The sequence below is a fragment of the Prionailurus bengalensis genome, chromosome B2 (genome assembly GCF_016509475.1).
Source record: "Prionailurus bengalensis isolate Pbe53 chromosome B2, Fcat_Pben_1.1_paternal_pri, whole genome shotgun sequence".
Taxonomy (NCBI): domain Eukaryota; kingdom Metazoa; phylum Chordata; class Mammalia; order Carnivora; family Felidae; genus Prionailurus; species Prionailurus bengalensis.
Window position 1 is genome coordinate 128,716,056 of NC_057349.1, and position 243,793 is coordinate 128,959,848.

Sequence of the window (243,793 nt, forward strand, 5' to 3'; positions counted from 1 at the left end):
GTGAGGTTTAAAGGGCATATGAAAAGCCTACAGGTAGTAACTGGCACATAGAACATATTCAATTTACTATCACTGTGATTACAGGTAGCTCTTCAACGTTGGAACTTGTACTAGGTTGGTTGTTCACATATACCAGAAAATTTTCTCCTTGGTTAGGGAAAGATTTGAATATAGGAAGGATTGAGGGGAAGGGTGTTTGAGAAATCAAAGGCTCATCCTAGCTGGGGCTCAAGGTCTCCACCACTGACTCTCCAGTCATGACCTTGAGGTACACCTCTGAAGTGGCTTCCTTCCCAGGATTCCAGCCTGGCTTCTGGCTTTCATGGAGTAGATTTTCCGGACGTTAGGCTCATTCTCAGTGACTTCCTCCTACAACAGCTGCAGAGCCACACTGCCACTCAGTCTCCTGGGTGTCCATCCCTCAGGGGGAAACAGAGAGATGCTGTCTCACTGAGGACAGGCCCTGTTTTGAAGAGAAGCTCAGCATCTTAGAAAATGGAAAGAAAGTAAAAGTATGAAGACATAAGTGAGGAAGTTTATCACTTAGAACAGAAAAGGTCTTAACAGATCTGGCTCTAACTTCTCTCTCAACAGATGAGGACATTTAAAACTAGAAGAGAGGGGCGCCTGGGTGGCGCAGTCGGTTAAGCGTCCGACTTCAGCCAGGTCACGGTCTCGCGGTCCGGGAGTTGGAGCCCTGCGTCAGGCTCTGGGCTGATGGCTCAGAGCCTGGAGCCTGTTTCCGATTCTGTGTCTCCCTCTCTCTCTGCCCCTCCCCCGTTCATGCTCTGTCTCTCTCTGTCCCAAAAATAAATAAACGTTGAAAAAAAAAAAAAAAAAAAACTAGAAGAGAGATTTGCCTGACATCATTAGCCAGAACTCAAATGGTCAGACCCCTGGTGCTGGTGGAAGAGTTGACAACATCAACATCAACATCAGGCACCAGGACTTCTCTGATGGTCTCTGGAAATGTCCAATAGAAAAGAGAGCAGGGAGGCTTCTAGACATTTCCTCAACGAGTGCACCTCCACCACAATATGGTTTATATTAGGGCTTCAGACTAACACTGAGTTTGTAGGAAGGTTTCTAGGGCAAAAAGGAACATTTGTGAATCACTCTCTTAGATTTTTTTGTGTCTCAGACACTCATCATCAATTGAACAATTTATAGAACGTAAACTCGAAAGCATCTCCACTTATGGAGCTTTTTGCTAAATATTCCAGGGGCCACTGAGGCCATACAATTATACTACAGGCCGTCAGGTAAATGTTCAAATAAATGTGAAGATAAAAAGGGGCATAAACCTCAGGATGTTTGTGTAGGACCTACATGTTTATGAATTTTATTATTTTTCAAGTTAATGGCAAATAATTTGTCTGAAGAAGACAAATATGGAAAGAGTAATAGAGACAACCTCTTCAACATGTTTCAAGTACCTACTATGTGTGTCACAAAGACTTTGCCTGTAGCCTAAATAAGTTTCTTACATATACGTGTGTTACCATCATTCAAATATGTCTACGTGACTTGACCGCTGATAAAATCCAATTGTATCCGAAAATGTTGATTTTAAGTTCTGATATTTTCAGACATTTCAGATATTTTCTCAGTCAACATTTCCCTATTATAGGTCTGTGACTGTTTTTCTTAATCATGAAAAAGACATTCCCGTGTGTGAAAATTTAAGGGACTCTGGTTAGACTGCAAGACAGGAATGAGCCTTGAGTAATAAATTCTGCTGTGCCATGAACATCAGACATAGGAAAGTTTTCTGAGCATTTCTAGGTTATTTCAGGTTATCACTTGTTTTTGTGAGACTGGCCATAACCTTTCTTTCTTTTATATATTACCACTTGAGTTCAACACTCTTCCAAGTAGAACAAAGACCGAGAGAAGAGAGCTGGTTACGTTATCTGGATGTTCATAGGAATTAAAACGTTTTGAAAAGCGATGTAATATAACTTCTTTATTTCTCCCCAGTCCACAACGATCCCATAATTGTACAGGGGGAAAAGCACTATACAGAAAAGTTAGCGTTTGCTTAAGAAAAACGTTAATCATAAAAGTCGAACAAGCACAAAAAACCAGCTAACCCAGTCGCTTGCCACAGTTAGTGTTAGCATGGAAGCGTGGGACAGGCAGTCTGATAAAACTCCAAGGACGTGAGGCTGCCCAGTTAGTGTTTATTTGCTGCCCGAAGGAAAATCAGAGTAGGGTTCGGTTGTAATGAAAATCTAAAGGAACTAGGGTATCACAATACAACACCTCAGGAATATTGGGAATATTGGATAAGTAATCTATCTCTTTGTAGGGTGCTTTTTTTCTGTTCTTAATCTCCAGACACAGTGGGTGGTGACCACAAGACTGTTCGAGCCTGGAGGAGTATCCTCTCTGGAGTGAGGAGGTAGTCCTAGAGTGAGAGGCTGTGTTATAGCCAGGAAGGCAGAGCCTGTCACCAACGGGTGAGGCAGTGAGAGAATCCAAGAATGCACAGTCACTTCAGTAGACTGGAGATAACTGAACAGAAGAGAGAACCAGAAGCCCCAAATGCCTGAACTAGCATCCCTTTCTCCTGATTCTCCAGTCTTGAAACGGAAAGACACAAGTCTGAAATGTGCCTCAAGGGCTAAGCTGTCCCTAGTGTTTGAGTTGCAAACAACTTTTGCAGTAGAAGCTTTTTTTTTTTTTTTTTTTTTTTTTTAACCCTGGGCTTTGAATGAATACCCTACATGTCAGGGAAACACCCAACACTTTTTCAGCCAAGAGAGCCAAGAGCAACAAACGTTTTGCTTCTGTTGAACTTCTTGAAAATGCTTAGGGTGGTTACCTTCCCAGATGATACATATTCTTGTGTCAAGGTGGCCTTCTACAAACCAGGAAGCAGGCTCTCACTAGAAACATAATCGGCTGGCACCTTGATCTTGGATTTCACAGCCTCCAGAAGTATGAGAAATAAGGGTCTATTGTTTAAATCATTCTGTATATGATATTTGTTACAGGAACCCAACATACAGTTACAGGAACAGTGAGGTAACTCCTGCCAATACGTTGGTATCTATTATATTCCTTTTATTTTCACAAATTCACTGAAAAATCTTTTCAGAATAGACAGAGATAGGTGAAGAGCTCTCAAAAGATTCACTCAGCTCTTGGAAATCAACCCTGTAAGCAGTGTGGAGAGTTGAGTGTGTGAGCTCATGCTAACTAATTTTTTTGGTTCATAGAGCATATAAAAGGATCTTCAAGAACTAAACAGAAAAGAGTTGTACCAAACCGGATTCACTGGGGCTCCTCAAGTGAGGGCAAGCCCAGAACACCTGCCAACAGTTAAAGATTGTGACCTACAGTCATTGTAACAAATTGCATAAGACTGATTTGGCAGAATTCCAGGTAACACCTCACTGAGAATTGCTACCAGGAAATTGCTAACAAAATGCCAAGAAAAAGTGGCCATGAGGTGCAAGATGCAGCCCCTTTCTCCAGTATAAGAATTTTATTTTTTTGTTCCCATATGCGTCTGATATTTTGAATTTAGAGGTTCACATTCTGATGTGTTTAACAGCATTCTCTTAGAATAAATGTTAAAATCTCTAGGCTCATGAAGTTTTAAATATATCATCTCCTGGGGAGGGGTGCCAAGGGGAGTATGCAGCGAATCAAGCCATAGTGGGAAAATGAGCAGGAAACCACATTCCCACAGATTTTGCAGTTTCAAAACAATTGGCTTTAAGTTCTGTGTTGTTTCCTTTGCTTCAACTTCCTTCTCCTATCAGTAAAGCCCAATCAGGTTTCTCAAGTGATTGAAGGTCAACATATCAGCATCTACTCCACACCTAAAGAACCTTCCTTTACATTTTCTGGGTGAGTACATCATAGACATTAATGTTTCCACAAGCAGAGGGAATCAACATCCATGCAGACAGTCTGGGGTTTGGCGATGCACGGGCTATAGCAAGAAGCATCTTAAGTAAATCATATTCGCTATTTCCTGTTCCAGTAATGCAGGAAGTGCTGGTTCCACAGTCCCGTGAGCTCTCAGAGATAAGGAAAGCTCTACAGTGTTCAGAGTTTTTAGATAGAGCTTTGGAATTTTGTACGAGATATGGAGTATGCAGTCCTAGACTGAACAGATAGGAAGCTGTTCTCAGGTGTCATCACCCACTGGAACTGTCTATCTGGGCCTGGGAAACATGGATAGCTGGGATTCCTCTCTGGGTTGGAGATAGGCTGCTGTGTGTATGTTTAGATAAATTTAAATCTAAGTGTCTATTCAGCCATTGTTGTGGTATTTCATTCATGGGAGCAATGTCCATAGTGAAGAAAGCAGATCAAACTGTGTTTGGTAGGTCTGCATAGGAAAGCGGGCTTAGATTTGACATCCCAGGGTCTGGTGAAAGAATCAAATGAATCAGTAGATAAATTATGAATCATTTTTCTTTATGTGACTTGAAACACATTCCCCTCCTGAAGCAAGGTAGGATATAAGTGATAAGGTAAAGCATGGTAATGAGAGTTGTGAAGTCTACATTCTGGAAACTTTTATTTGTTTGGAGGGTTCTGGCGGTGGGGTGCAAAAGCAAATATCTATATTATGAAAAGATGACATGAGTAATCTCAAATGGGGAACAGTCAGAAACATTTAAATGTTTCTCTTATAATGCTCAATAAGAATAGAGACAGGAAATAAAGTTAAAAACATCATAAAATGTGCACTGATGGCTTCAGTGTAGAAATTGGGTGTCTATGAACATGGCTGAGGGAAACCTAAAGAAATGAAAGTAGTTATATTCCTGATGGGCAGTGGGTCTTTTGGTCCCCCGTGATTGTCATACAGATGGTGTCCAGCTATCGGAAAAGTGGGCAATGCAATTCCTGCTTTCTTTGCAATTGCTTTGGAATATGCATTGAATGTGTTCTGATGTTAAAAAATTATTCAGGGATTTACTGCACAACACTGTACCTCTACACAATGGCATTGTGTTGTACACTTAGATTCGTTAAGAGGGTAGAGTAAATCTCATGTTAAGTGTTCTTACTGCAATAAAATAAGTTTTAAAAAAGAAAATAGAAAAAAAAGAAAAGAGAAGAGAAGAGAAGAAAGGAAAAGAAGAGAAAAGAAAAGAAAAAGAATGCTTAGAAAGTGGGCTTGTTTTCTTGCTTTGCTCCCAGAAGTGCATATGAGGAATGTCCACATATTTCCCTCAGCTGCACAGCCTCCCCTCTGGGATTTATGTATCCCAAACACTTCCCTGAGGTGGGGAAAGGAAGTATGTAAGTGTTTGACTTTTAAAATATTTTCCTAAGGAAAGAATCTGGGTTTATGGAGATTTCATTGGTCATCGTGAATATGTGCTCACTTCCATAATTTATATGGATCCTACTAAAAAGGGGCTTTAAAAAAAGAAAAAGTATCAAATCAATTCCAATGAAAACTCTGCCAGTTGAGTCAGACCCAGTGATCAGATTAAATCTCCAGGAGTAATGTATGGTTTCTTTTCTTTTCTCACATAGCATATACTGTCCTTAACGGTATTATCTAAACCTTAAAAATACACGTGTGACCATTCCTCACGACATCCACTACTGTCACTCTTGTCCAAGTCACCATCAATAGTTCTTTGAACTGCTGCAATATCTCCCAATTGGCATCCCTGCTTCCACACTTTCCCACCCTAGAGTACATTGTCCACAGAGTAGTCAAAAAGCTTTTTCAATATCCCATTATGACGCTGTGGAAGAAAGAGAGTACCTTGAGAGGATGGGTTGGAATTGGAGTTCTTGATGTAGATTTATGATTACTAAAATGTTTAAGTATTTGAGTATATGTATGTATCCACACGCATATATAACATAGATACATGCACACACGCACATTTCCTAGCTCTGTTTGCTGAAAGAACCTGGAGCAATGACACTCCCAGTAACAAAACACTGCAGCCCCCAGATCCTGACTTTTGACACCATCTCCACTAAAAGGCATCGGAGATTTTCAGAGAAATGTCAGTCTCTTAGGCTGGGTAAGATTAGTACAATAAGATACTGGAAAATTGCTTTTGTTGAGGAACATAGTCAAAAAGACATGACCACCAGCTGACCCATGAGCTGGACCTGAGCACCCCAAGGCTCTTCATCCCCTCCTCTGTCCTTGGAATGTGAGTTCACCTTGTCTTTTCCACTTCCAGAGATTCCTCCAAGGACACAGCCTTCAAATGGTGATGTTATGTTGAAAGCACCTGCACAGTATACGGGATTGAACCCAGTTAGGTTCTCTCAAGATTTGGAGGCAGGCATGGGGATACATTCATCTTGCTGCTGCACAAGACTAGCCTCGTATATAAGTTCCTTTTGCTATTATTAAAATTGCACGGAGTGGCCTGCCTCTTTCTTTGGTCTCTACCTGCCCTCTGCATACGGTGGCTGATTTCAGATTACATCAGGAAAGCTCCTGAGAAGGTTGTGAACCTATACCTTTATGTTGAAAACTTAAATAAATCCCCACCCCCCAAAATGACAAGGATTTGTCACAAGGACACAGGGAACATATTTAAGGAGCTTCCACTGGGACAATTTGAGAAATAACATAATTATAATCATAAACCATTAAAAATAAGAATCTACAAGTCCACACTGATAATAAATAATGAAATAAAAGGTGAAGGAAGGAAGGCTCTTGCTTGTAGTAGCATACTGTAAATGTAGAGCGAACATGGAAAATCTTCATTTTGCAAACATCACAGTAAGGAGGAATTCAGGCAAGGATCATGAGGAAATATTAAATCTAGGGAGGAAGTTTTGGTAAGGACCAGGATATCTGCATAATTTCTTATTAGCAGCAAGGAGAAAATAATAGCTATACAGTGGACACTGGATAACACAATGACTGAGTGATTAAAATTAATATCACAGAGGACAGGCAGATGGACATTACATGTCTCCAGATGGGATATCCTGAAAATGGCAAACATCAATTCTGTTATTTCTGCCAAGAATGCATAACTTGAATCTAAACATGAGAAAATGTTAGACAAATCCAAAATGGGTATTGATCTATTAAAATGGGGTGGGTGGTCAAAGCAGGAATGGAAATGGGGGTGGGAGACTGAATGTTTCAGAACTGTCAATAATCATAAAAGAAAAAAAGAAAAGCTGGGAAATTGTTCCAGATTAAAGTAACTAAGATATGAAAACCAAATGCGATATGTGATCCTAGGCTGGAACCTGTACTGGAAGAGAAAAAGAAAATGCTATGAGGGCACTAATGACTCAATTGATAAAATTGGAATACAGATAGTATTCTGGATAAAAGTACTACATTAATACTAAATTTTACTTAAGTTGATAACTATTCTGTTGCTATGTCAGGCATATTAGTCAGGGTTCTCCAAAGCAATGGAATCAATAGGAGATAGATAGATAGATAGATAGCTAATAAGGAATTGGCTCACATAATTATGGAGACTGCAAGTCCCATGATCTGCAGGGTGAGTCAGTGAGCTGGAGACCCAAGAAAGCTAATGTGTAGTTCCAGTCCCAAGGTCAGCAGTCTGAAGATCCAGGAAGAATGAATGTTCCAGTTTGAATCTGAAAGCAGGTAAAACACTGATATTCTAGTTCAAAGACTATCAGGCAAGAATAATGCTATCTTACTTGGAAAATGTCAGTCTTTATTTTACACATGTTTTCAACTGATTGGATGGAGCCCATCCACATCAGGGAAGGCAATCTGCTTTATTAGATCTACAGATTTAAATGTTAATCTCATCCCAAAACACCCTCATGAAAACACCCAGAATAATGTTTTTTACCAAATATCTGGGCACCCCATGACCCAGTCAAGTTGACACATCAAACTGACTCTCACATAAGGGAATAGTCTTTCTTTGGGAAATACACAATGGAGTATTTAGAGTTTAAGAGCCACAATGTATGCAATTTATTCTCACATGGTTCAAAGAAAAAAAGGTTTTGAGAAAGATAGAGATAGCAAACAATGAAGAAGGTCAGGCAAAATGCTAACAATAAGTAAATCTGAGTAAAGAATGTAGATATTCTTTGTGCTGTTTACATTTTCTGTAATTCTGAAATTATTTCCAAATAAAGTTTTCTTAAAAGCTTTTCAATGTCTTGCTAAACATACTCTAGCTGTTTCCTATGCACTATGGCTGAATACAACTTTTGTCATTTGTCCTACAGTCCCAGTCTCTGCTGACTCCTCATGCAGCTAATCCTACTCACCTCCCACATAGACCCCCACTTGCCCTGTGTGCTTTCTGCTCCTAGAATAAGAGCGTTCTCTCCATATAACTTTCACACCTGCTTGCTCTCTATCTGAAAGTTCTTCTCCAGTTTTTGAATAGCCACTTTTTCTCATTGATCAGGTGTTTTGTCATATGTCATTTCCTCAGAGAGTGCCTCTGACTGTCATGTTGCCTTATTTCACCTTACTCTCTGAACTTACAATGTTTACTCACTCTTTTACTTGTTTATTATACCTCACTGGGATATAAACTTCAGAAGGGCAGTTGGCTCATCCATCCTATTTACTGCTACATCTCCAATATCCAAAACATTGTAGGAGATATGGTGAGTCCTAAAGAAATCTTTTTTAATAAATAGATACATGGTTAACTGCCTATAGTGTCCAAACTTTTGAAATTAAAATACTTATATTATTATTATTATTTGTTCTTCATTCACATATATAGGCTTTTCTAGTTTGTGACAGGAATTTTAGTAATAAATATTATGCTAATACAGGTGAACATCAAACACAGTGTTATCATAGAGAAGTTAAAGAGAAGTACTAGTGGCTGAAGAGAAACTTAAAAAAAATGATTCTGATGATCTTAAAATGGAAGTAAGCTGACCTAGTTAATGTGAAAAATCCAACAGTCATAGCAGTAATAAGAAAATCTCTCTGTAATGGGTGCTTGAATTCCAAATATCTAGTACAATGCCTAGAAAATAGTAAAGGATTCACACTAAGTACTCAATAAATGCAAGAAATAACCTATCAATAGTTCATAAGCGGGTCACTCCTGGGAAAATAAAAAGAAGAGAGATGACTAATTTTGCACCTTCAAACATTCAACAGACTCATTTCTTTTTTTTTTTAACTAAAAAAAGGAGCTCATGATAGCCAGAGGTAAGGTTTCCCCAGTGGAATAGGAACATTAGAAATAACAATAACACAGAGAGTTCCCAACAAAATCAACCCATGGAGGTCCACACCAAGACACATACTAAGTACGATGGCAAAAAGTAGTAATAAAGATAGAATTTTAAAAGGAGCAAGACAAAAGTAAACAGTTACATACAAAGGAAACCCCTGATAAGGCTATCAGTTGTTTTTTTCAGCAGAAATTTTGCAGATCAGAAGGGAGTGGCATGATACACTCAAAGTGCTGAAAGGGGCACCTGGGTGGCTCAGTTGGTTAAGCATCCGACTTCGGCTCAAGTCATGATATTGTGGTTTGTGGGTTTGAGCCCCACGTTGGACTCTGCTGACAGCTCAGAGTCTGGAGCCTGCTTCAGATTCTGTGTCCCCCTCTTCCTCTGCCCACCCCCACTCTCTTCTCTCTCTCAAAAGTAAATAAACATTACAAAAGAAAGTGCTGAAAGAAAAAAAAAAAAAAACCTGTAGCCAGGAATACACTATCCAGCCAGGCTATCATTAGGAATAGAAAGAGAGATAAAGAGTTTCTAAGACAAACAAAGCTAAAAGAGTTCATTATCACTGAACCAGTCCTACAAAAAATGGTAAAGGGGACTCTCTGAGTGGAAAGGAAAGACCATTAAGTAGGAGTAGAAAGTAGGAAACACAAAAGCAGTAAAAATAAATACATCTATAGAAGTTAGTCAACGGATTCACAAAATAAAAGGATGTGAAATACGACACCATATATCTGAAATGCAGTGGGGGGAGGTGTAAAGAATGGGTTCAAGCTGAAGTGACCATCAACTTAATATGGAGTGCTATATGCATAAGATGTTACATACAAACGAAATGGTAACTACAAATCAAAAATCAGTAACAGATATGAAAAAATAAAGAGAAGGAATCCAAATATATCACTAAGTAAAGTTAGCAAACAGTGAAAGAAAAGAGCAAACCATAAAACAAATAACAAAATGGCAATAAGTACATACCTATCAATAATTACTCTGAACATAAATGGACTAAACACTCCAATCAAAAGACATAGAGTGACAGAATGAATAAAAAAGCAAGACCCATCTATATGCTGTCTATGAGAGACTCATTTCAGACCTACATGCAGACTAAAAGTGAAGGGATGGTAAAGCATTTATCATGTAAATGGAAGTGAAAAGAAAGCCAAGGTAGCAATACTTATATCAGACAAAATAGACTTTAAAACCACAACTGTAACAAGAGATAAAGTACACTAAATAATCATGAAAGGAATAGTCCCACAAGAAGATATAGCAGTTTAAATATGTATACATCTAACATGAGAGCACCCAAATACATAAAGAAGGTAATAACAAACATAAAGGAAGTAACTGACAGTAATACAATAATAGTAGGAGACTTTAACACCACACTTACATCAATGGATACATCATCCAGACAGAAAATCAACAAGAAAACAGTGGCTTTCAATGACACATTGCACAAGATGGATCTAAAAAGATATACATCCTAAAACAGCAGAATACACATTCTTCTCAAGTACACATAGAACATTCACTAGAATAGCTCACATATTAGGCCACAAAACAAGTCTTTAAAAGTTCAAAAATGTTAAAGTCATACTATCCATCTTTTCTGACCAAAACACTATGAAACTAGAGATCAACAATCAGGAAAAAAAATCTAGAAAAAAAAGAAATACTTGGAGGTTAAATAATATGCTACTAAACAATAAATGGATCAACCAAAAAATCAAAGAGGAAATTTAAAAAATGTATGGAGACAAATGAAAAGAAAACATAATGGTCCAAAATCTTTGGGACCCAGCAAAAGCTGTTCTAAGAGGGTAGTTTATAGCAATACAGACCTATCTCAAGAAGCAAGAAAAAAAAATCTCAAATAAACAACCTCAGATAACTTTACTTAGTGATATATTTGGATTCCTTCTCTTTATTTTTTACATATCTATTACTGATTTTTGATTTGTGGTTACCATTTGGTTTGTATGTAACATCTTATGCATACAGTACTCCATATTAAGTTGATGGTCACTTATACCTCAGGGAACTATAAAAAGAACAAATAAACCCAAAACCAGTTAAAGGAAGGAAATAATAAAGATTAAGGCAGAGATAAATAAATTACATACTAAAACAACAATAACAACAATAAAAGAGATTAATGAAACCAGGAACTGGTTCTTTGAAAAGGTCAACAAGGCAGACTTATTCAGAGGGGGGAGGAGGGGCGGAGAGAGAGAGAGAGAGAGAGAACTCAAGCAAAATCAGAGATGAGAGGGAGAAATAACAGCCAACACCACAGAAATACAAAGGATCATAAGAGAATATTATGAAAAATTATATGCCAAAAATTGGACAACGTAGAAGAAAGCAATAAATTTCTAGAAACATACAACCTCCCAAAACTGAATCAAGAAGAAATAGAAAATTTGAACAGATTTCTAGCAATGAAATTGAATCAGTAATCAAAAAACTCCCATAAAACAAAATTCTGGGACCAGATGGCTTCACAGGTGAATTCTACCAAACATTTAAAGAAGAGTTAATGCCTATTCTTCTCAAACTATTCAAAAAAAATAGAAGAGGAAGAAAACTTCTAGTCACTCTATGAGGCCAGCATTATCCTGATACCAAAACCAGATAAAGACTCTGAGAGAGAGAGAGAGAGAGAGAGAGAACTACAGACCAATAACTTTGATGAAAATAGATACAAAACATCCTCAAAAAATACTGGCAAGTTGAAATCACACATAAATTGAAAATCATTCACCTTGATCAAGTGGGATTTATACCTGGGATGCAAGGTGGTACAATATTTGCAAATGAATTAATGGGGGTACATCACATCCACAGGAGAAAGAAAAAAACATATGATTATTTCAGTAGATGCAGGAAAAGCATTTGACAGAGTACAGCATTCATTCCTGATAAAAACCCTCAACTAACTAATTTTACAGGAAACATATCTCAACATACAAAGGCCACATATGAAAAACCCATAGCTAACATATAGTCAATGGTGAAAACTGAGAGCTTTCCCCTAAAATCAGGAACAAGACAAAATGTCTACTCTTACCACTTTTATTCAACATAGTTCTAGAACTCCTAGCCACAGCAATCAGATAAGAAAAAGAAATAAAAGGCATCCAAATTGATAAAGAGAAATTTTCACTATTTGCAGATGACATGATACTCCATATAGAAAACCCCAAAGACTGCACGAAAAAACTAGAACTGATAAATGAATTTAGTAAGGTTACAGGATACAAAATCAATATACAGAAATCTGTTGCATTTCAAAACACTATTAATGAAACAGAAGAAAGAGAAATTAAGAAAGCAATCCCATTTACAACTGCAACAAAAAATAATAAAATGCTGACATAAATTTAACCAAGGAAATGAAAGACCTATCCCCTGAAAACTATAAAATATTGATGAAAGAAGTGGCACAAACAAATGGAAAGATATTCTATGCTCATGGATTGGAAGAACAAATATTGTAACTACCCAAAGAAATCTACAGATTAAATGCAATCCTTACAAAAATACCAACAGCATTTTTCAAAGAGGTAGAACAGATAATCCTAAAATGTGTATGGAATCACAAAAGACCTTGAATAGCCAAAGCAATCTTGAAAAAAAAGAACAGAAATGGAGGCATCATAATCCCAGATTTCAAGACATACTGCAAATCTATAGTAGTCAAAGCAGTACGGTACTGGCACAAAATTAGACACATAGATCAATGGAATAGAATTGAGAGCCCAAAAATAAACCCAGGATTATATGTCAATTAATTTTCAACAAAGGAGGCAAGAATATGTAATGGACAAAACTCATTTTCTTCAACAAGTGGTGTTGGGGAAACTGGACCACTTTCTCACCTAAAGCACAAAAATAAACTCAAAATGCACTCAAGGCCTAAATTTGAAACCTGAAACCATAAAAATCCAGAAGACAGCTCAGGCAGCAATTTTTCGGACATCAGCCATAGCAACATTTTTCTAGATATGTCTCCTCAGGCGGAAACAAAAACAAAAATAAACTATTAGGACTACATCAAAGTAAAAGGCATCTTCACAGCAAAGGAAACTATCAACAAAACTAAAAGATAGTCTACTGAATGGGAAAGGATATTTGCAAATGGCATAGAAGATAAGGGTTAATATCTAAAATATAGAAGAACTTACACAACTCAACACCAAAAAAACACAAATAATGCATTTAAAAATGGACAGAAGACACGAACAATTCTCCAAAGAAGATATACAGATGCCCAACAGATACATGAAAAATTGCTCAACATCACTAATGACCAGGGAAATGCAAATCAATACCACAATGAGATATCACCTCATACCAGTCAGAATGGCTAAAAACAAACAAACAAAAAATAAAAAACAAAGAGACAAAAAAAACACAAGAAAACAACAAATGTGGGCAAGCATGTGGAGAAAAAGGAACCCTCATGCACTGTTGGTAGGAATGCAAACTGGTGTAGCCACTGTGGAAAACAGTATGGAGGTTCCTTAAAAAGTTGAAAGAAGTACAGTAATTCCACTATTGGGAATTTACCCCAAAAATATATGAAAACACTAATTTGAAAAGATATTTGCACACCTATGTTTATAGCAGCATTATTTACAATAGCCAAATTATGGAAGCAGCCCAGTGTCCATTGATAAAGGAATGGATAAAGAAGATGTGCTATATACATACAATGGAATATTACTCAGGCATAAAAAGAATGAAATCTTGTCATTTGCAACAACAGGGGTGGATCTAGAGAATGTAATGCTAAATGAAATAAGTTTATCAGAGAAAGACAAATACCATATGATTTCACTCCTATGCAGAATTTAAGAAACAAAATAAATGAACAAAGAAAAAAAGATAATAAACCAAAAAACCGGACTTTTAACCATAGAGAACAAGCTGGTGGTTACCAGAGAGGAGGCGGGGGTGTGGATGGATAAAATAGGTGATGGGTTTAAAGAGCACACCTGTCATGATGAGCGGCAGGTGATGTAAGGAACTATTGTATCACTATATTAGACACCTGAAACTAATATAACACTGTATGCTAATTATACTGGAGTTAAAATAAAAAAAAAACAAGAAATATCAATAAAAGCATTTCCTTCTGGATAATTGCCACCTTCTCAACACTTTGTTTTGGTTTGGTTTGATTTGGGTTTTTGGTTTGTTGTTATTGGTTTGGGTTTTGTTTGTTTGTTTGTTTGTTTGTTTGTTTTGGGCACCTCTGGGTCAATTGACGACTCATACTTCCCAAGAAGCCATATGTTCCTGTGTAAGACATTCACCCTCTGCATTAACTAAGGACAAGAGCCAAGCAAATATAATAAAATCTCTCTTCACCCATCAAAAATAAGAACGCAATTCTATTTGCAACAAGCTTTAATCAGCAGGCATAAGTCATCTTGGTATTGAAATCATACAGTGCTCAATTTGCACTCTCATTCTTCATTTTAACATTACACACAATAGGTATACCATGTAAAGGTGCTCTCATCATTTTTACAAAACATCTAGAATTTTTCAAGTTCCATATATTTAGGTAAAACTGCACCCTCTTGGAAGTCTTCTTTGGATGCTCACCTCCCCTGTTTTCCACTTCCCACATGCAGCAACGGAGGTAGCTCCGTATTAAGGACATTTACTTAAGTATAACTATGCTATTTTGTACTTAGTTTTAAAACTGGAAGCTATCACTGGATTGTATTCTTGTGAATATACAAATGTATTCCTCTTGGCCTCTTTAATATGTAATGGAAAGCCAGTGTCACTACTAACATTTCCTAAGGTTAGGAAAAAACCAAATTATCAATTCAATCTGTTTTTTTTTTTTAATTGAGATATGATTTGTAAAATTCACCTTTTAAATGTCAACTCCATTAGTTCTGACAAACGCATGCTGTTGTATAACCACCACCACAATCAAAATACAGAAGAGTTCCATCATCTGCCAAAATACCCTGATGGCCCTTTGTAGTTATTTCTTCTCTCCATCCCCAACCCCAGATAACCATTGATCAAGCCAATCTTTGTATATGAACATGTTCATCATATCTCAGTCTTTTACCCTAATAAAAATAAGACCTTATTGGAAGGAATTCAGAAACCAAAGTGAAAATTTATCTGCGGAAAGTGAGAAAAAGCCAGTTCATGATACTCTTACATTTGCTTTCATCATAGTGTATTTTTAATTATTTTCTCTGTATTCTGATAGCAATACATAGAAGTCTCTGTTAATAAAAAAGGATGATAGTGTATGTCATGGCAGATACGCAAAAAAAATCATTAGGGTGCCCATGGTGAGCAAATGTCAGTTCCATAACAGTATCTAAATTATTAATTAGCTTCTATTAACCTTCTGAAGTGATTGATAATAATTAACAAAGCATTCTCCTAATCAGGAATGTAAAAATGGTCTCATTTTGAATCGTGACTAATTGCTTATAGCTGCCAAGAGTTCTGGGTAGCAAAGAATTCTGAGGCTTAATAGGAAATATTAATATGAAACATTTAAGTTTTAGAAATTATTAAACCTTATGTGTGGGTTATCTTATGTAATCCTAACAGGAAACCCAAGCAAATGTTCCTATTGTTATCTCTATGCTCTGAGAGGAGAAACTGAGTTTTAGAAAGACTGAATAAGTTGCTGTGGCCAAGATCAAAGAGGTTTTTGCTTGCTTTCTCCTCGAGGATTTTGATGTGAGGACTTTAAGAGACAAAACAGATGAACATAAGGGAAGGGAAAGAAAAATAATATAAAAATAGGGCGGGGGACAAAACATAAGAGACTCATAAATATGGAGAACAAACAGAGGGTTACTGGAGGGGATGTGGGAGGGGGGAATGGGCTCAATGGGTAACGGACATCAAGGAATCTACTCCTGAAATCATTGTTGCACTATACACTAATTTGGATGTAAATTTCAAAAAATAAAATGAAGAAAGAAAGAAAGAAAGAAAGAAAGAAAGAAAGACTGAGTAACTTACTCAAGGTCAAGCAGGGTAGAAGTCATGAAGCTACGATTTGAACCCACTCAACCCGGCTGTCACAGCTTTACCATTGTGTACCCAAGCAAGTAATTTCACAGTATGGGGGAGGGGGCAACGCAAATTTTTTTGAGGAAGTGAATCTGGGCTGAAATCTGAAGCATGTGTTAAACAGGGAAGGAGAAGAGGGTGCAGAGCAAAGAAGTACTTTTCTGACAGAAGGCAGAGCAGGTGCAAAGGCCCAGTAGGTGGAGGAACAAGGCATGTTGGAGGAACTGACTGCCAGGTTGCCTGAAGCACAGAGGCCCAGGGGAAGAACATCACAGGAAGAGGGTGGGAGAGGGGAGTTTGCACTATAGCCATGTGAATGACTCTGATCTTTCTCCCAAGGGCATCAGGAAGCTCCTGCATAGTTGTCAACTGGCTAGTGACACAATCAATGTAGGCTTTCAAAAGGTCACTCTGCCTGCAGGGAGGAAGCCTTTTTCACAAGGGTGAGGAAGAAGAACATTGCAAGCAATGCATTTGAGGGGCAGTGGCTGTGTTAACCTTTTTACTTTCTATATTCTAATTCTTGGCATCTGGGCCTTGGCTGACCTGGAGGGACTGCCCTTCCCAGAGTTAGCTAACCCCTAGGGATTGTGAAAGACTGGCCCACAAGCCCGTCTTCATAGGCAAACCAAACAATTCAGAGCCCATGCTCCCAACTCTCTCCTTTATCAAGCTCTTATATGCTGGGCCACTCTCCCCCAACCTCAGTCACTCCAGGGGTAGGTACCCGACAACTAGGGAGAGCCCTAGAGCTCACTGGAATTATTCAAACTAACCGATCCTAAACCTGCTTACCCTGCCTGGCCCATTACTCTCACCCTTTGCCTCCTGGCCAACCAGGGTGCTTCCCCATGTGGCCCTCTGTGGAGTGCTGTGTCCCCTCTTGCTTGGGACCTGTGAGTTTAATAAACTATCTTCAATGGCCGTCATCTCCAGATCTGCTGGCCTCACCAAACCTGACTAACAGTGAGACCTATATTTTGAAACAGTGGCATACTGGAAAAGAAGTCACATCTGAGCGATATTAGAGGTCGATAGGACACGGTGACAGATTGGATATGGGGCCATGGGGGAGAGTAGATGTCAAAAAGGATACTCATATTTCTAACCTGCAGGCACAGAGAAATAACAGTAAACACACTTACACAGCACCTACGATGTTCCAGGCCCTGTTCTAAGCATTTTATATATATTAACACATTCAGTTCTCTAAAATCCTGTTTATTATTCCCATTTCACACAGGTTGAAATGGAGACACAGAGAAGGTAAGTAATCTGCTGTGGCAGAGACTAGCTTCCATCCCCCCTCTTTTGCTTCCCGGGAAAGCAGCTGGGCTATACTTCCCAGCCTCCTTTGAAGCTAGATGTGGCCAAGTGACCAGTTTCTGGCTATTAGAACATGGCAGGGTTGGGGGACTGATGTGCGGCTCTTCTGAGCCTGACTCATAAAACCCTCTCATGTACCATCCATCCCATGTACTCTTCTCCCTTCTAGTTTATTGAATTGGCCCTAGACTCCTCCTGTTGACAGTGGTGGAGACCTAAGGTAGATGGAGCTGGGGTCCCTAAATCAAGGAACAGCAGACTTTTTCTGTAAAATACCAAACAGTAAATATTTCAGTCTTTGAGGACCAAGAAGCAGAGTTAAAGATATTATGAAGATACTTCTATAACTATTTAAACTGTGGCCATTTAAAAATGTACAACGAGGGGCACCTGGGTGGCTCAGGCAGTTGAGCATCTGAATTCAGCTCAGGTCATGATCTCACGGTTCGTGAGTTCAAGCCCCATGTTGGGCTCTGTGCTGACAGCTCAGCGCCTGGAGCCTGCTTCAGATTCTGTGTCTCCCTCTCTCTCTGCCCCTCCTCCTCACCTCTCTCTTTCTCTCTCTCTCTCTCTCTCTCAAAAACTAAATAAACATTAAACAAAATAAAATGAAAATGTAGAACCATTCTTAGCTCATTGGTCATACAAAAAACTTGCCACAGGCCAAATCCAAACCACATTTCATGGTTTACCCAGCCCTGACTTATATCATCACGTAAAGTCACTGGGAAACTTTCCGTGAGCAATTAATACACCCTACTTATTTATCAAACCACTGTGATTTGGGGGGCCATTTGATCCAGAGTTGGCCTTCCGTAACTTAGCGCAGGCCACATAGCTAGAAAGTAGCAAAGTGCAGATCTGAACCCTGGTTTTCAAGTCTCTGCTCGCCGACAGTGCACGAAGGTGTCTCTGGAGAAGGAGGGTAAATCTGATTGTTAACATCCACCGAAGTGTGGGAAGGGGCTGAGGAGGCTCAGATGCTTCCTATTGCCACCCCCATTCTAAATCTTGTGTTAGAAGGAAATGCACAGAGACAAGCAGTAAGAGTTCTTTTTTGCATAACTGTGCCTTGAAAGCCCACCAGAGGACCAATTTTAATAAAAAGAGATCTCATTCGATAGTGTCAAGGAGAGAAGGCCTGTTACTGTTCCTTCAAGGAGCAGGACTAGTATTTTTCATTTTGTAACTACCCTGAAGTGCCATTTCTTCCACCTCTCCCTACCACCTTCTCGGGTGGGTCCCCAGTTCCAGAAGCCACCCAAATCTGGAAGCATACTGCGTTTCTGCTGGAAGGAGGTAGAATGGAGAGATGTGTAGGCCCAGCTCTGAGATCATCCCGTACTTTCTAAGGTCTACCTCCCTTAGAGATGTTTGACACTTTATTTAAAATGACTAAGAAAACAGACAAAGGATCCGTTTCTGCAACTTTCCAGAAAATAAAGATGAGAGGAGGGAGTTCTGGTATAGATTACTCTGAGCATGTGCACGTCCCAGATATTGGAAGGGAGCTGAAACACAGGCAGGTCTTCCTGGGGTAAATTTACAAGGAAACACATCGACATTCGAAATATCACGCCTGCTCTTTCTTGCCATCTTTCCCCACCATGCAGGATTTGTTTACATTGGTGTTTATAGTTACCGGTTGGACTCAAAATAGCTATTTTAATTCTGAGGTCTCACTCATGGAAAAAGAATGTGAAAAGAAGTTTTTTGTGATGATGTTTGCATTTTTTAATTAAGGGTGCAGCTAATTAATCTTCCCTATCCATCTCAGGAAAATGAGGATGATTAAGAGGAACACAGAGGTTGTTAGGAAAGAAAACAGTCAGTAAGTATCCATTCTGGAATTTTCTTTAGGCTTTGTTTTTTCTGGTTTTGGGTTCTGGTTCAGGAAAGTAGAGAGGTTATTTTTATTTACACCGTACCTAATGTTATGAAGACAAACAGATGAAGATCTATGTCAAATAATTTATGCTATTTGTGAATGCTCCATTATCGGTTGGTGTGGCTTGGTTCTTTGATGCCAAATTCTAGGAATACAACAAGGCACAGGAAAAGTTGTCTTACACAATGTAACCAGAACTCGTAGTTGGTTGGTTCATTTTAAAAAGTCAAGGATCATAAAAACTTGATACATACATCTTTAAATATGTTCTTTGAATTTAAAAGTCTAAAACGTCTATATATTTACCATTTTTTAGTGTAGTGTAATGCATTACCTTGCCTTGGAGCACAAGTCTGTGCTTGGAGACCTGGTCAGGTAGCTCAAATACAACCCAATCATAAGGTGTTACCTAAATTCCAACTTCATTTTATTTAAAAAAGAGTGGGAGTTTAAAGACAATCAAGAATCCATAGGAAGGTTAAATCATTATTTGTTCTTTCTGTTATTTTAAGTGTTTTATAATTGTATCACCCACATTTAGTTCAATGACAATTTTTCATGACTCGTCTTTATCAAGTCCTTTGAAAGCACTTAACTTAGTAGTTATAAGTGTAAGCACTCTCTCTTTTTGCACTGATACTTCACAGCTTTATTGTAGATTTAAATTATGTAACCTTGATAATCCACAAAACTTGCATAAACCGGTTTGGAATTCAGTCCAACTGCATATAATTCAACTGGTGACAGCAAAAATGTGCAGATGTATAGAGAGCAGCTTTGAGCATTCAGCTTGGTTTGCAGAGAGAATGAAGAAATATAGTTAACCTTCTGAGTCCATCAGGTAGTGTTCACTTTGAAAATCTTTGAATGTGTAAAGTGATGTTTTCATGTTTGTAGGTTTTCCAAATGCTCTTTGTTACTACTAAATAAAGGTGGTAATAGGGCCACTGCACCAACTAGAAGAGTGTAATAGAAACAGGAGAGATCTTGGTGTCTGGCTTAGATGGATTTGAACTCGAGCATCTTCATAATAGCAGCAAGACGCGGTAGGTAAAAAGCAGTTATTGCCATCATTATTTTTAAATTGATTGAAATAGTGGGAGTCTTCTTAACACACTATCAGTGTACTTATTTGTCAGCAACTGTATTCAGGATAGATTTACAGAAACTGTCAAATGCTCTGAAATATTTTCTTAGACGTAAGACCCAAAATGTTTGATTCTGAGTTATTGCGGGTGAGCTTTTTAGGATAACTAAACACATATCTGTCTGATGGATTTCTATTCCTCTTTATCTGCTTCCTTCCTTCCTTCCTTCCTTCCTTCCTTCCTTCCTTCAGACCAGTGGTTCTCAACTGGGGCAGTAAAACACACACCCTTCCAGGGCATTTGGAAATTTATGGAGGCTTTTGGATGAGTGCTGCCATTGCAGTGTATGACTAGCATTTAGTAGACAGGTTCTGGGATGCCGATGCCCCCGCAATGTGTAGGGCAGTTTTGCACAGCTTTCTAACGTCTCTCCAGACACTCGTGAAAGTGGAACATCTATTTAGGTTTATACGAACATTAAACCTAACTCTGTTTTATTATAAAGACAAATTTTTTTGAGGAAGGAATAGATGTTTAGGAAGTCATTTCTGCCATACGAAGACATGTGTGCTCCTAAAAAGGATTGTGTTATGCAAAATTGTGCAGTAAAAACCACAGGATGTATGAGAAAGTGGGGTTAGGCACGGTACTCACCAGTGACACGCAAAGAAAAGGCTATGACCCCAGTAAAAATAGTAGCACAGTTTTACACACATTAAATGGTTGGGAAATATACAAGTACTACAATGAATACAGTACCTTACTTGGAAAAGACCTGAGATTTGCCAGTGGAAGTGAGCAACACAAGAACTGCACTTGGCGTTATCGGGAAGTGCTGTGAGGAGGGGTATCTGAAATCGGACGGTAAGCCGCAACAGCTATGTGCGCATGCGGCTCAGGATGCAGGCGATAAAATGAGACGGCTGGTAGGTATTTGAAGTGTGTTAATGTGTACACGTGTGTAATCTCACAGGGCTCACCTAGTGTTTCTCACCAAAAAAGTCATGCATAAGCAAATGCATTGTGTCCAAATTGCTCCCTGACGTATCAATTCCGCTGGAACAATTTTTAAAACAAGTGTTACAGCAGAACTAACAATCGACTCATTCTTTTTTTTCTTTCCAGAAGGGCAATGAGGGTGTAAATCAAGAAAAGATTATATTTTGTTTTGTTGGGAACTTTGCAAGGTTCGTTGACCATTTCGGAAAATCATGCCTTAGAGGCAATGTCACTTGTGGTGCGTGAGTCTCCATGCCATTTGTAATTGGCCAAATTCCTTCATTAGATCTTCTATTATAATCTTGAATTGTAATAGTTTAAGACTATTTATTGAATAAATAAGTAAGATTTTATTATAAATTACTTTGCTGCCTTTTCTCCCTTGTATACAGTTAGGGTGTTATATTGAAAATTTTGAAGAAGCCCTATAAAATATGTATCAGGAAAGGAAGGTGGCATGGGCTGACAGGGCTGTGAACCACTGATACAGGGCAATTTTTTTCCAAAAAGAAAAAAAAAAGGCAAAAGGAAAAGCTACCATCATCTCCTGCCTTAATTCTGGAAATGACTTCCTCGCTGAGCTCTCTCCCCCCACCCCACCAGATTTATTATCTCCTCAGCGTCATGCAAAAGTAGGATGTGAGCCACATATATAATTTTCAATTTTCTGTACCAATACTTAGAAAGGGAAACATGGGAAATCAATCGTAATAACATTTTATTTTACCTACTATATCCAAAATTGAATCATTTCAACATATTATCAATATGAAAAATTATAGATGAGATATTTTGGCATCCTCCTTATGCTATGTCTTCAAAATCTGGCATACAATTTACATTTATAGCACATATCAATTCAAACTAGCCACATTTCAAGTGCAGTTTGAGATAATTTTATGCTTTCCTGTGATAGTCAATACATAACTTCTGGTAAGCCAGATTTGACAATGCGATGGGGCTTTCACTGAGTTGGGGAACATTCTACCATCCACCTCTTTACAAACAGGGTTCTGTCAGAATAGTAGGTGTAATGCCCTAGGGCACCCATTGTGTGTAATGAATTAACTTCTATCCTATGCATCAGGATGGTCCTAGTTATGTACTCTACTTGGGAGATTTGAGAAAATAGTTGCTCAAATCATTTCCTGATGAGCTTAATTCTCTCCAGAAAAGGCTGCATGGTCTAATTTTTTCACCTAAGATGCAGTTATTTTATTTAATGTATTTGTTTTGGTTGAATATCACTCGATTTATAATCTCACCGGTTTCAAGAGGATAGATAATATCATAGAATGTGTTTTGGGGGAGAGGGTCCTTGATGATGGTGGGTTTACTCCAAGAGGGGAAAGTTCACAATGTGGTCGTCCGTACATCTGGCTACTTGGAACAACGGGAAATAGTGGAAAGGGAAGCCTTCCCCCTCGCCCTGCCCCATCCCGCCCCAGCCTAGGTTTCTCACTTAGGAGTCAGCGTGGCATCTCAGGGAGAGAAAGGAACACCCTCCGTTTCTTCCCTCCCTCTGTTCCCTTCATTTGGGAGTGAAAATGGTAGAGCTGTCCTATGACTTCAAGACAAAACCCCTATGCTGACTCTTTTTTGCCCCCCTCCTGTTTGCTTACATGTAGTAAGCAGAAAAGGAAAGTGGGATTTCCAGGGCCTAGAGGAGGACAGCTCTTTCCCCTAGATCTCTACTACTTGTGTGGAAGCTGTGGCTGAGCCAGGACCCTTGTTGGAGCCTGGACACATTTCTCTTGAACCCACTGAAGGGTGGGCCTTTAGGCTAAGGCAGGAGGTGGAAGGCTCCACATCAGTCCGGAGGATATGATGTATCTGTATCCTTGCTTCTGACAGTGATTTCCAGCAGGAAAGAGAGGACTCACCTATAGCGAGCCTGTCTACCCCTTCATAAAATTATGGTTTGGCTGTTACCTCTTGGGTGAGTTCCAAGGTCCAAAACTCAATAGAAAGAGGAGGAATTGATAGGACCGCATCACCAAATTCCTTAGCTAGATATTTAATAGTAAGCACTGAACACCGTTCTGTGAAGGCAGATGTCTTGTTTTGTTTTTGTTGTTTGCTGATACATATCCAATACCAAGAACAGAGCTTGGCACATGATGGGAGCTCAATATTTATAAAATGAGTGAACGCAGGTAAAAGTGCAGGGTATAGCTTGTGCTGAAGATACGTGGGCAGTCTCTTAAGCGGGGCTGTCCCATTTAGGACCGACTGGCCACACGAAGCTACTAAAGATTAAAATAAGTATAAATAGGTAAAATTTTAAATCCAGTCTCTCAATTACACTCACCACACTTCACGCACTCAATAGCCACAGGTAGCTGGAGCTAGATGATTGCATTAGAAAGCGCAGGTATAGAACATTTTTGTCATTGCAGAAGGTTCCATGGGACAGTGCTACTCTAGAACCCAACCACTTAGTAGTTGTGTAAACTTAAGAAAATTATTTCTCTCAGTTTGGGGACTTTTAAATGAGGAAATAGATAAAAGCACTTGAAACAGGGCCAGCACATCTTTCTTACCAGCATTAACTTAAAACACTTTCGTGTAGGGATGCAGTTCCAATCCCAGGGACTGGGGCCCCAAACCACAAGCAGTTTGTGGGTACAGTTTTTCCTACATTGTACAAAAAGAACTGACTCAAGGCTAACAAGTTAGAGTCTGCAGAGTCTCAAGTCATCACCTACCCTCAATCATGACAAATGTTATTACCAGAATCGATGGTTGCTGTCTGGTAATCAGACGTAGAACTCGAGATAGATTCTCCTTAAGGTTGATGGTGCTCAAGATGAAATGATTTCCGTGGTCCTTGCTGTTCCCAGCACTGGGCATATGGCTGCAAATGGGCAATACCTGTGTGGATGAAGATTTCCATCGGCAGATCAGGTGCTCAGAGTGAAGTACCCCAGGCTCCTGCTGCCGTGCTATATGCAAGCAGTACCAGTTATTCGGGTCATCCCACGTTTTGCCCCCATTGGAGAAGCCCTGTTGCACATTTTTCACTTTTCCTCTCTTAATTACCCACAAAACACTTTGAGCTTTTCATTGTGCTTTGGAGACATGAATCAATCACTGATATTATTATATAACTGCTTAAGCATTTCTTAATAGAGAAGTTTTTATTTTAGAATATTTTACCCATTCCTTGATTTTTTTGAGAGAGTGAGGAAGGGAGGAACAGAGGGAGAGAGGGAGAGAGAGAGAATGAGAATCCCAAACAGGCTCCACGCCCAGCACAGAGCCCAATGTGGGGCTTTTGGTCCCACAACTATGAGATCATGACCTGAGTTGAAATCAAGAGTCAGGCACTTAACTGACCAAACCACCCAGACACCCCCATTAACATAATTTTTGAATAGTTAATAAAAGGTATCATTAATCATGCTACTTTTTTTTTCCTGAAATTTTGTTTGCATCAGATCAGAAACTTATATTTCAACAAGATAACAAAGTTTGGAATCTACTTGAAATATAAAACATGCCAGGGACTTATACCTGAATTTGAAATACATTTTAGGTATTTGGTGAATGAAGAGAGAATCTGATGGTTTGATTCATCTTAGTGACCAGCATGTATTTCTGAATGTGGTTCTAATTACTGCAAAGCAATAGATATGTACTCATAAAATGATCCATAAAGAGTTCTAGAAAATTGAGAGCTGTACCTTCTGCTTGTTAATCCTTGGCACTTTTTAATGCCAAATGAAAATTTTTCTGTCATTTTCCCTGTCACATGGCCAAACCAGGTTTATTAATGAATATAGAGTAGGGGTGAGCATAGATTTCTCTATACTCAGGAACCAATGGGAATATTTTCATGCTTTAAATGATACCAATGGTCCCTGAGGTGGCGGGGGGGGGGGGGGATTATACTGTGGCAAAGTAGATACAACCATATTTAGTAACATATTCCAAACTAATAATAACCTTGGTTATCCAGGGCAGAAATGGATTTGGTGCTGCTTATATTACTCCGAGGTCATCCAACTATAGCATCTTCACAGTCAACGGGTGTGATCGTAATATTGATCTAAGTGAGAGCAATGTAAGTAATCAGAAACTTCATTAAGGAAGTCTGGACAGGCTGCTGGGGATCTTGGTGTTAGCCTTGGTTCCTCAGCAAACAACCTATTTCTCCTTGGAAACTTCACCTCACTTCTTTAAGCACGGGCTTTGGAGAGGCATTTGTAAATGACAGGTTAGTTTAATGACCTCTAATTGATGATTTAGTAATAAAGCTGCCATGATGCTGCTAAGGAAATACCATCACGTTATAATGCCACAACTAGAGTTGGCCTCAAAAGCGGCGCTCTTCAGGTTTTGCTTTCTAGAGATTGTCTTGGAGAATTTATGGAAATCCGATTTTCAAAAATCAGGTTTAGGTAGAGCTCAGCACTTGAGATGTGCTGCCATCTGAGATGCATCTTCGTGGTTCACTCCAGGTTGCCTGTCCTCCCTTTGGAGGTCCTCAGACACCCTCTTCATTCCCTCTGTATGCCCTGAGTGATTTCCTCGATTCGGCACTCTCAGCTATGAATAAGTGACAAGAAGTGACAAACTAGTCTCCAGCTTAGGTCTTTCTTGAGACCGAACTCATTCTAAACTGCTTAGGGAGCTCATTTCATTACCCGCGTCTGGTACAAATCCTCTCTGGCGGCTAAGGACACCACCCTCTTTCCACTGCCCAATGAAGAACTCTGGTCGTCTTCACCTGTTCCATCTCTCTCATCCCAGACACCAAATGAGTCACTAGTTACCATCATTCATTGAGCAAAACTGTCCCTTCTTTCTCCATGACCCCATCGTCTTCTTGGATCGTTGCTGCCGTTGTTTCCAAGGAAATGACACAACTTCATAAATCTCCTAACTGGTCCCCTGCCTTCACTCTTCCTGCCTCAAATCCACCATCTTCATGGCTTCCCTGGTGATTTTTTTTTTTCTAAATAAGAACAGCACTAGCAATGGCAATGCCACTTTCTTGCTTCAATCCTTCCTTGGCTCAGCTCCCCATAGCTTATAAAGCCAGATCTAATGTCCTCAGGCTGGATTAAGAAATTGGACCTCAATGTGTCTTTCTGGCTTAAGCACATGCTACCCGATCATGTACTCAGGGAGCTAGCTCCATCTTGCTTTTTACCTACTCTCTGCGTTACACATCCTTGATCATCTAACATGTCCCTCCCCAGCTTTTATTTAAATGCACCTCTACTAGAATATAAACTCCATGAAGACAAGAACTTAATTTGTTTTGTGCAGTACTGTACAACTTGCACGGAGAACAGTGTCTTAATGCAGGTGATGAGAATTTATCTGTTGAATAAGTCAATCTGTTATTTCAAGGATCTGTTCCAAGGCCACCTCTGTGATGAAGCCTGTCCTGCCCTTCCTTCCATTATTGGCAGGGTAGGTGCTCTCCCCTTTGTGACAACAAAGCACACCAAATATGCCATCTTTTTTTTTTTTTTTAGCTATAACACCATATTACACATACTCATGTGCACGTCCTGCCTTTTACTGGAGTTCCTTGATGGCAGGAATACTTTCATCCTCCTCCGAGCCCATCATAGTAGCCAGTTCATAGTAGGCACTCAAAAACCGTTTTATGAATGAGTGAATACAAGACATAAATTAGATAAAGGAGGAAACAAAGAGTGATTTCATTTGGCCTGGGTTCACACAAACACACACACACACACACACACACGCCCCAGTGAGCAGTAAGGCACACAAATCACCCTACGTAATTCAATATTTCAGGTTTGTTTTTTTTTTTCCTCAGTGAGAGACTGATTTTAGGCTGGCTGCTTGTGTTGACCTTTAATTCACTTTTATAAAACGTAATTTTAAAAGACGCTCTGGCTCATAAAACAACACAGGTTAAGTTGCAAATCCTGTAATTTGAGATTTTTATACTGGAACTACTGATAGATTTTGACCGTTAATGAGCTTCCACTTTCGTTATTAAAAGGTTCTATTCTTTTGTAGTAAAGAACTGTGATTTGTGGACATCTTATGGTATATTTATTTCAGTTGGTTTTTGCCTTCAGTCATCTCAGCACAAATAAGGAGAATTCCCCAGTGGAATTTCAGATATGTATGCATACTGAGAGGGAGGCAGAAGAGGAAATTATCATCTGATTTATTCATGACTATTTGCAGATGCAATGTATTCTGTCCATGCCCACACTTAGAATCCGGTGACTGCGTTTCTAGAGCTCACACCGTGGTGACCACTATCTGTCCTAATCGAATGACATATGGAAGCCAATGACTGTCTTCTCACTTGTGAAAAGCAGTCATGCTCAGCATACCTCAGAATGGGCAAAGCCTAGCAATTAAAAGCACAGATGGTATGTTGGTGGCATCAAAATTTCTTCAGCAACAAAATTGAGAAATTAAAATGTAAAACAACACATTAAAAACTAGACACCTCAAGCATGTAATTGTATATTTATTTCTCTTTTTAAAGAACACTCCTTAATGTAATTCAATATACAAACTTGGTTTCACAGAATTATAATCCACTATATAGCACAAAGATAACCCAGATTGTGTGTGTGTATGTGTGCATGCACACACATGTGCGTGTATGCACACGTGTTGTTGTACCCCCTCCCTTTCTTCCATTCTTCCGGACCTACAAACAAAGGCTCTGCCCACCTCCACGCTAACCAAAGCCCATACTGAATGTTGTGTACAAAAGACATCATCCTCCCACAAATTCTTTTCCCTGGAAAGCTTCTTGTCCCCGTTCCCCCTGAGATAGCCAGGAGCCTGACCCTCTTCCCCTCTTCAAGAGGGTGAAGTGGCTTCCCCTAAAGCTGATGCCAACCCTGTTACCATGTGGACCGGCTGAGAGGAAAGGCTGCCGAGAGGTCTCCATGCCCCTTCCCCGGGTCCACTCCTAACCCTCAAGTCCAAACACATCCCCTCCAGAGCAGCCTTAGTTCTGGTCACCACCTTATGCAGCAAGAACCAAGGAGATCTGTAAGCCCAGGTCTTTTCCACGGGCAGCGCACAGCACTGCCTGCCAAGCCACCGGGCCGGCCGATAACCAAGCTCTACACAGTCCCATGTGCTTTGTCACTTTAATTTTTAAAGACACCCTAGCATAGGTCTGTGGCAACCTAGTGTCCAACTGAGTTACATAAAATTGTACCAGTGATGCACTTGTACATATTTACATGGGGCGGAATGTTTTCCCATATTTTTAGATGAGTATATAGATCAACATGTTCACATAAGACCAAATACTTTTAATATTATTTATAACTGATTTATAAAGCTTTGAAAAAACTCACAATAGCACATTGTTTACTTTAATGCTTTACGGTACTATAAGTTTAAAATCACAATCAGCGCTTAAGTCATAGTCAATCCGGCAAACAAGAGACAAAAAAAATGTACAAGAGTTAAGAACTGACTGATACATCCTTTATCTTCTTTTTTTAACTAATGCATAAGTGCAGAATAAGATACTCTAGTTTAAATATCTTGTTTACAATATACATTTTTGTTCTAGTTACGCAACAGTAAATCCCATGCTTCACATAGAAAAGCAATCCACAACATTAAGAAAAAAATGTACAATTTATGAAACAAAGTAAATAAATATTAGTATTACAGAATCAGAGCTGTACATAAAAGCTGTTCAGTTTTAATCATATAAAAATATGTTTTAGTGCAACCTCACATATATATTGATGCTGTTTTGCTTTACATCATTTAGATCCAAGTGTCCAAAAAAGGAAAGAAATTACATTTATTACAAAGCAGATACACAAATTCTAAAATATGTACAAATTACTGCTAAAAAATGCTTATAAGAATATAAGCAAAGTAAAGAAAAGGCACAAACATCTGTACAGTTTTAAAAGTACCAGACCCAATAGGTTAATTTCAAATTTTGTTTTGGTCAGGCTCATGGTGACTTGTTAATTTACCTAATTCTTTTGATATAACAAAAGTATATATAATAGCAAACTACTGTAACTTAAGACAGGCATGCTATAAACTTGATTACCTCTATTTCTAGAAAAACAAAACCAAAAACAAAATGGGAAAATGTGGAAATGAAAGTCTCCATGCATCTTAGATCAATGTAGTTGACTCTTCTCTGATGAAGGCTCATTGCCTCCCTCTGTGCTTGAAGGTAGCTCTTTGCTGCTGGGAAAGCCCGGCTGTTTGTCATCCACACGACTCTTGCTGTAAAACGTGGAGTGAGCTAATGCAGTCTGTGATGTACCAAAGTTGTCCTTTTCACCATCATGCAAGTCAGGGTGGGTGGCTGAGGTACAGGGCTGACCTGGCTCAGGTCCACTAAAGTGTCTAATGCTAACATGTGCACTTTCCAAGGGTTTCTGGTGGGGTTCCTGCACCCGTGCTGGCTGATCTGCCCCAAGCAGAGCGGCCTCTTCTGTGGCAATCCGGAGAGAGGCAATGGCTTTTGTACAAGTCTGTATATTTTCCTCCTGTTCCCTCTCTGTTGCATTTAGGCTGTCTTCCGAAGTGCTCTGTTTCATCAATAGCCGAGGAGAAGAGGGTGTGCTAGGTGGACCAGATGACTGCAAAACGTGAGGCGATCTTTTCTCGTACTGCTTACAAAGGACATAGGGATCCTTAGGGAAGGATTCCCCGGAAGCTCCTTTCTTCTCCTCAGAGCCCTCCATTGGCAGAGGCAATGTGGGTGGAGGATGTAAACCGGAAAGGGCCGGCGGCATGGAGTGAACCATTTGGATCCCACCAACTGGCACCATGGGGATAGGAGCTCTCACTTGTTGCTGAGAGTGGAGCGGAAGATGACTGAAGACATAGTCATTAGGACCCTCAGGGAAAAGGCTGGAGCCTGGATGTTCATAAGCACCTTCTTGGTCTCCATAGAGACTGAAGTAAGGAACCTGAGGTAACCCTCTTCTTAAATTCTGTGCGAGGAAGCAGAGAGTACGACGTTTAGGACCCAATACTCTTCATGCTTACATCAAGTTATCTCATTCACACAGTTATCACTCACTCACTCACTCATTCAGAACATTTTAAAACTCCCTCATCCCTTTATTGATTTTTCACTTTTTATGATACAAGAGACCACTCAGTTGTCTTTTAGAATCCTGGAATGAAGTTGTTGGTCTGTGAAAAGTTACTTTTTTTTTTTTTAAGTTTATTTATGTATTTGGAGAGAGAGAGAGAGAGAGAGAGAGAGAGAGAGAGAGAGAGAGAACAAGCAGGGAAGGAACAGAGACAGAGGGAGAGAATCCCAAGCAGGCTCCGCACCGTCCGTGCAGAGCCTGATGCGGGACTCGAACATGACCTGAGCAGAAATCAGGAGTGAGATGCTTCACCAATTGAGCCACCCAGGCACCCCAATTTACTTTTGATTCTAAATATGATAAAACATGCAGTGTGTTTTCCACTAGGTACAGAGACACATTTCAGTTCTGGTTTGTTTGTTTGTTTGTTTTGCTTTTTATAAAAAGAAAATAATGGATAATTACCAGAAAAAGTTTGCTGAGCAAAAAACACTAATAGTAGGTTTTTAAATTCAAAAGGAAGTAAAAAGATTGCCATCTGTTTATATACTGGGAAGATTTTTAATATTTTTTTAAGTGTTGATGAGTATAACTGGAATGACAAGGCTGAAAACTGCCTTTTTTTTTTTTTTAATTTCCACAGAGCAGATGATAAGATAGTGGTGATAGACAAACTGGTTCCTACAATGTGCAAGACATTGGTTTAAAGGAATAAATTCCTTCTCAAGAGGCACCCTAGCTGGAAGGAAGACCAGCTCCTCTATCAAGTGATAAATCAGGGCCAGTTTCTGTAAGGTAACTATCCATCAAAGTAGTTAATATTAAATGTGTCAAGCATTTACAACTCATATTCGACTACACCGTTGGGAACCAAAGATTATTAGGCGTTAATATCTTCTTTTTATGTTATTATTTTCATTTAAATATCTTCTTGGCAATTAATGAATTAGGACACTGACAACTGGGGGCCAGAATTCCAGATTTCACGGTCCCAGTCCTGAAAGAGAACTTATTTTCTGTAATTGCTTCTGTAGTGAAACACCGTTTGACTACGAGATTATCAGGCTTGCAAGAGCTTATCAGGTTTCAATTTCTGAGATTCACCCTTTCAATGGACTGGCATCTTTAAAAGGTACTCAGTTTATTTTATTTTTGGGGGAACTTAAAATCAGATAAATATAAACCTGTCAAGCATGGTAGAAATCCAGGAGAGAGAGAGAAAAAAAAAAAAGTTCTAATTCATTTCAAGGATGTTTCTCAAGCTCAAGGTATGCTCTATACCATTAATGATTCATCCAGTTCTATTTAGACTGTGAGACCAGCCTGGGAACTATAAATTATGCATTATCTCTGTCACTCTGTGCCATGCTAGGCCCTTCCCCTGTTTGGGGCTATGCCTTATTCAAGCTAGAAACAAATGAATTGTCCTGGAAGTGTAGAGGAAGAAATGAAATCATCCATCCTATAATCACAAGAACCCCACAAGTTAGGTGTGAGAAGGTGAGAATTTTACAGTATGAGACTTATTTAAATGCTGCTACAACAGCAACAACAACAACAATAAATCCCTCTCACCTTTGCTCTAATCTAGAAAATGGCGTATTTCCTACAACAAACACCAATTACGGTGGAAGAGCTGGGATACTTAGAATAATAATCTTGGAAGATAATCAAATGAACCTCAATCCCCAAAGACTCAGATCTTTACTGACCAGCAATTAATGATTACAACCACAGAAGTCCGCCTGGAAGTAGAATTTTTACCATGTCACTACTTGCACTGCTCTAAACGTTACCAGGCCTCGCCACACAGCTTCTGTCCCCGCATTCGCCCCTGTTTCACCCTCCAAAGAAGCTCTCAGTAAGACTTCTCCACCTTATTTGCAGCCTTATTTTGTAATCTGAACCTTATCATCGTGATATGGTGAACAAACTCTCATCTTACTTCAATCTTGGTGAGAAACACCTTGATTTGGAAATGGGAATAACGAACCCGTGTGGGTTGTATTATGCATACATATATGTATTCCCTGTCCCAGCTCTGTTACCCCTCATCTTTTCAAGAGTGTCAGGAGGTGCTCTGGAAGCAAACGCAAAGAAGGAGGTAGGAGTGCAAGTAGTTCAGTGCGGGGAGGAGGAGGCAGGGGAGCTGATGCACGTGTGAAGGTAGAGAGGAGACGAAGCAGGTGCTCAGCTGGGACTGATCCAGGCTGTCACTGGCTGGGGGCTGCAGGGGAGAGTATAGCCTCAGTTTGAAAACTGAGGCCTGTCCTGATGGCAGGAACAGCAGGAGGCTGTCAGTTCACAGCATTCCGCACAGCTGAATGGCAAATTCTTTCAAGGACGGAAATCTGCTTGGCCCGCCTCCCTGCTGCCACAAGCAGATCAAGAAACTGTGGCCGAGAGGTTAAGTGACTCGATCAAGATCACGCAGATAGCAAGGGACAGGACTGAATGTCGACTCTGTGACCAGGCACAGTGTTCTTCTATACTACATACTGGAAACTAGGACACATCTTCCTTTCTCTTCGTTGCTAATTTATCTACTTAAACTTTAAAAATGGAATAGGAAATTTTTTGTTTAAAAAAGATGAGGCCAGAAACCATAACAATTTTTCATCATTGTCCTTGAGCCACACATATTCGACCTTCAAAAATATTTGCTGATGAGAAAGACTCTTACCTTCCCTCCCTTTTCACTGCTTTTCTTTTCTTTTCTTTTCTTTTCTTTTCTTTTCTTTTCTTTTCTTTTCTTTTCTTCTCTTTTCTTCCTCCCTTTCTTTCCCACTTCTTTCTTTTTTCTTTCCTTCCTCCCTCTCTCCCTTCCTTTTCTTTTCTTTTTTCCTTTCTTTTCTTTTTGTTTCATTTCTTTTCTTTTCCTCTTCCTTCCTCCTTTCCTTCCTCCATTTCTTCCTTTTCTATCATCTATCCATCTATCTATCTATCTATCTATATTAAAATTAAACTGAGAACATAAGGGCAGAAACAGCAGGGAAGTAGGATTCCAATGAGGGAGTTTCATCGCCTACAAACCTGCTCGCTAGGTACTCCCACTCCAAACTGAACCACAGGATGAGTGTGCCGTGCTGGACTAGAAGATCCTTTCATGCCTCAGTCACTGACCTATTAGTTCTTGGCCAATGTTAAGCAACAAGACAAGGTATTTCTAAGAGAATTTCCATGAAAACCGTTTGTTTTTAGGGCTACTCTAATTTAGTATTTTCAACATTATTCAGACAAGGTGCAGCTCTCATTCAATAGAGCAACCAGAAGATTGCCACTTCTCATACTATCATCAATTCTGTTTTGCCCTGGCAACAAAAATCTTGTTCACACAGCACTAAAAGATAAACATCTTCCTCTGCCCTTCAAAAATGGTGTGATAAAACATTAAATGGGAAGTGCTTTGGACCAACTGCCCCTTCTTCAGAGAGCGTTCCCTGATCTAGTCCCTCGTATCACGTGAACAAAGCAGCAGGCCATAAATGCTCTAAAGATAATTGAGCTGAGTAATAGAGGCCTTCATAAATGGTAAAGTTGAATATTTGTACTGAATATCCAGATGAATCAGTATAAAAAAACAATTGGTTGCAAACTCAATGACTAATAAAACCAGTCTCCTCCTAACTTTCTGGTCATATGTCCAAAATTTAGATGAACTTTCTTAGTCCACTCCCTTCAATTCCTTTGCCCGGGTTGACTGAGTTAGTTGCTATTAGTTTTTAATAACCATGGTGTGTTGACACTAAAGGCTTATATTTTTGGCACTACAGTTGACTAAGCGTGCCCCAAATTTTCACAAATACCCTAGTCTCAGTCCACCTGGCCAAGGCCAGTACAGGAGAGTCTCATCGTATATGCTCTGCCAACATCGTTGCTCTATACCAGAGAAAGCATTTTATACCCCATGTGATATCCTGGCATGTGTCAGATTTGTGAATCTATGACTCTTTATGCCACAGTGGCATTGACTTTAGAAGCTCCCTCTTTTCTACTTAACACCCCACCAAGACACAAAAACCTGTGGAAATGCACCTTTTTTTCTTAGCTTGCTAATTCATTATCTTGGTAAATAAATTACGTCTTGATCGCATGTGTGTTTCTGCAGTACTTGCACCATAGAGATTAAGTTGGTATCCAGTTGTGAAAAGAGGGTGTCGGAGGAAGGGGAGTGCATTGCAGCAGGGACCTTTCCTGAAGTTTAAAAATGATAACCTAAGCTCATGACTCAAGGTGGCAAAAAGGCAACGAGAGGGAAGAACCTGGCCGCCAGGGCAGTGAGAAGACAGAGCTGGAAGGGGATAGTGCCTTTGGCTGGCAGGACAGTGCTGAGCCGCACAATAGAAACCCTTGAGCAAAGAGAGAACAGCAAAAAGTAGAGACCAGAAAACAAAAATACATTTAAAGCTTAGAAATTCAAAAGGTATCATTCATCTGTCTATGCTGAGTGTCTGCTTCATTCATTTAAAAAAAAATCCCATACAAACTGAGAAACATCAAGGTCTGCCAGGGCACGGAATGGGGCAGGACAGATGCTTTTTTATGGATTTGCATTAGACCTACTACCTAAATTTAACCCATGATTGTTACTATTGTTATTTAAACTTATAATGAGCGCATACCATAGAACTCTCTGAAACTTTCTCCCTGGGCTCTCTTAACTTTGGGTTCACCATCTCACTGAGCAAGTGCATTTGGTAGCAGAAGGTAGTAGTAATGGCAAGAAAAGCAGATAGGTTCATGCCTTTGACTTACAATACACCAAGGAGGTCACTTTCTCCTCTCCCAGTCACTCACCAGCTTCACATGTCCACTCACTGTGGGCAAGGTGATGAGTTTATTTAAGAAAAAAAAAAAAAAAGTATCGAAAGCCAACGCTAATGGCTGACCCTTGCTCGGCAAAGTTCTATAACTGACACCCAAATGGCCTTGAGAGTATGTGTCTATGTAGCCATGTCATTCCAAAGACTTCACCTTTCCTACTCGTGTAAAGGTTTCAACTCATGCCCGTAATCAGTTAAGCTTAGAAAGCATTTAGAAAAGCCTCACCTATTCCCTGTTGGAAACACACTACTGCTCTGATGCATTACTACACTTGGGGTAATGTCACAGCCATGTTAGCGACAACAGCATGTGAGAAAATGTCTTCCTGTTGTTTTCAGTAACCAAGTTCACCACTCCCCATGAGAGACACCCATGTTATAGCAAATTTCACACTAGTGTATTATCAAGAGGCTCCAATATGCTTTGGCTTTAGACGTGAGAAAGAGAAAGCTAATCATACTTACAGGAGGCCCCAATACAATTGGTTCTGCTTGCAAATACTGCCCCATGGACAATGGTGGGTTATGGTATAAAGCCCTTCTGGGAGATGGCGCTCTTATGGTGGTCATGTATCTTCGTTCTCTTCTGGGAGAGAGGTCTCTTCTTGTCGTGATATCTTTCCCAGGTGACACCGGCCTCCTTGGGGACAGATGCCTTCTTGGTGAAACATCTCTCTGTGACATTTCTCTTCTCAATGCAGCTTCCTTTCTTGGTGAAAGGTGTCTCATGGGTGACAGATCTCTCCTAGGTGATAAATGTCTTCTGGGTGATACATCTCCTTTGGGTATCAGATACCTCTTTGGTGAATTCTCTCGACGGGGTGAAGAGTCATATCCTGGTGAGGAATGGTGGCTTGAGGGTGAGAAGTCCCTCGGAGAGGAGCTGGGCTCTGAAGACAACATGTACTCTTCATCCACACAACTAGGTATGTCTAACCTGTCTTTGTCCGGTTCTGAGTCTGTACTTTTGCTCTGGAATAACCTCTGGTATTCTGTCATCTGAGTATCTTCACATGAGTCACTTGGCGTCATCAGCTGAGTAACCTGAATACTTGGCAAAGTGACCAAATAGCTGATCAATGAAGAATGCCCCAGGGAACTCTCTGAAGGAACTCCATGTGGCACGGCGCCAACATTCACAGGCAAGGATGAGAATCTAGGAGGCTGAGGACTGGTGCTTCTTGATCTTGTTTTTGGTGTCAAATCTCCCTGATCATCGAAGTCATCATCATCTTCATCATCATCGTCATTATCATCTCCATCCTCACCATCCGATTCTTCAGCATCTGAGAACTGATGATCAGTTGAAATGCTGGACATGCTATGCTTCTCAGCTGCTTTGTGCAAATCTTCCATAGTTTCTGAAACAATTGAACAGATAGTGGAGATCAAGGTTCAAATGTCAAGATTAGGGGTTAATTTGGACCCCATCTCTTTCCAAAAGCTTTCCTCCAACCCTGCAGCCCCAAGAGACGGTTCTGTCTCTGAACTCCTTTAATACTCACTGGGGACTCATCTGGGTGGGAGACCTTACACGGGTTCTTGTCTTTTAGTAACTAATCCGACTCATCCCCACCCAACAAAAGAACTCTAGAGTGACACCTTATATCTCAGATGTCACACAGCCCACAGAAAACCCTCAACAAATGGGGATGGATAATGCTGCTACTGATGAGGCTGGAAGAAAAAGAAAGTGAAGACCTGTCTCTGTGGATATAAACTTACATAAAAGTGATATATCTCAGGAATCCTGACTGACCTCAGGTTTTCTATTCAGATTAATGATGGATTTCTTTTCCTCTTGATAGGAATAATAATACATTAAATTGCTTTTCAAGTTTCCCCAAAGTTTCATAAAATCTAAATCCCTGTCACAATGCAAGTATAATTAGATTTGCTTTACGGTTTTGGACAGAAGTGTTTTTATAGTGAGGCCTTTTTATCCCTTTCAGTCAGAACTGAAATGGATTTATTTCTTCTCGGTATGTTGTAAGCAATTCAGCATGTCAGATTCCTTTCTCTAGTTCATATTTAATAAAATGCAATGGGATCATTTTTTCTTAAATATCAAAACTTGTTTTGCCACCCCAGGCACAAAGCTCCAGTGTGCAGAGTGAAGAGGTCAGTCAACTAAATTTTGAAGTACCTGCTTCTTCGGTTTCTGTATCATCCACTGATGTCATTGAAACTCCCAACTCCAAGCATTTCTTCATGTGCGCTTTAGATTTCATATGCTTCGTTAGGTTTCCTAGAAAACACAGGCAAAAAAGGAGGAATTACTTGATGACAAGAAGGTGATGATTGTTCCCAAATTAGAAATGAACTAATTTGAAATAGCATAGATTTGTGTCTACCCACCACCCTTTGTCCTGAACTTAGGAGGAACTATCTGGTTCCTGAACATATCAACCACTCAGAACTTTGGCCTAATCTCAAGTCTCCCTCATTCCAGAGGACTTGTAGCATAGGGTCATACCTTTTCAAGAGTAGGCTCCCAGCCAAGACTGGGAATCCCAGACTTTCCTGACTGAGAAGAGATCTAATATCTTAGGCTCAAATGGGCCAGCCTCCTAGGCTTCCATACAAACACGGTGACATAAGCCGGGTCACACATCTTAGAGAAAGTTCAGATCAAACATTCTTATCAACACATCCTGGACCCCAGACTTTTGGCAGTGATCAGATTTGGATCAGCCTCCCAGGCTTCTCACTGGTCAGAAGAAAAAATTATGCAACCTTATCTGAAAGCCAACCTTGTAGACATATTCAAAGATCCATACAAATAACTTAGCTAACTACTTATAGGGAACATTATACTCAGTGTTTAGCATCTATCTGTCTGGTATACGTTAGCAAACTTCACGACAGCAGTTTCTAAAGTTCTACAATATTCCCTATTTATCTTGAAACTCCCATTGTTTTAAGGAAAAAGAAAGGTTTTCTGTCAACCTTTGACCTAGGTTCTATGAAATTATATGTGTATCTCTATCTTTATCTTTATATCTATCTATCTATCTACCTATCTCAGTCCATGTCATGTATATAACTTATCCAAAGACACGCAGGAACCAGTTCAATTGTAAGTGCCATATTATTATCTGTGCCCTTTCATGATGCTGTAACAATGTACCAGTAAATGCTTTATTTTTAAGAATAGGCTTACTGAATCTAAGTGGAAACTCTTAGCCTGCAAAAATAGTTTGTTCCCTTGTAGAGTTGTTTAGCCTATCAGTAATGTGATATATGAGCCACAATTCTAGCCAGGACACTGTTGTTTATTATTTTACTTATATTACTTTATTTACTTAGTATTTTACTTATTGCTTATATACCTCTGAATTTTACATGCTATTTTGGTAACTCCAAACATAAAAATATTTCCAGGCCCCTACTGCTATTAATTGTCTAAAAATATTTTAAAGATCTCAGACATATTTATATATTTATTTATTTATTTTTGAGAGACAGAGACAGAGCGCGAATGGGGGAGGGGCAGAGAGAGAGGGAGACAGATTCTGAAGCAGGCTCCAGGCTCCGAGCTGTCACCACAGAGCCCAACACAGGGCTCAAACCCATGAATGGCGAGATCATGACCTGAGCCAAAATCGGACGCTTAACCGACTGAGCCACCCGGGCACACTGATCGCCAACATTTTTATAGACAGATCATCAAGAATTCCTAAATCTATAAATTAATGAATATATCTGAATATATATAATTTATATATATAATGAATATATAAATTAATGGAAATCATCTGTTTCTGCAAGGGTACATGTAATCTGTGTATGTGGCTGGGTGTTAGGTTGTCAAGATCATTTATTTAGATCTTGATATGTGTTTCTCCTCTATTTTTCTCTCTTTTCTCCACTTCAATAGGCAGTCAGGCTTTGGGCTCTCATCTTCAGGGTAGGTTTGGAGTTATATGATGGGAAAAGATAGGATAAAATAGGCAGAGAGGGAAAGATTAGGACCTGAGGTCCTAGGGTGGGGAAAAACACATATTTTGGAACAATGTTGGGAGGGTCTGACCATAGCAAAGCCCCTCAGGTGTAAGGTCCCTCTTAAGAATGTAACAGACACCACCTACTCTCCTTCAGGTTGCCCTCAGGGATTTGACAAAAGTTTTAAGTAGACCATAAAACGATGACCCACAAGGAATGGTATGGCCAGAGACCACCCCTCATACAATGGAAAGGAGCCAATCAGGAATGGACAACCCAGCACTTAGAGTTATCCAGCCAACAACCCCAACAACCGTAAAACCTGAGAAGGAAAAAGGGGGAAGGGAAGGAGGGCCTGAACAGAACGTTTTAAACTAGGACCCTTGCCTATTGTCGTGCGCATTCACTTTTGAATGCCCCCTCTCTGCAAAGAGAGCTTTCATGCTATTACTTTCTGATCACCTATATAAACTTTTGCCTGCTGCTCATTTTATTCTGTGTCTACCTCTTCATTCTTCAAACAGGCGAGACAAAGAACCCTGGATATTGAGGTAAAAAGCATCCTGCAATGGTTAGAAATCTGGCTCTGAAACAACTCCACTCTGGCTTTGGTTGACCTAAGTCTTGAGCTTCTGAAGGGATTCTAGCAAGGAGGGGGAAGGGACTGGCTAGGCAGGGCCCTTGAAGGAGTGGGCAGGCATGACTTCCATAGGTGCTGGTCCTCTGAGAGCACTGAGGGTCTGTGTTCACAGGGCTTGGGGTGGAACAACAGTTACTTCAACTGAAAATTCGAGGGGTTCCCCAGGATATTTTGCTCATTTTAAGATTCTGAGACATTTACACATTCTTGAAGGGTGACAACGAAACTCCAATAATGACCAAGAATAAATGATTTCCTGCTAAAACTCCATGGCAATGATGTAGAGCCAAATTTGATTTGATTTTTAAAAACCTAGAAATGTGGTGTTACGTCACCCAGCGTCTCACACAGCTATTCCCGTCACCCAGCGTCTCACACAGCAAACTCCTGTACCCCGTGAAGATAAAGCGGTTGTAATGACTGGCGGATTTGCAGGTTATAGAACCAAAGTTTATATTTTCTTCTGTCCTAGGGAGTCTCTCAGTGAAGTTCTAAATAAAAGGCTAGATTGTACAAAGGAGGATGGTATTTAAAGGACCTTAAGTTTATCTCTTTTGAAATGCAAATGAACACTCCCCCCTCCTTTATCTGCCTTCCAAGAAAGCATCCCTGTATTACAGATACCTTTTTAGTAAAGAAGAAACAGGTATGTTGGGAGTCTACACATTTATACTTCTGAGAAACCAACGAGACAATTTAGGATTTGGGCTATAGGAGAAAATTGGTACATATTTCCCTACCAAAGATTATTTTATTTGATTATTATTTTTCTTGATGGGGAGTGGAGCAGAGTAACTGGTATGCAAATTTAAAGTTAAAACATAGGAAATCATACGAGCTTAATGAGGGGGTAAAAATCCATGATAGCTAAAGTACTTCTGCAGCAAGCAGTAAGACGTACTTCTCCAAAAGTCAAACCCCCTCTAATTCGTTACTTCTGTAATCTGAGAACACTGGGATCAAGAACGTTTCCTTGATTTTATAAAATGAAGAAACTATAATCAAAACAACCTTCTTGTATATTTTCATACACACCTACCTGTAAAAAAAAACCCAGGTTTTTCTTTTAAAAGAAAGAATATCATTTTAAGGGCAAGTCCTGATATTATGAAATTCACAGTTGCGGCCTGAGAGTAAGAAATTGTCTCTGTGCTGATAAATACACGGAACACAAGCTATCAAATTTCTATGCATAATTAATGCAACCGTGGATGGAGGGGCCCACCTGGGAGTCTGTGGGTCTCTACATTATTCATAATCTTGAAACTGACCATGGGCACATGTTTTCTTCCCAGCTGCTGCCTTGCTTTTCTAATGCCACTGCATGGATTCTCTCCCTGTGGTATTTCAATACTGGTGCAAAGATTATCTCGATCGCACAACATTTCTAACATGAAGTAATAGCAATAACAATCTGGGCAATTCTTAGCCACTTCCTTCGGAAACAACTTGCCTGGCACTAAGTCTACAGCTCTTACTCAAGTCATAAAAGAAGCCTTGCTGTTTCATGTGTATCCTTTGATTACTTACATAAGGGAGGAAATACATTTCACTCACAAAACCATCTTACTGTCAATAACAGTTATAAAATGGTATTTAGAATCCAAAGAAACCATAAGAAAAGTATGTCCTCATCTAAAAAGATGATAATTGTACCTTTCGTTTTGAAAGCAAAGTTACATAACTTGCATACATATGGCCGGACATCAGTGTGAGTGCGGATATGCTTTTTGAGCATGCTTGGCTTCTTACAGCGAATCCCACATTCTTCACAAATGTACTTTCCACGTCCACGTCCTCTGACATATACATAATCTTCATTTGACTTATACCTGTTTAGAAAAAGGGAATGCAGTGTGTTTTCAAATACTTTACTGGTTTATGTATCAAACCAGAAGCAAATCTTTTGAGAGGCAAATTATTATGAGGGTCTTTTACAAACAATTATTCAACCCTACTTCTATGAAACCTGAGAAGTTTACGCAGTAAATTCCTGAAAGAACCAGATGACACATTTGGCACTGTAAGCAAAATGTAATTTTCTACATGGTGTTCAAAATGGAATGGGTCCCCCTATTAAGACATGTGGACTTGGGATATAGATGTTCAATTCCAATGGACTTCCATAAGCCTCAGAGAGTTTCAGAGTTGTGCCTTACTACTTTTGGATTCTAGTACAGCCTCCACACAAGAAATATCCAAAAAGTTATACCAACATATTCAAATCATCATATATCATCCGTTAACATTACATCGTCTAAGACGTGCAAGCAGAACAGACACACACACACACATGCCTGTAAATATGCTAAAATAAGTAAAGCCGATAATAGAATTCTTCATTGCAAGTTTTTGCTCTATTTTTACAATCCTGGCATGAGAGCACCTCCCAAATTTCTAGCTTACACGGGCTGAGCTGAGCTCACCAACTGTTGTCTACAGATTTGATCCGCTCTTTCCCAAGGACCATGAATTTGCACTAAAGTGGAGTCCAAATTTCAAGTAGCTTCTGGTAGGTACTGTTATGTTACATAATAAAAACTAGAGATTCTATTTTTCAACCAAATTTGCATTTGTTTGCAGAAGAATTTAATAGAGAGGTTTGAAAGGATGTCTGAGGTCAGCTAGTTTAGTCAAATCAATTAGATGAACAAAATCTTAAGTATTCACTGTGATAATCCATGGAAGAAACCTACCCAGGGCTCAACTATCATATTTTGTTCAGACTACAATGAAACAGGATCAATCATAGAGTACAGTAACATTCTACTGAATAATTCAGTGAATATCATTATCTTTTAAATCAAAGCGAGGCTAGAATTATGGGTCTAATGTCATTCTTGGAAAGATATTCTTTTCAAGGGGCTCATTTTATAATTCCAAAATGTAGACTGACATATAAAATGCCCTAATTCACTGTGGATTTACTTAAAGGCACTAGATTTATAGGGTTTCTTGTTTGTTTGTTTGTTTGTTTGTTTTTACATTCTAGGAGTATTGCACACTTCGGTATTTTCAGAAATGAAAATTCAACTTCATTCATCCAATCCAGTGAAGGATTTTTAACAGAGAAAATCCACCCACATATTTAAATACTAACTCTTTTATGGATGCTATTCAGTGTTAACATTATTTACTTTTTGGTCACTACTAATCCAGGTGGGAATTAAGTAGTATCAAAAATATGAATAGTCAATTCTGTATGTTTTTTCATTAAATCTTTCCCCTGTCACAAGGAACTTCCCACCTCAACTTGTTCTTCAAAACTTTCTTGAACTTTAAGTTTCATTTTACATTGTCTTCTGTTACAAAGTAGAAAAGATGCAAAAGATCTTTCACCGTTTAATTTCACTATTCTCTGTCCCTAAATAGATAAAATTACCAAAGAAATACAGAATAAAACAAAAAAATTTTATAGAAAGCTAGTTTTCTTCACAGAAGGATACCTTAAGCTTAGTGTAGCCCATCATCATGGTTGATGGGAAATGCATTTTATCTTCAAGTAATATAATGTTATTTTATTTTTTTTAAATAAGCTTCATATCCAGTGCAGAGGCCAACATGAGGGCCTGAACTCACCACCCTGAGATCAAGACCTGAGCTGAGATCAAGAGTCGGACGCTTAACTGGCTGAGCCACCCAGGGGCCTTATAATTTTATTTTTAATGTCTTAGCTGACCAAACCTGTAAACAGTCAAATTCAGTACAAAATGAAACTATATATTTGAAAAATCTGTAAAAATAAAATATCTACCATGCAACAGGTCTACAGACCTTAGATTCTACTTAATACAAGAATTAACGTATTTTGAAAAAAACCCAAAAGGTATGTTTAAACCTAGGAATTGGGTAATATAAAGAACATATACACTTAAAAATGTGGTCAGTTATACTTCTTTTTTCAAGTTATCACTTTGCAATCACCAAACTAAGAGGCAGTAACACACTGCTTGGAATGAACACCTGGTCACCACCAGGCAGAAGTCGGGTCACAGATTAAGAAATGACTGGGATGTAGCCCATACCACAGGGAAATGAAAGGGGGAAGAAATGATATATGGGCACCGTCCTTGTGGATCATCAAACCACAGCAATAATATGTTCATATACGCTCTTTCACTTGTGTCCTTCATTAGTAGAGATGACTTCCCCAAAGCAAAGTATAAAGTATAAAGTATCGCTCATCTAGTACAAGTGCACTACTAGGAAGACTACTGAGTATGAGGGTGTGGATTCATTCACAAGGACATCTCAGTTTCTGAGGAAAGATAACATCTGTTTTGTTTTCATTTGTGTTAAAAGATGAGGGATGTCAAAAAAATATCAAGACCAACTTTAAGACTCCATACAATGGGGGATTTAGTGGTGAAAATACTTGACATCCAAAGGGGCCGAAACCAAGAGGAAAACAATTTTAATAATTCATCTCCAAACTGGTAAATCTATGTGGGAAATAGATATTTCATATCACTAAAGAGTCAACATTTTATAATTAAATAGATAACATTATTCGGTCTTCCAACTATAACTGGAACAAATTTGTACTCATGGAAACATGTAAATTACAGATCTATTGCAGAGATAAGGCTAGTTACAACATAATCACCCTAATGTGATTAGTATGCTTTAAAGTTTTTAAATTTTAATAGCATAAGTCTGAGATTTTTCTCCCATGTGACCAAGGAGCCTGATACAATACAATTCTAATGAAATCTAAAACTAGACATTACACATATGAGTAATTTTTCTTTACTGTACAGATATCAAAGTCATTGAGCCTTATTACTTGTATTTCTACAACTCAGGATTCAACGCTTAAAAGAAATTCCCAGGGGCACCTGAGTGGCTCAGTCGGTTGAGCATCCCACTCTTGATTTCGGCTAAGGTCATGATCCTGCTATCGTGGGATCAAGCCCCGCATTGCTCCCCGTGCTGAGTGTGGAGGCTGCTTAATATTCTCTCTTCATCTCCTTCTGCCCTTTTCCCCTGTTCTCTCTCACACACACACTCTCCCTCTAAAATAAAATGAAAAGAAAAGGAAATTCCCAAAGAAAAAGAAACTGCCAGAAATCAGAAGAGACAGAGAAAACATGACAACTCAATGCAATGTGGTACCCTGGCTTGGATCCTGGAAAAGAAACAGGACACTAATGGAAATGATGAAATCCCAATAATATCTGGTAAAAGCAATTAAATGAACAATCAAATTAACTAGTTCCTAGGATTATACATGAGTGTGCAAGATTGCATTTGTGTTAGCACAGAATAAAAATACCCATTAATAATACCAAAATGCCCACGAGAATAATATTAAAGCATGAACAAACTTGACGACATCATGAGGCCACAAATATAGTTGATTTCATACTGCATGAGAGGCGTGGAAATTTGAAGCAGAAGTTCAAACCATATATAACGGGGACATTTTCATTGAAAGTAAGTGTTGAAAGCAAGCGCATGAACTCATTATCTGTTGCCAGCCAGACTTCAGAAATGTGAATAGAGAAGGAATCCGCCTTATACCCAACCAGAGTAGGTACTATTTTTTCCCGTGCATACATTCGTGACCATTTGCTCTGACTTATAGCTGAATATTTTACACATGCACATATTTCCTTACCCTCCTTCAAAGATTTTAATTCGGATTGGCTCCGTTTGTTTGGATCCAATATCTTTATCTCCATGAATATCTCCCTTCCCTCTTTCCTTTAAGATATTTCCAACTAGTTTCCTTTCTAGTTTGCTGCCAAATAAAAAGGATGCATCAGGTTTCATCTGTAGGAAAAAGAGAGAATCATTTCATACGCTTTCTCTAAGACACAGGAGCAGCCCACATACCCGCTCTCCTCTGACCTCTGAAAATTAGCCTAAATTCCATGTGAAAAGGCCATGGCCTGGCTACATAAAACAAGGGGCACTAAGGATAAAATCAGAGAAATACAGTTTCTACAGAATTATTCAACATTTTGTTAAAAAAAAAAAGAATATTCCTCTGTTGGCACTTAATCTATGCAACACTAATAAAACCAGAAAACATGTTCTATATTCTGAAGTAACAAAACACTATCAATCAAGGAAATATTTTCAAAAACTGAAGGGAAATGGTAACTGAATTAAGTAAAAACTATTTTTAAATCCTCTATTTGCTTCATTAATAATTTAGGAAAAATTCCAAAGTGCCCATATTAGTATTTTTGCAATTTGACATATTAATTGTTCATGTAGGAACAAACCAGATAATCACTTGGAAAAAATGAGTTTTGAGGGAAAAATAGAGACAATAAATTTTAGTAAAAAGTACTGTCACTGGAAATAAGCCCTCTGAAGTTTGCAAAGCTCAGTTCTGACACCCATCCGCCTCCTTCCTGATCTTTCCACTCAGTGTCCATTCCTACATTCACAATGTTCTATGTCCTATGTCCACATGTCACAATCCCATGAATCCTTCATATCAAAAGAGAATATGACCAGCTAGGTCACTAACACAGGCCAGAAGAGAGAAGAACCCAAAGGAATCGATTCCAGTGGTAGAATTCCATGGCAGCTGGCCGAAAGAGGGACTCCCCCAAAACATAGTGCACGCCTGGCCACTGGCTTTTTCTCTTACTGAGAAAGGGAGATCAGTGTCACAGAGGGTTCCCTCAGCTCTGACCTCCATTTCCCTTGTATGTTTTAGACCTTCTGTCCTTCACTATGTATTCTGCTCAGCAATCAAATCCACACTACGGTGCTTTTAGAAATGGTATTCATTACCTGAGCAAACTGCTTCCATGCACTTGATGATGTAAGCTTGCCAGTTCCAGGTCTGTGCATAGCAGCCAGAGTATAAATTTCTGCAGTGATTTTTTGCTTGGACCTCAGAAGAGCCAGAGTGGTCTTGGTGTTCAATCCTGATGGGTTTGGGTTACAGGAACTAATGCACCATGAAGCATAAACTGAGGATTTGAAGGTGGCCTGTTGTACGTAATTGGGTTTTGTATAATTCAAGAAGCACCAACTCACAGTAGTTGTTGTCCGCAGACTGGGGAACTGAAGAATCTGCTGGAAATCTGCCACGTCCGTGAAGAGAAGAGTTGAGTTTGCCATCTTCCTGCTTGGGCCAGAGGCCATGTGCACCAGCATGCCGACAGGCAGCTTCTGGCCCCTTCCGTGCTCTTCAAGCTGACCGTCTCCGGGGGGCAATGAGGAACTCTGTGGGCTCATGCTCATATCAGATGCCGTCTCATCAATATCTAATTCATCTGAGGACTCTCTGCTTTCAGAAGGCCCGCTGGACTTCTGGCCTAGAGGAGGTGCCCTGGAGTTGGGCGGGAACGGCTCCCTCATGGACAGGCTGGCAGATGGATGGTCTTGAGATGAGGAAGGGGGCAGTGAAGAGAAGGAAGATGACCCCGACTGCAAGCCATCCTTTGGCTCAGAAGCACAACCTTGTCGAACCAGCTGGGGTTTCTGTGGGCGGGACAGATCCTTCTTGATGTCTGAGCTGGTTAGCTCCACAGCACTGAGCTCCTCAACAATCTGTCCATACATCTTTTCTTCCTTGACCCTTTTTTGCTGCTTCGTTTCCATGAAGAGCTCCAAGCTGCTGGCTGGAGAAAGCATACGCTTGCTACCCCCCAGGGTGGCCACGCTGTCCGAGGTGGAAGGTAAACATAAGGGGATTGAGGATTCTAAGCCAAGGGGTAAGGTCTGAGGTACTTTCCAAATGGGGTATTTTTCTAAGCCTGCGTGCTGCCCCAACACCTGGGCAATGTTGAATCCGATCCCTTGCATGGCCGCGTTGGTCACCAGTGTTCTTTGGGTAGTATTCTCGTCCACTTTGCATATGACAATTGCAGGACTATTTTGCCCAAGTATCTGAGAAATGCTCGTGTACATGACACTCCCGTAGGACGGGACATGGGTCTGGATCCTGACAGGAACCACTGTTCCCGGTAAGGACTGTAAAGGCCCAGCGTTTGCGGAGGCAAAATCTTCTTGAAGAACCTGTTCAGAGGGAGTATCAGGTGACTTGGTGCTCTGGTCTGACGGGAACTTCTGAAGAATGTTCTTTGAGTGTAGCCCTGATGTTCCTGAATAACACGGGTAGGTTTGTTCTTTCGGGTGTGCGTGCTCAGCAGATTTCTTTCCAATGTGCTCTGCAACATGCTCTAAGGGACAGCTAGGATGGATTTCTGCCTGGAAAGAAGGCTTGCCGTAGCTCTTCTGAGGGTGTTGCACAAGGGGATGTGGGAAATGTGCCTGCCACCAGGGAGGCTGCTGAGCTGGTAAATGAACCATACAGACGGTAGGATACTGAAACTGAAACAAGGCATTCTGGATTGGAGAAAACGGAATAGTCTCTTGATGTGGAAATAAATGTGGCTGTTCAGACAAGTGCTTGCTTGCAATATAGGATGTTGGTTGTATCAAGGGATTTCTCAGGGATTCCTGACTGTCCATGTGCATGATCTGTTGCTGGGCCAGGTGGAGCGGACCTGAGCTCAGCTGGGCACAAGGACCCACAATCTGCTTCCCAGGGTCCTCTGCCTGGAGGGGAGGCAGCACGGAGGTGGGGGCAGGGTGCCACGCGGCCCTCAGGCCCGCGTGCAGGTGCTCCATGTGCTCCTGCTTTACACCCAGATCTGCACCAGCCTCCCCCTGGGCGATCTCCGGAGAGCCACTGAAGGAAGCCTGCCGCACCAGAAAGCATTTCTTCCTCTCCCGCGACGGGGATAACGTGGCGGCCGATGCCCCTGCCGCCGGAGCGTGGGACAGATTCCCGTAATCAAATGATTTGCTCCGGATTTCCGGAACTTCCGTTGGGTGAGGGCAAGGCATCTGCTCGGACGAGCAGCGCCGCATCTCTTTTTGGTGGTGGTGGCCCGGGACGGACAAGGAGTACGACCCAGCAGGGACGGTCAGAAACTCTGAATGCTTCCCAAACTCATCTGGCTTAGGAGGTGCGGGGAGCTTAATGGCATCCTCTCTTTCGAAAGACATTGAAAAACTGGAGCTGTGGGACAAGTTGCTTTCCTGACTGGGGCTGCGGGAGAGGCCCGTGCCTGTGGATTCAAAGCTGGATTCTCCTGAAGAGTGCTCCATGTCTGCAAGTCGCAAACGCTTCTTTTTGGGTGGCAACTTCTCAGCTGGGAGCTGGGAAAGGGTCTCGCTTCTCTGGGGCCACTGAAATTCCTCCACGGGCTTTTCCGGCTCTTTACTCTGGGCGTCTTTCTCCTTCTCTGGTTTATCAGGCTCCTCCGTCACTCGAATCTCAGGAACCTGAATGTTGTGCTGGCGAACCAGCCTGGGCTGCGCGTGGTAGGGCTGCTGCTGGGCCTGCTGGGAAGGGGACGGCTTCCCCCCGCTGTCAGCACCGTCCGCAGGTGGAGCCCACTCTGGACTCACCGGGGCTTCTGAAACCTCACTGTCACAGGTCTCGGAAGGTGAAGAGGCCTTGTCCTGTGCGCTAGCCATCAGTTCAGCTGACTCAGACCTTTCAAATGAATTGGGGCGGCTCAGCGAGTTTGTGTGCTGAATAACAGAAATCACATTTCCAGGAGGTTTCCTGCCCGCCAGTTCTGAAATCTTATCTGCATCGGTGGCTGAGGGCGACTCCTCGGACCCAAGAGATGGACTTCCAGATTGGAGTTGGAGTCGACAGGGGTCAAAGCGCTCCGAGTGACCATGGGAAGGGTTCTCATGTCCCGCCATGACAAATCCACCTCTTACGCCTTCCTGCATCGGCAGTTTGGGGTCGTAATCCGAAGTCATTATGCCCATGGGCGTGCTCATGATGCTGCTGCAGATCATGGGGGTGTCCTCCTCATCTCCCACGCTCTTCTCTTTCCGGCGTTTTCTATTTTCACAAGTAGTTCCAAACATGGTTGGCACTCCCTGCAATGGCACCGAGGGATCCATGAAATACTCACCCCCGTGTTTTAAAGAGCTTAAGCAGGAAATGTCCCTGTAGCTTGGCTTTGGTGTTTCGGAGTCTTCCCACTTCTTGTAGGGTTTCCGGCAGACATCGTAGTCATACCCCATGCGGTCCCCAGAAATCAATTTCTTTTCCTTCAAGGATAAGCCTGTGACACTCTTGGACATCCTGCCATGGTGTTCTGCCTCCATGTGCCCCTCCTGTACTGAGGGCAGCTCAAATGCAGCCTGTCTCCTTAACATGCGCTGAGGGGGTATCCCCACCGTCCCCGGATAGAACACATCATCGGAGCCGCTCATCCTTTCATCAAATGAGTGACTTCCTCTCAAAGAAGGAGGAATGCTAAGATTAGTTGCTGAAGAAGTTGGCATCGAGTTGCTTCTAATAAGGGGTGAAGAGTCCACAGGAGCTTCTAAGAGAATTGGGCTGCTGCCTTGGAAATTTGCAGGAAAAAGCTTTCCTTCGTTCCTGACGGATGACGGAATAGTCTGGGATTGTCTGGATTCACTGTTGAATTTCGTGGATTTCAGCATGCTTGCTTGACTGGGGTCGATCTCTCCCTTGCTTGGGATCAGCTGTGATGCAGGATCTTCAAACATCTTGACCTCTAACCTGGTGTTTACGTGAGGTAACGATTCCATCATGCCCTTCCTACCCATTGTGGCACGCTCCTGACTTGCGGTCGTAACACTGAGTGTATTTCTGGGACTAAGCCGACAGTATTTTCCAAATATGATTTCTTCATAAGACTTTGCATTTGTGTTTGGAGGGCTTATTTGCTGCTCCGCACTTTCTGAGCGAGAGAAGTAACCGGAGTCAGTGCTTCCTTTACTGTGCGGGCTCAGAAGGTTGAGAGATGGCTCAGAATCTTGTCCTTTTTTCTCTGACAGTCTTAGTGCAAGTTTCTGTTTAACTGTGTGAGAATCATCAGGCTTAGCATTTAGTGACGGATTCGGTAGCATATCAGAGCCTATATACTGAGAGCTTTCGTTAGGTAAAGGGATCCCACTTTTGGGGATAATCAAAATCGGCACTTTCATCGGACCTCCCAGTGATTCTTCCAGTGACCCATGATAGCCACCTCGGCTGGCAATATCCAACGGGATCGGTGGGCCGGGACTCATTTTCTCAGAAGCCTCAACAAATAAAGAGCTCTCCTCGTCCGTGTCTGTACTCTGCTCACCGTCTGAATGTATTTCTGCTTCTACGTCAATAAAACCAGCCTCTAGGTCCAATTTAGATACAGCTGACTCTGTGAAAGGGACTAATCCTGCCTTAATTGCATGGGCATGTGACTTCCTGTGCTTATACAAATTGCTCTTTGTCTTGAAAGAGAAACCACAAGGTATACATGGATATGGCCGCTCCCCAGTATGGGACCTGATGTGTTTTTTCAGTACGCTTGGTTTGGCACACGCCCTGCTGCAGTAGGGGCAAATGTATTTGCCGGGCTTTTTGGGTTTGTGCTCTTTCTTGTGAGCATCTTCGGACTGTTCGATACTTTTCTGAGAGTATTGGCTATAAGCAGGGTTCAGGCTTGAAATCTTTTTTCTGGGGTAACCACCACTGTGGCCATGTATAGGAAAAGAAAATAAGTCCTCGGAGGCAACGGACGGCAAAGGGCCAGGGAAAAGCCACGGAGGGCCTTCGAGGCTCTGATGTGGCTTGCTGCTGTGCATGACCCCCTGTGGCAATGAGTGCTGAGGGAAAGAGAGTGAATGTTGGCATGAGTAAGGGCTTGGACGAGGCGGTGGGTATTGCTTCTCTGTGACATGCTGTGCCACGTCGCTAGGTGAGGCCAGTTTCCCAGAACCAAAGAGTTGTGCGGACGCTGTGTCTCCGATTTGCTCAGGATCTATTTGTGGTTGCCGCTGTCCTTCTTGACTGCCAAAAGTGCTCATCTTAATAACAGCTGATTGTTCCTGTCTCCATCTACCTGATGCTGTATCAGTTTCTCCAGACCTTGAGGTAGCTTTTTGTCCTAGAGCTGTGTCCCCAGTGTCCATTTTGTTACAAGGTCTTAAGTGCTAGTTCACTTGAAAGCCATGCAGACTCATGGAGTGTCTTCAAAGCTGTGCTTTTCAAAGCTTGTTAGCTTCCATGGTCCAGGGTGTCTGCAAACTGGCCGAGTGCTCCTTCTCTTTGGAACCTGCCACACCCACCCCGTAGTCTTATGAGCATGAGATGGTAACGGCCTTGGACCAGGGCTATAACACAGTTCTCTCCATTGTAGAAATGTCCATCCAAAAGCTAAGTGCAAATCTGTGAAGATTTCTTATGGCATTTGAAGATTTTCAACTAGCATGAAATTGGGATGAATTGTCTGGGAGCAGTTTTGCCCATCAACTAGAGCAAAGTTCAATTGCCAGTTTCACTAAGATAAAACGATCTGAAAGAAAAAGAAACACAAAGAGATTGTCATAACAGTTATCAAGTTAGAAACCAAAACCAATCCTAAATAGCCAGCCTGACCCTGGATAAATTGAAAATGATTTTTTAATGCTCCAAGGATACTTTTTATAGCTGTTACCTTAGTTCCACAATTAAAGGATATTAATGTCAAACATGGCATTAAGTCATAAGCTAGATTTCTTCAATGCTCTAATTTTGGTCATCCTTTTAAATACTCCTTAATTTTGGTTAGAAAAGTATTTAAAAGAAAGCTTTTGATAGATATTATTTATAAAATCATAAAATTTTTAAAAGCCTTCATTAAAATAAATTTAGAGCTATTTCCAACCAAGTTGTATGATGTGCCTGCTTAAGTGTACTACAGATTTCTCTATATGGACATATTTTATAGACAAATATATATATATATATATAGGTATAAATATATTTTATATGCAAAATAAAACATACATATAAAACATATGTAAATATTAAATATATTTTAAATATTATATTAAATATATTACATATATATTTAATATTTAAATATAGAATATATTTTACATACATCCATATTTATATTAACATACAATACAGATATATTTTAAAGCAGTGATTAGGAGAGCTAGGCTAAAGCCATAAGAATCAAAGATTGTCCCAGAACTTTGGCAAAGGTGGTAAAGTGAATCCAAATAAACTATTATAAAGCCTTCATAATATAAAAAACAAAACATATTTTTGGACAGTTTAAAAATGTAATGACTACCTGAATGGTTTAGCATTCTCATGGACATGATTGTCTTGATGCTTCCTGGGTAGAAAATAAAGGCAGTTAGGAAAAACTGTTTCATTAAACCACAACACAGCTGTACATAGATGTCAAATTAAAGTTCATATATATAGAGCTCACAATGCTATGTACCCTAAGAGAAGATTAATAAGTGACTGCTTTGTAATGTGTCCAAAAACGGAAAAAATTATAAAAGCTTTAGAGTAATATTTTCTAATATATAAGATTATTATATCAAAACATCATTTTTTTGACACAATTAGCCTGGTTCTGATCCCTTAGATATTAAAAAGTTGAGAATAGTAGGGTTTTTTATTGAACCTATAGGTTTGCACATTTAAATTTACATCACAACAAATAAAGGAGTCCTCCGGATGGCTGTGAATAGCGCAGGGAAACTTGACAACTTGGAAACAATTAGATCTTAACTGAATACTCATCTTCCATAAGCAAATGGCCAGAGGATTCTGAGTACTTCAGTGCTCAACTGTGTCACCTATGATGAAAGTTGAGATGTTTCCTTGAGAGGCAACGTGAAGGTGCTTATCAAAGTAAGAAAGCACATACCCTTTGGCCCGGAAATTCCATTGCTGCAAATTTATCGTTACGGATGTACCTGCACAAGTGCACAAAGATGTGTACAAGGACTGCTTAAGTAAGTTATGACTCCATCATAAAACTCAGCCATTTAAAAAGATAAAGCACAGCAGTACGTGCTGATATAGGAACTCATCCAGAAGATAGTAATATTGGATGTTGAAAAGCAAAAAACAAAAAACAAAACCCCACCATCCCCCGCCAAAAAAACAAACAAAAAAAAACCTCATTGCATTTAATAATCCCATGTGTGTAAAAGAGAAACAGGTGATAAACAGAGCATTTCTGCAGGGATGCCGAACAGCTTTTAACTCCAGTTAAATTAAATTGCAGAAGTAGAATCAGGGAGTCAAAAGAAGGGGCAGGAAAGAAATTTCTACTTTTCACCATATGACTTTTGGTGATTTTTCTTTCTGTACCGGTCTAAATTCTATGTCCAATTTGCCCCCTAAGACAGACTGCTGCTGTGATGGTGGTGATGGCAGGTGCACTTAGGAAAGGGAAAGAACATGGCAATTCCCATGGGAATGAAAAGACTTTTGGGTGAGAAATCAGCAGCCCCCATATATTTGTAGCAAGACATCAAAGGTTCCTTCTGCTAAGAGCCACAAATTTATAATGCAGTAGCTGAAAAACTAAACAAGCATTAACTTCGGTTTGCTGGCAAATTTTACTATTGGATTGGATTTTCCCTGCACAGTGATCTTCCTATGCATCCCTTTATAGGTAATAAGAAAAAAACCGAGGGGCGCCTGAGTGGCTCAGTCGGTTAAGCGTCCAACTTCGACTCTGGTCATGATCTCCAGGTTCGTGAGTTAGAGCTTGGTGCTGACAGCTGAGAGCCTGGAACCCGCTTCAGATTCTGTGTTTCCCTCTCTGTCTGCCCCTGCCCTGCTTGCACTCTCTCTCTTTCTCTCTCTCAAAGAAAGATAATAAATATTATGAAAAAAATTAAAAAAAAAAAAAAAAGAACAGAAAAAAACTGAGGGGCGCCTGGGTGGCTCAGTTAAGGGTCTGACTCTTAATTTCGGCTCAGGTCATGATCTCATGGTTTGTGAGATGAAACTGCCATGTAGGACTTCCTGCTGTCACCTGAGCCTGTTTGAGATTCTATCTCTCTCCCTCTCTCCCTGCCCCTCCCCCACTCAGGCACGTGCTCACTGTCTCAAAATATATAAATAAACTTAAAAAAAAAAAAAGACAAAAGCTGAATGAGAAGTGAGGCCCTTATAATAGTGTAATGCAAATTAACTTTGGTCAGTTACAGCAAGCATGCTAACAAGAAGAATGTGCAGTATCAAACCCAAATTGACTGAATTTTTGTTTAATTAACTAAATATTTAAGGTTCATGTAGACACAACTGCTGTCAGACTTGTAAAGGTGAATAGCACCCTCTAAAATGGGAGTAAAGTGTATTTTCAATTCAAGACAGGAATATTTTGCATCTTTCCTTAACTAGGAGTCAGAGCTTGAACTGAATATTTCTTTTTCTTTTTTTTAAATCTTTTTTTAAAAGAGAGAGAGAGAGAGAGAGCGTGCACACAAGTGGGGGAGGGGCAGAGAGACAGGGAGACAGAATCTGAAGCAGGAACCAGGGTCCAAGCTGTCAGCACAGAGCCTGATGCGGGGCTCGAATTCACAAACCATGAGATCATGACCTGAGCCAAAGTAGACGCTTAACCGACTGAGCCCCCCAGGAGTCCCTGAACTGAATAATTTCTAAGTTGTTTTTCATATTTTGCCACGGTGTTGACCTGTGATTGCAGATCCATTGTTAGGAATAACAATGATAATGCTTGTTGTTTATTGTGTACTTACTATATTGTGCCTGGTACATAGCTTCATATATGTTAACTAATTTGATCTTCATGACTACCCTATGCAGTATGTATTATACCTGTTTTACAGTAGAGTATGATCCTAAGGGAGGTTGATGGTTCACAACCAGAATGAAACCCAGCTTTGGCTCACCCCCAAGCCTATAAGGTCTCACTTCTCCCATCCACTTCTGTCAGTCAGTTTATCATAACTTAAAATACTGCATCTTCAACAATACTTTCTCCTAAATATTGTCACTTGACTTCAATATTTCCCATGCTTAAATTTTTCATGGTCCCGGGAGAATATATGAGTTCTGCATGGCTGGAGTATAGAAAGTGGCCTCAAAAATGTCACTTCCTTGGGGCGCCTGGGTGGCTCAGTCGGTTGAGCTTCCGACTTCGGCTCAGGTCATGATCTTGTGGTCTGTGAGTTCAAACCCCGCGTCAGGCTCTGTGCTGACAGCTCAGAGCCTGGAGCCTGCTTCGGATTCTGTGTCCCTCTCTCTCTGCCCATCCCCCACTCATGCTCTGTGTCTCTGTCTCAGAAATAAATAAACATTAAAAAAAAATTCTTTTTAGGGGCGCCTGGGTGGCGCAGTCGGTTAAGCGTCCGACTTCAGCCAGGTCACGATCTCGCGGTCCGTGAGTTCGAGCCCCGCGTCAGGCTCTGGGCTGATGGCTCGGAGCCTGGAGCCTGTTTCCGATTCTGTGTCTCCCTCTCTCTCTGCCCCTCCCCCGTTCCTGCTCTGTCTCTCTCTGTCCCAAAAATAAATAAACGTTGAAAAAAAAAATTTAAAAAAAAATTCTTTTTAAATGCCACTTCCTAGAAATCACACAAATCCATAATTTAAATAAGGTACACAATCTTATATTAAAGTATTAACATAAGTACTTATATTAAAGTATTAAGAACAGTATTGTAAGGACAACTCCTTGTTAGAACATGATAAACTATCATGACAAACAATTGTTTTATTTTGTTCCTTAGAAAGCATTACATTTTAAGAAAGTAAGAACCTGACAAGTGAAAATGAGGCCTATATTCACTTCCCATTCATTGATTTACACAGCATATATAATTTTGCTTAAACCACGAACTTTAAGTTAAATAATTACATAATATTTTGTGAAAAACAAGACTGGAATAATATATTTAGTAATTAAATAGATCATAATGTTTTCATTTAGCAATGAGGTAATATCTTTGTAAATCAGGCAGATTTAATTTCTGCGGTTTATAATAATAAATTATAACCATTACACCCTAAACAACATATGTACAATTCTTTTTCACTAAGAACATATCCTTAAAAAAAGAGATGCGCCAAACTAGATTCTTACAAAGGCAATAACATTTTGCTGTTAAAGAATGGACCAGAAGAGAGGTGCCTGGGTGGCTCAGTCGGTTAAGCGTCTGACTCCAGCTCAGGTCATGATCTCGTGGTTCATGGGTTCAAGCCCCGCGCCAGTCTCTGTGCTGACAGTTCAGAGCCTGGAGCCTGATTCAGATTCTGTGTCTCCCTCTCTCTCTGCCCCTCCCCCACTCACGCTCTGTCTCTCTCTCTCTCTCTCTCTCTCTCCCCCTCAAAAATGAATAAACATTAAAAAAAAATTGTTTTTAAAAAGAATGGACCAAAAGATGATGAAAAGTTACATACGTAAGATTTAAAAGCTGATATTTAATGGCCAGAACAAAAATCATCTAGGACATTTAGTTAACTGTGGGATTTAAATTTCAGAAAAAGATGGGGCGCCTGGGTGGCTCAGTCGGTTAAGTGTCCGACTTCGGCTCAGGTCACGATCTCGCGGTATGTGAGTTTGAGCCCCGCATCGGGCTCTGTGCTGACTGCTCAGAGCCTGGAGCCTGTTTCAGATTCTGTGTCTCCCTCTCTTTCTGACCCTCCCCCGTTCATGCTCTGTCTCTCTCTGTCTCAAAAATAAATAAACGTTAAAAAAAAATTAAAATATAAAAAAAAATAAAATAAAATAAATTTCAGAAAAAGAGCCTAATCAGAAAAAGGCAAATCTACTGTTTTATTTAAAAACTCAATTTTGCTGATATTCACATAGGATCATCTTATATTCTAATAGCATTTATTATCTGGACAATTTTTTAAATTCAAAACTTTGATCCCAGTAAAAAAATACATTGACTCAATTATGCAAATAGTTTCTGTCAGGAAAACTTCGTTTCAAACTTCTAAGACAAGCCTACCTAAGCTGTCCTACCATTTTATCATGAAACTGGATGATCGCTTGAGCCACGCTTTCTCCTCCAGGTCATATACAGGAAAAGCTCCTCTGTCTGTGTCTGAGCTAGAAGTCCCAGGATCCCAGTACTGTGGATCGATCCCTCTGGTCTCCCTCTGGTCTCCCTCTGGTCTCCCTCTGGTCTCTGGGCTGGACCTCTGAACTTTTTGCTTCAGTGAAAAGCTTAAGAATATCACGAGGGAATTGGAAATTATTCCTACTTCACGTGAAACTTTTACATCAGATTTTAAACATGTTTGAGAATATAGTATTTCTCTTCAACACCAGCCTTGGAGAGGCTTCAACTAACTGCTATCCATAAAATCACTTTCCTTTTGCAACTTCTGAGGCATATGGAGAAAAACAGAAGAGAGAAAACATGAGTTCTGGGTCTTTTGAGGAATATACTGATCGTATTCTTTAACCATTAAAAAAAAAAAATGTGGACATTTCCCGTTAATCTCTTGTCCACGCCTGCTTTATCTTGGAAATGGAAAAAAATCCGCAGTGTAAATTGGGTTCACCCTAGATCTTTTACTGGGCATAACATGTTTGTCTCTTTAAAACCAAACGGGCTTGGGGGGTGTTCAAAAGTCTCTTTACTGCTTTCCTCACCTTACAATCAGGGAGAAGAAATTCACTTTTAAAATCTTAAGGCTTTCAAAATTGAATCCAAGATGTGACAAAGACATTCATCTTTTTTTGTTGGGTGATTCTTTTACGGAGCAATCTAAGTCTACCAACAACGGCAAATGCCTAAGCTTGCATTTTATTGTTTAAATGCTAAGTAATAGGGAAATAGTTTCTTTGGGCTATTTTAGTTTCGTAATTTTATTACAGCCCATCAAATGCACCCTCATACAAAAATCAGCAGCTTTAGTTGCATTTTCCCAATATAGATCTACTTGGTGCTATAAAATCCACAGTAACGTGGTTAATTACACTACATTACTTCTTTATCACCGCAGAGATACATTTCATTTTTCATATTCCCTAACTATATGTTAAAAGTATAAATTTCCAGTTTTCCCAATCAATTGATATGTTTCAAAATGTAACATTAGAGCAATCCTCCTATGGAAAACAAAAAACAAAAAAACAAAAAAAAACAAACCCAGTCGGTTATTTCATTCTGTGAGATTTCTTTTTATGGTAACCAAACCCACGCAGAGTCATTTTTGGCACCCATTGCCAACAAAGGAGAGATATTCCAAACGCAATTTCACATTCACATTTAAAATTTTCCCAATGTCTTTGAGTGCTGCGAAAGGAGTGAGCTATTTTGTTGGAGGCTATGACTCTGGGGTTTCCTGTGGATAGTGCCCCAGCCCGTAGCAGTCTTTGAGGCAGTCAAGACAGGCATTGTCTGGCAGCTTAAGCACCTTTTTCAGAGGGAGACAGTGTTGAAAAAGATATTATCCTCCGCATGGCTATTCCATGGAAAAGCTGCCATTTCTCCAAAAGTGTGCCCTCTCCTCTGGCTACTCTTCACAGTCCCACTCAAATAAATTTGGCACCCAGTTAAATAATTTCCTCAGACAGGCCTTGAAAGCAAAGGCACAGCAACAGCCTCCCGTATAGACCTCAACAGAGGTCTCTTCAGGATAACAGCTGGGTGGGATTGGCAGGAAGGCAAGCTTGCTCTGTAGATGAATAAAGGCTTACAGTATCCACGGTTGTCAATCTGGGATCTTTTGCTTAGGAAAACACTATCTTACAAAAAAGCTTTACCTCAGGAAATTAATCATTACTTGAGTGGTGGCAAAAGTCAAGAGAGCATTAAATAATAACATCCTAAATAATAACGGTATAATACGACTGGTAACAAACACGGCCTCTCTACTTCTAAAATTTTAATAGTAAAACATTTAGAAAAATTAAAATGGTTATTTGGCCCTTTTTTGAGAATTGGGGGGTATTATGCTTATAAACAAACATACACATCTTCAAATAGTGATTACTGAATTACATTTTAGAGACCATTTCCATCTATTTACTTTTAAAATGCCAGAGATCAATTACCAAATATTTTAAGAAATACACAAGTGTCTCAGAGCACAGTGATGGTCCCACAAATCGCTACCACATAGGACTGGATAAGGGAAAGAAGGATCTACAAAAAAGCCATGGCCATTGCCAGAGTCCAGCTGAATACAGACTTATTTCCACAGGATGATTAAAAAAAGGCACCATCCTGAGAGCCAAATTCATTATAAATGCTTCTTTTATTAGTAAAAATCCCCATCACCACCTTAGTTCTCCCTAAAATAAGCAAGTTGTCAATATGAGCAGGGTACTGTATATTATATAAAACCCTGCCAAGCAATCCAGAGAACTTTTGGAGAAAAGTAAAAATATTTTGATGATCACCCTCTAACTTGACATACATTAAAATCCAATTTGATATTTAAAACCTAATGGAAAACTGAACTAGATTTTTTCCACACTGCCTACACTGAGGGCATGATTGCAGATATTTGCATAGTTTGCATATTTAGTCAAGGTTTTTATAACTTATTTTGACTGTAGCCCACTACTTTCAATATTTTGTTCTAAAGTTTTTTTGCAATTTTTTTTCACAGTCGTGATTTTGTTTTCCCCATTACACAGCCAAAGTAATTAGGGTTCCCTAAGTAGAATTTAATATGAAAATAAACTTTGCAAGAAAGAAATGCTCTTAAATGCAGCTATCTCAATTAAGAGAATTGTAATTAAAACTGGTTTGGAAAACAAGACAAAACCTTCACAACACTTTTCTCTCTAAATGGCGTGTATACACTGTTTCCTCCCAGATTTAATGACAAAGTTGGCTTACGTATGGGTACAAAGTAGGCCAAAATTGCCTTTCAAGTTCAATGCAAAAACAATGGAATAAAATAATAAGTTTTAGTTATTAACCTGTTATCCACATATCAAAAAACTGTATCACAACCATCTATGTCTTCCACGGTGCCGACTCTCCTCACAGGAACTCATGCATAACTTCTGGAAACCTAAAAGATGAACAAGAAGATTTTTTAAATGATAACACTTGTAGTCAACTTAATAGGCATGCTTATTCTTCATTCACAGAAACTGCTTTCCTTGAGGAAAGAAAATTTGGAAGTGGATCTCTCAAGAAGACATTTTTTTTCCCTGAAGAAAACAATTTCCTTTCTTTTAACATAGTTTAACTCTTTTGAACAAGTACTTGTATTAAAAGAGAATTGCTGGGGTGCCTGGTGGCTCAGTCAGTTGAGCGCGTGACTTCGACTCAGGTCATGATCTCACGGTTCGTGAGTTCAAGCCCCGCGTCGGACTCTGTGTGGACTGAGCCTGGAGCCTGCTTTAGATTCTGTGTCTCCTTCTCTCTGCTCCTCCCCTGCTCATGCTCTGTCTCTCAAAATAACATTAAAAAAAAATTTAAAGAGGCACCTGGGTGGCTCCGTTGGTTAGGCGTCCGACTTTGGCTCAGGTAATGATCTCATGGCTCCTGAGTTCAAGCCCTACATCAGGCTCTGTGCTGACAGCTCACAGCCTGGAGCCTGCTTTGGTTTCTGCATCTCTCTCTCTCTCTCTCTCTCTCTCTCTCTCTCTTCCCCTACCCCACTTGTGCTGTCTGTCTCTCTCTCTCAAAAATGAATAAACATTGAACAAAATAAAAAAAAAAGAATTGTCTATACCAACAAAAGTAGAGGCAATCAGGAAAATAATGGTAGAGTTATAACTTAACATATTGGAACTAGAAATTATGCCATGACAGTGCCTGACACAGTTCTGCCTTAAAGCTGAGATTCTCAGGAAACTTCTTTTGGTGCATCAGCTGCTAAACTCCACAGGATGAAGTCTCAGATAACCTCATAGCGAATTCTTCTCTATAGTTTATTTCAGCAATGTTATGTTCTGTGCTAAAATTAATTTCTGAAATAGGAAGCCAAAACCAACCAAAGTAAAATCCTGAGACTTAACAAGAAATAAAGAAAGGGACTTTCTCATACTTAGAATTAATATTTACCCAGCTCTGATCCAAAGAAATGCATGGAAAGTCAGTCAAACTACTTGCTCCAAATAGAGTAATCAATGAACCATCTTAAGAGGGTTTATCTCCCAGTACACAAAGCCCACAGAAAAATATTGTTACACTATCCTTAGATGGTTATTGTATATTTGTTCATTTTTAAAAATATTGCTTTTTCTTCCAGACAAGTTATTGTCTCATAGGAAGGACTGCAGATTCAAGACGCGGCAAAATGTGCCTAAACCCGGTCCCACTTCATGGGAGCATTCAAAGTGCTTAAAGGAAGTAGTTTGCTTTAACTTCCCTGTCCCCCTTTCCACATCACTGCTGTAGCACTTTAGGACACCCTGCGCACTTTGAGACATGAATCATTATAAGCAAGCAGGCCCACTTGGTTCCTCAAAAGACACAAAAGGTACAAAAATAGCTTCTGCAATTGAAGCAAGGACGTCGTCAGCAGCCAGATGAATGTGGGTGGTCAGATAAGATTCTGTTACTGCAAAGGACAAATTATTAAGCACATGCTAGATTTATTTTCATTTTTAAACCATGTTCTTCTTGCCTCAAATCAACCATTTGCTGGTAACTTAAAATGACACCTGACAAGCTCTACTACTCTCAAAATTGAAAGCTTCATCAAAGCCAAAGAGCATGATTGATTAAGCACTGAAAAAAAAAAAAAAGACATATATTCTATAAGACATACAACAAAAGACATAATCTATAAGACATGTAAATTCTATATATTTTTAACAAATCAAATAGCACCTCTGGGGGGAAAAAGTTAAACAAATCAAATAGCTAATAGTTATTAAACAATAGTTAAACAAATCAAAAAAAGTTAAACAAATCAAATAGCACCTCTGGGGGAAAAAAAATAACACTATACTTTGGCATTATGACCTAATGTAAAGAAAAGCATGGCATCCCTCAGGGAAAAAAATTAATAAATCACTGAAGTATTTTGCACCCTGAGCAAAATTCACCCACGACATAAATGGGCCAAGAGTCTACAGATACAGCTATTTATAGGGAACAATAACTTGCAGCATTTGGTGACTACCTATGATTGGCAATCTGAGTCACCGAACTAAGAGGTAAGAAGAGAGAAGGAGAAAGTAACCCTCAGAAGGCCAGCACTGACACCCAGCCCTTCCAACGGAGTTTCAACTATAGACAGGCACCCACCCGCTCCCAATCCCAGAAATCATCGTTCTTGCCAACAGCTTTCACAGGCAAAATGGAGCACAAGCATATCTCTCACACAAGCTGTGATAGGGCAATGACTCTGCTCTTCCAGTGTTACCTTCCAGAACTATGGCTACTGGAAATAGGAAACACTTATCTCATGCCATGTGCATACATCTGGAATTTTAGATTACCGATGATCCCTCTTTTCATTCAATAAGAAGATTCAAAATTTCTTTTTGTCTCATGACCTAAAATTCATGACCCCTTAAATGTTTGGTTTTCCCTGGGAGAACCAAAAATCAATGGCAATGATACTGCGTTTATATTTTACCTTACAGAAACTTCCAGTTAATTAGTGTGATTCTAAAGCAAAGAGCTGGATAATATTAATGTGAAAGATACGAAACTAACTTCGATGATTTTACACAAATAATGTTGTTGCAAATTAGACGCAGTAATGGGGGCGCCTGGGTGCCTCAGAAGGTTAAGTGTCCAACTTTGGCTCAGGTCATGATCTCGCGGTTTGTGACTTTGAGCCCCGCGTCAGGCTCTGTGCTGACAGCTCGGAGCCGGGAGCCTTCTCAGATTCTGTGTCTTTCTCTCTCTCTGCCCCTCCCCCACTTGTGCTCTGTCTCTCTCTATCAAAAATAAAATTTTGGGGCGCCTGGGTGGCGCAGTCGGTTAAGCGTCCGACTTCAGCCAGGTCACGATCTCGCGGTCCGTGAGTTCGAGCCCCGCGTCAGGCTCTGGGCTGATGGCTCGGAGCCTGGAGCTTGTTTCCGATTCTGTGTCTCCCTCTCTCTCTGCCCCTCCCTCTCTCTCTGCCCCTCCCCCGTTCATGCTCTGTCTCTCTCTGTCTCCCCAAAAATAAATAAATGTTGAAAAAAAAATTTAAAAAAAAAACAAATTTTTAAAAATGTAAAAAATAAAATAAAAAAAAATTTAGATGCAGTGATGGCCTCCACAAGGGAGGCAGTTACTACTATTAAAATAAAGACACGATGGGGCGCCTGGGTGGCGCAGTCGGTTAAGCATCCGACTTCAGCCAGGTCACGGTCTCGCGGTTCGTGAGTTCGGGCCCCGCGTCGGGCTCTGGGCTGATGGCTCGGAGCCTGGAGCCTGTTTCCGATTCTGTGTCTCCCTCTCTCTCTGACCCTCCCCCGTTCATGCTCTGTCTCTCTCTGTCCCAAAAATAAATAAAAAACGTTGAAAAAAAAATTAAAAAAAAATCTATAAAAAAAATAAATAAATAAAGACACGAAGATAACCATCTCAGGAAATTATTTTTCCATTAATTTTCAGTGAGTTTTTGTGCCTCAGTGTACTTATCAAAATATAAGAAAAATCTTTCCTCAAATAGCTCTTGAGAATGTGGTATGACACCTTATATTTCTGTTCCCGAGAAATGAAGAGTTCACACAGTATACTCTTAAACAATGGAATAAATGAAGAGAGATTTTCATTTCTTTAACTTTACTTTTAGGTTATTCGACTCACCAGAAATCATCAAGCAGTGAAACCTTAATATTTAATAAAGTTAACAATTTTATTTCAGGAAATAGTGTTAACAGATCTTGTTAAATTTCCTCAAGTCGTTTAAAATATATTCCTAAATATGGGGTGAAAATTATCTTTCATTTTACTAACAAAGTACAGACTGATTTTTCTGACACCTGCTGGCTTATAGGAGAGTTCCTTAAAAATATTTTCCAATTCCCCTATCTCTAATTTGTAACAGACACATGGAAAATGTGAACATTATCGTTTCTATCCCAGTGGTTTCTCAACCTTTCTACTCTTAAAAAAACACCTTAGCATTAGATATTTATTCTTAGATCCCTACAAGCTATTGTCACTAAGCTAAGCAAGGAATACATTGAGCTATGATAATGGACGATAGACAGAAAGATGATAGATAGATGACTAATAGACAGATAATGTTTTAAAATGTCCACTGTTAGATTCTTTATTATTTCAATTTTCTATTCTTCCAAATTATTCTAAGACAATTTATGGCTTAAAGGTTTAATATGACTTGTAGATGAATCTTGCAAAAGGTTTCATTGGCAAACTTGTGCAAACGTAAGTACCTTCCATCATTCTTGATTTTTTTCCTGAGGTTAAACAAATGCGCAGGAGATCATAATTTTAGTAGAAGAGCTGATAAAAGAAACCAGTTTCACTTTCGGTGAGAGTTGTCACAATTAAAAATGATTATTATTCACATCAACTCTATGAAAAAATGGCAAATAGGACTGGAAACAAGATATGATCCTTGTATTATTTCTCATTTAAAAGTAGTGTTTAGGGGCGCCTGGGTGGCGCAGTCGGTTAAGCGTCCGACTTCAGCCAGGTCACGATCTCGCGGTCCGTGAGTTCGAGCCCCGCGTCAGGCTCTGGGCTGATGGCTCAGAGCCTGGAGCCTGTTTCCGATTCTGCGTCTCCCTCTCTCTCTGCCCCTCCCCCGTTCATGCTCTGTCTCTCTCTGTCCCAAAAATAAATAAATGTTGAAAAATAAATAAATAAATAAAAGTAGTGTTTAAATATGACATGTGTAAAAGAATGAACACTGCTCTTCACACACTAGAGAAGAGATACTCATATTTAATAGTAGTAGAGGAAATTCCAAAGTGGTGGGTAAAGATGGGAGAAGGGTACTTAAAGAGAAACGCATGTTCAAGATAACACTTTAATTCCTCCCCAGGTTTTTGAAGAGGGGCATCTTTTCCCCACTACAAAAAAATAAGTCTCTGAATGGACGCCTGGTTCCACTTTGGAGTGCCTGGAGTGGCAAGGTAAGAGGTGTGTCTGGAAGGTGGCAGGGAAGGCAGACACAGATGTGTATTTGTGACGATACCACAAACACACACACACACACACACACACACACTTTGATCGGTATGATGACTATAAGCTTAGGTCTTTGGAAAGAGTCTGGATATGAAGGTGATGCTTAGAGCTAGGTTTGGAATGTAAACAGGAAGAAAAAGGGTTTAAAGAGATTCAAATAGGAACGGGAAAAGGTAGTCCTGTTTGGAACATGGGGCAATTCATTACTGGGGCGAGGCAGAGGCTCTGAGAAGACAAAAAGGTGTGTGTGGGAAAGGAGAGTTTCCACAAGAGGAAGTTAGGGCAAACTGAGTCAAATTCGCCGATTTTGTCCTTTCATTTAGGGTTCTGGTTCTAGAAAATGCTTGTAAAAATGAACCCAGAGCTACCTGTGGTCTATGGCTGCTTCTCAGCAGGTAGTTGGCGCTGGAGCAGCGACAAGATACAAGATAAAACATTGTGCAAAGTAAAAGGACTAAAAACAACCAAAAAAGTAGGTACACATGAATAAGTGATTGTAACTTAAGTATTCTTAACTAGGTGTTTTGACCATTTCCTGACACTTTGGGGTATTTATTGATGCTTACTATGTGCCAGAAAATGGCGTAAGTTTACAGAAGACGAAAAGAAAAATGGAAGCTCTCTATTTAAGACTTCAGAGCCTAGCAGGAAGACATTTGTGAACAAATAAGTTCAACAAAATGTTTGGGTGCTTTGTCATAAATATAAACACAGTATAGTGAGACCGTAGAAGAGGGGATTGTCAATCCTATCAAGAGAATTAGGAAAGGTTTAGAGAGGATATGACACTGAGTAAATCTTTAAAGAAAACTATGCATGATAATATACAAAAGCACACAGTTCTCAATGTTAGGTTGGGAGATAAAAACACTTGTCTGAAGAGATAAAAACATAAGCCTCTAGCATTTCAGTTTCTCTCTGGTTGCATATACTTGTAGTGTGGTGAAATGTTAGCTCATGGGGTTGCTTAGGGAGTAAGGTGTCCTAGTTAATACAACCTTATGGTTAGGTAAAGACCACAGAGAAAATAATTTTTGTTTTAACATCTGCTAGTGATTATTTTCCAAAGTACATTAGCCTTCTCCATGAGTTAATTACAGTCTCCTGAACATAATTTAATCTTTCTTTGATGATTCAGTATTGAATAGTGCTCTCTAGTCCGTACTCTGCATCTGGGCTGTGATCATCTGGTATTGGCCATGCAAAATTCTCCCCACATGTGTTCCTAAGCACATGTCACATTTTCCAAGATCACAGTTGCAACAGAGATTTGTTTTCTTGACGACATATTTGACATCAAATGAGACATATCTAACTAACTTGTTTTAGGAGCAAATCTATAACTCTCCACTTCTATGACCATTAAGTTTTGAGTCCATTCTAAATCATACAGGGAGTGTTAAGTACTGTGAAACGTTTTAGAAATCATCTAGTCCATCAGCCAACTAACAGAAGAAAGAGGTGAAAACTAGAGAACTCAAAAGACCTGCTTAATACAGGTCATAATGATGGCTTTGGGCTATTGTTTAAGTCTTCAAACTTTCAAGTCAATTATTTCCCACTCTCCATACTACTTCCTCTTATTGAATGTTTACTAATCTTGCCTTATTGCAGAAACTGATTGAAAGGAATGAAAATGGAAGAATAAATAATATTGAACTTAGAATGAGTGAAGACATTTATCATCCCTAATTTCAAACTAATCAGCCAAGGAAACATAAATAACAGTAGCTAAAAACCAATGTTCCCATTGAATTATTAATTTTTACAGAAAATAAATTCAATGAAAAATTTAACTTTTCCAAAATGAGTAAATGGTTGGCAAATTAGTTGTCAAAAGAATCAATTTCTGGGGCGCCTGGGTGGCTCAGTCGGTTAAGTGGCCGACTTCGGCTCAGGTCATGATCTCGCGGTCCGTGAGTTCGAGCCCCGCGTCGGGCTCTGTGCTGACAGCTTGGAGCCTGGAGCCTGTTTCAGATTCTGTGTCTCCCTCTCTCTGACCCTCCCCCATTCATGCTCTGTCTCTCTCTGTCTCAAAAATAAATAAACATTAAAAAAAAATTTTAAAAAAAAGAATCAATTTCTACAAGTAGTCCATCATTTAGTATTTAAAAAAAATATATATTTTGAAGTCTCAACTATTTTCCAGCATAAGCTGTTTTCCATTATCAAGCTTCTTATGTTCTTATAATAAAAAAACTTTTTTTTTTAAAGTTTTTTTTTCAACATTTATTTATTTTTGGGACAGAGAGAGACAGACCATGAACGGGGGAGGGGCAAAGAGAAAGGGAGACACAGAATCGGAAACAGGCTCCAGGCTCCGAGCCATCAGTCCAGAGCCTGACGCGGGGCTCGAACTCACGGACCGCGAGATCGTGACCTGGCTGAAGTCGGACGCTTAACCGACTGCGCCACCCAGGCGCCCCATAAAAAAACTTTTTAAAGTAAATATTTTAAGTCAAATTATGAGATCATCTTCTCTCAAGCAAGGTTAGCTCTCTCACTGACAGCCAATGGAGGTAAGTCCTTTGGTTCATCATACCTAAACTTCACCAAGGAGGTCCATGGTGACATGACAACCCTATGTGCACAATTATTACTTCTCTGGCAGAATGGTGTATGCTGTCTTGTTTTTAAAAAAGGGCAGGGCCAATTAGATGTTATGTTTAATTAAAAACATTCTTTTTGGTGCAACTTTAAATGGGACTCCTTTCTTAATTTCTCTTTCTGCCTCTTCATTATTAGTGTATAGAAATGCAACGAATTTCTTTTCTTTTTAGAAATGCAATGAATTTCTCTATATTGATTTTGTATCCTGTGACCTTACTGAATTCATTTATCAGTCCTCATAGTTTCTTTGTAGAGTCTTTAGGGTTTTCTATATGCAGTATCATGTCATCTGAAAATTGTGAATTTTACTTCTTTCTTTCCAATTTGGATACCTTTTATTTCTTACCTGGTTTCTTGCACCAAAAAAAAAAAAATCTTAGGAATAAATTTAACCAAAGAGGTGAAAGGCCTCTACTCTGAAAACTACAAAATATGGATGAAAGAAATTGAAGACGACACAACAAATGGAACGATATTCCATGCTCATGAACACAAGAACAAATTATTGTTAAAACATCCATACTACCCAAGTCACTTACAGATTTGATGCAATACTTATCAAAATACCAACAGCATTTTTCACAGAACAAGAATAAACAATCCTAAAATTTGTATAGTACCCCAAAAGTCCCCAAATACCCAAGGCAATCTTAAAAAAGAAGAACAAAACTGGAGCTATCACAATACCACATTTCAAGATATATTACAAAACTGTAGTAATCAAAACAGTGTGGTACTGACACAAAAATAACACATAGATCAAAGGAACAGAACAAAGAGCTCAGAAATAAACCCATGATTATACGGTCAATTAATCTTCAACAAAGGAGGCAAGAATATGAAATGAGCAAAAGACAGTTTCTTCAACAAATGGTGTTGGGAAAGTGGAATAGCTACATGCAAAAGAAAGTGGACCACATTCTCACACCACACACAAAAATAAACTCAAAATGGATTAAAGACCTAAATGCGAGACGTGAAACTATAAAAATCCTAGAAGAGAACACAGGCAGTAATTTCTCTGACATCAGCCATAGCAACATTTTCCTAGAAATGTCTCCCAAGGCAAGGGAAACAAAAGCAAAAATAAACTATTGGGACTACATCAAAATAAAAAGCATCTGTATAGCAAAGGAAACTATGAATAAACTAAAAGACAACCTATGGAATGGGAAAAGGTATTTGCAAATGATATACCCGATAAAAAGTTAGTATCCAAAATATACAAAGAACTAATACAACTCAAAACAAAACAAAACAAAACAAAAAACAAACCACAAATAATCCAATTAAATAATAGGCAGAAGACATGAACAGATATTTCTCCAAGGAAGACATCCAGATGGCCAACAGACACCAGGAAAGATGCTCAACATCACTAATCATCAGGGAAATACAAATCAAAAAGACAATGAGACATCACCTCACATCTGTCAAAATGGCTAAAATCAAAACCACAGGAAACAACAAGTGTTGATGAAGATGTGGGGGAAAAGGAACCTCCATGCATTGCTGGTGAAAATGCAAACTGGTGTAGCCTCTGTGGAAAACAGTATGGAAGTCTGTCAAAAAATTAAAAATAGAACTACCATATGATCCAGTGACTCCACAACTAGGTATTTACCTAAAGAATATGAAAACACTAATTCGAAAAGATATATGCACCCCTATGTTTAGAACAGCATTATTGACAATAGCCATCCTATGGAAGCAACCCACATGTCCATCAATAGATGAATAGATAAAGAAGATGTGATATATATACAAAATGGACTACTACTCAGCCATAAAAAAAGAATGAAACCTTTCCCATTGCAACCACATGAATGGATCTAGAAGGTATAATGCTACATTAAATAAGTCTGAAAAGGACATAGACCATATAATTTCATTCATATGTGGAATCTAAGAAACCAAACAAATAAACAAAGAAAAAAAGAGACAAACCAAAAAATAGACTCTTAACTATAGAGAACAAACTGATGGCTACCAGAGGGGTGGTGGGTGGGGGGATGGGTGAAATACATGAAGGCAATTAAGAATACACTTATCACAATGAGTACGGAGTAATGTATGGAACTATTGAGTTATTATATTGTATGCATGAAACTAATATAATTTTTATGTTAATTATAATTGAATTCAAAGAATTTTTTTTTATTTTCTCAGTTGTGGTACATTTTTATTTTTATATTCCAATTCTTATGTTTCTTCCCCTTCCTTTCAATTCCCTCTATTCTATTCCTCAATGTTATTATGGTAGGTTCTTGCCAAGCTATTTTAAATATTTACTCTAACTAAATATTTGGAGAATTAAACCAAAGGAGGACTATTTGGCTACTTTACTCTAATAAGAAATATAACAACGAAGTCAAAATTCCAATGTACTGTTTCCTGAAGTTTTATCTTTTACAAAGTACTTATGTTTATTCTTTGGTTGCTACAGGTGTACATAAACAAGGAATGATTCCTTCTCAAATTTTCCTTTTACTCCTGGATGTGCCAAGATTAGCATAAAGGCCAACGTTAATTTTGGATTATGTAAATAAAAAGAATGGAGAAAATAAATCATAAAATACTTCTTTCATAAGTATGCATAAAACAGGCTAACCTTCCCTGGAGGAAAATCCATCTCTCACAGTAGAACCCCCTACCCCATGTCAATGGAGATAATACCAAAAGTAATGAATGCACAACTAAAAGCTTGAATTGCATTCCATATCTCATGCTACAACTGATTCTCAGGTGTGTGGAGAAAAAACGTCCTCAGTCTCCCTACATGTGGTCTGCATACAGTAGACCTCCCTGTAAAAGAAATTAAGGCAAGGCCTAGTACATAGCGTATAACCTAAATAGATGGGAGCTATCTGCCTCTAATAACTGAGCAGCTGAAATAATCAATTCTATCTCCTCTCTAGAAAATTTTTACAGAGTGAGGAAACTGATCCATGTGTCAATGTAGAGGTGTACAACCTCGGTAAATCCAGAGCACATCTTGACTTAGTATTGTCCCTGGATCAGTGAGGCACATAGACTTCGGAAGTGAACATAATGTTAGCACACAGTAAATATCCTGTATCTCAGTTATTGTCAGAGTTTAAGAAAACATCTGATCAAAAAGGACTTGAACAACCAAGTAAGACTCAACAGAGGTAAGTAGTTCAAATAGAAGCCATGTTTCACCCGAAGGAAGTAACCAGAAAACCTTAAAAATGACCTATGTTATGTAGTTATTCAGGCACTCCCCTGGCACTTTGATAAACTCTGAATGGCATTCATATTTTCAGCCTCATCTTGGAATATATCATTGCCCACGAAGTTTAAGGTTATAAAAATACTCAAGTTTCAAGCAGGTGTTTCTAATATCCTACTGGGCAAATTCTGTCAGACAATTCCAGAATTCCATCTACAGGCCCTTTCACTCAATCAAATGACATGTTTTTGAAAGCTTTTATATATTAATGAAATGAAATACAGTATCTTCAGAATGTAAATTTCATATTTATTTGAATTTGAATCCAGACATTACTGTTTTATTTACAACACACATGTATTATTATATAAAATATGTATTTTATAATATATGAAATTTAAATCCATTTGAATGAAATTTACCCAAAAAAATTGAATTAAGAATAATGTCCAAGTGTGGAATTCAAAGATAAGTAAGACAAGACTCCTGCCTTCAAAGAGCTTACTGTCAAGTAGGTGAGAAAACCATATAAACAAGCTATAAAAACAACAGAGGCATAAAACGATATTATGGGAGCACAGAAAAAAAAAAAGATTGCTTGGGAAAGCTGCATTTAAGAAACATGATCTTAGGCCCTGAAACGCTAGGATTTGGCAAGTAGAGATTAAGAGAAAAGGCATTTAATGTGAACATACTATGCAAGAGAGAAAAGCAAGGGATGTTGAAGAAACAGTGACTGGAATATTCACCGTATGGAGCAATGGGAGTTAGGGCTGAGAAGGAAAGGTGGTAGCAGATGATAAAAGAACTTTATTTGGTAGATAATGAGAGCCAACAGAGGTTGTGAGCAGATTGCCACAATCACAGAGACACTTTAGAAAGTTCACACTATAAGCTCATCTTTTTCCACCTCTTTTTAAGCAAACTTCTGCAAATGTGTAGCCTGAAAAGAATCAAGATTGAGAAGAACTTTGTTTTAAGACAAGGGAGACGAGAAACTAAGGGGGTAAAATACAGGTAATAATTAGTGGAATAAACTCTTGGAAAAGTGGAAAAGAAAAGGAAACTCAAAAGCACAGATTAAGGGATCAGTTTCAGAAGAACGAAAGGAAACTTTTCTGTTTTAGACTGGAAGGAAGGAAGGAAGAAATAATGAAGAAGATAACTTTTTATATTGAGAGAAAAGAAATGGAGAAATTCCCTTAAGATGTTTTTAACCTGCTCAAAAAAGCAGAAGACTGGTCATCTGATGAGGGTTAGGAGAGGGAGCCAGAGTTGGTAAGGGCTTGATGAGTTTAAACATCCATTTGTCTTGAGTTTTTAAGGCATTTAACAGTCTTAGGAAGAATGCTATTTCTAATTAGGCTGTTCAAAAAGAGTATTTTGCAACAGAATACACGCAAAATTTATCTAAGTTGATAATATATCCAAATAATATATTATTATTGTATACCAAAAAGTACAACAAAATGTTACATTTATTGTTTATTATTCAATAAAACTCTGAGGATGATAAACTATAAGCCACTCTTTATGAACAGTAGATTTAAGACAATTTTTAAAAAATTTATATACTGTTTTCTTTTTATTGTTTCTTTGAAAGCACAGCTGCAGATCCCTTTTATATAGTAAACATGAAAACTAACCTATATTGATTTTAGGATTCTCATTGAGTTTTAGAAGGTCAAACTATCAGTTAATATTTGGAATATGAATTCCTTATCTTATTGAAATAACATACATATATTCAACTACATTGGAAATATGTTGAAAGTTTAACAGCCATTTGTCCCACGGGGCATTGGACAGTGGATGATGTGGATGACAGAGTAGGAAGTCATTAGATACTTGTCAGTTGTGTGAATGGATGAAAAGGATTATGTGAATAAATACAAACAAATGAATGCATGAACTGATAATTGAATGTGAGCATACCGTGTGTGTGTGTGTGTGTGTGTGTGTGTGTGTGTGTGTCCAGCACAAGGTTTGCTTCATGACTGAAAAAGAGCATCATAAACTCTCAGATAAAGAGCATGGAAGGGATCTTGGCAGGTCCACCACCATATCCAACAATGGAGGACACAGAAACCCATCAAAACTGACAGACTGACCTGAGTGGAATTCAAGAAAATTGAGCATCCCAAAACCTCAAAAAGGATTAGTTTTATAATTTCTGGCTCTTTTTCAGTTACCAAACACAAAGGGAAAAAAATGCTGTGCAAGTATGATGTTATGTTAGAAATTTAGGTGGAAAAAAAGTTAACAGAAATGTGTGTTTTTTACCAAATAGGAAGTATAAACATCTCACTGCTTTACCTTTTCTTAAGGATCTCTTCTCAATATAGTAATTAAATTAAGTGATTAAGAGGTAGGCTTAAATGTCTTTACCTCTCTCTAGTTTTTTCAGTCTTATTTTCCTACCTCCTTATTGAATGGAGTGGTCATTTTAATCACCAAAACCTGGGAGATTTGATGCTGATTCTATGTGTACATATGCCAAATATGTAAATGTGAAAATCACAGGGAAAGGAAAGATAACTCCTGGGTTAGAACTTGAAGCTGAGGCAACTCATTAGCAACAAACTTCTACCTTTTTTGCCCTGAGTGATGGTCAAGACAAAGAAGGCAATAATGACATCAATGGTCCTCAAGCTATAAAAAGTCACCCCTGGGGTTGTTCATGAATATTCCTAAGTCTTGAAGAAGCTGATCTAAGTGCTAACTACAAGGGATTCAAATAAATCTTGAACCAAGCATTTACTAGCTCTGTGACCACAAAAATCTTAGTATAAACGTAAGTAATAATATTAAATGTCACCTACCAACCTCATTCAGTTGTGAGAATTCAATGAAACATAATGAATTCAATGAACCCAAAGCACTTAGTAGACTGACACATGGCATTGTTCAAGTATTATTATTGTTATTTTTACAAACTTTATATTTTTTTTAACATTTATTTATTTTTGAGAGAGAGAGAGACAGAGCACAAGTGGGGGAGGAGCAGAGAGAGAGAGAGAGAGAAGTCAGACACGCTGCTGTGTGCAGCGCCCCTGTTGTTATTTTTATGGGTTACAATTGTTCTCAGAGACTTAGCCTGGGCCTTGGTCATTCCAATTCCAAATGCAACCAGGGTGCAGAGCCAACCTAGAATGCCAAGTGACTGCACTGGATGACACTGGCTCACTGAAGCCTGCTCTTGAGCCTAGACTGAGACCATCATGCAGGCCTCAGGCATAGCAGTGAGGATTTTATCTCCCCCAGCTTCATATGCTGATGCACTAGCCCACCATTGGGCTATATTTAGAGATGGGGTTCTAAGGAAGTAATTAAGAGTGTAAGGGTGGGGCCCCGATTCCATAGGATTCGTGTCCTCATAAGAAGAGATATCAGAGAGCATTCTCTCACTTTCTCTGCATGCACACCAGAAAAGGGTCCTGTGAATACAGTGAGATGATGGCCAACTATTAGACGAGAGAATAGGCCTCAGAATATGACCAACTCTGCCAGCACCTTGATCTTGGACATCTAGCCTCTGGAAGAGTAAGAATTAAATTTCTGTTGTGTAAGCCACTCAGTCTAAGGTATTTTGTTATGGGAACCTGAGCAGATGAGTGCAATAATTTAACACAGTTTTACAAAAGTACACGAAGTTTTTGAGATGAGGGAGAAAAGATGCAATGAAAAGAATACTGGATTTTGAGTCAGGAAATCATACTCCTGTGCCATTTCTAATACTTGGTAGCTGTGAAATCTTGGACAATTCATTTAGCCTTTTTGATTCTTCTTTCTTCACTCAGAAACCAAAACAAAACTTCTTCCCAATCATGGTTGTTGTAACCAGGATGTCTGTCATAGTAGGTACTCAATAAATTGATTTTTAAAAGGTAATGTGATCAAGGGGGAATTCTATGAGGAAGAGAACATAATAGTTAAAGATACTATATCTCATAATTCTATATTACTACCTAAAGCATAATAGTCTAATAGTCATGCTATGTTTCATTTTATCAACATTTAGAAAATATTATTAGTGGCCTAAATATTCACTTTTTGTGGTATCATTAGTGATTGAGGTGATTTTTCAATGTTTTAATCAGTAACTTATCAAAGAAAATTGATGATAATTCTACGCCACATTTTTTCCCCAATTCAGTGGTTACTAAAATAAGCACCACTTGCCACTGTGGACAAAGCAAAGTGTCTCTTCTAGCTTATTTAGCAATTAAACAGAAGTGTGATTTGTAATCTTTAATTGTCTACTTAAAGTGAAGACATATGGGAGAATTTTATCTGTTGTCAGTATCAAAAAGAATTTTATTTTTATTAAAAATTGACTTTATAGACACTACATTTTAAGCCTATTTAGTGTTCTTTTTTAGAACAGCTGCTAGAAAGCTAAGAATAAATTTGGGGCCTTCCTCTAGAAAGAACATAGGCCTTCCTGGCGCATATTTTGACAATAACATCATTTCTAGCTTCAAGTATTATTCCTACCTTTCTTTCCTATTGTCTTGTACTCACAGTTACTAATATGTAAACACACACACATATGCACACCTCAGTAATGGGAATGATTACAAAAGACATAATAAATGTAGCCGGGAACCATTTCCAAAATTAAATCTATTTGTATATTTCAATAGTGTTTGGGCAGCACAACTGTGAAAACTAATTAGTTCCAGGAACATAAAAAGTAATGTGGAAACTCCCCAAATATTTGTCTTTTCCTTCAGCTTTCACCTGTATGGATTCCAAGAAAAGAAAGGATTTCATAAATACACCAGCAAAGGTACATGTAACACAACTCAAGAGAAGCATTAATTATTTTTCCTTCTCTAAGGAATTGCATATGAATAATATGGTAATAATATGCTCAAATTATATTATCTTTGAGACATGGTCAAATTTCCAGCTACTGTCAAGGCTCAGCAGTGAACACGGTAACTGCATCTGACATATTCTTGGACACAGATGACTGACACTGGCAGATCTTACACACGGATCCTGTGCGGCACATTGAAGGGATTAGATGGATATTTTCTATTTGTTGAACATCCATGGGGTATAAAATCAGATTTGGACAATGTGTACTTGAACAAGTTTAGAATCCATTTGATCAGAAAGCATTTCACGTCTCAAATCAATCTCTACTTGTAAGCATTAACTATCCTAAATGTTACAAAAACTTTAAACAATGAATAGGAGTCTAAAAACCATTTTCTTTTTTTTTTTTTTTTAATTTTTTTTTTCAACGTTTATTTTATTTTTGGGACAGAGAGACAGAGCATGAACGGGGGAGGGGCAAAGAGAGAGGGAGACACAGAATCGGAAACAGGTTCCAGGCTCTGAGCCATCAGCCCAGAGCCTGACGCGGGGCTCGAACTCACAGATCGCGAGATCGTGACCTGGCTGAAGTCGGACGCTTAACCGACTACGCCACCCAGGCGCCCCTAAAAACCATTTTCAATGCCATTTTGATTAACCAATTACATATGATTTTAGCTTGATCTTTCTTTTCAAATAGATCCAAATGCTAGAAAATGTGTGGGATCCACAATCTGGGTTTGAGTCAACACTGACCAATATCCAATATGCACATATTGACCTACTTTCTATATTCTTCACACCATGTAAATAATTTAAAGAACACAATTTAGGGGTGCCTGGGAGGTGGTTAAGCATCCGACTTTGTCTCAGGTCATGATCTTGTGGTTCATGAGTTTGAGCTCCAAGTCGGGCTCTGTGCTGACAGCTCAGAGCCTGGAGCTTGCTTCGGATTCTGTGTCTCCCTCTCTCTCTGTTCCTCCCCCGCTCACACTCTGTCTCTCTCTCAAAAATAAATAAAGATAAAAAAAAATTAAAGAACACAATTTAAACAATGCAGCCAAAAATAATTCACCTTGAAAAAAATTATAAGAAATCAAAAACGTATAAGCTTTTGTTTCAGCTTTAAGAGCTATTTGCCAAAATCTGCAGTCTTAAGTCACTGACTCCCTTTTATTAATGTTTGGAATCTCACTTTCATGGTCTCGGATACATCACTGAAAAGTAAAAAAATTTGCTTTAAAAATCTCATTAAGAATTCTTCCTTAGCACAAATTCTCACCAAATAAGCAAAAGTAGAGAAAAACAAGCAAAAACAATTAAGCAAATAAAAATACAGAGAAGACTGCAGAATTAAGCATTTTATCATCTTGTTTAATTTATCAGGCTTGCTCTGATTTCATTAAGGGCTTTAGACAAGGAGCCAGAACTAATTTTATTGCAGCATCTGCTCTCTGGTTTTAACATGGGTGTAAATTATTTGAATAGATGGATTATAATATTTCTTTGAATTTATACACACCAATACAATATAGAGAAGACAATGTTTTAATAATACCTTGCATATGTGCATTATGTCACATGTCAAAGCTTATCATTTCATTCTCATAAAATGCTCCTGGGGTGCCTGGGTAGCTCAGTCAGTTAAGTATCCGACTCTTGATCTCAGTTCAGGTCATGATCTTGTGGTTCATGAGTTTGAGCCCCACATCAGGCTCTGTGCTGACAGTGTAGATCCTACTTGAGATTCTGTATCTTCTTTTCTCTGCCCCTCCCCTGATTGTGCTCTCTTTCTCAAAATAAATAAATAAACTAAAAAAAAATTTTTTAATGACTAAAAACAATAAAATACTCCTAATGTAGAAGAGCATGAGGAAATTGAGGCTCAGAGGCTAAGCAACTCTCATAACAGTATCTTATAAGATCACACAGTCAGCAGGTAGTTCCCTGGCCTCCTGTCCTCCAACATAAGGCTCCTTTTGTGGACCAAATAGATCCTATTAGCCAGTTTCAAGAGAGCATATGTGGGATTTTCAGGCAGAAGACATAGGATTAAGATCTCCTCTGCTATGGACTGCCCATCAGTGGTTTCCCTTACTTTCTCTGAACATGAATTTCCTCATATGTAAAATGGGAATAAAGTGGCTGGCCCCAGTTTTATATAGTGCTATTGGTAAGATGACAATTGAGATGACATAGGAAAGTCGGCTGTCAACTTTAAGTAAGCAAATAGTAGATATTGTTGTTGATACTAACAAACAAAGCAGCTGTTAGCTGAAGAAGCCAAAACAAAAGGGATCAAAAGGCCCGAGCCCTAATACTTTCTACCTCCCTGAGTGCCCTGGGTAAGTTCTACCAACATAGTAACCAATCTGAAAGCTCTTTATACAACAGACTAATGTGAGTGCTCAATGGTTCATCAATGTCAGCCAAAACCTTCTTCCTTAAATATCTATCAGCAGCAAACTTATACCATTTTATTCATTAATTAGAAACCAGGGCACCTAGGTGGCTCAGTCAGTTAAGTGCCTGACTTCAGCTCAGGTCATGATCTCACAGTTGTGAGTTCAAGCCCCACATCGAGCTCTGTGCTCACAGCTCAGAGCCTGGAGCATACTTCATATTCTGTGTCTCCTCTCTCTGCCCCTTCCCTGCTCATGCCTCTCTCTCTCTCTCTCTCTCTCTCTCTCTCAAAAGTTAATAAACATTAAAAAATATTTTAAAAAAAGAAGGAAATCACATTAGCATCCACTTAACCATGAGTTTCCATGGATGAGGACCCATAAAAGCTGGGGCAGGCTCTAGACATGAAAGCCCCACAGAGGCACAGCGGGAAGATACAGCAGTGCTGGGGGGATTTACTATTCATCTGGTGCACGCATTGCATCATCTTCAACCCAGAAATTCTTATTTCAGCTGTGCCTGGTGTATTCTACATTAGACATCAATCTTTACTTTAGAAAATGGGAAGGGCCACATGAAACACACATGTGCGTGCACGCGCATGCGCACACACACACACACACACACACACACACACGGCAGACACCTGCCCATAACTACTTTTCTTCATTGTAGGGAACCACTGACACCGTTAAAAACCCATAAATATTCATATTTGCTTAGTGGTACCTAGTCCATAGAAATGACAAGGCTCTGCCCTTGAACACACATGGCACATTCACTCTAAGATTTTTTAGTATTTTGACCATGCTCCTTTTGACTATTATGATCTTTTCTCTTCAAAGGTGTTAACAGCAAAAGCATTTTTTTTTTTCAGAAACTGAAGAGAAGTGAACAGTAGGGCAGTGCCATAAACAAGCTTGTGGGAAACCTTACTTCGTTACCTGCTACCGTGACTTGTTTCATACAATTGATCTTCCTTTCTTTTTTTCTCATAAAGAAAAGGGGACAGAAGGTGAAACTCCTTACTTATGAGAAAAAAAGCAAGAGAAAAAAAAACAACATAGAGATAGTACTCAGAACCAAAAAATATAAGCACATCATATGGAAAACATTTATAAATAGTACCTCGTCACCAACGGTTTACTATAAGTGGAGGGTGTTCATATTCTTGTCAGCTTATTTCCTCTGACAAAAACATCCCAGAGAAAATTTCAAATGACTATATTGTTATTTGGTTTAATTTCTATGGAACACAAAATGGAGTATGAAATAGTTACATTTGAAAGTTCTGGAGAGGGAATTTTTATTTTTTATATTTTTAGGCGTGAACTGAACTTGATCTACACAAATGAATCCAAACTGAATTAAAATACTTAGCTCTCAATTGTTTCACAACTTTACCTGGAACAAAGGAAAGAGCTGTTAACTCATCAAAAGTAATGCATTTGAAATGCTTTCTTCAAAAAGACAGTAATTAGGACTTTAAGTTAAAATGGACACAAATCATTAGACAGTGAGTGAAGATGATGTCACTCAACATTGTAAACAAAGGGCTGTTGTGGAATAACAGTTCTCATGTTGTGTACATATGTGCTTGGTGTGCCCAAATAGTATGTACACATGCCTGGAAAATCCTTCCCTTTGTTTCTAATGTAGTGATTTTATGGCAATAAAGTATCTGAACTGGGCTTCTCAGTAACAGGAGGCAGTGCCTGTGAAACATGAGAGAAGATTTTCAACCTGAGAAGCCATGAGAAGTTTTCTCTTCCATTGATCTGGTGGTGAAGAGAGGAAGACAGGAATCTCTTTTGTCATTGCTATTGTCAGGAGAGAGGCCAACCTAATGACAAATCTGACACACAGAGTGTACAGAGTCAAAAGAATCTCAAGAAAAGAAACCAAATCCTGAAGGCTTCACAAGTGTCTGGATCAAACCTAGCCTGAACACACACTTTCCCTGGATGATTCAAGATCATGAGTCAACAATGTCAACATTTTTGCTGTAGACAGTTTGGGTCAGGTTCTCTGTTCTTTGCTATAAAAGGCATCATACAAATGCTATGATTAAAACATCTTGGTTGGTGTTTCCCATTTCTTTTTTTTTTTTTTAATTTTTATTTATTTTTAAGAGACAGAGAGAGAGAGAGACAGAGAGAGAGAGAGAGAGAGAGAGAGAGAGAGAGAACAAGCAGGGGAAGAGCAGAGACAGAGGGAGACACAGAATCTGAAGTAGTCTCCAGGCGCTGAGCCATCAGCACAGAGCCCGACACGGAGCTCGAACTCACAAACTGTAAGATCATGACCTGAGCCAAAGTCGGACACTAAACCAAATGACATCCAGGCGCCCCGGTGTTTCTCACTTCCTAAATCTACCTGCACGCCCATGAAGAAGATATGACACTGAGAGAACAGGAAGTTTGTACAGTTTTTCACCTGGGTTGCAATTTTCTGCCTACCTTATTCTCTTAAAATGAGAAGTAATTCTGCTCCTGACTGCTTAAGTGATCAAGAGTGACCCCACAAAGAGAATGTCAGGATGATGAAGTCCCTGAACTCTGGAATTAAGATAGAACTGGGTCTCAATTCTAACACCCCATTCACCAGCAATGAACCTTGGTTAAATTACAATGCTCCTAACATCTGTTTTCTCACTATAAAAATGGGGATAATAATGGCTCTTATGCCAGAGCGTTGCTGTGAGTATTAAATGAGATACCACATATAAATCATTCAGGACAATACATGGTACTTATAAATGCTCATAAAGGGGTGCCTGGGTAGCTCAGTTGGTTAAGCATCTGACTCTTGATTTCAGTTCAGATCATGATCTCATAGTTCTTGAGTTCGAGCCCCATGCTGACTCTGCACTGTGTCAGCATGGAGCCTGCTTGGAATTCTCTCTTCCTCTCTCTCTGCCCCTACCCCACTCATGTTCTCTCTCTCAAAATAAATAAATAAAGTTAAAATATTTTAAAAATAATAAATAAATGCTTGTAAAGTATTGACATTCTTATTTATATATTAGCGGTTATATTTGCAGCAGCTGTAAATATGGGCAAATATTATATTTACAGAAGTAGGTATTTGACTTTTATTATTTGAGCTATCCTAATAACAAGTGTATCAAATTAGTTTAAAGTGGTTATTTGATTTTGCATGTATGCAAGCATATGTAAATGTGTGTATATGTGTCTGTAGATTTTGTCCCCAGGCATAACTTAAAGAATGAAAATACTAACGGCAAACTGTTTTTATTGTATTTTATAGAGTAAGAGTTATCAACTGGAATACCAATGTTGTAGGAATTTCTGTGTATATATATGAATAATTACTGAAGGATTAGCTATAAAATATAGCTCATTTCTTGGCTTGTCAGCCAGAAAGCCATTCGGCCCCCAGTGAAGCCCGCAAGAAAACACCTAAGTATCCGTAAAAGCACATGGGAATGTGAATCTTGTCAACTTCAGACACAGGCAATCTTCCGTGATGGACTAAAACACTGAGAAAAGGGGAGAGAAGGCATCATGCATTATTTTTTTTTGGAAACACTGGATACTCGGACTGCTATTCATTGTGTCCTCTCATCCTATAGAATAGCAAATAAAAATTAGTGAACTTCTGGTCACTAGTAGTTGGTTTCCAAATGAATGAATTAGTTGGAAAATTCACACTTGCTAAAAGCAATCCCCTCCCTTCCCCCACCCCTCCACACCTCCCCCACCAAATAAATTGTTAAAGTGCCAAACTTCAGAGCTCTATCAGCTAACTTCTATCATGCAACCTGAAACTGTGGTTAGAGGAGCCAACTGGTGACATCTCTAAGTGGGGAAACCTCCGGGCAAAGATCAGATTCATGGGGGACAACAGTCCCCTTGCAGGCTAGCAAGGAATGATACATCAAGGCCAAGCCTGGCACTCAGCCCCTGACCCAGCGCCACGGATTAGTCTGGAATTTACCTTGGTCGCCACATTTGTACATGAAAACCCACCGGCCACTTAATGCCAATGAATAATGGCTTCTCTTCAAATGCAGGTCAAAGAGCTAAAGTCAATTTCCAACCCCGCCCCCCAGTATGTTAAAAATCTTATTGCCCAAGAACTTTCCCAGAAATCTGATTAAGCAGCAAATATTTTCCCTTTTCTTCAGAGTTAGTGCCTGAGTTGCAACACAACTGGATGGCAGCAAAAAAACTGAAAATGTCTGCATTGACTGGTGAAAAAAAAAAAAAAGTCTGAAGCAGTTAATTCCTCACAAATAACTGAGGCACGGAATCTAGGAGAGAGTGTCACCACATTCACCTGCTGAAGCGTGTCCCCATTACTACAACTTTTAGATACTTATCAACCTTCAGTGAACATCCATGATATACCAGTCCTTATAAGCACTTATTAACTAGCACCTCTACCTCTACTAGGCAAAGTGCAGAATTCAAGTTCAATGAGGTACTCAAACTACCAGGTGGCAGCTTCACATGATTTACGCTTCTCTATGAAACATTTGATTCCTTTCCAAAAGACTCACCTCAAGTCTCTAAGTATTTGGCCTTCATTTTTATATATATACCCAATATGCCGAGACAAGAAATGCATGACCGATCATAATGAGCATATTTATATATGAAAACTTATAGAAAAACACATTTTCTTACTACTTAGAGTATCTATTTGATGAGAAAGATTTCAATTTGTTTCTCAATTTTGAATTGTTCATTTTTCCAATTTCAATTAAATTTAAAACCATAAGATGAAATCTTAGAAGTGGCTTCCTTTTAGTGTCCTGAAAGATGATAAGCAGAAGAAAAGGGAGAATTGAAGAGATTTAGGAGGAAAAAATCCTAAAAACACATGAAAGGTATAATAATGTCCATGGAAATAAATTAAAGAACTGGTTCTCAGGGTGCCCAGTGGCTCGGTTGGTTAAGCATCCAACTTCGGCTCAGGTCATGATCTCGGGGCTCCTGAGTTCGAGTTCCACATCAGGCTCTGTGCTATCAGTGCATCCTCTGCCTCTCTCTCTGCCCCTCCCTTGCTCTCTCTCTCTCAAAAATAAATAAAACACTAAAAACAAAAATGTGAAGAACTGGTTCTTTTTTCCCAACTGGAAATGTCCTTCTGTTTTAATATTGAGTACCTCTCCCTGAACTAACTACAGGCAATCCAAATGGCAGAGAATTTGTCATCTATACCAAACAATAGCTTTAGAGGCATCATAATTTTATCTTTTGCTGCTTCATGTTAATGAGTAAAATAATAGCGTTGTTTGACAGAGACTGGTTCCGTAGCAATCATTACGTGGAAGCCTTCACATCTGGAACAGACTAAGGCCGGCCGGAGCATCCTCACTGCACGGTGTGGAGAACACCATGGCACAGAGGTGCCGGCCAGATGGCTCAAACAGCGGCCAGCCCACCCCTCCACCCTGTTCTGATGTCGTCTGCAGATCAGAAGGGAGAGGTTCTTTCCTGAGGCCTCCTCAACTGTGAGATAAAGCAGTGGTCAGTATCAAAAAAAGTGGGAGCAAGGGGGCAGAGAGGCACAGCTATAGGCAAGAGGTAATATGACGAGAGACAAGGACACTAGATAACAGCAAGTGCCAGTACACTTTAAAATATTTTACTTCATAAAATTCTCATGATAACGCTGAAACATAACTGCTTTAGTTGAGAATGTTAGACAAGGCCAAAGGACAGACAGATAGTAAGTGTCAGGAATAGGATTCTAAGCCAATTCGCTTTCACTCTGGAATCCCAGTATTCCCACTGATCCACGGCACCTCTCGTTCGGCACACTAATTCAGCTCTCCTGTTTATGTGTCCCTGGACAAAACACTTAAAACTGATTGGCCTTGGTTTCCACATGTATAAAATGGGCATCATAATTCCTGCTCTGCTACCTTCCTTAGTTATTTTACAAATTAAATGAAACTATAAATATGAAAATAATATTAAAATGAAAATCACTAGGTCATGGGAAGATCTGAATGTTATATTCATGGCCTTTTTCAGTCACTCTTTTCTAGATGTCTTTGCCACAGGCCTTCCATGTCATGACTTAAGCTCTACCTTGGGATTTTGGTCTTTCATGGATCTAGGGATATATCTGGTTTATTGTTATTCATCTGTATGTCTAGGTATATCCCTCTTCCCTGAGGTATCTGACATCTTCTGTGATGTCTTAGGACAGACAGCGATTAATGATTCATCAAAATGTACCATAGTTTTGATGTACTTATCTCTCAGACTAGAATGGGAGGCTCTTGGAGGTAGGAATTCTATCTGTATTTGTTAATGTATTAATAACTTCTGTAACAAACAAAATCAAAATGCATTCTGCTCATTCACAATAGCAGCCTAAAAGGAGTATTCTGATGGATGGATGGCTCCCCTCAAACCAAGAACCCAAGCCCCTTTCACCTATGACCCACCATCTGCAACAAAGTTTCCAAGGCCACCATGATTATCCTGTCTCAAGCTGGCAAACAGAGAAAAACATGGAGGCTCATCCATGGGCGAGTTTTTGGAGTCAGCCATTAATGTGGCACACAGCACTTCTACCCACATTCCATTCACTAAAACTCAGCCACATGGCTCACCTGACTGCAGGAGAGACTGGGAAATGCAATATAACTATGAGCCCCAGAAGAACAGGACACAAGTCCGGTGAACAGCCAGACATCCTCTGCCACACTTATACTAGAAACTTCAGAGATACTTCCTGATGTATGAAGGAACCACAGGTACACCCAAGTTTTGGCAACATAGATAAGAAGGGGGAGAAAAGTACTATATGTAAAGCGTAAAGTATTTAGATCTAACTCACTTAAAATTCACTAATTCACTGCTTTCCTTCCACTTCCTAATACATCCAAACCTATTATTAAGGATGAAAAACTACATTATCAAGAGAAGAAAGAAAAGCATCATAAACAAAAGCCTAAGTTTTCAAAAAAAAAAAAAAAAGAATCACCCCATAATACAGGAATATCACAGAGAAAGGAGAGTCATGAACAGAGACAAAAGGCACGAGCAACACATAAGGAAAAGATAAAGCATGACAGAGTCTACTTGCTGTGCAGCTTATTAGAGAGTTTTACATTTGTATAATATTAAGAGGTAAAGTCCTGTCATGCTCTGTAGCTAAGCTAGACTCTACGTCATTCAAACTCTGATGTTGATGCTTTCATATCTAAGTAGTTTTCATATCAGTTAAGTCTAAAAGCTGATTAAATGTATGGATAAAAAATACACCTAAAATTTTTGTTTTAAGTCAAGTCACTAAGTACACCAAGAACAAATGCATGGTCTTTTAAAGCCACCGTATGAAACGTGTGTAAAAGTATGTAAAATACTTTTAAAAAGTCCGCATTTGACCAACTCAAGATGGCTAGTATTTAATTCTTACCAAAAGAAATCTATCAAGTATAACCTTAAGCTCCAATAGGAAACTAAGCCCGTATGCCAGCATTTCCTCATCACCTGGAAATTTCTGGTGATGAAATGCTATGGTTCATACTCCACTCCACAGAATCTCTTTCCTTTAGTGAAATCTGCTTCACCACACAAGCTCTCAAAATAGGCTTATTTCTGCTCTTTTTCTGACTATATTTTAAAAGACAAATGACATAGGTTTCACAGATATTGGTGAAAAAATAGCAGTTGCACAGTCCGGGCGTATAATTAGTTGAAGAAGAGGGTAAAAAAAGACTTCACCTACACTACATGGGCACAGAGACTGAGGATGGAGTGTGAAGCATCTGCTGTCTGTATCTTGCACAGCTGTGACCAACGCTGAGGCAAAAGCACCAGCTCCACACGTGCACACACAAGCACACATGTAGTTTTGGAGCACAAAGAGAAAAAATCCTTCCTAAACTCAAGAGAGTGCAGATGCCTACGCTAAAAAGAAACTCAGTAGTTACCTTCACCCCTTAGGCGGCCAATTATCGGGGGAGCAAACACAGGGGAGAGAACAATGAAAGGATTCTTCCCCTCCAAGCAAGGGGCTGCCCAAGTCACAGAGAAGGAACCTCTCTTCTTCGGCACCCAGTGCATGAAAATGGTGCACCTTTATGCACCCAAGTCCTCAGGGATGGGAGCCTGGAAGTATTGGAAAAGGAACCAAAGTCTCTCATTTTCCTGTCAGCCTTTGTTGAACTCCCAAGGCTGAAAGAGTTCTTCAGTCTGAATACCAAAAGTTATTGTTTTATCTGTTTTTACAATCTCCATTGATTATTTCAGGAAGTTTGTGAGCAAGCTTACAGTGAATGCAGCGACCTCCAGTTCAAACTTTAGTTGCACACGGAAGCACGATACCAGTTTATTTTTACCCAACATGTATAAATTTCAATGGCAAGATTTGTTCACAGCTTCAACAACTACGTCTTAGTGGCTGAAGACAAGTTCAAGGACTTGAAAATAATTATAAATGAACACTACCTATGGTGGTGGCCTGGCAACTCACTTAAAAATTGTGTGAGTACTGAGCCAGATTAACTGCCCCACAAAGGCTGAGCTTGGGAAGGTAGGTACAACAATAGGTTCACACTCTCCTGATTTAGCTTGATACCAGAAGAAATTTTAGAAGATCAAGGTACACAATTCTAGTCCCTCTGGGGCCAGGCAGATAATAAAAATGTGTGGAGTGGCATGGTGAAGACGTGAATGAGAGTAGTATCCAAGAACCAACTGAAGAATGAACATCTAGCTTTCATGTGATTTTAATGTGATGGGCTATCTGTTGACCTCCCTACCCCCCAAAATTCACAAGTTGAAATCTAAGCCCCAGTGGGATAGTATTAGGAGGTCAAGTCTTTGGGAGGTAATTAGGTTATAAGGATGGAGCCCTTGTGCCAGGATCAATGCCTTGTAAGACACAAGAAAGCTTGCATCCTCCCTCTCATTCTGCCATTTGAGGCTACAATGAGAAGCTGGCCATCTATAAGCCAGGAAGAAGGCCTTCACCAAGAACTCAGCCATGCTGGCACTCTGATCTGGGACTTCTAGACTCCAGAACTGCGAGAAGTAAAGTTTTGTTGTCTATACCAAATTATGATACTTCTGTTATAACAGCCCAAGCTGATTAAGATAGATGGTTAATGGGATAAGGGCACAGCTGACATTCTTTGAAGAAAGTAGGGCAACTTAATAAGAACATTTGCTTGAATATAAGGCCATTTCACCTCAGCATGGAGAAAGGGTAAAGGAATCACCACAGGAAAAGTGCTAGAAAATTATTTTGAGTAGATTTGAGAAAGATGAATGGGGAATAGCAATCCTTAAAAAAATTTTTTTTACATTTATTTATTTTTGAGAAACAGAGTGAGACAAAGCGTGAGCAGGGGAGGGGCAGAGAGGGAAGGAGACACAGAATCTGAAGCAGGCTCTAGGCTCTGAGCAAGCGGTCAGCACAGAGCCTGACGCAGGGTTCAAACCCACAAACTGTGAGATCATGACCTGAGCTGAAGTCGGACGCTCGACCAAGAGAGCCACCCAGGCGCCCCGCAATCCTTTAAATCTGACTACAAAATGTCAGTCCTTGTCCAAAAAATAAACAAAGAACAAAAACAAGAAACACATTCTCAGCAAAATCCCTTAGCATCACACTAATACAATGTCACTTTGTATGATGCTAGATTCTCAGGTATCTATCCTTCAAGATGAACTATATGCAAAATGTATACCAGGTAACTGAATAGGAAGATGTGCTGTAAACAGAAGAGCAATTACGTGGGTTGGCAAGGGCCAGCAGGCATCCTTAGGGAAATAAGGAGCCAGAGAAGCAAGATAAGCACGGCTCACGACCTTGTGCCACTTCTAGCCACCCCCGGCATTGAGGGGATAGCCTGTACTCCTCATGCAGGGAAAGAGAAGCAAGTAATGCTAACATTCCTTTTCAAGGAGCCCTCCAACTCCCCTCCATCCTCAGAGATTTCAAGAGGCCTCAGAGAATGTAATGGTTAAGAAGCCAGATACCCCTCCACCTAAAACAGGAACGCTTCGCACAGAACTTGCTCTTCCCTTAGTTGAAAGGGAGGAACAGAGAGGCAAAGGCAGGCATTCTGCCTTCATTCGCTCTTCACGTGCTCTCTGATCAAGTAGGGCAAAGTTTTTATGCAAAGAAATCTTCCACTTTCCTTCAAAAGGAGCTCATTCAGTACAAAGACTACATGGGAACAGTTTCCAGAGATCTGAGAAGGCTAGGTTGTCCCCTGACCTAGCTCTATTCTTTCATAAACTTTTTGAGCTCATTTATAGGCACACTAGAGCTCTTCAGACTCTCAGTATATTTTAATATGCCATCTACAAAGGATCCAAGAAGAATCTGGGAGAGATTCATGAAACACAGCTTATGTGGGATGCCAAGATCCTTACTATTCACTCATTTTTTCAACAAGTACGTTATTAAGCACACATCATATTTCAGGTGCTGTGCTTGGTGCTGATCTACTCTGGAGAAACAAATAGACATGAGCTCTGTCTTAGAGAAATTTTGTCTGGTGGACAGACCTCCTATCATAGGTTAAAATTACTATTCTCTACTTGCATATCACTTAATATATCTACACATTAACTAATGCTTTCATTAAAAAGGCAGCATTTAAATCATGGCCAATACCTGTAGGACCTTAACAATATAATTAAAAAGTACCATGAACAACAAAAAACTGCAAATATTTCATGAATAGGGTGCCCATAAAATTTATTATCCAAACCACTGCACTTTTCAGAGCAAAAGGCGGGGGTGGGGGCACTATTTAATACTGGGACGTCTCCTAGCAAACCAGAGCTTCCGGTCAGTTTTTAAATAAATCCTCTTATGGGAGATGAATTCTGAAACTTAAAAATAAAATGTAGTTCCTTATTCTAAGAAATATTAATGGAATATTTACTATATTTGAAACACTATGATAGGCTCTTTTAGAGGTAGGCTTTGGGGAGAAGCTCACAAAGATGAATAAAACACAATGCTTGACCTCAGAACTTATTCCTAGAGAAGACATAAAAATTTCTCACGTGTTCTGAATACATATCATGTGACAGATAACTGAATTTGCTAAGTTTTTTGTAGACGTTATCTCATTAAATCATCAAAATAATCCTAGGAGGTAAGTGGTACGACTTCCATTTTACAGATGGGGTTTATAGTGGTTACATAACTTGTCTAGGGCTCTGCAGATTGTAGGGAGCTGGCATTGTAACCAGGTATGTCCCACTGCAATGTCTCAACTCTTAGTCTATGACAAGTACTGTAAGAATGATCCAAAGGCGGAAAAATTATATTTGTGGTTGGAGTGTTGATGGATGGCTGAATGAAAGACGGTGATATTAGACACGGAATGTGAAGAGTTAGAAGGCTTTTAGAAACAGTTATTAGAGGGGGAAACAACCCAGGGAAATGGAACAATGAGCCAATAGCCTAGAGATAGGAAAGAGTGGGTGACCAAGAAGGAGTCAACTTGGCTAGTATTTTGCACTTTTGCATAGAGGAATTGAGAACTGGAGGCTAGGAAGGTCAGCTGAGGCCACGTTGCCTTCATGTTTAATTTAAGCAAATATGAAACTCAGTTTGCATGCCCTAGGTACATTCTGTATTTAATTTGCATTGAAGATGACCAGTGCATCCAGATCAAGATATCCTGGAAGCAGAGTGCCTCCTAAGACTGGGCTGAAGGGGGCAGCTAGAAGGAAGACCAGCAGACATGTGTATCATCCAAAGACAGGCAAAGGTGCCAACTTGGTGCTGTATGCAGTCCTGGGAAATCCCTATAAGTTAAAATGACGGGAATCAAACTTTACTTTTCCAGAGAAACGTTATAATGAGGGTAGCATTTCTTATCAGTGTTCTAATAAGAAGCACCCCAGATACCATAACAATAGTCTCATAACTTGCATTTACTAAAGAATAATACTTTCAATGTGTACATATAATTACAGAGTGTCACAGTCATAATCTTAATGAACTTAAACCATCCCTAAAGACAAAGCCTCTGCAGGACTGGGAGGGACTGTGGGACTAGAAGCCAAAATAATTCCCAGGAAGAAAGCTATGCACAAGTCCACAAAGCCCACCAGTTGGAGGAAAACAGCCATGGACAGAAGGAGTGACCAGTGGCCCCAAACCTGTGGAGTCATCTTGGGCAAACTGCCTGGGGTAATGGAAGGTAATGGAGCTACAGGAGGATCTCGCTATTTTCAAGCTCTTCCTCCACCAACTTAACCCACACACCATGGCTGCCACATGAAGCTTCCTAAAGCAATATCTCTAATCTTATTCTCTTGCTCAAAATCTTTCAGTAACTCCCCATTTCCTACCAAGTTCCAATATTCAGGACTGTCATTTATGACCCTCCAGAATCTTGTTCTTACATGTCTATCCAACCTAATCTACTACATCTACCCCAAATAATCTAGGCTGGAGAAAAGATGGCTTAATCATTATTCCTGAGTATGACCATTTCCCATCTTTATGCCTCTGTTCAAGCCATGAGTTCTGCTTGGCAAGCTTCTCTTATTATTTCCATCAAGATCTTTCAACTTACCTACACATAAGATACAACTCATGTGCCTGCTCTTCCATAAAATCTGATATGTAATAAATGCTCTGTATATATATATCTGTTGGATGGATGGGTGAATGGTTGGATGGATGGATGGATGGATGAATCTTTTAGCTTGTCAGTGTGCCATAGTACACTTCTATTCCTTTTATGAAGTTCTCTGTGTGCTTCTTCTTTCATAAACATCTGAATACAGCTTTTCTCTTCCTCATTAAATGGAAGGCCTTTGAAGTTTGAACTATATTCATCTTTGTATCCCACATAACTCTCAGTACAAGGTCTTTTATAAAATACACGTTTCAAGAAATAAGAAACAAAGCAATATGGCTTACTGAGCACTAGGTGGCAAATTTGACAATGGCAAGCTTAATCCACGTGAAGGGTAGATACTAACTACAAAGGGGCACTTCAGTCAGTAAATGGGACTGGGTTAGCTTTAACTACAGCAGACAAAGGTTAGGTCTCTAGTCTAAAATTAACTTTGGCCAGATATAGTCAAGGTCATCACCTTCTAATTCTCCTTCAAGACTCCATCTCCACCTTGACATCTTCTGAGAACATTCTCCCCATCACACTCCCCCAAAGATTCCAAGTACCCCTCTCCATGCTCCCTAGGCACTATGTGCATGCACCCTTCAAAAGCCAGGCTGGCACACTACCGACTACCTGTTGCTCCCCTTGGCTCTCTAAAGTTTCTTAGTAAGTACTTTAGACGTATTTAGTTAACATTCTGGTTTTTTATCTACGACGTACATTCATCACTTTTAACAAACCTAGGATATGCTGCTAAATCTCTAAGGGTAGTAGAATTTAGTCTGACATCATCTCTGCTTCTTACTAGAGGTGGGATCTTGAACAAATCACCCATATCTCTGGGCTCATTTCCTAATGTCTCCTATGAAGATAACAGTATCCACCATGCAGGCCTGGTGAGAGCAAGAAGTTATGTAAATAAGGCACCTAACACAGTTTCCAGAAATTGATTAGTGTTTTTTAATGACAGCAATTGCAAGCATTACATTAAGAGGACAGGTAAAAGTAAATAGTGATATATAATCTTTTCAATAAATATAATATTTTTAAATTTGGGTTTTTAAAAAAAATCAAACATAAAAATTTGATTTAGAAACTCATAGCCTACATCTTTGGGGCTATAAATTATTTATCATGGTCCCAGTAAGAATCTCAATCCAACTGGTAAAGAAAATATAATGGAATTATAGGTGCTGTATTGAGCTGATGGAAAAAACATGCAAAACATGGCCCAAGAGGTAAGGTTTAAGGTCTGTCTTCAATCTGACTTTTGTTCCATGGGTTGCCAAGGAGAATTTTTAAAAAAATCAGTGGGGAGGAAAGAAGATGTTTTCTCAACATTAAATATTTAAAGTGGATCGATAAGAGCACTTCATATCAAGAATTCTTCATCAGTCCCCATGACTTCCAAACATTAAATATGTAAGTGGTACATACGTATGCCATATTGAGAAAAAACAATGTGGAAAATGTGTATCTGACACAATTTCCAAAGAAAAGAATCTAGTGTCTAGCTTCCTGTGTAAACAAATGTCATCACATTCAAAGAACAGTACATCAGGAAATTCTCTGGAAGAGTCTGTGTTTTCATGAGGTGTGTGTGTGTGTGTGTGTGAGAGAGAGAGAGAGAAAGAGAGAGAGAGAGAGAGAGAGAGAGAGACAGAGAGAGAGAGAGAGAGAGAGAGAGAGAGAGAGAGAGAGATCTGATAGCATTCCACCACAGAATGACCTCAGAAGCACTATAAGACAAATCATTAAAAATGCAACACGAGCAAACTCTCTTCCATTGTAGATGCAGAGAGGTTAGTGAAAGCAAAATGATCACTTAAGATCAATTTAAGAAACCTGGCTTCTTACAAATAGGAGTAAGTAGGTGGATTTGTCCAAACCACGCTATTTACATCTTCTAAACCCTATCATTTTGTGCAATGGCTAAAATTTCATGCGTGTCACAAGTCTTTCCCCTCTTCCCCCACCACACAATGTGGCTGCTTTTAAACATGGTCAGACTGGGAGTAAGAGAATCAAGAGTCATTATTTTGAAATCTCACAAATCCACAACTGAATTTAAATCACACAACTTTTAGTTTAAGTATTTAAAAATGGATGAAAGTTTTCAAAAAAGGAAGAGCCAGCAATACTTTGCATCATGCTATGAAAACACTTCCTAACACATTCTCTCAACAAAGATTTCACAAACCTAGCTCCCTATGTCAGGTATGTACATTAGGTTAAATCCTTTATTTAGCAATTATCTAATAATGCCTTAAATTCTTGAGGCTAGTGAATATTATATAAATGAGAAAATAAATACTAAAATAGGCCTTGACTCAGCCTCAGGACCAACATGGAGTAGCAGGCACCAGACTTATTCTCCTGCCTGCAAAGCACTATAAAGGTAAACAAGTATGAAACAACAGCTCTCAACATACTGCACCCCCAACAGCAAATGACAGTGATTCCCAAGAGAAGGGAAACCAGTGAGGTGAGCCCTAAATTACCCCAGATTCTGGAGAAAGTTTTCAATATGGTCAGGAAGGGGGAAACTTAAGAAGAAACCAGTAATCTCCTTGAGTTAAGGTAAAGGACGCGGGAGTGTTGGAAACCTGAAGTGTTTGGAGATAACAAGGCTCAGCAAGGACAGGACTGCACAGAGAGAACTCCAGAGATCAAGGATGCAGCTTAATCCAGCATATGTATATGAAGAAATCACCCATAGTCAGGAGAAACACCACTAAAAGTATGAGAAGGAACAGTGCACAGTATTCACAAAGGGCCAAGAAAAGTGCCTGTTCCCAAGATCCAGAGTGGACAGTCTCATTATTTATGAAGCATCAGTTAGAGTATTGAGAAGGGTCTTGGTTTGGGTAGGGGGTTGAGGGTAGGAATTTACCCTAGACTAAATGTTGCCCTAGTCCTACCTAACAAAGCTTTAAAAGCAAGATCTGAAAAGATCAAATTATTTGCCCAAGCTCAAGAATATTTTTTAGAAATTCCAAAATCGCTAGTACCCAACAAGGTTAAATTCCAGCATCCAATAAAAAATTACAAGTATGCAAAAAAAGCGAAAAATCTGACCCATAAAGAGAAAAATTAATGGACCAACACTGACCCAGAAATGACACTGATGACAGAATTAGTAGAAAAGGCCATCAAAAGTCATTTTAACTATATTGCATATACTCAAGAAACTAGAGTTAAGAATAAATATGTTAGGGGTGCCTGGGTGGCGCAGTCGGTTAAGCGTCCGACTTCAGCCAGGTCACGATCTCGCGGTCCGTGAGTTCGAGCCCCGCGTCAGGCTCTGGGCTGATGGCTCGGAGCCTGGAGCCTGTTTTGGATTCTGTGTCTCCCTCTCTCTCTGCCCCTCCCCCGTTCATGCTCTGTCTCTCTCTGTCCCAAAAGTAAATAAAAACGTTGGAAAAAAAAAAAATTTTTTTTTAAAAAAAGAATAAATATGTTAAGTAGTAGCAACACAGAAGACATAAGAAAGGCCCACCGTGAGGGCAACCTCAAAAACTGAGAGGCAGAATACACAGGATGGCAGATTTGACATTACTGAAGAAGACCACCAAACTCGAAGACATAGCAATAGACATTATCTAAAATGAAGCAGAGAGTCAAAATACTTGGTCCTAGTCAAAGTCCACAGCTCCAAACCTGTGTTTAAAAGTTAAATGAGGCCAATTGCCTGAAGGCTGAGATAAAATTCATATATAGTTGAAGACCCATTTAATACTATGAAAAGAAACACTATATAAGAAAAGTATATGCCTTTATAGACTGGCCTCACTTTATAACCTTTCTATTGAAGATTATACACAGTTTATAAGACCTGTCACTGCTACAGAATCCTAAATGAGAACTAACAAAACTTATAAATAACTTTACAGTTTTAAATGACTAGTTTGACTTTACCAGATAGATAGATAGATATGCATATAATGTATATATATATTGCAATAATAAAACCCATGGGCAGACTATTATTTCTCAATAGTAGACATTTATATTAATGCAATCAAAATTGTTAGGAGGATTTATTTCACTTGAACGATTAATGTTCTTTGTCTACTTTTATCCAGTTTCTAACTGAACCATCATTTGGTTTATCTACACCTCCCAGTTTGTGTTACTGAGTCTTCTGGATTCTGAAAATATTATTCGCACTCAAGATTTTATTACTCTATATACATGGATGACACACATATTTAATTAATTCTCCTTAAATTTGCCCCTTTAGCATAGTAAGAAATAGTATATTGTCAAATCATTTAAATTCAATAATTTACAGACTACAAACCTACAAACCATTTAAATCTGGGGATGCCTGGGTCGCTTAGTCTGTTAAGTGCCCAACTCTTGGTTTTGGCTCAGGTCATGATCTCATGGCTCATGAGTTTGACCCCATGTCGGGGTCCACACTGACTGTGCGGGGCCTGCTTGGGATTCTCGCTCTCCTCTTTTTTTGCCACTTCCCTGCTCATCCTCTCTTTCTGTCTGTCTCTCTCTCTCTCTCTCAAAAATAAACTTTAGGGGTGCCTGCATGGCTCAGTTGGTTAAGCATCCGACTTTGGCTCAGGTCACGATCCCGTAGTCCGTGGGTTCGAACCCCACGTCAAGCTCTGTGCTGGCAGCTCGGAGCCTGGAGCCTGCTCCAGATTCTGTCTCCCTCTCTCTCTGCCCCTTCCCCACTTGTGCTGTCTCTCATTCTCACTCTCAAAAATCAATAAATATTTAAAAATTAAAAAAGAAAAACTTAAAAAAGAAGACATTTAAATCTGGATGCCTCCTCATCAATTCAGATATTTTATAACAGAACATAAATTCAGCATCTCTTCACAATCTTTCCTTTATTACTTCATTGAACACCTAGCAGGCCCATGCTGGTCACTGGAAATAGAATGATGAATAAGACACAATCCTTAAAGTGTTTATGCTCTCGGGTCAGCTGGGGGTGGGGGGAATAAATGTACATCATATGTGTGGTCAAGTATACACAAAATGCTATGGGAGCAGAAGTGGGAAGTTGACTATGTGCTGGGGTGAAGGATGAGGGAAAGGTGAAGGAAGAAAAACTCCACAATTGAGATGCCTCGAGTTTTCTGAGGAAGTTCTCCTAATGGAGAAATTGGAAACAACATTCAAGGCAGAGGAACTGGCAGCTGTAAATGCACAGAAGTTTAAGGAAAAGAGATACAGTTTAGGAATAAGTAAACTTTTGTATTATTGAAGTATAAGTTATCTGTGGCATAATAGTGAGATGAGAGAAATGATGTAGGAACTAAAAAATGGGTCAAGACATAAAGCACCTTTTATGTTATGGCAAGAATTTTGAATTTGATCCTAAAGCAGAGAAAGCTTTCTTTCTGAGGAATATAATAGCTTAGGAAGCAGTGTGGAGAACATACTGGAGGTGGTTGAGCTTTAAGGCAAAAACACCAGTCAAGAGCCTCCTGTAATAGTTCAAAGACATATGATGAAGACCTGAATGGGGAAGAGGGAGGGGCCACTGATTAAAGGAGTGTGTAGGAAGAAGAACCAATGGAATTTGAGAAGTGTTTGTGTGTCTGTGTGACATGAAGGTAAGAAGGAGGGTTCTAGCTTGAATAACTTGCAGGGATGGTGGGGCTTTGAATGGGAAATGGGAGGAGGGAACAAGCCTTACAGGGAAAACACAGTTCTGGATGTGTGGAAACTTCTTTGAGCTACTTAAGCAGAGACATCTAGTATATAGTTGAAAGTGTGGAAGTAAGAAACCACAGCTTTCGCTACAGAATAGTAGTCAAAGAAATGAAAGAGAGCACTCAGTCCTTGTAAACATGTACAGTGAAAAGGCCCTACGACAGAACACTGTCCTTCAATGCCTACTGAGCTGACAGAGGGAGGAACCAATGACAGAGATCTAGAGGAGTAATCGGAGAGGCAATGTGAGAGAGGTGTGAACACCAATGAAGGAGAATATTTCAAGGAGGAGAGAGTTCAAATGTGACAGAGAAGTCATATTAAGCAAGAAATGAAAAATGTCCACTAGAGCTGCCAAAGAAAAGATCACTGGTGACTTTAACATGGATACTTAAAATGGAATAGAGGTGTTGAAGCCAGAGTCCCATGAAGATACAAGGTAAAGCACCTGACATCACTAATATAGATTAATCTTTAAGAATTTCAGTGATGGAAGGCCTAGTCAATGGCTTACAAGAATATTAATAATAATGATTTTAAAAAGTAATTACAAACTGAGAACAAACTGAGGGCTGATGGGGGGTGGGAGGGAGGGGAGGGGGGGTGATGGGTATTGAGGAGGGCACCTGTTGGGATGAGCACTGGGTGTTGTATGGAAACCAATTTGACAATAAATTTCATATATTAAAAAAAAATAAAATAAAAAATAAATAAATAAAAAATAATTACAGAGTACCTACTATCTGTCAGGCAGTATACTAAGAATTTTACATGTATAAATTTTCATTCTAGAATACATAGATGTTTCTAAAACATTCTTTTTCTGATGCCAAATTCCCGTCAAATTGCTGATCTTGTAAATTGGGCACCTGGTTGGCTCAGTCAGTTGAGCATCCAAATCTTGATTTGGGCTCAGGTCATGATCTCATGGGGTTGGCAGGATCAAGCCCCATGTTGGGCTCTGCGCTGACAGCATGGAGCCTGCTTGGGATTCTCTCTCTCCCTCTCTCTCTGCCCTTCCCCTGCTTTCTGTCTGTCTGTCTGTCTGTCTGTCTGTCTGTTTTTCTCTCCCTCAAAATAAATAAACATTAAAAAAATCTTCAAAGTAAAATATCCAGCTTTGTTATCTGTACTTTAAGAATAAGGACTGTGTGAAGGGGTGCCTGAATGGCTCAGTTGGTTGAGCATCCAACTTCGGCCCAGGTCACGATCTTGTGGTTCACGGGTTCGAGCCCCACGTCAGGCTCTGTGCTGACAGCTTAGATCCTGGAGACTGCTTCGGATTCTGTGTCTCTTTCTCCCTCTGCCCTTTTCCTGCTCATGCTCTGTCTCTCTCAAAAATAAATAAAAACATTGAAAAAAAAAAAGAATAAGGACTGTGTCTTACCCTCTTTTTTGGTCCCATCCAATAAAGCTTATAGGATATAGTAAAAACTTAACATCCTTTAAAACTCAAAAAATATATTGAGTGCTTGTCATTATGCATGACTTCATATTAGGCATTAGAGAATATTTTTATTACACTATCCAATTCGACACAAGTGTGGAGGCTCATTGAAAAGACAAGACATGCAAGTGAAAATTTGAATTACAGCTTTAAACATCAATTAAGTGCCACTAGATTTATAATAGCACGATATGAGCTCAGTAAAGGAGAGATTGCTATGAGCTAGTGTTGTGAAAGAAATATTTATGCAGCTGGTAGAAGTTAAATAAGGGCTTGAAAATTCTGACAGGAAGAGACAAGGCTTTCCAGGAGGTGGAAATGCCTGGGTAAAGGAACAGTTGTGCATCTCATGAGAGCCAAGAATTCATAGCCAATGATTTATTGAGCAAAATCTTCAGCAGTACTGCTCTTTGCCCTGAGTTCAGCCCATTTCCAACATGTATGTTTCCCCCTTCTATAGATACCCTACATTCATCTCTTTATCTGTATCTCACAGGCACAAGCCTCTGTTCATCTTGTTTCTACTAGGACAATCCCATCATCACTCAACTCCACACCATTAGCACCGCGATGGATCCTCAGTGCTACTTCTGAAGTCCCTTTCATCGATCTGGTTTGCAAAACACCTCATCCCGGGGAGGAGGGATAAAGGGGAGTCGAAAAATGACAGTTCTTTGATGATAGGTTGCATATTTTGTCTACCTGGAGTTGAAAAGCATCAGCAAGGGCGTATGAGGACTTAATCCAAAGAAAGGCAAATGGGTATGTCCTTCAAGCTATCGTTAGACCCCAGATTCTAAAAAAATAAAGTATAAACTAAGGTTTTGGGGGACCAAATTTTCTTCTGAGATTCACGTAATGTATAGGCCTATATATTACAGAAATATAATAGCACCTTTTTACCCCCAACCACTTGATGATCAACCTGACTGAAACTCTAGCCGAAGTACTGTGGCTTTGGTTTAGAATACATTCTGTTTGTAGTCAAAGCTTAGAAAAAACATACTTTCAATTCCAGACTCTGTTCTCCCACTAAATTTCACTTTAGATGTACACTGATCATTTCGCCTCTCTTCTGAGATGACTGGTAGTCCTATCAACACAATCTAGTAATAATCACAAGCCCATATCCAAATTATTTTGTTTCTAGTAATCATTAGATTATTACTACTAATGTAATGAATAGGAAGTACCTGTGTGTCTGAATCACTATGCTGGATACAACATGCACAGAAATGAAGAGGACATTACTAATAAGATACAAGATCATCAAAACTCACACCTGGAGATGTAACCAGGGAAGGGCAACACAATCTTAAAAGTACAGAAATTTACAAATAAGAGAGGGTCACTGAGGGGAAACTGGGGGGGGGGGGGCAGGGGGGGAGTGGGCGGGGAATGTGTCTTGAGGAGTAGCAAAAAGATGTGTAGACAGTGACATTTAAACTAGATCAGGAGTGCCTGGCTGACTCAGTCAGTACAGCTTGGGACTGTTGATCTCAGGGTCGTGAGTTCAGGTTCCACCTTGGGTGTAGAGCTTTTTTAAAAAATTGCATTTAAAATAAATAGGGGCACCTGGGTGGCTCAGTAGGCTAAGTGACCGCTCTTGATTTCAGCTCTGGTCATGATCTCACAGTTTTGTGAGTTCAAGCCTTGCACTGGGCTCTGCACGCTGACCGCAAGAGGAACCTGCTTGGGATTCTCTCTCTCCCTCTCTCTCTCTGCCCCTCCACTGCTTACACTCTCTCTGTCTCTCTGAAAATAAATTTAAAAACTTTAAAAAAATGAAAACAAACAAACTAGATCTCAAAATAGGAAGGAAAGAAGAGAAGGGAGTGTGGACTCTCTGCCAGACACAAGTGACTTACGATCACCTTGTTGCCATCATTTTAGAGAAGCTGAAACTGAGGCTGGGCGGCTGAAGCCACGTGCTAAAATGCCACACAGCCAGCTTCAGATCCAGCTTTCTATGTTCTGTCTGATGTACAAGCTCCCTTCCAAGGACAAGAAAGGATTTTCACGTGGAAAAAGGAAAGAATTATTACTGCTACAGTTAAAATTTCTTAAGAAGTGCCTCTTGTAATACTTTACTCATAAAGAATTAACATTTTATGGCTGTAGCTCTTTTCTGTCTATAAAATAGAGCTTTAAAAACCCAGTCCTTTGACAAAAATGCCTGGGGCTCAAGGTCACTTAAGGGATTTGTGAAACTTTAAAAATCAGATGCAAAATGCTGGGTATATATACGTTTTTCTGGGGGAAAGAGTCAGGAACTTTCATCAGAGTCCAAAAGAGATCTATGAACACCTCCTTCCAAAACACTAAGAACCACTGAGCTACAGAGAGTTTTGCTAGGCTTTTTAATGGTTTCCAAAAAGGGAAATACATATGTACAATTTAGTTTCACATATAAAGAAATACATTTTATGTATAATAGGGAAGAATAGTAATATATTCTATTAATAATGTAGCCACTTGATAATGAAACATTGAAGGGACCCTTTCCCATGTTCTAATAACTACTCAGGATGTTAACAGTGAAAGGGTCATTTAGAAGGCTAATTTCCTTTTCATCATGCTTGTTAAGTGTTTACTTTAATTCACATCCTGTGTGACCCTATGGGAAAATTTTTAACTAATACTGGGGAAAATCCCATAGGGTTACACAGGATGTGAACTGCGCCCATACTGAACTACCTTTGGCTCGAAAAATAAAATTAGATAGGTGAGTTTCACTTTCTGTTTGTCATAAGTTCCACTTTCTGGTTCCCAAAGTTTAGATTCGTAGCATCTCTATGTTTCTGAATTTGGCAGCTCAATAAAATCCCAAAATTCTCACTCTTTTTAAGGAATGATTTCTCAGGGCTGTATAGCAAACTCCTTCCTGCTGAAAATGCAAATCTGTAGCACAAATCCAGGCGAGCCTGCTGGAGCACTCCCGCAGTGCTCCTCCATAACTGTGCTCACAGTTCAGCTGTCGTTTTCCATTTCCTGTGGAGAACACACATCATACCACTTCCCCTATAGAAAAAAGAAAGCAGCCAGCTTAATTGCTGATGGAAACACTGTCATACTTTCCACTGGCCAAGCTTGAAACCATTACTGATCTAACCTTCATTAATTTTTCCACAACAATTTGCAGAAATGTCAGGAAGCAGCTGCACGAAAACTGATTAATTGCGCTTATCACCGCTACTTCACCAGGCTATATATATATATTTTTTTTTTTCCAGTTTAAAAATAAAATTTGGGATTTTTCTGTTTTGATTGGTATTGGCGGTGGTATATCTTATTCTGAAAAACCCAGGTCTATTTTTGACCACTTCCAAAGGCCCAACATTTTCAAATCTGGAGTAAACCCCGTGAAGTTTGGGACAGCATCCATGAAGGAAGAGATTGCTTCCTGCTGATTACTCAGTTATATCTGTTTAAACAGACGCTAATGAATTCAAGTCTATAGCAACACTGCATTTATTAGTCAATCATAGAAGCTAAAATTCACTTCCGAAATGTGAATTAGAAAATAAAGTGCCCCTTTTCTATTTTTTTTTCCACTTTCTTTCTCCCTCATCATTTTAGTTTGAGCTATACCATCTGTCTCACCCTATCAAATAATGTACTGTGCGTGGCTGGCAGAAACAAGCGGAACAGTTCACCTCATAACCCCAAGTATGCAACCAGTGAGCATCTATGATAGTGGTACCAATGGAATCTGGCCATCTGGGGATAACTGGTTTCAGCAAGCTTCACTTCTCAGCCAGCACTCAGATTTGCAGACCTTTAACTAGTTGGCAAAACATCAACTAGCGTTCAAGAAAAGAAACACTAACAAACTTTATTTTTCAAAACACAAGAATTCAGATATAGATTCTCAAAGGTGTATTTGTCAATGTTGCTGACAAGAAGGCTTCCAAAGCAACGATCAGACCAATGTCATTATCCTTCACGTGGAGACAAAGTCAATCCAGATCTAGCGTTCTGCAGCACTACCAAACTTTTTGCGTACGAACACGTTTTTCCTTCACCATATTGCCTGGATACATACACGCAAGGGATTAAAGCTGAACAGACTTTGAACCAAATGACACAGTACCTTTCAAGAGCCAGCTCCAAGAGACTGCAAAGAGTTCCTCCTAGGACTGCAGCAAAATAATCCAAAGGCCACCTTCACCCCAGGTATGTAGATTCTAACCCCAAACAAAGGAAAACAGAGATTGGACAATAGTAACTGATGTAACTGCTGAGCATGTAGCATAGGAGCCCAGATCATGGACTCTGGAACCAGAATACCTCTTTCACATCCCACTTCCAGCACTTAGTAGACATAGAAATAACTTCTGGCAAGTTACATAACCCTTCTGTGCCTTAGTCTTCCCATCTGTAATATGTGGGTAATAATAGCATTAGAATTGGTAAGAGAATCATGCAGTGCTTAGAAATGGCACTAACAAGGAAAATCTAAATATTATTTACTAATTCTAGTATTTTCTGCTGATATTTCAGGCGTGTGTTAGTCGAAAATAAAGAGGAAACAATCTGACAAGATTTCCTAAACTAATTCAAGACAGTCTATTGGGTTGGCTAGTAAATTTCCCCTGCTAGTATGGGGCTACCGATACTGCCTAAAGTACCACCATTAAACCTAGGCCAAGCAACTAGGGTTAAATTTTCTATTCTTTCTGTTGACCCCCTCAGGTATCTTAGGGCAACATGCTTTGGGATGTTGTGGGACCTAGGGGCAAGCACTGCTGGGGATAACTACCTCTCATCACCAGCAGCAGGCCTGGAAAGGAGAGGTGGGAGGAAGGCCACCACAGGCTCGGGAAGTGCAAGCAAAGGACACTGACTTGGCCTTCATCACAAAAATCAAAGGGTTTGCTGAATAAAACAAAGGAGCTAATTCCCTGGCACCGAGATCAGGATTGAGGTGCCAGGAGGCCACATGGCGCAGGAAGGATACCTCTTTTAATTCCTGTTGTGCTGTGTGACCTTAAGTAACTCACTATACTCTCCAAGTCTTGACCTTCCATAGAGAAACATGGGCTCTCATGTACATTGAAACTTCTCAACCTTCTTGCTGCCACGAGCCCCTGTGGCATTCTAATGAAGCCTGTGGATCCCTGCCTAGCCTAACGTTTGAACTACATAAAATTAAATAGACAGGATTATAAAGGAAACTAAGTATACTGACATGCAATTATCTACAAAAAAAGTTAAATAAATTTGTTGCCAGTAATATATGTGATTCTTTATTAAAAATTAGGAACAGCATACAGGGCAAGATAATATCCACTCTCATGTTGAGCAGTCATAATCATAAAGATACTTTGAGATATTAGCCACAACAGTAATGTGGTGTGAAAATACCTGTTATTTCTACTGGACACAAAGGCACAGATACTACTAAAACTACTGTTTTGTCTGTTGCCTACATTAAGAATGGAGGGAGTGCTGAATGAAGTTGAGCTAGAGGTTAGTGAAAATAAAATTATAATTTTTTTCTAAATCAAATTCTCAGATCCTCTGAATTCTATTTGTAGCTAAGATCCCCAATGTGGGTAAATAATAGATCCATTTACGATTTTAATGTCTAGGATCAATGATTGAATTGTGTCCCTAGCTCCCTCCACAGAGAATATTCACAAAGAACTATCTTATCCTTTCCAAATATGTGGAGAGAAACAGATTTATAGGATAGAAGGATCTGTCCCCAACCCTATCTAAGAGGGACTTAGAAACATTTCCAGGCCCTCTCACCCTATGGGGGGGGGGGGGGCACGGATGAAGTGGCATCAATACCAATTAACCACAGATCCTATTCCGGCCCCACCTGCTCACACAGGACCTTCAGGCCTCTTGAAAAGTCCCAACCAAGTATTTCTAGAATGCCAGCAGGGGAGACTAACAGGAACCCACAGGCAGTCTGACAGCCAGTCAGTCACAACACCATTTGCCATTTCTTCCTTCCTGCACCAGCTCCCCCTAGTGTCCTCAGCATGGAACCCCTCAGACCCTCCGCCCATGGTGCCCCTCATGAGAATGCTAATGCCCACACATTCCCACAGCCAGGCCTGAGGAGCTCCTGCCTTGGGTCCCACACTTTAGAAAGCCCACACACCACAAACACACACTAAAGAAATGCATTGAAAAATACATGTGCACCTCTGTCGCGGGCATCCAAATGTCCTCCAGCCCTGAAAGACCCAGCTCCCGACTATAGCTCTTTAGGCTCCAGGGAAATGTTTTTCCACATCTTGTGAGCAATCTCTTTGCCCCAGTCAAAAAGTGACTGAGTTTGAATGCCCTGAAGGTTTGTGGGTTGTGATATTGCAGTGTGGAGTTAGACACCATTTCAAAAGCAGGGGGGGAAAGGTGAGCAACATTCACGCTTAAGTAAAAGAAAAACAGAGTATATAGTCATGACTCGTAAATGGCATGAAGGCAACAGACTCTTGTATAACAAAGTACTGCGAAGCATGCCTTTTCTTGCTTCTCTTAGTGCTCTGATCAGTAGTTCTGGAATTATCAGTGCATTAGTGCAGTATTTGGAAAAACTACACGTGGTGCCCAAAGAACAGTTTACAAGTAAACAATTCTTATTCTTAAGTTTGCGATGATGTAAAGCTCATGAAACATGGTATTAATTCTTTACATTAGCAACTAAATGAACATTGGACACTAAACCTGTGTACAGACTACTTCCATTCAAAGAGTTAAAGAAGACAATAACATTTCCAAACAATATGTTAAAAATTTCAGCTTTATTTAAATAATTTTGGATTTAAAATGTTTTATACATTCACAATAATATGGATTTGCCTTTTTTTATTTTAAAATTATTTTGGGTATTTAATAAAAAATAGCTTTTTGAAAATATTTAGCTTGTGAATCTGTACTTACTCTAATTTACATTGCGAATGAAAATATATTGATAGTTTGTATACTTTGAATATGATTAACATTTTATATTTCAATCCTTTAAGTCACTGAGAATGAGTACAATTCAAGGAAAAAAGCAATAGGAAATCTAAAAACAGTCATTCTGCTTAAATTTTTTAAGCTAGAAACAATGAAAGTAAGCAGACTTTTATCAAGCATGACCCACATAAAATTCCCTAACAGGACATGACAAATTCTTTATTTAATGACCATTTAATTACTGTTCAAAACAACAAAAATGAGCCAGAAAATTATTCTCATCAAATCCACAACTTGAGCAGGTCAGATGAAATCCCTGCAACTTCATATTCTTTATAAAGATTTCATCACTGATCAAGTTAAGAAGAATGTCTGTGGGCCTTCAGCTGAACTGTTGCCCTCAAGGCCCCACAAATATTGGCGGCCATCGCCAAATCCCGAGTTGTGTGTTCTTAAGGTCCAAACCAAGCTTGGCTTCTAACCAATTCTCCCTCAAAACCGTCACAAAAGCAATTCCATCAAGTTTTTGGCTCCACTCTTCTTTAGAATCCCACAAAGATTCCTGTGCCTACCTTGTCGCCATATAACCTGATGGCTAAGATCCAGTCCAAGGAGCTAAGGAGGTAATAGTTATCGCCCTTCACTGCCCATGTCAGATATCTTCTGCCCCATCTCAGCCAGATATAAAACCACGGAGTTAAATATCATGGAGCAATAACAAGTACTAGAAGTGAGAGAGGAGAGGATTCTGCAGTCTGAGTCTGATAAATTCCATGCGTTTATAGACAAAACCATTTACTTGGTGTATCTTCTTTCCTTGGTCTTCTCCCTGCCTCCGAGGCTCTTGGCTGACATGTGCTCCACCATCTCCACACCCCCTGTGCATTTCCCTCCCAGACGACTAAAATTTAGGTCCAGTAGGAGGAAGAATGGCAGTGAAGGCCAAAGTGTATGAAACAGGCCTTTCACATTTTTGCTCATTACCCAGTTCTGAAACTTAAGAGAATAAATCTTGCAGCAAGTGTTTTTTCAACAATTGACATGAGCACAATGAATGTTCTGAATACAGTTGTCCCTTTGTACTTGGAAGTTCAGAGGAAGGATATTTCCTAGACATCTACATTAAGGGACTGACTTCTAAAATAATCCATATCAACTTTTATTTAAAGATCTGTATGAAGTCTTGATTTTCATGTTTTAAACAGAGAAAGAATTTTACAGGTTTTGCAAATGCATAGAGAAATCTCACTTTATATATATACGTATATACATGTATACATATATACGTATATATATATATATGTATTTAAAATATATATGTATATATATATACACGTACATATATATACGTATATATACGTATTATATATATTATAAGTACATATATATATATATGTATTTAAAATATACGTGTATATATACGTATCTATATATACACATATATATATAGATACGTGTATCTATACACACACACACACACACACACACACACACACACACAATGCATATTGTGTATATGGGATCAGGGAGGATTGAGTTACTTGCCCAAGGTCTATAAGCTATCCTATGAGATCCAGGGCGAGAAACTAGATGATTTCCTGACATTTCAATCAATGACCTTTCCAGTTAATCATCCTTCCTACCCCCACAGTTAATTACTGTGCTTATATGTGGCCATGTAATATTGGTATTATTCACTTCAGAAATCACTTATTAAGGTTCTGATAATGTTAGAAAGTAAAACTGAGAAATCATTGAGTTATCAAGAGTTGTCAATCTTATAAATTATTCTACATATTATTATTAAATGTATAAATGTAAAGTCTAACTATAATAGACAATACAGAAATTACACAGAACATTGCCAAACTTAATTCTCTAAGATATCGAAAAGAGGGTTTGAGTGATAATGTTATTATGAGTAAAAAGATTTACAAATGTGTTCTTCAGAAAATGTTAACTAATTGCATCTGTTCCAAAGAATAATTCACAGTGCCAATGTTAAAATGGAATTTATTTTAATTTAAGTTTTTATCAGATTTCCAAAATGCATTGAACATGTACATGTAAAATAGGGTACATTGAAAATAATAAAGGACTATAAATCTAGCAATATTTAAAATAAAGTAATAAGTATCTTCAAATAAATGATGGCATTATCTTCATTCACTGGCTTACTTCTATATTTTAAGAAAAATCCTAAGTGGACTGATATTATATCCCACATGCTGTACAGGCCAATCATGATGCTTCCAAAAAACAAATAAAAAATATCTGACGTAAAAACTGCTTTTCAATATCTGAAACTAACTCTTTGAAATAAAACGTCTCTTATTATAAAATCCTTACCTTATGAGAAATTTCCATTAGGTATATGTTTAAACAGCTTAAAAATAAAAGCTTATATGAGGAATCTGAATAGCTCTACTTTTACTGTAACTAGTAGAAAAGTTGTAGGTTACTAACCAAAGTATTTCTTTTTTTTTTTTAATTTTTTTTCAACGTTTATTTATTTTTGGGACAGAGAGAGACAGAGCATGAACGGGGGAGGGGCAGAGAGAGAGGGAGACACAGAATCGGAAACAGGCTCCAGGCTCTGAGCTGTCAGCACAGAGCCCGACGCGGGGCTCGAACTCACGGACCGCGAGATCGTGACCTGGCTGAAGTCGGACGCTTAACCGACTGCGCCACCCAGGCGCCCCTAACCAAAGTATTTCAAGACTTGTTCTGTCAGCTGGCACAGGTTCACATGAAATTAAACAAGTTTAATTTCACATGAAATTAAAAAGCACACATATAGTTCTAGATATTTTGAAAAGACTGTATCTCTTTGACTTATGAATAATCAAAAGGAACGTTATAATTATTTCTCAAGATGAAGCTGTTGTATATTTCCCGATCACATAGCAATTTTCCATCCATGTACAATAAACTTACATTTCCATGTTGTTTAGACCCCCCATTAGTACTATATTTCCAGCAAAAAATAATTCGTTTATCTTGTATTTCTCAGAATCAAAAATACAGTCATTGATCAACTTCCTTCCATCCCTATCCTGGATGAATGAATGAATGAATGAATGAGTAAATGAATAAATGATCTATACACATACACATCAGACTAGTTCTTGTCTTCTCCATGGTCACAGATACAAGGTGTATGCAAATATATACGGTTTACAAAATAATACAGGCACAAATTCATACCATTTAAAAATAATACCAAAGTGAAATTAATTTTTTTCTCTCTAGAATTAAAAAAGTCCTGGGGCACCTGGGTGGCTCAGTCAGTTAAGCATCTGACTTCGGCTAAGGTCATTATCTCACGTTTAGTAAGTCTGAGCCCCACATCAGGCTCTCTGCTGTTAGCGAAGAGCCCACTTCCTCTGTCCCCCTCTCTCTCTGTCCTCCCCCTGCTCATGTTTTCTCCTCTCTTTCTCTCTCTTTCAAAAATAAATAAACATTAAAAAAAAAAAAAAGTCCAGTGGGGCCTGGGTGGCTCAGTCGGTTAAGCATCTGACTGCGGCTCAGGCAGCTTATAAATTCGGCTCTCACGGCTTATAAATTTGAGCCCTGAATCGGGCTCTGTGCTGACAGCTCAGAGCCTGGAACCTGCTTTGGATTCTGTGTCTCCCTCTCTCTCTCTCTGCCCCTCCCCTGCTCACACTCTGTCTCTCTCTCTCAAAAAATAAATAAACATTAAAAAAAAAATTTTTTTAAAGTCCACATAAACATTTTATTTTTGTCAAATAAATACTTCCAAAGTTGGGTTACAGAATTCTTAAAATATACATAGTACATTTCCATATTAACATAATTTAATTAAAATGTTTTAGAAAGTCTACAAAATATATCTTAATATGTTCATCAATTCCAAAAACTCAAATTTTATATTTTGACATAATGAAAATTATTGCCATTTATGCATATATGTTGCACATACTATTTTTGGCTGCCTTGGAAATAAAAGAACTCAAGATTAAGAGTTCTGTTACAAAGACCCCATAGGTTTCTTAGTTCAACTTGAATTTTTAACTATTTAAAATCGAGGTAAACATGGTGACAAGTTACACCTGACCCAAATATTCATGAATGTGTGTTGCAAAGCAAACAGAGGTAAAAATGGAAGGCCTTGTCCTCTCATACACTATCACCAAGCTGAAATTAAAATAAAAGAAATCTTGCAACCTATGAGCCACATTACCAGGTGGAAAAAAGAAGTAGAAAACCATAAAAATTAGGCAAGGAGACATAATAAATAAAAAAGAGTAAAGTGAGAAAGTATGAGTTGGCGAGGGACATATCCCTATATTCTCAGATTTACTGTGTCCCATGAGACTAGCCTTAGTCAGTGTGTCTTACTATTCCGTCCCAAATGTGAGTCTGATTGCTGGTAGAAAAAATCTTGACAGTGCTTTCCAAAGGAGAATATGTCCCTACATTCAGAGAACTCCCTAAGGATATTCAGGATATTTATACATATACACAAATAAACATACAGAGCCTACCTATCCCAAGGCTTATGATAAGACAGGGGTAGAAGGAGCCTGATAAAATATCTTGTCAATTCAATTCTTCAGGAAAAATCCCAATGCTGTAATGGGTAACATCTGACAAGAACACATGGCAATTTCAGAAGCTCTGAGGAGTCTCACTACCATTAATCTAGTAACTAGATTACCTTATTCTAGCAGAATGAACACATAAGAAGGATGTATTTTATTTAAAATGTTACTATTCTCTTCTCTACTCAGCTCTATTTTCCAGCCTCCAGCCAGGGATACAACAGGAACTCAGTAAATGTTTATTGCTTGAGTAATCAAGGGAATGATTGGATGAATGAATGAATGAATGAATGAATGATTATAAATGCACTCACACTTATCACGCTTAACAAGTACTATTATGCATTTGTGGGGTTAAGAAGCAATTGCTTCTCCTATTCTACTACTCCTCTTAATTTCTCTCCTTCTATCCCTTTTAAATTGCAAGGTATTCTGATACAATTTAAAATTCTCTTTTGTAATAATATGGACACCTCTGTGAAAGTTCTTTTATTGTGCCCAGTTTGCTATAATACTTGGTTTAAAACACACAACAAAACTCAGCCAAATGTAACTATGATATAAATTTCACCTTTTTTTCCCCCTTTGCATTCCACGGTAAGATGCTATTCATCTTAGCAAAGCAATTTTAAACTTTTCTTTAAGTCCTATTATTATTCCTAAATGTTAATTGTCAATAGTATCCTTCCTCCCTCCATCCCTTCCCTATGATTCCACAGGGTGAATACAAAACAATATGCCTGTATATGACTGTATATTTTGTCTGTTAATGGGCACATGAATATCCTTGAGGACAGGGGTGGGGGCGCGCGCACGCACACACACACACGCATGCACGCGCAGGGACGCATTTCCCTGGATTGTTCTCCATGGAAATCTCCCACATGGGAAAAGAGCCAAGGAGAGCCCGAGGACTTCCCTGACCCTGAGCCAAGGGTGTGGCAAATGTGCTCACCATAACCAGCTGGGCGCTTAAAGGGTAGGAGTGGGAAGAAGGAAGGGGGAAGCTGGTAATAAATGTTGAAATATTTTATTTGTGAGACAACGATCTAAGAATATAACATTTTTGCAATATTTTAAGCATTATGCAAAGACTTCTCAAAACTAACATCTTCGCAGTTGTGATACCTCTAAGACCAGCCAGAGCACTAAGATCTACCAAGGTATACATAAATTTGACCCATTAAGGGGGAATCATTGAACAAAGTTCAGCTTTTTTTCTCACTGATGTAGTTTCATTACATCTTCGAGATAAGTAATAACCTTTAGAATGTCTCCACCCCTACCCTACTGAAATCTCTTCAAAAGCCAGCCGTGATCCTTAAACTCCAGAAGACAGTAGCCCTTTCCTAGATCATAGCATTAGTGACTCCTTTGTAGCACTTGACCCTGTTAGACACACCTTCCTTAAATATTAAGTTCCCATCTCAAAATCAGACACACAATAGATAATAAGTTAAAGCTCTTCTTTCTGTAAAGTTCCTCCCCTCTTAGCTTCTTTGAAACTTGCCTCTCTTGGTCTCCAGTTACATTTTTGAGGGCTACAATACCTTGGAATCAATCCTCTATTTGATCTTCAGATGAAACTCTTCTACCCCATACACTTCCTCACTTTTCCAGGGTCAAAATTAATAGCTCTCTCCTTTGTGTTCTCATAACCCTTTGCTCTATTCCTGCTATCACACTGATCATGATCTGCTTTGGATTTTAGTCAACAGAGGACATATTTTATAACCACACCTATTTTCAGCTAAGTTGTTGAACTGAATGGAATCTTTAACTCCTTCCTTTTTCCCACCCCTCCAATGCCAATCACATGCTGAACCTGAAAACGATTTAATTTCATTCTTCCCCTCCTGTGTATTTCTATTACAACCCACCCAGTTTAGAACCTACTAGCCTTTCATAGAGACTACCCCAATAGCTTCTAACTTGTCTACCTCCATGTTTCCTACCTCTTACCTATAAAGCGAGGTGAGGTAGATTTCAAAAATGTAATCGAATCATGTTACTCCTTGGCTCAAAAATGGGTAAAGGTTCTCTAATGTCTACCATACTGATGTGCTAATTACACATTCAAGGCCCTCTGCACTCTCTAGGTCTCCAATACCATTCTTTCCTTTTCTTCCATGTCTCCTTTTTAATTAGCAGACATACCATGATACTTTTCATTCCATGAGGACACCCACGCCATCCACCCCTTTCTTTGCCTATGTGGATATAATTCTTCCTACCTGTCAAAACGTTGCCCATCTTTAAAGCCTTCCTCAGGAAACACTTCCTGATCCCTAACCCCTTCCCCCTCACATACCCACAAGAAAGTACATATGATTTCTTCCTCTGAATTTGCAATACATTTTACTTATACATCTCTGAGGATGCTACTTAAGCTTTCTTCTATCCCAGTCAGGTAAGTAGTAGTCTTACCTCTCTCTTAGGTTTATGAGCAACTTAAAGGCTAAAATACAGACTTCCTCATCATTTTATTCTTCCAACCACCAGAACACTAAATTGCATATGGCAGAAATGTCATAAATATTCATTGAATTTAACCTAACTGAAGCTTTTACAAATAGCCAGAAAAGCTCAGGTTCCATATAAGAAGGATGGGGGCTCAAGCCAACTTAGCGCTGGCATCTGTGATGACTGGTGTTCTCAAAATTTCCACTTAAGGCTGATGACAGAATTAAGCTCTGCTACAGTCAATGAATAATTTATTTGTGCACAAAACATTCTGTTAATGGAAATCTTTTTATGGCTCAAGATCTAAAATATATACTGCCCTATAGTTATTAAATGTTTGCTTTAATCATTAGTACACAAGGTAATGACAAATGATAATTACTGTATCATTCTATGCTCTTAAACTGATTTAATCAAGAGTATCTCTTCTGAAATTCAAAAAACTCCTCAGTGTATGGGAATGGGGGTGGATTACCCTGGAACTACCCAACTCACTGCCACCATCAAATTTAAGAACCTACAGATTCTGTTGTTAGTAATACCACCAATTGGGAGAACAACTTTAGGTTCAAATAGCTAATACATTTTTTATTTTAATGCTCAAGGAAAAATCCCCCTGCTTCCCTGAAGTAGACTGCTTCAAATGAATACATCATAGCAAAACAGAAGTGAATGTGTTTGTGTATTCCCTAGATTTCCCAGCCTGCCAAAAAATGTTCCTTTGCTGTGCTATTTCAGCAAGTCGTGAGATGACAATGATTATGCTCCTCAAAAGGAAAAGATAGCTATTTCCCCCCTGTTCTTATTTTTGGAGACCAAAAGGCACACTTCTGGCTGCTGTGAGTACTCTGACGAGTAGACATGTTCCTGAGGAGGAGAATTTGGGGCAAACTGTGGCAGGGGTAAGGTGGAGAAACCTAAAACCATCCTAACCTCTTGGAAAATATTTAAGGAGCCAGAAGGACAGCAGAAAGAGGAAGAAGTCTCAAGTCCTCCAATGAATTCCTGTTTCCACCTCTCAACCCTCATGGAAAAAAGAAAAGTCAAGTAGTAAGAAACATATGCTTTTTACCTACATTTATCTCAAACCCAACTAGTATACATTCAAGTTCATCACCCTGTTACGGAAACCAGTTTCTCTTTACTTCTCTTTTCCTATTAAGAGTAATATTTGAACTCCCAGGCTCAAAGCCTAGTGCCATCATTGACAACTTCCTCCTGTTCCCCTACTCCCAGAGTAGTAGGGGAGTAGTGCACGCACACACACGCGCACACACACATACACACACACACCTCGTATACCCAATCAGGCAGGCAGTCCTACGTTGGCTTCCTGCATACTCTGGCTTATATTATCTGTGTTCTGTCAATCCTTATTGCTACCACTCCAGGGCAGACCGTGCGCACCTGCCTGAAATCCCAATGCAAAAGATCTGATCAGAAGGTACTCTGGGTCCAACTGGCAAATTTCCAAAGGACAGGTCTAGGCATGGTGTCCTCCGGTATTTAATCCAGGGATAATTACCAGAGGCAGTGACCTGTGGAAGTGAGGAGGGTCTTAAGAAAAACAATTTAAGCTGCAAGTAGGCACAAGGGCACCATAATCATACCTGAGAAGTCAGAAACCAAGGAAGAGATTGGAGAAGTCAGAAAGAACCCCCTGAACCTAGGCTCAAGTGTTCACTAAAGTTTTCTCAAAGTACTTTCATCTGTGGTATGAGGGAGGAGACATAAAGGGCACAACATGAGGTGATAGCTCTTGTACGAATTAATGTAAGTACCTCCTAAGTGGCTTCAATGCTTTCAGAGACTCTTACTGCTATGCACCCCACCCCCCATCTCTACCCACCACACCATCCAGCACAAGCTAGCTGGATTCATCTTCCTCATGTGCAACAACTCTGATTGTGTCTCTCTTCCACTCAAACCTGTTCAGGGCCTTCCCACCACCACAGCAATGGTGCCCCACATTCACACTATGTTTACACCTGTATCTCCCAGGAAGCCTCTAGTTTAGAAGCCATGTTTTATGTTATCTCATTAGATTTTTTCAGAGGTCAGTTGTTTTTATTCCCATGGTCAAGACAAATACAATAAAATATCATTGTCAGGGGAATAAAGGGGTTTTTGTTTTATTTTATTTGTGGGAGAGAGTGTTGCCATTAACATAGAGAAGTTTTTGTGTGGTTTTTTTTGTATTCAGAAAGATCACTAAAATACACATAAATTTATTCTTATGGCTCTGCTCTGGATAGTTAATAAGTATCAGACTTGCTGATTCATCTCACTGATATGACTAAAGCCAGTTATAAATTTGCAGTCCCCAAAAGGAATTTGAAAAGAAAACCCACAGCCGAATATTTTATTAAATTAAACAAATATTTATTGAATATCTACTGTTTTTTTCAATCACCATTTTCAAGGCTGAACAGGAAACCAACAAAATAAAGACACAGCCTTTGCCTTCAAGCAGCTGATAGTACGGTGTGTGAGAGAAAAAAACTTCATAGAAATCACTTTAATGTAAAGCACAAAAATACATACAAAAAGTGACATGAGAGAAGTATAAAATATTAAGGGGATTGAGAGGGAAATGAAGTAAAACATGAAGATGAATAATGCTCATATACTAAATAAATAAGACTAAAATAAAAGAATTGGCCAGATTCTGATATCGGTAAAGCATAATTAACCAATAACCAATAATGCAAGTAAGAGATGAGGCAGAAAACACAAAGTCAATTTGTCTTTGGACAATTCATGGATGAGAAGTCAATGTGATATCAGGTTCAAAATTAAAGATCTCTCAGTGAGTGGTTTTGTTCAATATCCAATTAGCAAATTTTTATGTAAACTATCCAAGAGAATCAGAATTCCAAGGGCCATTCTTGAGGTCTAAGGATGTTGCTTGGAGTTTGTGAGATTCTTAGGTCAGGGGAGTCACTGGGTGAATTTAACAGTTAGTATGACCAAAGAAAGGAAAGGTACACTGCCTCCAAGATTTTCTACAAGACCTGATTCTTCACTAAAACTTCAACGTAGCTTCTATTTCTGTATTTGATTCATTCTGAACAGAACACAGTGACTGTATCAGCAAAGCTCCAATATTTGAACACTGGTAGTCAACTAAACTGGTGACCAGGCAGCAAGTGACATGCTATCTAGAGTTGCAGGACCTAGGGTTAAAGTCTGGTCGTATGGCTTACTAGTGCTGTGACTTTGAGCAAATCACTTAGTTGTAACCCCCTGAGCCTCCGTTTCCTCAGACACAGAATAAAATGTGAGTAATAGCTACATAACAGTTATTGTCTAAAGCGAGATAATGTTCCATGGAAGCCATTTGTAAACTGTACAGTATTACACAAATGGTAATTCACGTCATGAGAGAAACAAGGAAACTAATTAATTACTAAATCCTATTGTGTAGGTTTTTGTGTGGAGAGTAAAAGATGAGAGATTTACCACCCATAAACATCCTTCACTGTGATCTAAAGTAAGGAGACAAGAAGACGGATAGGCAGGAGGGAATACTATGAAATGATATAGAAGCAACCCTCAGTTTTTGGATGCTTAAAAAATGTTCATGGGGAAAAAAATGTGCTTTGTTCATACTACTGACTTAATTAATGCTTGTTGACTGAACGACGAATAAATGAAGGGGTAAGGTACTGAATGTGGGAATGAGTGAAGGTAGAGCCAAGTGAGATGCCTGAAAAACAAGGCAGGAAAGGGGCACCTGGGTAGCTCAGTCGGTTAACCGTCAGACTCTTGGTTTGGATCAGGTCATGATCTTTGGGTTTGTGAGTTCAAGCCCCACTTCGGGCTCGGTGCTGACTGTGCGGAGTCACCTTGGGATTCTCTGTCTCCCTTTCTCTCTGCTCCTCCCCCATATGCACTGTCTCTCTCCTTCTCAAAATAAATAAATAAACTTAAAAACAAAACAAAAAAAAAAACAAAGCAGGCAGCATCAGGCTGTGTAAACAGGGACTGAGTCTAGGCTTCATATCATTTTGGTAATACTCATTCATAAGTACCGATACCTTCTTCAGTTACCTTAAAACATAAAGGACCCAAACGGAAGAGTTGTATGCGTCCGAAAAGCTATAAAAATGACCCTGCCTAAAAGGAAACATTTTGAAGTCCACAACACACTAAAGCTCAAGGGTCCACTCTGAATTCTACGTGACAACAGGAAAAATTACACCAAACCCATAGAGAGCACAGAGTAGGTCTAACGTGCAACTTCATCAGATCTTTATAAAATCTGCTAAAATGAGTCCAGAGAGAATGGATTAAAAGTTTTCCTCACTTTTATTTTCCATATTTGTGTAAGTAATGACATATATATTTTTAAAATTTATTTATTTTTATTTTTATTTTTTTAATATCATTTATTGTCAAATTGGCTTACATACAACACCCAGCGCTCATCCCAACAAGCGCCTTCCTCAATGCCCATCACCCATTTTCCCTTTCCCCCACCCCCCTTCAGTTTGTTCTCTGTATTTAAGACTCTCTTGTGGTTTGCCTCCCTCCCTCTCTGTTTCTATCTATATTCCCCTCCCCCCATCCCCCATGGTCTTCTGTTTAGTTTCTCAAGATCCACATATGAGTGAAAACACGATATCCGTCCTTCTCTGACTGACTTATTTATTTTATTATTTGTAAATTAAATTTGGATTTCAACAACTTCCGACTCCCAAAATTACTAACTATAATAACTATGTAACTCTCAGCTAAGTAATTACTGCTCTGAAATGCAATTTCCTCAAGTGATTATGGTATTCTTAATTTTCACTTTAAAAAGATTAAGCACCTATAGCACAGAGCCCAACTCATGGAACATATTAATAATTTTCACCTTCCTTCTTACCTTTCCTCAGCTTAAAGAAGACATGTCACTTACATAGTTCTTCAATAATTATATCTAATGCAATGAAAAAATATCAATCTGAGCATATCGTTAAAGGACCATAGGTCAGCTAATATTACTTTTAAAATGAATAATTTCAAGACCAGTCAAAAGAACTGGCTTCGCAAAAGAAACTGGCAATGAATGAAGAGCAGTATTATTGATTAAAAGACAAAACCATCTGTTTTTACTATATTTTACAAAAAGTGTCATAAAAGAATGGTCACTCTAATGGTGAGGGTTTCCCTTTCTTGTCTTAGTAACGGTTTTCTATCTACGACCAATTTGGGGTAGCAAATTTTTTAGATGTATCATTTATAAAACATATCCTCACTTGGGCTAATGGACAAGGCCAGGTTCACAGATAAAGTCATGGACAGATTGCTGATTATATACAACACGGACATCTTAAAAGAACCACACCAATTTCATATGAAGTGTTTCCTTACCAAAGGAAGTATTTGGTTTGAGAAAACGTACTTATTTCTATGCGTTTTGTCCTCAATGACAGCCTAAAGAATCAGTCACATGGTTAATAAGACGTTACGTATTGTTATGTTTAAATAATGATTATAACTACCATTACCACTACTAATCATCATCATAATCACTACTAGTTATTGAGCCCCCATCACCTGCCAGGAGTTTAATCCTCACATAATCTTATAAATTTACTTAACTAAAAAAAAAAAATTATTTTAAAACACAGTGATTCCAATGAGCTGACTTTTAAGCAAGGGCTCCCAGAATTCACAGTGTAATAAATAAGGAGAAGGCCAACTATAGTCAATGTCCACACCACGTCCATTCTCAGGTAGCACTTACGGAACATAATCGGTACAGTCTCCCTTAGGTTAGGTCCCACCAACTGAAATTTAACTGTAACGCCATGGGGTACTTTGGGAATAACTGTAAAGGCCAACCTTGTGAGTACATAGAAAATTAAATGCGGCAGACAAAAACATTTAGGTTAGTGGTGCACAATATTAGCTTTCATTTTCTAACATCTATCACAGCTGTTGAAGAATTAAGGTTTGGCTTTTGAAATTTTTTTAACACTTCTCTTCCTAATGAGTTTTTCATCTAACTGCCTTATATCCCTTTAATTATCCAAAATACTTTTTCTGAATAGCATCTCACGTGCCCATAACGATGGAAATTATTGGTCGCAAATGAATCTTGGGTCATGAGCCTTACAGGCAAAATTAAAAGATGTCCCAAGGTTTCTGCGTTTGGTATTTCCATACTCGTTGAACACGCAAAAGCCACACTAAACAAATCAAGCTCCAGGGCAGTTGTCTCAAGGGAGATTATTTTAGACAACCCTAAAGCAGTTGTTGGCATCATATAAATTATGCAACAGTATCCCTGAAAAACCACGTGACCTCAGCATGTCTTAAGATGCCCATAGGTGAAGCAGACACTGTTGGTTTGGTTTTGAAGACTGCTCCCCAAATGGCTAGATGCTCTTCTCTCTTACTCATTATCATCCCTCAGGTTTTTACATAGCCTCCATTTATTCAGAGGAAAATTAAATAACAAGCCACACAATTTAGCATAAAATTTAAAATATCAGAACCTCAAATCTCGTGACCTGGACTAGAAATACAAATATTTTTCCAAATGTTCTGTTACTGTGCAAAGGGTTAATTAAAACGTGAGTTTGCCTGGATTAAAAAAATAAAATAAAATAAAATAGCCGAACCTTAAAATCAGTATCATTTAGACTTCTGATGCCAAAAATCTGTTTGACAGAGCAGGTTTTACTATGCTGACATTTTAGCAGTAGCCAAAGTCCTGTTCCCACTAAATTCTGTCTTGGCAACACCAGTAATTTGCTAAGAGCCTAAACTCCTCTTGGTGAGGACTTCTCCACCTCAAGAGTTTTCCACAGATTCACAGTGCGACGAGGACGTTGGTTTGAGAAAGACTTTAAGGTTTCTATTCTTATCACAGAAATCAAACTTTCTGTAAAATGAGAACGGCTTAACATAAGGAGAGATGCTAATTTACTCAAAATGTTCAGCAGGCTTTAGATTGGAATCTGAGGCAATATAATAAAATTATACATAAATACCTCACTAACGGTAAAATCCGATATTCTTATATGACCTCAAGATTCTTAATAAGCAAATAATTATTAAAAGAGTAAATGGGGGTGCCCGGGTGGCTCAGTGTCCGACTCTGTGAGGTCATGATCTCACAGTTCATGAGATTGGGCTCTGTGTCAGCACAGAGCCCGCCTGGGATTCCCTCTCTCCCTCTCTCTCACTGCCCTCCCCTTCTCTCTCTCTCTCAAAACAAATAAGCAAACTTTAAAAACAAAACAAAAATAAGAAAAAAAATAGTAAATAAAAGGATATGGTTCCAAGCTATAAATGACCACATTTTCTAATCTTCTTATCTTTCTAACTAGGATATTTCCAGAAATATTGTAAAAACTTGCAAACATGTTCATTTAGATAGCATCCCAGACATCTTTCACGGGTAGTAAGGGCCTCAAATCATTACTGCCTAAGTTTCACATAAAGCTTAATATTTGGCTTGAAAGATCTTTTCAAAAATTCTGCAATCAAACCATATAAAAAGAACTTGACTCCACTTACCCAGCAGCTGAATGTTACTGAATCGGTAAAAGAGTGTTCCAACCAAGTCAATTCACTTAATTTTTCAAGTCAATCTGATTACCATTGTCTTTTTAAAAATTCAAAGACTCCACCTAACGAGGAAAGGAAAACAAAAAGAAAAACAAATAATGTTTAAGCCAGAGTAGCATAGGATCAATACATTAAGAACACAGAAATCAGATCAAGATTATTGTTAAATCCTCTCCCAAGTTACTGTACTGCTTAAAAGTATAAAACAACAAAAGCATCTGCCAACTGAAATTTACCAGTTTGGGATAAAATGAATATTCAAGCATAGAGAAAACAATAAAATAACACATTAAATGTGAGAGCAGAGACTTTATTGTCAGTGCTGATTGACACACAGAAACAATGACTATATAATGCAAGTTAGGATATGTAAAATTAGATGGCAACCGATTGCTTTGGGATTTGGCTCATTGATTCTTATTAATTTACTGATGCAATTAAAATGCGTAGGCTGCTATTCCTTAAAACAGTTAAACTCCAGTTACATATAATCTCTATTGAGGAATATAAACTAATACCTAGATAGAGCATTTGGAGAGAAAGCACTGGCATGCACGAATTTCCAAATCATTCTTCGAAGGTTATACCTCGTCTCCCACAGAGAGTGTTTATTCTCCTAAAGACCCATAAACAGCTTATGGTTTATAAATAATATCATTTAATTCCATTTTCTTTACCGGTAGGCACACCTTTTCTGAAGCCCGAATATTAAACTACTATTTCAGTTCCAAGAGTAAGTTTGAGAGAAAGCAAGCTATATCTCAACTGATGAGAGCCTAAAATAAATGGGATGCTGGAAGGCTGAGCAGAAGAGTGAGATTACAAAATTGGACAGCGTCCAGCTACTCCCGAATCAAGTCTCCCCAAGATAGATTTAGTATGTTTTAAAGTCCCAGAACATCAAATCCAACCATATCCACGTGAAAATTCAAAAACCTATTCCAAAGCCATAAGCACATGATTTTTTATTATGCAATGTGGAATTAGCTACATATTGCCACTCCACTAATCCCACCACACCTATTAGTGAAATTAATTTAGCTCATCTCAGTATTTAATAAAGGTTGATACAGATTTGCTATCCACTATTAGAAGATAGATGTTCAAAAATAAACCTAACCCAGAACAAACCAAAAACATTCCTAACAGTGGAGAAGACAAACAGCAATAATTATACATACTAAGTAGAAATCCACAGCAATCACTGGAAATACATTTTCACTTCCAAGACAATCCAGTGTCTAGATTCTAGACTTACTGCTGTTCAAGAAATAATTATCTAGAAAATTGAGATGGATATGATCTCAAAAGACTTCTTCATTCACAGAGACAAACAGTCTTGATTATTATGCTAGGGTTCTTGCCATAAATATGACAAGATAAAAGTCAAACAGTTTGGTTATTTTAAATTATCCTGGATCAACAAATGTAAGCACCTAAAGGAGCTGCAAATGGTACAACACACACATTTCTCACACTTGAATATCTAGAGCTGTGAAAATATTTTTGTACTTTCTAGGCCTTTATGGAAGTTGCAAAGGCTGTTTCAAATAATATTCAGAAGATGGCTTTATAGTGTCACCTCTGAATTCTTGCCATGATGGCTTTGGGCTAGTACACTGTTTAGCAACTTATAGCCTTATGTTAGTCATTTTCCAAGAAAGCGTGAGGGCACTTTCCCTCACGATGCAAAATGACTTGAAGATTCTTAGGAATCCTTTTCTCGCTTTGTCAACATGAGTGAAATTGACCTGTACCAAAGTTTAGATCTACCATCACCTTTCCGTGCTTGTTTATTTCTTAGCATACTGTTTTCTTAACATGTAGCTCTTGCCCCATAAAGGGACTTAAATGACTTGAGCGTGGCCAGTCATTAAGCCAGTATCTCAAAAGGTCTTACATCTATAGTACAGCAAGTATGTTGTCGTTTTAATCTAACTATGCTTATTGGAGTGGTCTGTGATTTCAAATTACTTAGTAATATTTCAGTGTTGATATTACTAATGTATGGTACCTCATATCAAACCTCACAAGCAGTTAAGTACAAAATATATTAGTCATCTGTATGGATGATTCAGATGAATGACTGTTCCTAATTAGCACAGAAGATACAGATCTGTTGCCTGCATAACAGGTGAGCCTCATGTGTACAAACCACAATACAACATTCTTTAGAAATGTTGATTTCCTTAGAAATGAGCAATGACACCTAAGATACCACAATAAGTTCCCTACAATTTCTATACCACACAGTAGTGCAGAGCCTAAAATAATTTTATAATCTGATGAAAGCAGTTGAATCTAAACCTTCTTACCTTCAATTTGTTTTTATTGCCTGCCTCAACACATTAGGAAAAAGGAAAAAACAAAACACCTCAGTCTGTGGTATTTTGGCTTCATCAGAAAATCTAAATGCATCTGAAACTGTGTAGTACAGTCAGTTATGTAGTCTAAACAATTGAGTAATTTGTCATTAGCTAATAGTTGATCATGCTTGTTACCGATTGGTCTATATTTATATATAATAAATCAGATGTGGCCACAATGCTGAACCTAAGTGACTTTCTCTAGCTTAATGATTTATCCCATGTAGTATAGAGGAATCATGCTCTCTGAGTTGACCAGACCACTCCGAGAGTGCTTTCACCATCCATGCTGCTGCAACAATGGACGTAGTAAACGTGTCGTTTTAGTAGCACTTGGCACCCTGGAATAAGGTTGGGAACTTTGATGTCTTTATACCTCTGGACATATCCTTAATCCAGGTCCAGAGGAGGTCATCAAACACCCTCCTTCTATTGATGATGAGACTGAGACTCAGAAGGTCACAGTCATTTGCCCAAGGTCATGCAACTAGAAGGCAGATTTCCTGACTACTATTCCACTATTTTCCCTTTACATCATTGAGCTTCTCTGAGCACCAATGATACTAAAGATGCTTCCCAGTTTAGGATGAGAAGGAAATGCAGAAGTCCACGAGTGCAAAGTGAGTGGGAACAGGTCAGCAAATACCACAGGCTCCACACCACCCTCTGCATCACAGTTAAAAGTAACATGCTTCTTTGTAAATCTAGTAAAAACCTGGCCACGGAGAATAAAGAAACAGAATAACTGAACTGTTAGAGACCCAAAACCTCTTGGCATATTTTGGCAGAGTTCCAAAATAACATTTGGGAAGCAGTGCCCTAACAGCCAGAGTTAGAGTTAGTACAGCTGCCCTACTTAGTCATTTATATTATTTTTCTTTAGAAATACATAATGACATTGAAGACATTTATAACCAAAAAAAAAAAAAAAAAAAACAAACAACCTTCTTAATCCCATCACCCAAACATAATTATTTTCATTTTTTAAAATTTTAATCTAGTATTTATTTGTCCCTATAAGCATATTTTCACATAGATATTCTCATAACACACATATAACAACAATGCATTCTAACTTTTTTTCATTTATTATTTGATATACATGTTCTACATTTTCATGTAATTCATATAGTTTTCATTTTTAGTAGCCACATAATATTTCATAGTCAGCACACTTAGTCATTTCCTTAACCATTCCTATATGCAGGAACATTAAAGATGTTCTTGTTTATTTTTAACATTAGAGATACTACTCATCCTTAAAATAGTAACAGAAATAATATTATTAAATCAAAGACTATGAGTATTTTTATGGACTTCACATTTATAGCCATGTTGATTCCAAGAGACTGAAATCACCTACAAAACTACCAACGATATCTGAACATTGCATTTCCACCAAACCTCATGTTTTTACATGACTAAATTTTCCGGTGGTTTATTTAATGTAAAATGGCACTTTCGGGTTGCCTTTTTATGTTAATGGTGACTGTAATCATTCTCTCATTTAAAAATAATTTCATTGTCTCTCATTTTTAATGTAAAAATTATCTCTATTCATATAATTTGACTACTTTTTGGTCCTATTTTTTCCTGTGAATTTAAATGACCCTTTAATATGATGCATATATTAACTTTTCTACAAACTGTTCTGTAAGTTTATTTATTTTTAGATCTTTAACCATTTCATATATCTGGCATGAATTTGGATCCACAGCAGGAAGTACATACTCAAATATTTTTGACAAACTCCAAGTTATCCACAGTACTATTTACCAAGCTTGCTATGTTATATTTTAACTCTGTATTGTCTCATAATGGATCCACGATGGGCTTCCCATTTTGTTACACTGATCTACATATTTAAATTGGAACCTTTGTTCAAACTGAGTACATATAATGTGAGTGACATTACCTTATGAACTTGCTGTTAATGTGTTGGGCAGTTTTAATTACTGTTGTTGTTTTACAGTCTATTTGAATCTACAGTAGGGCAAGATTTCTATTTTTGCTCTCTTTTTTTCAAACGCTCCTTGATATTTCCTTAAGTGCACACATATACCTGCAGAACTCTTACCCCTTTTTTCCCTGATTATATTATTTGATTAAGTGTAATATTTGCCCTCCACATTCAGCCATACCCAAAAAAATCCCATTAAAAGTTTGAATAGAATTGTGTTGAATCATATATATAGGCATCCTTTCAATATTTTGTTTTGCCATGTCAAAAACAGTGTATTATGGTGCATTTCTATGTTTATTACATTTTTCACATTCAATAATCATTTGCATTCTAAAAGACTCTTGGTTCTGTGTCTTTCCTCATTTCCATTTCACTTGCTTGGAAACACTGAATTCCTCAAGTCCAGCAACTGAATTGTGTCACCAGATCCTCTGAATAATATTCTTTACAAGTAGGCAAACGCTGATTAAACAGAAAAGTGTTGTAAGTTCTAGCTTAAATAAAACATCTTAATTGCCTCAACAAAGATGAGATTACACTGTGTATAAACGACACAACCACCCCAATCATATTCCAATCATATTATTTTCTTGGTATATCCACAAGACGCAGCCCTGAATTCATTTAAAACATAGCTGAAGGGCTGAGATACCTAGTATGTTCCTCTATCTCCGATCCCAATGTCTCTCACTTCTGCTGTGAGCTAGGTTCAAAGGTAAAGCAAAACCAACAATGAACTGCACCTAACTTAAATTATATTAATCTTTTAAACTCAAATTTGACTAAGAATACTCTACATATTGTTGAACGTTTAATGATGTCCACGTATTATTCATCCTCTTTGATATACCAAACCTGGGGACTCTCAAGGAATCTTGTATTTTATAAAATGTATGAGTACCTGAAGAATTCTAGACACCATAGTGAAAAGGAAGGAAAGACAAATAGAAGAATGGGAGGGGAAACACCAGGAATATCTGTGCGAAGGTAGGCAAATAAGGACAGAAGCTATTTTCCATCCACACTGTGAACGTCATACTATGTGTCAGGTTGACTGAAAGCATGAGTGATGTGCTCCTCCAATTTCCTGAAGAAAGAAACACATAGAAAATGTGGCAAATATTTAATCTAAGCCTTGTTTCCTGAAAGACTGCAAGATGCCCACAAATTTTCTTTCCCAGAGTTCAAAATAGCAAGCTGAGTGGGTGTAAGCACTTCAAGTGTAAAAAGAAAAAAAAAAAAAGGTAACTAAGGAAAAGGAAATCATATACTTTTTGCTCTTCAGTAGGAGAATTTTGAAAGAAGCCAGGTAAAGGGATTTTAATGATTTGGATCTAAAGTTGTCTTGAATCAGAATATAAATACAGTCTTAATACTCTGGTCACTTTTAAAGGTTGCAGTTTCTATGTAAAGAATAAATTTCCATTCTCATTGTTATTGTAAGAACAGACAGTTTCACCCTAATACAGCCAGATACTAAATGACCACAATACAACACTGACAAAAGGGAGAGTTGAAGGTTCCTGGGGTCTCTACCCCTCCCAGGAAGAGAAACCTTCCTCTACAATGCTTTTTTTTTTTAATGTTTTATTATTTATTTTTGAAAGAGAGAGAGAGAGAGGGAGAGAGAGAAAGACAATGAAAGCGGGGGAGGGGCAGAGAGAGAGGGAGACACAGAATCCAAAGCAGGCTTCAGGCCTCTAAGCTGTCAACACAGAGCTGATGTGGGGCTCGAACCCACAAAGCCTGCGATCATGACCTGAGCCAAAGTCAGATGCTTAACCAACTCAGCCACCCAGGCGCCCCTCAACAATGCTTTTAAAATTTTAACATGCTTATGAGTCACCAGAGAAGTTTGTTAAAATGTGAATTCTGATTCTATTGGTCTGGATGGGGTCCAACTTTTGGGAGTTCTCTGGTGACGCTCATGTGCTGGTCTGAGGTCCACATTTTCAGAAGAGCGGTTCTAGTCTGTAATAACCATTTACCAACAGCCACACAAAAGAAATAACAATCAATTAAGAACATTTACAAGGTGGAGTGCCTGGGTGGCTCAGTCGGTAAAGAGACCAACTCCTGGTTTCAGCTCAGGTCATGATCTTAGGGTTCGTGGGATCGAGCCCAACATCAGGCTCCACACTGATAGCATAGAGCCTACCTGAGATTCTCTCTCCCCCTCTCTCTGCCTCTCTCCCATGCTTGCTTGCATGCTCTCTCTCTTTCTCTCTCTCTCTCAAAATAAATAAATAAACTTTAAAAAAATTAAAACTTAAAAAAAATAAAAGCACATTTGCAAGGTATCTACCATTGTTCTAGCTGTTTAAGAAATAACAAAGTACACAATAACAAAGCCCTGAGTCAACAATGAAAAATTATTTTGAAAAATTAAGTGCTGAATGTTAAAATGTGTGGTAATGATTCCCAGTATAACAGAAGTTGAGAACAGGAAGAGTTCTGTAGGGGTTAGAAGAGTGGCAAATGGCTTCCCAGATCAGGCTGGACTTGATCAAGCCCCAGGTTCAGGGTGGCGGTGACAGGGAGACAGCAGGGGACCAGAAGAGGCAATGTTGGAAGGGACACTGAGAGTTCCAAAAAGAGAAAACTGCTTTGTAGTGCACCTGCTTTGTAGATGCAGATATTATCATTTGAAATTTTAACCTGAATTCACTTCTAACTAGGTGAAGGGAACTTCTGACTTTGTTTAAAATTTGTAAGTTTGGGGCACCTGGGTGGCTCAGTGGGTTGAGTGTCCAACCTTTAATTTCGGCTCAGGTCATTGCATCAGGGTCATGGGATCGAGCCTCGCACCTGGCTCCATGCTGAGTGTGAAGCCTGCTTAAGATTCTCTCTGTCTCTCTTTCTCTCCCTCTGCCCCCTCCCCCACTCGCACTGTCTCTCTCTCTCTCTCTCTCTCTCTCTCTCAAAAAAAAATTTTTTTTGGTAAGTTTGGGAATTATAATGCTATTCCAGGGAATAAAGAAATGGGTACATGTGCCTTAATCTTATGCAAATTTTCTCCAATGGCAACAGCAACAGTATTATTAATGACATTTTAGGCTTAAGCCTGGTAGCACAAAATTACCATTTTTGTATATATATTTATGCATATGTATGCATATGTATGCTTTTGATTAACATATGTCTCTAATGATTAACAATTTTAAAAGCACTGGAATATAACTTTTCACTACAATAGAATTAAGAGACTTCTGTGATTTGGAGCACTGAATTTTACTTTTATTATAAAAATAAACACTTTTTTTCTTCTATAAAATACTTTTAGATGGCACATACCCACACACACCCTCAGCTCCGGCATTATTCTTCCCTTTCCTCCCACACTGGCTGACAATGGGAAAGAAAACACATCCAGAAACAGAATGAAATTATTAATGAATTATACTTTAGTTGGTTTTTAAATCTCCTTAGAAAGTGTTTTTCCTGTCAACCTACAATATGTTCGATATATTGTCCAGTGGATTTAACAGAAAAGAAAGAAAGAAAGAAAGAAAGAAAGAAAGAAACCAGAAGGTTGCAAAGGTCACTATAAACTTGAAAACTCAATCTGTAAACTTTATTTACTGAAAAAGAAATTATAGGGAGAGGTGGTACCTATAACCTGCAGGAGGAAAGGGAAGTGTTTGAAGGAGAAACGGTACATTCTAGCATTCCCAGGACAGGTCAACAATCTTACTGACCTCCAGTTCCATCTTTGGAACTACCAACGTCACTTTATTGTAAGCAGTGAGAAATGACATATGGAATACTGGCAAATATTGCATTTCCTATTGATGTGAAATGCCATAACTCTGGTTTACCAGCACCCCTCTCCCTTACCGGTTCCTGCCTCCAAAACCTCCCTGTGTTTGCTGGAAGATGTAATTTAGGAATGGATTACGGCAAAAGTCTGCAATTTCAAAGTATCTAGACTTGAATGTTAAAGTGATGTTAAATGCATCACTATAGCTGTGCTAAATAAGGCTCTAGTATCAGGATGAACCAATGGACTTACCTATATGCCCACTCTAATACACACACACATACAAGCACTCTTTACCAACCAGAAAAAGATATTACTACGAACACACTAAGTCATTATTCATGAATGCCTTGCAAAACACTAAACAGAATGCCAACACTCATGCCCTAAAAAGACCGTGAAGTTTGTCTTCTACAAATGTCTTCCTCTTTCTACTCTGAACATTTTCAGGTGTCCTCCCCTAACTAGGTCATGGCATCATGCAGGCTGCATTCCCCAACTCCTGCAAAAAAGAGCTAATAATCGTTTTCATACTTGACTGCCAAAAATGTAATGTGTTCTCATTAGGGAAAACAACAAACCAACCAACCTTGCGACTTTGTAAAACTTCATATAAAGAAAAAAAAATAACGGTTGGGAAAGAGACGTATTTGGGGAATGGGTTTTACTAGAATAGAAGCAAGAAACCCCTTCTGTGGGAAATGCTGTTACTAACCCTATAAAGATACAGTGCACCTAAACTAGAACAAGATATGGTCTGCTTTCAGTTTTCTGAGGCAGTTTCTATTTGAATTGAATTGGCCCTTCAGAAGACAGTTCATCAATGATAAATTCCTTTTCTCTCTCTCTCTCTCTCTCTCTCTCTCTCTCTCTCTCTCTCTCTCTTTCTCTCCCACCTGGATCTAGCCTTTTCATTAGTTTTAAGGCATAACGCCATTTTTACTTCTTTGGTATGTATCATTATAGTCTTCTGTGTTTATGTGTACACCTGCTTTTAGAATTAGCAACAGATACTACCAGAAGTCACAGGAGTTAAATTTACAACAGCACAGACCTCTAACTGCAAGCCTGGAACCATGGTGGTGGGAAACAGGTTCAGTTAAGAAAGACTTCCTCAGCCAGAATTTACGTCCTCACTAACCAGGCTGCCAGGCCTAGATCAAATGAAGGTCGATGCGATGTCCCCAGAGGAAGCTGTTCAACTTGCCTGGTCGGTTCCCCTGAGCCCTGCCAAGGAGGCCCTGCAGTCTGACAGCCGACCTGGCAGAGCCGGTGTCTTCCCCAGGCCGAGAGTCCTCCACCCCCACCACCAACCAGGAGCACCAAAGCCAGCAAAGCAAAGCTGAGCAGCTGGAGGCAGCCACTTGTGGATGACACAAAGGCAGGCTCCCTCTGCCCTGGGAGTGACGGTGACTGTGACGGTGACGATGACGAGAGCTGTTGAAGTGTATACTGTGAGACAGGACATCCCTCCTGGCATTCTGGGTGAGTAAAGCCCAGGCCAGGGCAACAACAGCCTGGCCTGAGGACAGTCTGCTCCTCACATCAAAGCTGGAGGCCCTGGGAGGCTGGCCAGCAGCCAAAGACGCAAAGAGCAGCAGGGGAGTGTGTTGCCTTAGGACAATAGCAAACTGGGACGTGGTAGAAGTCTGTTAATTCCAAGCACTGGGGAGGTCTGCTCAGAGATTTCACCCTCTCCTGTCAGGGCTGTGATTTAATTTCCTTGAAAGAAAGAAGGAAGGAAAGAAAGAAAGAAAGAAAGGGAAAGAAGATACATTCCCAAACCTTCTGTCTCCAAAAGCAGACACCACAGTGCAAGTTAATGCACTCTGGTCCTTTTCAGCCTGCAGCCACTGTCTAAAACAATACAGCTAAGTGAGATGTGACATTCTCCCGTTCATCTTATTAGGGCATGAAGTCTAAGGGGTAATTAAGATCATTTAAATGCAAACATCACTGCTCCATTGCTAAGATCCTCCCAGATAGTTCCCATCAGTTCTGTTTAATTAGAGTGGAGACCCATGTTAATGATAACCTGACAGTTTTGTTTATTTGACAGGACAAAGCATTATCGCCTCATTTTGGGCAACAAGAACTGAAGGTGAGAAGCATCAAACTCCCAGTCACAAAGATGACTCAGCTCTTGGACCTGAGAGGCTGTACCTGGAAAAGTTTACCACTTGCTCAACAGAAACGGAGTGAATTCAAGGATCATCTTCTATCCTTTGTGGTAGAGCTTTCTGCACCAAAACCTACAGGAAACCAACTTAGGGAAAAAAAAATCTGTGAGAGAGTAAAAGAAAAAGCAACCAATCATTCTCCCTTCCATGGTCTTAAAATGAGATTCCTAAAGCCCAGGATAAATGCTATCAATGTCCTGGAGCCCCATCAGGGAAGCAAGCATCAAAGGCAAACATGGCCACTGGAGTGACGGGCACCATCATGAGAATCCTCACTGCATAAATGCTCATTAGAACAGAGAGGACCTTGTGAGTTTTCCTTTCAGAGGAAATGAATATGAGTTGAGATCACTCAACTCTAATCCACCCTGTACCTCAGGGTTATCCTGTCAGCAGCACATGCCCCGATTAGGCAGCAGTTTGTCATGGCCCCACGTGTCATCCACAGTGGCATGCTGGGGGTGGAACAGCTTCCAGCTCCTTGCTAATCCAGTGTGGGGAAGGCCAAGGTACAGAGTTTTACTTGATTGCACAAAATGTAGAGCTAATTTCAGCTTCTGAATCATCATTCTGGCTGTTTCACCATCCTTAAACCATATCACAACCCTTTGAAAATATCTTTTCTATTCAATTTTCACATATTTTCACATAAGCAAACACTCAAAGTAATCCTGGTAAGTTTCAAAAAGAGGAAACCATGACAAGGAAGAAAAGAAGAGTTTTACAAATATTTGCAATTTAAAATGGTCACCTTTGCCCTAGTGCGTGGGTCAAGCCCTACATTTTCTCGTGTTATCTTCAAGCCCTTTATAAAAACCCTGGACAATTAACACTTAGCAGGACTTCAGTGCCTGAAGACACAAATCGATTTTGTTTTAGTCACACTTCTAAGAGAAGAGAAACATTAAATAATGGAAATAAAAAAGCTGCTAACTGATATAGGAAAAACCTTAGCTATTTCTGTAATAACTCCACTGGGATTTATGCTGGATATTATAAAAACAGGATGTTTTGTTTGTTGTTCCTGATAAAAGACTACCAAACCAGTATAAGACTACAAAATATGTCAAAATTACAAATCTATGTGAAGTTTCTAGTGTTAAAAAAGCCACATGGAATTTTTATTCATGTATTTAAAATTTTTGCTCAATGTGGGATGACCTCTGGAAACATGCTTCTTGTTTTTATGAATGCCAAAAGGGAAACGGTTACATAATTCTGAAATGCTCCAGCATCCTAGTGCAGGGAACTTAACCTTAAATGTAAGACAGTCATAGATCAGTCTTCACTGCTAAGACTTATTTTTAAAGTTAACATGGATTTATACATAGTATCTGAGTGCCTGCTCCATTTAGTTAGAAGCTACTTCCCAACAAAATAAGGATTCCAATAATAAATTTTTTCCAATGTTGGGGCGCCTGGGTGGCTCAGTCGGTTAAGCATCCCGATTTCAGCTCAGGTCATGATCTTGCGGTCTGTGAGTTCGAGCGCCGCGTCAGGATCTGTGCTGACAGCTCGGAGCCAGGAGCCTGCCTCGGATTCTGTGTCTCTCCATCTCTTGGCCCCTCCCCTGCTCATGCTCTGTGTCTCTCTGTCTCTCAGTAATAAATAAATGTCAAAAAAAAGTTTTGTTTAATTTTTTCTAATGTTCCTTCTGTGCAATGTGATGAAGTTACCAGTACCATTACCAAAGAATGAACTTAATATTAATGGCTTAGAGATCATCGTAAATGGGTATGACTGGCACACCCAGATATACAATCTTATCTGTGTGTAGCGGGGAGGGAGAGAAAGGTGGAGCAGGGGTTATCTCTATAAATGAAGTCATGATTTTTCACTACTTCCTGCTTAAGTAAACAGAAGCCACATCATTCCCTTATCTTGACCCACATAGCCCCATTTGGGAATGTAGAATACCTGGGAGGAATGGTATATAGGACATAATTGCACCTAAATATTCTCCCAAGCAGATAGCTGAGTTCTGCTCTGTGCATTTAGATGCTTTTTGAAATAGCTGGGAAAGTCACTGGAAAAACCACTTGCTGTCACAATTCCATGAATGAGTCTCCATTCAAACAAAGTCCAAGAACCAAGTGAACCATGAGTCTAGGAAGGAAATAGAAGCTACTTTTACCCTCTCAAGTCCCCGGGCCTACACCTAATCAACACAGCTGATGGTTTCACTTTTTATAAAACTATTAAAAATATCTTTTTAATATCTAACCACTTACAAACTTTTCTGTCTGGTGAAATAAAGATTTTGCTTCGTTTCTCAGTTATCTATAATTTACTATTTCTGCCATCTGTTGACATATTCAACAATCTTTTTTGAAAAAAAGATTTTTATCTTTAAGTGATCTCTACCCCCCAACGTGGGGCTTGAACTTACAATGCCAAGATCAAGAGTCGCATGCTCTACCTACTGGGTCAGCCAGATGCCCCTCAACAATCATTTACTATCAGAAGGTAGACATATGTGTTTTCTGACCTCAGTGAATACCTGATTTACACACAGGATGAAAAGTGCTGTAGCTTAAATTACAATAGGGCCCCAGCAAGGGGTGAGTGTCAAGAAAGGGCTGAGGGTGGATATATACTTGAAATGGATCTGGAGTAATTAGCAGAAGCTTGCCAACCTAGACAAGGGGAAAAACAAGTTTGAGAGGAAACAGAGCATATTCAGTTTTAGAACAAACTAGATTTGAGATGCCCTTAGAAACATTTAAGTAGAAATTGTCCAAGCAGACACATAGAAGCCACAGGATACCTGGGCTGAAAACCCAGTCTGGAAGGCCATTAGAAGTATCAGCATTTAGAGTGATACTTAAAACAACAGGCACACGGTTTGGGAAGCTGCCGAGAGAAGAGGCCCATGGCTGCACTTTGGGAAAAGCCACAAAGACACGGAATGTGAGAAGGGGCTGGGAACAGGGTAACAGGGTAGGGTAACAGGTCACAGTGTCACAAGGCCAAGCAGAGAAAAAATTAAATGATAAACATAGTCAAGTACAAATCAACAGTAGATCCAATAAGACTAAAGGTTTCACTGAATTTCAGAATTAAGAGGTCACTGATATTCCTTTCTAAAGCAGGTGGCCAAAACTGTGATGCACTTGAGATAGGCAATGTAGAAGCTAGAAAGCCATTTGGATTATTGGTTCTAGTTTGTTTACTATAAAAATGTAAAATATGTGAGCATGTTTAATTTTCCAAGTTGAGAGACCTTTAATAGCTGTGGCCCTGGGGGGAAAAAGGGTATCCATCCTAACAATATTTGACTGGATTAAATGTTGGCCACAGTGGAGAGACATAATTAAGACTTCACTGAGTTAAAGTAAAATTTCAGGGCTAGTGGCTGGCTCAGTTGGTTAAGCGTCCGACTTTAGCTCAGGTCATGATCTTAAGGTCGTGAATTCAAGCCCCACATGGGGCTCTGTGCTGACAGCTCAGAGCCTGGAACCTGCTTTGGGTTCTGTGTCTCCCTCTCTCTCTGCCCCTCTCCCGCTCATGCTCTGTCTCTCTCAAAAATAAAAAAACATTAACAATTTTTTAAAAAAAGGAAAATTTCAGATTCTCAACAATTAACTAACTACTGATGCTGCTTTATTGATTTGGGGAGACAAAGAACAACCAGTAAAACCATACAACACTGGAGAAATCCTAAAACTTCTACAAGGCAAAGGTAGATTTTGATCGTAGAATTTGCCAGCTGAACAAAATTGTATAGATCATCCATTTCAATCTCTTATTTGAAAGCAAATTTTAAAGCAATGCCATAATAAGAACTTCCAGTGGCAAATATCAAAACCGAATTTAAATTCTGCAAGATTAAAGAAATTGCTCGACACAAAGAAGAGAAACAAACTAGCCTGTTTCAGAAACTTTTAAACGTTTGATTCTGCCATCTTGATAGGAGGCAATTCCTAAGCCTGGTAATCACAAGTTATTAGTGAGTGTACCAAGAAAATTCCTGAAGAGGTACCCTAAAGATTCCACTGACCTCTCACACACTTAGCACCTAGTAACTAACTCCTTCTGCTCAGGCTGATATCATGTGCCACAGCGGCTTTCACCCCTTGTCTCCTAATAAGGAAATACCTGTACTGAAAAGAGGAAACAAGAAATTATACCGAGTAAAAAAATGGAGTTTTACAGTGTAATGGTTTGTGTTGTAGGGTTATAACTGAAAACCCAGTTTTATTTTTGTGGTGAAAAATGGAAGGAAAAGTGCTGCTTTAGAACTTAAAAAAAAAAGATTTATCAAATTGGTTTCTGGAGAATATAAAAATGAGAGGTTCTTTCGTACTCTTTTTTAAGTTTTCCAACTCCCTTTGTCTTTATGTTTTAAGTAAGGGGGGAAAAAATCACCCAGAGGAAGTATCTTTATCAGGCCTGAAATAAGTAAGGTCTGGTAAGAGGATCTGACTCCCGGCCAAGAGCGGGTCCACCTGCCCTCAGTCTGGCAAGACTTAGGATTGTGGCTCTCATATTTAGACACACACATCTACACCAAGCATTATCTCATTTCTTTATGGATGTAGCAGAGAGCTGGCAGCCTAGACTCTGTTTAGACTGCTCTGATTTCCATAAAAAGGAAGCTTAAAAGTTTGAGCTTACTACTGAAAACACGAAGAAAATGAACGACCTAGAAATAGTAATGGAGTCTGAAACAATCATCACACAGAATGATAAAAATAATCAACATTTACTGAATCCTTGTGTTCTGGCAAAGTGCTCCGTGATTTATGTGTATCTTCTCATTAAATCCTTTATGAGGCAGGCACTAACATTACCTCCCTTACAGAGGACTTAAGGCCTCAAGTTTAAGGAACTTATCCATTACCTCACACCAAGGACTGAAAATGCTTTTTTTCAATCCAGTGAGTCTGACTCAACACCAATGCTTTTGAAAACATATACATAGTAGCAATATAAAAAGATGCTTGCTTTGAAGAAACCCAAGCTACCCAGCAATTATTTGCCCTCAATTTTCAGCTCCACTCATGATTTCAACCTGGCAAATGAACTACCAATGCCAATCCAAAGGAAGTGTAATATATTGAACAAGTCCTATTACTCACTATCTATACTGGTATGACTGAGCCACATGGAATAGTTTCAGCTGAGCCAAACAGGTCTGTCTACAGCAATGATAGAGCACTTTCACACTTAGAATGAAGGTCGCGGCTCTAAATTGGGCAACAAAATAAAAACCTTTCTTCTACAACTCAAAGAATATTCTTTTACCCAGATCGTTGTCCTAATTTACTTTGGCACTGAAAAGTGTTTATTACTATAAAGTAAGGCCAAAATTTATGGGTTCGGAGGACTTTATATGCCTATGTTCCACTAGATTAATTTTGGAGGGCATGCCATGTTCTCCTTCTCCAGAAAATGCATTTCTTTGTTCTTAAACAAAAGCCACAAATTTCCAAAAAAGAAACAAAACTTCACTACATGATATTCTTTTAAGTTGTGTTTTCACTTCGTTATTGGGAAATGTCTTTATTTAATTTTTCTATTAAAAAATACGCTTTTCTTATAAAATGTTCACGATGAACTCTTTTTCTTCCCATCATGTATTCAATTATTCATTCAACAAACAATAATTGGGTACTCCCAAAGCTGTGGTTCTTGTCGTCATAGAACTTAGGGGCTAGGGAAGGACAGACATCGAAAACACACTGCTACTGTGTAGATCCTGTAACAAAAGACAAGCCATGTAATCATGGCATCCATGGAATCGTATTTGAGAAAGGCAACTCTGTTCTAAGCGTACACAATTTCAAATACGGAAGGTAAGCATCCCTCCTGTCACGATCTCAAGCCTCAAATATACAGGTGGTTAAAACAGACACATGTTAAATCCACCACTAACTATACTTTCTCTCAAAACTGGTAAATGTCCCAAAGCATCCAGAATCCAATTTGGAAATTATCAGTACAGGTGATGGTGATCTAGAAACTTCCCAAAAGAAGTCGCTGGCCACCATTCTCTTATTCTAGCTTACACAGATTTATCGCCTTGTCTAACATACCAATCTGTGCGATTTGACAAGTGTAGAGAGAAGGGGGGGGGGGGAACTAGATAGGATTTGTCAGAATTGGAAGACTCTTTCAAGTCTTGGAGTAGCAGCCTTTTCCATTGGACCTTTCTAGTCTAAAGTGATAAACATCTCAATCTTTGACAAACTTGAGGTAAAAATTTGTTATTTGATGTAGAAACAAAAAGCAAGGTATTTCTTCTTGTCTTTTAATTAATCTAAACTCCCCTTAGTTTAATTGCATACTTGTACAACATGTATCTTTTTTTTTTTTTTTTTTACTCTTTCTAGAACCTGCTGAGATTCCAGTTGTTTTGTTACGATTTCCTCCAGTTAGTGTCTTAGTTCATAGATTAAGGTGTTTGTCTTTTCCTCTTTTGGCAGACTCTGGCAGACTAAGTCCATTTGGCAAAGATTATATACAACAGCATGTCCAAATGGAATCCCAGTAGACTGCCAGATGTCTATTTTTCCCACATCAGAGAAGCAAACCTTGTCTGCCCAGCTTGTATGCCCTACAAGTCTGGGACTTAGGGTGGGAAGTCCCAGTGGAAGGGGGAGTCTAAGCTGCCTCCTTGAGAGTCTCCTTGTGACTTTGGTGAAGAACTCACTTGGAATAGGCACAAGCTGGACAGTTAAACTTCATCTTCTAGCCGGCCAAAATGGCTCCTTCTTAAGTCACGTTCCAAAAGTTCACTTTTATGCTTACTGCTTGATATTTGGAATGCAGCCCTCTAGAACCAGTGTCACAGATAGCAACTGGCATCCCAGGCTAGCCTAAGGCTGGGATGTAATAAGAGTACTACAGAACCTGTATCGCCTTATACATCATGGCTTTTATTAGAAAAAACAGTCACACTGAGGACTTGAATCAATAAGATATGAAACTACTCCTCACTTTTTCCTACATGGGCCATAAAATTCTAGGTAAAACCCTGAGATGTAAATAATAATATAAGAACAGCAAGACACATTCTTCAGGGGCACAGTGATGGGTCAGGGGCATCAGCAGGGAGAATCTCAGTGGCAGTCGGCTTTTGCAAAAGCAGCAATGGTGGTCCAGTTACTGGTAGCAACTGAGGTGAGAGAAGAGCGGAAGATAAGAGATGGCCCTGAGAATAGGTGAGTCAGACACAGGCTGTGTGGTGAAAAGGAAGTGTCCTAAAGCTGAGGGCAAGAGGAAGAGAAAGGGAATTCCTGCCACAAGCCAGCAGGGGAAATCCCCTGGTCTGGGCTGTTTTTCACTGTATCAAAATTTGTCATTTGGTGATTTAGGATTAGGAAAATTCGTCATTTGGTGACTTAGCCCTCCCAATCCTTACTTTCCTTCTCTGGCTTCTAAAAGTCAAGCTTTATGTTGTAAATGAGAATCTGCTTCAGGCCAGCATATGTGCAATGCTCCTCAGATTTACTGCTGATCTACAGAGGTTCTCAACCAGGGTGATTCTGTCCCCCAAGAGACACTGGCCAATGCCTGCGGCTATTTCTGGTTATCAAATCTGGGGAGGGATGCTATGATCACCTGGTGGGTACAGACCACCTGATGCTGGTTAATATCCTACGATGCACAGGGGAGCCCCCCACAACAAAGAATCAACCACCCCTAAATCTCAATAGACCAAGTTGAGAAACCCTCTAAGTCTATAACTGTGCTACAGTAAACTTTGTTATTTGTTTTTGTGCTCATGATGTGTCTAAGCACATGATTATAGCCCCCAAATCCCGCAGATCACTCTATCACTCAAACTCCATTGTGCAAATCAGGGTCACCTACAAGAAATTCTATAAACGATCAACATCATTCTTCAGAATTAACAGAGGATGACATTTGATTTTTAACTGAAAAAATGAAATCAAGAGAGCCACACGTGGAGAGCCTTGCAGTAAGGGTATGTATGGCATAAACTTGGTATCACCGGGACCGAACTGCAGCTTTCTAGAACAGGGTGCTGTCCAGGCTCCTACTGAATGTAAACCCTGCCATTGATGCCACATCCTGCTTCTTAAGCATTTCCAGAAACAGCCGCTGGATTCCTCACTGAGCATCCAGTCACAACCCAGGAGTGTCAGCTAGGTCCAGAGATGCCTATGACACACACCAGTGTTAAAGCAATCACCTCCTCCAGGAAAGCCTTTACTGGGCTGGATGTGTGACAAAGAGCGAAAGCAGGCTCACTAAACAGGGCGCAAGTAGTTCCATGACCAGGACAAGGGACATAACCTCTCTCTGGTCCTCTCTTTCTTCAACTGAACAGAGAAAGAGTTTGACTTAGTCATCTCCGGCCTCCCTTTCGATCCCCACTGCCATGATCGTTTTCTTCCTAGATGGTAACAAGAAGGGGGCTGCTCCAAAGAAAGTTGGCGAAAGAGTTACCTTGTGAAGCCCTCTACAGTGAAGGCTCCCACCGTGGGGTGTCTGTGAACACAGCAGACCCAGGCAGTGAGCGGTCCCACAAGAGAAGCCTTTTTGAACAAAAGCGAAAAATGGTCCCAAGCCTGACAGAGCAAGTCTCCGTTTGGCTCCAGGCTGTATCAGAAGTGATGACTGCAAGAAATCAAGGAACAATCTCCATGCGTGCGCAGCAGGGAAAGGACTAATCATTACACACTGGCCTCGTCAGCCACGACCTCCTGCACAGACAGCCATCACCTCCCGAGCACCGTCTTCTCATTAGGAAGGACAGAGCATGAGTACAGTGTGTTTTTAACTGTGTCTTTGTAATAAAAATCGCAGACAAGAGCAAAATGGGAAGGCAGCCACAACACCAATTTGAGGAGCCTTTACATGTAATGGACAAATACTTCACGTATTTAGAACCATTGGGTAGAGACCCAAATTAATTCTAGTTCTAGGGAGCTGCTCTGCAGGACTGAATGGTCTGCTGAGACAGTTTTCACTCACTAAGAACGGACACGGTTTTCGTGAGTGTCCTCCCCGCTCCGCCCCCTGAGATTTCTATGCCATGCTTCTGTTCACATGCTTAGTGTGGCTATTTAAAAGTAACAGTGTCAAAGACATACTCAGGCCCTACCAAGTGTGAAAAGTACAAGATGATATTTCTTGTCCTCAAGATTTTAAAAATCTGAATATGAAAATGCATTAAAAATATGCCACTGTGGGGGCCTACGTAAGGAGAAGTAGAACTAAAAAAAAACCAAAACACTATTTTTCTGCCATTTCGACCTTATCACAGCTTCCCAGGGCTATGTTTTTCCAGCAGAAACACCAGCATGTTAATATGTGTTTGGAACATGAGGCCTTGTGATAAAGCATGTTTGCTTTCTGGGTTTTGTTTCTTATTTTGTTTCAGTAAGAGCCGGTACTGTTTAGAACACCTGCCATCTGCACTTGAGAGTTCTTGACAACCACTGAATCACTACTTTTTGCCCCAAGCTGTTGAAGGGGGAAATGGCAGGTACTCTCACCCTATTTCACTGAGAAATAGACAGCAAGGGGTTAAAAATAGGAGCCCTTCTCACCTGTTCCCCTCTCTCACCTACTGCTCCCCCCTTAGCTATACCTAGGACTCTCCCCAGGCCACCCTAAGATAAAGGAGTGAAAAGAATGCTCTCAACTCCTGTTACTGCCATTGAAAGACCGAAGACTCTATGCGCAGTACTTTTCTGGTAAAAAGTAGGCAGGCAGACAGATGCCAAGAGCTGAGTTCCCTCTCACGGCAGAGAACGCTAACGTGACCAATGTGCTACAAAAATCGATAGCTGTGATGATTGCCTTTTTTGGAGCAGCCTGGGCAGTCAGCTGGACAGGGGGCACTGCTAAGCCCAGGCACACTGCCTGGATCAAGCACTGCAAACAAGCTTCACCATAGAGAAGCGTGAGTAATGACCTTATTAAAGAGATAACTGTAAAGTCTGATACAAACAGACAAGCGTAAATCCTTCAACGCACAGACCAAATGCTTGGCTGGGTGACCATAAAATGCAATAAGCAATGATATCTAGGTTGTATTACTCAACTTCCAAAAGTCTAATGCCCCCTTTTATCCTTCAAAAGATGACATCTCCACATGCACAAAGAAATGGCCTGCAAGGGAGAACTCTGGTTTAGAGGGGCTCCCCAGTTACCCTGAACCCACACAGGAAGTTGAAGGGAAACCTCTGTGAGTAGTCTGTACTAACCTAGTCTTCCGTGCATGAATGCAGGGCAGATAAAGGGAACTACTGTATCTCAACTTGGCTCTGAAGCATTTCACATTATTCAGAAGAACGCCAAAGCTAATCCACAACTGCCCAAACGACCCCTTCCGTGATCATTTCTCCTATGTTGTCCACAAATGCAGTGCGGATGGTGCATTTCTGAGATCCTGAGAATGACAGACAACATCTCTGGGATCTCACATTTACTTTTCAAAATTGGCATTTCATTGCCACCAACCAGCAAATATAAGCAAAAAATAAAGAGGTCTAAAACACTGTTAGAAAGTAGAGCTTGAGTAAATGAGCAAATTAGAAAAAAATATTATGTCACTTGCTCAAGTGTTATCTGTCAACTTAAAATAAAAATCCAAATAAAGAGAGGTTTGAAACAGTCCTTCTACAATAAGCTATTGTATGGTTCATACGTCTGGGTCATTCACAACTCCCGGAAATAGCTGCGTGTTCGCCAAATGCTCTTATTCTGTGTGTTCTCACGGGCTTTCAGGACTTGTGCAAATTGTTTTCCAAGCACCATCCGGCCATAATGACCAGGTTACTGCTGATAATTACGCTTGCCTGTCTATAGGTTTGTCAGCTAAAGAAATCCACAGACGGCTGTCATAATGAGCAGAAATCTACTTCTGGCACAGCTGCGCTGACCACAATGCATTAGAAAAACAACCCTCTTTGCAATAACCAGTTCTGGGCATCACTGGTTAAAAAAGACTAGTTTCCTGTTTTTCTCAAAAACTTCAGAGTGTGGGTATTGCTATTTTTTTACCCCACCCACACCTTTTCTCTTTAATTGTTGAAGATTTGGTGCTGTAAACACCTAATCATGGGCATTTTTTTTTTTTATATTATAACTCAGGGTTTAATTTTAGGTCAGATTTATCCTTTCCAAGCCAACACCTGCCCTGTGCCAAGGTGTGGGTGGGAGAGAGAGCTGGGGGTACTAGGTCGGGGGCTTTGGGAGGAAGGGAGCCCCTCCCTGGAAAGGGGATCTCAGCCCAGGCTTGGGGAACACCCTGCCACTCTATGGCCGGGGCCAGAAATGGCAGCAGGACAATGGCACCTTCAGGTTGGCTGAGCTTGGCTGGAGTGTGGTGGTCTTAATATGGCACACAGCATCAAGTGCCCTGCTTGACATATCATCTCAATTACTCCAAGATATTCCTCTTCCTCGCTTTGAGACGTTAATTCCTTTCTTTCCAGGAGAGATCTAGGCCCATGTATGCAGTGCACATTATTACAAGGGCGGCAGTTCCTTCTGCCTGACCCCATAAAGTCCCTGCTCCAATGTCACCTTCTCCCAAACTCTCTCCCCGCCTAATTAGTCACATACACATAGAGCATGTGTCCTAGGAAGATGGGCATATATATCTGTTCCCCATACTGGGACAGAAGCTTCTTAGGGAGGAAATACTGTTTTGTTTACCCCCTTATCGCTGACACCTTAAATAGTGCCTGGAAAATAGCAGGTGACTTATTAATATTTGCTCAGAATGAATGCCACCCCCCACACACTGTTAATTCATGACCACCTTTAGCTCACCTCCTACCCACCTGCACCCAGTTCTGTGGAAACCCTCACCTACTGTACAATAGTTTGCTTGCTTCCGACTTTCTTAGAAACCCAGAGCTCCTGGAGATGGAAACTGGACTCTGGTCACTGCTCAGGACCCAGCACATAACAGGTGCTCAATAAACATCCACTGAGTATTGTTAAACGAATTACCTATGATTGCCTAGTTTGGGGCTAGGGTCCGTGTAGACATTGTAGAAATATAAAAAGGAGTAAAACACAGATTTCTGCCTCTAATTTTTTCTTTTATCTACACTCTCACTTTTGGTCACTACTAGAAAAGTCTGAGGTATTTCCTCAGCCAACAGCATCAGCTCAAAGGCAAGGCAATAAGAATTGAGCCACATAAACTTGTCAAAACAAGGACCAGAGGAAAAAAAAAATTTAAAGGAAGTTGAAAACAAAATGTTTATGGCTATCCTGCTAGGCAAGAAGTTGAGGTAATATCCTTTGAAAGTCACTGACAGGGAAGGATTCTAACCAAAGTCAAATCTTCACTTTGGTTAAACTTCACAGTAGGGAAAATGCAAATATTTTTCCTCACATAAATTCTCCTTACAAAAGAAAGGCAGAAATTCATTTCCTCTATCCCTTCAGACCTTCTAAACTTTTCCTGAACTATAAAAGGGGTAAGAAAAATGCTAAGCCACAATTATACTTAAATGTACATGTGCTGACTTTACGTGATTCCTACGATGTTAAGAAGAACCAAGAAGATAAGAACTTAAATGAGCAGAAATAAACTTATAGTACTTATCATCTGTTCCAAGATTTTTAAAAATTACTTATATGCACCCTTATATTATAAAGTTCCACAAGGTATCCATTACGATACTACTACTAGCCTTGGGAGTAGGCCTTATTCCCAACAAATTTTGCAACTTGGCTAAGTAATAAACAGACTTTTTAAGATAAGGTAAATCCTCTTTGATTCCTATGTGCTTCATTTAACTGTGAAAAAAATAAAAGAGAAACAGAAGTTAAGTCAACCACCATTTCACAGAAGACTTGGATCAATTTTCAAGGAAATTGAAAATCTACTTAGTACATGCACACATCAGATGACTGTAAAACACAGCCAGCCACATAACAACAGTGACACATGAAGGCAATAAAACAGCATATTCAAATGCTTAAGTGCATTCACATAGGAAAATGTTGATCAGAAAAACAAAGCCTCTTTGCTTCTGTATGTTTGGAAATAAACATAATCATTGTCATATATTTTGTTACTAGGGAGCAAAGTCTTTCCCTACTCATGGACAGATCAATTACAATGGCCTTCCCCAATATTAATACTCAACACGATTGATCTATAAAAAGCAATGTACTAATAACGATGAGCTCAAGCATATACATGTATGATAGGCTTGAGACGAAGAAACCACAGTTTCTATATATGAAAAAAATTAAATGCCATGTGTCCGTAAATCAAAGATCTAATGCAATAACATTTGATGAACTACGAGCAACGTCACATGCCAAACAAAATAATTCTGTTTCTTATAGGTGTCCTTGGATAAGACAGAATAGCGTCATACAAACAACACAAATTTATAAGAGACATATACATTTTGCAATCAGGCTGATGCAGGAAAATAACATTCTGCAACACAGATCTCTTTTGGCTTTCTTTCCAAGTCATTAATAAACACCCTTGAAATTATCTCTCTCCCTCTGAACAACGTTAATGTTGTCTTAAGTTCTAAGTTGCCAGCTCCATACTTTCAAATTATAAATAGATAAAATTCAGTGTATGGAACTTCTTTTTAGAAAAGGATTCCGGGGCCCCTGGGTGGCTCAGTCAGTTAAGCGTCCAACTTCAGCTCAGGTCATGACCTCACGGTTCGTGAGTTCAAGCCCCACGTCGGGCTCTGTGCAGACAGCTCAGAGCCTGGAGTCTGCTTCAGATTCTGTGTCTCCCTCTCTCTCTGCTCCTTCCCTGCTCATGCTCTGTCTCTCTCCCTCAAAAATAAATATTCAAAAAAAATTAAAAAAAAAAAAAGAAAAGAAAAGGATTCCATTTCCAAGTGGACTCCTAAGAAAGATGTGGTAAGTAAGTAAACAGACAGTGTGACAGTCTTCCTAGAATTTAGAATTTGGTCCACCTGTAGTAGCAGATGGGGACTCGGGGCAGCTGCAGGAAGATGGGGAAAAGAGCTTGAGAGCTATTGATTTCTGTAATGATTAAAACCACAACCGACAACAATAAAACAGCATTTAGATTTTTATTACGTTACTTGAAAAAACTTTTTCAGGAAATCATAGGTTTATAAAGTTAAGGGGGCACATCAGCTTGGCCATCTCTAAGATTCTGTTATCAATATTTTATATATGAAACTTTTCTCTGCCCTAATTCTCTTTCCCCACTATATAAATCTCCATAGCAGACAAGAAACACTCATAAATGAAACATGGGTTTAGCTAATATAATTACAAGGAAGAATGAAACAAATTTATTGTACTAGGTTCCAGATGTGAAAGACAAGTGTCAGTTCTTCCTGAAACAATTTCACTACTTTCAACAGTTAAAATACGTATATATTGTGTAATGGGTTTGCTGTTGTAGCAAATGAAATGTATAAAAATGGAAAAAAACAGGTTTGGTTATATATTTCTTATAAATGCTCTGCCCACAGCTCCAAACATAATACACCACAAAATTTAATTTGAAACCTCAAATATCAAAACTATATGCATAAAGGAACTCCTAATTATAGTAGTTTGGAGTTTAATATAAATCCTAAACACAAGCTAAAACTTTTCTCAGCTTTGTCAATGTTCCTGACATTAACATACACACTGTTTTTGTTTTCAAACCTCAAATCTTTTTGGAAATTACGAATTAACTTCTAAAGAAGCAATGGCTATGAATAGTTACTTTGCATAAAATTATTTCTAAAATACTGCTTTCTGAAGAATTAAAAAGCATACCAGATATAATATGACAAAATATTTTTAAAGACAGTGCATGGCAAATATCAAGTTATGAATCTTTCTACAGATTTAATGGAGTTTTCGGGAAAAAATAAATAAATTTGGAAAGTCCTTCCCCAAAGGGGTCAAATTCAGTGGTAAATGTCATGCCAGATTTAAAGTAAATCAAAAGTATCAAATCAAGATTTTCACAATACTTCACATCTACCTTCTTCTAACCATGCTTTTTACCTAGTACACATTTTCAGGGTCTACTCTTTGTAACTTGGGGGCAGGTGCTAGGATCTTATAAGAAATAAGATGTATTTCCTTCTATGGAAAAGCTCACATTCCACTGAGAACTGATTCAAGGAATATTTATAGTCCACGTGTCCCTAAAACACATTTATGAGCCAAACCTGTATTTAAATCTCATCCTTATTCTTTTCTGTAGCTTTTGTTCCAGGATGGAACAATGTTTATACTGCTATAAACAAAGATTATATTAAAAGGATATATATGTGTTAGCAGTTTTCAGATTAAACATGTGTGATTTACCTTTGCCTCTTTCATTGGAAAGACCACCCAGTAAGCAGTCAAAACAGAAAGAGGATTGTAGGGGGATCCTTTTCTTTTCTCTCTGCTACCTATGTTGAGGATTTCACTCTTTTGCCGGCCTCTCCCCTTGTTCTGTAGCCTTGAATTAGAACCATCTTCACTGGCTCTCTCCCCGACTCTCCAGCCTACAGGAATGTCAGCAGGAGCCTCCCCAGATGCCTTCAACCAAGAACTCTAGGAGTAGCCAAAACAATCAGGAGTGGGAGAGACACTGCTCCACAATAGCAGAAAGAGTCGTGTTCTCCAATATCACAGCTGGTCACTCAGAACGCATTTTTCCAGAGAAACACACCCAGGTATATAGCTCCTTACCTATTACTAATACTGCAAGCGCTTTACAGGTCAACTCAGTTTTTGTGACTTAGCACAGAAAAATAAATCTTACCCAATAAAACTGTTTATAAGTTGTGGGTATCCTATATGCACATAGAAGAGTAAAGAAACTGGAATCTTACACGTGAGTGACACCTGTTCATTCAATAATTTTTTGAGCACCCGGTAACTTCTAGGTATACTCATTTCTAGTGCATATCTCAGTTAAATGCTTTTATTCTACTCTCTATTGTAGTTTATTTAAAAAAAAAAAAAGATTGCCTTCTTTGGAATTTTAGTTAAATCCCCCCTCCCCTTCCCAAGGAGGGGAAAATTCACTGTCACTTGCCTGGATGATACTTTGATTATGGCCCTCAGTATTCTCCTTCCCTCAGAGGCCCAAACCTCAAAAGAACAAATTCAGCCCATTCCGTTACAAACTGCAATTACCTTCCAAGAGGCTGAAATATCTACGTTAAGTGATCGATTCTCACCTCCTACAATAAATCAATATATATACATGTGCTGGAGCTTAAAATTAAAAAATACACTCTTCAAAAGTCGTTTCCTCTAGCAAGAGTTTTATTACAGTCTATTTGGTTTTTGTTTTCATTGTTGTAGTTTTTTATTCTCTAATAAGAAAATAAGTATATTGCCAGTCACTATTGCTCTGGGGAAACCAAATCTCCTCTGAACGACACTGGGTGTCTAACACACTGCCATTCTTGTAACGCAAGATAGAGTTTGGACTCCTATACCCATGAATTCAATCTTTTTTTTCTGCTATACTTCTAACTGTTTATTCAGTTGGGATGTGGGGTGGCGTGCATTAATGCTGTCACGAACATTATAAGAAAATGCTGAACGAAAGACACAAAAATCATAATTTCATTAATAATTAACCAAAAAGATATTGGGGTTATGCTACTAACTAGTGAGGGTCTCAACTTACTCAACTGAGAAGAGCAGAAATGGGAAAACTTTTAAAGACTAGTGTTACCCTTTAGTTTTCTCTGTCACTGGGTTCAAAATCCTTGCATAATGCATCCAGTAATACTTAATAAATGCACAGGAACCTATCACCTCTCTCCTTTTGTAGTTTAATTAGGTGACTGACTTCAGGCATACTATAAATTATGATGACAATATAATTACTTCTTTAACGTGCACACTTAAAAGATTTATAAACAGGAGTAACAGCCCAGTGCATTGAAAAGGGGCACACCAAACGAAATGAAGCACAACCCAGGACGATGACAGAGACAGACGGCTTCTGCAAGACAGATTTGAACCAGAAGGGGTTTCACATGCTTCAGTGAACAGCTGAAACTGCTACCTCACAACGAATTGGGAACAACTGATAGACTTCTTTGTCACCTCAACTGTCTTTACAGGGAAGGAGCTAGAACTGCCGTATTTTGTTCTTTGTCAGCTTTGCCTCTCTGAGCCTCCCCCAGGAGGCTTCCTCTTGCAGTGAAAAAGCACAGACTTCCCAGAGGGGCAGACCTTAGTTCAAATCCTTCCTCTGCCATTGGTCACCTGTGGCTTTAACTAAGTTGACCTCTCCGAACTTCAATTTCTTCAGTTTAAAAGTGCAGAAAACCTGCCCTTGGCAGGACTGGACTGGAAATCAAATTAGACCGACGGGATGGTGAACTGCTGAAGAGGCATCCTTCTGCCTCTTACTACCTCTAATCAAGCACATTATTTATTTTCCTTGTGCCTCAGTTTCCTCATCTAGAAAATGGAGATGATAACTGTAACTGCCTCAAACACTTGTCGGAAAGCAAAGTAAGATAACACACGTAGAGCATGCCTGTCTGGCACATAATAAGTACTCAGTAAACGTTGGCTATTAATATATCACTGAGCATAACCACTGGAACACCCTTCTTTTTTCCCAACCCCCAGCCACATAGATATTTCTAGTAATAAACAGTTCCTGAAATTTCACCTCTGCAGTAAAGCTTTCTTTTGGAGTTAGGTTAACAGCTTGTTTTATGTTTTTGCCCTATGTATATGTATCCATATCAAAGTGCCTATCTTTAATTTTAAGTTTCTAGAACACAAGCATTTTGTCTGGAAGCTTGTTTCTGTGAGGCACTGGCAGTCATGAATTTGGACATGCCATCGGTTAACTTAAAAAACATGTGGGCAATTCCAAAAGCAGTATGTATTTTTATGTTAATGATATTAAGGAGAACTACTGAGAGGACTAATATGTAAAGTTGTACAAAGGACTTTCTTTTTATCTTTAAGGTAAGTTTCTCCTTTAATTGATTGAACTAAATCAGATTTCATTTTACCCCAAGAGGGTTAAAAATGCAAGGAGACTCAGCCCAAATGGCCAATTATCTCTTTCTAACTGCTAAAAATAGATTCTCATTCCTTTGAACCGTCTTTATTTTAAAAAGTGAAAGAGAAGATAAAAATCGAGCTACAATTTTTATGTCTGTTGATTTTGAGAGAGAGAGAGAGAGAGAGAGAGAGCGAGACAGAGAGAGCAGAGGAGGGACAGAGAGAGAGAAAATCCCAAGCAGACTCTGTGCTGTCAGCACAGAGCCCAATGCAAGGCTCAAACTCACGAACCCATGAGATCATGACCAGAACCAAAACCAAGAGTTGGACACTTGACCAACTGAGCTTCCCAGGTGCCCCTAAAATTTTTTGATGGGGATTTTTAGTTCTCTTCCCTGGCCCCACAGTAAACTGGAGACTAGAGGCATATATATGGAAGATGGCAAATGAGGAGATCCAGTGGGTTATGAGAAATCTTAGGGATACACTGATTCCGTATTTCTAACCAGCTCTGGTAAATGTGGTGTTTTTTCCTCTAATAAGCAGCTGGATATATGTTTTGCTGTAAATATTTATTTTAACCAAAATACACTTAATTAGAAAGCATCACTGCCTGCTTACATCAGAAAGAAAACACATTTTACTCTTTTGCTATTATGTATTTTCATTTGTCTTTTTTAAAACTTTGCACGCTGTCATCACGTTTGATGTGTATAACTTTACAGAAAGGCAACAGCCAAAAGTACCCATTAATGAGTATTTATTATACAAGTCAGGCATTTGTACATATTCAACCAATTTTTATTAGCTACCAGTGGTATTTATCACTATGGCATCCAATCTACCGTACATTTGGTCAAAGATAAAACAAATATCTGGCTTGAAGTGCCTTCTACAAGCCAGTTGTTATCATCACAGATTGACTGCAACAGATACGCTTTGATACACAGAACCTGAATACACCACCCTGATTCTTCCTCCACCCACTTCTGGGACGGCTTTGGTCAGCAACAGCTGCGGCTGATACATTACTCTACTTGTTTAAGAACATGGCACTGGTACAGAGATTAGATGACATAAAGCATTGAATACTGGACATAGCTCTTATAAAGTTTTCCCGAAGTAATCGGGGGGCAAAAAAAGTGTGATGACAGAATGTGTACGTGCCATCAGTTATTTAGAAAACGTGTGGACTGGTACCTGCTTCCAATAATTAAAACGTTAACCCTGAAGGGGTAGCATGCAGGAGTTGGAAAGTAGCCTAGTGTGTTTTAGATCATAAAAATTCCAACAGGATCCCATGTGAAATTCTTGAAATGTTGTGCTAGAACAGGTCACTTATTTTTGTATACGTTCTTATTTTTAAAAATAAAAAGAAATTCCCAACGGTCTCAGAGTCACCCATCTGAATAACCCAACTTCAAGCCTTGTATATTATCGTCTTATACTGCTAATCTGGCACAGATTAGCAACAGAAAGGAAACATATGTCTATAATCTTAAAACTAGAAAGACATCACACCGCGAGACTGCTGTGTCAGAAATTTCCGTTTTTAAGAGTGACACGGCGCTTAAACAATAGTTACCCGACTGAGCTACAGTTCACTTAACCTCACAGTCCAGCTGATGATTGATGAAGGGTCAAGAGGGTAGCAGACTTTGGGTGCACAACACTTCAATCCTTTATCAAAGATGGCAAGAGGCCATGTACTACAATAACAGAACAAATACTTCCTTTTACCATACAGTAAATTCCTTTCTCTGATTGGCTAAAGCTTCGGCCCATGGTTCCCAGGATAAAAGTATCTTCTGTCGTTAGCAAAACACATTTTAGAAAGCAGTTACTTAATAATTCCTGGGCCAAGTGAAATGTCTGTTTCTCTATGGCAGTTAATAACCCCGTGTATCTCTCTGGCTCCTTACACTAAAGCATCTACTACAAAGACCGTAAGGTACCTCTAAAACCCGACCTCATTGAGGCCGCTCTATAAAGGCAGTTAGGCCTTTCAGTGTGTGCAAGGAACATACAGAATGTTCTCATCAGAGAGAGCGTTTAATACGTGGCAAAGCATACTATTATTTCCATTTATTTGCAGTTTTTAAAAAACACTATCAAGTCATTGTTGAAAATTAATTCAGAGTCAGGGGGATCTATCTGTTTTGAAAGAAGAGAAGACGAAATGTTCAACCAAATGTTTGGAATTCTGGTTAACTGGATCCATTATGGTAACTGCTAATCAGAAAACGTTTCGAGCCATATTGTTGAAAAATCTTATTTTTTCATAATTGATAAGTACAATTTATTTCCTCTATAGTATTTTCTCCTTCTTGACATGATTCTGAACATCTATTCAAAATTATAGAATAATACAGATTTCAGTCATGTAGAAGATTTGAATATGCATCAAAAATCCTAGATCAGTGGCTCGCGACCCAGGATTATTTTGCTCCCTCAGGGACATTTGGCAACGTCTGGAGACATTTTTGATTGTTAGGACTGGGTACAGGTATTGGCACCTATCGGGTAGCGGCCAGGAACACTACTTAATAAACTATGAGGCACAAAATAGACCCCCCACAACAAAGAACTGTCCAGACCCAAATGTCAATAGTACCAACATTGAGCAACCCTAGCCTAGATGTTGCCTCAAAAAAAAGTCACTGTTACTTCTTCTTCTGAGAAATAAAGTGCACATAGACAAAAATAAATAAATAAATAATGTGTTATGGCTAATCAAAATTTTAATGTGCAAATGTATTTATTTGCTAAAAATATACCAACAATATACAAATTCCTTATTCAGAGTAGAAAATGATTTCATAAAAACCATGCCTTCAAACATAATACTAAAATTAATTTATCTTTAGTCATTAATATCATGAAACAATTCTTCCAATTATAAAATTTGTTTTCAATATTTTTAAAATGCTGAAGCACTACACTGAATTTTCTCAGATCATGTGATTTTTAATATGACAAACAGGATAACCAGAATAAGGAAAAAAATCAAACTTTTTAAGCTGTGCTTAATCTGAGGACCCCCCCCCCAACAAAACTCACACACAACTATATTACAAGACAACCAGCATTTTAAAATGTACACTGGAATCACAATCAGAAGACTTACTTAAATCAAAGGTTTGAATTACATATGTGAGTAGCTTTACTTAGTAACTTCAAGTTCATCAACACAGTAATCCAAAAAGTCCTGGTTAAAAGTATATTCATACTACTAATCTTGTAGCTTATGTATTCAATCACTGAACAGGTGTTCATTACCTTCCTTCCTAGGAGAAAGGAAAGACTAACGATTTCCCCCATGGAACATTGACCCGAAACAGGCCTTCAGAGAGATGAAACACAATCTTCACTCAGAGGCCAGAAGACGCTTAAAACCTCCCAGCCACGGTGGCAGGGCCAGCCCTGAACAGCTGCAGGTCAGTGCCCTCAGTTCCGCAGAAGGAAGTCCCTGGGTCCCCACAACACCCCTCGGGATATCAGCAACAGCACATGACTCTGCTCCTTTGGGATTCAGCACCAAGGGGACTAGAAATACAAACATTTTTGAGGCGCCTGAGGCAGGCTCAGTTGGTTGAGCATCCGACCTCGGCTCAGGTCATGATCTCACAGTGCGTGACTTCGAGCCCCGTGTCGGGCTCTGTGCTGACAGCTCGGAGCCTGGAGCCTGCTTCGGATTCTGTCGTGTCTCCCTCTGTCTCTGCCCCTCCCTGCTCACGCTCTGTCTCTCTCTCAAAAATAAATGAGCATTAAAAAATTAAAAAACAATAAATATGAACATCTTCACGTAGCAGAGAAGGACCAGAGTATTGGAAGAAGGGAGGTTGCCACCTGAGTTCAGGTCTTCTTGTCTGACCTCACTGTACCACTCACTGGCCGCTTATCGTGAGCCAGTCACTGAGTGTCTCCGAGGCACAATTCCTCTATCTGTACAGTGGGGTTTTGTGAAGATTAAATGAAATAAACTTATATAGAAGAAGTCCGCAAACTGCCCGGCCCCATAAAGCACATGACTTTGCTTCTCTGAAGGATCACCCCAGCACGGCACCCTCTTTCTCGCCTCTTCTGCATGCATTCTCCTGCCCTCTCCAACCACCTCCCGCTGCTCCCTTTCTCTTCCCCTCAAGACAAGTATCCTCAGAATCACCCAAATCCCATCACACAGAAACCTAAAACAGTGAAAGATGGTACATTCCATCACTTCAACGTAGAATTTTATTTCCTCTTTGAACCTAGAAGAGTGCTAATGGCTTCAGATCCATTTTTCTTTTAAATTTCACAACAGCCCTGCCACGTAATTAAATTACCCCTATTTTACAATATAGAAAGCAAAACAAAACAGAACTGAAGCATGCAGAGAAAAACGTGCCCAGTTTTCACCCAGCTAGGAGTAAGGGAACCAGAACAAGAAGCATGACAATTCCAGAGCCCACACTCTTAACCATGACCAAGAACCGTCTCTCACTTCAAAAATAAAGTTATTTCTAAGACGAAATATCCGTTTTTGTAAAGGGTGCCTTACAACGTCCAGATAGCCAAACAACGCACAGTCACTATAAATACATCGCATCTTTCCCCCCATACACCTCCCCATCACCTCCTTTTCCTGACAGCTTCTATCAGGACACAGATGGCAGGACGAGTGAAATCAACTCTCTGCCTAAGACAAGGTCCCACGGGTGGAGCAGATTTTCTTAAACTCAAGAAGAAAGTAGCTTCTCCAATGAGATCATCTCTGCCATTGTAGCAGTGAATTACTGGCAGGTGTGGTGAGATAGTACCAAACAGTCAATACATGAAAACGATAGTGACAAGGATAATAATACTGACACACAACACTTTCCAGCTTATTGAATGCTTCCATATACACTATCTCGTTATACTTGGATCATCCAGCCACGAGGAAAGGAGAAGATTTGCGAATATCAGGAGGAAAAAGGCAGGTCAAGTGTCAGAATATCCAAGGAGAGAACGAGTGTCTTAAATTCCCAAATTTAAATTATTGACTCCATGGCCAAAAATGCGGTTTTGGAGCTTCTGAAGGGCCAAAGAAGAACACATCTGTTGTGATTCCAAAATAATTCTGAAATTCTTATTTCTTCTAAGAAAGATAATAAAACAAAACAAAAACTTTATATAGTTCTTTATGCATTTTATATGATAAATACAACCCTAAAAATACGAATTTTACCTTATGGAAACATACTATGTGAATAGATTTGGAAGCTAAAATCATAGAAACATGTAGTTATAAAAGTATGATTGCATACATTTGCATTAACACCCTGTTTGCTCTCCTGAATTTTGATCTCCCATTTCTGCAATTACTACCACCCCTTGAAGGCAGCTACAAATGACTTACCTTTGCCTGTCTCCCCCCAGGCCTAACACAGAACTTTGTACCATAATAGGAACTCAACCAAGCCATGGATTGGTTAATTAATGCAAATTAAGCTGGCAGCCCAGTACTATGAAATACGTGGTTTTAAGATATATATTGTGGGGGCACCTGGGTGGCTCAGTTGGTTAAGCATCGAACTTCGGCTCAGGTCCTGATCTCACGGTTTGTGAGTTCGAGCCCCACGTCGGTCTTTGTGCTGACAGCTCAAAGCCTGGAGCCTGCTTCAGATTCTGTGTCTCCCTCTCTCTCTGCCCCTCCCCCACTCGTGCTCTGTCTCTCTCTCTCTCTCTCTCTCTCTCTCTCTCTCTCAAAATGAATAAAACATTTAAATATATATATATATATGTATATATATATATATATATATAGTTGAAAGCTCACAGACCAGCAACCTTAAACTCAGCTGAAATGCAACTTCGAGCAAAAGTAAGCTGCAGATTTAATAGTACTGCAACAAAAATGCTCCTTTTGAATTTGACAGCTCCCAGTCATTCAGGCCCAGAGTAACACGCAGGGAGCAGTCCTCTAAAACTACTGTGGTATCTTCTGAATCACTGCCATTACCCGAGAAAACCCCAGGAAGTGGTTTGACGGAGTAGCTGGACCAGTGCGTAGGTATCAGCTGATGTCTCTCTCTCTCTTTCTCTCTCTCTCTCTCTCTCTCTCTCTCTCTCTCACACACACACACACACACACACACACACACACACACAAGTCGGTAACAATGGGGACATTGTGAAACCAGGAATAACCTTCCCCTATCTTCAGTAGTTTGGGAAATCATTTCTAACCCAGTGAGTATATAACTTGGGAACAAGTCAAATGGTTAATTATTCACAGAGAGTTTAGTAATTAATCTGTTTTAGACCAAGTACTGTAGGACCTGAATAACATAAGGATGTCCGATGTCTGGAACAATGAGTCTTTGGGACCACTTCCAAAACGCCGTAATCTTTCCTAAACAGTTATGACCAACCAAAACAAAGCCTAAGTGCAGGCAGCTACCGGCAAAACCTAATCAGAATGGACGGTGATTTCATGAAAACTTTTCAAACTCACTTTATTTTAAAATATAAATTGGTGCTGTCTTTTTTCTTTTCAGTAAATGATTAGTGACAATCACAGTACTACTTGGTGAAACACATTTAAATAGCATTCACATCTTTACCTGAAAATGAAAGGAAAAACCCCAAGTCACCCTACCTCACCAAAACTAAGGAAATACTGTGATTTATCAAAACACATAGATTTGGATTAAATGTTTACCCTTTTCCTGCAACTGAAGTGAGCCCTTTTATGGCCAGTTTTGAGGGTTAAAGTAAGATTTCATGCGGGACTGGGGTTCTTATTTCTTCCAAGAAAGATAACAAAACAAAACAAAGGCTTTATAAAAGTAGTTCTATGTGCATTTTTACATGATAAATAAAATCCTAAAAATACGAATTTCACCTTACGGAACATACTACATGAACAGATTCAGAAGTTCACAAATTTCCCATTTGATGTCTTTCAACATATTGTTCCTATAGATCCCAGCCTTTTTTGACGGAGTTACCTCTAATCCACTATTTCTCTATATTTCCAGTCTCCCCAACCCTAACCTCTGTAGATACTAATTCTCCACAGGATCTAATAAGGTCACACCAGCAGCTATAGGCACAACTTTTCCACCACCCATATTGGCAATGTTCCCCTAACAGAAAGAATTTGTAATGCCAGTCCTATAGCATTACACAGCTTCTTTAGAGACACCATGCAGCTCAGACCACGGCATGAGGCCACAGCACAGAAACACAGAACCAAGATTCACCTGCCTTCAGTCCTCAGCTGTGTACCCAACACGTGCTCTCCCGGCTCTCCCATGCAAAACTACACCATCCTTTTGGGAAATCCTTTGCATTTATTCACTAGGGAAAAAAAGAAAAAAAAATTTTTTTACCCCAAACAAGATATTTATAGAAGCAGACTTTTTTCTCATTTCCACTTTTCAAAAAAAAATGGATGTCTTGAAAAAAGCTGTTCATGCAAAACAGCAAATTCTAGGATACACTGAGAATTAAGCCAGTCACTGGCATTCTTTAGAATGGCAATACTATTTACAAATAATTGATGTACACAATGATTACCATGAGCTGCTATGTGCCTTTAATGTTGTTAAACATAAAAAAAAAAAAAAAATACTGTATGTATATTTGATTGAATCATTTGAAAACAGATAATCCATGAATGGAATATACGGTTACTCTTCATTTTAGGCACAGATGTCCCAGCCACTCTGGATTAAGAGGAATTTACCATTTGTGTATACTGAATGAAGCATGATCGTACAGCATGAGGATCACACACTACGTGAAGAAACAAGGCTGTGACTGTCCTCAACACTAGCCCTTCCGATCGAGCCCATGACATTTTAATAGCTTCTAAAAGGATGACAATAAATCAAGAATAGATGAGGTGTTCCCCAGCTCCTGATTTTTTTTTAAGGTGACCAGTAATTCTTCCACTTGGGTAAGGAATGAGTAACATCCTTCTAAAACACTGACTTTTCAGGGATCTGACCAACAGCAAAAAAAGAAAACATATTTGCACCAATCCCTGAGCAGTTAGCATGACTTCTGCTTAGAACAGGAGGACATACTGTACTTAAATTTACCCACTACAAATGGTTCCCCTCCACTCAGCCATTGCTATTAAAAGAACCAAGCTGTTCTGAAGACAAGCAGGAAGAGGATATCCACAAAGTGTAGGTGGGATATTTTCACAGAGCTTCTCTAAATTCCAAGTACCTGAACAAACCGAACCAAATTAAAACCCCAACTCAAGCTTTAACCCCAGTTAATAATAAAAACAATGTCCACCTATTTCTCTTTTCAGTTCTATGAATATATTTTTATAAAAAAAACTATTTTGGTAAGACTGCTTACAAACGTTTGCAAAAAAAACCATGTCATCCTGAGTCTGAATTTCTTTTTCTTTCTTTTTTTTTTTTCCGATTTTTTCCTCTAAAGTTCAGGCTTCATAAAGACACACCCAGTTGATTGCTTTTTAAAAATCTATTTTGTCCGTGTAAATTAGCAAAACTCTCCAAACATTTTTATTGTTCTGAAAGCAATGTTTTTTAAAGACACCATGCCCTTAGTGAGTTGTAAGGGATATACTGAGTAGGCCATATATGCTTGTACCATAATAGCTGCCATAGGGATTCAAGACTTATAACTATAAATCATAGCCTCATGCTTAGGAGCTAACCACCTAGTTTAGGCAAGACATGTATACATAAAACAAGTACATCCCTCTCTGAGTGGGATAAAAAAAAGAAGAAAAATCCTTAAAGAATCTGGTTAGCATGGAAGAGAAGGAAGGACACTCAGGAGAGAATAGAAGTAAGCCCTGAAGACCTGAAAAAATGGCCCATTCACAGGACATTAAGGAGGTCAGCTGGACTGATCAGAGGGCTAGAGGCCTGATAAGATTTGAAGCTATCTAGGTGGGACAGGTTCAGAGGCCACCTGTCCTAACACCTTTGTTTTACAGATAAGGAAACTGGGCTCAAGGTAGTGAATGTATCAACAAATACTTTGGAGTACTATTTACTCTACCAAGCACTGAGATGCAAGGGTGAGTGACAAAATGTCATTGACCTCAGTGAGTCCATAGTGGGGACGGACAGACAGAAACAAAACAAAACAAAACAAACAAAAAACCCATAAACAATTACATTGATTATTTCAGATTCTGGTAAGTTCTAGGAGGAAAATAATGTGATAAAAGGTAAACTGGGGATAGAGGGAAGAAACTGCTCAAACGTGGATCACAGCTGGCCTGGCTGAGACTTGGACAAGAAGAAGCCATACCCAAGAAGATGTGGGTAAAGAGCATTCTAAACAGGAGAAACAGTAAGAGCAAAGACCAAGACAGGAACAACTTAGCAAGTTTAAGGAACAGCATGAAAGCCAATATGGTTGGAGCCTGACAGGGAAGGGGTGTGTGGAGGGGGTTATGCTGCAGGCCATGGTAAATAGCTTAGATGTTAGTCTAAGGGTAATGAAAATTTTTATCAGAAAATGTTTAGCAGGAGAATATATTATATAATTTATACTCCCTAGGCTACTCTGAGGAGGTGAGGGAAGCTAGTTAAGAGCTTTTGCAGCACATGAGGCCAGATGCTGGTGGCTTGAACTGAGGCTATGACAGAGGAAACAGTAAGGAGTCCCACTCAGCATTTATTTTGGAGACAGAGCCAAAGGACTTCCTGGGTGTTATGTGTGGCCAGAAGAAAAGAGACGGATTCTGGAACTTTGGCCTGACCAATGGGGAGCATGGTGGTTCTATTTATGGAAATGGGGAAAGTTAGGAGGGAGAGCAGAGCTGTAGTGGAGGGACACTGACAGTTCCCCTTTGACTATCATAACTTTGAGATCTTCATCAAACAGACAAGTGCACATACTCAGGAAGTATTGAAGTTGGCAACTCAGGAAAAAAGAATCCATTCATGGATATAAAACGGAAATTATCAGCATCTGCATGATATTTGAAACCATGTGATTATTGCTATCTTCTAGAAAGACAGTTTAGATAAAGAAGATAAAGGGATTGAGGACAGAGCCCTAGGGGACTATACCACTCAGGGGAATGCCAGCAAAGGAGACTGAAAAGAGGCAGTGAGTGACAGCAAAGCCTTACAACAAGGGTGTGCATGGAAGCTGGGAGAACCAAGCATTTCATTAAGCAAGGTGTGACGGTCAACTATTCCAAATGCTGTTAAGAGTTGAAAATATGAAGACACAGAAAGACCAGAGCCTTTGGCAAGATGTGTGGGAGGTGAGGAACTTGAGACATTAGTAGAGATTAAATGAATTTGAGGAGTGCTGATGAACAGTGATGTTTCCAGGCCAAGCAATCTGAAAGCAGGTCTCTGGATCCTACTTCCTGTGCTGTGTTTTGACTCTAATCTCATCTGTGGACAGTAAAGACCCCTTGAAGAATTGTGAGCAGGCAGGCGGGCTGCTGAAAGAGAGTTACTATAAATTTAATCTGATAGTGGTGTAGAGATCAATTCAAGGTGGAAGATACATGGTCTACAGCTCCAGGGTGATAAGAGCCTGAATTTACTAGGCCAAGAATGGAGATGAATGGGCCACAGAGCACCTCTAAAGAACACATAGCACCAGAGCAAGTCACGATGACTTTCAACCAAGTGCCACTGGTAGCAGAAGTCATTTAACAAGGTGGGAGAAAATAATGTGGCAAAATACAAAATGGTTAAGTACTTTGGAAAAATGCCACTACGGTTTATGTTGCATGACATCTGCACTTTAAAAGATGGAGTAAAGATAACTACAAAAGTATTGACTTTCCATATTTCTGTTGATCTTTATCATATATTATGAGTAGGCTTCTTTTATTATCGCCAATACTTTGAATAAAATATGTTAGTCTTCCTAACCATCTTTCACCTTATAGTACAGTCCAACATGTGTATTAACAAGCTCATAAAGTACATATATGCCTAATTATTTTTAATCAAGAATGTCACTTGGGTGGGGGATGGGCCAAATGGGTGATGGGCACTAAGGAGGGCACTTGTTGGGATGAACATTGGGTGTTGTATGTAAGTGATGAAGCACTAAATTCTCCTGAAACCAATACTATACTATATGTCAACTAACTTGAATTTAAACAAAATCTTAGAAAAAATACATAAAGTGCCATATACTTAACTTTGTTGGGAAAAGAAAAAAGAATGTCTCTTTATTCAATTTTTATTAACAGACCACCTAATTGTAACTAGTCCCAGTGAAAAATATAAGTTCACAATATAAATCAGTATTTCCAACAAATACTCTAATGAATAAAAGTAATTAATTATGTAGAAGGTAAATAACATAATTAACAGTTCAAAATTAAAATCCCACTTCAGAAGCATTTCCATTTAATGTTATTTACAATTTATATATCTTACTGCCTCCCTAAAATGCTTTACTGCCAATGTCCAAGGTGTATCTCATTCCAATATATTGTATATCATTACACCTTTGGTCCAATTAAAGAAAGTAAAGGGGAAAAATTCCAGAGCTTGGCAGCTGGATCCTTCATACTCCTCTCCCATACCTTTACTAGTCTTCTAATTCCAACACAAAAGGCACTAGAAAAATAAAAAGGTGGACCCCAGCCTAGTGAGGATCTAAGCGATTATCCCCAGGAGAAACACACCATTACAAGTGGACGGAAAACATTGAGGATTATAAAACACTATTTGTTCTTAAAAAAATTTTTTAACTGTTCCTCCTTAGCTTTTCTCATGAGGAAGAAGCACCCCTTAATCACGGAAATCCAATTTAAAGGATGCAGGGTCACAATTTCCAAACAGATGCTGGGATTTGCTGTGTGTGTGCAGGTCAAAGAGCACCCCACAAGGCAATGCAGCACTCTTGGAATACGTAATTTAACTAACATGCATGCACATATTTCCTTCCTCAATCTTTATAGGAGTGGAGGCAATTCTTGATATCCTAGACAATTGTCAAGCATATTTTTTTCATGTCACTTAAACTTCTGATGCAGTAAATTGTCTCCAAAAACTCTGTCAAACCCAAATCATATTGGCTTCAGTACAATGAGAAGACGAAGCAAACAGAGTGTACTCTAAAATCACGCTAACAGACTAATTAATCAGCATTACTAACAAATTTTCCAGATTTTAATATGTAGTTCAAAACACAGCTCCACATCCTTCTATATACAGTATTTTCCAGAACTATTCATTTCTAAATAGTAACAAAGCTATACCTAAATTAATATAACAAGAGAATGCATTTAAAAACTTCTTCTTAAGTTTTATTTATTTATTTGGAGAGAGAGGGAGAGAGCATGAGCAGGGGAGGGACAGAGAGAGGGAGAGAGAGAATCCCAAGCAGGCACTATGCTGTCAGCATGGAACCCGGTGCAGGGCTCGAACTCACAAACCGTGAGATCATGACCTGGGCCCAAATCAAGAGTCAGACACTCAGTTGAGTGAGCCACCTCTGCACCCCGAGAATGCATTTGTAAACAAGTTTTCAGACCATGAGTTCCTCCACGTGAAAATACTAAGAATGCTTCAGAAGCTACACATTATTGGAGAGGACAGTTGAAGGAAGAAGAGATGGTCCTGGCAGTGGTCCAAAGCCATCCCATAATCTAATGCAAGGTCAGTGGCAACCCTCTCCAAGTTCCGTAGGAGAGGAGCAGGCACTGAGAATGACATCAGGGAAGTGCGAGAGTGTCGTCTGTACCTCCCCAGATGTCCTAGTGGGAGACAGACTTTTCCCTGTTTAAAGGAAAATCGGTCAGCAAATGTGTCTCAGTTGAGACCTCTAGATGACAACTTTTGGGCAATGACAGGACAGTGACTATCGGGACACCAAGAGGCCTCTTTGCAATGCTAGAACTAGAGGCACAACACCTCCTCGTTCTAATTACAGAAATTAGAGGGGTAGGATGGACATGAGGTTCCACAGGCAAGGGGAAACCATGGTACGGTACAAAGCACCTTAAATTTGAACTCAAAAGACCTGACTTCTATTCCTGGCTGTGCCATTCATAAACCGTGTGGCCCCGGGCACGTCATTTAGTCTGTCTGATCCTTTATTATATGACTTATAAACGTAGGAAGAGAGCCGCGTCTGCCCTGTCCATCCTATGGGTTTTGTAAGAATTCAGTGAGACTATGTATTTAGAAGCTCTTGGCAAATCATCAAGTCTCACGAAAATGGAGATTTCTCATTTTAGGCGGGAGCACATCCTTTAAACTGCAGGCGACGGGGAGCCAGGGGAGATTTTAGATCTTCACAGTAACTCATTAAAAATGGTATTTTAGGAAGATGAGGCTTGCAGTGGAATAAGGAATTAATTGATCACTGGTAGAGAAATCTGAGTCAGGAATACTGTCTAAAAGACTGTAGTAGACTAGGGGTGACATAGCAGAACCTTTCCAGGGTGGTTGAAACAGTCAGTAGGGGATTTTTTTTTTTTTTTTTTTTTTGGACAAACGTGGATGTTGAGCGTAAGAGATAAATATATCACAGATGAATGTTTCATGAGCTACCATTAGAATCAATCCAGGCACTCAGTCCTTTAGCCCTCCACTAACACCCCAAACTTAACCCCATTGCTCTGTTGGACCTTCTCTTGCTCTTCCATCTCAAACTCAGACATCCACTTGCTAATGGCAGACCCCATTCTCAAAATGTTTTTCACTTCCTCACAGCTGCTGAGGAGGCTCTTTGCCCTCATGGTGACTTCTGGTCCCTTAATCTCAGGTCCCTTCCCAAGCCATCTGAACTTCAGCTGTTTTGGCAACCAGGGATCACAGAGTCAGACATTTCAGTAACACCCTTGCCAGCTTTCTACAATCTTTCCTCACAGCATCCCATCTGTCCATCCCATGCTCCTCTTCCAAACAGGGCTCACCCCACAGGCTGCTTTCACTGTTTCCCTGGGTTACATGGCAATGCCAGCAAAAAACCCTGAATTCCAATGAATTCTTTCAGGACAAGGACCATGTCTGTTCACTACTGTATCCACAGAAGCTAGCCCAGGGCCTGGCATCTAGAACATCCTCAATGAGTGAAATTGATAATATTTGGAAATCTTATAATCCATCTGTTCTGTTTCTTCACTTTTCTTGGCTTCCACCTACCTCCTCACTGTTCCTCTTTATCAGGTTCTATTTTTCTTCCTATCCCCCAAATAAAAGTATTTCTCAAGGTTCTAAACTCAGATCTCTTACATTCCCCTTTTGTTCACCTTCAACAGAGACCAGTTCCCACCAACAAGCAGTAGAACATTGAGATATTTCAATTATTTTCACGAGACCCAAATTCAACACTCCTGCTAAGGGTCCCACAACTTGAACTCTGCTCCAGGAGGGAAAGCTTCACCAAAAAAAAAAAAAAAAGACTCCAATGAGAAGGAACAAAGGTCAGAAAGGAATTGGACCCTCCCAGTGGGGACAACTGAGCCTCAAATGGGATTGACAGGCAAGCCTTTGCCACCAGACACAGTCACCAACGTGTCCTACATTAATGACAAAGAAGCCTCTTTTCTCAGGAATCATTACTTTCCTTTAAAAGTCCAGGTTCTCTGAGGCCTGAGGGCTTTACACCTTTAAAGTCATTTGGTGCCCTTCTTCTAAGACAGTCTTTCACCTAAAAGAGAAAGTCTGCTTCAGCACTTCATTACAAATGGGGAAAATGGACCCATGCCATTGAGACCCTAGTCCAAACCTGCCCCTTTAGCCTACATAGCTTTAACTCTGACTGGGTGTGCAGACAAAGTTCAGCCTGTAGTTGGGCTCCATATTGATTCCTCCTACCCATCACTGACCCGACACAACTCAAAGCCACATTCGTAACCGCAGGCTCCTCAGAGTCCTATCTGGACAGAGCAGTTACATAAAATCAACTCTGTCTTTTCCCCAATGGTTTTGCCTTTCTTTTCTCTGTTACTGGGACCCTCATTCCTTGAGCCACTGGAGCTCAAATCTCAGTAATCCTTGATGCCTCTAGTGCTCGGTTTGGATCAAGCATGGGACAGCGACCATCTTCACCCCATACTAGACTCAAGTTTCCTGTGTTTTTATCTTATCCTTTATGGTTAAAAAAAGGCATAGATACTTTCTCATGGTTGGTAATATATATTTCTGGTTTTTCTTAAACTTATTCCCTCAGGAGGAAGATAAATTATTTATTGGACTATGCTATGTGGTCTTATGAATACCTCTCAACTCATATAAAACTAACCCAAATGACAGAAGGAAACCATTTTGAATATGATCTTACCTAGTTCACACAGGAGTCACGTTGTGATTTGACAGAAAATGAGGCACTTGTGGGCAATTAGTTATTTAAATATCTATAAATCTCCATGTCAAGAATTTTTAAATGGCCAGTAAAAAAATCTAAAAGTTTGGTAAGGTGGGAATTGTTTATACAAAATTCTGCAGCCAGTGTATTTGGGAAGATGAGTGTAGATAATTCCAGCAACCTGCCTGACACATCACAAGAATTCCCCCACACATGTGCTTGGAAGATATTCCCACCCATCCTTTAATTTTGAGGCGATGAGATAGCATCGTGTAACTTTAGTAAGTCAGAAAAATGCCTTTGATGAAAATTCTTGGACTTAAGGTCCACCATTTGTATTTAAAATAAAATGGCCTCTAAGGTCCTGCTTTCAGGATAGTTAGACCCACACGAGGTTCTTTCTTTCATAGAAAATATATCTTCTTCCAGACTACGTGAAAAGAGTAGAATAAATTATTTCCACTACAAATACATTTATCTAAATCTACTGTTGTCTACACAGTGCCTTTCGTCTATCACTGAGCTCCCAGTCTCCTGTTCTATGAAAGCCCTTCCCTTTGCCCTTCCTACCACTCAACAGGAACTTGTACCCTGCTGACTCGAATGATGACATCTTGTAGAAATCTGAGCACCTCACGGTGGATCCATGCATCAGTCGCTGAGGGACGCTGCCAACCTCTGTCACCGGAAGATTAAGACAACACATTTAAAGCTGCAAACATTGCCCTAACTAATTAGCAGTTTTGTTTCCATTATCGGGGCTGCAGGAGGACTCAGCCTAGCATCACCAAGCACTCTCCTAACATCATACATATGAGGTTAGAGCTTTCCGGCTCCTCAGCCCCAACAAAGAATCTCCCAATGGGAGGTCTTGCCCTTTAGATGATGTAAAGACAATGTGTAGTTTTGAGTATAAAGCTCATTGGTTTATGAGGCCTCAGAATCCTCCTCTGTAAATGATAACAGTAAGATATAAAACTTTTAAAAACTTGAACACTCATTGGGAAGAATTCATAAAACTAAGGAATCCTTCAGTGCTATTAATATACCAGTTACATAGGTAAGAAATGGAAGAATCATTTACCAAATGAAATATTTTTACATTCTCCCCAAATGAGCTTTATAAGTGGGTCATTCAATTGTTCTGACACTATCATTTAGGTATTATCCTAATTGTAGGTGAATTTGAGGGTTTCTTTTTTCCTCCTTCTATGTTCTTACTGAAGCAACATACCTACAAGAAGGTAAAATTAAGTGTCATTATCACCTGAGTGTTCTAGGTAGATTTGGTGTTTGCATCACCCTTGTAAGGCCTACAACATAATGAGAAACTTAGTTAAAGGATAACATATTAACCAGGAAACTCTATCGGCTGCACTGACCAAAGTCATACACCGATCACTCACACTGCATTGGAACAGTCTGGTTATCCATAAGCAATGAAAGTGTCTCCATAGAAACCAAGTATACAGTGGAATTCACTCGCGGTGAAGGATCTGCTTTCACAAAAAGACTTCAAGCCAAGATTTTGCTCTAACTCAGGTTTACACATCATCATACACTGATATCATTAGATATTACACCTTTGGAATGTCACAGTCCTGAAGATTACAAAAAGCTCCGCACATGGGGAGGGAGAGGGAGAAAAAAAAAAAAAAAGGTTTGGAAGAAAAGATTTGCATATGTAGTTATAAAAATACCAAAGCAGATTCCATGCTAAGCTCTGCCAAAAAGAGAATAATTACCATTGCCCATCAGCATGCAGCCTTGAAATTATATTCTCTTCTCCCGGCAGAAGCAGTCATCAGATTATCAAAATGAGGTTATCCTGACTAAACTCAAACAGTTCTTGTACGGAGTAAGCACAATGCAATCAACAGACAAGCAGCGATTTCCCTCCCACACAAACTATAATCTTTTGTGAAATATATTTTTAATGAAGGATGCATAGCCCTCCTACATGTTTGGTTCTGCTCTCACACTCCTCCACATAAAAGCATACATACATTTTAAAGAGAAGGAGAAGAATTTTATAGCTTCTAATAACATCCCCTACAATGTAGGGCAAAAAAGGAACGCTTGCATCTGAACCCCCAAATGTATCTTTCTCATATAATGTTACTCTTACAAAAATAAAGCAAGTTACCAATGGCTCCTAGTATGCTGAAATAAGCACAAACAATGGATCTCACCGAAATTTTAATGATTTCTTTCTAATTAGATGCATTATGAAGGCTTAATTCATTCAACTACTAATGACTCAAAACCCATGAAATTGAATTTTAATCTTTCACCGATTTCATATTATAAATTGAGTCATACTGCTTATTCAAAAAGCAAGTTTTTGAAAGGTGTTTTTTTTTTTTTAGGTGAGGTTTATAGTTTTCTTTTTCCTTCAATCATCTAAATTTTAAATGTCTAACACTAAAACAATAGGACTGGAGAGTTGGATAGATTTTTGCCATTAGGATAGCTAATTGGAAATGAGGCCAGAAAAGTAATTATGTATGCCCACGCCCACTCAATGGAATTGTAAGAGGCAAAAAAGATACAGATAAAAATCTCTCCACTAGAGCTTATTTACCCCACACAGCACCTGTTCCAGGGCACTAGGCTCTGGGATATATTTTTGAATTCTGTTCCTAGGAGGCAAGCCATTAAGAAATTAGTTACAGTGACAAGTAACCTTGATAATCTGTTACATCAAGGGGCTATGCCTTCATTCTGGGAGGGGGGCAGGGGGCATTGGTTAAAGCCAAATCAATAAATGTTATTTTTCCATAAAGAAATAAAAGATCAGAAAACCAATTTTGCCTAATGCTTAAATGATGTAATTGCTTTACTCTAATAGGAGTGTTTTAATTTTGTCTAATTGTCATTTAAAAAGCAAAATCATCACTGAAAAGACAACCTGCAAAATACTGGCAAAGCAGAGTTTGTTTGACTCACAGGTGTACCTCGGCCCATCAGCATAGAACCTGGTCTGTTTTAACTTAGCCAGAGGTCAAGAACTACTCAAACAAAGCAACATCAAGGGAAGACGGAGAGGAAGAGGAAAAAAAAAAAAAAGAGAGAGAGAGAGAGAGAGAGAGAGAGAGAGAGAGAGAAAAGAGGAAGAAAAGGAAGAGATGAGAAGACAGGACTTGGAAAAAAAAAGTTTAGGAGATGGATTTGCACATCGGAAGCGAATGGAGCCGATGGAGCTGAAATGCTGGTTACTCAATCTCCATAGCCAGTTCAGGAGCCCCATTCTCACAGGTGTACAAAAGACATGGGGAATGAAAATCCATTTCCACACGTGTCCGCCAATGCCCGGTTCTACTCCGCAAAGCATGTGGATGTGAGGCGCAGGCTAACTTTCAGAATCACCTCCAAACATATCTAGATGAAAGACAACACGGATTCCTGCCTATCATTACGAATGCCGGCACACCTTTCAATTCAAAGCCCCTGTTCTACACAGGATCAAAATAGTCCAGTCCCCCGTGGATAAAACCTGGCTAGCTGATCTGAAAAAACAAAACCCCAACTCATTAATGGGAACTCAGTGCCTTCCCCGGCCAACCCCACAGAGTCCCTGGGTGTCTCCATGGCAAGGTTCTGACTGTCCGCTTTCTCAGGTTCCGGAAATGCACCTTTCCCCACACCCAGCCTCTCAGGGCTAAGGAACCAGCTGAGCCAGAATTGCCGCTGTTCACAAAAGGAATTCCCCCTCCCTTCCCCTCCTTCTCCCTCCCCTTTCTTCCTTGTCCCTCCTCCCATCATCCGCTGGTGAATAATATCACTCTGCTACCTGCCTGGATCAACACCGTGAGCCCCTGTCTTCAAGCATTCAGAGAATTTAACAGCCTGGAAATTCCTGTTGTCCGTTCGCTGAGGTCACAGATAAAACTAAACAACAGCCGTGGTTCCCATCAATCATAAGTCACTCACTGATAGAATGTATGGTAGGAGACCTGATGTAAGCAAGTAACCAGAGAAAATACCCACTGATGACGCATATCCAGGCATAAAAATAGTTACAGGGCCCTCAAAGGGATTATTCAACAGCCTACATTTAGACTTTCTTACAAGAGACCTGAAGTCAACGTGCAGCAGTTAAATGGCTGGGGAGAGTTGAAGCTTTCTTTAAGCTTCCTCAACAGACATAACCACAAATAGCTGGTTGAAATAAGCGCCTGCAATAACAAGCTGTTTAGTAAATTTTAACACAACTTTATAAGCATTAAACCGCACCGCCAACTATCTTATAAAATGCCACGTAATCCTCTCTTTTATTCATGTTCTCCTTCATACAACAATTCCTCTTTTTCAAAGCAAGCTCCCCAGACATTAATACTTAATTGGTCCAAAGAAAGATCATACCCACTGCCTTCCAAATAAATGTGAGAAAAATAACATAAATTGCAGTTCTGCATTTATATCCTTTTAAAACACGCTTAAGTAGAGCTAAGCTTAATTATAAGTTTCAGCAACGAAACTGAGGTTTTGCATACCATATTTGCAATTATATTTTTCCTGAATTGATCATTTATAGAAACACCTATTACGGTATCGTACACATAGTAGGCATTATTACTGTCTGCCAAGTAAGTGAATGAATAAATGAATCAATCAATGAAATGTTACGTACAAATATTTTAACTGCGTGACAAGTAAGATGGTAACTAAGACTGAAATCCTGGCTTTTTATTTGATGAGGAGGAAGCTAACTTTTTACATGTGCAACAATTTTAATAGTTTTCAAGTCATCTGTTCTCTTTTTCCTCCCACTCGAACATATGCACAGTTACCCCACATAGAAAGGGCTTTCACATGGCTTTCCTATTAGAAAATACTGGATTTTTACACATTTTAATATCTGAATATATAAAAATGTTCCCTTCCCAATTTCCTTTAAGCAAATGTGCTGACACAAGGAACAATCAAGGCAACTGTCAATGACAGAACCCAAAATGCTGCCTTCGACCTTGCATACCGCACTTGTTAGCCTTAATTACCGCTCCCTTCCTAAGAGTGGACAGATTTGCATTGTTACCCAGTTAACTACTAGCTGCAGAACATTTCTCTGTGATAGAATTTATCTCAGTGCTTAATGATATTAACTCTCCTGCTCACACAATTGGCAAACACCTATTAGCAACATTGCTATAACTTTTGACAAATGTAAGGGCTTTATTGTAGAGGGTAGTTTTCCGGCAACAGTAACCAGATGACATTTTTCTTCCTATACTGGTAGGTTCTACATCACTTTCCTCAAGTATGATAACACTGCTATAAATACAAGTGAAAATTATTTTTAGTACTAAGATTTCGCAAAGCATTCACGTTTCTCTCCTGTGCATATGTGTCAACAGTATGTGGCCTAGTTTAAGGAATCGGAAATGTTCACTAGTGCCCTCTAGTTGAGCACGGCTAAGGCAATTTTCAAGGAACACATGTGCATTTACATCACCCACTGGCAAAAACTGCAAAGTTCCTAACCAGCAACAGTTCAGCAATTAATTACTCACATAAAATGTGAGATAGTAAAACAAATTCAATCTAGGGTCTATTTTCTTTCATAAGGCTTCATTATTCAACTTTTGAAAGTGAATAAAGAAAAAAATTTTAAACGGGGGAAAAAATCAAAAAGACAAGATAAGGAGGCATATTTGTATTTGCTGAAGAAGAGGGAATGTACTTAACTGATTCAGAGACCAAAAATGTTTCCTGAATCTCACAGAAGCTCATGTTTTTAAATAGCTCAAAAACTAGACAAGGCACCCAGAAATAATCAGGTTTCACCGCGCATGATGCATTTGACAGCCTTCCGTCATGGTGATCTATGCTGCTCAAGTCTGAATTGAGGATCCTCAGATAATTTCAAAACAAAGCCAATCTCCAAAGCAGGCACTGTTTCAAATTGCACAGACATAACCTATCAATCCAGAGATCACAGATTGAGTTCCATAAGAAATTATTTCCATCAGCACTCTTGGTTTCAGTAATTCCACACCTATTAAAATTTATTATCAGCAGCACAACTAATATTTTTTAAAGAAAATAGAACTTCCTTACCCTAGAGTAAAAGCTATGCTATTATTATAATTAGTTAAATCTGTGACATTATTTTCTGCTGCAATGAAGAAGTTAAACAAACCACTGTTTAAGATTAAGAAATGGCAGGGGCACCTGGGTGGCTCAATAGGTTAAGTGTCGGACTCTAGATTTTGGCTCAGGTCATGATCTCAAGGTTCATGAGTTCAAGCCCCGAATCAGACTCTGCGACCACAGTGTGGAGCCTACTTAGAATTCTCTCTCTCTGCCCCTCCCCAGCTTGCACATGCACGCGCGCTCTCTCTCTCTCTCTCTCTCTCTCAAAGTACATAAACTTATCTCTGCCCCTCCCCAGCTTGTGCTTTCTCTCTCTTTCTCCCCCCTCCTCAAAGTAAATAAATAAACTTAAAAAAGATTAAGAAATGTCAAAAACTATGTGAAGGAGCACTTCCTAACTTTTATCTTTTTGAAATATCCAACAACACAATCAATCACCCATCACTAAATTAAGACCAGATTATTTACTTATCTGGATAGAACTGGGGAAGGGGGTGGATATACTGAGGATAATATAGCAAAAAAATCTGCTTTTTCAACACTAGGTTCTCTAGAAGCCATATTTATATCCACCCTCTATGTCACTAATAGAATCCCATAATAATAAATCTTCTTTACATGCTGTGACTCTGTAAAAAATGGGAAAATACATCCCTCGTTCATAGCCTGGGCAGCCTAGGACACACCCAACACATTCAGACTGTAAGGTTAGTTCTCCCTTTTAGTCTCAGCATTAAGGCAGGATTCTGTTTTATTTTCAATTTATTTAATCACATACTTAAAATGTCTCAGTGTTTAACAGTGGCCTTTCCCAGTTGGCAAATATGATTGCTTTCTGGACATTTTATGGACTCATGGTCAGTCAAGTCATTGTCCCCACCCTTTCCCACATCACAATGCATCTCCATGAGCGCATGCGAGCACACGCACACGCACACACACACAACATTTTCCTCATACTTAATCTCCTTTGATGAGGCCAAACATTCACCAAACATCGAAGGCAAACATGTAAGAGTCATCTTTAACTTCTTGCCCTCAGCTCTAATCATCAAAGCCTGACAATGTTACCAAGTTACCCCCCTCTCCCTTGTCTGCCTTCTAACTTTACCACCATGACTTCAGTCTTAGCCTTCAACATCCGTTCCCCTAGGGAAAATACAACAACTATCCCAGAAAATGCTCTACAGTACCAAGAGTAACTTTTATAAAACATAAATCTGACTGTGGCATTCATCAGATTAAGCCCTTCAATGACTCCTGGTTGCATCAGAGACCACCCTACCCCATCATAATTATTTGTTATGTGTCTGAACTCTATTTGGTTTGGAGCTGCTTGAGATCAGAGGCTGTGCTGTGCTGGCTGTTTCATCTCCAGCTCCCAGCAGAGCGACCGCCCGCACATCTGCCGAACTGAAGTGGACTGAATGGTAGGACAACACATTGACAATTTTAACTGCTGATGTAGTCAACTAGACCACATAGAGAGACAGCATGGCAGACCAGTGGGTTCAACCCAGAGCCAGCTCAGGCAATTACATAATCTCTTTAAACCTTAGGTTCCCAACCTATGAAACAGCCTCAGGACAAAACAGAGTAACATATATTATGCGCCTATGACAACAGCTGGTGCTTATTGAGAAGGTGCTCAATAAATGATACCTATAATTATGTATTAAGTAGAAATGTATAGCAGAATAATTTCATTTCCAATAATCAACTATACATACATACATACATACATCAGACAGCAAAATTATCTGTTTCAGTGCTATTGACTAGATACACATCCATATATCTGTGCTGTGCAGCACCATATGGGTAGCCAGTAACCATATGTGGCTGGTGTGACTGAGGAGCTGATTTTTTAATCTTAATTAATTTAAATGTAAATAGCCCCATGAGATCTGGGGACCACCTTATTGGACAGTGAAGATTTATTTCCACTCTAACATCAGTGTTTCCCCCTTTAGGTGCTGTCTCCTCTCCTTCCACTCAAATCAGTTTTTTTGCAAGGTTCAAGTGTCAGGGTCAATACTTCTCCTCCTGTTAAAAAAATCAGACCTAAAATAACTAACTCTATCCAAAAAGATGTAGTCCTGAAGTATGAGAAGATCATATGGCAGAGTTCCACACAGAGTATTCAGTTGAGTGAATGTGTTAATGAAAGAATGAAGATACGGTCCAGGGAATGGAGCCCCCAACACAACGCAGCAAGGAAGATTACAGTGGCAAGTGCACAGGATCTGGACGCCCAAGACCTTGTTCCAAATCCCAGCTCTGCCATTCATGTTCCATGAGGTCTTGGAAAAACCTCTGGCCTCCTATCTGTCAAATAAAGGTAATATTCATTGCAACTCACAAATAACTATAATAATCAAATGAGATAAGTCAGACATACAAATAGTAGTGCAAATGGTATAACTGAGAAAGTTGTAAAGATAACATTTAAATCTGTACCTTCTGTATTATCACAATACATACTGTCCTATAAATATAAGGTGCACTATACATATGTCTTGACAATTTGGGTAAATGTCCATAGGGAGAGACTAATAATTTCAAGAATGATTACACTTCCACTTGTACTATAATAAAAGGATTCATTAATTCATTGTAATCATAGCCATAGTATATAGTCGACCGGACACCAGATCAGACAATATTGAAGCCTGCTTTTGAATATACGACCTGTCTCCTTTATTATACCATACATGCTACATGGGCAGGGTCTGCAGCCTTATTTGGTAATAAGTGTTCACTTCTGCTCTGTACTCTCACCTTCTTAAACTCATCCTCTGGACAGCTCAAGACAGGTCAATAATTCTATTACTCCCACTATTTGGAAAGGCAAAGAAATAATACAGTTAGTAGGTAAAACTCTCAGGTTAGTAACTCTGTCTAGAGTTCTCGCCATTAATCTCCAGGCAATTTCATGGTGTTTCACATTTGCAAAAGAGAATCCATATTTGTGTTCATGTGCTCCCACAGGAAGAATTTTAACTAAATATTCGGTATCACACAAGTACCTATTATTATGTAGTGTAATAATATAGAAGGTAGAGATTTAAATGCTATCTGTATAACTTTTGCAGTTACATTTGCACTATTACGTGTATATATATAATTTTATATTGGTTAATATCAATATATAATTTAATAGTTTAAAAAAGTGTTTCTACCTGCACTCACTTTGCAGATCCTTATAATCCCTTGCAAAGAAGGTAAGTATCAGGTGGTATGATCCTCATTTCTGGGTAAGGAAAGAAGGGCTTGGAGAGTCCCTGACTCTGGACCATGCCTCTGCAGTATACTGGACAGCAGTGACGTGGGTACTTGGGCTGTGGGTCCACATGTATTGCCAACTAGCTGAGTAACTTCAGGTAAGTCACCCAACCTCTCTGGACCTCACAGAATGTGAGTCTGTCACAGATACAACCTCACTATTAAAACGCTATCATTCTGCAACTCGGCTCCTTCAGGAACACTGCTGAGACAAGGCTCCAGATAGTCTAAGTCCTTGCTGATTCTCTGTCCCCTCTCATACATCGTACTGCCTCTTCAGATATCTCACTGCTTTTTCACAGTTGAACAAATTGGACCTAATTAAGGAGTTCATTCCATTTGTTTGTTGGTTTATCTTTAGAGAGCATTAGGCCCTGCTTATTCTCTGATTGCCTGGCTTATGTACAGCCAGTAAAAACATTCCTCTACCAAAAAGGCTAGCAAGACAGACGTGTGTAGGTACAAGGGGTCCCGGGAAAAAGTGTGTGTCCTCCTATGACTCCCTCACATCACTGCCACACTTTCACTTTGGGAATGGAAGATGGGTGCTTCTTTCGCTGGCCTTTAATATCTTTTTCATTTTTGTTTTTCAGAGCAACAGCACTAAACCCAAGGCTGATAGGAAGACAGGTTCCAGCATCCGGGCCCGGGGACAGGGTCACAATTACTTTAAAGCAATTTAAGTGGCCCCGCAAGAAACTTTCTACCATGGGCAGAAGGCAAGTCCAGAAGCCGTAATGGCTGAGGGGGCCTGACTAACAGTGGCTCTCGGGTACCCATGTCCACAGACCCCCTCTGCTGGCACAGATAAAGCTCTTCCTACATCTCTGCTGAGGCAGGTGCCAGAGAAATAAGCAACCTGACCCCCTGAAGAGTCTTTGGAGCCTGGCAGTAACCTGAGCTGCTCTGGGTTATTTTTGCTGAGAGCTAGTGGTTCTTAAAGGGACTGTGTTCTAAGTGCACACGTCCAGACACAGAATGCCAACCAGTGAAAAGACCAATGTGACGAACCTATCTTAATCAAACATTGTTTATCGAAAGGCTGTAACAAATCAGTGAGAAGACATGTGAGCAATATTTTAAAGGGATCAATCGTAATATGCTGTGATACAACATCATTGGTTTAAAAAAATGGTAATGCTGAATGAATAACCCAAAACCGCATTGGTTCCAAATGTAACAAGAAAGCAGGCATTCCCCAAGGCTCTGTCCTCAGTGCTGGACTGCCACTCAAGTCTGGGAGCAGAGACTGGAGAGGCAGATGGTTGTCGACACTGTGCCTTGACAGTTATCACCCTGTTTCAATGCTCGCTATGCCCTTACGAGTATCATAATCGTAGGAAAAAGAAAGTGGAGCTCGGCGAGCCTTCATCACTCACTCAGAAGTTACATAATGGCTGATCGCGGGCCCCTTCCACCTTCTACCTGAAAGGCGAAGATTCCGAAAGCGAACACCCCATTCAAAAACAATTCTCGAGAAACAACTAGTCCTTTCATTCCTTGCCCCACATCCCCAAACTGGCCCAGGAAGAACAAGAATAATCCAGTAACTAGGAAAGTGGGATCTGGAGTCACAAGCACTCAGATTTGCAAACCTAGTCCACCGCAAATTTGCCGGGTGATCTTGGTCAAGTCAGTTACAGTTCCCGAGCCTCAGTGGCAGTAACAGCAACACCGACATCATCAGGCTGTTTGGGAGATTAAATAAGATCATCGTGTGTGTATTGTACGTGGAAGGGTGCCTACACATGGAACCCTTCAGGTAAACAGTTGCTATTATTAGTTGTATTAGTATTCCTATTCGGCAAGTGTGTAATTCAAGTTGCCTTGATATTTGGCAATGTCTAATCATAAGAAAAAGAATGTATCAGCTGGTTGTTGGGCAGGTACTTTACAGACATGATCTCCAGTGCTCACAAAGTGTGCCAGGCAAGTAATTCTACTCCCCTTTGCACATGAGGGCCATGAGGCTCACAGAGGTAGCGTAACTTGCCCGAGTTACAACGAGTAAGTGACAGAGCAGGGATTTTAACTCGGTTCTGACTTCAAAGCCTGTCTTCCTTTCACTCAGTTGAGAAACAGTCAGGGAACAGCATGGAGAGCAGAGGGAAGAACTCTCAGGAATAAGAACCTGTTCCTCAGATCAGTCACATAACCTCTCAACCAGTTTCCCCTTCCTGACATGACTGTTTTTGTTGTTTGGTCTTTTGTTGTTTGGTCAGCAAGGGACCCATCCAGTGTCGATCTACAGGTAATTCTACAGAGAATAATAAAGTTTTCTGTAAACCTATTAAAACTATATTAAGTGTTCATTTCTGAGCCACAAATCTTTATAAATTCGTAAGCTCCATATAATATAAATCATGAAAAAAACACACAAATGCTTAACATTTTACAGTTCACGAAGCATTTTCACAAACATTAGCTCATGTAATCAACTTACTCGGCAAGGTGGCTATGTGCCTGGTTCTCAAGTAAAGAAACTGAGGCACAGGTTAAACTAATTGCCTACAGTCATATAGTCAAGAAATAGTAGGGTCAACACGTGAATATCCAGGTTTCCTGATATCATATCTATGTTCCATCCATTATGCTATATCTGTCTCTAGAAAAATACCAGCCTCTTTTCGTGTGTGATCTGTCATGCTTAGAAATATATCAAGGTATGATCTCCTATTAGCATTCCTTTCTGTCCTTCATGCACTATATTCTACTAATGCTCAAAAATACAGTTTCAATTAACTGCTATGCTATTTCTTAATATAGCATAATATCTACCCAAGAAAACCAACTCCAAGGGAACTTCCCAAAGCTTGAGTGTCTGGGGGACGGGTCATGTCTCACTTGTCGCTATAGAGCCTGGAGCATCTTACTGCATTTAGTAGGAGGTATTCAATGATTTAATTAAATACGGCTCAAGAGTACTATAACTTTATAAAAGCATATATATGTCCAAATTTTGAATAACGTTTTGTTTTTAATTTGGGAACTTTTAACAGAAAACTTGGCAATACAAGTTATGTTTTGGGATAACAGCAATTATTTTTTAAATATAATTTATTGTCAGATTGGCTTCCATACAATACCCAGTGCTCATCCCAACAAGTGCCCTCCTCAATGCCCATCACCCACTTTCCCCTCTCCCCCACCCCCATAAACCCTCAGTTTGTTCTCTGTATTTACGAGTCTCTTATGGTTTGCCTCCCTCCCTCTCTGTTTGTAACCTTTTTCCCCCCCTTCCCCTCCCCCATGGTCTTCTGTTAAGTTTCTCAAGATCCACATATGGGTGAAAACATATGGTATCTGTCTTTCTCTGCCTGACTTATTTCACTTAGCATAATACCCTCCAGTTCCATCCACATTGCTGCAAATGGCCAGATTTCATTCTTTCTCATTGCCAAGTAGTATTCCATTAGGGATAACAGTAATTAAATATCTACAATGTGCCTCATACTGTTCCAAGTGCTTAAAATTATTAACTTATCATTTTATTTATTCCTGGCAAATATTCTGTGGGTAAGCACTAGTATTATTTCTCTTTCCCAGATGAGGAAACTGAGTCACATTAACTTTTCCAAGGGTATAGAGCTGTTAGTGGCGTAGCAATAATTTGAATCCAGGCCCTCTGGCATCTAGAGTTGAGACCTCACTTAATCTTACAACACTTAATCTTTACTACTGCTGCCGGAGGCAGCAGTAGTAAATCGTCTTGAAGACTGAAGGTTGTCTTGATAATTCTCTCGCATAATCTGATATTCAGGAGAAAAACAAAATTATCCAACTTAATTATTTATATTAACAGTCCTGTTCCATAACCAAAACGTATCACAAGTAGTATACCCATCACATCACAATTTAGAAGGTTGTTGGAAAAATGCAACTTATAGCTACATTTTAATTTTAATATGTGTAGTTTGAATGTATAGCCAATTTAGTTCTTCATGGGTTGTTGTGGGTGTTTTTGTTTTTTGGGGGGTTTTGTTTTTTTTGAGAGAGACAGAGACAGCACGAGTGGGGAGGGCAGAGAGAAAAGAGAAAGAATCCCAAGCAGGCTCCATGCTGCCACCGCAGAGTCCAATGCTGGGCTCGAACCCATGAAGCCGTGAGATCGTGACCTGAGCCGAAGCCAAGAGTCTGAGCTTAACCGACTGAGCCACCCAGGCACCCTCTTTGTGGAGTTTTGATATTTTTTGCATACAATCTTACATACTTCACATGGTTTTTCATTTGTAATCTTAAAATGGCTACGATTCTACCTAGCATCCATTGAAATTTGCCCCTTAAAACAGAGATTCGTAGAGAGATTACTTCAGAACTTAAAGTCTTATCTCTTTTCTTGACTTTACCCATCTTATTTTTTCCTTTTCTTCTTCTTTTCTATTTTCCCTTTTCTTCTTTTCGATTTTCCCTTCCTTTGTGTTTATTTTATTGCTTTGTCACAATGACTGAGGCTGGTGCCCAGCAGTAATCTTCCAACGCTAGAAGTTTCTCAAGTTGAGTCCATAAACAACCCCATACATCACTCGCTCCAGGAATGAGCCCCCAAATCTACTCTCAGCAAGTTGCCCAGGTGAGTTCTATACATTCTGGGATAAATCACAGGATTTTCGATCTGCCGTTTCCCACAAGCCATTCTTCTACTGGAGGCTTTTCTTGTTAGCAATACCTATGTGCCAGTTTTATGAAGATGTAAAGCTCACTGTCTAGATTCAGCTGAGTGTCACACAATATGCATTTTATGTACTGAATTTAAAGCAAAGATTTTAGCACACTCTATTATTTATTTCAGTGTGTAGCAATGAGGAGACAAGAGACTGTTGGATCAAATGAGGACTCCAAGCGGATCAAATGAGGGCCACAAATATAAGTGCTTGAAGGGACATGCCCCATCTGTGTCAGCTGAGGTTGCTGATGTAACAGATGTTTATTTTCAGCAGTTTATTTTAGTGTAAAACCTGACCCTTTGGGTCTCTGTATTTATCCTATATTGTCTAAAACCAACCTTACTGAACCATCTAGGAACCAATGGCCGACCCAGAAATAAAAGGTACAGCATAGGAAATAAGAAAAACAAACAAACAAACAGCGGCAGAGAAAAACACTCACATGAAACTTCTTCAGAAGTCTTCACTTCATGGGACATATGTATTAACTAACAACGCAGGAGATAAGCTAAAACTTAAAACGTGACCTCTTTTAAGAGGTGCTTTGCTTAAGTGTTTGATCATTTTCCACAAAACCTCACAGGGAAATCTGATCTATTTGGGTCAATACGACAGGCTGCTCCAGTCAATCTTGTCACATCCCCTAGCCTGTCCCATTCACATTCTATTGTTTTTCAGCCTCACAGAAACACCCGGTTCCTCAACGGAACCACTTCACCTTTTCCTTGCCAGCATCTCCACTCATTTGTCACCTTGTCCTTCACGATACCCGCCCTAAAATGGATCACACCTTCAAATCACTGCCCCTTCCTCCTCCTCCCCCTGTTCAGAGCGGCTGAGGAGAATCCATCATGGAGACAGAGCTACTCCTGCTGACCCCTCTGAAGGGTAGCGTCTTTACTTCCTAACACTCTAGTCAGTTCGCTTTTCCTCCAGAGACAACTCTGAATGTTCCCCCATTTTCTTCAATATTATCCAAATTTCCCAGAGAAATAACTCTGCCTTCTCACACACAAAAATAAATAATAAAATAACCAGGGTTTCAAGGGAAAATGTCCTCAACATACACTTTCTACCCATAAACTCAGTAGCACACCTCTGTACCCGACCCTCCTTTTGCCCCAACCAGTCCCTCCTAGAGCTCAGAGCACTTTGACCGTTCCAGGATTCTGCTCAATCAATCATCATCTTGCCTTTATACCGCTACCTTTCCCTCTCCAGTGCCTCTATACTGTCAGCACAGATAAAAAGGTTCACAGCTATATAAAAATGTTCTCTGGGTCCCACATCTGAATCTGTTTATCATCTCACTCCTCTTAAGCACAGCCAAGCTTTTTTTTTTTTTTTACATTTTATTTATTTTTGATAGAGAGAGACAGAGCACAAGTGGGGGAAGGGCACAGAGGGAGGGAGTCAGGCAGAGAACCCAATAGCCAAAATATATAAAAAGGGACTCAGCTTCATTACTCATCAGAGAAATGAAAATTAAAACTAGAAGGCTAAACCACTAAATAACCACCAGGATGGCAAAAGTGAGGAAGATAAGAACACCACAGCAGAGTGGAGCGATTGGGACCTTCAGGCATTGTAGGAGGGAACAGAAATTGGTACATCCACTTAGAAATGCGTGGCAGTTAAATCTTCACGTCAAATATAGGCAAGCCCTAGGATCCAGCAACCCCACCGCTAGGTATACACTGGACAGATATGTACTAAAGTATTCATAGAAACATTATTTGTCATCGCCAAAAGCAAAACCCAAATCCATCGATGGTAGAATGAATAAATGTGTAGTATATTCATACCATGAAATACCATACAATAATGAGAATGATTGTTACATGCAAGAACGTGAATAAAGCTCACTAACACATCATTCAGTGAAAGAAGTCAGACACAGAAGAGAACATAGCATATGACTCCACACACATAAAGTACAAGAACAGGTGAAACCCATGTGGTGTTAACAGTTATATAGTAGCTATGCTCAGGGTCTATTGTGACTGGAAAAGGGCAGAAGTAGTCTCTTGGAATGCTGACAGTGTTGTGTTTAGTGATTTAGTCTTTCCTTTGTGGAAGTGCATTCAATTGTGTAGGTACTTTTCTGAATATATATTATATTACACAACTTTTTAAACTGAAATATATTGATTTTCCCTGATCCTTTTCTTATTCGGACATTCTTGACTCCCTTCTCTGTGTAACCTTTATACATTCCAAGATCCTTCAGGCCAGAGACCTTGCATTCTCTAGCTCTTGTACAGAACTTAGAACCCACAGGCTCTCAACCAGTAATTCTGGACAACTGAATGAGCAGCTCCACTGATAAATTCTTTTCTATGCTCTTGAGTTTAAAGTTGGCATTTTCAGTCTCTCTCCCGGGCTCCAGGCCTCGAGATCTGCCTACAGAACACTGCAGCGATAATAATCTGCCATGTTTTGAGAACTGGCTTTGAGTCAGGAGCTTTACACAGATTATCTCTTTTACCGCTCACCAACAGCCTGCAAGCTAATAATTATTACCCCTACTTCACAGACCAAGAAACCAAGAATCCCAGAGGTTAAGTAACTTACTTAAAAATATACAGGTGATTAATTGGAGAAGCGAAGTTGAAATTCAGGTCTTTTGCTTAACCCACTGAGCCACCCAGGTGCCCCTAAGTTTATTTATTTATTTTTGAGACAGAAAGAGAGAAAGAGAGAGAGAGAGAGAATGTGGGAGGGGCAGAGACAGAGAGAGAGAGAGAAACCCAAGCAGGTTCTACACTGCCAGAGCAAAGCCCAACAAGGGGCTCAAACTCACAAACTGCAAGATCATGACCTGAGCCGAAATCAAGAGTTGGACACTTAACAGACTGAGCCACCCAGGCATCCCTGTGTTTTATTCTTTTAAAGACTACTGTAACTGCCTGCAAGCCATACCTCCCAATCCAAGCTTGGGTCCCTCTAACTCACTCTCACCATGCTACGTGAGAGTCTTTGTAAAATGCAAATCTGAACATGTCTCTCCTTCTTGCCTAAGTTCCAACATACTAGCATGGCATATGCTCCTTGACCTGGTCCCCGCCAAGTTTTCCAGATCCTTCCCTTGTGACCTCCACTCCTTCTGTCCCCATACCCTGTCATCCAGTCATATGAAGATTTACTGCCCACAAAACACCTTGCCATTTTCACGTCTTTAAGCTTCTGCCTGCCACTGTCTATCTTCCTGGAATGCCTTTCCTTGAGCTGTCTACCAGGCAAACTCCTACTCATCCTGCGAGATGCAACTCAAGCATTTAGGTCTCAGTCAAGACCCTCAAGCAGAGATGATTGCGTCCCTTTTATGTCACAGCTAAGCTTTGTGCATCCTTCTCTTACAGTCCATTTCACAACATACTGCAATATTTTGCAATCTGCACTTCACTTCTAGGATATTAGCTCTTCAAAAAACAGGCACATGCCTGTTCTTTTTTGCATGCTCAGGCCGGCATACAAATAGTAAGTCAAAAATAGTCAAATAAGTTAATTAATAAATGAAATCAGTGGTACATGCATATGATATTGTGATTTACAAGAAATACATACATACAAGAAATACATTGGTCAGTCAGATGATCAAAATATGTTTCTCATAAACATTGGGTCTTAGTCCAGTTCCTTGCTCACAGCCCCCAAAACCCTTGGAACTTCCTAAGTACTGAGAGTGATAAAGGTGTCTTTTGTTATGTTAATGAGGTGATTTATGGAAAGCAGCTAAGGATGGGGGATGGTTGTAAATGGAGCCATTAAATGGTTGGAACTTTCTGTCCCACTCCCTGTCCTCCAGGGAGGGGAGAGGGCCTGGAAGTTGAACCAATTGCCAAGGGCCAGTGGCTTAGTCAATCATGACTAGGCAATGAAGCGGCTATAAAACCCCAAAAGGACTGGGTCTGGTGAGCGTCCAGGTTGGTGAACACGTACAGATTGGAAAGAGTGGCGTGCCCTTTCCCCAGACCTTGCCCTATATGTCTCTTCATCTGGCTGTTGATTTGTATCCTTTATCATAGCCTTTAATAAACAGGTAAATGAGTGCTTCCCTGATTTTGTGAGCCACTCTAGCAAATTACAAGAACCTAAGGAGGAGGTCATTGGAACCGCTGATCTGTAGTTAGTGGGTCAGAAGCACAGGTAACAAGCTGGGCTCATGACTGACATCTGAAGTGGGGGATGGAAGGTAGTCTTATAGAAATTAAACCCTCACTCTGTGGAATCCGAGGCTATCTCCAGGTAAATAGTGTCAGAATTGAGTTGGCTTCCCAGACATCAGTAGGACACCGAGAATTGCTGGGTGTTGAGTGTGAGGGACTCTCTTCCATGTTGGAAGTAACCTCAAAAGAGTGGGTATATATCATCTTAGTTGCAGAGCATTTATTTTCAGAAGTCAAGCCGAACAGACTGTTCCAAGCAGAAACAATGGAGGAAGTAGATCATCTCTTTGTGTAAAGAAATGATGAGTGTAGCCCAATGTGTAAGCTGAAAACAACATCTAGGTGTTGTAGAAGTGTCCCCAGTGACATAAGATTTTCAGGCCACTCGTCAAGTATTTTCCTCCGACCACCACCAGAGCCATCTATGATGCTGGGCAGGGATTATGTGTGGGAGTAAAAGAAAAAGGGTAAAGATCTCTATTGAAGAAGATATTTCTTGGATCTGTAATCCCTGAACCTAGTGCAGATAACCATCCATAGTCAACCCCAAGTTTTAGGTGATACAAAAATGCTCAAAGATTTCTTAGAAATTATCCACAGACCTAACCTGGATAGAGCAGAACATTTGATTTATTCCCCTGGATCAGCTAAATTGGAACACAGCCAAAAAAAAAAAAAAAAAAAAAAAAAAAAAACATTTTTCAGATTGATCTTTCAAAAATGCAGGACAGGAACACGGATATACAGTGAAGAGTCAAGTGGTGAGGTTATCTCTTCAACGTGAACACGCCAAGCAAAGGACTGTGGGAGTGATGGGGAGAAGCATAGCTGTGAAGTACTGATGAGAGAAGAAACTTGGAAGTTTCCGAGTTTAGCCAGAGGCCACGTAATTGTGGGCAGGAATACTTAATTCTCCAATCACTCCACACCACCCAGGTCCCTAAGTGAAAGGCAGGACACCAGATGACCGACAGAAAGCACTCTTTCCCACAGACGAGGCAACTGATTACAGCTTTCCTGAGCCCCCACTCTACACGAAGGCTACAATTTTCAGGCTCTCCCTACAAGAAGACTGTGGAAAGAAGCAGCCAACACCCATAGAGGCACACAGAAAAGCAATAACTATGTTGACATTCCAAAAAGAGAAAGGGGGAAGAGCACTTTCCTCACAGAAGCATTGTTTAATTGCCTTCCTCAGCTTCCTTTCTGGAGAGAAGGGAGGTGGGTGATGGCAGCTAGATCATGCAAAAAAGACCAGAGGGCAGCTGACATGAACTCCTATCTGGCCTCCTTGCACAAAGGCCTTATTATGACACACACATAAAAATGCGTGGGCAAGACTTGGAGGGCTGGTCCCCGCACTGCCCCCCAAACTCACTCCCAACTCCGCACTTTGAATACACTGGTGTATACACACCCTCTGACAGAATAGGTTCGTCATGTTGCCATGGAGCTGCAACCCCTGTAGTTTAGACCGCAGGATCACACTGCTTTTGTACTTCCAACAGCAGAGGTAAGAATCACTGCGTAGTATTAATTCCACTTGGATTTCAGATTTTCAGTTGCTGGTCTTCGTGTTCATGCGAACTCCTTTTTTTTTTTTTTTTTAACTCACTCGTTGTAAGATGACCACAATGGAAGCTGCTGGCAAACTGATTCTTGTTTTTGTAAAATCAGTATGCAGAAACTTGAGCGCATGTGTGATCTGTGAGCTTCCTCTCCTGGGGCCCCTCCCATCTAACAGAGGCTGTGACCTGATCACATCTTACGGGAGTCTTTGAGAAATGCAAAACATACACTGAGCTATAGTTAGCAAATATTCCATGGAACAAACAGCCAGTAGCTATCTTCTCTGACATGATCAATCTGATATAACTCTTAACATTGTTTATACTCCGATCAGTACTTTTTCAAGTAGGCCTCAACAACCAACATTGTATCTATAAGACTTTTGCAAAGATAGAAGTACTTCTGCAACTACCTCTTAGGTTTCATTTCAAAGCTCAGCTATTACCTCATCATTTAAAAATCAAATAAAAGAATCTTAAAAAGGACCTAAACAAGGAACACAACGTGATTTCCTAACACAACCTCAACATTTATTGCCACCCCGCCTTTTGCGATTTTGCTTCTCCTAAGGGAATGACAATCTGACGTAGACAAAATCAAGTGCAAAGGAGCTGAAGAAAAGGACTTTGACTTCCTGCCTAGAAACCCGCTCCCGCTCCCAGTCACACATTCTCATGACCTTGAGTCTCAATTTCTCAGGTAAATTCACCAATCTGCCGACAAGAAGTTTTATATGACAGCTTCCCCTCCTCCGGCGCATGCGTTAAAATTCGACTATAAACATGACCTTAAGTGCTAACCAGAGCAGCAAAACTGAATCCTGTGGCTTGAAGGATGAGAGTGTAAACACGCGGAGGACAGGAGAGGCCAAAGAGGTGGGTAAAGCATGCTATCCCCAGGCTAAGCAAAATAAAATGCAGAAACTCGAACAGTTTTATGTTTTTATGAGCAACAAAATAAAAAGTGACGGCACTGGACGGTAACGCAAAGAATAAAATAAATATCCATGCATCCATCCATCCATCCATCCATACATACATACATTTAAGTGTGGGCCGACTTCCAAAGAACAGAACATGGGAAGAGAAAAGTGATAACTTCACAGTGGAAGAACCTGGCAGACTCTCCCTTAACCAAAGGATCAAGCTTAACACCACCAGTGATCAGTTACGTGGACAGGACATACTTGAAAATATAATGCAGTGGGAGGGGCACCTCACCTCTGCAGTTTTCCTCAGAACCCATACATCTGTCTACAAAATTCCTGGCCTACACCTTTTAAAAAGGTCCATCCCTCCCAGAAAGGGGGGGGTATGTCATGATATGCTATGTTATTACATATCATATTATATTTTGTGTTATATTAAATATTCTAAAAGCGAGTAGCCAATTAATACTAAATTAACTTTGCGGGAAAACCAGATGATTCTTCAAAACTGTTAATCAAACACTCAGGCAGAACAGCCTTTTTAGGTAATAATTTTGCTTACAGAGTAATTTTTTATTTTTTTTTAAATTTTGATGCTTCCAACACACATCAGAAGGACATCTCCAAATGCTGTAGACTTTAGTTTTTTTCTTACCACAAATAGTATGCATATTTTCACCCTGACTAGCAACAATGTGCCTGTTACTGATGATTCTGGTAATTATTTAAATAGGCTCACTCTGTATCTATTTCAATGGCACAACGATGACAACAGTTCAATGTTAGCCTGTTACAGGACCTCGTGAGCACCCTAGCCAGACGCCCCATGCTGCTCCTGGATAGGCATTCCCCAGCCTCTTGGCTGAGTGACAGGAACCACAACAGCCCACAAGGCGGGTGGAGAACCGATGAATAAAATGATAAATATTTGTGATGAAACAGGATGTTGGGAGGGGGCAGGGGGGCGCAGAATATTTCAACTACTGAACTACTGAAGCTACTTTGGAACATGAACAGGATTCCCTTGTTGTAAAACTGGGAGCAGTAAACAGATAGAGCCAGTGTTTTCTCCTTCGTTGTAAATAATTTATAGAAGTACTACTGTACCATAAAGCACCCAGGCACAGAACTTAAGATTTGGGGCCACGGAACCATAAGCACTATAGCCCCCTGTGATCATTCATGGAAGACAAATCAAGAAATGATGGGAAAATATAATTTTTTTCAGGTCAGAGAAGACAACACTTTCAACAGATCTGCCTTTGCTGCTGATTGAATGTATAATTTAAATGACTCTTTGCTGAGGTGAACCTCTTCCTTATGCCACTTCCTAACAATGACAATAATAATTTACAGGCTTAGGAGTTTTCTTGTCAAGAGTAAATTCAAGAAATTGTGAAATAAAACACAGTACTTGACTTATACACAGTATCAAGACTCAAAGACTCCTATGCAGTCTCAATACTCCAATGGCTCTCATTTATTCACATCATGATTCTGATATCTGATATCAAGTAAGGGAACAAAACAGAAGGTGAAACCACCACTATGGCGGTTCCTTTAGGATCCGTTTCTAAAGAAAGTGTTACCACCAACAATGTTTTCTTAGAATCTACAATACCTCTCTCTCCCATGTCACTTCTCCCTTGCCTTCTTGTGGATTATTATACCAAAACAAAGTAAAAGCCAAAAGTAAAGCACATCTCAGTACCATTTCCCACTTTAAACAAACCTCTGAAGATCTCTTCCACTGCAAGTGTCGTAACCCTGATCAATCCTTTAGCTACATTAAAGATGGAATGAAGGGCACGTGATGTTGGGGAATGGGGAGGAAGGCAAGAACTGAGCACGATGTAGCAAGCTCGCTCACTTTAGTGTAAATACAAATATAAAAGCTTATATCAATATGAAACTTGAACTTCTAGTAGTTTGAGACTTTCAAGCTTAATTCTCCCTGCCTAAATTTCTATTAGTAGAGTTGACAACTCCCTCCAAATGAAGGAGTAGAAAATTATATAGATGAATTTGAAGACATTTCTGCTTTTGTTTTCCGTCTGTTATGCAAATTACTCCCAAATATGATTAGAAATCCCTTTTATGCACTCTTCTTTAAAATCATTTCTTGGAACACTCAGTAATTAACATTTTGAAAGCCATGCTGGGTGTAAAGTTCACAACATCACCGTTACTTCCCTTCCATAAAATATTAGATATGTTTCTGTAAATCTATTGTTCAGCATGAACAACAGGACATCGAACTCAAACCTGTGAGGAAATACAGTTGGTGCAGAACCAGAGATTTCATTCCAAACACTATCAGAACTAAGAAATTTCCTATTAGTGGACTCGGGTCTAAATAGTAACCTCACTCTGGATATTAGTTCTTTTCTCTTTCTGAATGAAAATTGGGCAACTCAGTGAAACTTATCATGTGATCAAAGAAGAGCTAAATTGCTCTTTCTTACCTCTCCAAAGAAAAAGAAAGTCTCACGTACAAGAACATCTTTACCAATATTAAAAACATTTATTTTTTAAAATTATTTTAATGTTTATTTATTTTTGAGAGAGAGAGAGAGACAGAATGCAATCAGGAGAGGGGCAGACAGAGAGGGAGACACAGAACCTGAAACAGGCTCCAAGCTCTGAGCTGTCAGCACAGAGCCCGACGCAGGGGCTGAACTCACAAACTGTGAGATCATGACCTGAGCTGAAGTCGGACGCTTAACCACCTGAGCCACCGAGGTGCCCCAATACTAAAAATATTTAAATGTAACATCCAAAGCTATAATATTCCATAAGAATAGTTTGTTATTCATTTGTTCCTATCTGTCAATCTTAACTTCATTCTTAGCCTTTCTAATTGTGTATCAGTTCAATTTCACAATCCACATCATTATTTCTCAGTTAAGTAAACACTGGCAATCCATGGTTTTCATACCTACTGATTTGGGGTAATAGAACGCTTATATGTTATCAGCACACAACCAGCATGGCCCCTCCTTCTCTATGATTTATGAAAACCAACTTAATTATATCGTGTTAATAACTGTTTTGATGACTTTGCCCATTTATTTTATAATATTTTTGAAAAACAATCTATCTTCTAAAATTACTTAAAGGAAACAATCATCCATGAGCTTTTAAACTTCTCCTTGCATGGAACAGCCAAAGACATATTGAACTCCTGTCTCTGAATCACAGTTGAGAAATACACTGTTCAACTATCTACCAACAAACTAAATATTTCTCAGATAAGTCAGGTTATTTTCAAAGGATTATAAGATCAATTAAACCAACAAAAAGGAAATGCTGAAATACTGTATAAATTCTGAAAGTATATCCCAGTTACCAAACAGAATCTGAGCCTCAGAAGAAGAAAATCAGTAATAGGGCATAATTTAGATAATCAATAACAGGCTGCTAAAATTATTTCTGCAAATGAGCGATGATCTGAATCTGTATTTCTGAACTTATATTTAAATATTAAAATGAAGGGGCACCTGGATGGCTCAGTCAGTTGAGCATCCAACTCTTGATCTCGGCTCAGGTCATGATCTCACGGTTTATGAGATTGAGCCCTGCATCAGGCACTGCACTGACAGTGAGGAGTCTGCTTGGGATTCTCTGTCTCCCTCTCTCTCTGCCCACCCCCTCCACAAACGCTCTCTCTCTCTCTCTCTCTCTCTCTCTCTCTCTCTCTCAAAATAAATAACTAAGCAAATAAACATTAAAATTTTTTTGAATGAAGACACTGGTCATAGATGCCAAAAACACATGGAAAAATTGATTTCCAAATACAGAATGTTTTTAAAGTTTCTATAAATATAAGATATAACTATTTTTTGCTATTAAAACTTGAAGTTTCAACAAGTCTTAATTTACCAGCCAGACTCACTGCATTCAGAAGGCCTCAAGTGTAGTTTTCATCTACATTTTAAACTCTCCATTGTAATTCTACATTTATCCATAAATATTACTTATTAGATCCTCCAAATATTAACAGAAACTGATAATTCCCCTTTAGCTTGATTATGCCATGATTCTCGAATATACACATGTGTAAGAATCCAATCCACTTGAGAGTAGACCAAGAGGCAACAGGAATAATGACAGGCAGAGAACCACACGACCTATATGACTGTAACTTTTAAATAACTTTGAAAGCATCCGTCAAAACTAATCAGAAATGGATAAACCAAGTGAGACTAAGCTAAAATTGTTAAACTTATAAAATAAAAAAACAAAAATTAAATTACATTGAGAAATGTTAGAACCAAGTAAAACTAACAAGAATTAGTATTTATAATACAAAAAGAGTTCACAGAAACTTAGTTTGCAAAAATAACTAAGAAATAAGTTAGAAAAAAATATGTCAAGCCAATTCAGAAAAAGAAATGCAATTAAGAAAGAAACCTCAGAAACTACTAGAGAAATGCAAACCGAAACAACAATGCAGTGAAGATTGTCTCTTTGGCACGAGAGATGAAAATGGAAAGTCATCTGAAAATAGGGACCATGCATCATAAAAATATTTGTACCCTTCGACAAACAATCCTGCAGGAGAAAAACTGAATATTCAGACGGGAATTTTCAGAAGACTATGATGATTAAAATTAGAATACAGAAATTAGAAAAAGAGAAAGTGTTTATGAAAACGTAACGTTGAAAATAAGGGCTATCTCAATATCGTGATTATAACCACTCCAAATGTGTGACTACGAGTAAAGATCAGAAGAGTGGACAAAGAAAAGTTAAAAATCGAGTTGATACATCATAAAAGGTGATTGGATACTTATGTCCTTTCTTTCTTTCTTTTTTTTTTTTTTTGTGATACAATACTGGTTGTGGGATACATTCAAAACTTGACGCAAACAAACCAATTACAGTATTCTAATCGGCTCCAAAATAAAAGCTCCCAAATTTATCAGTCTGTACCTACCATGGAACAATGGCTATTCCACAGGCAAGTCCACCAAAGGCCGGATCTCTGTACACAAAGCAAGACTCAAATTTCACATGAAATGAGACTGTGAACCATCCATAGCACATCCATATCCTCTGAGCCATTAATCCATGCCCAGGCCTTTAAAAGTTTACTATCTAATATGTGGTATTAGGGATTTTTCATTGTTATCCTTTTAACTGCACCACATCCATTATTCCTACAGGAGTTCATGACACTACCGAATCACGTTGTTTGAATACAGGCAGTTCTCAACTTACAAACACCTGACTGACGAAAACCAAAAATAAAACCAGCTGCCGCAGTCCCCGGGTTGTCGCCTTCTAACACTACCAGAGGTCCTACTGATACTCCCAGAGAGACTCAGCTGTTGTGAAAAAAAAAAATCTTTCAGAGAATCTGAAGGGAGAAAGGGTCGAAGCAATGAGAGCAGGACCAGCTAGGGAAACCACCCAAAGCTGGTGCTTACCCTTGATAATACTCAATAACCATTTGATGAATGAATGAAGAATTTCCACTTTTCATTCCTGTGAATCAGACTCCAGTCTGATTACTCTGCCCTTATCCAATTCCAATAGCCCAATAACGTGCCTCTTTCTTGGGCTCCTGATTCACGAAGCTGGAGCTAAAGCCGGGAACCGAAGCCCAGAAACAGCTGTGATCAACAGGCTTCCCACTTGGCAGTTCACAGGACACAGCCCAAGCCCAGACCAACCCGAAAAGATCTATTCCCAAAAGTACTGGCAGAGAGTATGCAATCTACAGACAGACAAGACAAGATATAACTAACTCGTGAAAGCAAGTGAGTGCTAAAAGTGTAGCAAAGCTTATTAATAAGGATACCAAATGAGAGATCAGAGAAATGAAGTCTGTGGGTGATCTAGAAGTTTACTTTAAAGATGGCATCAACAGGCCAGTGGGCTGGGCCTGGTTTGGGGCTAATCTTGTGACCCCTCAGGGCATCAGTTAGATGTATCACTCCAACTTCGTTTGGATGGACTTAAAGAAGCAGAACTACTTTACACACAGATGAAGTCTAGTGACTTCTCAACCCATTTCACCTTACAAGTATAATCATCTTCTGAAATTTCGAGCCACTTGATTGCTCAAAAATCTTGCTGAGCTCCTTTTTACCAAGTGAATTAGAGAAATCATGAAGTCTCAGAGTTTGAAAGAGTTTAAAGGACTTTAGTTCAATGATCCAATGAAAGCGGTAAAGCAACTTTACTCTTATAGTCAAGATCAGCAAAATATGGTCCAAGCTATACCAGTTATGATTCTCTGATCACATCTCTGTACATTTCTTGGCTCCTGGCTTTCATTAATGGCTACCATGCTGCACAACTAAAGGGAACACCATTTATATAACAGTCTATGTGAATAGCACTGTCAAAAGTTTAGCAATAGTCAATTCCTGAGAAGCCATGTGGGGTGATCAAGCTTTCGCTCGTAACATTCTCTCCCCCTACAACGCCATCCCCCAACCCCATCTCTGATCTTAAAGATGCTAACTGTTCCTCAAGGCCCATGTCTTCCATAAAACCCTTCCTGGTTCCTACAGTTGTTAATAATATTTCTCTCTGAACTTTTGTTTTATTTAGTTTTTGCCTCTTTTCGGCATATTCTGTCTTCAAGCATAATGAGTTATTTATGTGTGTCTTATTCCAATATCAGATTGTATGTATACTCCATGGACTCCCCTTTCTTTCTACACAGTTTGAAGACTATTTCCAAAACCAGAGTAGGTACTTAACTATAGGATGGGACTTCTGACTGGAAAAGAAAATGAGATAACTCAGACACTAGAAAAGTTTGAGGGAGTACTTTAGACTGGAATGGAATATAGTAATCAGAGACATAGGACTAAATTTTGATAATTTGGTGTTTTCAGGCCCACTGGGTTGGAGGGAGTGCTAAGTGGTAGGATGCTACTGTCAAAGACACACTTTTCCTTATTTTAAAATTTTGTCTAAGACCAAATCTGCCTGGCTGGCTCAGGTGGTAGAGCACGGGACTCTTGATCTCAGGATGGTGAGTTTAAGCCCCAAGAAAGAAAGAAAGAAAGAAAGAAAGAAAGAAAGAAAGAAAGAAAGAAAGAAAGAGGAAAAAAAAAAAAAAAGCTGGCCCAAGACCAAATCTGTGCTTACGGGAAAAGAAGACTTTCTCTTCACCTCTTCCTCCCTCCAGTAAGACACAAGCCTCTGACAAAATGAACTCCAAATTCTATAAACCAATTAAAAACACAGGTTTCAGGGGCGCTGGGGTGGCTCAGTCAGTTAAGTGTCTGACTTTAGCTCAGGTCATGATCTCGCAGTTTGTAAGTTTGAGCCCTGCGTCGGGCTCTGTGCTGGCAGCTCGGAGCCTGGAGCCTGCTTTGGATTCTGTGTCTGCTCCTCTCTCTGCCCAGCTCATGCTCTGTCTCTCTCTGTCTCTCTCAATAATAAACGTTAAAAAAATTAAAACAAAACAAAACAAAACACAGGTTTGAAACAAAATACAAAGTAATCAAGCACAATTTAACCTGTTTTATGTAACACCAAAAAAAATATCTTCCTTTCTTAGTTAACAAGTCTCTACTAAGAGGCAAGTTTAAAGAACACAAATCTGAAACACTTGGAGAGCAGGTATACTATTCAAAGGTATCTAAATATGATTTTCTTTGCTATACAGAGCCCATGTGTCTGCCTAGCATACAATATTCATTGTCTTAATTAGTATGCATACTAAAATATCTATTTTAACAGATGTATCATGCTCCAAGGAAACCATTATGATCTATTAAAGGATAATTAACCATATAAAATATGATTCAGCATTAACTATATAGAGTCATCTTGAAATTAGTATACACAGATTTCTATCTATATACAGAAATCTGTCTATTTCTGAATACTTTAAAATATTCTGTGTTCATGTGTCATCAGTATATGTACATTGTACATATGTATATCAGTAATGTACATTGTAGATGATTCAAAATATTTTAGTATATGGGGCACCTGGGTGGCTCAGTTAAGCATCCGACTCTTGATTTTGGCTCAGGTCATGATCTCACAGTGTGTGAGCTCAAGCCTGCTTTGGGTTCCATGCTGAGGGCACAGAGTCTGCTTAGGATTCTCTCTCCCCCACCCAGCTTGCATGTATGTGCATGTACAGTCTCTCTCTCTCTCTCTCTCTCTCTCTCTCTCTCTCTCAAAATAAATAAACTTAAATATGTATGTGTGTGTGTATATGTATACACATATATACACATATATATGTACTTGGCTTTCTTCTTCACCAGAAAATTTTCAAGGTCAATATCATGAACATAGATTACCATAGCAAACCTATTTGTTTATATATTTGTTTATTTATTCAAGCAATTTACTAGAAAAATACTTACAGAATATTTTTCCTGTAAGATAAGCAGTACATTAGCCCTGGAAATACAGTATCACATGGGACAGGCATGGTCTCAGCCCTTGTGGAACTTAGGTTCTAAGAAGAAAGATCAACAAATAGCCACTACAAACTGGCGTCACTCAGGAATGCCTTCTGAAACTACTAAGATACATGCAGGTGTTTATACCTTCACTCTTCAGATTCCACATTGCCCTACACTTTGTTCCTTTTTAAGATATTATGTATGATGTTTATAGTTCACTTATTTCCTTCTTCACTTTCAGGCGGTCAGCTATCACTTTTGCAATTAATGTGCCATCCTTCACCAATGATTCTATTATCCTTCCATCTAGTACACAGCTCCTAAACTTATCTAGCAGATCACATCACCAAACCTATTAAAATTGAACCTAGGGGCACCTGGGTGGCTCAGTCAGTTAAGCATCCGGCTCTTGGTTTTCAGCTCAGCTCATGATTTCACAGTTCATAGGATCAAGGCCCACATTGGGCTCCTCACTGAGTGTGGAGCCTGCTTGGGATTCTCTCTCTCTCTCCTTCTCTCTGCTCCTCCCCCACTCTCTCTAAATAAATAAATAAATAAATAAATAAATAAATAAATAAACAAACATTAAAAGAAATTGAGCCTAAAATAAGGACAAACAGGCTCTGAGTGAAGGCTTAATAAGTGCTTTATGGCATTGTGCCTTGATGGAATTAGCCAGGTCTCTCTGATGTGTTATTTCTATTACAATTTTCCACCTCTTCTTCCGTTTCTTTATTTTAAAAATTATGAAACAAACAAAATCCCTCCACTTCTGCTTGAATTAAATATCCCTGCTGCCAGAAAAGATTTCTTTAAGCAAAGCCCTTAGAGATGGTATCGAAATATATACACCAGCATTTCTCAAAGACTGGCCCTCAGTTTGCCTGCAGCAGACAGAATTATCAGATTGGTTTCTTAAAATTCGAGTTTCCTATGCCCCACCCTCAGGCCTAGTGAATCACGTTTATAGAGCCTAAGAACTTGAATTATTTTTAAAGCACTTCGGAGCCTGTGAAGCATGATAAGGCTGGAAAACACTCATCTGAATGATCAAAGAGTACTTATTGAAGATATCAGTCTGTGCCCTAAAGAGCCAAGCCCTCTACTTTACTACCAACCTGTAACATTTGAGTGCATCTCTCTGCAAAGTACTGGATAAAATTAAGTTTAAAAAATTAAAAAACAGGGGCGCCTGGGTGGCGCAGTCGGTTAAGCGTCCGACTTCGGCCAGGTCACGATCTCGCGGTCCGGGAGTTCGAGCCCCGCGTCGGGCTCTGGGCTGATGGCTCAGAGCCTGGAGCCTGTTTCCGATTCTGTGTCTCCCTCTCTCTCTCTGCCGCTCCCCCGTTCATGCTCTGTCTCTCTCTGTCCCAAAAATAAATAAACGTTGAAAAAAAAATTAAAAAAAAAAAATTAAAAAACAAAACAAAACAAAGTTTAATGGCCACCTCTGCCCAGGGAGCTTCCATTCTAACCAGGAAGACAAAACAAAGACATGAAAAAGTCATTAAAATATATACATGCAGCAGTCAGGGGGGAGGAATGGGTGCACAGGAGCCCGCAGTACAGCAGGCAAAGAAACACGAGAGGAGCAGAGTCAAAGACTGAGCAGAAGATTGTTGGCATTCATAAAGGAAGGCTTCCAAAGAGTTTGGGGCAGAATTTAAAAAGAGAGATTTTTCAAGTGTGGGTCTCTGAAGGGGTGCGGAGATTGCCAGAGGGCATTTAAGATCAAGGAGAAAATATGTAAAATCCTATCTCTTGGTACCACAGTCAACACAGGAAAAGAGAGAAAGTGCCCCCCCAGTGCAGGATTATAAAAAAGCTGAGATATCGGTGTGGAAAAAAATCTCCCTGGAGAGAAGTTTTTCCAAATATACATTATCTTTCTAGACAGACAGCAGGGTTATTTTATCCCCAGTTTATAGATGAGGAAACTAAGAATGATCTGAGACCCTTTTCCAGAGTTCTTATTGCAAGGCAGACCCAGTCCTTTCTTTCCTTCAGGGACTGTTCCTGGCCCAGTCTGACACTGCCCCCAGAAGGGTCACTCATTCACTACTTGTCCTTCAAAACAGAAAGCCATTCAAAAACACCATATTCCTTCCTCTTTCCATTTCAGTAAGCCAGGAAAAAACTGTGTGTGCACACATGCATACATGAATATACATGTATGAGCCAGAGTGTGTGTGAAGGAGGTACCAGTGACTAATTTAACGAACTGCTTATTGTTTCTTAATAAATGAGTTATCTCATTTTAGTGTTCTCATGAATGCTCCAGAGCTAACATTTATGGAAAATTATGTTGAAAAGTAAACATCAAAGTCTCTTTGATTTGTGATTAAATGATCATCTGAAGTCACCATACTGGGTTAAGCGATACATGTTTCCTCTGGCTGTACTATCTGATATGATAACCACATGTGGCTGTTTACATTTAAATTTGAAATCAGCATTAAATACAATGAAGAATGTAGTTCCTCAGGTGCACTACCCACACTTCAAGTGCTCCAGATCACATGCGGTTAGTGGCTACCATATGGTCAGCACAAGATACAGGGCACTTCCTGGGGCACCTGGGTGGCATCTGACTCTTGGTTTCAGCTCAGATCATGATCTCACTGTTCGCAAGATACAGCCCGTTTGGGCTCTACTCTGGCAATGGGGAACCTGCTTGGGAGTCTTTCTGCCCCTCCCCCACTTGTCTGCTCCCTCTCTCAAAATAAATAAACATTAAAAAAAAAAAAAGATACAGGGAATTTCCATCATTATACAGCTCAGTTGGACAGCACTGCTCCAGAGTGTCACTCTCATTGAAAATACAATGACATTAAAAGAAAAGAAAGAAAGAAAGAAAGAAAGAAAGAAAGAAAGAAAGAAAATACAATGACAGATCCCAACATATATGACAATTGTCATTTACATCTAGTTCTAAACACATGCTAAGAACAGAGCTCAAACTTTTGTCCTTTTCACTGAGCATTCCCAAGTCCTGGGAGTAGAAATTCAAGCCTTCCTCCTCAGAAGTTCCTTAATCCTTTCTGCTCACCATTTGTCTCTTTCGTGGTTGTTTTCATGCTGGCTGGATAGCTATGTGTACATCCATCTGCCCTACAGTTAGCTCCTCAAGACCAGTGGGGTCACCGTCACTGGAGCACACTCTCACAACCTAACATAGTAAGAGCTCCGTAAACACAGGGTATATTCTTAATTAAAAGAGTCCTAGGTAGACTATATTACTACTGGGAACATCTAGAAAATGAAAATGTACATATAAAGGGGAGGAGGAAATAAAAAAGAGTCCAAAGCATGGTACGGTTTCATAATCATTCCTAAGAGGCAACTGCTTAGCTGGAAATACTGCGGTGCTGCACATTCAGAAGGAGAAGAACCAATTGGTTTTAGCAGTGGGTCTGAAAATGTAGTTAGCTGACAAATCAGAAGAGGGTAGGTGCTGGGCTACCTAACACCTACCCTCTGACACAGTCATCAGCCGGCACACAGAGCTTGGTCCCTTGGCCTCCACGACTGTGAAGGATGACAAAGCCAGCACTTATAGTGACCTACAGGGGTTGGAATGCACAGCTTAGGAGGAGTCTTTCTTTCTTTCTTTCTTTCTTTCTTTCTTTCTTTCTTTCTTTTAAGTTTATTTTTGACAGAGAGGGAGAGAGTGCGAGTGTGAGCTAGGGAGGGGCAGAAAGAGAGGGAGGCACAGAATCCGAAGCAGGCTCCAGGCTCTGAGCTGTCAGCACAGAGCCCAACATGGAACTCGAACTCACGAACGGCAAGAACATGACCTGGGCCAAAGTCGGATGCTTAACCACCGCCCAGGCACCCCTAGGAGGAGTTTTTCCAAAAAAGTTTGTATCAGTTCAAGTCTTCCTTCTGCAATTACAACATTCTCAAGAATTCAAGCCTTGGGGGTCCAAGTGAAACTTCTACTCTGAGAACTACTTCTGGACTACTCAAAACACAAACACACACACACAAGTTTCCTTCATGTTCTCATTTGAATAGTTTCAGCGTATCCAAAATATAAACAATATCTGATTTCTTTTAAAAACCTGTTTGAGGGGGAAAACCCACATATGAGGACACACTGGATGTGTCTATGAAGATGGAAATAATGCAAAAGGAGGAGAGAAGTGAACACATTCACCACCTAACACAACTTGAATGAAGTTTCCCACACTTAACGGAGCATCTGGACCCTTTCCCACAAGCCGTGGAAGCTAGAACTACCTACGGGGCCACCTCCGACCAGCGAGAGGTAACTTCACAGGAAAGGAAACCAAGCAAAACAGTGAGCGCAGCTGATGACGGTCGGAGACATTCACAGTAATGAGGGAGGGGTGCTGAGGGTGCTCTCAGAGGAAGCGAAACCTAAAACAGGGCTTGAAATGCATCATTTTCCACCAGAAAAGTCACCCACTCTTGCCCCATTTTCACCTTCAGTCCCATCCCTTTCACCATGATGGCCTTTCTGCCTTGTGAAATTTTAGATTGATAAAAAGCAGCCCGCCAAACAACTGCCCCTGCAGCATTCTTGGTCAGTCAAAGCACCAGCAACAAGTTGTACCTCTACACATACCTCTCCCACCACGAGGTACCCAAACTCGGTCAGCCTGGAGCCCTGAAACATCATCAGGCTCTCAGTATGTGAAACAAGGCACTTAGGATGTGCTCAGATTTTGCAGTCATGCTACAGGCCATAGGGAATGCCGGCTGGTGCCTGGGCTCCGGCACTTGCCCCCTGAATTAGAATCTGGGCTCCGTTGCATATCCGTGTGCAACCCTGGGCAGGCTATGTACCTTCTCGGTGCCTCCATTTCTAACCATCTGCCCATCAAATTTAAGTTGTCCACCAATTCTAAAACATACACATTTTTTTCATATTTTAATATTTCTGAAATCCAGCTATCTTACTATTGATGGTATCTTTCAATTTATTGGAAGTTTTATTGATCTTGTTAGAGGAAGATCAAAGACCATCTTATAATCGATGGGCCCTTAGCATCTATGAAATATGGTAGAACCTACCTCACAGGGTTTGGGTAAAGATTAATTTCATTAGTATAGTCTGTAAGTATTTAGAATATCGCTGGGCCCTGAGTAAGTGCTCAATTATTGTTAAGTATTAGTATTAAATTTAGGACTCTGAAAGTGGATGCAGTCATAAAAAATGCTCCTACTATTACCCATGAACTGTGTCTTAAAATGATGGTTAACGCAGAGGTATTGGGGTGGAGGGGTGGCTAAATGCCTAATCAAAGTCCAATTTATCCCCAGCCCTTAGGACTGTGCCTGGCACATAGAAAGTTCTCAATCAGTAATTGTTAACTAAATCAACTGAATACACCACACAAACCTATTCCTGTCAAAAGCCTCCCCATAACACATAAAACATCTACTATCCCTTTACATAAAGGGACACCAGTAGGTACATGGGTCTTTAATGCTAAATCACATTTAACAGATTCCTACTTTTTAAAGTTTGGGAACATGTTCCCAGATCGAAACTTTGTGCAGCTTTTCTCCTCCTATAATAACCCCTTGACTTCAAATTTCCACAAATTTAAATTCTGAACCACATCTGTCAAGAACCAATTCAAATTTCCATTCCTCTCAGGAAAACGTTTCCCATCTCATCTTATTCCATTTGGTCCTCTTTCTGTTACCACCCATCACATTCATCTCAGCTACCATACACACTTTATTTGGACCTTATTGGACAGAACAATACTACCTTGTTTTAAAATATAGTGTAAGAATAGGAACTGTGCCTTCATTGTCACTGTCTCCCCTGGAAGACCTTACAGAAAGGCAATCTGCTTGTATCCTCTTGTTATGCATGGAATTGTATCCCACCCCCACTCCCCCGCCCAAGATATGTTGAAGTCCTAACTCTAGTAGCTCATAATGGAACCTTATTTGGGATCGAGTTATTGCAAATAAAATTAGTTAAGGTGAGGTTATACTGGAGTAAGGCAGGACCCTAATCCAATATGACTTGGGTCCTTATGAAAAGACAGCCATGAGAAGACACAGAGACACAGACAGAATACTGGGAGAGATTCTTCCTCAAAGCCCTGAGAAGGAACTGACCCCAGTGATGCTTTGATTTCAGACTTCAAACGTCCAGAACTATGAGAAAACAAATTTCTGCTGTTTTCAGCCACCTAGTTTGTGGTACGTTGTACATTGTCATAGGAGCCCTGGGAAACTAACATCTCTCCTCACTTAGATGCTGTGACATTGGACCAGTTGTTTATTGTTGTCCTTCTCCAGCCAGACTTTCTTCATCTTCTCGGTGGGCTCATTCCTCTGTTTCAGGCCTTTCAAAGTTGGAGTTTCTCCAGGGCCAGGCCCAAGTCATCTCCTCTTCTCACAGTAAATATTGTCTTTACACCCTCTCATGTACCACAATTCAATGACCACCTATATGCTGATGACTCCAAAATTTCTATCTCCAGTCCACCCTCTCCTCTAGATCCCTGTGTTCAACTGACTACTTGACATCTCCACTTAGATCGTTCAAAACCACTTTAAACTCAACAAATCCAAAAACAAAAGTCACCCCTCCCTTAAACTGAGATCTTCTACAGTGAATCTGATTGCAATGAAAGGCACTCTGTCCATTCAGATACACAGGCCACACACAGGATTCATTCTTGGCTATTTCCTGAACTTCACTCTCCATATCCAATCCATGATCGAATCCCATCTGTTTCTACTCCTAGAAATCGCTTGAATTTCTTATATCTTTCCACTTGTCTCCATTCTCCACCTCCACTTCTCTAGTTTAACCCACTGGAGTGGATTAATCCAGTGCAGTGAACCACTCCCTGAATTACTGCAATAGCCTCCTAACTAGGTCTAGGACTAGTCACTAGGACTCCCATTCTTGCCATGCTTCGATTTGTTCCCCATACTGCAGACCAAGTAACTTTCAAAGGCAAATATGATGCTTTTATCTTCATGCCTAAACAACTTCTATGGCTTTCCAATCCATTCATTTTACAATAAAAACCAAAATTCTAACAACATCTGGCTGTTCTAACGTAACAAGACACTCAAAAAATATTTGTTAAATAATTTAATGAAAGGTAAACAAACATCATATATGCATTGAAAGCAGCTACTATGTCTCGTCTATCATACTGTAATACAAATTATTTTTCTGAAAGGTATATGCAGTACTTTTAAATCTCCAAAAGCTTCTACTCCAGCATACAACAATACAACAAATGCAATACATACAGCAAATGGAATAGGCAATAGTTTAATTTAGGTTAGCTGACTTTAAATACATTTCTTCTAATATGCTATTGCTAACAGTTGGCCGCCATAACCAAGTATGAACTTATATCACTAAAAATTTCAAATCTCATTAATGATAACTTCTTTCCTACTCATATTCTAATAGTCCACAGATAAGTAAGTGAAAGTTAACAGTTTTGTATGTGATCCACTGTTGGTTTTATCACCAATGCTTCCTTCTCCATATCATTCTACTTGATATGAAAAATAAAATGTGCTAATAATAGAAAAATAAAGTACTAATGTTACATCACCAAAATGAAAGAGTCACTCACCCCAGCTCTATTAAATTTTCCCCAAACCTTTCTGAGTACATGTGTTGGTACTCTGCCAAGAAAGGAACGGCAGAAGCCACATGTATGACTTCTATGAAAACTTGCACGCATTACAGATAGCAACAACTATGAGTGTGGATGAACTCCAAATTAACAGATTTTATTCTCATTAAAAGTGATGATAAAAGACAATGTAACATCTTTTCTAAAAGATGGGAAGATGTATTTCCGAACTTATTTTATTAAATAAGAATCTTATAAACAACTTCTAATGATATGTATACACAAAAGCTGTCACAACCCTGGACATGATTTAAAAAGGAGTCCAAAGTAGACAACAGTGCTATGCAATACCCCCAGAATCATCGAATCTGTACATCAGCTAAACAAATTGTTTCTCAAGGGTCTTCAAATACACTCGCAAAACCATAAGACTTTCCCATAACTTTAACAAGAGCAGTTGTTAGTAATGAAATGAAACCACCACCATAGCCTCTCTATTCCCTGAATATCTCCTTCCTTCAACTCTCTCATTACCTACTTTCCCATTTATTTTTTCTTCTAAACAAATGCAGAGTTAAAATGGCAAAGTAGGCACAGAGAGTTTTCATGGGTGCAAAAGCTACTTCCTTCTAGCCATGTCTACCTGGGCCTCACACCCAACCTGGTCCTCTTATCTTTGGATTCAGTTTTGAATTTGGATGCTAGTAAGAAAAATCTATCAAAGCATTAACAGACTAGATGCCTCCTAACTACAGCATTTGGATATTCTGCAATGGCTTTCAACTCTGCAGGCCTGTGGCTGTTCCAGAATTGTCTCCCCAAGATCCATGCCCGTGAGGTCATGCCCAGCTGACCTCTTTGGAACCTGATACACTGAAGCACAGCTGTAAAAATAGAGCACCCTATAACGACTTCTTATTCACCAATAAACATACTGTTCTTTCAATTTTAGAGAACTGACACTTTCATATAATTACATAAATACAAGGTGAAATGAATGAATGAAAGAGCCTGAACTTACATAAATGTATTTTCCCATGACCAAGCAGTGTAAAAACAAACTCTGACACATACAGGTCCCACTAATTCAGAAAGTGGTGAAGGCAGAAAAGCCATTTAACTGAGAGAGCCTAAAGTTGCAGATTGAATCTTTCTCACCATGATTCTTCTTTTCTAATGTAAACATCCATAGTTAACACTTTCATGTGTTTCTTCATAGTATATAACTCCCTACATATTATTTCACTTTTAAAGCATACAATTTAGAATATTTTATTTTTAAAACATATTTTTCTGGTTTGTATTAACTGTCTTGTTAACTCCAACCCATCCACCTATCCCATAATGCTACCTGGTTTAATGGCATTGTCATTCACTCACACTGGTTCTCTTAATGCCAGTGTATTTTCAATGTGTTTTTATTTTAAGTCTTCTAGAAACACAAGAAAAAAAACTCTCAAAAATTATAAGGACTTTTAAAGTAAGTCACCTCAACTCCCCCTTTTTTTATGAGACAAGATCTAAATAAAACAAAATAAAAAAGGAAAATTAGAACACAGTCCTATTAAGTGCCCTTTGTGTGACACACATAAAATATTTTCTGCCCTCTTCCTGATGAAAGTGGGTTTCTTCATCGGTTTCAGAGGTTTATATTTTAATATTTGATTATAATTGTGCTTTAAAAATTAAAAAGTGAATCCTACTCAGTTCTCATTGGTGAGGTCAAAAATGTGCCTTCCCAGCTGCAACTCAAATCAGGAACTGCCTATAAATATCTCCTAAGTAAATCTAGGTCCACAGTAATCTCACATACAAGCCTTTTTCCAGAAACACATTGCTCTTCATAAAACACATGTTCTAATGCAGTTCACAGCATGGATAGGTCTATCATTCTTCTATTCAAAGACCCACTTAAAAAAATTTTTTTAACGTTTATTTATTTTTGAGAGAGAGAAAGAGAGAGAGAGAGAGAGAGCACAAACAGGGAGGGTCAGAGAGAGGGACACAGAATCCGAAGCAGGCTCCAGGCTCTGAGCTTTCCGCAGAGAGCCCGATGCTGGGTTTGAACTCCTGGACCATGAGATCATGATCTGAGCTGAAGTCAGACTCTTAAACGACTGAGCCACCCAGGTGCCCCTCAAAGACCCACTTTTATAAATATCCTCTTATTTGCCTTCTATAAATAAACTCCATGTTCAAACCTATTGAAATAAAATGAAATGTACTTTATCTATGAAAGAATAATAAAGCACATTTTTAAATACTGATAATTATATTTATTAAAAAAAGATACCTTGACATGGTTCTCATTCTTTCCCTTTCACATTTAGTATGACTATCCTCAAATAATATTAATAAATCGTAAACAAACATATGCCAACTTCACTTTGGTTACTAGTGTTAAATGGCAAAGAATCTTGGCCCCCAATAGAAATAAAAGTGTCTCAAAGAACTTACTTATTCACAAGATGTAACCATGGGCCTTAAAAAACACTTTATGTATTCTTTATTCTGCGTAAACACAGAGAACCTTTTTAAGCATGCTTTTTATGTCCTTAAACATAATGAAAAATACAAACACAGAGAAAATAACGTATTTGGACTTCATTCATAGGAAAAAAGGAGCTCTTGCTTGTGGTCCTCCTGTCCTCCTTGGGTCTTTCATGCGGGTGTGGCCCTGGACATCTCAACCTCTTACTATCTGGACAAGAGGCCATCCTCCCTCTCCTTCCTACCTGGATCCTGTCATCAAAATTCCACTTACCTACATCTTGTGGGAAATTGACACTGGAACTATATTCCCTTTGCAGTGGTGAACTCACCTACTGAAAAATATGAACTAACTTCTTTGATCCTCAACATGGCCTCATATTTCAATAAAGCACAGCATTAGCCAATGCTCCAAACTGCAAGTTACAGAAACCAACTCAAGCCAGCTTGAGCAGACAAAGGAGTTAGTTTGATGGATACTGGGTTATCATAAGGAATCTAAAGGCAACTGGGCCTTCTCTAAGGGCTGCAGCCAAGAAGTATGAAACTACAGAATCACAAGGACTCTCTGCTCTACTCTGCTACTTTTCTTTTCTTTTCATCTTTTGACCCCCTTAAACCTTTTTTTCCCAACCCCCACTCCTGTAAGCCTGTCTGACTTACTTCATTTAGCATAATGCCCGCAAGGTCCATCCATGTTGTCTCAAATGGCAAGACTTCATTGTTTTTATGGCTAAATAATATTCCATACATATACAAAACACATCTTTGTTCATCCATAGATGGATACTTAGGTTGTTTCCATATTTTGACTATTGTAAATAATGCTGTAATAACCATGGGGATGCCTACATCTTTTTGAGTTAGTGTTTTCATTTTCTTTAGATAAATACCAAAAAAGTGTAATTGCTAGATGATACGGTAGTTCTATTTTTAATTTTTCGAGGAACCTCCATGCTGTTTTCCATAGTGGCTGCACCAATTTACAATTCCATCAACAGTGTACAAGAGGTCCCTTTTCTCTAAATCCTTGCCGACACTTATGTGTCTTTTTTTTTTAATATGAAATTTATTGTCAAATTGGTTTCCATACGACACCCAGTGCTCATCCCAATAGGTGTCCTCCTCAATGCCTATCGCCCCCCCACACACACACTCCCCATCAACCCTCAGTTTATTCTCAGTTTTTAAGAGTCTCTTATGGTTTGGCTCTCTCCCTCTCTAACTTTTTTTTCCTTTCCCCGCCCCCCCCCCAACGGTCTTCTGTTAAGTTTCTCAGGATCCACATAAGAGTGAAAACATATGGTATCTGTCTTTATGTGTCTTTTTGAAAACACCATTCTATCACTTGTGAGGTTATATCTCATTGTAGATTTGATTTGCGTTTCCCTGATGATTAATGATATTGAGCATCTTTTCACATACTTGTTGGCCATTTGTGTGTCTTTTTTGAAGAAATGCTTACTCAGATCTTCTGTTTATTTTTTAAATCAGACTGGGTTGGGGGGGGTTGTTTTTTGCTTTTTTGGTTCATGGGTTTTTTGCTGTTGAGTTGTAGGAGTTCTTCATATATTCTGGATATTAGCCCCTTGCCAGATATATGATGTGCAAATACTTTCTCTCATTCTGTTGCCTTTTCATTTTGTTAATGGTTTCTTCTGCTGTGTAGAAGCTTTTTAGTTTGATGTAGTCTCACTTATTATATTTGCTTTTGTTGTTTTTCCATTTGGTGTCAGATTCAAGACCTACGTCAAAGAGCTTACCACCTATGTTTTCTCCTAGGAACTTTATGGTTTCAGGCCTTTCAGTCAAGTCTTTAATCCATTTTGAATTTATTTTTGTATATAGTGTAAGGTAGTGGTTGAATTTATTCATTTGCATGTGGCTGCACAGTTTTCCTAACTCCATTTATTGAAGAGACGTTCCTTTCTTCATTGTATATTCTTGGTTCCCTCATTGTAAACTAATTGAACATGTATAAATGAGTCTATTTCTGGGGTTTCTATTCTGTTCCATTGATCTATGTGTCTGTTTTTATGCCAACACCATACTATTGTATTTACTATAGCTTCATAATATAGTTTGAAATCAGGAAGTGGGATGCTTCTAGCTTTATTCTTCTTTCTCAAGATCACTTTGACTATTTGAGATTTGTTGTGATTCCAGACAAATTTTAGGATTATTTGTGAATTTTTAAAATGTCATTGTAATTTTGATAGGGACTGCACTGAATCTGTAGATTGCTTTGAGCAATATAGACATTTTAACAATAATTATTCTACCAATCTATGAGCATAGAACATCTTTCCATTTTTATGTGTGTCTTCTTCAATTTCATTAATGTCTTATAGTTTTAAACATACAAGTCTTTCATCTACTTAATTAAATTTATTCCTAGGTATTTTCTTCTTTTTGATGCAATTGTAAATAAGATTGTTTTATTTTTCTTTCTGATAATTTATTATTAATCTATAGAGACACAAAAGATTTTTGTGTATTGATTTTGTATATCCTGCAACCTTAGTGAATACCTTCATTAGTTCTAACAGTTCTGTGATGGAGTCTTGAGAGTTATCTATATATAGTATCATGCCATCTGCAAATAGTGACAGTTTTACTCCTACTTTTCCAGTTTAGATTCAGTATTTTCTTGCCTAATTGCTCTGGTTAGGACTTTCAATACTATGTTAAATAAAAGTGGTAAAAGTGGGCATATTTGTCTTATTCTGATCTTAGAGGAAAGGCTTTCAGCATTTCACCATTGAGTGGGATGTTAGCTGTCGGCTTGTCATATATGACCTTTATTATATTGGGATATGTTCCCTCTATACCCACTTTGTTGAAAGTCTTTATCATAAATCAATGTTGAATTTTGTCAAAAGATAATTCTGTATCTATAGAGACGATCATATGTTTTTGCCCTTCATCTTGCTAACGTGGTACGTCATTGACTGATTTGCAGATGTAGAACCATCATTGCATCACTGGAATAAATCCCACTTATCATGACGTATGATCCTTTTGATTATTATTGAATTCAGTTTGCTAATATTTTGTTGAATATTTGTATACCTATGTTCATCAGAGATATTAAACTGTAATTTTATTTTCTTGTGCCATCCTTGTTTTGTTTTGGTATCAGAATGATACTGGCCTCATAAAAGGAGTCTGGAAGAGTTTCTTCCTTTCAATTTTTGGAAGAGTTTGAGAAGGATTGAAATTAATTCTCTGAATGTTTGGTAGAATTCACCAGGGAGGCTATCTGGTCCTGGACTTTTGCTTGTTGGGAGGTTTTTAATTACTCATTCAATCTCCTTACCAGTAATCAGTCTGTTCAGATTTTCTATTGCATCATGATTAGGTCTTGGTAGGCTGTATGTTTTTTAGGAATTTATCCATATCCTCTAGGATGTCCAATTCATTGACATGTGGTATTAGTTGTAACATCTCCTCTTTTCATTTATGATTTCATTTGAGTCCTCTCTCTTTTTCATTTGTTGAGTTTATCTAAAATCTTGCCAATTTTGTTTATCTTTTCAAAGAAACAGCTCTTGATCTTCTCCACTGTCTTTTTTAGTCTTTTTAGTCTCTATTTCATTTATTTCTGCTCTGATCTTTGTTATTTACTTCCTTCTACTAACTTGGCCTTCATTTGTTCTCTTCTAGCTCCTCATGGTGTAAGATTGGGTTACTTGAGACTTTTCTTTTTTCTCGCTGTGGGCATTTATCTCTATGAGCTTCCAGCTTAGAACTGTTTTTGCTGCAACCAACAAATTTTGATACATTTCCATTTCCATTTATCTTAAGGTACTTCTTTTTGATTTCCCTTTTGAATATTTCTTTGACCCAGTAATTGTGCGGTAGTATGTTGTTTAATCTCCACATATCTGTATACTCCCCAGTTTTCTTTATGTAATTAATTTTTATTTTTGTGCCACTGTGGTCAGAAAAGATGCTCTTAAGTTTATTAAGGCTTGTTTTACAGCCTGACATATGATCTCTCTCAGAAAATATTTCATATGCACGTGAGAAGAAGGCATATTCTTCTGTATATATCTGTTAAGTCCGTCTGGTACAACATGTCATTTGAGGCCAATGTTTCCTTATTGATCTTATCTTTTATTTATAAAATCTTATAAATAAACGCTTTAGGAGTATTTCTATAGTAGGGAAGTTAGTGTCATCATACAATGTTATTCTGTTAATTGTAAAGACACAGTAGTGCAATCTTTCTGGAAGCCCCACAAACGTATCCCTTCACATTCATTTCATCACTAAGAATTATAGTGCCACTTTGCATAATTGTCACATAAGGTCACAGAGTTTCAGCTAAAAGGAAAGTCACAAACATAAGAATAATGCCCCTTCTACCGTATTCTGCTACTTGTCACTTAGTTCTCTTGGTATCTCCGAAATCCTGGCTTCCAAAGGTCAGGGAACGCCAAGCTGGTCTTGGTCCAACAGTTCACAGCTTTACCAGTGGTGTTTCCCTCTTGCACCATCCAGATGACACATTTGGGTTTGGATTATCACCCCCAATAAACGAAGACCTCCCATGACCCAGGCCAGAAGGAGAGCTCGTTTGGCTATTCCCCAACTACCAAGAAACAAATTCCTAAATACATCATAAACTCCCAGAATTTAGAAGCTGGATTATTGTCGGAAATAACAGAAGAATAACTTCTCTTAGAAAACTGAAAGGAACCTACCACCAAGAGGGAGGGAAAAAAATTTCAATCAGATTTATTCATCTGCATGAAGTAATTATTAATCCATCCTTTTTCACTAATTCATTCATCTCTTCACCCAGTTATCCAACAAATGTATAATGAACTACAGTACAGAAGATGGTGGTGCATTCATGATGGAAAGGAGTCTGGGGTTTGAATACAGACTGCCTTTTAATTTTTTTTTAAGTTTATTTGTTTATTTTGAGAGAATGAGAGAGTGCATGCATGAGCAGGGGAGCGGCAGAGAGAGGGGGAGAGAGAGAATCCCAAGCAGGCTCCATGCTGTCAGAGCAGAGCCCAACACAGGGCTCAATCTCACGAACTGGGAGAGCATGACCTGAGCCAAAATGAAGAGTCAGATGCTTAACTCACTGAGCCACCTAGCACCCCGCCCCCACCACAGACCACCTTTTAAACTCAAGATCCAAAACACACTAGCATTGTAACCTTAAACGAGATAGTTGGCTTCTCTGTCCTTCAGTTTTTTCATCCATAAAATGAGGAAATTCATAAGAAGATAAAGATTTAAAGATGTGAGATAGTAAGATATATGGATAAAATTAATTAACACATGTAAAGTACCTAGAAAATGTCTAGCACTCAATATACATTATTTTTAACTACCACTATGAGCTAAAAACTTGACTGGATTCTAAAGTTACAATGATAAGTAAGGCTCTATTGCACTCTCCCTATTAAAGATTACAATCTAGCAGAGCCATGGACTAATTTCAAACCAGTGGTTTATCCTAATCTGAAAGCATAAAGAGGAAACAATGGTAATTTGGTAATTCAAGGACTTAATCCTCTTTTAAATCAAAACCTTCCAATTTAAACGCCTTCCTTATGCCAATAGTCATACCTTCACACTTAATAGCAAATGACAATTAAAAATCAATGCCAGCCATCCCCTAATTCTTAAATCATTTTTCAGTTCTTATCTTACTTTAATTCTCCATAGACCTTGGTAGCAGCACTCATTCTTTCTTTGGAGAAACACTTGACTCTTGGCTTCTAAGACATTACTTCCCTGGTTGCCCTTCTATCTCTCTGGTCTACATCTTCGTTGTCTGGCCTCAGCTTATATTTCTACACTACTTGTCACGATCTCCCAGTTGTTCTTTATTCATAAACCATACTAAACATTCAGAATTCCCCCAAACATCCCCATGCATTCTCAAACCCTCACCAAGCTATTCTGGATACCTACTGACTTTTGGAAGGGCAGCTGAGGAGACATTCCATTTCACGCCTCTTCCCGGATGGCCTAGATCTCCTTATAGGCCTTCTTATCACCCTCTACTTCTTTCTACTTTTGTACTTAACCCACAAGGTCCTAATATTTGGATTTTAATTCAGCTCCCTCATTACACCATAATGTCTTTGAGAACAGCAATGTAAGCTTTCCCTTACTATTTGATAATTTATAAGTAACATAAATAATAAGTAGACTTTTTAAAATTGCCTCCTCACCTAGCATGTATTGACCGCTTACTGTGGAGCAAGTGCTTTACAGGTATTAATCCATTTAATCCTCACAACAATCTTTGAGGTATGTTTTAGGAATTATCCCTATTGTACAGTTGGGGAAAACTGAGGCTAAGAGGAATGTTGTAAATTGCCCCAAGTCACGCAACTAGAAAGTAGTGAAGGCAACACTCAAACCCAGGTAGCTCCACTCTGAAGCCCACACTCCTCATCAGGCCCTATACTGACTCTTTTCCAGCCATAAGTTTGATTAAGCAACAGAACTGGCTGTCAACAAGAGTTATGAAATTTACATCCCTGGAGAGCCTTAAGTAAAGATTTTTAAAAGAATGACTTGCCTCTGGAGGCAAAGGAAAGACCAGATGACCCCAGCAAATTCCTGGGGTCACCACTGTATACTTGCCCCCATTATTTTATACATTTATTCATATTTTCCAGAAAACAAATATGTTTTAATATAAATCCGACCAAATAGCTAACACACCATTATCAATTTTAATAGTGAAATATATAAAAGTTAATAGTTAAATAAATATGAACCAAAATATAACTGAGAATATAAAGAAGGGAGTTAATGCTACTCACTATATTTGCCATTAAGTTAGCTTCAAATCTTCGAGATTCTATCAGCATTTTTTCTTAGCCCTACCCAACCAAAAGTTTACACTGAACACCTTACACAGGCCTTTTTCTTAAGGCCCTTCACATTCAGTTCCAATAATAGTGTAGCTGAGATACTTTATTAGACAGACTCCAAACAGTCTGTTTTTCATCTTATTATGCCTCAGAGAGACAGGGAAACAAAGGCTCATGATCAAACCAATGTTTTCTGGAGTAAAATCTAAGTCTCTAAATCATATAGTCAAGTCCCTCATTTTGTCACAAATGTTCACTGAGCACCAACATCGGCTACCTAATTTACAGATCCCAGTGCAAACCAAAATCCAGGAACCCTTGTTCAAAAATTAAGAATTTCAAGACAGTGGCAATAGAGCATTAAACCAGACTCAGGCCTTGCAAGACACACAGGTCACATGCTCACCCAGGAAGCTGACCATGTAGAGTCCCTAGACTTTATTCGAGGCACCATTCTAGGCACGAGAAGTACAGCCATGGCCTTTTAATCCACAATCCCAATTTATAGACCGGTTCAAATGCAGCATCGAAGCTCCCATTAGGTAATGAATGGTCCAATATAAATTATGTTTAAGAGCTCAAAGCCTTTTTGGATCTCAAACTGCTACTAAACCCTTGAGTTAAGTGCTAGTAAAAATGACCCAAATTCAAGTGAGCTATTCTTCAGCTTTGTTCAATGTCTTCTTTTGTAAACCAATAGGTCGATAAGCTTTTTCAAAAACTTCTCTCCTTATATGAAAAAGGAGGGTTGCAAGTAATTAGAATAGTAAAGAAAGTCCCAGGACAGCAATATTGCTATATACCATTCTTTTTTTCTTTTTTCAGTATTTTTCAACTTATGACATGCGTATGGTATACCTTCTATATGCTTACATTCCACTGAAAAATCAAATAATGTCTCATGATTGCTGAATTTAAACTACTTAGCAAAAAGAGGATTCTGGAAATTATGGCCCAGGAATATGAAATAGGTTCTGAAACATGAGAGATAGTGGTATCTTAATTTCTTCATTTAGCCCCTGTCCACTGGGCATCTGCTCCTGGAGGAGCACTGTTCTAGGCACCGGGGTTTCAGTGGGAACAAGACAAACTGCCCTGGCTTGTGTAGTTCGTCGGGACAGGCAGACAGTAGTCAACCAATTTTTTTAAAATGCTTTTTAAGACATTTCAAAGTATGATTCCAAGATATAATGGAGGACTGCATTAATTCTAGGATTTTCCTTCAAGAAACACAATCTTAGCTGAGAAGTAGAAGATATTCTTTTACCTCCCGTAGTCAGAGCCATAGTTTTGGTCACTATAAAGGCACAAAATTCTTCCACAGCATAAAAAATAGAATATATCCCCAAAGCAGATCTATTTCTAACTCATGTGTGAATCAAATTGCATATATTTGGACCACTATTACAGACGAGGTATTGGGTTTGGGTTAATGTTAAGGAAATTCAGATTCTATGTACAGTTTATAAGAACCCCACACACAGTGACTTTCATAAAACAGCCTGCTAATCTCCTAGTTGTTATGAGATTTAAACTAATACGCCTAAGGATGCTACTTAGTACCTCCAACAAGACGATGCATAAAAACTAAGGATTATTGTGAATACAGAGTTGGAGTAATTGATCCTTAGATTAATACTGCTAAATAAATACTTTCATAATACCACTACTATAAATGGACAAGCTGGGTTTAAAAGCTGTGAAATCTTATTATAGAGCAAATAAACATGGTGCAGAGGGTCCAACTATAATCTGGCCACAAAGAATATAAACCAACATCTACATTAACAGTTTTCCTGGTCACATCAGATACACCTTCTGTATAATGTTACTATAGGGAAAGAGAAGGGGAAAAGAGAATCATAAAGCAAAATTTTTAAAAATTAAAAAAAAAAAACAATGACCTTGGGCTCGCAGGGTGCTTTCCAGTTTTGTGAAACTTTTCCACTCAAACCACCCCATCTGCCTCTTGAATCCATGTAACCATTGAGAGGGCACTATAATGGAGTTCTGCTCTCCTTGGCATAGCTCAAGGAGCCACAACTTCCCGTCTGTTCTTAACTTCTAACTTTATTTGCTTTAATGGGCCACTGAGAATATCTGTATAAATATTTTTGTGCATTTCATAACGAAATAAGAGTGCTAACAATCACAACTTGAGAGACTTGGGTAATAAAAAGAGAAAATCTTTGTGTTAAATTCTGTAAGGATAAAGTTATCTTTAAAAAGATACAGTTTTTAGGGGCACCTGGGTGGCTCAGTCGGTTGAGCGTCCGACTTCGGCTCAGGTCATGATCTCACAGTCCATGAGTTTGAGTCCCGCGTTGGGCTCTGTGCTGACAGTCAGAGCCTGGAGCCTGCTTTGGATTCTGTGTCTCCCTCTCTGTCTGCCCCTCCCCCGCCCATGCTCTGTCTCTCTCTGTCAAAAACAAATAAACATTAAAAAAAATTTTTTTTAAGATACAGTTCTTAAATCTATAGCTCTTCCTCCAAATGTACTCAACTAATCTTTAACATCATTGCCTAAGTCAGTTGAAAGCATCCCAAGGGAAATGATATTGTACTATACGCACACCTAACGATTCCATGGCAACTTTATTATTTTTTAAGAAAAATATTTAGGCAACAATTATAAAAGCTTAAAATCAGTGATCAGCTCTATGACTCAGTTTAACTTAAACATGTAAACAGTGTCTGTTTCAATGTAAAATGATTTTCTAGATTTCCCATGAGCTACTAAGTGATATTTTCATCTTTTAAATCTCTTCACTGTCAAGTCTTTTATACAAGAAACCTTAGTAGACCTCCCCGTGAACTCTGGCATTTGGGCTGTGTGTCCAAAAGAACAATGTACCATTACAAAGCCTATTCATGAGGTCAACCGGAGAAGTAATCACAACGACGACCGCCCAGCTGATACTACTCTTTCTAGCATGCTGGCAAATATATGAAGCATGCAAGATCTATGTTACTAAATTACAGATTGTTACTACTAAACATCTTTTCTAAACTGAAAGATCATTAGTGCAAATTAAAACACCTTTTAACCTAGATTTACTTGCTTGGCTTCAATTCTGTAAGCGTATGTGTAGCAAAAAATAAAAACAAAAACAAAAAGGTAGGAAAATAGAAAAAATCCATCTGTAACTTGAGGACAGTGAGTCCTGGGCCATAGTACCGTTCTCAAATTGACAAAATCATTACTGTGTATTTACACAAGATTCACTACCTAAATAACAAAGATTAAAATCATGAGTACGGAGATCATTTTCTTATAATGATTCTGTCTGAAGTATATAATGGCCTGATGTTTGTCCTTTACACTAAACATTCATACCTTTGTTGCCACAACAAAGTAAGAGGTGACAGTTAGAAGGAGGTTAAACAGAAGGCTTCCTGTCTGGGCTTTTTGAAAAGAAAGATTGCACATTCTATCAAGGCGATGAGAAGCCGGCTCAGGCCCTCTGTGGTCTGCATTATTCAGCACTATTCGGTCCCGATTTCGGGAGCCCGCCAAGGCTTTTGGCCCACCTGACCGGGTGTTCCCTCTACTATACACGTGATGTGGACTCCCAGGGCCGGCGGTCACCCGACCTCCCCGTCTTTGCAGTGGAGTCCCCGGGCAAGCTCAGTAAAGGGAGCCTTTGCAAAGCAAGTGCATCCTCCTCCTCGAGGTCCCTGTCCCCGGCGCCAGTCCTCGCCGCCCCCCCCCCCGCCCCCCGACCGGGAGCAGGCGGCCCCTAAAGTAGGTCTCCGCCGGAGCAGCGGCGGCCGCCGGGAAAAAGGAGCCCCACTTTCTCCGGGCAGGAAGGGGGGGAGGCCGAGAGCATTTCCTGTTGTGCAGCTGAACCGAGCGGAGACGTCATTGCATTCACACTCCCTCGGGTGTCAGCCGACCGGGGGCCAAAGTTCAGCCCCTTCCAGGGCGGGCCGGGCGCGGCGGACGCGGGCGAGGCGGCCGGGGCTCCCCGGTCCTGGGAGGGCTCCCAGCGCCCCGGCGCCCGCCCTGCCCGGCGCGGGGGCCGGGACGCGGCGGGGCCTCGGAGAGCAGCGCCAGCCTTCGCAGCGAGGGGAGTCGCTCTTCCTCCCGGAGCGCCTCCAGCCTGGCGGCTCCGGCGCGGCGCGCAGGTCACGGCGGGCTGGCCTCCGGGTTCCCGTTCGTTTCCCAGACTGCCGGGGAAGACGCGCAGTTTCCAGGTGCTCAGAGGACGCCCTTTCCTTGCACAAGTGTCTTAGCTTTTCAACGTAATTTCCCCAAAGGGGACCCTTCCCCCCCACCCCCACTAGGATTATTTTTAAATAATCAAAAGCGAAGATCATTTCAGGGTTGTTGCTGAGATTATGTTTTCTCTTCCTTTTCTCTCTCATAATTGCGGATTCCTTAAATAACTGTCAGAAGAAAGAGAACATTTCTACACTGCATAGCTCCAGTGAGGTCAAAGGAGGCAAGAAGACACTGCTTAGACGATTCTAAAAGCATGTTCTATGTGTTTTCATTGTTAAAACACCCGCTGCACAACATATAAAGTCCTTTTATTTATTAGGTCCTTAATTTGTTATATCTCAAATGCCTAATATAAAAAAAAATCAGAGTCTCTTACAAATCTTTTAATCTTGTACTTCACTTTAATAGCATCCAAAACTTTGGGCCAGAATGTTTTAAAATTGAAATTACTCAATAAAAACAATGGTTTTTAAAGTTTCTTTTATCCTAAATTTCCAGCCTTCCATCTAGTTTGAAAACGTAAACCAGATTATAAACACGTGTAATTCCAGAGGAACAGTGGCTCAATGTTAATAAAGTTTAAAAGGAAGACTATAAGGCATCTTCTCATGGTGAGTCAATGTTACAAATGTTCTATTGTGCCAACATCTCTAACATTTGAAGTAAGCCATGTTTCATGTCAGGACATGGAATTAAAATATTTAGGGCTTCACCAAGTATAAACTGTGGCTTTAGGTGATAATGATTTAGATCCATCAGCTGTACCACTCTGGTGCAAGATTTTTATATGTTTATAGTAGGGGGGAGACTGTGTGAATGAGGGGGGGTACAGAATGCAGGGAGATAAGGGAAATCATTGTTCTGCTCAATTTTGCTGTGAACTGAAAACTGCTCCCAAAAATGAACTCTACTTTTTTTTAATCTTTATTTACTTTTGAGAGATAGAGTGTGAGCAGGGGAGGAACAGAGAGAGGGGGAGACACAGAACCCGAAGCAGGCTCCAGGCTCCGAGCTGTCAGCACAGAGCCTGTTGCCGGGCTCGAACACACAAACCAGGAGACCATGACCTGAGCCGAAGTTGACACTGAATCAACTGGGCCACCCAGACGCCGGAACTCTAAAAACTGCATTTAGGCTAAGTATCACGATATTTAAAATGCACACTGCATTGTATCCTATGGATTCACAAGTAAGTGAATCTTAAGAATTACAAAAAAAAAGGGGGTGCCTGGGTGACTCAGTAGGTTAAGCGTCTGACTTAGGCTCAGGTCATGATCTTGAGGTTCATGGGTCTGAGCCCTGCATCAGGGTCTGTGCTGACAGCTCAGAGCCTGGAGCCTGTTTCAGATTCTGTGTCTCCCTCTCTCTCTGCCCTTCCCCTGCTCATGCTCTGTCTCTCAAAAATAAATAAACATTAAAAAAAATTTTTTTAATTGCAAAGAGATCATCTTTATGCTTTCATGGAGTTCATCATCCAGTTCTACCCTTCCTTGATAAAGAAGTTACAATTTCAAAACATCACTTAACTTTTTAATATATTTTAAACGTGCATAAAAGACTACACTTTAATAAATGTTAGTTGTCCTACCCTGCCATGTACTACCTAAGGGCAATATTACAGGTAAGCTTGGCTACCACTTCATGTGATCCAAAGCCCCTGAGTACTTCTTATGTTGTCTTATTTTCCAAACATTTGAATAACACAGTTAAATATTTTACACACAATATTTTAAGCTTTCATCGCTTATTAGAGTTTACCATTTATTTCCATATATTCCTATCCCCATTTTATCAAGAAATAGGCTCAAAGAACACAGGACTGGCATAAGTGTATGGAACTTAGATGGGCTCCTTTCAATCTTGTTGAAAAGGAATCACAAACCCTTCCTATTCCCATACTCCTAACTCCAAATTCAGACCACCCTTCTGTCCTTCATAGGAGGCTCTAGATTAGCTTGGTAGCCCATGCCTCAGTTCATGTGTGCTGGGGGAGCCCACAAAATAACCATCTCCTCATCTCTACCTTATATTATCTACTTAATTTGAATACGGTAACATTTAAACGACCTCCCTGAGCTTCCCAAACTGTACCAAAAGATTCTTGATCGTAAAAGTGATTCCAATGTGTCCGATCCTAGGATGTACTGCAGTGGTCGTCCGTCTCCTGGGTGGTCTCACATCAACATTTTTTACTTGCCTTTTCTCCCCCCTCATATCAATCACCTTTTTATCCATTAAATCTCTGCAGTGATTCTCATGTTTTTGATTAGAACATACTTTCACTTATTCCTTCAAATCATCTGTCAATAGCATATAATTAACACTACACAAGCTGTAAGTGACAACCCAAATACCATTTAAGGTCACCGAAAATTTTATTTGAAGTTCATGCTCTCTCGTTCACACTTAACTGCTGATGATGGCACTTGGAAAGAACAAAGAGAGATGACTAAAAGTTATCCTGTTTTACAGTCCTAATTACAGACTAAATGAAATCAGTATCCCCATAAATTTAGTAGAGACAGAGGATAAAAAAAAAACCAGTATGATAGCTTTAAAAAAAATCAACTTGTGAAAAAAATACAAAATTCAAAGTATAAACCTAAATAATTAACTGTGAATTCTTCAGGTCCTGGTGCTATTTTCAAATGCATCTGTTTTATCTCATAAAACTGTAAGGCCAAAGGTTTAGAGGATAACGTATTTTATATTTTCTCCTTAGAAACAAAATGGTCCAATTTTGTGCTTTAAAATATACTAGAAGAGTGCATAATTCCAGCCTCACAAAATACAGTATCATTTCATTCGATGAAAAGAATTAACACTTGCATGTTTCCAGGTCCGTTCTTTTAAAACTCATTATTTAATTCAGGATTGTTTTCATTTAGATGCGTGGTTACAATTTGAGAGTAATTGTGAATTGTTGCAGTCCTTCTTTGGGTCTCTGTGTTTCTGAGATCCAAGTTCTCTGCCACAAGAACCTCCACATTGTCTCAGACCCCGAACAGTCTTTGACATCACTTGACTGGAAGAAGCTGACTGGTCTCACCAACTGGCACCTCTAAAAATATTCAGGGCATATCAAGTTTTTATTCTTCTCTCATAATACCCAATATTGAGGATTATTCTTCTCAAATGAGCATTCACCAATCATTTGTTGTGTTTCCAGAAAACTGGCTCCCAAGAAATGCACTGACAAAATCACTGGGATGTTCTTCTCAGCTCCACATCCTTTTTTCATTATACACTGTAGGACTGCATTGTTCCTCTAGAACCACTGTCCCAAATCAAAGCCCAGCCCAACATTAAATATGTGAAGCAGAGTGAAACAAAAATTGTAGCTCACTGAAAGAACAGGAAGGTACAGGAATGAGGAGACAAGTACATTACACACACACACACACACACACACACACACACACTCACAGGAATGAATGAACCTTTCGTGAAAAAGCTACATAACTACATGCTCCACAGTCTTTGGTTCCTTTAAGACCTTTCCAAACTTCAGTATTTTCTAAGCCCCATGATTTTATTTTTCCTACAAACTACCCCCAAAATTACAACCTTCTTTCTATTATGTGACCCTCAGTGCAAATCATCAGTGCCTTGACCCCCTCAAGGCTGGACAACTACACAAAACACAGCACCTGTCCCTGAGAAAAGGCCAGGAACTACAGGTGGTTCAAGAACTATTCATTTCCTCTTCTAGACGATAACCAGATGAGACATCATCACCTCATACTTTTCAGGCTTGAAGTAAAAGTCAGTGTGTTCTTCGAATAGAAACGTGTTACATAGTCCTTACGTGTTTAAGAGCACACCCGCTTTTTCAGCCTCCATCTATATTTACTATTTCAGAATAGGCCCTCAATGAAGTCCAAATAGTAGTAAGTGCTCAGACAGCCTATAATCAAGTGTGTTATTGAAACACCAGTGTTCCCACATGCATTAAAGTGTAATTAAAATTTAATGAACTGTAGAAGTGACTGTATTTCACTACAGTATTCTTGTGTTCTCTCCTAGTCCCTCACACAGTCCTGTGTACTTCTCCAAGGACTAACAGTGGGACTAGAGCTAAATCTAAAATAAGCTACTTTCCACAGTGGTTAAAAGAAGAGTTCCAAAATCAAAGTGCCCACTCAGGAAACGGTAACTTTTGTTTTAGTAACATATAATTATGTTACTCTGATCTAATATATTGTCTCATATATACCACTGCTGTGTATAGGACCCCTTGTTCCGTGAAGTATGTACTGATCCATCACCTTCTTGACTATTCATTATGTAGATTAGTAAGCAGTCTGTGTAGGCAAATTAAAAGGAGAGCATTTTCTCATAGACATTAAAGGCAGTCCAGATCTAAAGTAAAAAGTTTTTCAAAATTGTTAGTAAGATGCAACAAAACTCACTGCCTACTACCAGGTACTATACAGGTGACAGTCTTACAAGTCCTACACCTGCATAGAAGTGCGTCCCAACATTCTATATCTCCGTTTTTTATTAATAGAAAATATAAATTGAAGAGAAGACTAATTTCCTTTATCATAAAATGGCAACCATTTGAGCTGAACTTACTGTCGGCTTGGCATGTCATTTATACGGCCAAAGAGTAGGAAGTAGAAAAGGTACAAATGACTGGCACCGGTGTGACTACAACAAAATGTCCCCCAACAATATACTTGCTTTACCTTTACGATTAAAGCCATCACCCTGAAGATTACTGAGCTTCTTGGACAAAATAATAATGATATGCTAGTACAAAACCAATAGATCTCACTCAAAATGCACATGAGATAGATTTTTCTGCCAAAAAAAAAAATGTTTACACATTTGTTTACGCTTCATTTCATGTCATCGTGTTTTTAGTTATGAAACTGCCCAAATCAGTGACCCAACTCTCAATGTGTTGCAGTGTGCGTATGCCAACCATTACTTATCGTGACTAGGTGCAAAGTCTTTAAGCTGAAGCACAAGTCCTTGGACACTGTACCTCAAGCATTCTAACTTTTTCACCAACATTCACTTAATATGCATTTTACGTTGCCCTCAAATCAGACACTTCTGTGAAAATACTCCTGACACTTTCCCACGCTGATGCCTAGCTAAATCAAGGCCTATCTAAAGCATCCTCTTCTCCCATAAAACATTCCCAGCTCTCCTCAGCCAGGGACATGAGCTGGGGCTCGATACCACAACCCTGGGATCACGATCTGAGCCTAAATCAAGAGTTGGGCACTCAACCGACTGAACCCTTTAACCTGCTTCTTTTAATTACAGTTTCCTTTGCAGGCATAGTCCTTTTGCTTAGTATAGATTATAAAAGTTCCGACTATGAGGATAGTAAAACTCTTCTTTATATTTTATATTCTATGTCTATCTCTATTATATTTTATATTCCCACGAATTTCACACATGCCGGAATCTCAATACTTTTATTTCTGAAAATAGATTTGTATTACGTTATTACACATCCCAACCCTGTTTCAGCTGGAAAAGTCTCAGCAAGCATGTTTAGCCCCATAAAATGTTTCTATCCACTTAATAAGAGGCTATATTCTGACGAACAACTGGCGATAAGCAATTTGCTTTTGAGGATTTATAACCAGCAATAGCCTAGACAGAGTACATTTCAGACATGAACGACCTGATCCCTAAAGAAATTAATAAAACAGAAATGAAAACGACATAATAAGAGGGCTAGGTGAACGAACTAGGAATATTTAGCCTGGATAAAAGAATACTAAAGGGAACATGATCACTATCTTTAAATAATTGTAGGAATGTCCTGCAAGTCAATGAGGAAACTTGGATAGCTGCAGAGGGCCAAACTGCTGATAAACTGAAGCGTCCAGGAGAGGAATCTGCCTCCCTAAGAAAAGAAAAGGTGTTTAGGTAGAGGTTGAATGCAAGCAGTCCTTGGTGATTTGTCCTGAGTGATTTCTGCTCGCTCAGTTAGGGATTAAATGATGCCGCCAGTGCTCTTATCTAATCTTGAAATTCTACGAAAGACTTCACATTGCAAAGTGTCCTGTCATCATTTGACAAATCAATACATCAGATCCTACTCCCGTGTGAATTAACCATCATAATTTAAATCAGACACTTTAAGAGATGCCCTAAACAAGGTGTCACGTGCAGAACCACAGAGGGACAGGAAGAAGTAAAACTTCTCACTAAATGCTAAACCGGTACTGAAGGTGCAACCTGCTCAAAATTAAGGTCTGACCCATCTGGAAAAAAGCACCAGCAAAGCTGACACTGAATGAGGAAGTTAGCCATTTGCATATTCTAAAGACCCTCAGAATCCCATTTCTACATCCCTCTCCTTCACCCTGCCTCATATTCTTAGAAATACTTAACACGTGAAACACGAAAGCAGTAGTTTGATTTACACAACTGGGCAGTATATTGTAAAAGTTTCTTATGAAATTCAAACCAAAACCTGTTGGTGTAAAGGAAATCACAAATGTTAGCTATGCCATTAGACATTGTTTGCTTTTCCAGCTATGAGGAGGGTTAATATAATCACAGCAGGCTATTGTTACTAATTTCAAAGTGTCTTCTGTTTGCTTCTCATTGCTCTGGTCCTACACAACCCACAAGAATATAAAAAAAGAAACACAAATTGTCAGGACGATTTCCTCACAATATAAATCCCAGATCAGCTATTGATATCCATTGTAACCCCTTTCAGACATCATTAGGCTTGCCATCAGTAAACTCTCACCAAACATAGCCAAAATCAACTAAGGACTGAACAAATCTGGAGTCTGTCCATTAAAAAAAAAAAATCTATCTCCACACTTAGCGTCCAATTATTTGCTATATCCTATACTGTCAGGTGATTTATTTTAAAAGGCCATTTTGAATATCTCAGCCACTTGGCCCATTTATAAAGCTACACTTGATTAAATCTGGGCACTAAGTTCAGCACGAATATTACTAAGGCCATCAGAACAAGTAAACAGATTGCGAATTCAAAAACAAACGTCTTTGGATTCCTTTTCTTCTGCTTGAAGGTGGGTATAACTATCTCAAAATTTTGTTCCACATGTGCATTAGTGACCTATGCAAAATTTAAAGGCTCCAGGGGACATTACAACAAGCTGTGGAGCTGCTAACCATTATCTTTCTGAAAACAATTACATATGCCCATAATAAATTGCATCAATAGCAGTCAATTATCTCAAGAACACTCTACTAACCCTTGTCACAAATGTATTGCTGCGTATCAGATTTTTTTCAACAATTGAATTATTCTCAAAACTTAGCATTGCTTCACATCCTAAAAATAGCCACTCCAATTCTCTTGTGTTGTTACCCTGCTCTGCTCCCAGGAGGTAGGGCAGTGCTATAAACAATGCTTCATTTTTACAGATGAAGAAACAATGAAATATAACAGAAGTACAGCCACTTTGCCTGAATCATTCTGAAAATCAATAATGAGGCAAGCAATAAACTCGTGGGGTCAGGGTTTACTATCAGCCTTTCTGGTGTCCTCTGTGGCCCGGGAATAGGCTCTAATGAGCACATCCTGACAACGAGGGCACAAAGATACTTAGAATCCTCATTTTACCAAAAAAGCTCATATTTCCCTGAACATAAACTTTGACATACGACAAATAAATTGAGTAACAAGAAAATATATTGAATATCTATAACCCTGGATTTTTCCCTCGCCTAGAGAAACAGGGATTATTCAAAATGTAAACTTCAGGAGAAGAAAGAAAAATAAAGCTTGATAATTATTCCATGGATAATTAGAAGCTGAACTCCCCATGACTCGTCCATAAAGTGTTGGGGCCAGCCATCAGGACTCTCCCACGGGGCCCTGCTGAGTTGCAAAGGCAGATTTCATCACTGGAAAAGTGGTTCTCCCCCAGCCTTCCCTCCTTCATTTTTCTTTGTTTCCAAGGGCAAGGATCTGTAATGGGGTAAAGGAATACATTCTTTTGATGCCAAACTTATCCAAGCAGACCGACCAAGAAACAACTCTTCCTTAAACTCCACACCCACAAGCAGTAACTGCCTTCAAATAGCTTCCCTTTCAAAGCACCGTAAGCAAAATATGGCCAAAGAAAACTGTCCTATAGGGAAGAATCCCAGTCAACTATAAACTTCCCAGTCCAACTGTAGGAAAAAAATTGCCTCAAAATGGCTCGATCTGAGCAATTGTTGTGAAATCAAACGGGAAGTGCAGAGACCAAGAAGACCCTGACTGTGCTACAAGAAGTGTGATTGCTGGGTGTGCTTCCCAGGGGACTTCTTATAGAGCTGAAGAAAAACTTACAGAGCAAAGACTAACGGAGACATCACCCCTCCTTTCGTTCTGATGACCACCCCCCCAACCGCCATCTTACCTCTTTTCTCACCATTTAGAGTACAAGCTTCTTGAGAATTTGGACTTTCAACATTCACCAAATCCCTACTGCCTGCCTACTATACACCGTGCCCTGTGTTTCCACGTTTTTGTGAAAATATAAACCATCCTAATCCACTAGAAATTTGACAATAAAATTAATCGGTAAAAAAAAAAAAAATGAAAAGTTCATTTAAATAAGAATAAAAATATACATTCCAAATAAAAGCCGTGGTAATCTCTTCACCTTAACAATCTGATAAATGCAGTTTACAATAAAATGTGTCATTTAAAAACCATTTTCTTCTCTTCCTTATGAAAAAGTAAGCAGAACTAGACTCTACAAGTTAGGAAAGGCCATAATGCTGAATCATAAAGAGGGGTTTTTTTTTAAACAACTAGTGCTATATTTAGTTATGCAAAAAATAGTAATAAATAGTACGTCTTCAAAAACTACCTTACTATGAAAAATATAGATATAGATATGGGTATAATAAATGGGATTTTTTCATTAGTGATTTAGTAAGACTTGCAATGCTTCTTTAACTGTTATTTGGGTTGAGAGACACAATATGAAAGTAGAGATTTCCAAAAACACTGGAAAGTAGTACAATGACTAAATTTGCCATGAAAAGTTTCTAAAGTAGTCCACTGGAATATAAACGCCATGAGGACAGGGATTTTTTTTTTTTTTTTTTAGCTATTTTATTCACTGATGAATCCCCAGTGTCTAGAAGAGCACCTTTCCCAGAGCAGGTAGGCGCTTAATAAATTTTTGTTGAATTAATAAATGTTTGTTTAAAAGTCAGCAGTCCCGGGAACACTCCAGTTGTGTCTCCTAAGCAAGCCCAAGGCCTCATGAGTAAACACTGGTTCTCCAGCTCTTGTGATTTACGTAGAAGTTCAAGTTGGGTAATTTCAGGCCCTAGAGGCTATTTTTAGGCCACAAAACTCCAGAAGGATGATCCACAAAGAACCAGAGAATTTAGTTCACCTCACTAGTGTAGCACTGTCTGAGCTGAATGAAAAATACCCCAAACTGTAATTGATAGTTTCATTTGTTAACTGCTGAGAAACATGGGCATTTTGACATCGTTTCTTAAACCATTGCCATCAAGAGTTTAATAGACCACTTGAAAATGTGAAAGTGATCATTTTACTGTCACAACAAAATTAGGTTCTCCTGTGTTTTTCTTTTCTTTTGGTGTAATTTCTTCTTTTATTTTTTTGCAAATTTTTTTTAATGTTTTTATTTATTTTTGAGAGACAGAGCAGGAGTGTAAAGGGGGAAAGAGAGAGGGAGACACAGAATATGAAACAGGCTCCAGGCTCCGAGCTGTCAACACAGCCAGACGTGGGACTCGAACTCACGAACCACGATATCATGCCCTGAGCCAAAGTCGGGCATTTAACCGACTGAGCTACCCAGGCACCCTTGGTGTAATTTCTTCATAATAATAATCATAGCTGCCAGATATTTAACGTTTTACTATGTGCTCAGTGAGACAGGTACACATATTCTCATTAAAAAACTTTACAATGACCCTTAAGCAGATATTATCATCCTCATCTTGTAACCTGCAGGAGGTTAACTGACCTTCTGAAATTCCCTAGAGCTGGTGGTGGTGCTGGAATTTACCCTGTTCTGTCAGACTTTAAATCCAAGCTCTTAGCCCCAAGGCTACCTCCTTCATACAGTGTGTATCACACTGACAGATATGCCTAAACTACTAAGATTAAACACCGTGCGAAGTGATCAAAATGGTTGGCAATTTAATTTTTTAATTTTTGCAAAAATTTTGCTGTTTAACCGTTGCTTATGCTGCTGCATGAAATGGTGAAAAGACCGATTGTGTTTGGAGCCTAACACCCTGAGTTCAAATCATACTTCCTTACTGACTATCAGAGTTGTCCCTGCAAACACCATTTAACCTTTCTGAGTCTCAATCCCCTTAAGTGTAAACATGAAGGTAATAATACCAAATCTTCTCACGGCTGTCACTGGAGAGTGCCTGGTGAGCAGCCTGGCACAGAATAAGCGCTCCTACAGCCTAAATGCCCTTCCTTCTAACGGATTTGCTAAATTGGCACTGTGCTGATTTTATAAAAGTGTTTAGTTCATCCTCGTAATACCATAATTACAGAATATAATGACACTGCATTCTCTATAACTACAAAGTAGAATTTATAAACTGATAGATGATGAGTTGGAAGAGGCTTTAGAAGCCCATCTGTTCCAATCCTTTCGTTTCCAAATGAAGTCCAGAGAGTTTAAAGGACTTGTTTCCAAGTTTTTACAGAAAGCTAATTGCAAAGACACTTCTAGACCTTATGTCCCTCCACCTCTACTTCCACGATAGTCCCAGTTTTTGCCTCACATTACACAGGCATGGCAACACGTGTAATTTTCAGACAATTAAGCAGTATAAAATAACCTCAGTTTAATTGCATCCAATTAACAAGCCAAATTAGTGTTTCATATGTACACTATTAAACTAGTTGTCTGGCTTCCAAAAGAAATAAAACACTGTTTCAAATGAATCTAGCATTTTAGTGAACAAAGCTACTTACAATTTAAATTACCTTTGCTATAATCTTCTTTATATGGAATTAGACCTAATCTCCATTTTAAAAGAAATTCTTTCTGCAACTATCAGGATGAAAATTCATGCTTGTATTTGAAGTATCAAATTTTTCTTTCTCACTAAATACATAGGATTTTCTAAGATTAGTATACATGTGCATGCATGCACACATGCATACCTGTACATATATGCATGCCTAAGGCCCCCTAAGCAAATACAAACGAGGGTGTGTCTGACATTTCCCCACCACCTAGTTTGAAAAGTCCCACCTTTTTCTTGGCCTTCAGAAATCAAGTGAATCTGCCACAATGCAAATAACAAGAGCTTTGCTGATCTCCTGCTTTCTTTTTCAGAGAAAATGAAACCACCAGATAAATCTTTGTCAAAAAACACTGCCTTCCAAATACACTGCCCTACACTATCCGTCCAGTATTGTCATGATTTAGATACAACTGGGTATCAATTAAAAACCGGTATTCTAATGAGCCACAAAACAAATCATCTATCCATTCCTTAAATATTTACACCTAAAAACATAAGTGCGTTATCATTTTAAGTATAGCCATTTTTATAAGTTATCGTTTGTTTGGTGGCCAACTTTCACTATTACTATTTATGAAGACTGTTCCGAGGAAAGAGTTGTAGAGTAGGTTAAACTAAAAATGCAGTACTGTATACTGAAGACACAGCTCAGACTGATGATCTGCTGTACATATTTGACCATGTTTATCAAAATACTTAATCACTTTTGTTATTTATTATTAAGATGTCCATGAACAAGACAAAAGAGTTCACACTGTCATGCAGTGGTGTCAACCTTCATTACATCTTTTGGGGCCTTATACCAATTTAATGGCCACCCTGCCACCAAGCTATTCATCCCCTAGACGTTTATAATCTTTCTGAACACCCACACATCATAGCATCACTCCTCTGCTGAAAAACCTTAGGTGAAATCCAGCTTTCTCAGGAGAGCTTCATGGCCCACATGGTCTGGAACCAATGGACCTTTCCAGTTCGCCGAACTCTTCCTCTCCCTTGGCACAACAATGTCCCACCACTCCAAATCAAATTCAATGTGCCCCGCCCTTCCCTCTTAGTAGGATTTACTGAAATTCTACTCAACTTTCAAGGCCCCCGATCAAAATTTACTTCCTCCCACAAAGACCCTCTAATCTTTGCAGATGGAAAAAAAAAAATGCTTCCATTTATATTATAGTTTCGCTCATACATTTTAGTAAAGTTTATTTAACAAGCCATATGTCTTCTCTAGATTGTAAAAATTCAAGTCAAGGATCATCATCCTCTTATCTCTCAATTACTCATATTCTGCCCCCCCCCCAGTCTGACTCCAGAGCCTAAGCTTGGAGCTCCACTTCCATAAACTGACTGTTTTTGCCACCTAAATTGAAATTTCTATATTGTATGAATTTTAAAACAGGGAGCAAATTAATTAAGTGATAACAGTTGACAAAATGGAGTAGGAGCCCAAGATTACATAAAGGAATGTTATTTTCACTAACCTCTTTTTCCACTCTTTTGTATTACGTTGACCCTTAATCATACAGAAGGTAAAAAAGAAAAAAAAAAAAAAGAGCTAAATTTTTCCAAAGGTTCCAGTATTTGTAGTCATGAAGAGAAATTATCTGGGGACTTGAATGTTTCACTAGCTGTTTAGAAACATATAGATCCAGCTTATGCAGGGTTCTAAAGATTAATCGGTTCTTCAAACAATGACCTTGAAAGACCTCGGAACTGGTAGTTATTCATTAAGTAAGTGAATCAACGGTGTTGACCAATTCAGTTAACTTGATCCTCAAATACGTATTTTTTAATTTAAATTATTTATTCTTAGAAAAATTACCTGCAAATAATAATAAGCTAACCTACAATTAAACCCCTCAAACCGAAGTTAGCACATGGAGTCGTAACAAACCTCCAGGGGTCAAGGGCCACTGACGTTGAAGTACTTGGGAAGAGACACATGTTATACATAAGGCTCCTCCAACTTCTAGACCCTGCCCCCCAAAATTCTTTCTCCAATGATCTACTTCTGACATAGCCAATAGTATGTCATACGTCCTGATTTTCCAAGGACAATGCCCATTTATGCCAGGTTAGATAATCATCCATGTGGTACTGACCACGTAATCTGGCCACACCTCGCCTCATTTCTCTAGTTATGTACCCTCAGCCCCACTGGCTTGCTTTCAATTCCTCAAAGCACTGTACATCCCCCAATCTCAAGATATTTGCATTATTCCCTCTTTGTACAATACACTCTTTCTCTCCACCCCTTTCCACTTGACCATAGTTTATTCTTCAGTCTCAGCTCAAATATTACCTCTTCAGACAAGGGTGATATACTGCTTATTTTTATACACTCATTAATAGGTGTATACACTTATTAATAGGTGTATACACTTATGATACGCTCCTTTCTGTTTCTTTGAGAGCACTCGTAACTAATGTGGCTTTATTTATATTGGCTCACCTCATGCCTCATATCTGTCAAGCCCACTAGATTAGAAGCTCCTTTTCTGGTCTGGATCATCATTATATCCTTGGTGTCTACCAAAAGCCTAATCCATAATAAATACTTGTTGAATAAACGGATGAATAAGTTGTATTGATCAATGATGACTGGGTCACTTGTCATAGTACTCTGAAGAAAGAGCTAAGATTATATGTGAGTGACAAGTCAAAAATGTTGCCTAGCCCTGAGTACTTCCTGACCTTACATCCAATCACCATGTGACCCAGAAGTAGTAGGTCAAACCCCACCTGCTCTCTGCCCCGTGTCTTCAGGCACACAAGCATCATTTTCATCTCTTCTCTCCAAAGCACTTTCTTCAAATATGTCTACCTAGTCAGACTTCAAATGTTAAGCAGATAGGAAATCTACAGTTACGGACACTTGTAGAATAGATCAAATGCCATAATTAACACCTCAAATGACAAATAATATGAGTATGTGTTAAGATTAGCACACATTTGGCTCAGAAAAATAGTGACACAAATTATTAAGCAGTTCTGATTCTATTCTAAACTCAGTCTTGAAGATAGTATAGCCCTATGTCTCTCTTAATTCTAGTAGCCAGGATCAACATCACAGAAGCCAAAGATCGTACAGATCAAGTATGCTGTGTTATCCTCTTATACGTGAAGACTGGTTATGTCACAATGATAGATGAAGTGCTGAAATATTTGTCCAAATTACTTAGGGCCATCTCACAGCTACAAATACTGACTTAAAACTTCCTTTTTGTTAGCAATGCCATAAATAGCATATAGAAAGCAGTGCTTTTGTTGTTGTTGTTGTTGTTGTTGTTGTTGTTGTTGTGATCAAGTATCAGGAACAAGTGGAAAATTGTATCACGTATATTATTTCCTTCAAATAAGCACAATCTTATTTTCACAAGGTTTTCCCATTTTCTCTCAGTCCTCATTCACAGCTTCAAGCATTGAGAAACCTCACTGGAATATTCACTGAGGTTTTACTCAAGATAAATGAAGTCTCTGCCTATGTGGTTACAGCAACCTTACACACACTAATAGTGTGAAGTTCCTTATGAAACCTGAAGTCCATTGAGTTGAGATAGCAGACTTCCTCTGTTCCTTTTTATATCACTTAGAAAGCTACAATGCTTACATACCCTGTTTTAGCCAAAATATGGATTCATGGTGAATTCGTTTATAAATTCATTAACTAGAAGCACAGCATTGGAATTTTCAGGTGAAGGTTTAAATTGTGAACCATTTCTCCACCTACAGGACTGTTACACAGACCAGTACAGAGTCCTGTTGATGCTGACTAGGAACCAAAATTTGAAAACAGTGTTTATTTTGAACAGACTTAGGTGAGTAGCAACCTGTTTGATCCCAAACTATCCATCCAGTTGATCTTAACCACCTTTCCCTTATTACAATAGTCGCTACCTCAGGAATTAAATTCTTCCACACTCTAAAGGAGTACGCTTTTCACTCATGCCAAATAACATTTTCTATAGCTCTTTAAAGCTACTTTTCTATGTTGAAGCTTTCAGATCAACTTCAGCTAATTACTGATAACTGAAAAATCTAAAGCCAACACAAATAGACTATATGTTATCATTGTTACTGTTGAAATAAACCCTGCTTTAAAATTCAAAATAGGCAGATTCTTAAAAAAAAAAAAATCCTCATTTTAAAATGGAATCAGCATAAAAAAACAAAACCTGATTTTTCTGAATAGTGACGAAGTGTCAAAAGCTCAAGCAGACACACGTACCATTATTTTCACGGGGAACGCCTGCATTCGTGTTCTCTCTGTTTTGTTTTCATAGTAACAAGAACATTTGAAAACACATCTTGTGTAAAAGGAGCCCGATCAATCAAAAGATTCCACTGGCTAATCTTTCAATGTAGTCAAATGACATGACTTCATTATGTGATAACACCCATAGAGTAAATTCACCTTCATATCCCATGTTTAATAGAAACAGAGAAATGCCTTACCTACTTCAGTGAATTTTTTCCAAATACCTCCACAAGGATCTAACATGTTAAAAATCAGTTAAATTTTAAATTGGTACCATCATTAATATGCTACCACTCCCCCAAACTGTCCCCAAATCAATTTCACATCAATTTAATCATAAACACCGTTACATAAATATAAGCAATCTCTAAAAACGCCAACCTCATAAAACACGATCATTGTAACAGAAATATAGATGCCAGCAAATGAATTTTGTTTTATACCTGACCCATGTTCAAAGCAAGACACTCAGACAATTTTCAAAAGATTCACCATTGTCATGTAACATTTTTCTGTACATAAGAAATATTCTGCATATTTCAAACCTAGTGGTCAAAAGGGATTATGACACTTGAAAAGCACACTATCATTTAGTGGATGTTGGTAAATCCTTTTCGCCTCAAAATAAAAATGCACACTTCTCATCTGGTAACATGATTTCCTACTGTTCCACAGGAATTTCATCTTAATGAAAATGCTATCACGTAGAGGGTATTTCTGACTTGATAAACCATCTGGCCTATATCCTAAAAATCAAACCCAATCTACTCATTACACAATCTACTTGGTTAAAATCTTGTTTGGGCACTTTTATAGGGTAAAAAAGAAAAAGACATCTGCAAATTCTAATATATATGTAATAAATACATATATCCTATGTGTAACATACATCTCTGTACATACATATGCAAATATTTAAAATAACTTGGTTTGCTCAAGGACAAATATCACCAAATATTACTTTATCACTGGAGGAAATGTTTCTAATAAAGTTAAATGGCCTTTTCCAGGAGGACAGATCATTGCAAATTTAATTAAAAAGGATCTTATTAATATTTCAAGTAATTTCTGGGCTTGATTATGCGCTACAAAAGAAACAACTCTACTGAAGAGAAAAATCAATAGCCCTTGACTAGAGCCCTGAGTATGCTAGAAAAACACAGTTCTCTTGTGAATTATCAAGGTCTAGCCTTTGGGGGTGGGAGAGAGCACCAATATTTATTTGGAGGTAGACTGAGTTATTTTTAAAATGGCAAAAAAGGAAGGAGAACAATCGGTTCAAATTTTCCATTATAATGAAAGTACCGGAAACAAGCCTTTTTATGTTCATTTTAGGCCTAAGAAACTGTGCAGAGAATAAGGCTTTTGCAATGTCAGTTGCACACACTGCTTCCTGTGCGAATTCTAAGCCATTACAGGTGTCCTAAGGCCTCCAGCGAAACCTATTACCAGTCCTCCCGTCCCCTCAAAGCCATCCCCACTGCCCCCCTACCCCACACATATTATTGCTCGGCTGCTCTAAGTGTCTATTAAGGACCCTCTGTCTTCTCTGCACTCCCGAGGTTAAAGTACCCACTTTCCCTCGGCGAAGCCTGTAAAAGCTTTCCCATTAGAGAGGACTAGTTCCTGCCGTCCTTTTTCAGTTAGATGCTTTCAAGTCAGGAGAGGAGCCACTTGAAGAAAACCCTCCTTCCCCTCCTCCCTTTTTCCATTGGAAGTCACGTCCCTGAAGGACAACACGAAGGGACACTTCATGACCTTCTACCCCCTCACCCAATTTGGGCTCGGAGAGTTGGGGGTCGCATTTTCTCGTGTCCTCTGCTGCACTGGATGTGTTATGTAAGAGGGACAGAACGCGAGAGGCACATGCGTATAAAGCGCACCGATCTGCGATAACAGCTGGGGTGTCAGAGCTAATCTGGAGTCTCCCCCACCAAATACGACAGACACCACACATACATCACCCCCACCCCCTACACACACCCCCACACTGAGCAGTGTTTTCCTGTCTCGCCCCTACCAACACCAGACGCACAGAATGCAAAGGCGGGGGAGGGGTGAAGGGAGGTGAGAGAGGAGGAGCAGCAGCACATCTGCTTTGATAGCAGCCGGCAGAGCCGCCGCGGCAGAGAGCCCCTCGTTAACCCCCTTCCTGTGGCTGCACCACGTCATGGAACATTCCCGGAACGGGCCAACGTTCCACCCACTTCAGGGAACAGACATAAAGGCGCAGACCCAGCTCCCCACAGTGCAGAACCCAAACACACATGTCCCTTCCCGGTCCCCGGGCAGACGCACAGACGAACACGCATGCAAACCGCCCCCACCCGTCTCCACGCGCCCCCGGCCAGCCCGCCGCGCCGGGAGCCGCTCTGCGGCCGGTGCACCCGCAAAGCGAGGGCGCCTCCGCCTGAACCTTCCATCGAGACAGTCCCCTCCTTCCTCGCTTCCTTCCTTCTCTCCTTCCTTCCTTCCTTCCTTCCTTCCTTCCTTCCTTCCTTCCTCGCTCGGGAGGAGAAAGGAGTCACTGAAATGCCAACAGCTAGCAGCCTTCGCCGCGCTCGCTCGGCCGCAGGCCGGCGGCCCGGCCCCCGCGCCGCCCGCCCGCCCCCGGCCCGCGCCGCGCGCCCGCCGCCCGCCCGCGGCCCCCTCCCCCGCTACCTGACGACGGGCGGCCGGCGGCCGCGGCAGCCGCAGCGGTGGCCCGGCGGTGCGCGCCGGTGCACGTCCCTCATTAGTAACCAGGCACATTCCTGCCTCCAGCGCTCCCGCGCGGCCCCCTCCCCCCAGGACATTACGCAAAGCAGCCTCCCCTCATCTGCATAGATCCTCGGCCAGGGTATTCCCCGCATTTCCCGACGCGCCGGACCACCCCCCCCCCGGACGAGGTCTCCCCCATCCCCGCCCCCTCCGACCCTCACCCTCGCCACACCGGGAAGGGGCTGGGGGCGCGCGCCGCGAGACGCGACCGAGTCCGGCGGAGGCGATTTCGGTATAAAGTGAAACAAGCTCCCAATGCTGAAGGAGGCAGGAAAAACACGGCGCCTAGGCCACTTACCGAGCCGAGGAACCTAGATTCCCGCCGCTCTGCGCTCCCAAATGGTCGGTCCGCCCTCCGCGCGCCCCAAAGCTGCACCCAGCACCCCAAAGTCGAGACGTGTAGAAATATCGTTAACGAGCCAGGAGACCCTCCAAGTTGCTCCGGGCTCCGGGGAGCCTCAAGGTCCAGGACTCAACTTGGCAAAGACTTGTGCCACAGTCCCCGAAGATGTTTTTGTGGAGACCCTCCTCCGGCGGGGAGAGACAGCGCTCGGCGGCGCCCCGCTCGCCTCCTCTCCACCCTCTCACCTCCAGCCCGCCTCCCGCCGGCTGCCCGCCTCCGGGCCGCGAGCCCCTCGGGCGGCTGTCAGCTCCCGGCCGCCGCCGGGTGACAGGGGCGGGAGGAGGGCGCGACGCGGTGGCCCGAGCCCGAGCGGGCAAGGGGGATCCTCGCAGCAGCGGCGGCCGCTCACCTGGAAAGTCACCGCTGAGAAGGAGGAGGAGGAGGACGGAGAGGAGAAGGAGGAAGAGGAGGGAGAGGAGGAGGAGGAGGAGGAAACCCCCCTGGTGCCCTTGTTCTCGCTGCCGCGGCGGCCGCTCCTCGCCAAGGCTGAGCGTGTCTGGTGGGGGGTGTCTGGTAGCATTTCCTTAAGGACAGAGGGAGGGCGGGCGCGGAGGGAGGGAAGAGATCCCGACCGCCAGCCCAGGCTCCTCTTTCCTTTATTTATTTTTCTGACACTATACGGAGATGGGCCCAGGGCAGGGGCCGCGGGGCTCGCGAGGGAGCGCGAGGCCCGGGCCGCAAGCAGTCTGCGTGCGGGAGCCGCAGCGGCCGCCTCCCCTCCCGGGCTGTGGACGCACCGGGTTATTCCTGGCAGCGCCTCCCCGAACAGAAGTTACTAGGAGGAGTGCGCGGCGAGGGCGGGCGGGGGGAGAGGCGGAGGGAAGGAGGGAGGAAGAGGGAGAGACTCAGCCAGCGACGTCATCGGATCCCCCAGCGCGTCCCAGGGAGGGAGGCTGAACCAGAAAAACCAGTCTGGAGTCGGCAAGCTGGAGAGGGATGTGCGGCGCGCGGGCCGGCAGGGCGGCGGGGGAGGGAGGCGGCCGGGAGGGCAGGGCCTGGCCCCGCTGCGGCCGCTCGGGGCGGGAAGACCAGGGCCGCGCTCCCGCTCGCTCGGATCGGGGAACTCCCCCGAGAACCAGTCTCTACTTGTCATGCAAAAAAAAAAAAAAAAAAAAAAAACTTGGGCGTCTCCAAGAGCCTGAGAATTTCCTTTAGGGACGTGGAAGCCCCCCCACCCATCTTCCCCATTTCTTCGTTTAATCTAATCGTTCCCTGTCTTGATCACAAAATTATATAATAATTAGTATTGTCATTATGACTTTGTCCGTGTACCTCTGATCCCCTTCCTCGCCCTCGCCCGTCCTCACGGTTGTTACAGTCAAAAAAAAAAAGAAAGAAAAAAAAATCAGACTAGCTCCCGGCTGCATTCTGGAGCTTTGCAAAGCGTTTTACTAGCACTTTCCGTGCCCCTGCAGAAGCACGAACTTTTCACGCGTTCGAAATGCCCCAAATGCCTTCCCTGGGGTCACTCACCGGGGCGCCCTAGGCGCACCCCGCTTGGGACACGCGGCCCGCCCTCTCGGGGGTATTCAAGCCCGCATGGGCAGCTGCGCGGGTTATTGCTACCAGTTTCCCGGTGGGCCGCGCTGGGACCCGGGGCTAGCCACTGCCTCCACCCGCGCGCTTCCCTCGCCCAAGAGGGGACTCGAGTGAAATAGCAGCCCGCGCGGGGAGACCGGGGCCCACGGACGAGGGAATCCCAGGCGAGTGGGGACAGGGACCCTGGGCTTCCTCCCCTGCCCAGCGACACCCGGGGGATTCCGGGGCTCCCTCGAGCCGTTACCCTGCGTGTGTGGACTCGTGTGCACCCTCCGGGGAGGTTCCCCGGAGGCCGCGGCGAGTGGCGGCAGGGCCGGGCGGGCGCCGGGAGCGCCTCCTCCGGGTGGTCCCCCGCCCGGCGGGGACCGCGCGCGGCCCCTCCTGGGCGCCCGAGCACCCGCGCCGAGCTGAGCGGAGCCTAGTGCCCCGGGCATCGCGGGCCCGAGCGGCCTCCCCACCCCCCCGGCCGCGCCGCCGCCCTGCCCCGGGCGGAGTAAACAAGAGACGCGCAAGATTTGACCTGGCGCGACCCGGATTTCTGGCCGGGGTTCCCCCTGAGCAGGTGACTCCGTGGGAGGGGTGGAAATTAGTCTCTGGAATTCCGGGCCAAAGACATTCAGTGTGGTTCTGCTTTTAAGGCAGGTATTTCACCAACAACTGCGGAATGTTTTGCGTCTCAAGTTTCAGATTTCGCGGAAAGGGACCAAGTGTCAGGATATATCAAATACTCTCTTCCCTTTTCATTAAAAACGAATACATTAAAAGGGAGGACAGCCCCCTGAATGACTTCGACAACAGCACTGCTGGTTTCGGTTTTGGTTTGTTTTGTTTTTCATTTCGACCTATAATCAGTGTATTTCTGAGGTCCCCGTGCAGTGGCGACACTGCTTTGAAGGACAACTCTGCAGAATAAAGTGGCGATACCCTTTTTGATGGGGATTTTTTTCAAAGGAGAAACATCTGAACGATTTGGAATAAATTTCACTGTGCCCTTTTAGGTTGATCTAATTTAAATTCAGGGCCTACTTCCACTAAAGCGGCTTCTCCTGTCATTGTTTAAGTTCTTTAATATTCAGACTTTCTTGACTTAACTTGAAGCACTTAATAAAAACTCCCCAAATCATCATTTTCTCTTAAATGTATGCCGTTGCATTTTTAAACATCCATTTTAAACGCAAAACATGATTTTCGAAATGTTTTTTCACTTCCAAACCCGCCTGCTACACACTCCGAGAGCCCATTTTATTTAATTGCTTAATAGACAAGATTAAGCAGTTTCTTTAAGAACCCAATTTCCCTTCAGCACACACAGCAGCAGCTGCCCAAACTTCCAGAAACTGAGCAGGGAAAGTAGCAGGCAGCATTTTGCTTCACTAGAATGAATGTTAGTTGAAAACTTAAATGTCTCTTTAAAACATTAGATTAAGTGGCATAATGTGAATATTAGGTACTCAGCTAATTGAGCAGTTAAAATATTTTTTTTTAAAAAGCAAATATACATCAGTTTTGATGACCTGATCCCACCACTAAAGGCTAATGTTTAGTCCAACGTGGGTTCTTGTTACCTTGTTCCAAAATCATCAGGCTCTGAAGAAGGTAGCCTGAGTTGAGTGGAAGCAGAACATGTGAATATGTGTAAAAAAAAAAAAAAAAAAAGAAAGAAAAGAAAATCACTGTCTGTAAGTACATGCATCCCTATGTCCAGCTGCTAATGCAGCAACGTGTCTGTTCAGTTGCTTATAAGCAAGTGTGATGTGGTAACAGAAAAGTGTCTCTTCCCAGAAGACCTCCAGAGTCTAAATCAGCAATGGTCAACTGTGTACTTGGCCCTTGGAAGCTCTAAGGAAAGTGAGCCTCCGTGGCGTATAGGTGACCCAGACTGGGCACCCATATGCAGCATCAGCAATGAGGAAGGTACTTTCTTCTCATTATTTTTCTTACCGCTTCTCGATTTCAAAGGAAAAGAAATCCTGGCAATCTGGATTAAGAAGTATTAAGAAAGTAAAATAATTAATGTCCACATGGCACTATGGCATTTTTTGAGAGTCAGAAATCACCTTGAACTGAAAGCACTTTCACTCAAAAAATATTTATTTGCTTGCCAACTGTGTGCCGAAGATACTTTGGATGCCTCAGTGAACAAATGAAAGATGCCCACTTTCCTAAAGTGGGGAGGAAGGGAAATGGAGGGGGAAGGAGATAGAAAATAAACAAGAAGTAAGTGCTATAGAACTAGGGAAGGTAAAAAGAGTTACAGGGGAAAATTATAAAATAGGGTAAGGGATACGGGTGGGGTGAGGGGTGTTGCTTTGTCATATTAAATAGGGAGATCAGAATTGGACAGGTCACTCCTCAAAAGTGACATTTCTGCCAGTAAGTAAAAGGAATGGTTTTGCCGTAGCTGTATCTGGAGTAAAGAGCTTTTCAGGTAGAAGGAACAGTGAAGATAAAGCTCTACGAGCAGAGCAAGTCTGGCATGTTTGTTGACCTCAAGGGAAACAGTGTGACTGGAACAGAAGGTGACAGCCAGTGAACATAACAGCCTCCTAAGTCACTCTAAGGACTTTTCCCACTCAGGAAAAACCTGGATAAGGGATAGGTTTATGGCCTTTGCCACCCAGTCTCACCAAACTTGAATTTTTGTGGTCCTCGGAATCTGCATTTTTAGCAGATAATGCAGTTTGTGCTTAGGCATTCTAAAACTCAACCCTTCCTTCCTGCCACAGAGCATGGAGACTGATATACCCAGGCAGGAGAAGGGAGTATCAGGACACATTGTGCATAAAGCTGCAGAACCAGGCATGTCCATGTTACAACTCAGTTACAAGTTTGAATCCTCAACTCACACTAGTTTATGAATGAAAAGGACTTCATTGACTCCCACAACTAGAAATGAAGAACCAGATTGCAACTTAGCCTGCTCCTGGGGCTTAAATGATCTCACCCTGGTCCATTCTCCCTGTCTCAGCTCTTCCTACCTCTGCTTGATTTTGCTCTTCAGACAAACATTCTGCAGGATGGTGGTAGCAGTCCCAGATTATCCTTTTCCCATTTTGCAACCCCAGTGGGAAAAGACCTTCTTCCCAGACAGTTCAAGGCAGCCTTAGTCAGGTTCTTGCCTTGGACCAATCACTGGGTTTGGGCGATAGGGTGATCTGATTGCTCATACCTAGACCTGGAGTGGGGGATGGTCCTCATGGAAAAAGCAGTCCCCAAAAGAAAGAAGAGGGGTCCTAGTAGGATGGGAGAGTCCACTATATCCCTTAAGTTTCTGACCTTGGTTTCTCTATTTTTAGAGTTAGGGAATTGGTCAAGATGATGTGCCTAATTCCTTCTGGCTGTAAATTCGAAAAAGGCACTGTAGTAAATCCCTCCATAAAACTGTGTAAAATGAATTAACTAGCATGCCATTCCCTCAGATAAATTTATAGTACTATAAATAAGACTCTAAAGGGGTTACCTGCTATGGAGTTCTGATGAGTAAGTGGAATACAGCCTTGGGTCTTAGTAAAGTGCAATGATTTAGAACTACCTTTTTGATGGTCCCCCCTACTTTCTAGTCACCTGTTTTACTTGGTACATGGAGAAGAATTAAGCAGTTGCATGATTTGTGGTGAGAATAAAACTTAGGACTCCAAATATTAGTTGACGAAAAGAATTTTGAGGGAGAAATCTGAATGTTTGTTGAATTGTTAAAGTAGACCAGTCTCTTTATCCCATTATAACCTCCTTTGTGGGTTGGAGGGAGGGGATGGTAACTAAGGGCTAATCAGCTGGAGCCATACTTGCTGAGACCGAAGTAGACATCTATTAGGATTGAAGGATAAAGTGTTCATCCTCCTGCCTCTCATAGGATAGGCAGATCTCATAGACTTGCAACCAACCATGTGTCACCCCATACTCCAGAGTTTCTCTAGGTATATTCCAAAGACCACAAGAAACATCTCTTTGAAATGCTTTTTTAAAAAGTCTGGGCTGCCCCCTAAATTTGTAAAATTAGAATCCTCACAATTCTGGGAAACTCCAGGGCCTGGAAAACTCCATGGTACATAAGGAGCATCTCCCCACCTGGGACTCCTATTCTCATTCAAGCTAGAGTGCTTTACACTTTGCAAAAGTGTTTTACACTTTGCTCCTCAGATTGAAATGGGGCTAGCTGGCTGCCTGAGAACCTTCTCCTCCCCTCTTTATCACATTCCTCAAGTTTCATGTGATCCCTTATGACAAGCTGACCCTTTTTATTCTTCAAAGATATTCTTGTGGCTCTTACTTGAACCAGATTTCATCTGTGTAAACTATGTTAGGAACCAAAAGGCCCCACTGAATGAATCAGCCCTGGGGATGAGAAGAGTGAAGACAGGGTGAAGGTTTATTGGGCACAGAATTTGGAATGCACAGAGGAGAGAACGGTGAGAGAGAGGTGAGATGGTGGGGATGAGCAGAATATAAATAAACTTTGATGACTTTCTGGTTTAGTTTAGGACCAGCCATGCCCACAGTTTATGGAAGGGTTCTGCACATTTCAGCTAAGTAGTCAGTAAACTAGCTTCTTACCTTCTAGAGAGTGCTCAAGGGCTGCCCACATCAGATCTTTATCCTAAGGAAGATGAGTTCTGAGGTCTGTCATGGAAAACCAGAAGACTAGAGAACAAAAAGATTGGTAAACAGTCACCAGCAAGAATAAGACGGTCCAGGATAAGTAACGCCTGAAGTGCCTACCTGCTTAGATATAGGGGAATGTAGGCTTATGGGGCATCATTAGCAATTTAAGAGCATCACGCTAGCCCTCCCCCATCGTACTGTCTTCCATCACCCTCCCCCACTCCAAAATGGGCTGTAGTTGAAATTCTTCCACCTAACAGTCACCGCTTGGGTTTAAGGCTTTGCATCTATAAAAATCATCCATTACAAGCCAAATACAAGTAGCAAACTCTTAATATCCTAAGCTCTTATTAAGTCATTAACTTCTTATGAGAGATTAATTTATTAGATTGCCTTTCCAGAGTGACAGCTAGCTTTGGACTCAAACTGGTTTATCTCGACAAAGCATAGAATGGGGAGGTGGGGTTGGGGTTGAGACAGAGAGGCCTGAAGTTTGGGCAGGGGTGCTGTAGGGCAACAACAGAGGTCTAGGAATAGGACACGGACTGAAGGGGAAAGGGTGTGGGAGTATGAAGTGACAGAGAGGCAAAGAGGAAGCTAGGTCTTTGGTGCCCACCAAGAAAGGCTCTGCCCAGGACCTGTGGAGAGGGTGCCAAGATGACATAGGCTTCTTAGGCAAGAGCAAAGTAGTGGCCTCTGCTTCCTCATCCAGGGGTGTCCCTTATAGTCACAGATTCTAAAATCGGAACTGCTGACAACTCAGGGTGAGAAAAAAAAGGAAGAAGAGGAAGAGAGGAGAGCAGAAAGGGGAAGAATAGGGCACAGAGCTTATTGAGGAGTTTCACATTCCTCCCAAGCTCTCGTGGTGGTTTCTTAGGGCAAAACATCAATTTCCAGTTCCAAAGAAATTGATGTATATGGGAGAGTGGATAAATAATGGGTAGGGATGAGGAGATAGAGATTTTGGCTTAAACTTATGCCATATAATATAAACTTATGCCGTATAGTATATAAATTTGATATACTATATGCTCAGAAACAAGAAGAGTTATTTCTCATTATCAGCTTTAAAACATTTTGGGGGAAAATGCATTTTTCTTGAATTTAGCCAATGATGTTTTTTCATTTTTTTAATGTTTTATTTATTTTTGAGAGAGAGAGAGAGAGAGAGAGAGAGAGAGAGAGAGAGAGAGACCGAGCACAAGCAGGGGAGGGACAGAGAGAGAGAGAGGCAGACACAAAATCTGAAGCAGGCTCCAGGTTCCGATCTGTCAGCACAGAGCCCAATGCAGGGCTCAAATGCAGGAACCGTGAGATCATGACCTGAGCTGAAGTCGGATGCTCAACTGACTGTGCCACCTAGGTGCCCCTGAAGTTTGTGATTGGTCCCTCAGCCCTTAAACCTTTAGGATTTCTGAGAATAGTGACTTGATCTACTCCCATTCTATCTGTTGGTGAGACCTCTGGTAGATTTGGCCCTTTTTTTTATATAGCTTTGAACCTTGAGTTACGAGGAGAAAAAACAAACAAACAAAAACAAAGTCCGATAGTCGTCACAAAGCTTGTGCAATGATTCAGGCCCTTACCTAGAAATTTTACGTAAAATAAGGTAGTAAAATTAAAGCATTATATTAAATGCTACTAGAGGACATTATCCCAGACCCAGTGGAGAATGTTCTCTCCAAGGAAAGAGCTACTGAAAGTACATGGATAAGCAGCGGGGTAAGTTCATCTAGTTATTACTAGGTTAACAACACATTAACTGCTGAGATAGTCCCATGCAACCATCAACATGCATGCTGAACCCAAACCACGGAGAGAGGAGTGTTTCGCAAGAATACCTTTTGTGAGAAGGAAGAAATTCATGACTCTTGAGAAAGATTTCAACAATAGAAAATTCAAATCATTTCAAAAATACTTTTTACTCATGAGGGTTAAGATTCAATTCCTTGAACAATCCGTGTACATAAACAAGACCATTCGCATTGACTTTCACGGAGTGTAACAGTATTAGAAAGTTAATTATGTGTCTTATACCTTTTTAAAAGAAGTTTACATAAAGGAACTGCTTATTCAGTATGCCACTTCCCATTGACATCCTTGCGTATATAGAATATTGCATGGTTTTGCATATAGAACCTTCTGTCTAACAAACTGATAAACTCCATGTCCTTGAGTATCTTCTAGTTGTACCCATCATTGTTTTATAATCATTTCTTCTGATCTAGATTGTGGAATCCTCAACTAGCAAGGACTGGGCCAACGATAAATTGTGGTGAACAAGGACACTAAGTTCTAAAGTTAATATTTTATTCCTGCCTTCTTATCTTTTCCTAGGCCCTGTGTAAAAGCCATGAGACACCCTTAGCTAAAAAAAGGCTTATATAATGACATAGGTAGGACAGATCCACATTAAAAGAACATGTGGTTTTGGAAAGACATCCTGTTGTGTTGTTGATCTTAGATCGGTCCTCTAAGGCGACAGTTATTTTCCAACAATCAAAGGTCTTACTCTGGACATTTATTTTTTTGATGCATTTATTTAAATTTGATATGCTAGACATTTAGAGATGCCCGACCCAGGCTCCCGTGGTACCAAGCTTACCAACTATCATGCATATAGTCTAGTCCCTGATGGATTAACACAACAGTTTATATACTTTTTTAATTTATGTATACAAAATAAGTCATAAGTGTACAGCTATGTTAATTTTTGCATATGTTTGTGCATGTGTTTGTATAACCATTATTCTGACCAAGATGGAAAATATGTTTAACCTTCCAGAATGCTCCCTTGTGCCCCTTCCCAGCTAATATACCCCTGAGGTAATCAATATTATAATTTCTATCTCCATACATTAGTTTTTGAGTGAAGACGTCTATTATCTACTTATTGATCGACTGACTGATCAGTTCTATGTCTTTTTTTGTTCCAAAAATAGTGTATCGAGTGCCTATGTTCTGGGCCCCATTTGGTCGCTAGAGACACAGGGGTGAACGAAACAGATGAGGCCTCTGGACTTTGTGGTGAAATCATGAAAAATAACATTAAAGATAAAACGAGGCAGTTGGGAGTAAGTCTGTAGGGTGGAATAATACTGGTTGAGGGGATACCTGCAGCATTGACATCTGGGCTGACTGAGGAAAAGCAGGGAAAGAGTGGCCCAGGAAGAGAGAACTGAAAGTGTAAAATCCCTAAGACAAGAAGCAGTTCATGCCATAAGGAAGTGAAAGGCCAGTGTGGCTAGACAGGGGAGGTGAGGCGTGGGGGAGAAAGTCATAAGAGAGGATGTAAGAGATGACACAAGGAGCCAGAGGAAAATTCCTTTATGGGGTAGGTGATTTGTAAAAAGGGGATAGACATTGGAGATTTAAAAAAAAAAAAAAAAAGCAACAACCACATATATATATATATATATATATATATATATATATGATATATTCCTTTAATTAATTTTAAAAACTTTTCCCAAAAAGAACCTTCAGTAAATAAGTAGTGGCTGCTGGATATGGCTTGCAACTGGGTGGCAGGTCAGCAAGAAAAGAATTCCAAAGCAGAGGGCTTTCTGAAAGCATAATTATACATATTGAACATAACAAAGGGAAAATAGTTTTTAAGGTAGCAAATCCTTAAGAGAATTTGGATAATGTGGGTGCTATTCTTCACATTTTTCTATGGCTAATTAGAGAGAACTGGGAAACACACAATGCGGCCCACAGCCCTGCCAACCCATTATGGGCACTTCTAATTTCAGATAAATGAAGCCCTTAGTTACCACCCCCAGCTTGTCTTAGAACTCGCATTGTATTATCAGAGTAGATGAGTAAAAATAATAGCCTTCTGAATATCTACAAAGGGTACCTTTCTCTTATTAGCAAATACTTAACAAGTTCAAATCACATCTCCATGTGAATGAAGCCACTCCCAAATTTACTTGGCTCTTGAAAATCTAATTTTTCAGCCTTTTCCCCTTTATACAGAAAATGTGATATTTGGCTGGGCAGCTTAAAGCACACACAGTTTCATGAGTATGTAACTAGAAAAAATTAATGGTTATGTAAAATCTCAGATATATAGACATATACCTTCTGATTAGGAAATAAAGTGTGTGTATTTCTCATTTTAAAAAGCATTCATGAAAAGACATTCATAATAATATTTATTGATCCAAACATATATAAACTTAAATATATGCTTAAAAAAAATCACCAGTTATCCCCTTTGTAAAACTCTTTATTAAATAAAACTATGATGTTAATTAAAAAAAAAAAGATGTACACGATGGGAAATATTAAATTTCATGATCAGTGTGAAATTTGAGGAAGGAAAAACTCAAGACCATTACATTTGAGTTTAAGGTCTCATTAAGAAATTTCATCACTAGGTTTACTGCATTTATATAAATATAATGACAACGTTTGCAAAATGCCCCCAAGAAACCTAAAGGAAAGTGAAAATGGAGAAAAGTGTGATTTTAAACATCAGACCTGAAAGCATAAAGATATATTGTTACGGTTTCCATTATCACTGACATTTGATTTTATGTCGAACAAACTTAAAGGCTCCTATTAGTTGTGATGCTTCAGAACTTAGCAAAGGAGGTGCCATTCATTTTCTCTCACTTCTTAATCACTCCAGGATTCCACGAACTATCTCCCGCCCAGCGAGAACTACCAAGGCCAGAGATTAAAATGCAGCTGTTTATAGCCTAGGTAGGAGGCCAACCGGCTCAGATGAAAGCCGGCATAGAGGAGAGAAAGGTGGTCCTATTGGAGAAGCAGCGTATTGATACTACTAAGACCTCTAGGGAGAAGGCCGGGATCCAAATCCCAGCACCGGCATTTACCGGAGGGTGATTTGCCCAAGTACCTTAACATCTCCAAGTGCCAATGTTTTTTTTGTTTGTTTGTTTGTTTTTTATTTTTGTGGGGTTTCTTGTTGTTGTTGCAAAATTGAGACAGTAGTATTTATTTCATAGTGTTATTGTAAGGGTTAATTGGCATAGAGTAAGCACTTAATGTATGCTAGTTGTTTAAATATTTGTGGCTCAGCTACTAACTTTTTATGTAATTCTGAGCAAGACATGAACCTCTGGGCCTTTTATAAACTCATTTATAAACTGAGAGTTGAAAAAAGTGAACCCTACGTTTCCCTCAAACTTGGATACTCTGTGATTCTTACTGAGTGACCTCAGTTTCATCATCTTTATAATGGGCATAATCGCACTACCTTCATAAAGTTTTTGAGAGGATAAAGTGAATTAAGACCAGTAGAAATTCTTAGAACAGTGCTGTTCTAAGTGCTTAATACACCTTCACCATGATGCTACTGCTGAAGAAAGATGATGAGTATTACTTCATTGGTAAATAGTGGGTAGATGTAAAACATCCAGTATCAGATTGATTATATTATCTCTCCTTTCCCAGT

At 39.6% G+C, this 243,793-nt stretch overlaps 1 protein-coding gene across 1 annotated transcript; it reads right to left on the reverse strand.

Moving 5' to 3' along the window:
• Positions 1 to 28,006: 28,006 nt before the first annotated feature.
• On the reverse strand, positions 28,007 to 232,985 carry HIVEP2 (HIVEP zinc finger 2). Its single transcript, XM_043592484.1, has 10 exons — positions 232,120 to 232,985; positions 120,032 to 120,144; positions 60,671 to 60,765; positions 53,081 to 53,125; positions 46,761 to 52,312; positions 45,628 to 45,782; positions 41,664 to 41,839; positions 37,569 to 37,670; positions 35,888 to 36,783; positions 28,007 to 30,494 (listed from the first exon to the last, which is right to left on the reverse strand). The coding sequence occupies exons 5-10, from the start codon at positions 51,927 to 51,929 to the stop codon at positions 29,670 to 29,672; spliced, it is 7,323 nt and encodes a 2,440-aa protein (XP_043448419.1). The 5' UTR covers positions 51,930 to 52,312; positions 53,081 to 53,125; positions 60,671 to 60,765; positions 120,032 to 120,144; positions 232,120 to 232,985; the 3' UTR covers positions 28,007 to 29,669.
• Positions 232,986 to 243,793: the final 10,808 nt, after the last annotated feature.

Bases quoted from the DNA above. Each gene is read 5' to 3' on its own strand.
- HIVEP2 (XM_043592484.1), bottom strand. From the start codon at position 51,929: ATGGACACTGGGGACACAGCTCTAGGACAAAAAGCTACCTCAAGGTCT. The intron at 36,784-37,568 runs GTACTTCAAAAT...CAATTGTTTCAG, and splicing joins TACAGAAACCGAAGAAGCAG to AAACTATGGAAGATTTGCAC. The intron at 30,495-35,887 runs GTAAGTATGATT...TTCCTCGCACAG, and splicing joins CAATTGTATTGGGGCCTCCT to AATTTAAGAAGAGGGTTACC.